Raw genomic sequence first — 276,433 nt, 5'->3', positions numbered from 1 at the left:
CTTTTCTGGTAAAGTGATGCTACTGACGACAGGTTGGTGGAGAGAGGCCTGGTGGGCTTGGGGACCAGGCAAGGCATCAGTTTGGGCCACAGAACACCTCCAAATGGGCAGACCACAGTTGGAAGAGCACCAAGTGTCAAATTTATCTCTTGCATCAACAGTAGGAGTGTTTGGGAACACACCCCAGACCAACCTGTAATGTCAGGTGTTCAGCATGTCCTCAGGCATCAGGCTGTCCTTACCACCACCCAGAATTAATCACAGCCTTCCTCTTTGCCCCCACAGAGCCACACCCCTGCTCCCCCCATCTATGCCACTCCACCCTGCTCTGGGCTCATCAGGCAAACTGAGGCAGCCTGGGGGAAGGAGGGTCCTAAACAGAGTCCTGGGAACTAGCCCCCCTGGCTCTGTCCCCAACCTGCTGTGTGACTGCCCCTCTGGGCTCTGTCTCCTCATCTGTGAATGCTGCCTGGCACAGAGTAAGGGCTCAGTAACTGTTAACTGTTTGTATTATTATGACTGTGAGGTAGGAGTGCTCAGTGGTCTCCGAGGTCCCTTCCAGCTCTGGCTGAAGTTCCGCCCACCCTATCATACTTGTCTGCATTTCTAATTATGCACAATATGTTGCCATTATTTGTAACCTGGGCATCTCAAATCTGGATGACTCCTTGACCTTGGGCCTCCTTGACTTACCCTTTCCTACAACATCCGATGCAAGGCTTACGCTCCTACACATAGAGCCCTTCTCAGCATCTCTGAGGGTTGGGGCATGGGGGGTCCTCACAAGTCTTTCCTCCTGAAGCCCTCTGGCATGTGGTGATCTGCTCCAAAGCTTCACTAGGCCTACGTCTATGTGGCAGGCTTTCGTGAAGGTTCACGGGTGCGGTGGAAAATTACAGCACAGAGCAGGAAGCAGCTTCAACACTGAGGTGAAACAATGGGAGTCTGGGTAAATAAACCTCAGTACACACACAATGGAATACTGTGCAGGTGAAAAAAAAAAAAGTGAAAGCTCCTGCTGTCCAAGGAACGATCACTAAGTAAATACCAAGCTGGGAGCAGGATACTGTGAATGACACATTTGGGAAAGAAAGGAGGAGCTAGGGAAGGGACCGTATATTTATATATGTTTGCTGTTTGTGCACAAAGTATCTCTGGGAAGCCACATGAGATACTGGTGGGTCACCTTAGTGGCTGGGAGTGGGGGCAATGGGGACTTTTCATTGTTAACACCTTTGTACTCTTAAAATTTTGAAATATGCACATACGTTACCTACTAACAAAAAAATATATAAAAACATTTTAAATCAAGATGAGACTTCATTCTGCCTAGAGATTTCTCTGCTGGTCCTCACCCACTGGCCCTCTTTATAGGGCCCTACCGATACCCCTCTCTGCCCAGCTGCCTCTAAGATGCCAGCTTCCTCAACATCTTATAACACGCAAAACTCTCTCTCTTGACCTCATCTTCACCTCTTCAGGACATGCCTGTCTCACCCAAAGGGCGCATTGCTCTGTTTTCCCCACAAAAGAACCACTTCCTCAAGATGAAACATAGTACATTCCTAGAAAGCAGAAAAAGTGGCAGCAGCTTCAGTATTAAATGGCCCTTTCGTTTTTCTGCCGGGTCTGTTTCCGCGCCAGCCTCCCATCTGGACTGTGAGTTTCTTGAGGGCAGAAACCCATCTTATTCATCCTTTATCTCCAGCCTCGCGGGTGTTTGCCATGCACACCACGTCCTGTGTCCAGGGGACTCAGCATCCTAACGTCAGGAACTCCAATTTATCACATCTGTCCCTCCCTCAGTGCCTAGCACAGGAGGGCACAGACCTCACACGTAGAGGACAGCCAGGAAATGTTTGTCATGTGGAATTGGGGTTTGCTGAGGTAAGAGTGTGGATGTGGAAAGACAGACAGGGAGGGTGGAACATCGGCCAGACCTGGAGCAGGAAGGCAGCTGCTGTGTAATCATAACAGCTCATGTTAATCAAGCCTTTTGCTACATGCCAGGTGCTCCTCTAAACACTTTCATGCATTAACTCATTTAATCTTCACAATAACCTTACCAACTACCAACCACCCTATTATTCCCATGGTACAGATGAGGAAACTGAGGCACGAAGCAATGAAGGAACTTGCCCAACATCACAGCTAACAAGGTGCAAAGCTGGGATTTGAACCCAGTCTGAACCCAGAGTATATGTTCCCAACTACTTAAATTGTCTCGCATGACCACAATATAAAGCATATGCTCTCCAGAGACAGGCTGGTCTGGTCACCGCATAAATGAGATGGAGGGACTCAGCCCAGCCAGAGCCTGGAGTGAGAGGTGGGGGAAAGGCCTTACAGAATCTCCCTCTGCAGAGATTTTTCCAGGACAGGGAGGGCCACCCTCAGTCTAGGCCTGCTTGGAAGCAGCGTGCGGGACAAGATCACCTTCTAAGGTCTTCATCATCTTCTGATTCACACCTGAGCTGAGAGCCCTAAGGGCAGAGTCTATGGTTGGGGGTCCCTCACTGGGTACAGTTTGGACCAATGCCAGAGGTTAAACGTACAGAGCAACACAGCTCCTAAAGAGAGACAACTGTCGTTCTGACCCCAAATCCCTGCCTAGCAGGCAGGAGACGAGAAGCCTGGGCCTTCCAGCTCCCAGACTGCCAACCCCAGCTCAGAGTGGCCTGACCCCCTCCCCCACCACCCGTGCTCCCAAGTGTACTCGCATGAACATCCCAGCTCAGGCACGTGTGCCCCACATCCCCCCAAGGTGGGACAATCCTCAGCTCTTCCCCCACCCCAGGAAACCCATTCATTCACTCATTCTCCCACAGCTTCTCACTAAGGTTGCTATGCTAGAAGCCCCACATTAGGCACCAGGGATGCAGGTCCACCTAGAAGTTACCATCCAGTGGAGAAAAGTGGCACCTGAACAAAGAAACACATACTAAAGGTCCTTATCGGTTAGACAGGAAAGGGAATCTGTGAGCCCAATGGATGCAGGAGTCAGTCAAGGCTTCTTAAAGGAGTTAATGTGTGAGCTGAACCTTGGAAAAAAAAAAAAATGAGGTCAGGGGGAGCAGAGGAGGGGATGAGCTTTCCAGGCAGCGCTGAGGCCATCTCATTTGTGTGGCTGCCAGGCCAGCCTCTCTCCAGAGAGCATATGCTTTATATTGTGGGAGACTGCTAGCCAGCTGGGAAGGGTGGGTCGTCTGGGGTGACTGGCATGTGGAGCCCAAGAGTAACAGCCACAGGCAAGACAGAGAGGGGAGGGGAGCAGAGGGCTGTGAGCCACGTGGGCCCTTGCAGGGTCCTGGGTTTATGCTGCAGAAGACCGAGAACCACGGAGGGGCAGTAAGCAAGGGCGTGACATGGTCTTCTTTCTGGCTTTGAAAGACCATTCTGGCGGGGAAAAAAAGGATCTGCAGGGAGGGAACCCTGAGCCTTGGCAGTCAGCCTCATGGTCTGTGGACCCCTCCTGCCCTTCACACCTCCTGCCCCTGTAGACATGTGTTTGAACCACGTTTGACCCACAGGCATGTTAAGGGAAGAGAAAGGAAGAGGACCCACACATGGCTGGTCTGGACACTGTCCTAGGCCCCAAGGTGGGTAATGCCAGGTCCAGCTGGTCCCCACTGCTATCGGCCGTAGGGGCTCAGAGAAGAGCAAAGAGAGCCTTTCATGGGGGAGGAGAGACTGGACAATAAGGTTTGAGATTTTAAGATGACAGCAAACCATTATTGAGTGCTTAGCACATGCTGGGCACTGTCTCAAGGCTTTATACATACTAATCCTATGAAGTAGGTTCTATTACTGTCCTCATTTTACAGAATGAAGCCAGTAAAGTCCCACAGTGTCTACCATGGGGATTCAAATCCAGAGTCTGACTCCTTTTGTTTATACAATAAATACTTAGTGAGCACTTACTATGTGCCGGGCACTGTCTGGGCACTTAGGACACAAAGGTGGATAAACAGCAAATTTACAGATAGACCATATATGCCGTGCTACCTCCCTAGGGTGGGATGAACAGAAATGACGGTCAGTCCTCCTGCCTGGAGAGGATATTCACTGCTCCAGGGCATTACTGGCTCACCTGCCGAAGTGCAAGAACAGCCCCTCTGCTAAGAAGCTGGTGGCATCTGGGGCTCGTGACCCACTCTCTGACAGCCAGGCTACTGGACCAAGGTCCCAGGGCTCACACCCTGCGGCACCCTCACCACTGGGAAGAGTGCCCCTCCCACAGCCTCTGTGGGCTGAGCTCAGTCTCTTGGCAGCCACTGCGGAGAGGTTGGGAGTGAGAAGGGTGAAGGACAGTCTGCTAGACAGACTTCACAGGAGAAACAGGGGAGACTCAGTTTCTCCCTCCCTAGCCTGCTCCTGACCCTGCAGCTCAGGGGCCTCTCCCAGGCCTGGGGAACAGGGCATGTAGGCAGGGGGAAATGGCAGGACACTGGGGTAACTGGGCTGCTCTCCTGCCTGGGTGGTCAACGGCTACCTCTGCAGCAGTGACTCAGCGGCAGCCACTAAAGCCAGCACAAGGCAGAGAGGGCTTTGGTGTTGCAATCTTGCGCCAGCTGCTCCAGGCAGGTGGGCTGAAGGCCAGGTCAGCCTCGAGGGTGTAGACTAGGATAGGCGTGTGTATTGGAGGGATCTTTGGGGGTTTTCTTGAATTCATAGGCCAAGGGCAAGAAAGACATTGTCTGAGTTTATATTCCTGCAGCAGGCTCTGCAGAGAGCCTGCTACAGGCTCTAAAGAGCCCCTGCCATGCCCTTCTCCCAACCAGTTTCTTTCTTCCTTGCCTTTCCCCAAGAACCTCCCTGAAATGCTGCCTCCTCCAGGAAGCCTTCCCAAACTGACAGGAGATAATGCTCCTCTTCACCTCTGATTCACATGCCAATGCATAGACTGACTCAAGTCTTCTCCAGTGTTTTCCTCAAACTGTCATCAAAATCAGGGATTACAACAGGCCCATGCCTCCTAACACAATGGTCAAATTTTTTTCAGTATCTGATCTTTCAGCTTCAAATATATGTGAGCTTTGCATTTGACTACAGGATATATCCATACATACCTGTTATTATAGTTTTTAAATGTCTTAAGTTACTTGCCAGGTGAATCATAATTTTTCTCCTAGTAGTTTCAAGGAAATTGATGCTCCAAGAAGATGCCTCATGTTTAACCTGTAACTTTGTAAACTGCCTGCAACTTCAGCATGAGCATCATGTATGCCTCCATTGGAGGACCAATGAGGCAATAAACTTCAACTGGAAAGACACTAAGAGCTTCTTGCTGGTCCAGAGACACTGAGCCCTGCAGTCCTTAGCAACAGACAGGTAGGGGGGCAGCTGGAGCCCCCTCTGTGGTCACCTCTGGTAACAGGGTGCTGTTCAAATATTATCCTTTTCTATGGGTGCCATGCTATGACCATGGTTAGGAAGCACTTATCTAGAACAGTGGTTCTCAAACTTGCCTGTAAATTAGAATCCCTTGAGGATCTTTTAAAAATCCTGATGCTCAGGTCACAACCTATACTAATTAAGTCAGCATCTCTGAGGATGAAATCCAGTCAAGGGTCGTTTTTAAGGCTCCCACTAAAGATTTCAAAGTGCAGCTGAGTTTGAGAACCAGGGATCTGGGCCAACCCCTTTATAATGCAGGTGGAGATGCTGAGACTCGGGGAAGAGAAGTGGTTGCCCAAGGTCACGCAGCATGGCAGTGGCTGGACCCAAGTCTTCTAGTGCCCAAGGCAGGCCTCCTTTGGCTATGCCCCCACCCCCAACCCCCATGTTGCTGTAGAAACCGAGCTGGCCAACAGCTACTCCCACTTGGGGTTTTTGGCTCAAGGCTGTCTCAGAGGAGGAGATCCAGGACAGGCTGACAGAGTCCCCTTACTATAACGTGCCCCCACCAAGCAGCCCCTGAAGCTGGCAGCCCCTTAGGGCAGTGCCCAACCAAGGAATTCTCCAGGCCCGGACACCACTCTGGATTTAACAGGAGCTCAGGGAGACTAGGGGGACGGGTGGGGCTTGTGGCAGGGACACCAAAAGGAGATGTGCTAAGGCCACAGGCGAAAGAGCTAGGGGCAGGGACGGATGATGACTTGCCTGACCCCACCCTGTGGCGCCCCAGTACTCCCCACTCCCTCCATTTCCCACCCTCCCAGTGACGTACTGACTCCTGCCGTCCACCTTGTTGCCCTCACCCCTGATGGGAGGTGACAGAGATGCTGGCAGCCTGCAGACTGTCAGCAACTGTTTTCATTCTGGGGTCTGGCTGGGCTTGATAGGCCCCTGTAGGGCCCCGCAAGGTCCTATATCCAGGTCATCCTGCCTGAGAGGTGCACACACACTAAACAGAACCTCTGGAGGCAGAGGAGGCATCCCGGGGGTCTGATCCACTGGGCTTTGGGCATTCATGGCCCTTGGGCAGGTAGGTGGAGTTGTAGAAGACAAAGAGGCTGAATGAGGGGGTAGTCAACCCTTCTGTCCCCTTCCTCCTCTGTCTTCTAACCCAGGGCTTCTCAACTCTGCGAGCAGAGAGAAACCCGTGAGGAGGTTTTTTGTTTTGTTTTGTTTTTTAAGTGCTGATGCCTAGGCTCCAGCCCCTAGGATGTTCAATTTAGCTGCTGGATCTAATTCTGGGAGGAGGCTGGGGAATCACCTGCTTTCAAAGTTCCACATGTGATTCCAACATGAAGCCTGACAGAGTCATGCAGACAAGAGGATGGATTCTGTAACCAGGCAGAGGGTCAGGGAAAGGGTCTGCCCTTTCTGGGGGTGCAGGGGAAGTAATATACCCTGAGCCTCCCTCTTCCAGTCCATCATCAACACCATGCAGTAAAAAGTCACGGCTGGAGCACGCACACATGCTGGTCCTGGCTCTCCCCTTTCCTTGCCTTGGGCAAATTACTTGGCTTCTCAGAGCCTCAATTTCTTTATCCATAAAATGGAGAGAATAATTGCTACCCGAGAGGTACTTGTGATCATTAAGTGATTACATCTGCACAGTCCTGAGCACATAGTAAGCAATCAATAAAAGGTAGCCTTTTATTATAAAAAATAAAAGACAATATGTACACCCATGTTCACAGCAGTATTATTAACAGTAGCTAAAACGTGGAAGTAATCCAAATGTCTGTCCAGTGACAGAATAGCTAAGCAAAACGTGGTCTATACATAAAATGGAGTATCATTTGGCCTTAAAAAGGAAGTTCTAGAATATGCTATAATATGGATGAACCTTGAGGACATTATGCTAAGTGAAATAACCCAGTCACAAAAAAGACAAATACTATATGATTCCTCTTACATACTCTTACATGGAGTATGTCAAAATCTTGGAGTATGTCAAAATACTTGGTGTAGTCAAAAGCTGAGAGACAGAAAGTATCATGGTGGTTGCCAGGGGCCAAGGAGAGAGGGGAATGGGCAGTTAGTGCTTAATGGGTATAGAGTTCCAGCTTTACAAGATAAACAGAGTCCTGGAGACGGACGGTGGCGAAAGCTGCACATTATGAATGCATTTTACACGGCTGAGCTGTACACTTAAAAATGGTTAGGATGATCAGTTTTATATTAGGCATATTTTACCAGAATTTTTAAAATGTGGAAGAAGTAAAACCACAGCCAGAATTGGTACTACAGCTGACCCGGGCCTGAGCAAGGCTGTTTCCAGGGAAGGATGGATACACGGCCCTGCCTTCAGGCCTCTCCTTCTGAGACGACACAGGGAGACAGATGCACAATGAATGAACTCAGGATTTACACTGCTAATAAACAGGAAATAATAGATGGGTTTAAATATTTACATGGTATGCAGGCTTCAGGGTGAAGACATTACTGGGGAGGACAGAGAGGAAGAGGGGGAAGAGGGAGCCGGAGACATAAGGAGAATGTAAACCCTAGTAGAAAATGGTGGGGGGGGGGGTGAGGCTGCTCAAATATGTGTTTCAGGAGCACCCAGGAGGAGGGGGACCCCTGTCCAGGCCCCAGGGAGTGTGCTAGAGCCTGGGCCATGCAGCCCTTCCTTCCACGGGAGATCCTTGTTTACCCTGCGAGGCTGAAAGAGAATGTAATCAAATTATGACTCGTTGTTCTAAATTACCGTCTCCAGTGGGGAAGGCAGGCAGGCAGGGAGCCTGGAAAGGAGAAACAAGATGTTTTCCAGGACGCTGTTTGTTTGTTCGTTCTCCAGCTCCCTCTGTCCCCAAGCCCTTTCCTCCCTTTCTGCCTTCCCTGTCCTGGCCTCTCCCTCCCTCTTTCCTGAGCTCTGCTCCCTCCCCCTACAAGCTCCTGGGGCAGATGGGAGTGGGGGTGCAAAGCAGGCGCTACTTAGTCTCAACAGGCGACCATGAGTAGGACCACAGGAATATTCAGGTAACTGGGACTATCTGACCAACCATAAAGAATTTTTCCAGCCCCTCCCTCCTCCCAGCCAAAGAGAGCAAATACAATCCCTTTATTTCTAGACGTCAGGTCACTTGATTGACTAGGACTCTGTCTCTAACTTGCTGTGTCACTTTGGGCAAGTCGCTTGCCCTCTCTGGAGCTGGGAGGTCATTCCAGAAAGAGGAACCCCCTCTGTCTGCCCCTTCTCACCTCCCAGGACTGCTGTGAGAACAAGGGAGGAGTCCACCAGTCAGAGACCCTCAGATCTGGGAGCCTGGAGGACTGCGGAAGCTGGCATGCACAGGCCTGCAGGGGCTGGGGCAGCTGGGGGTGTGGAATGGCCCCCACAGAGATTCCAGGATCCACCTGACCTGGAAGCTGGGAGCTAGATACCCCCCTAAAAGCATCCCACCCATCCCCTGGCCTCCACTCAAGCCCCATGCAGTTTCTCAGAGAGGAGGGTAGTAGGGACATAGGTCCCTCTGAAAGGTCAAATGGGCTAGAAAGCAGAAAGCAAACAAGGCCTTCTCCCTCTCCCTGTATTTGCTGTGCCTTCCGAGACCCACAGGACTGAGCAGAGAGGTGGCTCCACTTCCTCTCCTGGGTTCTCACACCCCAAGGCCTGGTAGCTTGTGTTGATAAATACAACCAAAAATCTTCTCAGGGGTCAAAAGGAAACTGTGAGCAAAGGGGAAAGGTGACATTTTTCCAAGCATGACAGATCTCTCTCTCTCTCTTCCTCACACACACACACACGTGTACACATGAGCTGTGCATAGAGCACATACCACACGGTCATGAGACCCGTGTCACTGATAAAATCTAGTTTACATTCTTTTATTGTTAATACCCTTAACTTTAATCAATTCACCCAGAAACTGTCAGATCCAAAGTTCACCCAGAGGCTGCCACAAGCCAGGAAGGACAGCACTAAGGGCGTGCTGGCACAGCCCTTTCCTGACCCTACAGTCTTCTCACTGCTCACAGCACCTTCCAACCTCCACCCACCCACCTCCACCCAAAGGCAGGCTTCCTGAGGGGCCTGCAGTGGCTTCTGTAGGGACAGCAGAGCCAGCATGAAGGAAAAGAGGAGGAAGCTTAGCTTCCCTGGCTCCCAGTCTCTCCCCTAATCCTGGCCCCAGGTCGGAGGTGCAAAGGATGTACTTCAGCTCTAAAGTGATGGACCCATCAAGTCAGAGATGACCTCAGAGACTCACACCCAACCTTTCACTCTTCAGATGAGGTCACCAGAGTCCAGAGCAGCCCAAGGACATGCCCCAGGTCACACGGCCAGGATTGTCCCGGCGTCAGAGCTCCCTAGAGGAAGCTGGGACATCTCACTGAGACCCCACTGCAGCCTGACCCTCCCTCTGCCTGATCCTCCTTCCCCTTTAGCAGACCCCAATCCTAAGAGCACTGCCTAGAACATTCACTGTGTGCTAACCTCTGCCCCCGAGTCCACTTCTCAGGAACTAAATCTGTAGCATACTCCGAATACAGGGTGTGAGTTTCCACTGTACTGAGAATGGAAACTTGCACCTTACTTAGGGAAATAAACTTACCCAAAGGAAGACAAAAAATAAACAGCTCCATGGGGCACATGGAAGATGAAGAGGACATGGCCCTTGTCCCTGGCAGAAGTGGGAAGGGAAAGCAAATCCACCAGCTGACAGTCAAGCTATTAAATGAAGGCTCTGCAAGAGCAAGATGGCAACTGGCAGAGATGCCTGTAAAGTCCTGCGTTGGGGTCAGTCTGCCAGAGGAGCAGATCAGAGTGTGAGCACTTTGACACCACGGCATCCACACGAGGATGAGTGTGAGGTTAGTGTACAACAAGTCCACTGGGTCAGGCACATTCTCTCTCAATCTGGGGACCTTAAAAGATGTAAGGTGTTGATATGGGGGTGCTAAGAGCCTAGTTATATCCTGTACTGGTTTGGACCAAAACAGTGTGTTTTGGGTGCCAGTGTTATCTTCCAATAATTTCAATGCCATAGTGTAGAAGAGAGTCAGAGGGCACAGCAAGGACCAGCAGGCGTAAGTCACAGAGGGGCAGATGTGGGCTGTCCAAGAATGGAGCAGGCCATCTTGCAAAGCACTGTGTTGCCATCAGTGGGAAATATCCCCTAAAAGAGCCTCGTGGATTAGGGTCATGGTGCAGGCTGCTAACTCCTTTGACATCCATTCTCTCCTTTTTCCTTAGTGGTAACAGCATTTCTTCTTCTTTTTTTTTTTTAATTAAAGTACAATCAGTTACATGTCAATTTCTGGTGTACAGCACAATGTCCCAGTCATGCATATACATACACATATTTATTTTCATATTCTTTTTCATTAAAAGTTATTTCAAGATATTGAACATAGTTCCCTGTGCTATACAGAAGAAACTTTTTAAAATCTATTTTTATACATAGTGGCTAACATTTGTAAATCTCAAACTCCCAAATTTATCTCTTTCCACCCCTTTTCCCCAGTAACCATAAGATTGTTTACTACATCTGCGAGTCTGTTTCTGTTTTGTAGATGAGTTTATAGTGTCCTTTTTTTTCTTTTTTCTTTTTTTTTAGATTCCACATATGAATGATATCATAAGGTATTTTTCTTTCTCCTTCTGGCTTACTTCAGTTAGAATGACGATCTTTAGGTCCATCCATGTTGCTGCAAATGGCATTATTTCTTTTTTCTGGCTGAGTAGTATTCCATTGCATAAATATAATTAGTAGTAACAGCATTTCTGATTCTTAGCTGTACACGTGGCTGCCCAAAATTAAGACACTTCCTTGAAGCTCTTACTGCTAGTTATAGCTATATAACTCAGTCCTGGAAATATATGGGATATAAGCTAAAGTACATACAACTTCCAGAAGGTAGTTTTCAAGGATGGCAGGTTAGGCCATTCTTTCTTTCTCCTTTCTGCTCCCTAGATTATATGGGCAGAATGGCTGGAGCTCAAGCCATCAGGTGGCAGAGCAACATGCTAGAAGGAGCCTGGGTTTCAGAGTCCTTTGTCATCTTATTTAAGTTACTGCTATTTGGAGTTTTCTGTCATATGTAGATGACTCAACTCCTAATTAACCCAGTGGTGACCATTTTTCTGTCCAGCACTTTCCCTTTTTCTTGAAACAGTACTTCCCTTCCTTGGAGGAAACTCCTCTTCTTTCTGCCTTTCCTGCAGCCTTTCCATATAGTTCACGGGGGCCTGCCAACCTTAGTGTCTCAGTCCCTGCCTCAAGGCTGGGAACTGCTGGCAGTCTCAGCCTCGTGAGGAGACAGCAAATGAATTAAGCCAAAGTGCAGAGGGAGACAGAGACAAGAGGAGGAGGGGAAGAGCCTGATGGTGGTCGAGCTTCTGGCCCCAGGTGTCCCGAGGCCCCACTGAACCCTGCCCATCCTGGGTTGGTTCTAAGAGGTAGCAAATGTCCTTTCCAAACTGGATGACTGTCACAACCAGAGAGTCCTGGCTAGTGTGGAAAAGCATGTCATCAAGACTAGCAGTAGAGTGGCAGGAAGGAAAGAGAGTGTGCGATGGAGGAACTCCTGACAAAGGAGGCAACAGGTGGGCCAGGCCTGGAAAGAAGAAGGGCTCTGACTAGGAGATGAGGGAGGGCACCTATGAAGAGGAACACGGGGGAGTGGAGAAGGGAAGGAAAATGAGCACGGGTGGGTTTTGAGAGTCTGGAAGAGTAGGAAGGGCTGGGGAGGCACATCACTGAAGTCCCCTTCTGTCAAGCTGCAGAGTTGGGACTTTATTCCCTTCAGTCAGCAGTTCTCAGACTGTAGTCTTCCAGGAGTTCCTTAAAAATGCAAATTCAGATGCCAGCTGTGGGCAATGAGATGCCATGGAGCAGGGAGATAATTGGGATGTTTAGGAAAATCAGACAGAGACAACAGAGGAGATTGGAGATGGGGAAACTGAAGCATTGGAAGGTAATGGAAATTTAAATGCTAAGAAGAGGGGGAAATCATGAGGTAACTTTGACATTTATGAAACTTATGAAAACTTTGGAAATTGGATGAGGGCTGGGGGGCAAGTCAACCCATTTCTCTGATGGCGTTTATCAGGAAGGCGGTGGTGGCCTTACTTAGACACAGTGTGCATTTAAGCTCCTTCAGAAGAACCCAACAGCAATTTCTATGAGCAGTCAGAGACAGAGGCTGGGGCTCAAAGGAGCACTGCTCTGGATTTTGGACTTGTCAGGCTCAAGGTGAAAGGCCAAGATCTCTGAATAAGAGCAGCGTGGGGAGGAGGAACCTGAAGCCTGAACTCCATCACGCTGGGTTACAAGGATGGGAGTAGTCATAGAACCACAATTCTAGGACCAGACCAGACTCCTCACAGACAGAGAAACTGAGGCCCAGAGAGCGTGAGCATCCGACTTCAGGTTGCCAGCTGGTTAAAGCAGAGCCCAATTTTCAGTCTGCAGCTCCTTCCTTTTGCATTTGTAGATGTCCCCATGTGTGTGCAGGGGACAGCATCTCCCTGGGTGATGTTTTGTACCCATTAGCAAAAATGTTCCAATAATTCAAAGTGTTACAAAAGATTAAAAACTTCTTATGCAGGAACTGAATTCAGGCACCAGGAGAAAGAAATCTGATGAGCTTCTCAGCCTGACAGGGACATGAGGGCCTTTTCTGAAAGGGCACCTAGCCCTTTGCAGGAATGCCCAGCTCCAGCCAGGGCTTGCTTGGTTTGGGAAGAAACTGAGATGAGCGGGTCTCACTGGGCCCAACCACTGGCTGAAGCTGGAGTGAGGCTAATGCCAGCCAAGCGCTGGGGGTCTGGACAAGTGAAGGTGCACTCACCTGGAGAGGCTTCTGGCCTGTGCTTGGGGAGGGTACACACCAGCACTGAAGGCTTTCTCTCCTCTGGCAGTTTTGTTTGGGGCTTCCTTCCTCTGGCCTCACTTTCCTGAGAGGTTCTGGGGTTCTCACCAATTCCACTTCTCTTTTGTATTTCCCTCACTTATCTGTAATCAGGGAGCAGCACGCCCTAGTGATCCAGCATGAAAATGAAGCAGTTTTGCTTTACAATCAATCTGTTATATGGTCCATTTTGGTTTTATGCACTTTTGCTGAATATGTGTTTTATTTCACTTAAAAAAAATTTTTTTTAAGGGAAGAGAGGCGTGAGGGGAGAGAAAGCAAATAAATCCCTGGGCAATCACCCAGTTTACAAAATATTACTTTGTAAGAGCTTGCACCCCTGGAGAGTGTTTCCCTGATGCATGTAATAATTTGTTTATGAAAGGCACATAGTAGCTGCTCAACTGATACTTGCTGGCAAAATGAATCAAGGAAGGAATAAGGGGAATAAGATGAGTAACTTGGACAGAGGAAAAGAAACAATGCTGAAAATTTGATGGAAAACTTTGAATGAGTGAGGACTCTGGACACACCCCGATTGTTTCCAGGGCCATTGCGTCAAACAGGGCACACCTGTAGGTAGAGAGGCCACCACTGAGCAGTGGTTCTTTGTCCAAGGTCTCTTCACCCACCCCCACCCAAACCTGTTTGGAGGCAGTAGCCCAAACAAGCAGGGATCTGTCCTTTTCTAAAGGTCGTGGGAAACTGAGGTGAGAGCAGCCAGGAGAGCCCAAAGCCAGCAACCCTGGCTGTCCCACAGTCCCAATGGAGATGCTGTCCCTTCCCTCATCTGCACAAAGCCAGTCAAGAAGGAGGGGCAGTGGCTGCAAAGGAAACCAGACCCTTGCCGGGAGACACCAAGCCTGAGCTCCTGGCCTGGGCAGGGCAAGCCATGTGTTGTTATAGTTTGAGTCGACCAGCTGGGAATCAGCAGGGGGTTTGTAAAGAAATCACATTAATTAGGAGAAAGCAAACAGGACCAGCAATCTCTCTGCCAGCCCTTTCTCCTGGTTTCTCTCACAGCCCCTCCCTCCCTCATCCCAAATCCATCAGCTCTCACCACCGTCCAGGCCTGTTCCCTGCCTCTGCTCACTCACAGCGAACATCTGTGTGGCTCTTGGCTCTGACCCGCTCTTCCTGGGCGAGGTGGGAGGAAGGCTGGAAGAGCACATTTATCCACAGCTGGGACCAGAACTTCCTCAGCCCCGCAGCCATAGACAGGCTGACCCACCCATGGCTTCCTAACTCTTGCTTTTGCTCTGACCTGAGCCGGCTGTCCTGTTGGCTGCAGCAAGTCACTTAGATGGATCATTTCTGCTGTGAGTTTAAGTTTTTCTTGGCAAACTGAACACTTCTGGGTTCATCTGTTATGAATATTTCCCTCAACATCTTCATTCGGACAGTTTACTTGGGACTTGAGTCATCTCCAGATTGAAGATAGAGGGTCCAGGACAAGGGGTGGAGGCAAGAAGGAAGATTTTTTTGAGGAAATGGGGTGGGAGCAAGGGGACTAGGCTCCTGGGAAGAGGAGGTGGATGGAAGATTGTGTCAGGATCAGGAGTAGTTCATCAGCCTCCCTTCTCTCACACGTGTGCAAACAGGGTCATTACTGTTCTACAAGTTCCAGGATTGCTACTGCAGCTGGAAATAGTTCTTGCCGTGCATGAGAGTGACTCTGCCAACAGCCTCAGAAACTGTGGCTCTTGAAAAGAGCCTCTCCTTTGGGTGGCAACTACCATCTTGCAGCCCCTAAAGAAAAGCCCTCACTTCCTTTAATCCCACAGCACAGCTGTACTTTAAAACAGTAACAATAACAACCCTACAACATACCAACTGGGGACAGGGTATATAAGGTTACTCACTAATGAAATAGAAGATGCTATTTTTGGAGTAGGGAGACAGGTCTTAGGAAATATGTTTGAATTAAAAGCAACCTAAATGCCTAGCCATTGGGGATTGGTTGAGTAAGTTATGGCACTTCTAGACAGTAAAATAGTATACAGCATTTAAAATGGTGCTAAGAGATCAAACAGAGATTCCAGAAATAGATCCATACCAGATAAAATGCAATAGGTTGAAGTATGATATTTTTAATAAATGATGCTGGGTCAGTTAAATATCACTATGGGGGAAAAGTGAATCTTAATCCCAATCTCAGACCACATAATAAAACAATTCTAGTTCAGTTATATGTGCAAGTTAAACAATAAAACTTTCAGAAAAAATATAGAACATCTTCATGCCCTTGACAAGGAAAAAAATTTAAATAAGAAACCAAAAATGCCAACCATAAAGGAAAGAAACCTGATAAATTACATCATGTTAAAATTTAAAACACTGCATATCAAAAAATAGACAGTTGACCCTTGAACAACATGGGTTTGAATTGCATTGGTCTATTCACACACAGATTTTTTTTTCAATAGTAATTACTACAGTGCTACTCAATCCTTGCTTGGTTGAATCCATGGATGTGGAACCATGAATATAAAGGAATCTCAGATATGGGGGAACCCCATACACAAAGAGTAGACTATAAATTATATTCAGATTCTCAACTGTGTAGAGGATCAGTGCCCTAATCCCCACGTTATTCAAGGGTCAACCGTACTACAGAAGAATGAAAAGGCAGCCCGCAGAGGGGGAGATGACATTTCCAGAAACAGATTCAAAAAAAGTCAAGTATCCAGAATATATAAAGAACTTCTACAAATTAATAAGAAAGGCAACCCAATATAAAATGGGCCAAAGACTTGAACAGACGTTTTACAAAAGAAGATATCTAAATGACTTATAAACAGACGAAATATGACTCATTCTCATTAGGCATCAGAGAAATGTAAATTAAATACACGAGATCCCACTACATACTCAACAGAATGGCCAAGATGAAAAGAAAAATAAGCTTACCAGTGACACAGAGCAGGCAGAGGAAATAGCTGTGCAAAGGCCCTGGGGCCAAAGGGAAGCTCTTTGATAAGGGAATGAAAGACATGGGACAGGGCCATTAATTCTATCTCGGGTCAGCAGGATACCTGATGTTCCAGAACCATTGTTCCTAACTATTTCAACCTCTCTGGTACAGACCTAGACCCAAGCTCAGTAAGTTGAAAAATACACATCTGACTTGCAGAGAAAAAAAAAAGTTTTAAAGAAATAAGGTCAGTGCATGTGATTTTACCGAAGCAGCCTGCCAGGGAACGAAAGAGACCTTGGTGACTTCTAAGACTGGCAGACAGTAGCTAAGGACCTCCCCTAGTCCCTCGGAATAAAGCATTTAGCTGACAGCCAGAGAGGTGAGGGAAACGTGCACGACATGACTAACGGAGCTAGAAGCCCGCAAGACGCACACTTCCTTCCCGCCACTGCGGCTGCGCGCGCGCCGTTCCGGAAGCGGAAGTGCGCAAAAGGTCAGCGTTGGCTTTCAAGATGGCGGCCCTCAATATGTTGGTGTCCGGCTGTGGAAGGCTGCTCCGAGGGCTCCTGGGAGGCCCGGCCGCGATCAACTGGGCTCGGCCTCCAGCTCGCGGGTTCAGGGAAGGTGAGTCCTGGGTCCCGGTGCCTCCCTGGGTTTAAGGGGAGCAGCGAAAGTTGCTTGCTTCAGTCCCCTTGCGCCCCTCCCTCCCTTTCCTTTGCGAGATTCTGGAATGTCGGAGATGCTGGATCTCCCGGGGGTGCTTGAAATTCCCTTCCAGAACCCAGTTCTGTTATCTTGATCTCCCATGCATCGTGAGTGTCCTCATGGGGGTGGTGGAAATCGGAGAGAAAGGCTGCTTAGTTAACAGGGCAGAAGAGAAACCTGTCCCAGAGTTCAGAAAAGTTTTTGATTAGGATCTGTATGTTAATTCTGCCTTCCATATTCGCCGAACCGCTGCCTCCTTCGTTAAAGAATCCCTGGGCCATGAGGGAAGGACATCTGGATACCTTCCCCAGAACCTCCCTGCCCAGTTTCTCATCTGAAAATGCTTTAATCATATGGCAGCTTTTTCTGCCCGGGCCGCTAGTCTCCCTGAGAGGTGGAAGCTAAGACAGAAAGTCCTTTAAACAGCTGCAACAGAGGCATATGTTGGATGGTGGTTTCTCTTTTCATTAATCTTAAGTCTGTAAAGACGGCCTGATTCTAGTATTGAACTGAGAGCTTACTTATGGCCAAGTGCTGTACTTCAAGCTGTCAGGGGATTTTGGAGAAAAAGAAATACAGCCTTTTTCCTGAGAAGTTAGGTTCTAATAAGATGATATGTATACACTCCAATAAATGCAAGTTAAGTATTAGATATTTACACGAGGAAGTGCAGGGACATTTGGTTACTGGAAACAGCAAATCCAATTGGAAGTTTTCATGAGGGGGATGTGTCTTCAAGAGGCTCATAAAAAGATGGAATCTGGTGGAGAGTGAAAAGGTGTTTCAGGACATAGCCTTCCTTTGCGCACTGCTGGAAGCAGGAAAGGATGAGTGATGTCCAAAAAAAGTGAAGTGGGTTTTTTTGTTTGTTTGTTTTTTCCTAAGATTCTGGCATCATATTCACCAGAGATCCTTTAACTAAAGCTGAGATGTATCCAGAGGAAAATAGTTATCATTGTTGTCAGAGAGAGCAGAAAAGTCCAAAAAGGAGAGCTTAATGAAGAGAGCATTGGATTTATCTTAGAAGAGGTCTCTTTTTTAGCTTTCAAACAGAAATTTAAATAGAATGACAGGCAAGGAACCCAGTTTGGAGAAATCAAAGAGATAGTTCATGAAGAAATGGAAATGGGTATGTTTGAAGAATTTAGCTATGAAGGGAAGATGGGACGTTTGCTAGAAAGAACAGTGGCTAGAAGGACAACAAACCACATACTGCCTGGTTAACATTACATAAACTAATCTATTGATGAAGACAGACACCAAAGAGATCATGCTGACGATAGAAAGGACAAGTCTTCCTCGCCATGAGTATTTGGGTTGGTAACTTCTCTTTGTTACTTACTGTCAGACATAAAAGCTAAAAAATTGAATTGATGTGATCTTACATGAAGGCATTACCATATACTGTTTTTCTTGAGAAGCACCTATCTCCAAAGCCTTTAAATGAAAACACTTTCTCTTGATACTTCTATCCATTATGTGTAAGGCATAAAGTGTTACACATATAACTAATTTTGACTGGTCCTAACTGGTATATTTGACACACAAATAATATTGTACACATAGAATTTAAAGTTTTGGGGAGGAAGCTGTGTATCTTGCTGAAAATATTCAAGCATTCTCTAAGGACATAAAATTAATTGGTTGTAAATGTAACAGTTTATTTCTTAACTCAGTTCTGTCTCATTGACCTAGTTCTGTATGCTGGTTACTACACTGCTTTATTATTGTAGCTTTGAGGTAAGTCTTGCAATCAGGAAGTGTACATCCTCCACCTTTGTTCTTCTTTCTCAAGATTATTTTGGCTCTTCTGAGTCCCTTACATTTTTGTATGAATTTTAGAATCAACATGTTAATTTCAATAAAAAGGCCAGCTGAGCTTTTGATAGGGGTTGCATTCTGTAAATCAGTTTGAGGAATATTGCCATTTCAGTATTAAATCTTCTGCTGCATGAAAAAGAGAATCAAGCATTCTACTTTTCAAAGTATCAGATACTTAATTGCAGTCAGAGTTCATGGGCAAGCAGCATCACCACTACTGCCTACAGAAACTCTCAGTCTGAAGCAGTGGTTCTCAATTAGGGGCAATTTTATTTCTCAGGGAACCTTTGGCAATGTCCAGAGACAGTTTTTGTTGTCACAGCTGGTGCTCCTGGCATCTGGTGGGTAGAGGCCAGAGAAGCTGCTAAACATCTTGCAATGCACAGGAGAGTCCTGCAACAAAGAACCACCTAGCCCGAAATATCGATCCTGCCACTGTTGAGAAAGTGTGGTCTAAAGTTTGACAGAGGGACACATAAAACCAAAAAAGATGATTATGGGAGAAGCAAGACTTAAGGAAGACAAAAGTGGAAATTGTGGTTTACTAAGTGCCTGCTGCAAGCACTGTGCTAGGTTTTCCACGTACAGTTATTCAATCTTCTCAACAGTCCTTAAAGGTGGATATTATTGGCATTTTTACAAATGAGGAAACCTGGTCCAGGGATGTTCCTTGAAAGCTCTCATCAGTTAACTTGCTGAAGACCATTTAGTGCTTTCATGATTGATGCTGCCAGACTTAGCAAAGATTGTGTTATATACCTGATTCCTGCTTTATCACTCTTAGAGCCCTTGTGAGGGCAATACATTTAAAACAAGAAAAATGGGAGGAGGTTCAGTATGCATGAGGTCCTAGGTTCAATCTCCAGTGCCTCCCTAAATAAATAAACAAACCTTATTAGCCCCCCCAAAAAAGGGGGGGGACAAGAAAAATAAGCACATATGACTATCTGAATTAACAGTAATGATCTATCAGACCCTCAGAACAGAGTGTTGAAATGGGTCAAGGCTGAAGAGAATTTTCCTCATCTTTTCCAGTTAGTTAAGGGAGCTTTCTGGAGGACCTAGCATTTTAGGCAAAGATGTGCCTGGCAGGATGGGCAGCCTTCTAAAAGCTTTGAGAGAGTAGTGAGCAAGTTGGGGGCTTTAAAGGATTCAGGAGACATAGTTCAGAGTAACATGCTAGTGGAAAGATATTTTTCTGCAGCAGTAAGACTGCTCGTTTGAAGGATAGTGTGGACGGACATTCCCTCAGGGATCCAAGGGAAAGGGAGGGGGGTAGGTGATGAGAGGATCAGAAATTAAAGATGAACCGAAGGGAGCAGCGCTTGGGCAAGGAAGGAGTTTGAGAAAAGTAGTCACCAGGCAGAAGTGCAACCGCACTTCCCAGACATGTGCTCCACTCCCTGACCCTACGTAGGACTGTTGGACCTTTTAGCCACCTTACCATTTGGTTACTCCATCCCTTCCTGCTCTGGTTGGGGCTTGGTTTGCTTAGATCCTTTCCAAGAAGGACCTTAGTCTCTGGGCACTTCCTGCAGCAGTGCCCTCTACTCATCATCCCTCTTTCCTCATTTCCTCCTTTACTAAACAGCTGGGTCTTTATCCTGCTGCAGTTGCCTGTGTCTGTGTTTACGTGGCCATCAAGGCTTTTTGCGTTCACTGCAATCTCACTGCAATGCTGTTTGCTCTAGACTGTTACAACTCAGTTATCTTGGACTCCATCCTAGGCGAGTATTTACTGAAGTACTCAAAAGACCTCTTTACGAGGCATGTATTTTATTAGAGTGAAGTTCCCACGCTTGGTTTCAGTCCCTTTTCTCCTCCAAGGCAAAGACTGTGTCTCCTATTCTGCTGGAGCTCTCCACAGCGGGTGGAGCTGGGCTGTACACTCCACAGGTGTAGGGGTGCCAATGTGTCGCCTCACGTGGCACAGATTATTTGATGCGTATGAGAAGTGCCTGGCTTAGAAGATTTTGGCCCTTAATCCTAGTTTAGAAGTCTGCTTCATCTCTTTCATTGGTTTTCTTGATACAGCCATATCTCAGAACACAAGGGTTATTCCATCTTTTTCTAAACAAGTTTTCTTGTTAGTGACTAACAGTTTTCTGTTGGTCTAGCTTATTTTAGCCACCCCCACTTCTCTTGAATGGAGAGGAGGCCAGGGACAAAATGGGTCTCAGGTTTTGTTTGATTTTGACATGTTTTTGTATGCACACTGAAAATCAATACTATTTTGATTCCTATCTCCTGCTGGCAGAGGCTTGAAATCTTCTAGGGCCTCTTTGGGCTCCAGCCGGGCCCTCTGCCCCTGCGCTGAGACACCGCCCTGATCAATCTCAGTCCCTTAGGAGTTCTCAGGTCATTCCTTCTGGTTTGACAAATTGTCTCTAGTAGATAAGCATCTGCCTATTGTTTTACCCACTGGCTTGTTGTAAGATGATTCACTGGCTCAGAGCTGCTCTGTGGGGAGCTCATGAACAGTGGAGCTTGCCACAGGCTTTGATCTCTCTTCCAGGGGCCAGTGGGATGACTTCAGGGTTTGGTTCTTTGCCTGGAGTGATGTGTGTTTTGCTGGACTTGTTTACCTCATGGTTCAGACCCAAGTGCCTCCACAGAGAGGGGAAGCACATGTTTATCTGCTTCGTTTCAGGGCACTGTTCTCGTGCCGACCAGAGAGGTACCAGAACGGGTCTCTCCTTTTGTTTCTTATCAGGATTCTTAAAACTCGCCCCCCTACCTGTTGGTGCTCAGATTGGGTCGCCCTCTGTCCCTCTTCCAACTTGGTTTTTGCAAATTTGCAAAGTTTCTGGGATGCCTGGCAGCCCTGCCAGTCTGGGGCTGGGCCCTCCTTCTGCCCCCACCACATTTGTAGGCTGACACATTGCAGTGACTGTCCCCCTGCAGTTGTGCTGGCCTCCAGACTGAGTACCAGGATGAATCTCACCCACATTGCGTTTAGCTGGTCTCTGTTCTGAACAAGTAGAGCCGCGTGTGGGGTGACACATTTTCTCTTCCAGGGAGAAACCTAGTTTGTCTTTGAATTGATTAGTAACTATAGTGTTCTCTGGAGAAAGCCTCGGGGCCTTTCTCGCCTTTGTTACTCCTTTGTGTCTGGAGTTGAATGTTGAGGGGCTCTCAGGTTGGTTGTTTGCAGTAATGAGTCTTTATGAATGGCCGTGCCCAGAAAACAAACGGGGGACGATTCCAGGCAGTCTGTGTCCAATTAGGTGTCGGTCACAGAGCTCAGTGATCACAGATGCTGCCGTGGGCCTCTGGGTGGGTTAGATTGCCCACTTTTTTTCTTAGACATTCTCTTTCCCTCTTTTTGTTGTTTATTTTTTATTGCAAAAGCAGTACATGTTTATTTTAGAAACTTTAGGAAACTGCCTACTGCCCCCACTGAGGGAAAACTGGTATTACCATTTAGGTACGGAGCTGGGGGGGGTCTGGGAGCCTCCTATAACCCGTGTCTAATGGTGTGTATGCTTACAGACATGTTTCCAGGGTGGGATCCATAACTTTCATTAGATTCTCAAAGTTAACCTTAGGCTCTTCCTAATCTGTAGTACTTTCCTTGGCTAGAGCTGAGTAGAACTAATTGTGGTAGCCAAGCTGCTTTTAAAATACGATTTTTGTATTTGGGGAGATGGTTTGCATCCTAGATATGTGCCCTCATGTTTCATTACAGTAATTAGCAGTCAGAAGGGGACCGGGACAAGTGTTTTGCTCCCCATGTGCTCACGAGCATCTATTGAGCATCTGTGGTTTGCCAGTTCTGGCACTAACACCTATGGCTTGTCTCTTTCTAAAGAAACTGGGAGACCAAGGGAGAATCTCCAAGAACTTTCGATTTGATTATTTGCCGTATGTGGGATATTAGCTTGTTATTCCTTTGGGTATTGTTGAAGTTCTCGTTCTGCATCCTGTTTAAGTAAGAGGAAATATGTACAGCCTGACATGTGTGTGACTTAACTGCCTTGCCCTTGGGTTCTCTTCTGACTGCCTCAGACCTGAATAGGCAGAGAACCAAGGGAGCCCGAGTGTGGAATTGCAGTACTTCCCTTGAAATTCTGCCTGGACCCAGTATCTGCAGGTCCGTCACTCCTACCTCTTCCATCATCCCTCTCCAGTGTGGATGACAAAGTGCAACCCTGCAAGGAGAGGAGAGGACTTAACTCACACAGTTGCCCTCACACAGCTTTAACACAAGGCTCTCAGGATGTTTTAGGTGTGAACTTTTCTCACTGCTTATCCACGTAGGGCCCCCGGAGCAGTGGTAGTTCAGTACTGTATCTTAGGTTGCAAACTTGTCAGGGTCAGGAATTGTGTTTGTCTGGTTCTTGTCATGAAAAAGCACATGCAGTGGGTACATCTGAAAGTCTTTTAGGTGTGTCTGCCTTGTCCCCCGCCCCCCAACTCTTAGGCCATTACTGCTAGACACAATAGGGCAGGATCCTGCCAAGTCCCTTGGAGAGAACCAGGGCGAATCTCAGCTTAGAAGGGCAGAAATAGTGTGGAGACCCTTAATCCCAGAAAGAAGATAGGACTTGGGCCTCTGAGTTTGCCCCACCCACCTCAAGGGCACAGAGCCTTGATACTTCGAGGTGACCCTGCATACTTCCTCTTCCAGGTGGGGACTGTGGGAGAGGGCAGACAGAAGGCTCTGATTCTCTGCATGTGCAGAGTTTGAGCCACTATCTGAAACTCCCTGTTCCTTATTAAATGGCTGGCCTAATTTTTCCCCTTTATCTCTGTAGTGGTGGAGATCCAAGAAGAGAAGACGACTATAGTAAGTACTGTCAAGTTGGCTACTTCTAACCTTTTTAACTCTTGGAACTGCCTGGCGCTCCTCTGAGGGAGTTGGGGGGGAGGCCCCAGCTGGACTCCTGGCTTAAGGATCTTGTTCCCTCTGTGACCATAAATCCCACAGTCTATTATTTTTCAGCCTGTGTGCCGGAGTGTGGTTAATCAGGACTGAAACATCTGTTATTTGATTAAAGTCGCCTTTGGCGTGACAAGGGCTCACAGAGGTATTTACTGATACGTTCTTTGGTGGGTGATAGGTCAGTTTTCTGAAGGGGAAACTAAGGAATGGCAGGACTAGAGAGAGTAAGCTGACCCTGGGCCAGGAACCTGGATCTTAGTGTCTTTCCTTTCTGCCTAGAATGACTAAGCTACTCCTTAAGTGTTACGTTAAAAGGTGACACTTTCTGGGCCCTAGACTCATAGCTGGCACCCTGGCTTGTCTATTGGTGAGAAAGCTAGGCCGATTCTTCACCCACCCACTCTCCCCTTTCACTCACTGGGCCCACCTCACCTCCCTTCCTCAGGGAGTCATGGGGCCTAGATTATCCTATAATCCCTGAAAGACAACGTTGTTTTCACATGGTCTTCCACGCCTCCAAGAAATCCTCAACCACTCCACAGAGCTCTCAGAAGCCACTGTAGCTTCCATGTCAACCAGGGATTTAACCCTTCTGGCAGCTGGCCAAGCTCGGTCCTCCCCAAGGCCGTCTTATCCCCAGGACAGATCCATATGGTTCCCTCTTTGGGTCTTCCCCAGAACATTCCCTCAGCCTTTGTAGTGCTTAGCCTCAAAACAGTTTTTTCTAATAACTCAATAAAAAAATGTTAAAAATAACAATAAATAATAAATAAAAAACAGTTCTTTCTAGGGTTCCCCCATTCCCTTAGGGCACCTTTTCTGGTTTCCTTGTTCAAAGTTGACACAAGCATTCACCCTCTAAACTCCATGCTGGTGGAGAGAAACACACTCCCTTGAGGGTGAAGAGTGTTTTTCCTGTGGGGTGTGAATCTGCCATCTGTGGAGTGAACACAGAGGCATGTGGCTCCATGTGAGCCTTTGGGGGCAGAAGGCCAGCCAAGCCCAGGGAGGCGCTGCCATGGCTGACTTTAGGTATTGCTCACTTTCCAAGGTCTCACTTTCTTCATCAGTAAAATAAGATCATGATGCCGTCCTCACTAGGTTGTGGGGTCAAATGAGATAGTACACGTGGACCATTATTAGCACAGAGCCAGGCATATAGCGGGAGTCAATAAACATTAGCTCCTCTCACCCCGGGCCCACCCTGACCCCCTCCCAAGGCCTTCCGTGACCCTGCACATTTTCCCTAGCACACGTCTCCATTTCTGGCATAGCTGTGGTGGCCTTGACAGAAAGGTAGTAGCAGCGCCCTGCACAGTCAAGTCTTGCTTCCAGCCCCCTTTGCCTTTTGTCAGTTCTCCGCCAGGAGACAGTGTTACTTCCCCCCAAAGCCTCTCAGACCTGCACCAACCTCACTCATAATCCGTGGCCTCAATCAGCAAGGCTTTTTAAACTCCCCCTCTTGCAATTGGAGCCGACTCCCAGATCATTGGTTTATTGCACTTAATAATTCCAAGGCTGTGTCACAGGATACAGCAGCCTTGGCGGAGGTCATTTCACACGTGGCCTCAGTGGGGTCTGAAAGGTGGCATCCAAAATGATAAGAGGAGGAGGGCAGGGAAATGTGTCCTCCCCTCTGTGTTTTTGGAAAGAGAGGAGAAGGGGGGTATGCACAGATGTCTCTTTGTATAGGCATAGACCAGGGCTTCTTGGCACCATACTGTTGGTGTTTTGGACTGGCTGATTCTCTGGTGTGGGGTCTGTCTTGTACATTGGAGGATGATCGGCAGCTTCCCTGCTAGAGGCCAGTAGCACCCCATCCCTCCAAGATGACGATCAGAAATGTCTCGGACATTGTCCAGTGTCCCTGGGAGGGAAAATCATGCCTGGCAGAGAACCTCTGGTATAGACTCACCTCTGTCAGATAAAGCTGGAAACTGCAGTTTCCTCTGAGGAGGATATGTGGAATGGGAGGGAGACTTCCTTTGGACTCCACATCCCTGCACAGTGTGAAACTTTTTACCATGTGCATTTATTACTTTTCCCCAAAGCCGGGAGAGGGAAGTATAATGTTTTGGGGTTTTTGTCTTTTCTGAGGAAGGAAAGGTAGCTTTCAGCTAATGCAGCAAACTACTCCCTCTTGCCACCAGCATTAAATTAAGTTCAGTTTCTACTACGTTTGCAGGCCACCAAACCCCATCTCTGTGGCCACCCCAAGGCCCATTGTGCAGCAGCTGCAGAACTGCCACCATGGTTCAGGTGGAGAGACCCATTCGCTACTCCCATGAGCCCCCCAGAGATGGAGTCTCACTTGGGGGGTTGCTTGAGGATCAGGGCTCCCCACAGCCCTCTCCGTCACTGGCTCTGTTTCTCTGCCTCCTAGATCGAAGGCCGTATCACAGGGACCCACCAGGAAAGTCCAAATCCCCCCAACCCCTCCGGCCAGTGCCCCATCTGCCGCTGGAACCTGAAGCACAAGTATGGCCACGAGGTGAGTCTGGGCACAGACACACGTCTGCACGGCGCGGAGATCGTGTTCCCCAGTTGGCTTAAGCAGCATCTCACAGAGCCACTGAGACAGACGCATTTGGTCCAGCAGCTCTCAACCCCGGCTGCAGATGAGAATCACAGGGGAGCTTCAAAAACTACTCGGGCCCACCCCCAGCATCAGTTTGGTTGGTCTGGTGTGGAGCCGGGCCATCATTTTTTTTTTAAACTCTGCAGGTGATTCTCATGTGCAGCCAGGGTAGAAAGCCCCTGACTTAGTTCACGGTCTGGTTGCATGTGATTGGGACCACCAGGAGGATGGAATCAGGGTCTAGGTTGGCTTTCCTCTTTTTAGAATGAGCGCATGTCTGCAGGGTCCTCACTGTGATCCGGGGACACATCACTGTCTTTCCACGTGGAGCTACGAAGTCCCCTGTTTGCTCTAGCTCCTCTAGAGTTGTCGCACGGAGAGATGAGAGTGAGTAACAGTAGGTGAGCTGCATGGAGTGCATGCTCTGGAAGCACCTACCTGTCATAATTCACTTAGTTTTCACAATAGCCCTATGAAGTAGGTGCTGATTTCATACTTGGTTTACAGATGAGGAAATTTGAGGCATGGCAAAGTTAATGAACTTGCCTCAGATCACCCAGCTAGTAAGTATCAGAGCTAGGATACAAACTCTGGGGATACAAAACCCAGGTAGGGCCTATGATCTCAACTCCCACTCTACATTGTCTGGACATGGGGCAGGCCTGGGGGAAAGGACACAGCCCTGCAGAAATCCATACTTGTCCTTCAGAGTTCTATTGGTGACATTAAGCTCCCTATTTTTAGATTTCAGGTGATTCAGGCTCTGGGCCAGTTTGACCTGCAAGTTGTCCCTGTGCCCCTCTATGGAATGGGATGACTAAGGGCAGAGATCCTGGTCAGGTGGTGAGAGCAGGAGAGGCCACATGCCCATGGGATCTGAACAGAATGACCCAACTAATCTCCTGGGCAGTGAGCCTTGGCTTCAGGCCACCCGTGGGTGGGGGTGGGGGTGGGGTTCTTTCACCCTGCACAGCCCTTCTGCTGATGGCTGCCTGAGTAACAGGGAACTTGCAGGCCATGGGACAGTGCTCTCAACTTCTTGTGACATGGAAGTTAGTGGGGTCATGGCCGTACTTAGAATCCCAGTTGCAGACGGCAAGGTGAACCCACACCTGCCTGACCGCCATGGGGCATTCTTCCTACCAGCAGTTTCCAGGAAATGGACTTGGCTCTGTTTATCCAGCAAAAGAAATCCAATCCCCTCCAAGGTAAAGGCTGAAGAAGTTGTTTTCTTTTACCCCTTTCTGCTCCGGACACCGCTAGCCTGAGCTGCACAAAGCTGTCATCTTGCTTGGCAGCCTGCAGTGGGGGTGGTGAGGCTGTGAGCCAGTGTATTAGCCCTGGATAATCCAATCCAAGTTCTTTTCATCAGATTGTGAAGATTACAGGGGTGGGAATTGGGGGCCTGGGTCCCCTGGGAACTGTCCAGTGATTAAAACAAATCTGTGGTTATACAGTGAGGCGCCTGCCAGGGCAGAGTCAATTTGTGGACCAAGACTGTGGAGACCAGTGTGCCAGGCCCCTCGGGGGTGGGTGGGGTAGGAGACTTTATTTAACCCCCTCAGCCATCCTGTGAGAGTTGGGAGGGGAAGTGGTCTCTCTTGATTCTGGCTCTGTTTAGCCTTATTTCCTTGATTTGTCCAAAGGCATCTGATGGCTCAAAGGAAGCCCAAGAATCCATTCACATCTGGTCACAGGGTCACATTAGAAGATATGGGATTTAACTTATCAACCCTGGGCCCTTCCTCCTCAGCTTTTATCCTGCCTTGGGCTTCAGAGGGACCAGCAGAAGGGGGAGGGGCTCCCTGTGGGTCTTCTGGCCCATGGTGCATATGTAGGCTTTGGGGGCGGGAGTGGTACAGGTTTTCCCTCTTGTGTGGAAATATAGGACGTACTCCCGCCCTCACTCAAGGAGAACAGACCTTTCGTCACCAGGAAAGATACTGTCAGTGCAGGAAAGCTTGTTAACACTTCCCGAGGAGTTCCTGTTCTCTAATCTTATCTATCAAAAGACTGTCTCATGGAGAACCTGAGAGCTCTCAGGGTTGGTAATGGGGTCAGAAAATCTTGCTAAATTGGGACTGAACTTCTATTAGAGTGGAGGTAGCAGGCCTGCGTGCAAAGCTCTTCGTGGGGGCGTGGGGGCATGGGCTCAGGTTGCATTCCCCAGGGAGGCCTCAGCCTCCCCTGGAGGTCACTTGGCCCTGGCTCCCCAGCAGCATGCGCCCATCCGAATGACCCTCATCTCTTTTTTCTGATTCCACTAGGATGTTCTGCTGCTCAGTCAGTTCATCCGGCCACATGGGGGCATGCTGCCCCGAAGGGTCACAGGCCTGTGCCTTGAAGAGCACCGCAAGATTGAGGAGTGTGTGAAGATGGCCCACCGAGCAGGTAGAAGGCCCCTCAGGACTAAGAGGAGCAGAGGGCTGTGGGCACCTTTCCCACCCTCCAGCTGCCATATGTCCCAGCCCCTTCCGGAAGAGAAATGGGTATCCAGAGGCTTCATTATACTCATCCCCCAGTGCCAAGCTCCACCCCCTGGGGCTTTCCCTCCACCCCCGGGAGAGCTGCAGAGGGAGTTGCAGAGACCATCCCCTTAAATGCTCTTCCCTCCACTCAGGTCTGCTCCCAAGTCACAGGCCTAAGCTTCCTGAAGGATTCATTCCAAAGAGCAGACCCCGACTCAACAGGTAAGCAAACCTGGGCGTCAGCACCCTCAGCGTTCTGCAGGCCCTCAGCCCTCGCTAGGGAAGCCATTGTCCCATAGCTCAAGAAAGCCAGAGCGCTCCACCCCCTTTCAGCCTAAGCACCCGCCCCGCCAGTCCCACCACTGCTGCAGTTGATACTGTGCTCGCTTCTCTTACCCTCCCCTGTCGGCCTCAGCCTCTCTCCTCATCCCTCCCCAGTGGGGCACTTAGCACAGGGGCAAGGAGGGTAAGGAGGTCTGCTGGTTGGGCATTAGAATGTGCTAATCCTCTGTTTATGACATCATACCGGGTTGCTATGGGAATGTCAGAGCACTTCTACAAACTTTCAGTAATAGCACTGGGGTTATTAAAGGGCAAAATGAAGCCTTCGAAATAGAAATGGGAGGGCAACTGCATATAGCTGTGCAAATCGTACACTGCAAAACTTGAGGGCAGCATCGGTGTAGACTAGATTGTGAATGGTGCTCCCTAGAGTTGTGCAGTTAACAACCTGCACAGCTACACATGGCATCTGATGAGGTCCTGAGGTTTTATAGAGGAGGAGAGAAAGGCCTCTAGATCCCAGAATCAATCAGTCTCCCTTTTAGCCTAAGCAGGGTGGCCCCCTCAGGTGTAAGCACAGAGTCCTGTCTAACAGTCAGGCAGCCGTCTCTGACATTACCACACTCACATACTCCTAGGCCTACAATACCCTCTTGTTGAGAATAAATCCAGGACATGAAATTTCTTCTTACTCTTCCCTGTTAACAGCCCCTCCCTCCTTTAGCCTGTCCAGCTGCCACTGGAACTGCTCTCTCTGGTTAAAGCAAAGCAAGACACCCTACCCCAACGAACCTCCTAGGCTGATCCCCAGCAGAACCCAGGCATGGAGGATGGGAGACCAGGGAGATACCAGCCATAGATTACTGGGCTGGGGGTACAGGACCAGAGCTGGGTCTTCACTGATGCCTTTCCAGCACCCTGGCCCCATGCCCACCTCCACCTGCACCTCCCACATTGCTAGCTGGGCCATCTGCCAGCAGCCCTGGGGGAATGGGACATATTAACCTCTTCCTATCTTTCCCAAATGTGCTTTAGGACCACCCCCACCCCAACTTGTTAAGAGACAGCAGAAACCTAAGGACACAATCATCCTGCCCTCGGGCCTTTGAAGCAGAGCCAGGCTCCCTCCCATATATCCGGTGTCCTTTAACGTGACACAGGATTGATGACGTGTGGGGGCTCTTGGGTTGCAAAAGGCCACCCTGGGGAGGAGAGGGAATCCTGGCTACGAGGGAGGTTGATTCCTTACAAAGGACTTTATGATTCCATCCAGAGGTCCTTGAGCTGCCATGTACTGGCCCAGGCTCTGCTCGGCCCTGGGAGCCACACTTCCTCCTTCCCCCACCCCTTCAGGAGAGGTAGGAGGGGAGAGCTCGTTTAGGAAGGAGCCTCGGTCCTTCTTAGAGCTGGAGTGTTCCCTGGGAGCTGACTGGAGGCCCCTGGCCCCCTCCCCTGCCAGTTGGCTGCTCCATGGGGCACAGGCATCAGGCCCAGGGCTAACTGAAGCCCAGCTTCCCTGGGGTCTCTCCAGGGCAGCAGGGGAAGAACAGCTTTAGGGCAGCAGCTCTGGAGAATCTGGTCAACCTCAGGATCTTCTGACGTCTTCAAACCCAATGAGCACTTCTTTTGGGGAGCCTGCTCCCACACCCCACCTCTTCACCCACCCCCTCTGAAGACTGGAGAAGTCAGTGTGGGGCCTGCTAGGTGTTCCCCTCCCTTTACCCTTACTCTCCTGCTGTCCCAGCACCACCAGCCATAGGAGAAGCCATCCCTGGGGCTGGCCCACTGCACCAGTGCCTCCCTGCTGTGGTGTTGACAGCCACAGTGGACATGGGGAAGCCCTCTCCTGCCGGCCCACCTCACACTTGGCATGTAGGCCAGCAACCCCCCCCCCCAGCTTTTTACTTCATCTCAGAGCTGAGAGCAGAAGACCAAGGTCCAGGGGAGCTCAGTTGAAATGTATAAATCTGCAGTCATTTTTTCACTCTTATCTAAAGTTTTTCAGCTGTGGCTATTAATTTTAAAACCTCTCAATTGAGGGTCTCTTAGGGCAGCTGGGTTGAGCCCCGACCTAGTGTGGAGGCAGGGGAGGATCCTGGTCTTTTCTGTGGCTGAGCTTTCAGGACGAAGGGTGGGCCTCTTTGGACAGAATCCAGGTCTCATTCTGGATGGAGTAAACCCCAGTCCCAGCCGGCATGAGCCACTTTTCCAGGAACTATCGGCCCTGCCATCCCCAAAGGAGGCCAGAGGCCTGTGGGCCGTAGCCATCTTCCCCCACCCCCTCCCACTTCCAAGAACCTTCCTGGCCTAGGTCTGCACCCATGGGCCCTTACCCTTGGCTCTCATCATGGGTTGGGTGACAGGCAGGGGTCCTCCACCAGGGTTGTCCCTTGAAGGCTGGGGTGGTGTTAGAGTGAGCCAAGTGGGGAAGAGGGAAGGATTCCTCCAGGCCCTTACATCAGGCTCTCCTCTTCCCAAGACTGAGGCCAAATAGGGATGATCTGCTCTCTGAGCAGCCTCTTCCTCCACTTCCTCCTCCCCCAGCAGATACACACAAACACTGACAACTCATAAAGATCAAGGGAGCGCGTGGCCTTGGGCTGCCTGACCCTGGCCACACACACTTACGGCAGCAAGAGCCCAGCCCATCTGTTTACAGCACACTCGGTAGTTGCTCCCAGGAAAAGCCCCTTCTCCTCAAGAAAGAAGAACTGGTGAAAGGGTTTGATTGGCCAACCGTGGCTTGGGCCTGAGGAGGCCATGCCCACAGTCCCAGCTGCAGCATGGGCCACCAGCCCTCACAGCCACCTCCTGGCCCTCCCTCCACAGGTACCTGACCCGCTGGTCTCCCCGCTCCGTCAAGCCCATCTACAACAAAGGCCACCGCTGGAACAGGGTGCGCATGGCTGTGGGGTCCCCCCTCCTGAAGGACAATATCTCCTACTCGGGCAGGCCTTTGGTGCTGTATCACTGACTGAGAGCAGGGCCTCCCGAGAGCCTGGCCCAAGCTTGTCCTGCACTTCCGCCCCATCCCACCAGGCGTTCCGGCTCCTCCAAAGTGGATGGCACAACGGTCAGCAGGACCATCTTCAGTGTCCTGGGCCTGCCCAGCTACAGTGCTGGGAGCTGGGGGCAGGTGGGCAGGGAGTCGGGTTCCTGGGCAGCTGCTGTGGTCTCATAACTGGCCTGGGCTTCGCTCAGTGCCAGGGGACAGGAGTTTTGCCTAGAATATTATAAACCAGGCTCGTACTTGCCCACTGGGTGTGTGCTCACTGCTTGGATAGGCGGGGGGCTTGGCCCATTCCTGGCCAATTGCTGAGCATTGAGTCACTGACCTCTTGTGATGGGCCACGTGGAAGCAGTGGAGTTCACAGGCCTAACAGGTTCCCTTCCTCTCTATTGACAACTGTTAGCTCTTCAGCCTGGAGGGCTACTAGGAGGAGGTGAGTTGGGCTGTCGGGCCCATGCACAGCTCTCTGAGTCCAAGAAGTTGCCTTTCTCAAAGGGTTCCTGGCTGTCACCTTCTCCCCCAGACATTTCCTCCCCCCATTCTCTCGTTAGTGTACATTCCCACCTTCTGCCACTTGCTTTAGAGCTGAGCCTCTCCTCAGCCTGGACAGCAGATAGAGGCGGAGATGGGGGGAAGCAGCACCACAGAGTGAGCAGACTAGATTCACCAGAGTTTATGAAAATACTGTTGAGACTCCTGGGCGGCCCTCCTACAGCATGAAGGGCAGGTCTATGTTCTTCTCGCCGGTGCCCACGTAGATGTAGCCATAGTTCTTGGTGCGGGGAGTGTGGTAGAAGGTGAGGCCCGGCCAGAGCAGGCTGCGCAGCACCACCAGGGCATTGCCCCTCTCCATCTGGATGCTCCAGGACCCTGGGGAGGAGGCAGGGCCTGGGTGCTGTGCAGCAGGAGCCCTGCGAGGTGTGCAGAGGCCCCAAGCAGCCAGGCCTGGGCGTCAAGGTTCCACTGGGAACAGGGAAGACAATTTAATTAATTATCCCGGCACTTTACTCCTCCTGATTGCCTTTGAGCCATTTCACTGCTCATTAAAACCACTTCCAGAGGGAGGGCAGAGGAAATGAAAAGAGGTGAAATTCAAAGCAGTCCATTTTGTTCCTGTCAGCAAGTCTAGTGAAAGGTTGCGCGGGGGAGGCAGCTGAATCCACAGTCCACAGGCGGAGGGGAGCTGGGGCTGAGCAGGGAGACTCAAGGCTCCCTCTCACCCTGCACTAAGGGTGCTCACTAGTGGCCTTCAGTCCCGGCACGCATTGCCTCTACTTACCATTTGCCCTTATCCCCAGGCCCAGAAGCCTCTTCTCAGAGATGGATCAGTCCTGACCAGACTCACGTAGAAGTGTGGTCGTTTCAGGCCTCCCAGCTCAATAGCCTTTTCTGGCAGCTGGGAGCCTGGGAGCCATCCTTGGCGGGAGGGGACTTGGGCTGCAGCTAATGAGCCTTTGTCCTGGGTTCTGCCCTGGTTTTTTGCTCCCCAGACGGGAGCAGCCCAGCCCGGGGCTGAGTTGTGCAGCCATGAGGACTTGGCGGGAAGGGCCTGATCCAGCTCCAGAACCGAGGGAGGGAGCCGCTGTGTGGGAGGAAGGAGCCTGGGAAAATCGCCTCTGGATGCAGATCTGGAGCTTCTATTCCCCTGCGCACTGAGGCCTCTCCCCGGCCCAGCCGCAGCTCTGCTCCAGGCCTTGCCAGAAAGGCAAATGCTTTGAAGGTTTTGGTGCCGGACCAGCCAGTGATGCACTGAGAGCTATGCCGAGGCCTTCATCAGCTGCCAGCTCAGCCCCGGCTGCCTGGCTCCCACCGCCCCGTTGCCCCCAGGCCTCCTCCAACCATGGCCCACCCTGGTCACTCCACACCCAGCAGCCTCACAAATCAGGCCCCACCCACCAGGGGGCCACCCTGCATCTGAGAGACCTGACCACCAAGCACCCCTGGCCCTGATGGCAGCTCAGCCTTGCTTAGGTGCCAGCACCTGCCCAGGTCAAAGCCTGAGCTTTCTGGCTGCATGCAGATCATCTGCCCCTGGTTTGCTTAGGAGGATGCCACTTGGAGGCCACCTCAGCATTGTGCGGTGGCCTGCAGCAAGTGCCACCACCAACCATGAGATGAAGTGGAAGGCACAGTGTGGGCTTGATCCCACTCCCTCAGGCCTGCTCAGTGCCAGCCAGACAGCATCAAGGAGGAAGAAGTGTGTTCCTGGGTTATCAGAGCTCTGGCCAGGGCACTGCCAGGGATTGGGGGGGGGGGGGTCTTTCCTGGGCAGAGAAGGGAGTATTTCTTCTAGCTCCTACAGCTTTCCTCTCTGGGTACCTGAGGTCTTCCACCTCCAAGACCTGCTGGCAGAGTTCTAGAGGCCTTAGCCTATTGCCTCCTACTCACTCATTCCAGAAAACAGATGGCCTAGGGGTCACAGGAAATGGGGTGTGACAGAACGAAGTGTTCCCAGTACGCTGCATTCAGCCTTTGGCCAGAAGCACAGACCCCTAGGAAGATAGCCCTGCTTAGTTCTCCCTGCCAGTGTCCAGAGCATCATTTGGGGAGTCTGTCCCTGCCCTTAGAGCCCACAGTCACAGCCCCCTCAAACTGAAGAAGGTCAAGCTTCACCCACCTGGGGAAGGCAGCTTGCAGTGTGCCCAGGCCAAACACTGCCCCCAGAGAACTGGAATCGGGAGTTCCCCAACCCTGACCATTCTATCAGTTCCCTGTCATCAGCGCCTTGGCACATCCTGGGCAAGGGCTGGGTCCTGGCTTCCCCTGGCACCAGTCTCCCCAGCTAGGGTTTGGCTACTTCTTGCTTCCAGTAGATGAGGGGCCCAGGCTCATCAGCAGGAGCTCCCCCGACCTCAGCCAGGAGCTAGGGGAACCTGGTCGAGATGCTAGCAAAATATAGTGCCCCCGTCGGGGCGGGGGGCAGTGCCAAGCAGGCTGAAGGGTGCTGGCAGACTACAGAAACAGCATGTGAGGGACCGGCCAGCCGACACTGCCTTCTCCCTCCCTTGCATTCCTGTCACAATCCAGTCCTCTCCTTGTCCCTGGCTCAGCTTGTCACTCAGGAAACAGACTCTCAATGTCCCAGGAGTCACATAGCATCTATCTGGGAAGCCAGGCACTTGCTGTCACCTTCACCCACTTATTGCAAATGCTGGAAAGGCTGGGCCCAGCCAGCCACAACCTCTAGGACTCAGGGGAAGCAGCCTCCTGCGGCCCTGGTGTTTCAGCTCAAAGCCCCTCCTCTCTTCCAAGTCTCCTCAGACCTCCCCTCCGCCCCCCTGGTGGCCACTCTTCTCCACAAGCTCTCTTTTTTGAGGATGTAGTGGGATACACACTAGTAAATAAGGAACGGGGCCTCTTGCATCAGCAGGAAGTCCTGGGTGTCCTGGGCCCTGAGGATCTCACCCATCTTGCTGGTTTTCAAACCTCAATTGGGTGTATGCTCTTCATCATTACATTCTCCTGTCTTCCAGAAAGAAGGGCAACACAGCTCTGAGATTAAGTTTGAGGAGGAGAACCAGGCTGGGGTTCAGAGCTGTCCAGGGGCACTGGGTGGGGGGCTACAGGTGGAAGAGTAACCTGTCTAATTGATGGGCAAGGCCAGACCTCTGGTCTAGAAGGTCGAGGCACCTGTCAGCCAGGATTCCAAGAGACTGGCGGGAGGAACCCCACCTGCACACCCGCCAAGGAAGGGCTGATCACCCGGACACCACATTCCCCACCCCTCTCCAGTACTGTCTCTCCTGTCCCCAACCCCTCCCCAACCACATTTTAAAGGCCACTTTCCAGACAGGCAGGCCACTTGCTGCCCTCTGCTGCCTGAACTGGGCATTGCTGCTGAGAACTCACTTGTGCTGGCGCCCCAGCAGCCCAGTGCCAGGCAGTCAGCTGTCAGCTCCAGCCCAGAGTGGTGCAAGGAGAGGTTTTCTGCCCTCCACCCCAACTCTGCTTTGCAGGACACCGATGACCTTTTTTGTGAGGCACCTTCTGTTTTACATTTCCACTTCCCATCCTTTATTTCATTTGGTCTTTCCAAAACCTCTGTGAGGCAGGGACGGTGTCTGCCTTGTTCCTGACAGCATCCCCAGTGCCTGGCATGTTGTAGCTGCTCAGTGGTATTTGCTGATGGAGTAGAAGATTAAAGAGCATTGAATGGCAGAGTACTGCTGAGAAACCTGGCATCCTGACCTGGAGCTCTGCATCACCTGGCTGCAGCCCAGGCTCAGAGAACTCTTAGCTGTTGCCTGGTGTCTACCAGGAGGATAGTTCTGCCCTCAAAGTTACCTACTCCCACAAAACTCTGCAGAGCAGGATGGCTCAGGAGGGCATTAGTGGCCCCAGGAAATACCCCATCTTCTCTTCAGCCAAGGGTGGCCCAGGCACCAGCTGCTGAGCTCCTGGCCTACCCCATGGGCAGACAGCAGGAGTCCCCGGGACAGGGCCAGCCTAAACCATCCCTGCTCACAGGTGACACGAAGTTCCCCTCAGACCCAGAAAGGAAACAGTGACCCTACCTGGGCAGAGAAGAGCTGCCAAATTCCATCCCACCAGCCAGTGCTGGTGTCCCAGGGGACTCTAACGTGGGATTTTGGCCCTACTTAGTAGCCTGGCTGCTGTCTGCCAGGTGGGGCAGCCTCCCAGCAGCTCCTGCTCTTTCACTGGCAATAAGGAAGGGAGTCTGGAAGCAAAATCAGAGTGCTCTCCCCTGACCATCCACACTTCTACACCACCACCACCACCACCCCACGCCTCCATCAAGCCATTATGAGAAAAAAACTGGGCCTGACTTCCTGGAGGCTTTCTGGTGGTGGCTCTGGGAGGAAAGGAGCCAGTGCCCCAGAAGCTGTGATGTTTCCCAGGGTCAGGCTGGGAGCACCCCTCCCCTCAGGCCACATACACACACACAAGATGCCAGGAACCTTCAGCTCCCAAGGCTCCAGCACTAAGGACAAAGCAGCATACTGGGGAAGACTAGGGTGTTGAATCATTGGCTGATCCTTCAGCCCTAAGGCCCACCATTAGGGCAAGAAGTCTAGGGCCTCAGGCCCCTGCAACTCATCCACCTCCTGGGTCCAGATCCTCTACCTCCCAGGGGCCTGATTAATTCACTTGCTGACTGGCCCCAGCATCCTTTAGGAATACCCCAAAGCTCTGTATTTCACATCCCCTGCTGTGGAGAGAGACAGCTGCTTTGCGTGTCCCCTTTATCCCAAGTGCATGGCAGATAGGGCTGGTGGGGTTCCCTTAGGAAGACTGTTGGGCCCCCACACCCTGTCTAGTCAGCTTTGGTCATGGCTGCAAAGGCCCCAGCACCCTCCTGGCCCCTCCCACTGCACAAAGGATGAAGTTCCAGGGGGAGGAGGCACTCCTGGTCACCGAGCACTGGAGGGAGTGTGTCGTCTGCTGGCCCTGGAACATTCTGTTGCAGGTGTGAAGGCTGAAAGGTCAGCACCGAGCCAGGCTTTCCAGCCACACCCTGAATCAGGGAGGAGGGGCTGCTGCCCCCAGGTTAAGGACATTAGGAGGACTTTTCCCTGCCCACCGCTCAGCCCCTGGTGCTGGGCCCCCCGCCACAGTGTTCCTGGCTCCCTTTATCAGCAGGGGATGTGCAGCCCCCTCGGGGTCCTAGCCAGGATGCGAGCAGAGTTGGTGGAGGTAACATGAGTCTGGAAAGTATGTCTGATAAGTGAGAAATGCCCAAGCCCCTATAAACCTTCATCTCCCCAAAAGGTCCAGGACCCTCTTTCTATGTTCAGGGAAGCTTGATTCTGGCACCCCCATGTGGCAGAGGCCAGAGTAGCCACTCTTTGCTGGCAGCCCTTACCCACCAGGGATCCTATGGCCCAGGCCCCTGGGGCACTGCAGTAGACCTGAAACTGCCTCCAGATCCCTGGCTTCCCCTTCTCCATCCATCCATGCACCACTGCCTTATTATTACAGACCTGCTCACAAGCCACAAGCAGCTCCTGCCTTGGTCTAGGCCTCCTACCCCTTGGCCATCTAGGCCGTTCTAGGCCTGCCCAACCCACCTCAGTAAGGCCTTCTTCCCACTGAAAATAATATAAGTAATAATTATTAATTTTTACTTCAGTCCTTAATATGTTAGGCACAATCATAAGCATTTTGTATAGTATTAACTTATTTAATTCTCATAACAATCCAATGAGATAGAACATATTATTCCCCTTTTGGAAATTGAGGCACAAGGAAATTGAGGGACTTCCCTGAGGTCACACAGCTAGTATGTAGCAGATTCAGGATTCCAACCCAGGCTTTCTGACTCCAGAGCCCTTGCCTTTAACCGCTATTGACATCACACCCGTACCCTGAGTTCCAGCCCAAAGGGGTTCCTCGTTGCTTCTTAGAAGTGTTTCCCCCTAGTGGTGGGGGTGACTACTGTCCTGCCATCGCCACTCTCCACTTAAAAGAAAAACACCATCTACGTGACACTTCCGTTAGGGGCAGAGCCCTGGAGTCTAATGCTCTAACATTAGTTGTGTCCTTGGGCTTATCTCTCTGAGCCTGTTTCTTCACCTGTAAAATGGGGATAATAATAGTATCTACCTCCTAGGTCAGCTGTGAAGATTACAATGAGATAAGGCATGGGAAGGACTGAGTATAGTGCCTGGCACACAATAAGCAGTGTCACTGCTTTTAGGAGTTGTTATTATCATTACTATTGCTGTCATCAACAACAGAGCCCTCCAGTTCTCAGAGCACCAAGCATGGGAAGGGAAAGAAGCAGGGGTACTGCGTCAGTGCCTTGGGTCTGGCTCCCGAATGCTCAGAACCTGGCACCTATCCTGGGATGTAGCATCCAAGTAAGAGCATCTTCCCAGGACACACTTTACTGGCAAAGCTCAGGGGAAGCATCTGGGGTCTCTGTGATCCCACCACCAACTGCTGGCTATGTGCCTGGGCCAGGTGGGACCTGAAGCACAGGAAGGCTCTGAAGTTGTCCATTTTAAGATTAAAAAGTAAAACACACATAGCAGGGAGAAAATGCACAGAACTCACTTCTTTAGCAGGTCAGTCAGCACCCACTCCCTGAGCACCAGCTATGTGCCAAGCACTGGATCTAACTCTGAAACTAACAGTTGAGATGTATGTGTAACTAGTATTTCAGGGATGTTTTCAGAGATGTTTGGGTGGGGGAGATTCCCAACTTGCCTCCATTCGAGATGGATATGAAAATCAAAAGAGGCACTGAGAGACTTCCTGTCTGTGGAAGCACATGGAACAATCAATCCTTTTGTCCTCACTTACTACCTGTTTACTATGAGCGGAGCCCTGTATTGAGCCCTGGGGAAGCTCCACCCTCAAGGTCCCATGCTGAACTCCCAGTTCCCACCCAGGCCCTCAGTCCGACTCACTCAGAGAAGAACGGCAGGTGGCTTGGCCCACTGCTCTGAGCTGGGGGCAGATCCAGCATTCTCAAAGTAACAGGCTGTTACCTTTGGGGATGTCATGCTCCAAGGAGTCCATGAAGTCCAGGGAGGGGTCCATGTCAGCCTTCTCAAGCAGGGTCTTGTTCTTCAGCTCAACAGGCTCCTTGAAGTGGAAGTAGGAACTGAGCTTCTTGGCTTCGGACAAGGACAGGCCTAAGAGGCAGCAGGTAGGAAGGGATGATCAGCCCTAAGTCCCACAGCCCCCTTTCTCTATGATTGGGAACCTCACAGAGGGGCTTGTAGAGGACTCAGTCAACTACTGATGGGGAACTAAAGGGCGAAAAGGGAGCAGTGTTCCCTCCGCCTGAACTTGGCCCAGGTCCTGCAATAAGGACAGGCTACAGAAGAGGAAGGAGGGGAAAGGTCAGGAGCCCAGCCCCACACAAAGCCCCGGACCCTGGCAGCCAGAGGCTCTCCTACCCTCAGGCACAAAAGAATCAGGGTCCAGGGACTGGGTACCTGTGCCAAGTGCTGATGCCAGGCCATTGGGCACATCCTCCCAAGTGATGCAGCCACAGCTGTTCCTTCTCTGAGAAAGTAGGAAGGCTCCCCTGGACTCCCAGACACCTGTCTGACTATGCTTGGGAAGAGACACCTTCAGGCCTTGAGAGAGGCCCCTGAGAGCTCACCTTCAAAGGTCCGATTGACGTTTATGGATCCAAAAGGGGTCTTAAAGAGAGCGCCTCGAGGGACGATAGCCACAGCCTTGTCGATCTGGTCAATGACAGACACCAAGCGGGTCTCCTCCTTGATCTGGACCTGAGGAGACAGGGGATGAGTCTTCCTGCCAGGGCACTGTGCCCAGTCACCCCTGGTGCAAGTGCCCTCTGCGTGACTGTCCGACTGGGGTCAGCACAGATGCCAGGTCCATGGAAAAGCAGGATGGGTGAGTCCTCGCTTTCCCTCCCTCATTCTCTCCCCCTCCCTTCCTCAAATTGGTAATACATACTGGTGTAATATTTAAAACTTAAAAAAAAAGAAAAAAGCAGTCTCTCTCACCTCATCCCTGGCTCCCCAGCTGCCGTCACTGGGGACAAACACCACTAATGGTTTCTCATGTACCCTACTGGAAACATACCATTCTCTCATCATATTTTAATGTTGCTTCCTTTGCTTTTTTAAAATATAAAAGCTATCATGCTCACTGTAGGATATTTGGGTAATATAGATATATTTTGTAATATACCCAAGAGAATGAAAACCACTCTAATCCTGCCTCCTAAAGGTAATCACTGGTAACATGTTGGTATACTTCCTTCTATTCTTTTTCTCTACGCATATATTCAAAGGAAAATTAGAGTTACAGTTTATATAGTTTCATATTCTGCTCTTTGACTTAACATTACTTCTCAAGCATCACCCCATACTATAGCATTTTTATGCAGATGAAATTTGGTTATAATCAATATCAAGGGTGACCCTGAACAAAAGGACTTCATAGAGATGTTTGAGAAATAGCACCACTTGACAAGGAAAACATGTCACCAGGGGCCCCCAGAGTCACCCAGCCACCTATTTCCCATGGGCTGCTGACTAGACTTGTTTACCAAGGAGGAGATGGAAACTAATACTTATTAGGTGTCTAGGCCAGGGGCTTTAAATATGTCACCTTATTTAATCTGCACAAGCCTGCAAAGTAAATATAATTATCCCAATTCTACAGAAAATAAAACTGAGGAGAGGTTAAGTTCGTCAGGTGGGCAAGGGGTTGCAATGAAGCATCACCCAGACCCAGACTTTTGGCATCACCTGGCTTCAAGAGCAGAGGCTGCGTTTTGAATCTCAAGTTTTGTCTAGTTTCAAAACCTGAGCTCGTTGTTTTTTGACCCAACAATTCCACTTCTAGGAGTTGATTCTTCAAATAGAGCCCACACATCGGAAATGATGCGTGCATAAGGTCATTCATTGTGGCCCTGCTTGTCAGAGCTGTAACTTGGAAACCTACGCTTCCATGAATAAGACACTGGTTAAATATGGTACACTCACAGGATGGTAAAATGAATGGGGAGGCTCTTCAGGGTACTGATGTAGAAAAAAATCTCCAAAATATATGGTTAGTTGAAAAAAAAGCAAGGTACAGAACTATGTGCATAACCTGCCACCTTTTTTTTTTTTTTAAGATAAAAAGAATATGTCGAGATTGGCTGAGATTTGTATTTATATAGAATGTCTCTGGAAGCAGAGCTCAAACTTTAATGTGTATTTGAATCCCTTTGGAATGTGTTAAAATTCAGACCCTGATGCCAGCCCAAGATTCTCTATTTCTAACTCCCAGGGCATAGTGATGCTTCTGATCCAGATTGTGCTTTGAGTAACAAGATATGGACACACACACACAGACAAAACAGCTATATTAATGTCCCCCAAAAAGAGAACCCGAGTGACTGGTTGACAAGGTGGAGGGAAACTTTACTATATTCTTTTTCGTACCTTTGAAGTTTGAACCACATGACTGTATTATCTACTAAAATTAAAGTTTATACAAAAATATAAGCACCTGTGCACACCCCCTTACCCCAGAGCACAGCACAGACCCCTTCTTCCCAGCCCCCACCCCAGAGCCTGGCTCCCACAAGAGCTGCCCACCCACTTTCCACCCTGTCTTCACTCAGGAGCTGTGTGACCCTGGGCAAGTCACTCAACCTCTCTACACTTCAGTTTCCTCCTCTCCACCACCTGGAGAGTAATGTACCAACTTCCCAGAGCTGTGAGGATACAATGATGAGACAGGCACAGTAGCACAGGGCCACACACATCCAGCATTTCAGGCCCAACCAGCCACTGGGGCGGTAATGCTAACAGCTGCTGCTGCGCCCGTTTTCAGTGGGCTGGGATGTGAATGGCCCAGGCCCTTTTCGTTCAGGCCCTCCTCCTCCTCCTCCTCCTCTTGTCTTCACTCACCACTACTTCTTCTTCAAAGACCTTTTCACCCTCGTTCACCTTCTGCACCTCAGTGTGTTCGTACTCATGCGACGGGTCCCCCATGAAGCGGCCCTTCACCACAGAAGTCTGCGTCGCCATCTCCTCTGTGGCAGGGGGCAAGAGGCTCCACTCCATGCAGTTCAGGCTGCCAACGACATCCCCATCACCCCGATTCCACCTCCCCTCTCACCCAGGCTTCCTGCCCCCCATCTTCTCCCAAGGGGTAAGGCCCAAGAAAAGCTGTCAGGAGTCACACCTTTCCCCCTAGAAACCTTAAGTACCTATGGGGCATCTCACCCCCATGTGATGCAAATTCAGCTTTTTTTTTTTTCCAACTTTTTAAAAAAGCTTCAGTATGCCAAGATTCTGAGAGCTTCTTTCTAGACAACTGGACTGTGAGATCCTGGGTGAATTTCTGGAAGCTGAACTTTCCTCAGTTGCTGGTGCTTCTGCTCTGGTGGCCCCAAGGTCATGCTCAGCCTGCCTGCTGAGCCAACAGCATGGCTATCTCCCCCCTCTTCTCAGGGAAGCCCAGCCCGGGCTCAGGGAGCTCTCTTCCTCCAAGGTCTTTGGGGGCACTCGCCAGCCCAGTCCCTTCTTTCTCACGTCCTGCCAGTAGACGTCCTCCTGCTCCTCCCTCATCCATGCAGGGTCTGTGTCTCCATCCTGGTCTCTGCTCATGTTTCCTCCCTCCACTCTCCACTGGGTCCTTCTAAAACAACACCCCTCACATCCCTGCCCCTCCAGAAAATGCCCCTTTCCTCTCCCTGCCTCCTTTTCCCCAACCATAGTTTCTCTGAACCATAATCTAGAACAACAGTTTGCCCTGCAGGAGCCCTTCCTCCCCATCACTTTCACTCTTTGACCACTGCACCGTGATTCTGCCCCCACACGCAAGAAACTGCTCAAAAGTTCATCCATGGAACCTAAAAGCCAACAAATGCATTCCCATTTCTATTTCCTTTGACATCTCCCTTCTCCCTCCTCTAGTGCCTTAAGTATTTCCAGGGACAAGTTCTCACTCCTCTTTTTCTCTCTGCAGTCTCACGCACCTGATGCCCAGAACCTCAGCTACTCCCTAGTTGATTATCTAGAATCCAGCCACTTTTCACCACCTCCATGGCTTCCACCCTGGTCCAAGCCACCATCTACTCTTGCCCAGATATTGTAGTAGCTTCTTAATGCATCTGTCTCCCCATGTCCATACCTGCTCCCCCTTCAGTCTAGTCCGTACCCAACTGCTGAAACCTAAGGAGAACCTTACAATGACCTTCCATTGAGCCAAGTCCTTACAATGCCCTTACAAGGCCCTGCATGATTGTCTCAGGCCCTCTCTGACCTCATGTCCTGCAGTGGTCCCTCCCACTCACTCTTCTGTAGCCACACTAGGCTCTAGAGGGCTCCACAAATACACTGAGCACACACCTGCCTCAGGGCTTTTGCACTTGCCTGGAATTCTTTTCCCTCAGGACAAACACATAGCTCTCTCAGTTGCTTCAGATCTCTTCTCAAATGTTACCTCATCAGAGAGGCCACCCCCAACCACCCTATTTGTTTATCTATTTAATTGAAGTATCATTGATTTATAATGTTGTGTCAGTTTCTGGTGTACAGCATAGTGATTCATTTATATATATATTCTTTTTCATATTCTTTTCATTATAGGCCATTACAAGATATTGATTATAGTTCCCTGTGCTAACAGGAGGACTTTGTTGTTTATCTATTTTATATATAGTTTATATCTGCAAATCCCAAACTCCTAATTTACCCCTTTCCCCTTTGGTAACTGTAAGTTTGTTTTCTATGCCTGTGAGTCTCTTTCTGTTTTATAAATAAGTTCATTTGTGTCATTTTTTAGATTCCACATATAAGTGCTATCATAGGGAATTTGTCTTTCTCTTCCTGACTTACTTCACTTAGTATAATAATCTCCAGGTCCATTCATGTTGCTGTAAATGGCATTATTTAATTTTTTATGGCTGAGTAGTATTCCATTATATAAATATACCACAACTACCTTGTCCAGTCATCTGTCAGTGGACATTTAGGTTGCTTCCATGTCTTGGCTATTGTAAATAGTGCTATGAACATTGGGGTGCATGTATTTTTTTGAGTTAGCATTTTCTCCAGATACATGCCTAGGAGTGGGATTGCTGGGTCATATGGCAACTCTATTTTTAGATTTTTAAGGACTCTCCATACTATTTTCCATAGTGGCTGCACCAAACTACATTCCCACTAACAGTGTAGGAGGGCTCCCTTTTCTCCACATCCTCTACAGCACTTATCGTTTGTAGACTTTTTAATGACCGCCATTCTGACCAGTGTGAGGTGACACCTCATTGTAGTTTTGAGTTGCATTTCTCTGCTAATTAGTGATATGGAGCATCTTTCTGACCACCCTATTTAAAATAGTACCCCACCCTGCGTTCTCTATCTCTTTTTGCACTTAGCACCAGTGCTAAGTGTATGCAGTATATGCGTGTTTGTTTATTGTCTGTCTCCCCTCCTCCCACACACACACTAAAATGTAAACTCCCTGAAAACAAGGACTTTGTCTCATTTAGCACTAAATTCCTGGTGTCTAGGTCAATGCCTGGCACATAGTAAGTGCCAAAGAAATAAAAACTTATGGAATAAAATGAGTCTCAAATCTCTATCTTCAGTCCAAATTTTTCTTCTGGACTCCGGATCTGTACTTCAATATGCCTCCTTACCACCCCGCCCTCCAGGCACCCACACCAAAGTCTCTAGGCCTTCCTAGTCCTGCCTCCTAGATTCTCTCCCACTGACACCAGCATTTAACTGGCTGCCTAAGCTGGGAGGGTCAACCTTGACCTTTTCTTCACTTCCCCCGTTCAGTCACAAGTCCCATTACTTCTACCACTTAAACACCTCGACACCACCGCCTTGGGCTTAAGACCCTTCTCCAAACTGAACTCTTTAAAAACCCAGGTCCACTCCAGGCTTGCACCTGGCTTCTACTCCGGGTCTCCATTTTTCAAGAACTTTCATCTGCTGGGCCTCCGTTCTCGCCCTGCCTCTCTTATTATCCCACCAGTCTTTAAGCTTCTCTGGCGCCCCACCCTCTGGTCCTCCCAGCGCTCCGCCCTCTCAGGCCTCGCCCACCCTCTTCCTTGACCCCGCAGGCCCAGCGCTTTCTGAGCCTACCTCTCACCCTGCCCCCTCATTCCCGGTCCCCTGTGGCTCTCCCCTCGGTATCCCCCTGCGGCCTCTGCCCACCCGGGCGCCGCCTCCACCTGTACAGCGTCTTGCGCGGTGCGAGCTGGTCCTCACTCAGGCCCTGCGCGATATAGTAATCCGCAACGAGGCCGAGGATGCGGCCCCAGAAGAGGACCCGATCGAAGCGGTAGTCGCGTTTAACCAGCGTAAGGGAAGTGAGCAGCGAGGCCCGACGGTCTGGGCTGAGGCCCTGCCCACTACCGGACGCCAGCTCCAGCGATAACAGGAGGCTCTCCGCGTCCATCGCGCCGGCGGCTCAGCTCAACGCCTGTCAGGTTGCTAGAAGCCGTGACCTTGGAGACCCAAGGCTCCGCCCCTCCGTCCTGCCGGAAGCAGGATTCCACCCACCTGACCCGCCTCCCGCCGGCTCTTCTTCCCAGGAGCCCTTCTGAAAAGCTTGGGCGTCCCTCCCGCTTCTTTTCTCCAGTAGGTGACGGGGTGCGTTCATTTGTCACAATGGCATGGTTTTCCCCCAAAATATGTAGGCTACAATGTGGTAGGTTGGAGGTCCCAACTAAACCCAATTCCAGGGATATTTTTGTTTTCCCTAAGCCCTTCCACACAATCAGTATTTATTGGGTCCTCACTGTGTATGCAGTGGGGGCTTAGGAAGAAAGTAATGCCACAGTGACATTAGCTGTATTATTCCATTCTTGTCCTCTCCTGTCTTGGCCTCAGAATTATCTATGAAGAAAAGAATTTGAGGTCCTCTTGGCTCTAGGATTCTAAGGCAATCAATCCCCCTCAAAGCCAGGTCTTACAGGATGGGGTCCACCCATTCCACTCTCTTCAGTCTTCACAGATATCTCGTATTTCCCCCTTCCTTAGGACTGTTCCTTTGGTGGCAAACCAAGACCTAGGCAATGGGATGACACCACACCTTGGGAAAGGAGAGTGCAAAGAGGATACAAAAAGGGTGACTTTACAGACTACACTTTACCATCAACATTTTCACTTACAACATTAACAACTACACTTCCCCTACCACCTACATGTACCTACTGCTGGCCCCACAACTTGATTTTAAGTTCAAATGGTAGCAAAACTTGAAATGCCAGAACCCCACTGCAACTGGACTCTTCAGTCCCTGGGCTAGGGACTATTTCTTCATATCTACCTCTCCAGTGCCCAGCCAAGGTCAGAAAGATAAGCAGGTGCCTCAGCAGGCTTGTTATCAGGGAAGGAGATGAGATTTATTGTTAAAATTGTTAACTATCTTTTAATTTCTGGATTCCTTTGGACAGGAATCATGAAATCAGACTGACCTGGGCCCCAATGACAAGGTGATAGAGAAGTGTCTCAATTACCTGGATAATTACTTTGTTTTGATTGTCTAGACACTGTTCATGAAGGCTTTTAAAATTACTAATTGAGGGAGCTGGATTGGCTTAATGTGTCTTCCATCTCAAAGCAATTTATAACTCCCTTGTTCAGAACTCCCTCCCTTTAGTCAGACCCCTCAGCCTGTTCCTTAGTGGGAGATACTGCCCCATTCCTCTTCTTTAAGGTAATATTAGACAGAAAAAAAGCAGAAATTCCAACTGGCACAATATGCTTCAAGTGGTCACAGCACAGAAAATAACTCATACTGTTTGTTTTCATTGATCCATATTTACTCAGCACCAATAAACGGCAGATTCCATGTCAGGAAACACAACCTGAAGCCAGAGAGGGAAGTCCTGCAGCTTTCCAACGTTACCACCTTCAGCAGTGCAAACCTTGTTCCGTTATTTCAGAGTAAAGTCACACAGAAGGTACAGTAGTGTAAAGCGCTCAGCCTCTGGAACCAGCTGGACTGGGTTTGAATCCAGGTTTCTATACTTATGCAAGTTATCCAATCTCCCAAAGCCTCATCTATAAAACGAGGAGTCATGAACTTTGCAAGGTTATCAGATTAGATAATGTATGTAAAGTGCTTAAAACATACTATAAAATATAAACTACTTTTTATGATTTCTTAAAACATAAAAACACACTCTTCTTAAAACATAAAAAATAGTATATATTTATACTGTTCCCATGTACGCACACACACACACATACACACTCCTATCTCCAACACCAGCAGGGTGAGGATTCACACAACTGCTACAAAGACAGGTGGGCAGAATTCCAGATGGGACATTTGGCCTCAGGAAGGTGCTCCTTACAGGGCAATCCTGGTGCCTCAGCCTATGGTTCAATCAAGCTTTGCAAAGACCCTCTTAGCCTTCTCGACTCAGCCCAGTTTCTCAGCCCCCTTTCCCTGTGTAACCTTCCCTGTGTAGCCTTCGGCACACATTCTCTACTGGTCACACACTGGTCACAAAAACCAGTATGTGGCAAGGAACGAGTATGCCTCAGGCTAGGAGTCAGCTGATGAAGACTCTAGTCCCAACTCTGATATAAACTGTTATAGACCTTGGCCAAGTCAGTTAACTTTCCAGACTGGCCTAGGGCTGATGAAGAGAAAGAACTATTAATTTAAAAATCCTGGAAGCCCTGAAGCATAAAAGGCCAAAGAGAAAGACAAAATATTCTAGCCTCAAGCCTGGAAAGTCTCTTTAAGAGTTCCAGGAAAATGTAATATGAATCCATTCATTTTATATTTAAATTTAAGTCACAGCCACATTATGCCTCTGATAAAAATTCTGAAAGACCATAGCAAAAAGTAGAAAAGGGCCACCTCCACAGGGGTATCTGTCTACGGGCCATGTTTGCTTTCTAACCCCAAACAGAAATACCTGACCTAGCACCCTCTAGGAAAATCTACCTGTGATTCAAAGAGATGCTTGTTCAATGATGGTTATTAAAGCCCCAGGCATACCAGCAGCCCATTGGGAAGTCTGAGGAAGGGAAGCAGGCAGCCAGAAGGATAGAATCTTCCTCTCGGCAGGAAGTAACTAGCTCTGAGCAAGAGATGGGTAACGGAGCCATGGGGGACAAATAATTTAGCCATTGTGTTCACAATTAGGAAGCATTCCCATTCACTCGTGGAAGCCTTTCAGTGTCACTGGTGCCTGGAACCATATGTAATCTTCCCAGGCCATGCTTCGGATGGCAGGTCGGCCACAGGACAGGGTCACAGTCAGTTTGTGGCCCCGGCTGGGCACTCTATAGTTGAGCTTGGGTCGAAACCAATCTTCTCCACAGTCGCGGTGACCCTGTGCCATGACAATGGTGCCCATGAGTGGAGGAACCTGCAGCTCACTGAAGGCATCAGCCATGAAAATGGCTCTGAAGAGGCGGCGCAAACAAGCTGCTGTGCTCACACTCGGATCCATGCTGTGGGGGGCCAGGCGGGACAAGTCAAGTTCGTAGAACTCCTTAGGACTAAGGGCACTGCCCCCCAGGAGGATCAGCACTCGTGGCACTAGTGTCCGGGCAAAGAGACCCTCCAGGTGGCTGAGGACACTCTCCAGTTCTGCCAGGGTTTGTTGGCATTTCCTGCTGCTTGCCTCAGCAGTGGCTCGGGGTTTCTTTTTTACCATGTCCTCTGCCTGTGAGGACAAAGAATGGTGACAGAGAAGTTCTGCAAGGTAGGGGAAAGCTAATGACCTTTGAAGAGCCCTGCTGGGATGGAGCAGACTTATGGGACTTCCAGTTCAGTGAACCACCACAGCCAAGATGCTGGGTTTTATCAGTGGGTAATATATCAAAAAGGAAAACATATTCTCTGTACAAAACAAAATTCTCCCACATTTAGAACAGCAAAGAAGCAGGAGGGCATCCAGAAATAAGCAACTCAAATACTCAAGGAGTATTTTATGGTGGCACAGCAGGAGGTAAATTTTTGCTGTGCTGAGGGTGATAAGAGGAATGAGGATTATTTGGTCTAATAAAGGTGAATCTGGAGTTCATCTTCCAGTTAAACATGGCAAATTGAAGGGAGGGAGGGAGGAAGGAGAGAGAAAGAGGACTCCTAAGGGCAAAAAGAACCGGAAAATAGACAACAGTGGTCAAAGGCAACAATAAATTTTCAGAAGATAGAAAGCAGATGGAAGAGTTCAAGAGAGCTGAATACCAAGTGCTGACAGAGGGGACTCCCCTGAGAAGCAATCTGATTCACACTGCAGAAGCTGAAAGGCCCAGGAATTGTCAACTTAAGCCCCGCAGAAGAGTGAACATATGGGCACATGGAGACTGAAGGAAGACCTGCATGAGGACCCTTCAATCACCTGCCAATTTCCTCCACCCAGAGAGAATGTTTTGGAAGTTCTCTCTCTCTCTCTCTTTTTCCTTCCTTTTTCTCTCATTTACTAGTATTTCAGATGGGAGCACAAATAAGCTTGTGTTCAATCTGCCATGCTTAACTGGAAGACAAATTCCAGAATCACTTTTATTAGATCAAATAATCCTTTTTCCTGTTATCACTACCACTGTGTTCCCAGCCAATATCCTTAAAGTCAATTGGCTAGCTCACAGGCCTGGCCATGCACACAGAACTCTGAACCACTTAGTATTAAATATTCACCAGACACCAAATAAAAGCTTCTAATATGAAAGTGAGAGACCAAAACAAATAAATAGGAAAAGGAATTTGGAAGAAAACTGAGACACTGAAAGGAACACAGGAAAGCTTCAAAAATACAGTAATTAAAACCCACAAAATTCATAGAGACAAGAAACAACAGAATGCAATTTTAAAAAAAAAATTTAAAAATTAAGGAAAAGCTCTTAAGACTATGTCTACCGAAAAGAAAAAATTGACGTAAGTATTGGAATATAAATTCAAGGAAGTCCCACAGAAAGTATAACATAAAAACAAAGAGATGAGGATTTGGAGAGAAAACACACTAAAATTAAAGTATCAGTTCATGAAGTCCTAACGCAACACACAATAGGAGTTTCAGAAAAAGAAAACAAGATTACAAGTGGGAAGGATTATAAAGACTAGAGTGGGGAGAAAGTGGCCGAAGCCATGGGGCTGAAATCTCCCTTACAGCTGCTTACACACACAGGCCCTGAAGATTCTTTAGACACCTTTTTGCCTGCCTACCATCTAAAGTCTCCCCAACAACTTTCTCTCAAAGCCTGTACCTACCTGGGGAGAAGGTTTTCGGTAGAAGTGCTTAAGCTGTTCGTAGGGCAGAGGGAGTTGCTGGCGTTGGTACATGATATGCTTTAGAAGTTCACAAGTAAACCGACAGCAGCCTTCCTGGCTCACAGGCCCGGGAAACACCACAGGCACCATGCAGTCTCTGGGGCGACGGGGCTCCAAAGGGTTGGAAGGCTCTTGGGTGGAGATAGTCTCAAGCAGTTCTATCTGGGGGTCGTGAGTTTCCTCCGACTTCTCACACCACTCTAAATCTGGTAGGTGCACAGAGGGACAAGAGAGAAAAATGAACAATTTAAAGGCCAAAGGCAGTCTTCTCATTCCCTTGTGGCGACATCAGCCACCACTGCAGAGGTGACACCCCGGCACATGCACATTCCCTCCGCAAATTCCTATGTGGGCGCTGGCGGGAAGGTTCTGGATCCCAGTCGCCTAAGGTGATTTAAGTGACGACGGGATTTGGTGGGGGGGGACGGGTGGAGGATTTCAGAGGCAGTGACTGAGTCTCTGCTCAGAAAGTAGAGGCCCTGATCTGGGAAAATGAGTTGAGAGAGTGTAGTCAAGCAGGGTCCAGAACTCGCCGAGAAGGCAGACTGGGGGTGAACCAATGGGATCCAGTGCTGTGGGGGCGATGGAGTCACCGGGGCCTAGTCAGAAATGGGAGGGACGCCGGGAAATGAAGACAGACGAGCCAGAGAAACGGCCAAGAGCTAAACGACTGGAGGGAGCGGCGGCAGGGTGAAAACAGGTCCCCAAGGCTCCTCCGGCTCTGGACTTCACTCCTTACCACGGACTGCAGCCGACTGCTTTACTTCCGGCTCCAGGGACGCCATCACGACTTCCCCCCTCCTCTCGGTGCAGTTTGAATACGCACCCGCGCTGCCTCATGGGAACCCTGCACCTCCACTTCCGGTTCCGCTGGGCCGGAAGGTGGCGGGGGCCGCGGGCGGCGTCTGTGTGGCGGAGGCTGAGGCAGGTCCGTCGAGCCCTTTCCCCACAGGGAAACCACAGGTTCTCAGCCACTTAGCGCGGCCTTCCAAAGGACACCCGCAAGCCCGCGCGTTCTCTCCTGCACCTACTTCGTGTCGGACCTTGTCCTAAGTGCTGGAGGTTCTGCGGCGAGCAAGCCAGAGGCAGGCGCTGTCCTCAGAGGGTTCAGTGCCTATGGAAACAATGCAGTGTGATGAATTATACAGTGACGTGTACGTGGGTTGTGGACCCAAAGAGCAGGAGCGCCTAACCTAGAGAGCGAGAGGTGGTCCCAGAGGAAACTGTGACCTTAAGGATGAGTAAAGGTAAAGAGGAGGGCCTAGTGGTCCTGGAGACCACTAGAGACTGTTAAAAAAGAAACAAGCCCAAAATGGAGTCACTTTTGCTAAATCTCACCAAAACTCTTTCCGTAACCTAATAGCAGTTTCAACTTCTCCTGAATTCCTGGAGTGGAATTTTAAACTAACCAGTCTGGATTTTCCTAGTCAGCGCTAGTGAGGTAATTTCCAAGACCCTACCCCCTTCCCCCTAATGTATGGTGAGCAATCCTTTCCTTCCTTTTGCTAATAATCTTATTGCTCTGCCCCCGTTTCTATAAAATTCTTCCATTTTGAAGAGCTTCTCAGAGTGCTTTTCTATTTACTAGATGGGATGCTGCCTGATTCATGAATCATTGAATAAAGTCAACTAGATCTTCAAGTTTACTCGGATGAATTTTATTTTTTAACAAGACCTTGAGATACAAGAGCATCCGCTATTCAAGGAATAAAAAAAGTTCACGTTATGAAGAATTAAGGCTGTGATGGACAAACAGGAGCAAGATCATGGCAGGGCCACGTTAAAGAGTTTGAACTTGATCCTGTAGGGGGTTGGGGGAACCTCTGAAAGGTTTAAGTAGGGGAGTGACAAGATTAAATTTACACCTTATAAATTTAATCTCTACACTGGCTACAGTGTAGAGATTCGATTACAGAGAGGATAAAGGAGGAGGCAGGGATACCAACTAGAGCTAGTAACTGCAATTACCCAAGTGCACGGTGAAAGAGGCCTAAACTAGGGTAGTAACAATGGGGTGGAGAGAACTGAAAATATTTAGGAGGTCCTGTGAGCTTGGTGGTTGAGCCCAGGAAGAGGAGGAGGGATAGAGAGACTGTCAAGAAGACAAGCAGGTTTTTTTTTACTTCAGCAACCCTATGGCCAGTTGTGTCATTCAATGAAGGAAGAAACACTAGAGTAGGACTGGTCTTATTGGGGTATGGGTAAGGAGAAAAGATGAGTTGTATTTTAAATAGTTTGACTTTGCTGTTCCATTGGACAGTGGAGAGATTTAGGAACATCATTAGGAATAGAGATATGTATTTGAGAGTCACCAGCATGGGAGTAAATAAGATCACCCAAGGAAGGTGTGTGAAATGAAGATGAGCTAGGAGCCTGAATACACTAATGTTCAGGGGATGAGCAGAGAGAGAGAACCTGTAGGGAAGACTGAGGAGTAGGCAGAGAAGTATAAAGAAAAATAGATAAGTATCAGGTGATGGAGGCCAAGAAAAAGGTGTGTTTCAGGAAGTAAGGACCAGGGATCAAAACATACCATAAAAGTACAATCATTAAAATACTGTGGTATTGGCTCAGGAATAAGCAAATAATAAAACAGAAAAGAGTCCAGAAACAGATCCATGTACATGTAGATCCTAATATATAATAAGGGTGACTGCAAAGCAAATAACTTGAGACCATTCCCTATCCATTTAGAAGGGAAAAATCCAATTAATTGAATTAATTCCTATCATACATCCTACATAAAGATACATTCCAAATCAATCAAACACCTAAACATAAAAATAAACCTCAAAACTACTAGAAGAAAATACCAGAGAATAATTCATAATTTAGAAACCTAAACACAACACAAAACCAAGAAAGTATAAAGGGAAATATTGCTAAGTCTGAGTTTAAAACATATGTAAAGGTACTATGCATAAGGAGTGAATGACTAATTACATACCAGGAAAAATAGTCTGTGTGTATACACCCATTATTTACCCCACAGGCAACCACCTCATAAGCACCTCAAAGCAAACCCTCCAGGAAACTAAACACATATACCACCTTCCATCTCCCAGGACCCTGATCTCCTTCTGGGCAGACATCCCTGTTCAGCCTATTCATCTGTAAGCCTTCACTCCTGTCTGTGGTAAGCCAGGTTGTTTAAGAATGGCTGTCAGAATGGGTTATCCTTTCCCATCTCTTAAAAGATGTTCTCCACTTAGGAGACGAGGGAATTGAGAAGAATGAAGTGAAATTGTTTGTGTTGGGGTGGTTGAAAGATCCGTAATGAGGAGAGGACAAGTGTTATCAGGCGAGTGCAGCAGGCCCTGGTTATCAAGAGAGCCCAGAGCTGGTGGTGGTCAGAATGTTGGGGGAATAGTCTTAGCTCCTGCTTCCAATTTCCATCTTTCTTGAGATCTCTCCATGAGTTCTTCTGTCTCAGCCTCTAAGTAGCAGTTTCCCTGGTAGGGTTGTGCACTTGGCTACCATCGACCTTTGCAGCAAAACCTTCCTTTAGCTGAACAGGATTGAGGAGAAAACACGTGTTTTCAACCACTGAAGACCGCATAATTGGCTGGGTCTGCTAGGCCTTTTCGTGGATTTTTGGTTCTTCTGCTCTCACTGCTTCGCGGAGTAATGGCATGTGGACAGCAACTACAGGATCAGTAACCTGCTTTCCTCCTTTAAGTCCTGGGGGGAAGCCATGGACTCCACCAGGTCTGCACCCCTGAAAGAACCACCAGAGGTAAGCCACTATTGCTGCGTCTAGTTTTTCAAGGAAAACCGAGGTCTGGAGGGAAGGGCTGTTTTATTTCTGGGCTGTGTATGAGCAACTCGGTGTTTTTGAAGAGAGGGGAAGTGGACATACAATGGATGTGTGGTGAGTCACGAGACAGCCAGGGGTCTGGGAATTAAACTCTGGCGTCCTGACTCCCAGCCCAGCAACACTAACTGCTTCTCCACTCTGCCTTTCTAGTGTCTAGTACACTGGTTTGTGTCACTGAACTGTGTTTACTCTTTGTTGACTGCAAGAGCCCTAAAGAGCAAGATAGATGACAGCTTGGCAAGAAAGTCAAACGTCAGCAATCTCCTGGGCTCTTGGCCAAGTTTCTATTCCAGGCAACCGCTCCCGCCCTCGCAGTGGTTGACGTAACCCAAGCTCCAGCCCCGCCCCAACTAGGGGCCAGGCCCCTCCTACATCTTGACTACAGTTTTAAAACCAGACTCGAGTGTCGAGGATTGGTTCTGCTTCAAAACAAAAGGGAGGGGTAATACTCGCTGCGGGCATCCTTGCACCCTTAGGCAGCAAGGCTGGTTTACCGGTTCGGGTCTCGTGTCGGGGCCACCTCGGTGTCTCGGGCTGCTAAAAAAAGCCCCTGGAGGGTGCCAGCCTGGTAATAAAGCAGTGACTACAGTGTAGAGATGGCATAATCATTGCAACAATAAGAGCCGTAATTAGGCTAACCGCCATCCGCCTCTGCCCTGGCAGTCGTCCTGACTCACCCCGACGGCACGCGAGGTCGTGGAGGGAGAAACTGAGCCAGGGGTGGAACCAGTAGGCTAGAGGGACGAGCCGCCCTGAACTATTCAGCTCTCCAGGTCCAAAACCTCTTGTCTGGGATCACGCTAGGGGGCCAAACACAGAAACACCCACAAAGCTTGATTATGTTGTAAACCCCTCCCCTTGGGTGACTGCCCCACCCCCAGGCCCCGGGAAAAGACCCGCTCAGCGCTCGGAGACTGGGAACCAGACTACAGCTCCCTTAGGTCTTTGCGCGCAAACGCGCGCTCCTGGCCTACGCCCCGAAGCCACCTGCACCGCGATGCCTCCTGGGAGTTGTAGGTCGGTGGCAAACTTTCCGGGGAGCTACCAGGCTCAAGGACTCTATATCCCGTGATGCTCCGCGACTGTTTCTGACGCGACCCGGAGGCTTGGGCAGGGTGGGGGCGTGGCCTGAGCAGGGCCCCACCCCGCTCTCCTCTGGCTGGCCGGACGCGGCAGTGGAGTGGGGGCGGCGGCGGCGGCGGCGGCGGCGGCGGTGGTGGCAGTGGTGGCGGGGGGGGAGGGGCCGGGCGGGGGGCTGGCGGCAGCGGCGGATGGACTCGCGAGTATCGGAGCTGTTCGGCGGCTGCTGCCGGCCCGGAGGGGGCCCGACCGTAGGCGGAACCCTCAAGGCTAGGGGCGCCGGCGGCAGCAGCAGCTGTGGGGGCCCGAAGGGGAAGAAGAAGAACGGAAGGAACAGAGGGGGCAAAGCCAACAACCCCCCGTACCTGCCCCCCGAGGTGAGCACCTGAGAAGTAGCGGGGTGAGAGGAAACCACTCCTTCCGGTCCCAGGACTCCGAGAAGGCGGGACAGAAAGGATTAGTACCCCCTTCCGGTGCAAAGACCCCCGGGGGGAGGGGGGAGGAGAACCCTTCTTTCCGGTACTGTGACCCCAGGGAGGAGAGACAGATAGGGCTTCCCCTCCGCTGTCAGGACGCCAGGGAGGAAGAGTGGGGAGGGGGGATTTCCCCACTCAGATGTAGGAAACTCCGGGAGAAGTGGGGGAAGGGGTCCCACCCTCATCCCCTTGGGAAGAACAGAGTAAGATGCCTCGGCCCCCCTCCCTGTGCTGCAGCAGGAGAAGGGAGACTGCGTCCTGGAGTTAGAGTTTTCTAAACGGCCGTGAAAAGAGTGATGTGTTCCTTCCCTATCCCTGAGAGTACACACACACACACACACACACACACACACACACACACACACACACACACACTGTCCTGTGGGACACCCTCCACCTACCTGCTCCCTCTGTCCCTAAGACAGACAATAACTGCTACATTGTCCCTTTTAGAAAAGGAGGACTATGGAGAAGAGCCTTATCCAGTGGTTATCAAACTTTAGCATGTATCAGAATCACCTGGATTGCTGCCCCTAGAATTTCTGATTTAGTGAGTCGGAGGTGGCTCATCTGCGTTTCTTACAAGTTCCCAGGTGATGGTAATGCTGCCGGTCCTGGGACCACACTTTGAGAACCATTAGCCTAGACCATCATCCTTATACTACTTTTCTGAAGCTACACATCCTAATTCTCATCTCCAGCAAAATGATAAAAAGGAAGGTCTTTATTGGTGGGAAAAGAGCTCCCTTATACTCCATGAGGTGGAGATTATGGGTGAAGACCTGTAAGAGCTAGGAGTCAAAGGGCCTTGAAGGGATGGGATGATGATAGGAAGGGGAGAGGAAAAATAAAATGGCCAGGGAGGATGAGTGCAGAAATGCAAGACAGGTAGAACAGGCAAATCTCATATCCTTTTGCACCCTAGAGGGGAAGGCTCAGGCAACAGGATGCTTCTGTGTTGGGTTGTCTGGTTTGTGGAGCCTGTCTCCTTCATTATATCTTCTGAGTTTCTTCGCTTCATCTCAGCCCCAACTCTGGAGCCCTGTTTCTTTTTCACACACCCTTCTCTCATGGGGCATGTAGTGACCAGTGCTGAGCTCACCCTTTGGCCCTAGTCCAGAACCTCTTGCAACCTCTTACTCTTGATGTCATCAGCTGAGAGGGGTGGGCAGGAAGGAAATTGTGTCTCCCAGACCAGTGGCAAAGAATGGACTCAGCAGTCTGGACATGGAGAAGACAGACTTTTGGGGACAGCAGTTTGAGGCTGTAGGGAGAAGGAAGGGGAATGATCTTGCATCTAGGAAGAACATGATTCCAGTGATCAAAAAAGCTTTTGTTCCTGGCTTAGATGGGTGACTGTGTTCTCAGAGGCTTTTCCTTCATTGGGGTTGAGTAGAGGGCTGGTCTGCCAGTGACTTTTGACAGGTGGCATTTGCTTAGCAGGTGAGGCTGAGGTTTCCTGCTCTCTTAAGTCAGCTGCCCAGACCCCAGTGGGAGTCAGGGAGAAGCAGAGGTTAGGTCTGGATGGTGTGTGGTAACTGTCCCCTTTTTCTTTATAGGCTGAAGATGGAAACATCGAATATAAAGTAAGTCTTAGGCTGGGGAGGGCAGGTTGTCCTTGCTGGTGTGGGTTGATTTCTTTAAGATCTTTCTAACTTCATGATCTATAGTAATTTAAGGATGTGGTTCAGGGTAAGGGCTCTGTATCTCATTCTGTTGGAGAGGGACTTACTGTTAGAGGAGGTCAGGGATGAGGGGGTTAAGAGAGAAGGGAAGGCTCTGGTCCTTGCAGCAGGACAGATGGAGAGCACACAGGTTTAGAAGGAGCATCTCTGATTTACCTTCTCATGATACCCCCCTGCCCTAAGCTGAAGCTGGTGAATCCATCCCAGTACCGTTTTGAACACCTGGTGACACAGATGAAGTGGCGACTCCAGGAAGGCCGTGGTGAGGCCGTCTACCAGATTGGGGTAGAGGACAATGGGCTGCTGGTAGGGCTGGCCGAGGAGGAGATGCGGGCCTCTCTCAAGACCCTGCACCGGATGGCGGAGAAGTACGCTTCCCCTTTCCCTTGGTTCTCCTTTCCCTAACTCTGGGGAGTACTCACACATACCCAGTCACCTACGGCCTGAGGGGCCACGGAGGGACTTTTCTTCTGCTGCCTTTTCTTGACAAAGAGCTAAAGTGGGTAGGGTTAGTTTTCTTGGATTCCCTGCATTGGACTCTGTCTTTTTTGCTCCTTGACTTAAGGTTTGTTTGTTTAAAGGGAGATGTAGATGTGGGATAGATTGGAAGGGGGTAGGAAGTGAAGTGAAGCGTTGGAAGCTCTGTGGGAGGTATGGGAAGGCCATTGGCCCAGAGTCAGGATGGGCAGGGAGGGGAAGTACAGGTGAGATGTGGCAGCTGTGGCCTTGCCGTGACAGAGTTGGGGCAGACATCACTGTTCTCCGGGAGCGCGAAGTGGACTATGATAGTGACACGCCCCGGAAGATCACGGAGGTGCTGGTACGGAAGGTCCCTGACAACCAACAGGTAAGTACATGCCCTACCCTGCCTCTCACACCCATGCTCCCTGTGGTGGCAGGCTCTTCCCTGGCCTGGGATCCTGGGGGTGTCCAGTTCAATGTTTGGTCCCCAGGGAGTGCCACTGCCCTTGACCTAACCTTCAGTGGAGGAGGGGAGAAATTGGACCCCTTACCTCTGACAATTCTTCGCAGTTCCTGGACCTCCGTGTGGCCGTCTTGGGCAATGTGGACTCAGGGAAGTCGACTCTGCTTGGAGTCCTGACCCAGGGAGAGCTGGACAATGGGCGGGGCCGGGCTCGGCTCAACCTTTTCCGCCACCTGCATGAGATTCAGTCTGGACGAACCTCCAGCATCAGCTTCGAGATCCTGGGCTTTAACAGCAAGGGAGAGGTGCATGCAATCAGCGGGACCCGGTGGGGCCAGACTCTGAGGATGGGATGGTAGTGGTGAAGGACAGAGTTAGAGGGCAGAGTGTGGAAACTTTCTGGAGTAGTGTAGACAAAGGCCCTGAGGGCGCTGAACCAGCTCTGACCTCCTTAGAAACCAAGTGGGTAATCAACTGAACTAAATTCGAAGTGGGGCTCAGGGTTAAGAGGCAGGGCCACCCAGGGACTGGTTTAGGTCCTGGCAACTCTTGAAGGGTTGGGGAGGCTGGCAAGGGGCACTGAGAGCCCTGGGCTCTGGGCCAGGTGGTGAATTACAGTGACTCACGGACGGCAGAAGAGATCTGTGAGAGCAGCTCCAAGATGATCACCTTCATCGACCTGGCAGGCCACCACAAGTACCTGCACACCACCATCTTCGGCCTCACCTCATACTGCCCTGACTGTGCCCTGCTCCTCGTCAGCGCGAACACTGGCATTGGTACGAGGCATGGGGGTGGAGACGGGGCCGGAGGCGGGTGCTGACTCCCTGCCCCAGGCCTCCTCACATCTGGGAGGAGTGAACCCTGCTCTTGCTCGCTCTCCTCGCTCCTGCGTTCTTACTTTTCTTGCTGCCTGCCTTCCTTCTCTGAGCAGCTGGCACCACAAGGGAACATCTGGGGCTGGCACTAGCCCTGAAGGTGCCCTTCTTCATCGTGGTCAGCAAGGTAGACCTGTGTGCCAAGACCACAGTGGAGAGGACAGTACGCCAGCTAGAGCGGGTCCTCAAGCAGCCTGGCTGCCACAAGGTCCCCATGCTGGTCACCTCCGAGGACGATGCTGTCACTGCTGCCCAGCAGTTTGCCCAGTCCCCCAAGTAAGCCTTTCTCACTCCAGAGCCCTGATCCACAGGGCCCCAGGGCCCGGGTTCCCCTCAAGATTAGACCAGTTCTGGCTCAGTTCTGTCATTCTTCAGGTTGGGATCGTGGGAGGCAGTCTTTGCCAAAGGCCGGACCCTTTCCCCAAGCCAGCCTGGAGCTTTGCTAATGCCTGGGGCCCTGGAGGCAAAGTGCTGTGCCAGGCCTTCACCGTCTCCCTGGCTCTTGGATGAGCTTCACATGCCACACTCGTGGCTGGCTCACAGAGGGGGTCCAGAGCTCCTAAGAACATTAGCAGATTGGAGAGAGGAGCCCCTTGACACCCAAGATATGCTCACCTTTCCGTGTACAGGGCTCCAGCCTCTGCTTCCTGTTGGACCTTTCCTTATCTGCCCATTCCATACCTCCCTCTACAGTGTCACCCCCATCTTCACACTATCTAGTGTGTCTGGAGAGAGTCTGGACCTGCTTAAAGTCTTTCTGAATATCCTGCCACCACTCACCAACAGCAAAGAGCAGGAAGAACTCATGCAGCAGCTGACAGAGTTCCAGGTAACTGTCTGAATGGACAGTGAGCTGGGGGACTGGGAGGGACTAATTCCGAGTCCTGAGTCTGTTTCAAGATTTTGGACCTTCCAGCCCTGCTTGGCAGCCCGTTGATAGAATCTTCTTTGGCTTCAGGTGGATGAAATCTATACAGTACCAGAGGTGGGGACAGTTGTTGGAGGGACACTTTCCAGGTGAATTGCCTTTCTTGTTATCCACCCCACTCAGCCCTCACCTGCCCATACTCTTGATGTCTTCAGAGGAGACCCTGGAGTTGAACAGAGCCCATCTAAAGGATGTGCTTGGTTGTAGGTTAGGCTTTCACCATCAGAAGAGCTGGAGAAAGCTCATATGTTGGCTTGTCAGGGGAGAAATAGTATCCCTGCTTACTGGGAATCTCCTTGGGCCCCAGGAGGAAAACTAGCATATTCAACTGACTTCATCTCCAGCTAGGGAAGTGAGAGGTCCCTTAAGACTTCCCAAAGCTGAGGATGAAACCCAAGGGATGATTGCTTTTTCAGGGATCAAGGTTCAGCATCAAACCAGCAGGTACCTATCTTCCAGCCATTACTTCTGGCCTTTCTTGATATTAGCCTTCAGTCTGAACTCTGGACTGGGGCAAGGCGATCATCTCCCCTGCCTCCAAGTCAGAATTTAGGGTCTCTTTCCCCCATTGGAGGGACTTAATCTTAGAAGGGAAGGTCCTGGTAGGGAAGTAGGTAGAGGGGCATAGGCTGATGCTGTGCCACCTGCCCTCTGGGCTGCAGTGGGATTTGCCGTGAGGGGGACCAGCTGGTGGTGGGCCCCACGGATGATGGCTGCTTCCTGGAGCTGAGAGTATGCAGCATCCAGCGCAACCGCTCTGCCTGTCGTGTGCTGCGAGCTGGTCAAGCTGCTACGTTGGCCCTCGGAGACTTTGACCGTGCACTCCTTCGCAAGGTGAGGTGGGAGGGTCGGTGGGAGAGGGAATACAGTGAGAATGCCTGGGAGACTGGCTGTTTGAATGAGAAGCACCTGTCTAAGGTGCTTCAGAGGCACTCAAAGGAAACATGGTCTCTAACCCAAGGAGCTGGTTACACAGACTGTCCATGTATAAAAAGGCTTAGAATACTGATAAAGCACAGATCACTGAATAGGAATCACTGTGGTGCAAACTGAATATCCAGGACCCTAAAAATGCTAAGCGTTAGAAGGGTTAGAGGACATGAAAGCTGAGTAAGGAAGGGTTCCCTCCAAGAGGAGGATTTTTAAATATTGTCTTCTGAGGTTTTTGTGTCTGAAGTTCTAGAGGAGGAGAAGTTCAGGAGCTGTAAAGGGTGTGAGGGTGGTGGGGGAGGAGAGACTAAAGGGCTCTGCCCTTCCTGGGTCTGGGGTCTGTGCCTCCCCAGGGCATGGTGATGGTGAGCCCAGAGATGAACCCCACCATCTGCTCAGTGTTCGAGGCCGAGATAGTCCTGCTATTCCATGCCACCACCTTCCGGCGAGGTTTCCAGGTGACGGTACATGTGGGCAACGTACGTCAGACGGCAGTGGTGGAGAAGATCCACGCCAAGGTGAGAGGGACCCAGCCGTGCCCCCATTTCCTGGGGAAAGTCAGAATTCTCCTGCTTCCAGAAAGGAGGGAGGCCTGTCCCCAGACTCAGAGAGAGCTCCCTGATCCCACACAGAGGACAAAGCCCCACCTTGGGTGGGTAGAAGCCTGATAGGCCCCTGAGGGTGGATAGCTGAGGCCAGTAGAGACAGGAGGTGCTGTCCAGGCCCAGTGACCACATGTCTGCTGCAGGACAAGCTGCGGACGGGGGAGAAGGCAGTGGTACGTTTCCGCTTCCTGAAACACCCAGAGTACCTGAAGGTGGGCGCCAAGCTGCTGTTCCGGGAGGGTGTCACCAAGGGCATCGGCCATGTCACTGATGTGCAAGCCATTGCAGCAGGAGAGGCCCAGGCCAACATGGGCTTCTGAACCCCTCCAGGCAGGCACAGCTCTATTGCTGTCCCTACAATACATAAGGTGACTTCCGGCCATGCTGCCCCACCATTGGCGGCTCTGTGTGTTCATAGGCTAGGGAGAGAGAGGTGCTCTCTGCTACTTGCTCCCTGCCACCTTTTCTGGAGAGATGCCAAGCTTGGTGTGGCCAGGAGGGGCAGTCTTAGGGAGAAGACAGGAGAATTCAGGGCAATGCTCGGCAGCTGTGTGTCCACCTGGTTGGCTCATCAAGCCCGGCAACCCCACGGCCTGTCTATGGAGGGAGCTGACGCCGCCTCAGCCCCACTGTCAGGACTGGGCATGATTCACCGGTGTGGTCCCTGCACGTCAGAAATTGTCAAAACAACTGGGGGTGGTCCTCGAAAGCACTCCTTTTTCTATACCTCTTCTCAAGGCCATGTAAATTGCCCATCTCTACCTGACTGTGGACAAAAGACACCTGCCTCTGGCCGTCTGGTGGCCCAGGGTCTGAAGAAATGGCACAGGGACAGTGAATGGCAGTGCTCCCAACCTGTGCTGAGACATGAGGTCTGCTCCTCAGCTTTCTCTCCCTTCCCTTCTTCACTCAAGGGCCATGTCCCTGGTTTTTCCTCTCAAAGGCCCCACAGGTGCTATTTGTCGTGCTGGCCCAGGTGTGGGGCCGCCAAGCTAAGGCTTGGCTTACCGAAGGTCAGCTGCATGTCAATCAGTCTCGTCCCCTCCTCTGCAGTGATCTGTTGGTTTTAATGCTGGATCAAACAGTATGTTTTACTTTCCCAGACCTGTCTGGGGCCCTGACCCACAGCTCCCCATCCTGCCACCCTCACCTCCCTTCCTGCCTCCACATTAGTTCTCTCTTGTTTTAGTGGTTTGCAGTGAACATCCCTTTCCCTCTGTTGCAGGGAACCTGGAGGAAAGGGAAAGATGTTGCCATATTTCCTATTCTTTAGGGCATGGATTCCCTCCTTTTCCTTTGTTAATGTCCTGGGTTCCCATGGACTCAGGGATTTGTTGGTTGAGGTTTCTCTGCATATATATACATATATATATTTAAATACACATTATATATATTGTACAGAATAAAAATGTTTTATTGAACACACTGTGCTTATGCTTAAGACCCAGGCTTATCTTCCAGAGCTGGATTCCTCTCCAGGATTGGAGATGAGTGAAACCTTTAAACTGCTGAGCCCTGAATGGGGAAAGAACCAATCTGATAACTCATTCACCCTTCTTCCTTTCCTCTCCCTGACGTGTGATCAGTGTTCCAGTGCTGTGACCCAAGAATTCTGGCCTGTTTTGCATCATTCTTTGAGCAGAATAGAAAGTGAAACTGCTGCCTTTTCAGCTAAGATAGGTAACCACCCTGTACTTAAGGAGTTAGACACTTGCTAATGGTCACAATGGTAAGGAGGCTGCTACTATATCCTGTCAAGAGATTGGAGATAAGCATGGCACCTACAGAATTTACAGACATGCAGTCTGGTCCTCTCACTTTTCTTAGCAATACAAAATAGCCTGAAGTGAGGTTTACATAGTCTTAACTGTCTTGGAGCTATGAGGACCACCTGGCCAAACCTCTGTCCCTTATTCCTAGTTTTTTCAGAGTACCTGACTACCACATTTTATGGGTAGAGAAATATGGCCCAAGTTTAAAGTCAACTGCAAAAAGCAGGGAGTACATTTTCAGTAGTGATCCTTGCAAAAGAAATTTAATGATAAATGTGGTCCAAGATCCCATGGGCATTCTGCTTCCAGGGTATTAAAGTGATAGCCTCCCCACCATTCAAGCTCAGCTACTTTTTAAATATCACTGGTTTGACTTGCCACTAAGTAGCCTGTGGTTGAGGAACTTCCTCCTGGTGTTGGGAACTAAGAGCTGTTTACTTCCTTCTGTACAGTTGCTGATAAAACAGTTGAGGGAAGGTTATATTCAGCAAAAAGGTCCTATAGCTTTCACCCAACACTGACCTTTGCACGCCTGTCTGCTGTCCCCTCCACAGGCTCATTGCCAGTATGCTGGGGCAGGGCTGCCAGTCCCAGGAAAATGAGGTGTGCTGTTGGCATTGTCTCTATTGGTTATTTACTAGTGTTCTCCCCACCCCTGCCTACTACCTGTCTTGGCCTTTAGAAGTCCAATGAAACCACAGTTTCTACCACATTACTTTTCTGTATGACTCCTTCCAGTCGCCTGAAGTGTTAAAAATATGTTCAAATTGATCTGTATAGCACCCAAAAGAGATTTTTTTAAAAAACTTTTCCCTGGATTAAGAAAGGAAGCTTTGGGAAATGATCTCAGTACTTAATGAGACATCTTCAGGAACTAGTGAGGCACTTTGCTATATTAATGGAACATTCAGGAGGATAAAAAGGCGTATAAAGGAGCGATTCCGCCCCCAACCTAGTAGTATGTAGGTTTGTATTATTCCAGTTCTGGTAATCTAAAATGTTCACTATATACATTTCATCCAATGAATATCAAGCACCTATTCTGTGCAAGGCACTGTGAAGAAGAACCAATCTGATAACTCATTCACCCTTCTTCCTTTCTTGCCTTTAAGAAATCTACAAACCTAGTAGGGAAAAGGCCATGTACACAGTAAGTACTGTCTTTTATTAGATATTTAACTGCCACAAAAGTGTAAAGTATCTTTGGGGGAAGAAATCATTTCTTGCTAGACCCAATGGTTTTCAAATGTTCCCCTTTCAAACTGCAGACCCCCAGTGGATGGATAATTTTAAAACGCAGTTGGTTTGAGTGCATGTATGGGAGGGGGGATATATATGCCATTTTCCCTACCTTCTTATCCTCACCCCTCCCCCCTCAGTTGGGCTGTGTAATGAAGGTTTCCCATATTAGAAAAGCCAAAATTGACTTTCCACATATAAAAATGGAGATTAAGAATACAGTACTATAAACATGGACAAGTTATAAAAAAGCTATAGTAGTTCACTTAAAACCCTAAGCTAATATTCACACTTCAATAGGGAGATGAACATGCCAGCGACCCTAAAGCCCAAGCACTTAGCTCTTAAATTTGTATTTAGGGTTTAAGGAAATGACATTACCCTTTACAAACCTGATGGGCTGTTGTTGTATCAGTATTTCTCAAATTTATTAATATACAACTTCAGGTGGGGTGGGGGTAAGGCTGAGACTGTAACAAGTTCCCTGGTGGTGCTGATGCTGCTGTTCCTCAAAGTCACACTTGGAGTAACAAGGTCCTAGAGATGACCTCGTTCTGATCATGACTAAACAGAGTTTCTGAACTGGTCCAGTAATAATCTTATTCTACCTTAGAACAAAATACAAGAGGTAGAAGGGCCAGTGGCTAAAATTGTGGCTATAAAAGGGTTTACTTGAATGAAACTCAGTATTTATTGAGTGGCTTCTATGTACAGGGCCCTGCCCTAAACTAGTTACCACTTTAGAGTTTCAAGTGTTCACCTTACATTCTTAAATCTCACACTTTAGTCAAATTTAAAATTTTTTTTACTCAGTTCCTTTTCTGTGCCAACTTTAAGCTACATACTTTAAATACATTTTCCCTAATCTTCAGTAATATAAAGTATTGTTTCAATTTTACAGATGAGGGAAAATGAGGAAAGTGACTTGCTGGAGGCCCTGTTCCAAGAGGCAGAGCCAGGTTTGGAACCAGATCTCTTAGGCTCTGATGTCCAGACATTTTTAACTACATGACACTGCTTCCCTAAATGCTAACAATTAAAAACTGAAAACAGTTGTATCTTTGGAAGATGAATTTTTACTTCCCTATCAGCAATAGAATTAGAATCCATTCCTATAAAGAGATGGGAGCCTTAACTCAGCGTCTAACCTGATTATTTTTCTTATTAAAAATTTCATAAAGTTATAAATTTCCTTGAGAAGTTAACATATTTCTGTCTCCGAGGTTACAGGTAAAATATTAAAACCCTGCAGCAAGCATGAGGGCAGCACTATTGTGTTAATGGCTTAAAAAATGATTTCAGTGTCTTCATGCCCTCCAGCTTAGGGCGTTTATTATTGGAGGCCAAAGGGCTCTTGGGATTTCTTTTGCTTTGAGGAGAACTGGCAGGAACAACCTGGGGGGTTGAGGAGTGGGACTGCAAAAAGGTTTCCTGCAACTCCAATGCAAAATGATAGTCCGTGTGTTCTGGCATCTCCCATACAGGCACCAGAGAGCCACACTTCTCACAGGGCACTTGGTCCTCAGCAGCCAGTAGACTGGGGGTGGTAGCTGCCTTTTGAGCCACTTCTAGAGCAGACTTGGAAGTTAAAGAAGCAAGCCTGCTTAGGCTGTTCTGGGCTAAATCCATCTCTGCAGGAGTTCCTTTAGAGGATTCTAGATGCAACACTTTTTCACAGACAGGGGCACAATCTGGATACTCTGTTGGAAGATAGTTTGGTGACTCTTTAGGGCTGGACTGTTGTTTTTGTGGAGAGAAGGAAACTGAAGAATTATTAAGCTGTTTCTGCTTTAGAAGTAGACTTTTCTGCTTAAAGAAGGGCTCAGTGCCTGTAGTACAACTGGTTTGGAAAGGTAATGAGGGCTTTGATGGTGAACTGCTTATAGGAGCCTGGGTAGTGGCAATAAGAGATGAAAGTGAAGCTTCTTTGACTTTCTGCTTTTCTGCAGCTTTCTGGAAGAATGATTCCAGAGAAGTGGCTGCTTTCTTAGTGGGTGTCACTGCTGGGCCACTTCCCTGGGTCTTTGCTTCTGAACTGGTGGTCATTGGCACCTTTGGCAGAGAACTTGGGTCATTGCTCAAGAAGATGGTGATGTCTGTGCCAGGTGAAGGGGCAGAGGCAGAGAATTTGGTAGCACAGAGGTAAAGCATTGTAAGGGGAGGGGACCTGTATAGAAAGTAAAAGAACAAGATTAGCACCAGGTCACAGATTCAATTTGTAAATGACTGGGATTCTGGTTCTGCCACAAAAGAAAGTCATTACTGCAGTGGTTCTCAAACTTTAGGGTGTACTGGATTAATATAGATTCAACAGATCTGGGATGGGCAGAGAATTTGCCTTTCTAACAAGTTCCCAGGTGATACTGATGTTGCTGGTCTAGGACCAGACTTTCAGAATCACTGACTTGGTGAACACCTACCAAGTCAGACATATGTAAGCTGGATCCCTTGACAGCTGGGTTTGTTTTTATCAGATACTGCTGCAGAGTCACTGTAATTCAGGGGTAGGGCAAGAAACTATTCAGGGCAACAAAAAAGCTTTAGAATATTTAGATTGGAAAGACTTTTGCAAAAAAAAAAAACCCTCTTATGCATTCTCCTGTTTTTATTTTATTTTGGGGAGTGGTAAGGGGGAGGTAATTAGGTTTTATTATTTATTTTTAGAGGAGTTACTGGGGATTAAACCCAAGACTCCGTGCATGCTAAGCATATACTCTACCACTTGAGCTATACCCTCCCCCAGCATCCTCCTGTTTTTAAAGATGATACCATCTAACGAACTCTGACAGACTTTCAACTCTAGAATTTCTAGAGAATGAAATTTCACAGCTGTTTCTGGTTACCCAGCCTGGTCTAAGAAACATTTCAAGAAATTCCTGTCATAAAGTTCCTCATTATGTCTAATTACCCAAATAAATTTTCACGAGTAGAATTTCAGAAGATGAAATGTGCTTTTATATACAGATTTGTCCCTCGATGAGGTAAAAAGTAAATGCTATTTTAAAATTAAGACTGTATCTCAAGGGGGAGGGTATAGCTCAAGTGGTAGAGCGCATGCTTAGCATGCATGAGGTCCTGAGTTCAATCCCCAGTACTGCCTCTATGAATACATAAATAAACCTAATTACCTCCCCCCACCATAAATTAAAAAAAAGACCATATCTCAACTATTCTCCTCTTTCATGCTTTGGGACAATCTTATAATCAGATAATTTTGATGCTTCCCTCTCGATAACTTTCACACTCTTGGTGAGGAGTACTTGTTATAGTCTATCAATTTATAAGGTTTCATGTGAACATAGTATCACAATTATCATTTAGTTCAGTAAAAGTGTTCAAAGTTTGAAAATAAATATACTAGGAAATTAAAGTATCAATGTGTGAAAATATACTAGGAAATTAAAGTAAAATTATTCTAAGTAAAGAACAAAAACTTTAACTTTAGAGAACACATCATGTTGTAGGTCTGTAAATATAATAGTAATGCCCATATATTCAGACAAGAAATAACTCAGATGGCTAACTAAACTTTTCCTTTTACAATCTCCAATATAGACCTATAAGCAACCAATTTATCTTTCTCACGTAATTATATTTCCATTGTGAATTTGGAATACTTTTTTCAATCCTTTAAGAGGCTATGTTAAATAAATAATTAAGGGATTCCAATACTGAAAATCATTAATATCTGGACAGTAGATGAACACACTGCAGTCATATACTTGGTTATCTTTCATAGCCAACTTAAGTGAATTTTATTAATATGCAATGGGAGTATTACACCAGTGGAGCTTATAACTGAGTTGGGATGTTAGAGATTCCCGTGAATATAGATCACTTTCATTACGAAAGAAGCTGCTAGTAGAACAACCAAGTAGTTGAGAGAGAAGTTCCCAAGTGTATTCTTGAAGCTTGAGTGCTATACTCCCAAGTACAATTGGTCGTTCTCCTGACTATGGCAAATTGATATAGGCAGGGATATTACTGGTTCACTGTGCCTCTCAAACCCACCCCTGGGCACTGGAATGCACCAAATGTAGGCAGAGAAGCTGCAGCTGAGCTGCCTCGTTTCTGCTGCTTCTACTGTGTTCTCTGCCTGAGTGCACGACCATCCTCCTGGTCCTACCCCAGCTGGGAAGCTTTAAATATATATATAAGTCTCAAAAGCAGATGAGCTGGAAGGAAACTCACCATTCAGTTTGGGTCCCTGAAGTATTACAGTTCCTGATGACAGCAAATGCGTCCTGGCTCATCTTGTGAGCATCATAGCGAGCAAGGGCACAGCAGCGGCGCAGGCTGCTGAGACGTTTGTCCCCTTGTACACGAATGCTCACTGCCAGTTGAGTGGCCACCCTGTCATTCTGTGGGTGTAAAAGGATTGAGACAGAACTAAAATTACCTTGAGCATCTGGATTCTATATACTGAACTGTGTGAGAGGAAATTAAAAGAACCAGGGTGACAGAATGGTTTGGAAATAGGTTTAATCTAAACATTTTTGTGCTGTTTTTGAGTCTAAGAATTAACTAGAGAAGACATAAATTGGATGATGGAACATTAGAATATCTAGGGTATTTTGATAGGTGATGGGAACAGGACAGAATAAATGAAAATGGATTCTCCTGAGTGTTTTTTGTGGGGTCCATGCAGGAAGATTATACCAGATACCTGCAGTACTACATTCCGTGACTGAAGGAAGGGTTCATATAAGTAACTGAAAGGAGGTCCAAGCCAGGATGTCAGGATTAAGTAGTGGATCTATTCTTTAATCTGTCCTGATGCTCTTAGGCTTAAGAAGAGCAGAAGTTTGCACTAGCACCTCCTTAGAGCCCATCTATAGAAGATACAATGTAGTGAGCCTGCTCTAGACAGCAAGATCACTGATTCACTTCTCAGTGAAGTCTGAGCTTCTGAATACTGCTGATGCAAAGCAAACTAAGAAATAAGGGTCAAGAAGCAAGAAAGTTTAAAGCATACGTAACGATTCCCTCAAAATCAAAAGATCCTAGTGAGAAGAAATACCCCTAAGGCAAACACACCAAGAGCAGCGGCTGTTTTTTTAGGTAAAAATACACTTCGTGCATTTTGTAAATACAATTTGTACAGATTTGTATATCTCAAGAGAATACAAATTAGCAATAACAAAGCCGTCCTTGTTGACTAAAACCCATAACTGAATGCCTACTATGTATCAGGATCTAGAGATATAAGCGGGAACAAAATAAAGTCTGGGTCCTCATGGTCTCCTTTTGTAGTAGGAGTTATGTATAACAAGTAGGCGTGTAATAGAATGACTACAAAGTGCAATGGAACAAAAGCAGAATAAGGCAGAGAGTGATGGAGACTGCTGGTGTGACAGGGTAGTTGGGGAAAAAGTTAAGGTGAAATTTACTTGGTGTGTTAAATGGGAAGGAGGCCAGTGGAGTGGAGGCTAGAGGGGGAGCCATCGAGGGAGATGATGGGACATGAGGTCAGAGAAGTAGCCAGAGACCAAATCAAAGTGGTTATAGAATAAGGAGATGAGAACAGAGCGACACCTAGTGGGAAAAGTCAAATAGGCCCATAACACAACTGGAATTGTATGCCTCCTTTTGTTGCCTACCAAAGAACAAACATTTACCACCACCTCAGCTAAAAAGGGGCAAACAGGTAATTATAGATACTCCCTGACAGTATATAGTTTATGTTTCAACAGGAGAGGATACATTAAACAATACCATCAGGAAAAGGAGAATCCACAGAATGGGAGAAAATACTTGCAAATTACATATTTGACAAGGGACTTGCACCCAGAATACATAAAGAACTCTTAAAACTCAGAGAGGGGGGCATATACTCAGTGGTAGAGCACATGCTTAGTATGCACGAGGTCCTGGGTTCAATCCCCAGTACCTCCATTAAAAAATAAAAACCTAATTACCCCCCAAGTTAAAAAAAAAAACTTAAAACTCAATAAAGAGACAACCCATTTCAAAAATGGGCAAAGCATTTTGACGGACATTTCTTCTAAGAAAATAGCCCATAAGCACCTTAAAACGATGAGATACTACCTTACATCCACTAGTACGGCTAAAATTTAAAAAGATAATAGCAAAGATAATAGAGAAATTAGAACCCTCTAAAAATGCTGAGAATGTAAAATAGTGCCACAACAGTCTGGTATGCTAACACAGAATTACCATGTAACTCAGCAATTCTGCTCCTAGGTATATATACAAAAGAAATGAAAACACGTCGACACAAAAATTCATAGCAACATTATTCATAATAGCCAAAAAGTGAAAACAACTCAAATAGCCATTCACTGATGAACTGATAAATAAAATACGGTATATCCATAGACGGGAATAAAGTACTGATACATGCTACAATATGGGTGAACCTTGAAAATATGTTAACTGAAATATTTCAAGCCAGTCACAAAAAGTCACTATTACATTATTCCATAGATAGGAAATGTCCAGAATAGTAAGTTTAGAGACAGAAAGCAGACTGGTGGTTGCCTAGGACAGGGGGAGTGACTGCTAATGGGTAGATTTCTTTTTTGGGTTATGAAAATGTTCTTAAATTGATTATGAAATATTTGAGGAACTCTTAAATATGTACTGTAAATGAGTGAATTTTATGGTATGTAATATATATATGTATGTATCAATAAAACTTTTTTAAAGAGAGAAGAAAAAGAAACTAATCAGATGTCAAATCTTTGAGTTAAGACTCTCTTTAAAACTGCAAGTACTTCTTTGTCACATGGATGATGTTTAAGCCCAGTAATTTACATTCCAATCCTTAAATGTCCGGCTTAATGGTCTGTACTCTGATGAAGACCCACTGTATATTCAGAGTTGCAGGAGGATTTAGATAATATACAAAAAAGTAAAAGCAAATGGTAACGAGGGAGACAGGAGTGGTCAGGTCTTATGTTCACAGATCTAGGCTTTGGAAAATCATATTGAGTTTTATGGAAAAAGAGAAAAGATTTCTTAAAAGTTCCTCCTGGTATTTTTTTTGTATCTCTGTTTCTACTCCATAAGGTAAGTAGTAATTGGTATTTAAATCCCAAAGCTCACCCCAGGAATATAGAAAGAAAAATCTTACATCATTTCGGTCCTTGGTTAGTCTCTCCAGTAGTTCCTGGGCTAATTGCAAAAGCCACCATTGTACCTAGAAAAGGTATTGAAACTTTAGTTTTTCAAAAATTTAAAAACTCTCGGTTTATTATAGGACTAAGTGGTGGTTTTGTTTAGTTCTCCCCCAAATGGAAATGTGCAACAAAGGCTTCCCCATAAGGATCACCAGATCATAGAAAATTAAGTACTCTGACCTGCCCTAGCTCACAATTTTCATTTTCTTTTCCTGCTGGCATGCCATCAGGTGAATTTCCAGCATGTTCCAGCTCTGAGAAAAGACACAAACTTGAGGGACAATATCCTGGCCTCCCAAGTTTTCATCTACCAAAAAATGAGTAATTTCATTTTGAACTTCAGTCAGTTCCATTCTATTTCTTTTTAGATAGAAGAAAGGGGAAAAAAGTAGATTACAGGTTAAATTAGTCAATTTTCAACACAAAAAAGAACTTCTATTCCCTTCATAGTTTATAGCATACAGGTTCCATGTAAATATTAAACCTTCCACAGCTACTGAAACTACCAACTCACTCCCTTAAAAGAGGCAAGTTCTATCAAGAATGTCTGCCTACCTGTTCCCGAGTAACCAGAGCTGTTTTTCCTGGGAAGTTCTTGCCACAGCCAATGGTTTTGAGTATTTGCCTGGGTTTAACTGGATCATGTTCAATCCCCCGGCACATGGCATATAGCCAAGATCTAATAAAACCAGCAAAAAGGTTTAAAGGTGAAAGCGAATGATTATTCTCGTTAAAACAAAATACCTATATTACACTATCTTTTACCCCTTTCATGAAAAAGGAAACATTTGTTCAAAATTAAGTATACTTCATCTCTAACAGAATCCCTGCCCTTCCCAGTGAATTCCAGTACAATATATTGCCAAGGAGAACAACACTGGTTATGTTTTCTAAAGCCATGTCATCATTTGCATTTTTGGAAAAGTGCCAAGAAGCCACAGATTTCATATTCCCAAGTTTCTCTGGGACTTACTAAGCCTAAATACAAGGATTTTAAGGGAGTATCAGCATCTCAGCACACATAAATGTTGTACACAAACATACCTGAGCATCAAAGTAACAGTTCCTATCTACCAACCCATTTAGGTACATGGAAAAATTAGACTGACAGGCTATAGTGATCTAATATTTTGAAGCAAAAGGACCAATGACATTACCTTGAGGAACAAACATCAACCTCAAGATAGGTCTAGACTACCTGATGCTCTTGTCTACATTTGAATTTAGCATATCCATGAAAGTTATAACTGAAAAGTATTAGAAATCACTTACCCATTCTTCTCCCCAAAATGACTCTGGAGCTGGGATTCAGTGAACTGGGTCAGTTCTCCCATGTATTGTACCCCCAGGATTTCAATAACAGCAGCTCCTAGCTTTCCTCCAAGCTTACGGCTAACAACAACAGAAAGACCAAAAATTTATAGGTCACATCATAAATATCTAGTTAGCAGCAGACATAAGACATTTTGCTTGCGTAAGAAGCTCTCCAGAAGGTTCAAAGAAAATAAGACACATTAGTTCTGTAAAGTATTGGTTTTCTAGCATAAGACTAGATGACTCTGGGAATTCAGAACTCTTGAGAGTTAGGACCTAGAAAGAAGATTAACCATAGCATAAACATAGGGGGAAAGTTATTAATGAGTTATCAAGACAACTGTATATAAAACTTTCAATTGTACACAATCTACTGTCCCACTTAGGGATTAAAATTCCAACTCCAAAACAAATCCTTTCATAGCTAAAACCTTTCATATTTAAGAATACAGTCAAAACTCTTAAGCCTGGCCTTTGAGACTTCTAATAATCTATCCTCAGCCTATCTGTTCAGTCCTTTTTCCATCACTTGTCTCCCTCAACATGGTCCAGCTAAACTAGTTTATGTCCCAGTTCCCTGAAAATACTTTATACTTTCTCCCTCTTTGTGTTCAAAGCATTCTCCAAATTGATATTTCTCTTCTAGTCTCATCTGACTCTCCAAATTGTGCCAAGTCTAAAAACAAAATTCTATGCCTTTTTCATAAGTCTGTCTCAAGTTACTTACAGTCTTGTAAGAGCACTTTCACTGTTGCTTTGAACAGTTATATCTTGTCCCTTCAACAACATTACAAGCCCTTGTCAAAGACACATAATTGGTATGCACAACCTAGTTATTAACTTTATTTGGGAGTTCAGTTGCCCTGAACAACTTGATACGATATTAAAACAAATAAAAGAAGTATAATCCCTATTTGTTATTTAGTAACAGGCTTTAATAAAAAGCCTAGAAAGAAGTTAAATATATGGCTAAAAATCAGGGGTTTTTTTTAATTCAAGATTAAGTTTCTTCCACAGATAATCTGGAATTGAAGGTTCATTAAGAAAAAAGTATGTGTGTTTTTCAAATATTCCTGTGTAATCTCCCTCCTGTCTCCAGGGTACCTATTTTCCCCGGCTCTAATCCTTAAAGAACGGAAGAAACTACAACCAGAGAGGTCCTTCACATGTATATGAGTGAAATCTAAAGTGCTCTGTCAATACTTACATTTTGTTAATAGGCATTTGGCTGAAGAGTTGTGGGACTGACCCATGTGAGACCAAGGTCTGTCGGTTGGGCTTGTTCAGTCCACAGGCCAGTTTTGCCAGGACCTGGAGCACGGAAAGTGTAAAAACCTCATTACTGTCAATACCCACACGGAGAGTTCATGAATACTAACACACACGTATACACACATACACAGCTTAAGGGCTGTAACTGATGGTTTCAATGGTAAAAACAAAAACAAAACCAGAAACTGAAGACATCTCTAAACCTCGGTGTCCCACAACATCCACAGTGGAAAACATGACCCCATCTTTATCCTCATTGTTCTCTCCACATCTTCACTTCTCAGTTTTCCTTTCATCATTTTCCCCACCCTTATCTATCCCTTAAGGTTCTTCTACTTCCAAGAGAGTAAAAAGCAGGGAAGCTGCAGAAGAAACTTCAGATGTATTTCTCAGTGTGTCCATATGAAAATGCTGAAGCAAACTCATTTTACCCTACCCCATTTATTTACATTTCTTGATTAATGGTTAGTCCATTTTGAGTCCTGGATTCAATAAGATGACCATAATTTAGTATCTGTGATAGAAACTGGGCTCAAAATCATCTTATAATAGCAAACATCTTCTTATACTAAATAAGAGTTCAAAATGAAACAATCCTTAAGAAGTCTTTTCAAAGAATCAGTGGTATCTTCAGTGGTATCATTTCACAAATCGGTAGGAAAAGTATAAAATCACTTTATATTCATTGGAGAGATTCTCTGGAACTTCTACTAGGTCACAGTGTAGTTTAAATTATTATATTGACACTTCTGTTTCCCCTCCCTCCACACAACCAGGGAAAAAAAAAAGCCCCCAAAACTCTGCTTGCTGTGTAGTTTGGCAAATTTCCTCTTATTGAAGGAGGAGGAGATGGTAGTAACCAGGGATAATCAGCCACTGCCCAGTTACTGAGCCTAGTCTGAAGAGAATGAAGACCCCAGGCCCACACTGACTGCACTGTAATCAGAAAGCACGGAACAGAAGCATAGAACACCCAGGCAACTTCGTGTAAGAAATGATACTAGACTATTCAGCAACTTTTTTAAAAAGAAAAGAAATAGGTTCATTTATAAAATTCAAAGACTAGCCTCCTCCTTTCTTTGGCTAGTTCAATCATTAAGGAAATGCTTTGGATACAACTATGTAAATAACCATTTTCAGCAAATTTTTCAGCCTGCTTCTTAGGAAAGTTCAAGTGCAATGTCAATTCCCATGTTAAAGAATTACTTAGGTTTTTATTTAGTTCTTAACATGAAGTTTAAAATAGAAACCCACTTCCAAGCATATGTATAGTGATTTAAATTCCCCACTCATATCCATCCTTGCTGTATTTAACTACAGATATCCAAGTTTCTCTTTGAAATCTATTAGCCTTCACCTTATTGTGTGAAATTCCAGCTGAACACTGAAGACCAGTCTGCCTCTCTATGGCTGCTCTCATTTCCTCCACAATCACTGCTCCCATGGTGAGCTGTAGGTCTGGAGAGGCGGTATTATCAGTCTGAAGAGAATCAAGCCACTGTAACAAGCCTTGTTTTCGCAATTCCTCTGAAAAAGTTGAGAGAGCACATTTAGACATCTTTTTTAAAATCAGGATTTTTATTTAATTGTGTTATCTAGTGCAGAAATGCTTAGATTTCAGGTACTTTAGACATGTAGGTTTTCACCAAAAATGGCAGCCAGAATGTGGTACGACTCAGACCGCAACAGAGATCAGTTTCTCCTTCATACCCACTCCAGCAGCCTTAGCTTCCAGCCCAGGCTGAACTTTAGAGTTCTAATAACCAACAAATATTCTGTATTATTTTTCATGAGCAATGACTTAAACGTACATCTGTTTTCTCTACAGTTTTTGAACTTTCTTCCTCCAACTTCCCTTGCACACAGCCAAGAATTCTGTTACTCAATTAGAAAATATTCAGAATTAATCACACTTCAGTATAAATTTGTTAGCATTTATGTATTTTTAGAGGCTGCCATCAGTTGAGCAGCTTAAATCCAATCAGAGGCTCTAGAAAATTTATTCTCCTGACAAGTTATTTAAATTAGATGTAGTTTTGGACTTTGGGCCTTGAAAATATCTTTACTATTCAGTTTTAGAACCAGGCAGAGTTTTGAAAAAGCATTTAAAAATTATGTTAACAAGGAAGTTAGGTACATAGGAGATATACACATGCTGGTTTAAAGAGGCAGTAATGAGGTATGAACAAGACAAGAAAATACACTCAAAGTATCTTGGAAAGTTTAAAGCGAAGGTTCACTTATGTGGAGAAGAGGCGAAAGATAAGCATATAGAAGGAAGGATTTTCCAACTATTGAGGACTGCTGCTTCTCTCCCTTGCTGGCTTGTCTTCCTCCTCTAACACCCTAACTGTGGATACAGAGCAACATTCTCCTGTTTTCTGTGTATGTGCTTTTTCTCTCAGTGAACTGGCACTGGCTTACATTTCCATTTGCTTATGCAGAGTACATGCAACTCTTAATCTCTGTTCCCAAACTCTTCAACTTTAATCTATTTCTACCTCCCTACAGAATAAGTCTTCTTGAATTTTTCATTACAGTATCAAACAAAATACTATTAAAGTCAACTTTTATTATACCTACCTCTTCATAGGTTCTCATTCCCAAACAATTCCCTATGTCTGTTAAAGATTTAAAATCTCATACTGGCTTCTTTACTTTATTTCCCCATTACTTAGTCATTTAGTTATTAAAGCCCACTTCAAAATATTTCACATATCCATTGTAACCCACACTATTTTATTAAGGTTTTCTTCATTCTTGCCTAGGCCACCTTAACTTCTAAACCACCCTCTCTCTGAATGCATTCTATACAGTGTCCACAAATTACATATTCTCAGATACCAGTTATTAACCTTATCCCCTATTCAAAACTTCTGTTGGCTCTCTCACACCTACAGAATAAAGTGCCCAACTCTATGAACTGGTATTGAAGACCATCTACTCCTTTCAATTTACCTTCCAAAATCCTAAGTTTGTTGTATCTTTACAATTTCCTGAACATACCATGTTTCTACCTTGAGATATCACTTATTCTATCTCTCTGCTCTTACTCCTTAACTCTGTTCTGCTCCCCTTTGCTTAAATATCTCTTATCAATACTTCAGGGCTAATCTCAGGTCTCATCTATCATTGTCCTTTCCAACTAATCTAGCTAAATTTGGGGTACCCACTAAAGTCCTTAGCTCTTATCTATAACAAGTATAATGTAACTACTAAAAGAACACATTCTGCAGTCAGGCTGGGTTCAGATATTGGTTTCACAACTTACTATGTGACTTCGAGCAAGTTACATAATTCTCTAAGCTTTGGTTCTGTTGTCTATAAAATGAGGATGAGAGGACTACCTCACAGGATCATTGTGAGAATTAAAAAATATGCAAGATTGGTGCTCACTTCAGCAGCACATATACTAAAATTGGAACGATACAGAGAAGATTAGCATGGCCCCTGTGCAAAGATGACACGCAAATTCGTGAAGCATTCCATATTTTTTTGTGCTCTACACTGGAATTTGACACAACATTGTAAAATGACTATAACTCAATAAAAAATGTTTATATATTAAAAATAAATAAACAAATAAAAATGTATAAAAAAATGCAAGTTTGCATGTATGTATCTATCTTATATTAAGCTCCTTAGCACAGTGCCTTGCACATATTAAGAATAAATATTATAACATCCTTCCTTTAAAATCATTTATTAGTATTTATTAGTTTTGAGAAACATAAAAATATGAATATTTTATTGAAATTATGGGGTTTTCTAGACTTTTCTTAACTGATAGAGCTAAATTTTCTCTGCTTTAGATTTCTTTATCATTGCTCTCCTGGATCAGGTAATGTTGCAATCCTCTGTGACTCTATGTTCATGTCAACTGAAAAGGACCACAGAAGATGCACAGCATTCCTTTGCTTCCTTCTCTAATCTAGAACAATAATCTATAAAATTCAGGTGGACAAAAGCAAGTATTGACAAAGATGTGGAAAAACTTAAACTCTCATATGCTGCTAGTAGAATTATGAATTGGTACAACCATTTGGGATAATGTTTGGTAGTATCTACTAAATCTAATTACAGGCAAACTAAAGCTGAATATAGGCAAACCCTACAACTGAGCATTTTTAGTCATATACCCAACAGAAATGCATACATTCAGTTCACCAAGAGATATTTACAAGAATGCTCATTGTAGCACTATTCTTAGCAGTCCAAAACTGGAAACAACCAAAATATCCATCAATAGTAGATGGATAAATTGTGGTATATTCATAATGGAATATTACACAGCAATGAGAGTAAACAAACTCAGCCATGTACAACAGAATGAATTTCACAAAGACAATGTAGAGTGAATGAAGCCAGACTCAAGGATACAATGCATGATTTCAATTTTATAAAGTTCAAAAATAAGCTAAATAGAAATCAGGACAGTGGTTACATAGGAGAGCAGGGAGAGGGATAGATAATGACTGGGAGGGTAGGCAAGGGTGGCTTCTAGGTTTCTCATATTGTTTTTTGATCTGAGTGCTGATTACACAAGAGTGTTTACTTTGTGAAAATCAGTCAAGGTGTACACTTAGAATCTGTATATTTTATGTATATCAAAAGTTTAGATGAGAAAGAAAAAGGAAGCCATACTGGATTCCAGATTTCAGAAGCAGCAGAAATATAAATCAAAAGTTTTAATTTAAAAATCACTAAAAGGGACATAAATGAAGACCTAAAAAATTGGTGAAATGTTTATGGATGGAATAATTTAACATTAAGATTACTATCTTCTCTAAAAATGTAAATTTAATGTAATTCCATCAAAATTTTTGAGAAATTCAACTAATGTAGCCTGAAACATATATTGAACAATAGAGGTAAATAAATATCCAAGATAATTTTGAAAAACAAAAGCAGAGAGGAGTCCTTATCAAATACATACTATAAACAATGTGTTTTTGGAGCAGAAGCAGACAGACTAATAGAATATAGAAACAGACCAACTTAAATATAAGAAGTTGATAAAGAATGTATTTAATAAATAATTGTTGGGAAAACTAACTCACTATAAGAACAATAATTAAAGTGGCTCCCTACCTTAAATCAAATAAAAAGGTAAAACTCCGTATGGTTGAAATACCTAAAAGTAAGCTATGGAGGCAAATAGAAGAAAGTGTAGAAAAACATCTCTGGGAACTTTTGGTAGAAATGAATGTCCATAATGATATTCAAAACACACAAATCATAAGGTGAAAAATTGATAGACCAAAAGAATTTGCTCAACAAAATACAGTAAAAACAAAGTTAATAGATGACAGACCTTGGGAAAAGATATTTGAAATGTCAAAAATAGACAAGAGACTAATAACTAGGATATGCAAGGAACTCTTGTTAAAAAAAAAAAAAGGCAGGAAATCCAAAGGAAAATTAGCTGAAGACTACAAGTAAGCAATTCACAAAAGTAGAAACTCACCTGGCTAACAAGTATATGAAGAGAAGTTCAACCTCAGTTAGTAAATAGAGAAATACAAATTAAAACAAACCAAAAACACAAATTACCCTGTTATAGCCATCACATTGGAAAATATTTCAAAATTTAGATAATACCAATTGCTGGTGAGAATATAGAGGAAACAGAAATTCTTGTGTACTGTCAGGTGTGAAGCAAACTGTTACATCGATTCTAGGGAGCAATTTGGCAATATTTAGTGAAACTAAGTGTATGTGTTTACCCTATGATCTAGTGTCCACTCCTGAAAATATTTCCCAGAGAAACCCTTGCATAGGTCCAAAAGAGGATTAATGAGGACATTCATCATATAAACAGTAGGAAGTTAGAAGCAACCAATGAGTTTATCACTAGGGGAATGGTCTGTAAACAAGGTAGATCCACACCATGGACTATGCTACAATTAAAAGCAGTCAATTACACATAAATACAGCTACACGGATAGATTTATAAAGTTATCAATGAAAGAAAATTAAGAAAAAGAATGAGATCTATAATAACACAATGCTATCTTGTAACTAAAATGCACAAATTTTATAAAGCACATTTATATAAGTCAGACAGAGAAAGACAACACTATTATCTGTTATATGTGTAATCTAAAAAATAAAACAAACAAATATAAAATCAAAACAGACTCACAGACATAAAGAACAAACTAGTGACTACCAGTGAGGAGAGGGAAGGGGGAGGGGCAAGACAAGGATACGAGTTTCAGAGATAAAAACTAGTATGTATAAAATAAATAAGCAACAAGGATATATTGTATAGCACAGGGAAATACAGCCATTATTTTATAACTTTAAAGGGAGTAAAATCTATAAAAATACTGAATCACTATGTTGTACACCTGAAACGAATAAAATACTGTAAATCAACTATATTTAAAGAAAGATAGAACGAAAGATGATAATAGCAAACAAATAAAAAATTAAAAAATTAAAAGTGCATGTACAAAGCAACACTGTACAATTTATAGGCATACATATATTTAAGAAGATACACATCAGTGATTGCCAGAGGGTTTGTAGGGCAGAAGGGAGTGGGGGGAATCACTGTGAAGGAGAAAAGAAGTAAAATAAAATGAGAGAGGCCCTGAGCAGTCCTTTGATGACATTATGCTAAGAACCGATTAGAAATTTTGAGTGACTCAACTCCTTGTTCTTGAGGTCCCCTTAAAAAGGTTCACCCTTCTTATGATGAAGAAACCAAGTTACAATAATATAAATTAACCTACAAATGATGGAAGTGCTCAGTCAGCCTTCTACTGATAATTTTATCCTGCCCTAATAATGTCTAACGAGAAACTTGATTTTATAGATTTCACAGCTTCTCAACATCCATATACCTGGAAAGGTAAGAGAATTTGTATATCCTTCCAGATGAGTCCTTGTGATTCATTCACGTTGTAGTTTAACTTTCCTTTCAATCAATCCAAGAAGGATCAGCGTGCCCAAGCAAAGCAGGTTCCAAAGGCAGGAAGCGGAAGCAATTTGATGCTATGGAAGTACCTTTCTGAACAGTCCCTTCTGCTGTCATAGGGCCTTTGGGCAACCCTTCAATGTAGGTGCTTGGCAACAAGTCTGCTGAGATAGGCTGACCTTGGAGCTTTTGTAGTCTCTCCTGTACAGCACTGGTCAGGTCTACAAAAGCCTCATCAATGCTGGCACGTTCAATCGCAGTAAAATGAGACATTATCTCCATCACTTCCCTACTGGCTTCCCGGTACCTAAAAAGTATAAAGGTTATCTGTGGAGGCAATAAATGGAGGCAACATTGAGACTGTCAGCCTCATCCCCTCCCTCTCATAATAGAACAATAATATATAGAGTCAGTATAAGGTCTCCTTAAAAAGAGAAATGGCTTGACAGAGACTAGATAGTAACCCAGCTGAAGGGGTCAATGAGCAAGCAGATGGTCAGTAACAGAAACAGGGAAAAGAACCACAGAGGCCAACATCTCTAGTTGGACTCTAGCACTACCAAGGTAAAAAGCATCTGGACCAGGAACAAGGATCTATGGGACAAGGATCTATGTGACGAGGATCTCTCTAAAGAGGAAAGAAATGCTTCAAACTAGCTTAACTAGAAAGCATTTTACTATGATGACCTATTTCTTTTGTTATTTATAATACCCCTCATGTAGTATTCTCTTCTACTTTTGTCTTCAAATAAGAGGTAACTTACAGAGAACACTGCACTGATCAGTGAACCCAGGTATCTGGTCTTCCTCAAGATGGTATTTCTCATTACAAATTAACAAAGTGACATGTGGATTTTATACTTCAGTCAGTGCTGAGTTTGATTTGTGAGCTGGTCCTCGCTACATATAAACACACATACACATACAACTGACCAAATCCAATCACTTCTGGATATATTTATCATTCAATTTATCAAGCTGAAGATTAATGCCTAGAATGTGGTGATGCATCTAGGTAGGCAGCCAGCCTTCCCTGGGAGATACCAACCTCACCATGTACCTTCTAGTCAAACCATAACAAGCAGCCTTTCTGGCTGCATATAGCTAGCTTTTTATGGCAATATGTGGATTTTTCTTTTTCTTTTCTTTTCTTTTTTTTTTTTTTTTTTTGGTAGCGGGGTAAGTAATTAGATTTTTTATTTTTAGGAGGTACTAGGGATTGAACCCAGGATCTTGTTCATGCTAAGCGTGCACTCTACCACTTGAGCTATACCCTCCCCCTTTGCTTCGAATTTAGTACTTTGCTCCTGTTGAACTTATTTATTTATCATTAAAATGGAAATATTTGTACTTCTTAAGACATCTATAAAAACTAGTACAATTATTGTTTTAAAACATTTTCAAATGATAGAATTAGAGGAAGAAAGAATTAGAGAAAGACTTGGCTTTTTTTCTTCTAATCATTCTTTGGGCTAGAGAGAAGACAGACCTCAAGGAAAAAAAAAGAATGGGAGCATATGCAAGACCATGAGAGCAAAATATACTCACATACATACAGAGCAAGGAAACGATGCTCTATTTTTTTTTTTTTGCAGTAGTTGGTGTTCCTTCACAGACTCTTGAGTAAATTACTCCAAGGTATTTTCAAGAATATTTGATAAACTTAGTGTATATATACTTCTGCAAATCACATTTTTATTTTTATAACCTATCATCTCAGGTTAATTGTTAACATAATAATTTGAAATTACCCGGTCTTAATAACTCTCTGGTGTATAAACTCACTCCTAAATTTTCTAAAACTGCCTTTGTTTGCTTTCTGATGAAAATTTTAAGAGTAAAATAAATGATCCAGTTTAAAGTTGGTGGCATGTGGCTTTTTTAAATCACACTTTGAAGTTAAATATATTTCTGGAAAGTTACACTGTCTTTACCAGCATAAAGTTCTATTCAATACAATGTAGCATATGTCCATTAGCCAAATTAATTCTACTTTGGGGTTAAGGTATTAATCTTCAGTCAAATCTGTCTTCTTTTCTGGCAATAACTCCAATGTGAGATTGGCTATGACACTCCACCTTTAGACTTCTAATTCATGGGTGAATTCAGGAATATCTCAAGTTCCAAGTCAAAGCATGATCCTTACACACACCACACAGTTTAGTGTACTGTGAGAATCCTCCGACTTCTACTTCCTGTGTGAACTTAAATTACTTAACCTCTCTAAACTCTAAACTGGTTTCCTCATCTGTATGTGGCGCAGGGGGAGTAGGGAGTTGGTTAGGGTGGGTAATATGAGAACCTACCTTATAACAATGTAAGATTTAAGACACATTGCAATGAACAATTTAACAGTGCCTGGCATATGACATATGAATACTTACTAGCTGTTAGAATTACTATAATGGCTGGGGCTTGTACCTACCCCTAACTTGGCTATGCCAACTCTAATGTCTCTCATTCCAAGGCTAACCCTCTAAAATTTGTGGAGAGATAGCTCAGTTAAAAAAAACAGAAGGTAAGCTCCTTTGACATTGTTCAATTATGGCAAATAATTCTAGATAATGCACTAGAATGTAAGTTTGACTCAGCCATCTCTGGAAAAACTCAATCTCATAGTCAATTTAATTACTTCAAATACTTCAGATTTTTGACTTGAGAACATGGGAATTGATATTAAGTTTTAATTATAAGAACCAACTTTTAGGTAATTAAGGAACTGAAAGGATATTAAGTAATAATTATAGGTTATAGGCAGCAATGATTATAGGTTATAATTACTCTGAACTGTTCCTAAAATACAATATTAAAATCTGTTTTCATTTCACATAGAAAGGTCAGCTGACTAAAGGGAACTTTTTCAGATGTTAGTTATACAAAACAAATTAGAAATATCAGTTCCTAGCCTCATGGAACTCTTCCAACTCTTCCATTTCCCTTAAGCAATCTTTTCTTCTTACTTAGTGAGGTCAGCTTTCCCACGGGACTCACGAACTTGTGCCAGTAGAAGATCTGGGCATAACTTCTTAGCATCATCTGCCCACATGTTTCTAGCGACCCCAAATGCACGAGCTTCATAACTTACTGCAACTATTCTAAGGTTAGAAAAAAAGGGGAACAGAAAAATATTACATGATCATAAGCAAAAATAATTAAAATTTACATGATGAGTAGGCTATAAATATAAACATAACAGTAGAAACTTTTTGGTCAGTGATGCTACTATTCATTCTCAAACACAGCAGTTCAGAAATCGCAAAAATAGGACCTAGCATAATGCAACAATTCCTAGATTAAAACAGTAGCTGTCAGTTACAACAATAACTGTGATACATACCCACCACCCTTCCATGATTTGTACTGTACAACTGCACAAGGTTTATTCCTCAAATGAGGATTTTGCCGTTGCTCCACTTGAACGAAGAAACAGTCCATGTCCACTAGAGCAACTACCCGATCTTGCCCATTAGCCATTTTTCTGTAAGACAGTATTTTATGGACAGTTAGAAAGGATACCTAGTCTAAAGTGCAAAGGAAAATTGTATCGCCATTATTCCACTGTTGAAATTACCATAAACATGGGAGCATGGAAAATAACAAGAATGAAATAGGCATTTTCATATACGCTGGCAGAATAATAAATTGATATAATTTTAGGAAGGTAATAAATACTAAAAGCTTAAAAGAAAACCCATCCCCCAAAGAACTGAAAACTTCACAAAAGAAGATATACAAATAGTCAACAGGCACATAAAAGTGGCTCAACATCATTAGTCATAGGTAAATGCAAATTAAAACCATAATGCACATCAATGGAGGGATAAAGCCAACCGTTTTAATCTAGTTGACAGACAAATCTCATATATAACATATAAGTTCAAGGAAAAGAGAAGCAGCTTATATATATATATAAGAAGCTCATATATATATAATACATGTATATATTATATATATATCATAGAATTCACATGAATTTTTTTAACTTTTTATTTTGAAATACTTTAAGACTGACAGAAAAGTTGCAAATGTAGTATGGTTCTCCTACACCTAGTTTCCCCTAATGCTAACATTTTGCACAGCACAATTATCAAAACTAAAAAATGAACATTGGTACAATATTCACACTACATATTTCACTTGAATTTTACCGGTTATTCTGTGACACTTCTTCATGTTTTTCATGACCATGTGTCAACACTTTTGAAGGGAACTACTCAGTTACTTTGAGAATGTCTCTCTATTTAGGTTTGTCTGTTTTCTCTTAATTAGACTAGGTTATGCATTTTGGACGAGAACGTTATGGAAGTGTTCTGCTTTTCTCAGTGTATCATGTCAAGAGGTACATGATGTCAGTATGTCTTAATACTAGTGATGTTAAGCATATCATTTAGTTGAGATACTGTTTGCTAGGTATCTCACTATAAAGTTATTATTTTTCCTTTAGTAGCTAATATCTTAGGGGAGTATCTACAAATATCCTGTTTCTCCTCAAACTTTTCAACCGCTAAGATCCCATCAGTGGATCTGGCTTGTAATAATTACTTTGTAGTCTTCTAATGGTGATTTTCTACCAATTCATGTAAATTTTTGAAAACAAGAACAAAACAATGCTACAAACTATTCGTGAACATTCATAAAGGTATGGATGCTAGATTGAAAGAACAAATTTCACATACAGTGGATACAAACTAATGTTTTCATTTAACATTGACAGAAATCTGGAAGAAGGAATATAAACTAATGCAGTGACTCCCAAACTTTGCTACAGATTGGAATCACCGAGGAACCTTTAAATACTATTGATATCTGGTTTCTACCACCAGACATCTAATTTAATTGGTGTGGGTGTGACCTAGGCATCGTGATTTTTAAAAACTCTAATAGGCAGCAGAGATTGGGAACCACTGACCTAAAGTAAACAAGATACTTACGGAAACATCAGTAATTCATGATTTAAATATGAAAAACACAGGTTATACAGTTGAGTAAGCACTCAACTGTATTCTTTTTTTTTAATGTCAACAATTAACATTCACCTTGAAAAAAGTGTCATGCAACTACAAAGCTGGAAGATTATTGGAAAGAAAATGATGAATTTAAAAAATCAGAGTAGTCAAGGCATTAATTCCTTATCAATTCCATTTACCTAAAACAGACAAAATGTGATAGTTTAAACACTTGTAAGTTAAAATCGTAACATGCCAGAAATCACTTTACCTTGAAGTGGCTTTTGTGTAGTACTGGAACAGATAACCCCACATTAAAAATAGTAAATGCACTGTCTCTCACACTCACACACACACACACAGACACACACAAACACCAGTTAAGTACAATATTAGATACAAATACTAGAAGTGTGAATAGGGAGCAGTGATTGAAGTTCTGCAAACACTTCCTAAATATACAAACGCCAAAACGGATATTCAGACTTTAACTTCTAGTTTTCAGTTTATGTATTTCATTGGAGAAAGCAAGAGCTTTTCAAAGTTGAAACATGAAACACACTCTGCCAAAACCCTCCTTTGGGAATAAGGATTACACTACTTCGAAGTCTTGAGGGTACATAGCACTTCAAATGGTCAAAACTGCACAAACCTTTAGTAATTGCAGTTATTCACCTTTAAATTCTCGATTTATCCCAATCTGCAGCTTGGCGCCGATCAGATGATAATACACTTAAGGAAAATAAGTACAGGTGAAGAGGGAAGTTTAAGAGCTACAGAGGAAATAACCATTTCCGCACCGCCAGGAAAAATCCTCTTGGAGGCAATACCAGGGCCTTATCTATCAGTGAGCAAGGATTTTTGTTTCATGTAATTTTGGCCCAGTGCTGTCACCAGTTGCTGCTACATTGTACAACCAATAGCCAAGGCAACACGAAAGGTCTGAAGACAGAGATACCCAACGGTTCTAAGTTCTCTTACCAATGTGACAATCACCTGGCAAAATCGCCGCCCGCAGACGCTGCCGATGCTGGGCTCGGTGTCCACGGGAAGGAAGATGAAGGGATCTTGAATATCTGTCCCCTTTCTCGGAGCGGGTCAGTCTGTTTCGAGGGAGATTTATTCCCTGTAACGACAGGGAAAAGGACCAAGTGCCGCACACGATCCTTGCCCGGGCAGCTTCCTACACAGCCAGGAGGGTTCGGGGACCGCTGGCCGGCGCGCTAAGCTGTCAGCCCTCCGGGTAGATATCAGACAGCGCGCGCGCAGCCGAGGGCCGTTGACGCGCCTGCGCACCGCGGCCCTTACGTCTTCCGCTCCGCCCACCGAGGAGCAACCGTCACAAGGGAGCCGCCACTTCCGCGGACGCATGCGCAGTGGCGGGTCGGGCGCGTGCGCAGCGCCGGCTCTTTCCCGGCTGGATCTTCTGCGGCTCGCGCTCCTCCTCCCGCTCCCCGCCCGCCCCCCCACGCAGCCCGCCGCGGCCCGGTACCAGCGTGTGGTCCCGCGAAAGGAGCGGTCGGTGCCTCGTGCTCCCGGGACGGCTGTAGTGCACGCTCGCGGCGCGTGGTACTAGGCATGGCGATGGATCAAGTGAACGCGCTGTGCGAGCAGCTGGTGAAAGCGGTGACGGTCATGATGGACCCCAGCTCCACCCAGCGCTACCGGCTAGAAGCCCTCAAGGTAGCTGGGGTCTGGCGCGCCGGGCCTGCCCCCGAGACCCTCCCCTAGCCCCAGCCGTCCCGGCGCAGCCCATAACCCTGGCCGTCTCACGCCCACGCGGCCCCTGGACCTCGGTCCTTAACCCCAGGGGGCCTCCCCCTCGCCGCCCTCCGCGCCTCTTCCCACTCCCCGCCTTCTCTGCTCGCCGCGCCTGCCCTTCTCCCGGGACGCTCTGTCTCTAGCTGCATGTGACCGTCTCACCACTTCCCATTGCCCTCTCCTCCCCCTTTACCCACTTCTGTTCTCTCTTGTCCGCACCACGACCCCCTCCTCAGCCAGCTGCACCCACTTTATTCCTCCAAGCCCCATATTCCGGCGCCTTTCCCGTGGCCCACGTGTCCAGTCCGTCCCCAGCCACATTCTTTATGGTCTCCCCTGCACTAAACGTTTCCCTGCTGACCCTCTCCTGACCCACCCTAACCGAGCTCCAGCCCCGCTAGTGCCCTTTACTTTTCATCCTTACACCTCCTTCAGTGTCTTGGGTATTTCTGGGCCAGTTCTCACACCCCAACCCCCGATGTTTTTTATTGTGTGACTTTCTTAGACTATTTTGCGTGAAGATGAACTTCTACCGCTTACTTTGCATTTTAACAAGGGCCCTTTGGTTTCCTGAAAGTAGTTTTCTTGACTCCCGGATGCTCTGCTACCAGGACTAACTCTTGTGTTTTAATTGGGAATGCGAATACAAATTCTGATGCTAATACAGTTGGAGTTTATTCCCGTGTCAAACAATGTATGTGGGCTGTGAGAAATGACCCCTAGGAAAAAATACTTGTGCTGTGCATATTTTTAAGAGCAGTAACTTCATAAAGTAGAGTGAGCATCACTTGGAGGAAACTTTACAATATATAGATACATGCTCCAGGATTTGGAATCAGAAACATTTGGGTTGTACTACTTTGTTTCTTACCAAGAAATAATAAAAATAGACACAAAAGTGGAATACCACAGCAATCTTGTGTTTACGCATCACCTAAACTCAGCAGGTGTAAACATTTTACCACATTTGCTTTATCCCTTACCTCACCAAAGGTTTTTAAAGCAAATCCTAGAAATTGTAATTTTACGCCTATATACTTCAGGGGTATGTCTCCAACATTTTTTTACTCATTTAGATAAGATTTTTTTTCCTTCAACATTAATTGGCCATTGCATGGGAAATTTGGAATTATCGAAGTGAAAGGAATGTGTATCAGTTCTTTATTCATATAATGTTGATCTAAGATTTTGCAACTTTATAGCTGAGGTTGGAGTTTAAGATGAAGCTTTTTTAATCCCCAGTCTCTCTTGGCTCCTAAGGGAAACACTAACTTTTCTTCTTTTCAGTTTTGTGAGGAGTTTAAAGAGAAGTGCCCTATCTGTGTCCCCTGTGGCTTGCGATTGGCTGAGAAAACACAAATTGCCATCGTCAGACATTTTGGCCTTCAGATCCTGGAACATGTTGTCAAGTAAGGAGCTTTTGAACCTTACCACCAAAGTGTGTGAAAGAGCAAATCTTTATTTCTTATACAACTCATAGAGATACTTTTTTAGGTGAGTAGAAAAAAGCAGTCCCCAGGGAGAAAGGAATGATCCCTGAGAGGTGGGAGCTCTCATTCAAAACTTAACCTTTCTCTTCTTCGATCTCTTCATCCATGTAAACAGCGTGATACACTAAGCATTCTACAAATATTAGCTCATAGTCATTCAGCTAGCATTTATTGAGCTCCAAATATATGTCAGCAAACCTCTAAATCTTTTTAGAATAATGTAGTGTACAGGTAAATAAATCTCTGATTAGGCACTGTGCCTGTAATTTTTTTTCTTTAAGTTTGAGTTTGTGCCTTCTTTGAATGGCAAATTCAAAAGCAGGATTATTTGAGAGTAACTGAGAACCCCTCCTAACTTGAGTCTCCTACCTCCAGTACCTATTGAAGAGTCAGCTTTTAAGATTTGGCTACAATTTTTCTGAATTGTGCTATTACCTTGTAAGCCAGTGCAGAAAGGGAGTCAGTGCTATCAAGATACTATTTTCTGAAAAGCAGCTACATTGTTGCAGTTGTCCCAGATGTATATTTGCATTTGTCTGTCAGTAAAATCAAAGGGGAAAGCTGATTTGTGCACAAATCCTGTACGGATTCCAATTAATGGACCACTGCCTGTATAAAACTCAGGTTTCCCAAGAATTTTTCTGTTAGCATTTTGGTTAAATGTGGACTATTTTTGTCCTTTCTTTGAAGGATACAAAGTCAGAAGTATAATTTCTTAGTGAAATCACCAGCGTAATTTTAACACAGGAATCAAAGCTAGTCTCTTCTGAAGAGAAGACTTCTAATGTGGTTCTGTTGACTTTATGCATTTTGGTGGCCAGGTTTCGGTGGAACAGCATGTCTCGATTGGAGAAGGTCTATCTGAAGAACAGTGTCATGGAGCTGATTGCAAATGTAAGGAATGGTTGGTTGGAAGACTTGTGTTTCCAAGGTAGTTTAGACAAAGTGTGACTTTTCCAATGTAGTGTTTGTGTGAAAATTCACCAGTTCTACGTAGGTTAAGCAGCATGCTTTGTGTAGTATTAAATGTTACCTTCAAGGTAAAAAGAACCACAATCACCAGAAATTATAGTTCATCACATTTCTGTTACTAGGTTTTATTAATCCCTTATGTGTTGACTTCTATTTGAAAGTTATCAAGACAAGGCAGAGGAGATTAAACACTTCAGCAAATGAATAAGATTCTTAGATTAATCAATTCTAAATTAGATTGCACTTTGCTATATTTTTCCTTTTATGCTCATCTGAATTACCTTATGCTACTAGCAGTAAGAAAATATGCTGAATGAGTTTGTTTCAGGAGTTAAGAGTATGATTAAACATGTCTAGAATCCACAGCCTTTTTGTTCTTTTTTGCAAAGGGCATGAAGAGGCAAATTCCCACCCCTTTTCATCCCCAAAGTCTAATGTCTTTAATTTAAACAAAAAGATTCTAGGATTTATATTTTGTTGGTTCTGGGGAAACTTGATAGAAGTCATAATTCATTAATCTTGATATTAAACTTCAAAAGAGAGTCCCAGAAATGGTCTTTCTGTATCTTCCAGCACCAGAACTATTGGTAAAATATTCAGTTGCTCCTAACTCTCCTATTTTATCAGCCTCTCAGTGGATTCCTTATTTCTATACTCTTCCACCTTGGCCCTCTTAGAAAATGAAACAATTAATATGAGAGTCTCTTTAGTTTGTAAAGGAGAAGAACAGTGATGTCTTCCTTGCTCCATGTGATGGCCATTTTACTAGCTGATGCAACCCTCTGTTAAGCTTTATTTAATTGGAAAGAATGACTAGTGAGAATGCAGGACAAGTGACTCAGACATGGAGAACAGGTTTGTTTTAAACAGGTTTCATTTAAAAGAAGTCCTGCTCATGAGTTTTGCACACTTTTACAGCCCAGTTTTTTCCTTTGAATTCAGTCTTTCAGACCTCTTGATATCTCTTGTTTTCTTTCAGGGAACACTGAACATTTTGGAAGAGGAGAACCATATTAAAGATGTTCTGTCTCGAATTGTAGTAGAAATGATCAAGCGGGAGTGGCCACAGCACTGGCCTGACATGCTAATAGAATTGGACATCCTTTCCAAACAAGGGGTATGCAGTACAGTTGTATCAATTCAAGTTTTGGCTTTTGCTTGCTCTTCAGGGGTTTTTTTTTTGTCTTATCATCAGAAAAGAGCCTTTGGTCATGTTTATAATGAAAAAGATGTTTAGTTTAACTAGCTTATTTCTATTGGCGTAGGAAACACAGACAGAATTAGTGATGTTCATCCTTTTGCGACTGGCAGAAGATGTAGTGACCTTTCAGACTCTACCCCCTCAAAGAAGAAGGGATATCCAGCAAACATTAACCCAGAACATGGAAAGAATCTTCAGTTTTCTACTCAACACACTTCAAGAAAATGTAAACAAGTACCAACAAGTGGTAAGGGATACCCCCACCTCTCCGAAGTTCTATTTTCAGATGAGTGGTTTTTGTTTGTTTTTTAAAGTTAATCCTTCAGCAAGAACTAGGGTGTTTAGTTTAGTAAAAGAAAAGATTATTTTATAAGCAAAAAAGAAACAGATGACGGGAAGAACTGGAACTAATTTTCTAAGAAGCGCAATTCAGTGAGTTTGCTACCTACTAGAAAAAAATAATTCCATTTAAGTAAGAAAATCTTAAAATAGTATAAAAATGGAGGTTAATTCTTTGTCTTTGAAAATCCAGATTTCTGAAAGGTCAGGATAGTATCTGTTATATATATATATATAACAGATACTATCTATCTATCTATCTATCTATCTATATATATATACTATACTATATATATATATTTTTTTTTTTAATCTCTGTTATATTTTGATATCCCATTAGTCTTGATCCCTTTTGCAGTGGAACCTGTGCCTTATTAATCTTGATTACATGATTCCTGATATTTCTTCCTGATGAGGTTTTTCTTCCTGCAGAAAAGAACAAGCCAGGTTCTGTCTCTCCAACCATTGTCATTTTTAGAAGAGAGCCTTCAGAGGAAGGCAGTGTGAAAGTTAATCTGGTGCAGTGTTTCTCAGTGGGAGGTTGTCACAACTAGGGATTGCTACTGCCATCTAGTGGGTAGAGGCCAGGTGTGCTGCTGAATATTCTGTACTGTCCAGAACAGTCTTCCACAATAAAGAATTATCCCACCCAAAATGTCAGTAGTACTGAAGTTTCAAAATCCTAATCTAGAATCCTCATACATGCTTATTTCACAAAAAAGATTCATTAAAATTATTTTTTTGTGCCTCTGGCAGCTTCATTAGACATATTTTCAGGGAAGTGTTAGAAACTAATACAAATAATGACAAGGTAAGTGTGAGCTGTTAGGGTAGGGAGAAACTCACAGTGAGTGCCTAATATATACCATATGCTTTTTCACACATGGTATGTTATTTAATCCTCAAAACAATCTAAGAGTCAGAAAGTACTATCTCCATATTACGGATGAGGAAACCAAGGCTCAGAGAATAATTATTGAAGATTCCCTAATAAATGATTGTGGTGGAATTCAAGCCCCATTCTTTTTACTAGAGTGGACTTTTCCCGTCAATATCTCCACAAGATTTTTTGAAAGAAAATGTCAAGAAAGTATTTGCATTTGAAAACGTGTGCTGAGGGTGAAAAAGTAATTCTTTTTGTTTTACCCTAGATTTAATCCCTCAGAAAAGGCGAACAAATCATGAATGTTTAGATACCCTCGGTATCTAGCCAGCATGCCGGAGCAGGCTAGCTGCAGTTGGTGGTGGTCTGACACGAGTTAGAAACACATCCACTGGTGTTTTTCTTTAGCCTCGGTTTCTGTTCTCTCCATCTGTTAAACCAGGCTACTACTTGTGCCCAGGACCAGAGCGCACCAGAGGACGTCTTTTGTACCTGAAACTTCTCAGTTTGCTCGTAGTTTCTTCTCTGCATCCATCCCTTCACCTCCCCCACTGGGGCATGGGCTGGACGGTAAACAAGGGTGGGATGAGTAGGCTTCCTCTCCCTGTGCCATCGCCTGGCTCCTGCACTGGTCCCAGGGGCAGGATAGTATCCGAATGGGAAGGCAGAGTTTGTGGAGAGGAGGCTATGGGCTGGGCTTGACTGTTGTCGCCTGAAGCCCTTTTCCTTCTTCGGCAACATCATTAGATGATGGTGAGCGGGTTCTACTCATCTCTGCCCCATTAACACTGATGATGGAGGTTTAATACTTGTTCTGTTAGAAAAAATACTTTTTGAAAGTTGGAAAAGGAATTGTAAAACAAATCCTTTATGATGCTAATGATGGTAAGTTTTCAGGTACTTCAGAATGTTATTCCTGCTTGTACAAGTATTGTGTAATTCACTGAACAGACATTTCTTTGATCTATTTAGCATTTAATATTTTTGTGTGTGTGATTTTCCTGTAGTTATGTCTATACATACATGATCATGAATTGTATTCATTTAATTTTGTTTCTGCCTTTTTCCATCAACATTACATTATTTCAATATACCTTTGCCAGTTCTAATTTGTCTTTATTTAAATATGGAAGAATGCTAATATTTTGTTTTAAGCAATATTTCTCTCATCATTGGCATTGTCTAGCTTGCTTAATTGTTCATCTGTTAGTTGTATTTCTTTGTAAACTGAGTGCTTTGAAACTGTCTTTGTGGATCTTAATGTTCTAACAGATGTGTGTAAGCTCTTTAAATATTAACTTTTTGTCATATTGCTAAAACTAAAATAACCTGTACTCCTTTGGGGGAGAATCAGTTACGTGTTCTTAGTAATGTTGTATTCTTTTCCAAGATTAAACGTTGAATCTGTATTTGAAAATTGTAATTCATAGGCCTAGATTATGAGGGTGGAAAATTATGACATAGCCTTTTTCTTTTCTTTCAGAAGACAGATAATTCTCAGGACCCAAAGGTAAGAGCTCTTTGTGGACTTGAAAGGAGACTTTTTTGAGGCTTTCCGGTACAGGGATGCATACACCTAGTGGAGGGTGACCTTGGCCTTGGTTTATTTGATCACTGATCTGTGGTGGAAAGGAGTTAAAATTATAATATCTGAGATCTCTTGAAGGATATAAAATGGCCACATGTGCCATATGGTCTTATTGATGGACATTGAGAATGCCATTATTTGAGAAGTGATTATGTATCAGAAGAAAACCTTTGAGTTCCCTATCAGTGACTGTTAAATGAGTATATTTAAAAAAAATTTTTTTTTTAGTATTAGAAAATAGAAGAACCTCAGTTATAACCACAGCTTTCTTGTCTGTTAGTGAGAATTTTACAGTTAAAAGTTATTTCTTTGCATGTAGGCCCAAGCAAACTGTCGAGTAGGAGTCGCAGCACTGAATACTCTAGCGGGCTACATTGACTGGGTGTCCATGAACCACATCACTGCTGAAAACTGTAAACTCCTGGAGATGCTGTGCCTGCTTCTGAATGAACAGGAACTGCAGTTGGGAGCAGCCGAGTGTCTCCTCATCGCAGTCAGCAGAAAAGTAAGTACCACTTCAGACTGACTTTGATCCTCAGAGTCTCTGAGGAGTACATACGTGTTTAATTGCATGTTGTGGTGAAAGACGTTTAAAGGTTTGGGGTTCTGTTTTGGGGGATTTGGTTTTTTAACTTGTCGCCAACTTAACTTACTTGCCTCCAATCCCCTTGGATGGTAGTTTGCCAATATTCTAGGGATCTGCTGGCAGGATATACAGAGATTTGTAGGGCTACTTTGTTCTTAAAACAGCTGTGAATCTTGGCACTTCACACTTAAGATATGAGATTACAAATATTAAAGTTTAAAACTCATATAGTGTTATGTCAAAGGATCTTAGAAGATGACTACACTGGCTTTATATTTGTCTTGGCTAACAAATGGGACTGTGACTCTTTTCTCCATAGGAATGTTATTTTCAGATGTAATTTACTTTGCTTTCATATCAGCATAATTGCCCAATACATTTTAAAATATAAGTTTTATCCAGATTTGGGTTTAAAGAATTTGCTTTTTATTAGTGTTCAGTTAGCCCTGGGCTGTGTGAGAAATTAGGAAGTCAGTATATTTGAGTGTATAGGTATAAAAGGTGTTAGTACTTGGAGGCTTTTAATGACATAGTTTGTATTACTCACGTTTCCCTCAAATTGGGTCTAGGGCAAATTGGAAGACCGGAAGCCCCTGATGGTCTTATTTGGAGATGTCGCCATGCACTATATACTCTCTGCTGCACAGTGAGTATCTTTCTATGTGTTTTCCAATTTCTTTGTAATTTTTGTATCTTATCTGGTTATATCTGAAGTTCCTATCTGACTGTTGGCAGTCAGTTGACTATTTTTAATAGGAAAATCGGGCAGTCTTAAAGGGACTTTTCACCTTTCTGAAGACCTTATGCTGGAGATAAGTTGTGGCTGTTGACTCAGCACCCACTGACTTTCACACTTTTCCCCATTCTTTCCAGACAGCTCATCTCCTTGGTTCTCTTTGTCTGCTTCTAATGATCTCTAAGCCCCCTAGTAGCCTTGGTAACTGGGCCTGAGAGTGCTCTGATCTGCTGGACCAGAGTCTGTCCTGGGGTCTGCCCTGATTGCAGAACTCCAGACACTCCTGCCTGCCCTCCTTGTCAAGGTAACCGATGCCTGGAGTGCTGAGGCTTTAGGCCGCAGCAGGAACAATGTGATCAGTGCAGAATGTGTGCATAAAACTTGTAAACACGTTCTAGGTCCTGAAATAATGGCTTTTGCTTGTTTCCTTCAGCTTGCTCTGGAAAATGTTAGAGCATTTCCTGATAGATGTTTCTCACCAGGGAGGCAGGTAGAACTATGCAGGTAGTTGAAGCTGTCCTCACACCCACTTTTCAGTTCTCTTACCTTTTGGTCCCCAGGACAAATAGAAAGATGAGAGCCCTGGATGTATTACTTTAAATCTTACTATCCATTCTAACGTAGCTTTTTTTCCCCCTTCCCCCCTTTCCCATCCCCCATAGCTTTTAGATGGCTTTCTTTCCTATGGATACTACAGGTCTGTTTTTAAGGAGTCCTGTTAATTAAATTAGTAGCATGTCTTTAGGGTGGCCACTGTGGTTACTGTTAACAAGGCCCATTTCTTAGTTCCGTAGAGACCGTGACATTCACACAGTTCCCCGTCTCCATTTGTGCTGCTGGTACTAGTTACTAAAGCTATGATTCAAACCCAGGCGGTCAGACTCCAGAGCCTGCACTGGAAACCATAATGCCAGACTGCCCTTCACCATCACTAGAGCCTAGGTCTTGCTTTTTACATTATACTCTGCTGCCTGCGGAGCACAGCTAATAGGGCTGCTGTCAACACCAGTCTTTTTTTTTTTTTTTAATTGGAAGTATAATCAGTTACAATATATTAATTTCTGGTGTACAGCATAATATCCCAGTTATATATATATGTGTGTATATATATATATATATATACACACACACACACACACATACATATATTCATTTCCATATTCTTTTTCATTAAAGGTTATTACAAGATATTGATTATAGTTCCCTATGCCATACAGAAGAAATTTGTTTTTTTATCTGTTTTTATATATAGTGGTTAATGTGCAAATCTTGAATTCCCAGATTTATCCCTTCCCACCCCTTTTCCCCCAGTAACCATGATTGTTTACTCTGTCTTCAAGCCTTTCTGTTTTGTAGATGAATTCATTAGGGGCCTCTTTTTTCTTTTTTAAGATTCTGCGTATGAGTGATATCAAATGGTATTTTTCTTTCTCTTTCTGGCTTACTTCACTTAGAACGATGATCTTCAGGTCTATCCATGTTGCTGCAGATGGCATTATTTTATTCTTTTTTATGGCCGAATATTATTCCATTATATAAATATACCACAACTTCTTTATCTAGTCATCTGTCAGTGGACATTTAGATTGCTTCCATATGTTGGCTGTTGTATATAATGTTACTATGAACATTGGAGTGCATGTATCTTTTTGAATTAGAGTTCCCTCTGGATATATGCCCAGGAGTGGAATTGCTAGATCATAGTGTAAGTCTATTTTTAGTTTTTTGAGGAATCTCCATACTGTTTTCCATAATGGCTGCACCAAACTACATTCCCACCAGCAGTGTAAGAAGGTTCCCTTTTCTCCACACCCTCTCCAGCATTTATCATTTGTGGACTTTTTAATGATGGCCATTCTGACTGGTATGAGGGGATACCTCATTGTAGTTTTGATTTTCATTTCTCTGATAATTAGTGGTATTGAGCATTTTTTCATGTGCCTATTGACCATTTTGTATGTCTTCATTGGAGAATTGCTTGTTTAGGTTTTCTGCCCATTTTTGCATTGAGTTGTTTGGGTTTTTTTGTTATTAAGTTGTATGAGCTGTTTATATATTCTGGAAATTAAGCCTTTGTCAGTCGCATCATTTGCAAATATTTTCCCCCATTCCATAGGTTGTCATTTTGTTTTGCTTATGGTTTCCTTTGCTGTGCAAAAGCTTGTAAGTTTTATGAGGTCCCATTTGTTTATTTTTGCTTTTATTTCTATTGCCTGGGTAGACTGGCCTAGGAGAACATTGCTAAGATTTATGTCAGATAATGTTTTGATTATGTTTTCTTCTAGGAGGTTTATAGTGTCTTGCCTTATATGCCTTATATTTAAGTCTTTAAGCCATTTTGAGTTTATTTTTGTGTATGATATGAGGGAGTATTGTAACTTCATTGATTTACATGTGGCTGTCCAGTTTTCCAACACGACTTGCTAAAGAGACTGTCTTTTCTCCATTGTATGTTCTTGCCTCCTTTGTTGAAGATTAATTGACTTTAGGTCTTTGGGTTTATTTCTGGGCTCTCTATTCTGTTCCACTGATCTGTATGTCTGTTTTGATTACTGTAGCTCTGTAGTTCTGTCTGAAGTCTGGAGGGTTATTCCTCCAGCTTCATTCTTTTTTTTTCAGTATTGCTTTGGCAATTCGGGGTCTTTTGTGATTCCATATAAATTTTAGGATTATTTGTTCTAGTTCTGTGAAAAATGTCATGGGTAATTTGATAGGGATCACTTTAAATCTGTAGATTGCCTTTCTAACAATATTGGCCATTTGAACAATATTGATTCTTCCAGTCTAAGAGTATGGGATATCTTTCCATTTCTTTAAGTCGTCTTCAATTTCCTTTGTTTTGTAATTTAATTTCCGATGTTTTGTAATTCTACATGTATAAGTCTTTCACCTCATTGGTCAGGTTTATTCCTAAGTATTTTATTGTTTTGGATGCAATCTTTAAAAGGGATTGTTTCTTTTCTTGATATTTCATTGTCAGTGTAAAGAAATGCAGCTGATTTCTGCTTGTTAATCTTGTATTCTGCTACCTTGCAGAATTCTTTTATCAGCTCTAATAGTTTTTTTGTGGAGCTTTTAGGGTTTTCTATATATAGTATCATGTAATCTGTGTATAGTGACAATTTTACCTCTTCTTTTCCAATTTGGGTCCCTTTTATTTCTTTTTCTTGCTGGATTGCTGTGGCTAGGACTCCCAAAACTATGTTGAATAGAAGTGGTGAGAGTGGGCATCCTTGTCTTGTTCCAGATTTTAGTGGGAAGGCTTTCAGTTTTTCACCATTGAGTATTATGCTGGCTGTGGGTTTGTTATAAATAGTTTTATTATGTTCCCTCTATATCCACTTTGGTAAGAGTTTTTGTCATAAATGTGTGTTGAATCTTATCAGATGCTTTTTCTGCATCTGTTGAGATAATCATGTGATTTTTGTCCTTTCTCTTGTTAATGTGGTGTATCACATTGATTGATTTGTGTATGTTGAACTATCCTTGTGTCCCTGGGATAAATCCAGCTTGATCATGGTGTATGATCTTTTTTATGTGCTGTTGGATTCTGTTTGCTAATATTTTGTTGAGGATTTTTGCATCTGTATTCAAGGATACTGGCCTATAATTTTCTTTTTTGGTAGTGTCTCTGTCTGGTTTTGGTATCAGGGTGATGGTGGCTTCATAGAATGAGTTTGGGAGTATTCCCTCCTTTTCAGTCTTTTGGAAGAGTTTGAGAAGTATCGGTATGAGTTCTCCTTTGTATATTTGGTAGAATGTGAAGCCATCTGGTCCTGGACTTTTGTTTGTAGGGAAGTTTTTTATTGCTGATTCTATTTCATTTCTAGTGATCGGTCTGTTCAAGTGGTCTATTTCTTGTTGATATAGTCTTGAACACCAGTCATTATTAATTCCTGTTAGTGCAAATAGTCTTATATCATTTAAGGTCAGGTTTTGCCACCAAATTAAAAAAAAATTTTTTTAAAGAGGTATTTGGATTCTAAAATAGCACATAAGGGATTACTAATCTGAACTAAATGACTTGGAGAAGTGAGACACTGAGTTATGTTTTTATTTCAGTCTTTTTTTAAAAGACTTGATTGTTTTGGAGTAGTTTATGGTTCATAGCAAAATTCAGGGGAAGGTACAGAGATTTCCCATATACTCCCTGCCCCCACACAGGCACAGCCTTTCTTAGACTTCCCCCATCAGAGTAGTGTATTTGTTACAATTGATGGACCTACACTGACACATTATAATCACCCAAAGTCCATAGTTTACCTTAGGGTTCACTATTGGTGTTACACATTTTATGGGAACATTCTGTGGGTTTCAACAAATGTATAATCACATGTATCCATCATTATAGTATCTTACGGAGTTTTTTCACTGCCCTAAAAATCCTTTGTGTGCTCTGCCTTATCACCCCACCTCCTACCCAAACCCCTGGCAATCACTGATTTTTTTATTTTCTCCATAAACTTTGCCTTCTCCAGAATGGTAAATAGTTTGAATCATACAGTAAGTAGCCTTTACAGGTTTTCTTTCACTTAGTAAAATGCAGTTATAGTTCCTCCCTGTCTTTCATGGCTTGTTAGCTCATTCCTTTTTACCACTGAATAATATTTGATTGCTTGGATGTACCAAAGCTTATTTATCCATTCACCTACTGAGGGACATCTTGGTTGTTTCCAGGTTTTGGCAGTTGAATAAAACTGCTATAAACATCCATGTGTAGTGTGTAGGTTTTAGTGGGGACATGTTTTCAGTTCTTTTGGGTAAATATCAAGGGGTGTGACTGCTGAATCATAGGGTAAGAGTGTATTTAATTTTGTAAGAAACTGTCAAACTGTCTTCCAAAGTAGCTGTACCATTTTGCATTCCCACCGGCAGTGAATGAGAGTCCCTGTTGCTCCACATCCTCACCAGCATTTGATGTTGTCAATAGTCTGGATTTTAGCCATTCTGATGGGTGTATAGTGGTATCTTGTTTTAATTTGCATTTCCCTGGTAACATAAGATGTGGGGTATCTCTTCACACGTGTATTTGCCATCTGTGTATCTTCTTTGGTGAGGTGTCTGTTAAGGTCTTTGGCCCATTTTTTTAATCAGAATTATTTTCTTATTGCTGAGTTTTAAGAGTTCTTTGTATATTTTGGGTAACAGTCTTTTATCACCTGTGTCTTTTGCAGATATTTTCTCCCAGTCTGTGGCCTGTCTTTTCATTCTCTTGATTATAGTCCTTTTGATTGTATCACTGGCATAAGGAATTGCTACATGCTCCCCTAGGGATTTCTCTTCCTCAGTATCAACCAGTGTTGATTTTAAAAAAGCATATAAGTATATGCATTGTTTTGTGGAGTCATAGTTTATTGTTATCCCAAAATACTCAAGGACTCATATAATACCCAAAATTAAAATGTCTCCTGAAGGGTAAAATTGCATTGAACCCTATTCCTCATCAATGTCAGTGTTTGGTTGGAGGCTTTGGGGCTGGTTTTGTTTTTTGGTTTTTTTAACTTTAAAATCAACTAAAATTTGTCCATGAATAACTGAAAAATTGTGCTGAACACTGGAATTTGACACAACATTGTAAAATGATTATAAATCAATAAAAAATGTTAAAAAAAATCAACTAAAATTTGAATGTCGAAGCACAGACCACGTACGGCTCCATTTGACGGGACTCTGGTGCTCTTGTGCAGCTAATCACACTGTTTTCTCGTGTCACAGGACTGCTGATGGAGGGGGCTTGGTAGAAAAACACTACGTCTTCCTGAAGAGACTCTGTCAGGTGTTGTGTGCTCTGGGCAATCAGCTGTGTGCATTGCTGGTAAGCAGTTTCTGGCAAATTTCAAGGCCATTTGAGGAGAGAGATTAGAAAGTTACATTTGTATAAGGGGTGACACGTGCCATTGGTTTTAGCCTGATGGGGCATTGGCCTACAGATTATTTCATATAATTCTATAGATTATTAATATGAGTGGTAGACATCCACATCTGTTATTGCATAAAGTCAATAGTACTATTCTTGTACATTTTGGTGCTTGCAAAACTTTAGTCTGCCGAGTGCGTTATCCTTTAGGGTCCTATTAGATCATGAAGCACTATGGATTTGAGTAAAGAACCCTTTTCTCAAATTTAAAGGATATATTATAGGATCGTAAAAGAAAATTTTAGTCTGATTGACCGTGAAATAGCTTCTGTAGGGAGATATTTAATACTCATTCTTACCCGTTGAAAGATAGGATATTGGTACAGACATTTGCTTTTGATATTATGCCTTTTTGTGGTGGCTTGAGTGGTTAGACAGGATAGAACTTCAGATATAAAATGTATACCATCAAGTGATTATTTAATAGGTTGGGTCACAGAGATGTGAATAGACCAGGTCTAAAGAAATAATACAGATTTCTTTCTGAAATTTCTGAAATGAATACTCTTATTTTACTGTTTGATGCTAGAATAGGTTTTAGTGATGATGATTAAGGAGGTAAATAAGCTTTGCTGTTTCTAGCCCTTGAAATGATGCCTTCCTCAGGCCACAAGGAAGTATAAAGTCCTTCAAGAACTGAAATGTTTGAGGGTGTGTTACTGTATTTGTTACTCCACTCCTCACACTCCTCACACTCCCCACCCTCACCTCTCCATCAGCATCATTAATGCTGGTGGTCTTTTTGTCCTCCTACAGGGTGTGGATTCAGATGTAGAAACACCAACAAACTTCGGAAAATACTTGGAATCTTTTCTTGCTTTCACAACCCATCCAAGTCAGGTAAACTCATGGAGGCAACTTCTCAAAATTTTAGTTAGATAAATTAAAATCAAGCACTATGGCCTGAAGTAATTAGCAGCTCACATGTAAAACATGACTCTTAAAGCTCTAGGAAATAACTATATAGTGGCATTTCATTAAGAGAATTACTGAGTCTTCCTGAGCTAAGCATTGCAGTTACCCCTCAGGTAACATCATGCTGATAATAGATGTGAGGTGTGTCTTAGGTGATTTGCTACTAAAGATAAACACAAGTCTGATTAATTGTGTTATTATAAAATGTATTTGATCCAATCCAAGATTTTCCTTGTGATATCAACCTGAGGGTCCTATATCCTTTCTTGCTTAAAAGAGAAAGTGGTAGAGTTCAGCTCATACTCCAGGAATTGCACCTGACCCACAGTCTGTCTTATTAACATACAGTCCATAGTGAGCAGTGATTACCAAAGTACTGTAGTGTGGGCCAAGTATTACAGAGATTTGTCTCCATGAAAAATATAGTGGATAATTGCTGAGCTAAGTAGTAGTCTTTGTTACATAAAACCAGAATCCTTAAACTCAGTTTTTTCCTTTTCTCTTTAGTTTCTACGCTCTTCAACTCAGATGACTTGGGGAGCCCTCTTCCGGCATGAGATCCTATCTCGTGACCCTTTGTTGTTAGCAATAATACCAAAGTATCTTCGTGCTTCTATGACTAACTTGGTCAAGGTATGAAGTGGGAATCTAAAATGTGAAATGTAGGTGAATACACATCATAAGACTTAGATGGCACCATTGACAGCCCTGGCTTGGTCACTAAGATCCCTTCCTTAGGCACATTAGTCTCTTATTCCTCAAGAAGAAAGCAGTCCGTACTGGTTACTGTACCTACTTGTTCATATTTTGGAGCACTTACATGCCAAGTGTTGGGTAAGGTGCCAGGAGAAAGAAGTGATAGGACAAGAGCAGTGACCATGATCATATAATGTGATCATTGCTTTTCAGAGGCTAAAAGCAGAAAGAAGGGGGAGTCGAGGAGATTCCTAGAAGAATCTGATAGTTGCTGAAGGTCAAGTGAGAGTCAGGAAGGTGAATGAGCAGGGAGGGAGAGTGGAAGCAGGTTGCTCACTACCTTAGCAGAGAGTTGCCAATGAATTCCCTGACATCTGCTCAAGGCTCTGGGAGCTGGCAGGTGTTTCGTCTTGATTTGTAAAATCAGAGAATAGGACTCATTCAGGAGTCCCCTTGTTTCCTCAAGGAATTCACCTAGCACGTAGCACACCATGTTCTAGTTCTCTGCCGTAAGGGTCTTGAGTACTTTTTGAATGAAACATACAAAGTTCCATACTTATTGCCAGGGTTCAGTGTTTAAGAAGTGAGTCTCAACTGTTCTACTTAATTGCATGCTGTATTAGCACTTTGTCTTGAGACATCTTTGTATTCAAAGACCTTAAATGAATTCCAGAATTTAATTTTCCCTGAGAAACTGGTTCTCTTTTCTACCACTCTCAGGATTATTCCAACTGGGAGCAAATTGTGGACTTGGGGTAGACCGGAAGCAGTTATTTATCATAAAATATCTCCTGCAAACCCTTAACTCTTCTTAAACAAATTAGAAGTGTTTCAGCTCCTGGAGTTTAAGACTCTTTCGGTAGGTCTGTTTTCATCCCCTACCCCAATTATCTTTCTTTTTCCAGATGGGCTTTCCTTCTAAAACAGACAGCCCCAGCTGTGAGTACTCTCGATTTGATTTTGATAGTGATGAGGACTTCAATGCTTTCTTCAACTGTGAGTGAATTGGCCTGGAACTTCTCCCAACAGTCTCAGAATGGCAGCTAGTGTTACGGTGCAAGAGCTTGGGGTTCTATATTAAAGAGCCCCAGATCTGGATAGCAGCCTGTTTAATCTCCAGTGGCACATGGCAGTGGGTGCTGGGCTTGCTCTGATTCCAGGCATAGCATTCTCTCCTAATACACACTCACACACAGCTTTTAGACATTAATGTTAGAGATGGTAATGGAATGTAAGGCACTAGAATTTTTTTCTTTTTTTTAATTAGATTTAAATACCATCTTACTTTGCAGTTCTTCTAAAAAAGAGAAGAAAAACCCATGTATCCTATTTCTGTTTTAAGTTTTCTGTACCTTGGTCCCTGCCCTTTTTTTCTTTAGTAACAGCTTTATTGAGAGGTAATTCATTTACTGCGTAGTTCACTCGTTTAGAGCATACAATTCACTGGGATTTTTTGGTGTTTTCAGAGTTGTACAACCACCACCACAATCAGTGGTAGGACATTTTTATGACTGTAAGAAACCCTGTACCTATCAGCAGTCCTCCCCAAATCCCTAAATCCCTCTCAGCCCTGAGAAACCACTAATCCACTTTCCGTTTCTCTATTTCACCTATTCTGAACATTTCATATAAATGGAATCATATAATGTGTTGTCTTTGGTAACGCCTTCTTTCTCTTAGCATAATGTTTTTAGAATTCATCTGTGTTCTCGCATGTATCAGTAATTCATTTCTTTTTATTGCCAATAGTATTTCATTGTATGGATATATACCACATTTTATTCATCCATTGATAAATTGATAGCTATTTGAGTTGTTCCCACTTCTTGGCTATTAAGAATAATGCTGTCATAACATGTGTATACAAGTTTTCGAGTGGACATATTTTTATTTTTCTTGGATATATGCCTAGAAAGGGAATTACTGGATCATACGGTAATTCCACATTTAATATTTTGAGGAACTGCCAGACTGTTCCTCAGCAGCTGTACCATTTTACATCTGTACCAACCTCATCTCCTTTTAATGCCAGCAGAAATGGGAGACCACTTTTAGTTTGCCACTTTTAGAGTCTAGCTGGTGTGTCAACTCCTTATAGAGAATTTATTTTTGAAAATTTCTAGATTTGTTAATGAAGCTTTACTGAACATTTGTTAGATTCAAAGTGCAAGTCTGCAAAACAGTTTCTTTGAACATTTTCCCCGAGATGAATAAATGAATAAACATTAAGTGCCTGTTATATGCAGGTTATTGATACACGTCCTTCTCTTGGCAGCCTCTCGGGCCCAACAAGGAGAGGTAATGAGGTTAGCATGTCGCTTGGATCCCAAGACTAGCTTCCAGATGGCTGGGGAGTGGCTAAAGTATCAGCTCTCAACATCTATTGATACCGGATCCATGAACTGTAAGTTTTGTTTTTGTTTTTGTTTTTGTTTTTTTGTTTTTGTTTTTTCCTGAACATTAGTGAAGTATTTTATCAAAACTGTACATAGAAATAAACCTCTGAACCACATTTCCAAACAGTATACTAATAGTGTTCAAAAACAGCTTTGCCCACTCCCCAGTTCCATCCTGGGGAGGGAGCCTTTTCATACACACACAAAGGCAGAGAAAGCAGGATATAACACCAAATTTTGTCACCAGTTATGCCAGACTCTCTTTATCTTGGGGTAAAACCGTGACCCTATCAGTTTTGCCTTCATTTTTCTTTTCTAACAGAGTCAACCAATTGTTTATTGTTGACTTTATTACTTCACTTCAGGCACCATTTTAACAAGTTTCACGTTTAGACCTAATTTTTAAAGCTTTTCAACCAAGTTCTTGCATAGCATTACTCTGAAACTCAGGAAGAATGACTTGTTAGTCAGGCACACTGGGAGCAGTGCAGGGACTTCCCAAGTCACTCAGCACCTCAGAGCCTTTGGGAAACGCCACTTTACTTAAAATCGAAATAACCCCACTTGACCCAAAAGCATAAGCCAGATAACTTCTCTGTACTCCGTGTCTTCTTTCTGTCATCTTATTAGTGCATGTGGATAAGAGGATTAATAAAACAGGAGAGGGTGTAAGTCGCTGCTTTAGAAAATCTCCACACTTATGGTTAATTACCAAGGAACACTAGTGACTTGATAGTCACGGGATTTAACATTCAGTATTGTGTTTTCACAATTGACTATGGGTCCCTGGTATCTCGTAACTTGAATAAGTTTGTGGAGGCCCAAATATGTTGCACCAGGATGAAGCTAGTAAATGTGAGCACTGAATGGAAGCAAGAAAAGTAATTTTTTTGTAAATCGTTTTGTCTGGGCCTTGCTGTTTAAGTGATGGGCTTTGATGATGCTTGTGAACTTGGAGGGGGCACAGTTCTCTACACATGGCCCTTGCACTTGTCATGACAGTGCTGGATGTGAAGCAGCATTTTGTATCTTATATCCAAAATATAAGGATGTTGGAAGGATTCTTAGGTATCTTATTTAGATTCCCATGAACAGATTATAAAAGGGAAGGAAGGGATAAATTAGTATTTCTCAACTGCCTCTGATTGGCCAGGCACTGTTTTTAATGCTTATGTCTATATTCTCATTCAGTACTCAAAATGGGGTTTCGCAGACCAGGCTTACAGAGGTGCATTCAGACAGCTCTTTGTTAGAGATTGAGGCAGGATAGGGACCCTCTCTGCTATTTGTCCTTTTCTTTTCCCAGGCTGAGAGAGGTTAGGTTACCCTGCTCCTTCAACTGTGAAATTACCTAGTGGTTTCTAAGGCTCCATTGTATCTGTGTCTTCTGTGATCTTACAGTGTTGATAAGTGTGTGTGTGTGTCTGTGTGTGTTTTAAAATCCTGTTCTCCTACAGCTGGAACTGGAGAAGGCAGGCTCTGCTCCATCTTCTCACCTTCATTTGTACAGTGGGAAGCCATGACTTTTTTCCTGGAAAGTGTAATCAACCAGATGTTTCGAACACTAGATAAAGAAGTAAGTAATTGTTTCCCATGCTGATTGCATAATATTTTTGGTCTTTCTAAAATTGGCGGAGGGATAGAGGAACCTGTGGATGTGTGTCTTACAGAAGAGGAAACAGATTCAGAGAGGGTAAATGACATCCTCAAGTTCAAGTAGCTAATAAACAGCAGAGCTGGGACCCAAATTAGGTCTTGCTGACTAAGCCTCACCATGTTTAGTGTTCATTTTAAGGGGATAATAAGATGAGCCTGATAGTGCAATGAACCACAGGGAGAACAGTGATGGAGACCTTGAATTGGAAAATCTTAAGAGGTATTTGCCATTAAGCATCCTTTTCAATTTATGATAAACCAGAATATTCCTGAGTAATCTGAGTAGATCTTGTTTTTCTATACTTCATGTCACCTATTATCCTTCTGTTATAATGTTAAAGGTAATTATATAATTAACTGGATAACAGCATATATTATATTAACTATGTTAATTAGATTAAAATAATTGGATCACTCATTTTGGGGTAATTCATCTTGGTGTATGCTAGGTTAGTTGTAGAATCTAAGTCCCTTGAAGATAAGCGAGATATAGTCCTTTTTCTCGTAAGTGGCATATTAACAAATTAGGTCTCGGAGTTATTAACTTCATCTGCTTTTATATTCACTCCAGTTTGAAATGATGGCATTCTGAGTTTGTTCAATTTCTAGTAAGAGGAAATGCTACATCCCCAATAAGGGCATCCCTAATAATGGCGTTTATGAAAAATTTAATAACATGGGTTAGTGCTTACAACTGTAAGGGTTAAAAAGCTATATATAGAACCATACGTAGCCAGGGAGGGTATAGCTCAGTGTTAGCATGTACAACGTCCTGGTTTCAACCCCCAGTACCTCCATTAAAGTAAATAAATAACCTAATTATTCCTCCCCCCAAAAAAATTAAGATAAATTTTTTTAAAAAACATATGTGGCCACCAGATTTATAGAGTCTAAAGGGAATTTAGTGAAAGTGGTTATCAGTCACGTCAAACTCCTTCTCATGTCTGTATCACAGGAAATTCCTGTTAATGACGGAATAGAGCTGTTGCAGATGGTCCTGAACTTTGACACCAAGGATCCCCTCATCCTGTCCTGTGTCCTCACTAACGTCTCAGCACTCTTTCCATTTGTCACTTACAGACCAGAGTTCCTGCCCCAGGTCTTCTCTAAGGTAAACTCCCTCTCCTTTGTAAACTTTATTTTGGCATTTCTAAGCTAACTATTTTTGTAACTGTTTTTGTAAGTATGTGAGACAAGCTAATCAACAGTTGTTTATTCATTTATCAAATATTCACTCAGTACATATTGTGGAGCAGGCACCATGCTAGGAGAAAGCATTACCCTCCAGTGCTGCTGTGTCTGGGAAGAATGGCACCTGGACAGGTGCCCGCATGGCACTGCAGTTAACAGACATGCACACAAAAAGAGGAGAAGAATACCTGAGGAGGGGATCAGAGTGTGCTATCAGACTGGGAAAGGTGTCGGGGTGCAGCTGAGGTGACTGGGTGGTGGAGCACCACCTGAGTGAAAACCCTGGAGATGAGTGGCAGTAAGGAAGAGGAGTGAGTTCTGTTTTGGAAGACTAGGTTGGAAGTATACCGTGTAGTGTCTTAAGTGGAGACATCTCACAATAAATTGGCTATTTGAGGTTAAAGGTCTAGAGTTAGAAAATCATGAGATAAAATTGAGGCATCACCATCATAGAAATGCAAGTAGTAGAGGTGAAGCCTTAGCAAAGAAGAGATGTGAGTTAGACGTGTGGCTCAGGCAGGGAACCCTGGGGATCACCAGCATTGCGGGAGGAGCCCTCAAAGAAGAAAGCGATGGCCAGAGAGATGAGAAAATGTTGTGTTACAAAGGCCAGAAGAACTTCAAAAATATGGATAAATTCACTTGTTACCAGAGAAATTCTCTAAGAATTAGGGAATGTCCATTGGGTTCCTTGATTAGACCTTTGATGGAGTGTTATCCCATTGCAGTGGCTAGAGCAGCAGTCACATTGTATTGGGTTAAGGAGTAAATGGGAAGTTATGAAATGGAATCAGGGAGGGCAGACCACTCAACTTTTAATAAAAAGTGGAGAGATGAGGGATGTCACCATGGCTGAGTGTTTGGGTGATGGCCTGGATTGTTCTGGGTTTCTGTGATCTTTATCTTTGTAAAATGTTTGATGGTAAAATTGTGCATCTCAAGCCTCTTGTAGAGTTATCTGAGAAAATGAACATCTGAAACTTTGTAACACCAGTTGAAAGTATTTTTGTTATTTTGTTTACACTTTGGGAATTTTGTTGGAAACTTTATGACTATTTAAAAATACTTTATGCATTTGGCACTGATGAGTGAGTGACCTTTTTTCTTTGCTCTTAGCTATTTTCATCTGTCACTTTTGAAACCATTGAAGAAAGTAAGGTAAGACCATTCAATCTACAAATTCTAACTTCTTAAGAATAAAAATATGAACACCCGACACTTAGTCTAGATTTTTTAATAAGCAAAAGGGGTTAAGAAAGGCAGGAGACAGTCGTATGATGGGGTTCTTTTCACTGGAGATACTCTAGGGTAAACAGCATGTGGATTCATGGTGACTATGAATGTCACTTCATTATACTCCCACAGCTGTGAAAATTGTGAATTTGCCTCTGAAGGAGATATTTACATGATTCTCTGCAGCTTCTGTAAACCATATTAAATGTGTCCTCAAATTTCTGAATATCTCTTCCCAGGCTCCAAGGACCCGGGCGGTGAGGAATGTGCGGAGACATGCTTGTTCCTCCATCATCAAGATGTGTCGTGACTACCCCCAGCTTGTGCTGGTAAGCCCTGGACTCTGGTCATGTAGCCACTGAGACCTGCTGAGTTTGTGTATATTTCTCTGTAAACCCATCCCTAATTATACCTCACATAAAGGGAAACTAGGAACTTTAGATTTGCTTAGGTTAATTGTTAGTATAAGTATCCTGGAGTTGGTGTCTTCCTCTCCTACTTAGTGGAGTTAAAAATGCAGATATTTAACACAACCTGGCAAATCAACTATACTTCAATTTAAAAACAAAACAATACAAATATATTCCCTCAAAATGAGTAGTTCTCTTCCATATGGGTGACCAAGTTTTCCCTGTCAGTGTATACCTCTTTACTATGTGATGTTCTTAACCACCACTGCCAAATGATGTGCCCAGTATTGAGAGAAGCCAGATCAAACCCCAATCTTTTTTGGAGGGCTTCTGTAAGAAATTTAGTACTAGAAATTTAGGTAACAAATTAACCCAAAATTTCTTCTCTGAACACATAGCAGTTACTTGTCTGTCTTTCTGTCCACCCCCCCCATATATAGATGTATAAAAAACAAACTGATCTTTGTCCATGAAGATACTGTAGAACTTGTAGAAAAAAAAAATAATTGATGGTTTTCACAATTGTGGAGTGGGAAAGTGCAGTTACCCAAATTTTCAAGAAAAGAACCACCTTCTGCCCAAGTTACCTTGCTTGTTCAGGCAAAAGAAGAGCATTACAACTAAATTACTAAGCGCCAGTCTTACAGGCCCCTGACTTTCCTGGGGATGTCTTTATCCTCTTTTCACCTTGCTTGAGTGACCCACCATCCCCTGAAAATCCAACCTCCGCCACCTCTGGTGTTTTTTTCTTTGTGAAATGCAGCCCAATTTTGACATGCTGTATAGCCATGTGAAGCAGCTCCTCTCCAATGAGCTGCTCCTGACACAGATGGAGAAGTGTGCCCTCATGGAAGCCCTGGTTCTCATCAGCAACCAGTTCAAGAACTACGAGCGTCAGAAGGTGTTCCTAGAGGAGCTGATGGCACCCGTGGCCGGTATCTGGCTTTCTGAAGACATGCACAGGTAGAGGAGACCCTGTGCCCTTGGTCTTCACTGCACTTAAGTACCCATTCTGTTCCGGCAGCTGTGCCCAAGGTTGGGGTGTAAGGATATCGAGGTGTAATGGCACTATCAGTGCTATCTGAAGGTCTTGTGGGGTGAATTGTGGGAAATATCACCTTGCTCTACAGAGGTGTGGGAATGGAGAAGAAATGAGTGAAAATGGAGAGTATGTGTCAGGAGGCCACAGCCTGACGTTTGCTGTGGTGTCTGGGTGCAGCACCAGCACATGTAAAACGAGTGCAGCCAGGAGGGGCCCTGCACGGTGGGAGCTGCACAGATGCCCAGCTGGGCCTCCAGAGCATTCTCAGGCTTGCGTCCTTTTTGATTCTTAAAGCGTTGCTGATAACATTTAGAAGTGGGAAGAGAAGTTTAATAAACCTTCATATGACAGCCAACAATTAATATGATTAGACTCCTCTCACTGTAACTACTCCTCTTTGGGGGTCAAATAATCACAGCTTATTAGCTTTTGTGGAAGAAACTGTCCTTGCTGAAAATCATGGTGTAACTTGTCTTTCCCCCGCCAACCTTCAGAGTGCTATCAGATGTTGATGCTTTTATAGCCTATGTGGGTGCAGATCGGAAGAGCTGTGAGCCTGGCCTGGAGGATCCCTGTGGCTTAAACCGTGCACGAGTGAGTAAGCCTGTCCTGGGGATGGGAAGTTGCATTGGCCACGGGTAGTTGGGTGTTGTCATTGATCAAGTTTCTTGTAAGTTTATGTTTTTTCTGTTTGAGTGAGAAATCTGAGAGTCTCCACTTCCTCAAGTGTCTCCTTTCTTTTCTTTGTGAGTCTTGAATTCTTGAGTTCTCATAGCAGAGCAGGTGGTCTTTTCTGTGAGGTCAATTTTTTGACTTTAAGGATCTCTCAGTAGCTCAGAGGACTGCAGGTGTAGTGAGGAAGTCGGTCAGAACTTGGTCAGCAGAGGCGACTTCTCCCTGCCTTTGCTCTCTGGCATGCAAATCCTAAATATTGGCCTGACTTGGCAAACCTGAAATTTTTTTCAGTTCTTTGCTGTTCAAACAAGCATTGTTTCCGGCTCCGTTACGGCAAGTCTTACTAACCTGGCAAGTGGTCACGTGGTTGAAAGTACTGTGAGTGAGGATTAGGGCAAAATCTATGAAGGCCTAAGCTGGAGGGTGCAAGACCAACACAAAAACAAAATGAGATGTTGGCAAAGTAAATGCTGTTTTGAAGCATGTTCAAGCCACCTTCTAATTGGGGCCCTGCACGAAGGTCACTGGAAGGACATCCTCATGAAAGGGAAGCTTCTAGAGCCTACCACTGGTCCTGAAGGTGGCAGTGAAAGGTTCCCTCTTGGACTTGACCTTAAACGAGGGGATTTGTGGTAGGGAATGGGGGTCTTTTCCTTCTCTGGCCTCTGTCTCACTTTTGCCATAATCTTGTAAATATCTTTGGTCTTTTCTTCCCCTTTTATGTTTACCTTTCATTTTTATGTTTTTCTATAGATGAGCTTTTGTGTGTATAGCATTCTGGGTGTTGTGAAGCGAACTTGCTGGCCCACTGACCTAGAGGAGGCCAAAGCTGGGGGATTTGTGGTGGGTTATACACCCACTGGAAATCCAGTCTTCCGTAACCCCTGCACAGAACAGATTCTGAAGCTTCTTGACAATTTGCTTGCCCTTATAAGGTGAGTCAGAATTTTTTTCTGTTACATTTCAGTTTTTTACCCAAAAATCTTAAAAGTTTAATTTGTATTTCTTTAGCTCATATGGTGGTAACTGAGGGACTGGATTTTGTTTCTTTCTAGAGGAGTTCTCTCCTTTTTAAAAATAGCATTAGCTCTCACTTGTGTAAGTCTTGCATTCCAAGTGAACACACAGGGGCTAATCTCAAAATAGTTTTTCTCATTTGAGGCCACCTTTGTGTTCTTTTACTTCTTTACACTTCAGTCCTACCTTTTACTTTAAGTTTTATTTGGTCTAAATTTTTGCCACTAAAGGAATTGTTCATTGGGAGCAGGATAGTTTCTTTCTGTAGTGGTGCTCCTCTGGGCTAGGTATTCAGATGAGCTAATCTGAATTTATCGGTAGTGACTCTGATCCCAAATGGACCAAACATCTGGTGGCTGAACATGCCGAAGGCAGGCGTGATAAATGTTGCACCTCAGTGTCCTAGGTCTTTACTTCTCAGACCGGCAGTAATCACCTGAGAGCTTGTTTCAAATGCAGAGTTAGAGTTCCACCCCAGACATACTAAATCAGAATCTGCATTTTAACAAGATCCCTAGGTTGTTTGTGTGTACATTAAAGATTCAGAATCACTGTTCAAAATCGTGAGCTAACATATTCAAGTGGTAGAAGTAGGCCAAGTCTAGGCTTGTTGATTATTTAATATTTGTCTGATGATTCAGGAATGGGTGTTCTATACGGTAAAAGAGAGGCCTTGGACAGAATCAGTTTTTACTGGCTAAAGCAAAATTTGATTGCTTTTCACATCTGTGTTTCTGACCAGGTTAGAGCCCTGTTCTGCTGCCTTTTGGCCTCTTGCCCAGGGTGTAAGAACAGAGTCTCAACTGGGCAAATCAAATCACTCATGTCTCAGATGCTCTGCTGGCAATAGACACCCTGGACCATGAGCTTGAGAATCAAAGGTTTTAAGTTAATGTTGACCAAATTCGAGGACTGGAGTGTCTGAAAGAGTTGTCACTGTGGATGTGTTTGTAGAAATAGACAATATTTTGTTCTGATTTCAAAAGGAGGAAAGAATAAAGAAATATGGCTTGCATGTTGAGAGGGTAGTAAAATATTTAGTCAAGGAAAGGTTTGTTTCCATATTGATGTTTTTAAAAGCAAAAGGTTCTCGTGTAGCTTAGAGAAATATGAAAGCAATGAAGTCAGATGGCAACAGACTCATAGACTTTATATGTGGTGAGAACCTAGACCTGGAAGCAGGGTTCATCCTTGGGCAAGGAGACAGGATGGTTGTCATCTTGATATTTTTCTGAGTTCATTGCTTTTGGAAAATCCCAAAATCAATCAAAAGGTATTTTGAAAAATGTTGACTGTGCTCAGGGAGCAGTTAGAGTCCTTGAGTAGTGTGCAGCTGGAGCTGCTAGAGTTTTGCCTTGTTTTTGTAGTAGATTTTATCTTTAAATATAATGTAAGGGCACAAATATACACAAGAAAAGGACACAAATTCTGAGTGCGGGTAGATGAATTTTGACGAAGTGTACAGCTCCATGTAATCAGCATCACCCAGCACCTCTTCCCAGTCATTACCTGCCCCTCCAGGGCAACCACGCTTCTGACTTTTAACATTTTGCCTGGTTTTTTGAGCTTTAATAAATGTCATTAGAAGCATGTATTCTTTTGTGTCTTGGCTTCTCTTGCTCAGTATTATATTTGTGAGATCATCCATGGTATTGCATGTAGTTGTAGTTTGTTTATTCTCATTGCTCGTATGGTATCCATTGTGAATATGCTGTAACTCATTTATCCATTTAGCACTGATGGACTTTTGGGTAGTTTCCAACTTTTTTTTTTTTTTTTTTATTACAAGTAGTGCTGCTGTTAACATTCTTGTAAATGTCTTTTGGTGTATACATAATTTCTCTCAGATAGGAATAGAATCCTACATGTAGGCATAGAATTTCTGGTTTATAAGGTGTGTATATTTTCAGTTTTCATCGACAGAAACAAATAGTTTTCTAAAGTGGTATACTAATTTACATTCCCACCGGTTTGTGTATTAACACCTTGCTATACAACTCCTGTGTTTATAAAACTCCTATTTTAACTCCTTATGAAAGTGATAATCAAAGGAAGTATTAAAGCTACACTGCCTAGTATGGTTGCCACTAACCACATGTGGTTGCTATTGAGCACTTGAAATATGGCTAGTCTGAGTTGAGATAAGCTGAAGCTGTAAGAGTAAAATATACAAAAAAAGAATTGAAAAATACCTCATCAGTTTTTATGTTGCTAACATGTTGAAATGATTTTTTTGATGTATTGGGTTAAATAAAATATAATTAATTTAACTTACTTCTCACTTTTTAAGTTTGGCTGGCTAGAAAGTTTTAAGTAGCTTATGTGCCATTCCTTTGATTGCTACTAGACAGGATTCTTAATGGGTTAAATGGAGGATGGATGTGGGGAGCAGATTCTCTGGTTCTAAAAGGTTCATTGTCATCATTATGTGTAGAGTGATGATAGCTTTTCTGTTCACTTGAAATTTGTTACACTGTTTCCATACATCTTCTGTATGTTGTACTGAAATCTGTACATGTGAAGTCTTGTTTAGCATAGCAGTTACACTCTTAGTCGGTGATACTAAGAATATTTCAGATGGGTACAGATCGTACAGAACTTAAAACTTTTATTATCTGATTGTCTTTTTCTTTGCCAAGCAATAACTAGTTCCTCTTAATGTGGAAGCACAGAGCTCTTGTTTGCAAGGTGATATTTCAGGAACTGGAAATTACTAGGGCTTGTAGGCCTCCCTGTTTATGCTAATCTTTCTCAAAATTTTCCCAAAAAATTGAAGGGGAGGGAACACTTCCTAACTCATTCTATGAGGCCACCGTAACCCTGATTCAAAGCCACACAATGACACTACAAGAAAACTACAGACCAACGTCCTATTTGAACATTGATGCAAAATTCCTCAACAACACTAGCAATTCAGCAATGTATTAAAAGAATTATACACCATAACCAAGTGGGATTTATTCCTGGAATGCAAGGATGGTGCAACATACAAAAATTGATCATTGTAGTACATCACATCAACAAAAGGAAGGGGGAAAATACATAACCATCTGACAGCATTTGACAGACTTCAACACCATTTCATGATAAAAACACTCAACAAAATAGGAATAGAAGGCAACTACCTCAATGTAATATAAGCTGTGTGTTTTAAAAATCACAGCAAGGGAGGAGGGTAGAGTGTGTGCTTACCATGCACTAGGTCCTGGGTTCAATCCCCAGTACCTCCATTAAAATAAACAAACAAACAAGCAAACCTAATTACCTCACCCCTAAAAACCTTTATAGTCAGTGGTGACAGTTTTTCCCCTAAGATCAGGAACAAGGCAAGGATGCCTGCTTTCACTACTAATGTTCAACATAATACTGGAAGTTCTAGCCAGAGCAGTTAGGGAAGAAAAAGAAATAAAAGGCATCCAAATTAGAAAGGAGGTAAAATTATATTTGCAGCTGGTATGATCTTATATGTAGAAAAACCCTGAAGACTCCACAAATAAGCTCTTAGAATTAATACATGAATTCAGCAAAGTAGCAGAATATAAATCACACACACACAAATCAGTTGCATTTCTATACACAAAAAATTAGTAATCTGAAAAGGAAATTATAAAAACAGTTTAATTTAAAGTAGCATTAAAAAAGAATTAAATGCTTAGGAATTAAGTAATCCAAGGAGGTGAGAGACTTACACAATAAAAACTACAAAACGTGGCTTAAAGAAATTAAAGACAAATTAAATAAATGGAACACAGCCCATATTCACAGATTGGAAGACTTAATATTATTAAAATGTCACTACTACCCAAAGTGTTCTGCAGATTCTGTGGAATCTCAGGGGAACCTGAATACTCAAAACAATTTTAAAAAACAAACTGGAGGACTCCCACTTTCTGATTTCAAAACTTACTGCAAAGCGACAGTAACTAAAACAATGTGATGTTGATACAAAGACAGGCATATAGATCAGTGGAATAGAGTAGACAGTCTAGAAATATACCTTCATATATATGGTCATAAGACTTCTGAGCAGGGTGCCAAGATCATTCAATGGGGAAAGGACAGTCTTTTCAACAAATGGGAAGACTAGATACTCACATGCAATAGAATGAAGATGGACCTTTACCTAACATCGTATACAAAAATTAACTCACAATGGGTCAAGGATTTCGATGTAAGACCAAAAACATTAACTCTTAGAAGAAATCACAGAACAAAAGCTTCACAACATTGGATTTGGCAGTGATTTCTAGATGACACCAAAGGCATAGGTAACAAAAGAAAAAATAGGCAAACTGAATTTTGTGGAAATTTTTTAAATTTTGTGCATCAAAAGGTACTCTCCATAGAGTAAAAAAGGCAACCCACAGAATGGGGAAAATATTTGCAAATCATATATCTGACAAGAATTAATATTCAGGATATATAGAAACTTCCAAAACTCAACAACAAAAAAACGTCCAATTCAAAAATGGGCAAAGGGCTTGAATAGACAGTTCTCCAAATGGCCAGTAAGCACAGGGAAACATGCTGAACATCACGAGTCATTAGGGAGATGCAAATCAAAAACGGCAGGAAAGAAACCACCTCACCCCCATTAGGATGGCAGCTATCGAAAAATCGTAAAATAAGTGTTGAGGATGGTGTGGAAAAATTGGAACTCTTGTACACCATTGGTGGGAATGTAAAATGGTACAGACACTGTGGAAAACAGTTTGGCAGTTCCTCAAAAAATTAAAGATAGAATTATCACATTAAGGAGCAATTCCAGCTCTAGGTATATACTCAAAAGAACTGACAGTGGGTCTTGAGGAGATATTTATGTACCAAGTTCATAGCAGCGTTATTCATAATAGCTAAAATGTGGAAGCAACCAAGAGTGTTTGTCAATGGATAAGTGAAATGTGGGCTATACAACGGAGTATCATTCGGCCATTGAAAGGAAGGAGTTTCTGCATTATGCTACGTGGGTGAACCATGACTGTATGCTAAGTGAAATAAGCCAGTCACAAAAAGGCAGTTTAAACTAGTGTATTAACGAGTGTACGTGGTTACATTTAACAAACATTATTGAGGTGTTTTGTTTTTGGGTTTTGTTTAATGAGCGTGTTCTAAATTGATCTCTTCAGTGTGCATCTAAATATTTAACCTTGCTGGTCTGTTATATTCTGTAATTTTCTATGTTTGAAATGGCTTACAATTAACTTTTAAAAGAAAAATAGGTAGTTGCGCTCTCTGGCTATAGGTTGCTCACTGGTGCCATTGCTGTGGGCAGGAGGACCCCTGTGGAAGGCGGGTAGATCAGGTCCGTAGTCATACAGAGCCAGTAAATGCTCAGTCAGTCATTCTGGTGAGGAGCAGGTGCACATATTGGGGATTGCAGATGTGCCTCTAGGGGCTATTGCAGGGTCCATCCACACTCATATCCTAAAAATGGGGGCATATTCCTGCCTGCTGTGTGTTCCTGCCTGTGAAGCCACACTGCCTCTGACATTGCATCCTCTATTGCTACCAGTCAGAAAACAGAGTGCCCAGGCATTGTTTCCAGTTTGGAAAAATTTTGCTTTCTAGCTTTAGACTGTGATGTTGTCCAGCTCTCTGAGGATTCACTCCTTGTGGTTGATTGCTGTTAGGTGTTGTATGTGCTAGGGATAAATCTACTAGCGTCAAGTCTATCCCCTTTTCCAGGGAGACATTTAAATTCTCCTGCCAAGAATAGTGTTGACAGGGAGATGTCCGTGTGGAAGTGCGGTATCACTGACCCATTCCTTCCTTCTGCAGCAGACTGGGAAAAGGTCACGTAGCACTCTTGTTTCTTTCAGAACTCACAATACTTTATATGCACCAGAAATGCTAGCCAAAATGGCAGAACCTTTCACAAGGGCTCTGGATATGCTTGAAGCGGAAAAATCTGCTATTTTAGGTAAGAAATGTAACCATTTTTTCCCTTAAGTTCGCCTTACCCCTAATGCAGCTTCAGTATGCCTTGTGTCACCTTCACCTGGCACTACCTTGAACTCCTGTTTGTTCAGGAATGCATACTTGGAGTCCTGCAGGCTCTAAGAACAGGTGCGTTTACTTCATCGTCTTAGCCCACAGAGGTCTCCCGAAGCTCACACACGCCACCCTCCATGGTAACCCCTCCTCCACTTTAGCTGCCAGCTGGTGGTGTGTGTTAGAGCCTTTAGATTATAAACAAACCATAAGTCTTTGACCTAAAAGTTATGAGCATACTCTCCTGCCTTTTGTATATGGTAGGGGGGCAGGAAAGTATTAAGACAATTAAGCTTAAATAGCTTTAGTCAGTAAAATGTTATATATATATTATCAATGTTTTTTTAAAGGAATAGTCTCTAAGCCAGGTTTCCCAATTTTTACCCTGATCAGACTGCTGCTTTAACTCGTTTTTCCTGTTAGCAAATACTACACAATCATAACTGACATGTGCTGTGAAGGAAAGTGACTGTGAGAGTGTTTATTGAGAAACCTGACCCAGTCTTGGAGAGGAGTCAGAAGATTGCCTCCCAGTGGAGACTTGGAGGATGAGCAGGGGCTCACCAGGCTGGGGGCAAAAGGAGGTGCTGAGCAGACAGAATGGCGGGTACAGGACCCCTGGGCACACAGCAAAGAGCTTGATGTGTCCAGGGAACAGAGAGGGTGAGTTGTGTGCTAGAACACACACAGCAAGGCAGTTGGTTAGAGGTTAGAGCTAGAGACGCCCAGAGTTGTCTGACCTTGTGTCTCTGACACTTCATGCCAGCTCACTACCCAGCACCAACAGGGTTTCTTCACCCCGCCTATAACTCCCGCCTGGGCCTGACTACGATGAAGCAGTCTAGTGAGCGTGCCCCAGCTATGATGTTAATAAAAGGAAGGGTGTTAGTTTGCCCTTCCAGAGCTCATGTCTGTCTTGGCCTAAATGTTCCTGGGACACTTCCTTGGCACCACTACACTTAAGTTCCATGTTGCAGATACTAGTAAAAATGACCAACGAAAACATATTAGAATGCACAAGCAGTTCCCTCTGGCAGCTTCAGCCATGAGCAAGCTTGAAGCAGAACTGCCTCTGACCAGAAGTATAGGTCTTTTAAGGCAATTGTTATACTGAGGTAAGTGGTTTTCATTTTGACCTGCTATACATCTTGGGCTTTTGCATAAAATTTTGCTTGGAAAAGACGTTCTATGACATAAAAAGGAAGGCAAGCATCCCTAGAGCGTTATGGAGCGATTATTTGGGGCTGTCATTGTGTGTTTCGGTTCAAGTTCCATCTGGAGAAACCCAGGCAAAAGTTGGAGTACTCAGCTGTAGTCTGAAGTCCTGGACACTTAAGTAGCTGTGAAGACATAGTAACAATCACCTTTAGGGAGGCTCTTAGCACCTCCAGTTGGTAGAAGACTTGGTCAGCTGCTTTGCATTTATAGCCCTCCCTCCCAATCCCTGCCCCCAAAACCACATCTGCCTGCTGGTGGGTGTTGGCAGTTTGAGACCCTTGGCAGCAGGTTCCTGACCTGTCTTTGTAGGATTACCTCAACCTCTCTTGGAACTGAATGACTCTCCTGTCTACAAAACGGTCTTGGAAAGAATGCAGCGTTTCTTCTGCACCCTCTATGAAAACTGGTAAGGATTCAGTGCTCCCGCTCCGTATTCTCCTTCTAGACATGCACTGTATAGGGATGGCCATAGGGTGGACTTCTGATCTAGAATTCTAGTGTACAGGTGATAAGAAGAAAGAATTTGACAGGAACTAATGATTCTAATTAGTCAAATCAAAATGAACAGGCTGCTTTCCTACATTTGCTTTGTTATAATTGTCCCACTTGACTCAGTCCTGGCCATGACTTGATACTTCAACCCTCAGCCTGTTTCCAGTGCATAAAATGAGACCAAAGTAGAAGATAGTGATGGAGGTGCATTTTCTCAGACCCCTCACTACTCATAGCCTAGTTTTCATGGGACACTGGTTGGTGGCCAGCCAGATTTTGTCTTCTGGATGTGGGATGGGGAGGTAACCAGCCCTTCTGTACACAGACAGCCCCAGGGCATTGGCCTCACTAACTCAGTGCTCTAATCAGCCACCTAACAAAAGATTCTCCATTGTAAATCCGTGTTAGTTATGAAGCAGTGAAAGGCTACTATTGATCTTTGGTACCAGCTTGTCTTTTAAAAGATGTTGAATTTGCTATCAAGTTTCCTTAAAAGTGTGTGTGTGTGTAGGGGGGCTATTTTCACTCTTCATAGACTAATTATCTTTGAAGCATACGGATTAAGCTTGAGTAAACAGAGTTGCTCTTCAGGCGGAGAAGTCTTCTTATAGACCAGAAATTCCTGGGGCAGTCAAGGCTGGTGATAAGAGATAATGGATTTGTCACTGCGTGTGATTTTTCCCTTCCAGTTTCCATATCCTGGGGAAGGCAGGCCCTTCCATGCAGCAGGACTTCTACACCGTGGAGCACCTGGCCACGCAGCTCCTCAGCTCTGCCTTCGTCAACCTGAACAACATTCCTGACTACCGGCTCAGACCCATGCTTCATATCCTTTCCAAAGTCCTCTCGGTGTGGAGTAACCACACTCACAGGACAAGAAGATTGACATAAATAGCAGAAGCATGAGAGCAGCCCCGGGGGCTTGCGAGCTCTTTCTCCTTAGGGGTAAATCTTTACCATCCCGTTTCTTGGCAGGATGAAAGATGAAGCTTTTATCCCTTTCCTGCGCTTTGTCAGACGCTCTCATACCGCATTCTCAGACTTTTGTTTGGGGAGTATCCTTCTTCCCTGAAGTTACACTCTAAGGAGAAGCTTGGAGGAGGGTTTACGACAAGGGTGTCTCCTACTTTTTCCCTCTTACTTTGAGGCAACCCAGTGCCCATAATTTGTAGCTGGCAGAAAGGACAGTTAAACTAAAACTACAAGTGACTGAGTACCCATACAGCTTAGGATTTTTGGGAAAAGCTGGATTTTTGCCTGTCGACACAGGGTGTTGCTGGCCTGTCTGGTGGCTGACTGCCCAGGGGCCCAGCCGGGGGGTGGGGTGCTCGTGTGCTACAGCTTCTTAACGTGCTGCGGCATGGGTCTTTGTGAAGCCTCTGGTGCTCTTCTGCCCCCCGGAGCACTATGAAGCCCTGGTGTCTCCCATCCTTGGACCTCTTTTCACCTACCTCCACATGGTAAGAGAGCCGTCAGGAGAGGGTAGCAAAGAGGACTTTTAGAGTGGGTGGCCCCTCTTGAGTCTCACAAGTCAAGGGCTCCTGAAGTGTTGTCTCCTCCCTGCCGGGCTGGCTGCATGGCTTCCTGAGAACCAAACCGGTTCAGCTGCCTACAGAGCACCTGCAGACTCAGATTCTGCTCTTAACCTGCTGTTAACTGAGGAGGTGACCAGGGGAGCGCCTTTCCTGGGTCTGTTTCCCTGACTCTGGAATTAAGCAGGGGGACCAGCCGGGTGGAGAACAGATGTTCTCCTGGGTGGAGAAACCCAGGAATTCTAAAGTGTTACTGATCCTTTCCAAGCAAAGAAGTGTTGGACATGCTGCCCTCATCGTGGGTGTGGGAGAGGCTACAGAAACTGTATCTGGTTTTTTAACCTTATGGTGTCTCCCAAGGCTCTGTCATGGTTTCCTGGACTCATCCTTGGCTAATTCTAATCATGAAGTGGCCCTTAGATATTTGTTCCAACCCTCTCCCTAGTTGTAGCACTTAATTCCTCTTTGTTTTCCCAGAGGCTTTCCCAAAAATGGCAAGTCATCAACCAGAGGAGCCTGCTATGGTAAGGGAGTCTCTCCCCTCCTGGGTGGATGAGCCAGCAGCCAGGTCTGGGTGGGAGATGGTGGACAGGGCAGAGGAGGGTTCTGCCATCCCAAGCTGGAACAGCAGTGGGTTACAGTCGTGCTCAGGTGGAAGATGGCTTGTCTGTGACCATTAGGCAGACTCAACTCAAGCCTTCAGAAGGCACCTGCGGCTCCTTAGGAGAATGCTGAAACATTCTCACCTACTTTGGATTGTGATCCAGTACCTCAAGCCAACTAAATACAGTTACAAGTAATAATGCTTCTCAGTGGATCATTGCTGCCCATTTCTGACTTTGAGTGGAATGTAGACCAGAAGGCGGTGGGCACCACGGGTCTGGTGAGGGTCACTGCTGCTTTTGCACGCTCATGCAACTTGGCCCCTGGTGTTCTGCAGTGGAGAAGATGAGACAACAGAAGAAAACCCAGAGTCTCAAGAGATGCTGGAAGAACAACTGGTGAGGATGTTAACCCGAGAAGTCATGGACCTAATCAGTAAGTGGCATGTGGGAGAACCAGGGGTAGAAGAGAAGCCTTTTTCTGAGGGAAAAAAAAGTGGTCACTCACCCAACATGTTTGCAGTAACACTGACAGATTGATAAGAAACAGTTAACAGACGGAAACTAGGTAGTCCTTAAGTCAGCCTGAGAACATTTTATGAATTGTGAACTGAGTTACAGCTGTACAGACTAAGGCCGGAATATGAAGAAATCGCCTAAAAGAGCAGGAGGAATTTGGATTAATAGTAGGAATAACTTCCTAGCTTTGTCAAAATAGGGAAAGTTAATTCTTAGACATGAAGGTGGTTATATTTCTTTATGCTTTGGTTGGTTCACTTGAGATCCAAAGTAGAAAATTACATATCAAGCATCCTCTGCTGGTCATTTACTCTCAGATAATTCTGTAATTTCCCTCCAATTAATTGAACTTGAAGAGGGACCAGAACAGAGTCTGGTCAAATGCCTCTGTTTCTATTGGTGAAGCTGATTTTGTGCCTGGAAAGTATCCTACCCTCCCCGCTCCCCACCTGCCCCGAGACAGTTTGGGATCCACTGGCCTGAGCTCTAGTGCTAATTAGCCCAGTAACCGTGCTTTCTCGCTTCAGCTGTGTGCTGTGTTTCAAAGAAAAGTGCTGACCACGGTGCTGCCCCTGCTGCAGATGGAGATGGTGAGTGAGCCTGCTGCACCTCTTAGAACTGGGCCGTTAAACTCCCAAAATTGTTACTTCTGTAACCAGGTCAGCTCCTACAGAAACTGTTTCTAGCAGTCTGGCTAAGGCGTGGAGATGTCTACATGGCTTTCATCTGTGCTGGCTCCCCTGCTCTGTTCCTCCAGCCCAGCCCCACCTCAGAGCATCTGCATAGGGTGTTTCCTCTGTCTGGACGACGTTTTCCCAACTGCATACGTGGCCTGCTCCTTGATTTTTATTCAGGTCTCTGCTCAGAGGTCACCTCTGAGAGGCCATCCATGAACAGCTTATCAAAAGTAGCAGCGCAGGCCACTCTAGATTCTTCTTGTGCATTCATTCTTCACAGCCTGAGTGCTACCTGACATTGTTTTATTTATATATTCATTTATTACTTGTCACCCTCACTAGAATTTAACTCCCAACAGGGAAAAGGGACTTTGTCTTTTTCCTGTTACATCCCCAGTAACTAAATCAGCACCGCTGCAGTGTGTGCTTAAATATTTATTCAACAACAAAAGATCCTCAGCATTTGCTGCAGCTTTTAAAGTAACTATCCAGAAAGTCCTCTGTTTTGCAAATGTACAGCTAGATGTCTCTCTAGCCCTGCCGTGGCTTCTCCACCATCTCATGAGGTACCACCTCTACCTCCAGTCAGCCCAGGACACTCACCATTCCTTTACTCTGCGGCCTTCTGTCAGGACAGGACAGTCTGTTCTGAAAGGATGGAGCTTAACGTTCTGCTCTTTGCTTACAGATGAAGAGATGATGGCCACAGAGGTCACCCCCTCAGCCATGGCAGAGCTCACAGACCTGGGGAAATGCCTGATGAAGCATGAGGTGAGATTTTCTCCCTGCCCAGCTGGGGAGCCCGTTTCCACTTTCTTACTTTCTGGTGCCACCAGGAGGCTTTGTTTTTTGGTAATAGTCCTTATATAAGTTAAAGTTCCTGGTACCTAAATCCCCCAGAAAACAGTAGGAAAGGCTCAAGGCCAAGGCAGAACCTCTCAGAAAAACACCCAGGCTCACCCATGCCGATCCCTGGTGCTCAGCCTCCCCCAGGCTGAGCTCTGTCTCCTCCCGGCACGTAGGTTTTCTCTTCTACATTGGTTAGCTTTCCTGTTTACCTATTAAAACTCTAGCTCCTGGTGCATAAAATACAGAGCCTGTTATGCTGCTTTTCCCATTGTAATCCTTCACCCTTTTCTGTTAGGATGTATGTACAGCGCTATTAATTACAGCCTTCAATTCCCTGGCCTGGAAGGATACTCTGTCCTGCCAGAGGACGACCACACAGCTCTGCTGGCCTCTCCTCAAACAAGTACGGTTTACTCACCCTTTCTCCTTGCCCCTTATGAAACGTTTGGGTCAGGAGGACTGAGCGAATCAGTTGGAAGGATTAGGGTGCTGGGGCCTTGAGAGCCCCACTTTGGCCCTGAGCACAGCTGTCTCCCCAGGTGCTGTCAGGGACGCTGCTCGCAGATGCTGTCACGTGGCTTTTCACCAGCGTGCTGAAGGGCTTACAGACGCACGGGCAGCACGACGGCTGCATGGCCTCCCTGGTCCACCTGGCCTTCCAGATCTACGAGGCGCTGGTGAGTGGGGGAGGCGTGGGGGCAGGACGGCTGTGGCTGCACCCCTCACTGCCTGCTCCCAGTCACTCGGGCCTTATACTAAGGCGCTGCCTCTGAGAAATGGGTGTGGCAGAGAATGGGGAAAGTGGCAGGGCCCAAACCTATACGACTGAGCGGGTTTATCCCTACTTCTCAGCGTCCCAGGTACCTGGAGATAAGAGCTGTGATGGAGCAGATCCCTGAAATTCAGAAGGACTCCCTGGACCAGTTTGACTGCAAGCTTTTGAACCCTTCTCTGCAGAAAGTGGCGGACAAGCGCCGGAAGGACCAATTCAAACGCCTCATTGCTGGTTGCATTGGGGTAGGTCACACACCTTCCTTAGTGCTCCCATCCGCCTCTACAGTCTTTTTAGACCACGTGTACAGGCAAACCAGGAACCAGCTGTGGTCATTACCATTACAGTGAGAACCACCCCACTACTCAGGACCCAGCATTAGTTCTTTCTCATTTGTTTTCCACAGAAACCCCTGGGTGAGCAGTTCCGAAAAGAAGTTCACATTAAGAATCTTCCCTCACTTTTCAAAAAAACAAAGCCAATGCTGGAGACGGAGGTGCTGGACAATGAGGAGGGCGGCCTGGCCACCATCTTTGAACCCTGAACCAAGTTTTTGGGCATCCTTCCTCGACCTACTGTCATCTCTTCTTCCCCTTTGTAGCTAATCTCTAGGCCTCTCTCCACTGCCACCTTGCTTTCCACCATCGTCAGCCTGGAGAGAGATCCAGGTCTGGAGCTGGAGAGAGTGGGCCCTGTACCAGGCTAGAAGTCATCATACTAAAGTATCATGGAAGGGAGTTAGGGCTTATACCATTCTGTCCAAATTTTCCAGGTATCTCCCATTCTACCTGGAGTTTTGGCTTTTCCAAGAGAGAAAAGCTAGAGCAGAGCAGCCCTGCTCCCCATGCCCTCCTGCCCCCAGGTAGCCAGACACCTGTGCAGAGGTAACTAGGGGTGCTATGTCCAGTGCTGTGACCGGCCGGGCTTGGAGTGAGGGCTCAGCCCCGAATTACGTGCACCAGGGCTTCTGGACCACTGACAGTCCCACTGAGCCGCGCTGCTCCTGGGCTGGCAGGGAACCTTCCCCATCCCCAAGGGGCATGTCTGGGTCAGGTGCTGAGTGCTGAACTGAATTTGGCCAGTTCCCACTTTGTTCTGAGCAAGAATCTGGTCACTTGATGGTACAGGCTACTGCTAAGCTCTGGGCACAGTTATCAAGTGTTAGTACCTTCGGGAACCAGGTACTATAGGCCTATAGCCAGGGCCTATAGTGCGCTCTAACAGCCCCTAGAGCTCACACATTTTCTTGCCATAAACGACCCCTCAGTGTGGTTTCTCCAGCCTCCGGGTCCACTCAGGCATGAGAGCCACAGTACCCTATCTCATGTCACCTGATGCCACTGGCATCTAAGGGTAATCCAGACCAGCTAGGCTACATCTGTGACAAGCAGCTAGCAAAGCCACTGGTCTCCCCTAGGACTAGCTGAGTCCAGGTGCCTTGAAAAATCTCAGTCTTTTAGGTCCCTGGTCACTTCCTTCCTAGGCCATTTCCAAAAGAAAAAACATGCCTTCCCATCACAACCTGTATTGTGAGTCTCCAGCCTGTTCTAGACATCACCGGATGGCCTTGAAAGCAGAGGGGACGTGGTCATGGGACCCTGGCCTTGAGGTCATTGCCGGCCATGTACAGACTGCATCTACACAGAAACCACACTGTGTCCATCCATGTGCCCTGCATAGAGGCCTGGCATCACTCCAGTCCACTGACCAGGGTGTCAGTGAGGACTGACGGAGCAGTCTGGACTGAAGCTACAGCTCTCAGCTGGTGTGGCCCATGCAGGGAAGGTAGAAGAGGCGAAGCTGGGGAAACAACCTGGAGTCCCGAGTAGCTCTTTCTACTGCACAGCCTTGTTCCAGGCCCTCCTCCTGGGTGGTGCTCTGGGTTTCTTGTCAACTGTGAAGGCCATCTCAGCATGTTTCCCTCCAAACTGGTTAGCTGTCTACTCTTCTCTGCGGTGGGGCTGTGGAGGGTATAGTTGTATTTATTGTGTTGTAATATTTTTAACATTCTGTGACTTCATGCTAGAAGTTTTCTATTGTTTATAGAAACTTTTTTGTAGAAATGTTAACTCTAAAGCACATCTGCATGTCAGTAAAAAAAAAACAAAAGTCTCAATTTCGTAACAGAAAGGGTCCCATCTGCCTTTTTCAAGCCAGTGACATACTCCAGGGACTGGACAGGAGAAACTGACTGATGGACCAGCTCTGTCAAGCCCTCTGAAAAAGCATGCCAGCTACAAAAGATGTCTACTGCTGACACATAGATCAGGCAGCCCCACACTCTCGGGTCATCGTTGGTGGCCACTGGACCTGACCCAGAGGGACTGCTGTTCTTCCTTGTGTGGCTCTTGACAGCAGTGTGACTTGACTGCCATGGACCACCCTTTTTCTATCAGGAACTTCCTCTGGTACCCAGGAAATAGGTTAAGCAGCACACAGGCTGGCTGTACCCCCAGAAACCACCTCCGTTTGGCATTTCTCATGGGGCTTCCAAGGGACTTGACTCTGAGTTGCAGTGACATCTGAGCCCAGTGTTCCTAACTGCTAAATAATGCTAGATCTGTTCTGAGGTGAGGCCCCATATTTTTGGACAAACTGAAGAAGTGGTCTCCAACGAAAAGATTTTTATTTGGACGTGCATTTATTTACATTAAGGCCTTACAAAGGCATAAAAGTCACATTTTGTGGCACATTTAACAAAATGTATTGACTGAAAATAAAGCTGGAATTGTCCGCAGAAAACTCAGGACCCATAGTCTCACTGGGCTCTCTACAGGGGCAACGCAGAACCCAAAATCTTTAGCTCGCCTCAGGAACATCCAATCCCAGTGCAAGCCTCAATCCATCTGAACTGCATCCAGTTCATCCAAGAACCGCCGGCACTTCCCCATCAGTACTTTGATGGCTTCACTCACCAGCACGTCTGGTGGCAACACCCCTGTAGACTCAACAGAGACTGGGGACCAAAGAGACACATTAGCCCAGGCAGGGCCTAGCAAAGCCCCTGATAAGTTAGATTCCATGTGTGAACTCTGCAAGGAAGCTGCAGCACCAAAGGACACCAGCCCCCTTACCCCCAACTTGAAACTCACAGATATAATGGTTCCGAACACGAGCAAGCCGTACAACCTTCTTCAGCTTCTCATTGCGGAAGACTTCCCTGCTGAAGGTGTCTAGTCGGGGGTTGGCGACTCTGGCCACCTTTTTACCTAATGGAAGCAATCTTACGTTATAAATACATGAACCTAGAGCTTTCTCTGCTACCTTTGAAAGACACATACCTGTTTAGGTCCTGCTCTAAATGGCATCCCAAATCCCATACCTTGGATTTCTTGCACCTCAATAACACCAGGTGAGAAGCACCTGCTCAGCTCATCAGCTGCATCCCCTTCCACGGGCTCAAGCAGGGTGATGTCTGGCAGGAGCCTGTAACTGGCTGTTGCCACAGGTGAAAACTTGGCATGATCTTTGCCTGGAGGGAAGAGAAATCAGAGCCCATAGGGACACCCTTCTTCACATTCCTGAAGCCAGTGACAACAAAGGCCCACTGGCTTTTTGTCTGTCAGGGACATCCCAGCCCAGTGTACTCAAAGGTTCTCACCAATGCCCTTGACACAGTGCATGAGCAGGTCAATCTCCTGGCCAGGCCGCAGCTGAGCAATGAGGATGTCATCATGCACAGGTCGGATGGCGCCCTCTGGGAAGACGTCAGCCTGGTTCCCCAAGGGTACCCATGCCATGTGCCTGGTGTACACTGCAGGGAGAAGCACATCAGGCCTGAGTCCCTAAAACTAGCCCCTACAAACAGGGTGGCCCTCTTCCTCACCCAACCACTACTCACTCACCTTTGTGGTTGACGTAGAGCTCATTGGGGTCAGAGGAATCTTTAGCTGCATGGGGGTTCCAAGTGCACCTCACTTGCAGTCGAAACTGCAGAGTATCTATCTCTGTGCCTTCTTCATCTCCTGCACGAAAAGGGGAGGTGGGGCTGTTAAAGAGCTAGGGGGCATCTGAGTGCCAGGTACTGTGCTAAGTACCTTACATTTCTCTAATTCTCTTGAAAACCTGGTAAGAGGAAGGTACATATTCTCACAGATAATGGCACTGATAAACCAAAAGACTGCCCACAGTCATAAAGCAGTCAGTCAAGGATTCCAACACTAGCAGCCTGAATCCAGAAGAGAAGAGAGCTGCTCTCCCCCAAATCTCATTTTCTCAAACCCTCACCTTGGTTCCGATATTCAAAAAGGCGGGGGTCAGCATGGATGGGGATGAGCCCCAAGCGGTGAGCGAGGATCTCGTCCTGGACAAGGGATGTGTTGTTGTACACCAGGACCTTCTCCACAGCCATGGTGGGCACCTGCCCGAGAAAACAATGACTCACCTACAAAACCCTATAGAAGCCCCATCTTCTCCCCAGCCTCCAGGCTAGGGAGATAGAGACCTCTTCCTAAAAGAACACTTAATGAAAAGTTTACAAAGAATGAGCAGGAGGAATGCTCAGCAAAACTACAGGAAAAATTCTACAATTCTACCAGTGAGGTGCTCGCATGGTTTCCCCACACAACACCCACCAATGCCCACCAATACCTCAGCTAACAGAATGCGTCGGAAAGCATTGGCAATGGCTGCGTCAATTCCCACCATGTCAAACTCCAGTGAGTTTTCATCCATGTGTACCACATCCACGCGGAAATTCTAAAGGGACAGGAAAAACACTAAATGAAGCCTGTTCTCTGTATAGTCAGTAACTCCCCCCAGACATTCCCCTCAAGAACCTCCCTTTCCCCGTATGTCTCTCGTTAGATATTCCTTTCTCCCCTAATCTTTTATTAGCTTCTGGGAAAGTCTCCCTGTTTTTATTTTCCACTCATTTAAAACCCTCTTCAATATGGCTTCCAGCCAGACCATCCACAGAGGCTATTCTACTAAAGAACAGGCTTACATATTGTCAAGTCCAGATGACACTCACTACTCAGTCCTTACCTTACTAGACACCTCTCTCGCATCTGGCGTTGAGAGAATCCCATTTTCAAAATCTACTGCCTTGATTTCTGAGCACCAGTCCTTTGGTTCTCTTCCTTCTGGTCTGATGAAACCTAAATTCACTATCTTCCACCTACTGTACAAATGTTACTATTTCCTAAGTTTTTGTCTCGCTTCAGGGCAACCTCAACCCCATTCATGGTTTTAGCAACTGTACTGACAACTCCCAAAACTATATCTCACTTTTGATCTCAACTCAAACATATATTCTACTCGCCTGCTGGACTTCTCCACTGACAGGAAACTGAAGGCATCACCATTCACCTTCCCCAAATCCATTTCTCATCAGTAAACGACACCACCATCTGTCAAAACACTTCCACAAGCTAGGTAATTTTATACTCCCCTCTCACAGCCCACGTCCAAGCAACCACCAAACTTACCTTCTATCTCCCCTGTGCTCTATTCCTGTGATCATAATCTTAGTTTCTGCCTTCAGCTTCACTCCCCTATGCAGTTCTGTCACAAAACTCTGTGCCCCATATGATGGTCCTCAAATTCATTCTCTCCCAACTGTTAAGCTTGCAGATCTGATCACATTTGCTTAAGAACCCTTCAGAAGCTCCCTATCACATACTACAGTACTAAAATACACTTTAATCTTGCCTCCCACTCGTGCTGACCCATTTTATATTCTAGCAACAAGGAACTGCTCAGACACTCCAGCTTCCACCGTTCTCAGCTGCTGCTAAATTTTGTTTTCATCTCCTTCAGGAACGCTTCCATACCTGCGCTCCCTCCTCATTCTGGATTAAGTGCCTGTGCAGGATACCCCACCCCACCCCACCCCAGTCATCCGTACTGCTATCAACCACCTTTACCACGTTAACTGGAATCATTTGTTTACACGCACTCTTCAACAAGACTGAGCGTCTTGTTCGCAGAACAGGGCATAAACTGTTACACCTGAAACGGAGCAGGACTCTATGGGGCCTTCCCAGGACAGATCCCTCCCCTCCCCACCCAACCCAATGTCTTCTGTCTGCCCCTGGTCTGTAGAAAAACTTCAAAGAATAAGTTTAATCAAAGAAATAAAATAAACAAAGGGAAATAGTCAAACAAAACTAATAATAGTTAAGTTATTAAACGAAGTCAAGGACCTGTAGTTCCTCCTCAAGGGCTATAGATAATATTCTGAGCCATATCATTTAAGCTGATTTGTAAATACGGAAACCCCCAGCACGTGAAAGAAGTGAACTACATAACGACCAGACTGTAGCCATGAAATAAGCTGCCACAATTCCAAGAATGGGCCTCAAAGAAATGGGAACAAACCAACGCTGGAACTGAAGATTAACTGTTCTGAAAAAAAGATGATGCAGATCAGACCACCGCATGACTAACTTAAGGATGACTGTCAGAGTTGACTGTGCTGTTCTGCATGTTGTCCCCTCCCTCGGCCTGTACACTATGACTCCCCTTTAAAAGCTCTTGCCCACTGATGGACGGGGTCGGGGGAGCCCTTCGGACAGGAGTCCGCCCCCATCCCCTTGCCCGCCTCCGGAATAAAGCAAACCATCCTTTCCACCAACACTTGCTTCTACGGGCTTTTGAGCGACGAGCAGCCGGGTCTGCATTTCGGTAACACAGCAAACGCCTAGAAAATTGCTCAATATACCAAGCGAACCCCAGGAACAGCTTATGAGGACTGCTGAGATCACAAGGTCCAATCCTCATATCCTCTCCGGACACCTCCACCTTCACCTACCTTCTCGAAGCGGTCCTGGTCCCAGGCATCATCGTAGCCCGAATAGTTACCAGGAAAGTCGGTGGTATGAACCTAGAGCAGAGAGACGAGTCTGCGAAGAGGCAGCGAGGCCAAGCCCGTCCCCACTCCAGCCCCAACTCATCCTTGTTCCGCTCTCATTTGTCCTCCCGAGCTCAAGGCCATACGGCTTACATTGCGAACCCCGAACTCCCCTAGAACCACGCGGCTCCGCATTTCCTCCACAGCCTGAGCCGCCGCCATCTTCAACTCTTCCACGCGACCAGGGTATCAAACCGGCGCGTGCGTTCTAGTCGCTCTTCTCCGTCTCCGTGGGAACGTACCACCCACTGGAATCTTAAATATCGCGAGACTCTGCCCCGCTTCTGTCCACGTCCCCAGCTTCCGGAAGTCAGTTTTGGCCAAACATCCGGGTTTCTCCTTTTTGCATTCCGGCTGATCCCACCTTTCTTTCTTGCCCCTACCCCTGTCCTTCCCTCAGGGCCACGTCTCTCCCACTCCTCCTCCGCGTGCGGAGACTGGCTCGGGCTTCAGCGACGGTAGCCCTCGAGGAACATGGCAACTCCGGCGGCGCCAGCCGGCGGCGCCCGAAACGGGGCTGGCTCGGAGTGGGGAGGGTTCGAAGAAAACATCCAGGTAATGGCCCCACGGCTCCGGCTGCCAGCAGGCCCAGGGCCGGCAGCCGTCCTGAAGTGTTCCAGGCTCCCTCGGAGCCTGGCAGTCTGCTCCATTTGCAACATTTTCCCCTCCTTTGGGTCTTCGCGCACAAAAAAGGCAGTGGGACTAGTGCTGACCTGAAAGGTCCAGACTGGTACTCTCCAGGGGACCTCAGGTCTCTGGGCCCAATTGCTCTTGCTTTCTGCACAAGTTAGAAGGTCGATCGGGGTCAGTTTGGCGGAGGGGCGGGGTTTACTGGCCGAAAACCATACTGTTTGTGCATACTCCTGTTTTGGAGTTGGAAAACACCAAGGAAATGGGCACTTTCGCAGCCCTTTGGGACTCTGATAGGGAAGGTAGAGACATGTATGGCAGACAAGGAGTTAAGTTTCCCTGACTAGAAAAGAGAGTCAAACGACCAAGGGTTCTGAGAGCAAACGAGGGTAAGAGAGTGGTGTAATTTATGATAATTCCAGGCCATATCCCCAGCAGTGGAAGAACAAAGCCCCAAACTCTGTGGTGAACAGAAAAGGCCTTAACGGATGGAGGAAAAAGGTCCCGCACTCCTGGAGCCATTGTCTTCACAGGGTGGGGGCTCAGCTGTGATTGACATGGAGAACATGGACGATACCTCAGGCTCCAGCTTCGAGGATATGGGCGAGCTGCATCAGCGCCTGCGCGAGGAAGAAGTAGATGTTGATGCAGCTGCTGCTGAAGAAGAGGATGGGGAGTTCCTGGGCATGAAGGGCTTTAAGGGACAGCTGAGCCGGCAAGTGGCTGACCAGGTAAGCAAGAGTAGCTCCCCTGGTTCTGGAATTGGTGTAGTTCATCCTAGGTTGTCCAGTTAGAACCGTGTAGAAATCCAACAAAAAAAATAAGCAACAGGGCCGAGAGCCAAGAGTCTCACAAAACAATCCCACCCCACCCCACCTTCCTTGCTGTAGATGTGGCAGGCAGGGAAGAGACAAGCCTCCAGAGCTTTCAGCTTGTACGCCAACATCGACATCCTGAGACCTTACTTTGATGTGGAGCCTGCCCAAGTGCGAAGCAGGTGAGGACCCGCCTCCTGACAGAAGCTGCCCTCCTAACACCCACCCCTTCACCCAAACTAGCCGAACACCAAGCCCTTAGACTCCCCTCTTCACGACCCCAGCAGCCCTCCTCAGTGCACCTGTACCAGCCACGCTGCACCCCTGTCATGGAACAGGACATGGCAATAACGCATTGCCTCCCTCCTCTTCTCCGTCTGGCAAACTTCTTACTGTCCCTCAAAGCCTAGCTCAAGCGTCACTTCCTTTGCTCCCCACTCCCGGTTTGTCCTTTCCTAGTGCTCTGCTAGGGCTCTACACTTTCCTCTGACAGGTAACACCTCGGCAGTGCTGTGCTCTCTTATTCCTGGTTCCTCAAAAGCATGCTGTTTTATCTTTTTATTCCCAGCACTAGAACAGGTCATGTAGGTAAGTGGCCAGGCCCTCTCCCAGGGCCCAGCGGGGCTTTCTGGATTCTCCATGTTGTTGCTGCATCAGTCAGCACAGCATCAGAGGGTTGTGCTTTGGAAAATGTTGTGGAAGCATTTTCAGAGCAAGAAAGTGATTTCCTCTTTCCTTAGTCTGTCTTTACTACCCTTTTCTCCCTTTACCATACAGCATGTTCGCTTCAGTTAGAATAAGATTCAGGCTTTCCAGAATCTCATAGTCTAGTGCTGCCTCTGCTCTCATCTCTCCTCTCCCAGGCTCCTGGAGTCCATGATCCCTATCAAGATGGTCAACTTCCCCCAGGTGAATGGGGCAGCATGTCTGGGAGACCCAGGGGAGGCACCAGGGTAGAGGGTGGGGCCGCCAGGCAAAGCCTGGGAAGGCGTACACAGAAGAGCCATGTACCCTCCAGCCTGAATGAGTTGGTATATTGACAGAAAATCGCAGGTGAGCTCTACGGACCTCTCATGCTTGTCTTCACGCTGGTGGCCATCCTTCTCCACGGGATGAAGACATCCGACACCATCATTGTAAGCAGGACAGAGGACTTTGGGGGGAGGCTGAAATGAGTTGAAAGAGGCTCAAGGAGATGATGGTGGCGTGAAGTAGAAGCAGCCCCTGAGGAAGGCCCTGGTGAGGCTGAGACCAGAGGCCTCCTAGGACTAATTAGAGCCTTCACCCCACAGCGGGAGGGCACCCTGATGGGCACAGCCATTGGCACCTGCTTCGGCTACTGGCTGGGTGTCTCGTCCTTCATTTACTTCCTTGCCTACCTGTGCAACGCCCAGATCACCATGCTCCAGATGCTGGCACTGCTGGTAAGGAGCACGGTGGTGGGCGACAGTGATCCTAAAAGAGTAAGGATCACTTTGGTTTGTATCTCCCCTAGGGCCCCAGGGCCTAGAATTGGGGTGAGCTGGCCTGTGGACCATTTGTCTCTTCAGGTCCCCATGAGGGTCCAGCGGCCAGCTCAGCCTGAGTGGTTTTTCTCTCCACCGTCCTCCTTCCTAGGGCTATGGCCTCTTTGGACACTGCATTGTCCTGTTCATCACCTATAACATCCACCTCCATGCTCTCTTCTACCTCTTCTGGCTACTGGTGGGTGGGTTGTCCACCCTGCGCATGGTAAGCTGGCCAGGAGGTTTCCAGGGATGGGCTGTCCTCCCAGGGGGGTGGGAAAACATCCCACAGCTTGGGCCCAACCCCACAAAGGGCTTTGAGTGGGAGAGAAGAGCCCAAAGATGGTTGTGCTCTGGGTGAGAGTGGCTTCTCCACACCACTCACTGGGAGCTAGGCCCTCTGAGTTGTAGTCCTGTGGCCCTAGGTGGCAGTGTTGGTGTCACGGACTGTGGGCCCCACACAGCGGTTGCTCCTCTGTGGCACCCTGGCTACCCTGCACATGCTCTTCCTGCTCTATCTGCATTTTGCCTACCACAAGGTAGTAGAAGGTAAGTGACAGGAGGGCCTGGGGGAGGGGGAGGACAGCTGCCTAGAGCAGGACCCCTCCAACCTTTGCTCACCTTCCGTCCTCCTTCTTTCAGGGATCCTGGACACTCTGGAGGGCCCCAACATCCCGCCCATGCAGAGGGTCCCCAGAGACATCCCTGCTGCGCTCCCTGCTGCCAGGCTTCCTGCCATCGTGCTCAATGCCACAGCCAAGGCTGTTGTGGTGACCCTGCAGTCACACTGACCCCACCTGAGATCCTTGGCTGACCCTTTTCCCCCAGCTGCAAAGCGGAGGAAGATTAAAGGACAGTACTGATTATATGTGTCTCTTTGATGAGGTCTGCAGCTGCCCCAGAGCTGCAGCTCCTTAAGCCTTGATGCCTGTTGGGCTTCTGAAGGGCACAAGGCCAGAAACTCCTGACCAGGACTGCAGGGCTCTGCAGCCAGTGAATAAAGTGGGTCAGCTCCTCTGAGGCTCTCTCACCACCTACCCCTTCATTCCTCTTTATCTCTCCCACATTGTCTTGCTAAATATAGACTTGGTAATTAAAATATTGATTGACGTCTGGAACTGCAGCCACCGTTCCAATGGTCCTCCCTGCCACCCTACTTCCTATACATTTTCCTGTCCTGTCAGTGGTGGTTATGTCACATGCTCCCTCCATTATACCCCTATCCAAGCAGAATTAAAGTGGGACAGACTACATTGAAAGCAGACTGAATATGGAACCTGCCCAGGGGACAGGGGACACCAGACCATACAGCAGCAGGGAGGCCTCAAACACAAGAACCATAAGTGATGGAACAGTGCACTCAAAAGTTAAGTCTGGGCTCAGCCTCACTCGGGATGCCAGTGAAGCAATGAGAATCGGTCAAAAACTTCCAGACATATCATGTCATTACAAGGCCCTTACGTACCTGGGCCAACGTGTAGGGATAACTTTGGTGTGGGAACTCACATTTGCCCTGGTTATACTGGGGCCAGAGGAACAAAGCTTTCTTTGGTTTCCTCAGTTCTCCCTCTTTAAGAGTGCTGTTTACTCTTAAAATCAATAACCACCCCAAACAGCACCATCCACACCCACTACCCATTTAATCTATTCCACTTGTTAATTCAGGTGGTTAATACAGGGAAAAGAAACTAACCTCCCATCTCTCCATTTACATTATTCATTTTCCCTACATTCATTTATCCTAGTAAATCTAGGTCAGCATCTTGCCCTTCTAATAAAGGGACTAAGACAGACGTGCCCTTTGTCCTATGTGACCCTTTGTGATGTGAGGCCCCTATGCTATTGCCAGTGGACAGTTTTAAGGGCACTGCTTGCATTGTCCAGTCTGCCCTAGCTGAAAGCTCCAGCCCACTTTCCACGGCCCCACAACCACTCCAGGTCGCTCATCCTGGCACCCGCTTTATTTTGACTACCCCAGTCTCAATGGTGCTGAGAACATCAGAGCATCAGCAGTGCCCTAAGCGCCTGGAAAAGGAAAGGCGCCAGCACCTTTCATCTACTACCGGCTCACCTGCCCCAAGGACCCTTTAGGGTTCCGCTGAGCCTGGCAGCTCCGGCCGCCTCCACCGGGCCATGGGCCCTCGGCAGCAGCTGCGAGGCCGCCATCTTGGCGAGGGGCACGCGGGGAAGTCCTCGCGGCTGGAATCCCGGTGCACGCAGCGCCTCTCGTCGCTGGGGTGGGAAGGCGGGGGCGGGGCGCCGGTTAAAGGGCCCTAGGAACCTACAAACCGGACGCGAGGGGGACGTGCCTGGGATACGGGAGAAGGGACCGAGGCGCTGGCCCTTAGGAACGGGGAATGAGCAGAAAATGGGCAAAAGAACTCCGTAATAGTCTCAAACGCCATCTCCACGAGAGTTGCCTCTATTTTCCCCTCCCCACCCTCTGCCTGCCCCAGGCTTCTATCCGGCTACCTACTTTCCACCTGTTGTCTGGCCCCATACCCAGGGGAAGAGCGTCCTCACCGCTCCTGAACACCAGGTGTGCGCAAACCTCGTGGGCCCGCATGGCCCAGGACCGGCAGGGGGCGGGGCGAACGGCGGTGACGCGGCCGTTGCCATGGGAACCCGCCGCCCGCTCTGTCGCAGCAGCCTGAGCCGGAGCTACCGCCCGTCGCCCGCTGCTCGCCTGCCGGCCTCCCGCCCGCTTACCCGCCTCGGACTCTACCCGCGGGGCGGTTGAGGGAGCCGGGCTGGAGGAAGGGAGGGAGCGGATGCGGCCTCCGAGAGGAGACCCGTCCCACGCGTCCTAAGCCGAGGCCACTGAGCCGCCGCCGCAACCGTGAGGAACGAGGACCGGCGCGGAGCAGCGCCCTCCCAGCCCCGGATCGCGCGCCCCGGCCCGCTGCCCCGACACGGACTGCACGGTCCGCCCCAGCCCCAGCGCCTTGCGGTCTCCGCCCGGCCGGCGACCTCGGCGCCTCTGCAATTCCAGCCAGCTCCGGCCCGGGCCCCGGCGCTCCTCTCCGCCGCCGCTACCGCCGCCGCCCCCGCCGCCACCGCCGCCTGCGCCTCTGCCTCCCCCTCTTCCCCCGCTGCGTCCGCGACCCCAGCCCGGGCCCCGACCCCGGCCCCGACCTCGCCCGCGGCCCCGCCAACCTCGGCCGCGGCCCGGGCCCCGGCCCCGGCCCCGAAGGCCCAGCCGTGGGTACGATGTTGCCCAGCTCCATCCAGATTTCGGGGGAGCCCCTGTCAGGCGCCGAGGTGCGGGACATCTGCCGCGGCCTGCGCGACAACGCCGTGCGCCTGCTCTCACTGCGCGGCTGCCGTCTCTGCGACCGCGACTTCGGCCGCATCTGCCGGGCTCTGGCCGGCGCCACGTCCCTGGCACAGCTCAACCTTAACCTGGGCGTCGTGTCCAGTCCCAGCCGCATCAAGCAGCTGGCGGAGGCGCTGCGGACCAACCGCTCCATCCAGTCCCTCTTGTGAGTGAGCTCCCTCGCAAGGGGTCCCGGGCACTGCACCCCTCCTTGCACTCCCCCTGCCACCTCCTGTTCCTCCCCACACCCTCTTGTACCTGTCTTTGCACCAACGTACCTTCTCATCCCTTATTAGCACACCTCATTCCTCTGCCCCTGCCTCTACAACCTCCAAGCTCAAGCCTCATTTCCAGATTCGGAACTCCAGCCCCACCCCAAATGAGATGGGATACTCACCCCTTCCTGGCAGGGCCTTGTACCTCCCAACCTAATCACCCGCACTGACTTCTCTGGGACTAAGTCCCTGATCCTGCATTCTGTCCAGTGAAGAATCTTCAACACGGCACCCACAGACCCCTTCTCTGTGTTCTGATCTGGATCCCAGTCCCTGCCCAGGAAAGAAACCAAATTTCCATTCAACCTGCATTCTTTAAAATCTAGAATTTTCTTTCTTCCCAAAGCTTCTCCCCAGTGCTGTGACTGAATGTCCTCCACACCTCTAGGGCTCATGTAAGGGAGGGCGCCCATTCCCCCTACAGATAGGGCTGATGACTGCAGTAACCTCTGCTCTCTGGTCCCACCCTGCAGCCTGCACGGGAGCCCCCTGACAGATGCAGGCCTGGCCTTGCTGAATCCAGCCCTGGCCCTCCACCCTGCCCTCGTGGCTCTGGACCTGGGGGACTGCATGCTGGGTGATGAAGCAATCAACCTCATCTGTGGCCTCCTTCCCCCAGATGGGGCCAAGTCTGGTGAGCAGGGTCCTGCTGAGGGTATGCGCTGCTGTGGCCTTGATGAAAAGCTAAGTGCAGAGGGCAGTGGGCCTGGCCTGGAACTGAGGGCTCTAACCTCATAGGTGAGAATGTTCTTCAAATCCCCTCAGGAGGGAGAAGGGTTGGGGGCTGAGCAGGATGGAGGCTCAGGAATCCAGGCTTCAGCAGGCAGGAAAGGCATGGGTCTCTAATGGCCCTGGAGCTCCATGGTGGGGGTGGGGTGGCTCCCAGTCACTAGGGACACCCCAGAGATCTCTGGGTGGGGGAGGGGCTTGAGAAAGGCCTGACCTTCTCCATCCTGGCTTCTTGCTATGATGCTGCCCAGGCCTGAAGGAGCTGACCCTGAGTGCCAACCCTGGCATCACTCCTAAGGGCTGGAGCCGCCTCGCCATTGCCGTGGCCCACAGCTCCCAGGTCCGCGTCCTCAATCTGGACTACAACCCCCTGGGTGAGGCTCAAGAAAGCCCCTTTTCATTCTCACCTCCCTTCATCCCCATCCAAGAACCTGGGACCATCAGTTGCTATGGTAACCCCCACACTGGAGGAGGAAAGAGAAAGGGAGGTCCTGGGAAGAAGTAGAGGAGCCACCTGTGTGGAGGACCAGATTACCAACAGGTAGATCAAAGCATCCTGCCCTGCGTCCTCCTCTCCCATTTCATCCTCCCTGTGTGCCTCAGTCTCCTATGGGAAGAAACAGGTTGAGCCCCTGAAGAGGGATAGGGGAGGGCCTGGAGGGTTCCACCCACCCCCAACCCCAAGCCATAGGGGCTCCAGCCAGGGCCTGGGAGAGGAGGGAGCTTGCTCTGTGACATAGCTGGCCCCATTACCACTGCTGCTGTCTCACTTTAGCCACCTCTCCTGTTCCCTTCCTCTTTCCCACTGCTGTCCATGGTGAGTAGGAGGGAGGTGCAGTCCCCAACCCCTACCCACCAGGTCTGTGTTACTTGGTTTTTAAATGACTAATTGGGATAAACTTTCAGTGGATACAAAAAAAAAAAAAAAAAAAAAAGGCATCCTGGGCCTGGCTTGCTTCATCCATTCAGTTGGCAGTCACAATGCTCCCCACCTGGCTACCTACCAATTGCCAGCGTTTCCTAGACTGCAGATGAGTGTGTGCTGTCTCCCCAGGTGATCACGTGGCAGGGATGCTGGCTGTAGCTGTGGCCTCCAGCCGCACCTTAGAGGTCCTAGACTTGGAGGGCACAGGGCTCACCAACCAGTCAGCTCAGGTGAGAAGTCTTCATGTTTGGGGAAGGGCCAGGGTTTGAGGTTAGCCAGCGTGTCTGTGGACCTACCGAAGGGGTGGCAGGTTGGAGTCTGAGGAGCTGCCTTAACTGTGTTCATCCTTTTCCATACTCTTCCCCACCACAGACCCTGCTGGACATGGTAGAAAATTACCCCACAGCTTTGCGGAGTCTGGTGTTGGCTGAGAACAGCATTAGCCCGGAGCTGCAGCAGCAAATCTGTGACCTCCTCTCTGAGGGGGAGGAGGAGGAGGAGGTGGCAGGAGGGGCTGGTGACACCCAGGAAAGAGAGAGAGGGCGGGAGCCTACTGCCCAGAAGAGGGGCAGCAGTTCCTGGATGTGCCCAAGTGGTAAGAGCCCCAAGGGTTGTTCAGAACCAGGTCTGAAGAGGCCTGGGACCAGGGAGAGTGGGTGTGGGAAACCTAGGTCACTACTCACCTATTTGTGGTCCCCAGTGGAGGAATGCATGGTGGTCTGAACACCCCTCTGCCCTTCCACAGATCCCAGCTCTCAGATGGTGCTGATGACATCAGGACTAGGGGACAGTCTGTTGGCTGAGACCGAGATGTGACTCTCCATTTAGGCTTCTGTGCACCTTTACATTTGTCTATGTCCCCAGCACCTTGCCCTAAATATCAGGGTCAGGCCCTGGGACTGGGGAAGGGAGGGTGCCTGGGCTCTGGCAGCTCCTGGCAATGTGGTGGGAGGCTCTGGAAGCTGTGACTGAGCAAAATTCTTGGGGGCACTTGAACCCAAAGCAATGCCTCTGGACTTGTTAGCAGCTCTGGCTGCAGCCCGCTGGCTCGGAAGAGATTTTATGAACTCTACAACCTGGTGTGTGGCTCTGATCCCTGGGGGCTGACAGTAGGGGAGGAATTTGAACTACCACTAGACACCACTAGAGGGCAGTACCACCCCACGGCCCAAGCTCCAGGCAGTGTCCACTGGCCCCAAATGACTCCAAGTCTGGCTCAGGTCTCCAACTGCTAGGACCCAGGGTTCTGGGATGACACCTTACATAGGTCCCGTAAGGATCATAACTAAGGTCAAGAGCCCTTAGAGCTGGTCTGGATTGGACCTTACCTTAAGGAAAGATTCAGGGGCCCTGCCAAGTTTACCTGAGGTGCACTCTCTCTCTCCCCCTGCCTGATACTGTGCCCAGGGAAGCCCTAGGCAGAGTAGGGGCAAGGGGAACCACTAGCAAAGACTAGGACATGACTAGGACTGGGAAGAATGGCAGAAAGAATGTCATTACTAGACAAATTAGGCCATACCAGTAAAATAGTTTAATTTAATTTTAAAATAGTTATTGATGTGAAAATTTCCCAAAGCTGGGAGTAACAGTCTAGAGCCAAGGTTGGGAGCAGGGCCAGGCTTCCTAGAGCTCAGCTTGAGGCCCCTGAATCCCATCCTCCACTCCCTTCCAGAGGGAGGAAGGAAACAGCTGAGGAGAGCCCTGAGTCAGTCCTCTCCCTCATCCCCTGAGGGCCTGCTGTGCTAGGCTCCTTGAAGGCAACAGCTCGTGCAGAGGACTTGGGGGGAGAGGGAAACAGGTGAAAATAGAAATTAGAGGTTAGTAATCCCAATGACCCATGCCTCACGCGCCGGGGGGAAAAAAAACTGGTGGATATGAAAAAAGGATGGAGGATAAACACTGATGTAATAAACCCCTCAGCTCCCCCGAACAGACCAACTTGGGCTGACGGGTAGAAAGGTCATGAGCCCAGCTGCAAGTTACCTTTGAAGAGTAAATATTCCAGAAGGGAAAAACCATGAGGCAAGCTGGTATCAGTTATAGTCACTGCAGCTGAAAGGCCTGCTGTGGCCTGACCCTATCCGCACAGGGAGCAGAGTTCAAGGGCTGAGGCTGGGCAGGGACCCTGAGCTGCAAAGGTCGGGGCGCCCTGCAGCCCCAGTGCAGCAGTGGCAGGAAGCCAAGCAGGGGGGCCCTAGTTGAGCAGGTTGCCCTGCTCCTGGGCCTGGGTCAGGCTGTCCTTGCGGTGCAGATGGTGCACCCCCATCCTCTTGGGGCTGCGCTGGGGGCGGCTAGAGCTGGGGAGTGCCCAGGCCCTGCCCTCAGAGCGGGGAGTGCCAGGGCCCTCTTCTGTGTCACAGTCACTGGACAGCAGGCTCTGGCGCTCTTCCTCGGGGCTGACGGGCAGGTTCAGCTCCTCCCCTTCCTCCTCCCTGGGAAAGCCACGGTCAGCTTCTGTTGGCAGTAAAAGCCCGCTTTCACCAGGTAGGGAATAAGGTGCCTGAACCTCCTCATCTCCGTCAGCGGGGCCTAGAGCAAAGTGGCGCTGCAGCTCAGGGAGCGCGTCACGTCCGAAGGCTGTGCGCTGGGCCACAGCAGCCGGGGGCGGAGTGCGGTCCACAAACGCCCGCTGCCAACTGGCCAGCAGGTCCTCCTCAGAGCTGGCAGAGCTGGCCGGGGCGCTGGGTGTCGGGGGGGCAGGGCTGGGCTGGTGCTGGGGTGAGGCCTGGGCTGAGGCAGGGCTGCTGGGCATGGGGCTAGGGCGGGCCCGCTCTCCGCCCTCCTCCACCAGGCTCAGGGAGATGGCCTGGCGGGTGGCATACGTGCAGTTGGGCAGGGGGCTGTTGCGGGGTATCCGCACCTTATCCTCAGAGAACTCTATCACCTTGCGGCCAGAATACAGCGGGTGCGGCGGAGACGGGGTTGGGTAGGGGCTCAGCTTCTCAAAGGCTGGCAGGGGCGGCTCCTCCGCTGGGGAGCCCCCAGCAGTGCCCAGAGAGCAGCAGTCCCCATTGGGTTGGGGGGTCGGGCTGCCAGGGGCTGGAGGACCGGCCATGTCACCCCCACTCATATCCACATGCACAAAGACGTCCTCAGCCAGGGGGCAACCGGCACTGCCTGACTGGGCTGAATTGAGCAGAAGAGACTCTGGCTTCTCCAACACTCGAGCAATGACTGAGGTGGGAACCACAGCCCCCGGGGCCGGGCTGGGGGCAGTGCCCAGGCTGGCAGCCTCCTGACCACTGCGCAGATGCTTCCGAACCATGTCCTGTAGCTCACAGGGCAGCTGGGGTAAAGGAGAGAGAAGGAAAGAGAGACATGAATGATCCCAGCCTAAGACAGCTCTCTCCCTGGCAAAAAGTAACGGCTACCACGTATAAGGACCACAGTGTGCGGGACACTTGCTATCTGTTCTCACAGCATGCCAAGGTATATCCTCATTTCGCAGATAAACTGAGACTCAACAGGGGTAAAATAACTTGAAGCTTTTGATTAACACAGCCATAATTTGAACTCAGAACTCGTGCTAAGGCCCATGTGCTTTCAAACGCCTAACTCCCCTATCCCAGCAGTACCTTCTGCCCAAACCAGACACAAGCTTGATAATCAGTACTGATCAGAAGCCTTGGAAATACCTCCATTCCTTCTGCAGGCCTGAGCATGGGCCTGAGCTCTGGGATCTAGAGTTTCCTCCTGGGAGCAAGGGGCCCTCTCAGTATTCTTATGGCTCATAGCTCTGGCCACCCCCTCCTGCACAGGATCCAGAAATTGAGACCCTCTCTCTGTGTCTGTTCCAGAAATACCAATAAGGCCAGCCCCCACCCCATCCCATCCCTAGTGATGGGCCTTTGATAGGACATAGGACACTAACCAATGGCAGAGTTGACCAGTTTGAGAGGAAACAGGGAGGCAAGGGGATGACAAAGAGGGAGCTGAAGGCAGGAGAATGGAGAGAAGCGTAGGAACTGGAGTTAGAGGGGTCCTAAAATATGTGGACAGGCATTGGCAAGGAGGGCACCCTACTCACGTCAGCGAACTTGTGGTTACGGAAGTGGGACTTGTTGCACTTGAGGAGCTGCACAGCGAGGTTGCAATCCAGCCGGTACCGCTCCTGCAGACACAGACAGGGTTCAGAGCCCAGCCCTGCCCAGGGGAGCACAGGCGGGGAGGACCCAAGGCGCACGTACATTGAGCTCCTCCAGCTTGTTGATGGTGTTCTTGGCGTCCAGCAGCTTGTTGGTCAGCTCCACGATCTCCCAGTCCAGTGTCTTCCTATCCATCTCAGCCTTCTTGATCTGGGGCACAGGACTCATGGTGAACCCAGCCCGCACTCCAGCCAGCCCTTCCTCACTTCCCCCTCCTCCCAGCCCAGAGACACAGGAAGCCACAGGTGCTAGGGCAGCCAAGGCGGACAGAGTAGACAGACGATGGACAGACAGAAGGAGACCAGACACCTCCATAGTCCAGGCTGGCTGTGGGGCGGGGGCCTTTCTGAGCATGATCGATGGCCGCTGGGCCCAGGACAAAGCAGTCTAAGAGCTGCCCAGCCCTTGAGGGAGCTCAAGGGGCTCCACACACCAGGCGAGGCAGCTGGTACCTGAGAAGCAATAACTGTGCAAACCCAGAAGGTGGGAGGGAGCTGCAGGCTCAAAAGCAGCCTTCGGACCATCAGCTCCTGAACTAGATCCACATTCCCCTTCCCCCAGATGGCTTGGGCCTGCTACCGCTGCAGCTGAGAAGCTGTGAGCGTTCAGTGGTGACCTCTGAATCAGTACCTCTGCCCAAGCCAACAGCAGCCTCCCCAACCATTCCCCAAGAGGGAGGCACTGACTGCTGAACGGGCCTCACACAAGGAAAAGGAAAGGAGTGGGCAGAGGGCAGTGGCCGGCCCCCAGCAATTCCAGATCTCAGCTGAGGAGGAGGCCAGGGCAAGGGAGAAAACACACAAACTCAGACGCAACTGCAAAAATCCAGCTGTGGCTAAGAGAGGCCTGAGAGGAGAGTGCGGCAGCGACGGTGGCAGCATGAGGGGAAGACGAGGAGAGAAGAGAAACAGTGTGAGCATTAAGACAGTCCTGACTCGCACAGCACACTGCGGGTCCCCCACCACCACGGCCCACCCGCCTTCCCAAGCCCCAGGGCAGAATAGCAGTCCCCAGGCAAGTCCCAGCCCCTGGCTATGCTGTGAGTGCAGTGCCAGCCCAACTGCCCTCCTGGACAGATTACCAGCGTGTGCAGCTTGTCCTCCAGCTCCTGGTTGGTCCTCTGGGAAGCCGTGTAGCTGTTCTGCAGCCTGTAGAGGAATACAAGGAAGACCCTGGGACAAGGTCCTATTCTTCAGACCCTGCTCAGCCCCTCCCTGATATACGATCTTGGGCAAGTCATTATCCTCTCAGAACTTCAGTTGTCTCATCAGAATCAGATGAGTTCAGGCCTCTCTCAGCTCACCTCCTGTGAACAGGGAGGCGTGTGCATGTGTGTCCCGGCCCCTTGTTCCCACACCTGCGGAACTTGTCCTTAAACTTGTCCAGCTCCTCGCGGCTCTGGCCCAGCTCCAGCTCCAGACAGTCCTGTCCAATTTCCAACTCGCGCTCCAGGGCCTCAGTGCGCCTGGTGGCCGAGGCCAGGCGCCGGCGAAGTTCCTCATTCTCCTGCTGCAAAAGCCTAGGGAGTTGAGGGGTCAAAGACAGAGGGCATCAGAGGTGGAAGGGCCAGCCATGGAGTCTCAGGTTAGATTCAGGAAGGAAGGAGTAGGAGTGACATGAGGACAGGCAGCTGCAGGCAGGGGACTCCTTGAGACTCAGCCTGAGTAGGGGGCAGCATATCCCATAGGCTTGCCAGCCATGAGAACAGCTTGGCTTGAAGGGTTGGGGAGGCAGACAGGATGGGAGAGGACAGTCCAGTCCACACCCCCACCCCCTCACTGGAGAAGGAGAAGACAGAAGTGCATGGGGTACAGTTCCTAGTCTGTCTCTGGTTACAACCCAAGCCAGCCAGTCACCAAGCCTCCAGCTCCAGTTTCCCCACTGCACAATCAGGCTACTCCATTATTCATTTCTGGGAAATCCAGCCCAGTGCTTGTCCTTCCCTCCAGAGGCCTCACAGAAAGGGCTACAGGAAGGCAGCTGGCACAGGAGGGCCAGGAGCTGGGGAAGGGCTCTGGCAAGAGCAGGCCCCTCAGAGCCACCCACCTCCTTGATTCCAGGTTCTCCTGTAGCCCATGGAACAAATCTCTTTTTCTGGAAAGAATATGCACAATATCAAGCCTCCTCCCAGAGTCCCTAAAACACCCCACGTTAACCTTTATCTCTACCTAATCCAAGGAAAAGCCCAGCCTTGCCTGGAGCTAAGAGGGACAGAGTTGAGGCAGGGCAGGCTCTTGAGCAGCAGATACTCACTTCATCCTCTCTGCGTCAGTCAGGGGCTCCTGGGCACAAAAGAACAGAAGCTTGAGGCTCAGCTCTGGACCACTGGCCTCCTTCTTGCCCCCACCCCCTCCAAACAGTCCTGGAAAGGGCCATGTCTGGAGCCCAGAGACTCTCACAGCAGAAGTGGACTGCAGGGCCCTGTAGAGATGCTGGCAATCCAGTTAACACCCAGACAAGCCCAGACTACTCTCTCCCATGCCAACCGGAAGATTAAAGAACCCCTTCAAACCCTCACCCTCACCCTCACCAGCCCCAACCCCTCTTAATCCCAGAGTCAACTGCAAATGGGTCCAGTACCCATGCTGCCTCTTCCAGGGCTAAAAGAGAGGCTCCCAGCTGTTCACTGGGCTCCTCATGGGCCCTGCAAGCATGACTGAGACCTTCCAGAGAAGTGAGGAAGTCATGTGAGCTAGAGTAGGACTCTGAGCTCTGACAAAGCCCTCCAGGGCCCCCTGGGCAGACGCAGGCCCTCAGAGAGGCTTGGGAAGAACATGAATGGGGGAAGAAGAGCCTCTGGGCTCATCCTGAGTGAGAGAAGTGAAATGTCCTGCTTTTACCCTCCTGCCTAATCTTCCTCGAGACTCCATGTTAGTCATGGCCCAAGAGCCAGAGCTCAGCTAACCACAAGCAGAGCAGATATGTGCTACGGCAGGAGGGAAATGTCAAGGGGCTCACTTCACATGGAACTGTTTCAGGATGTCAATCACAGGCAGGGCAGTGAAGTGGGCAGCCAAGCCCACAGACTGGGGAGCCACTGACACTTGGATTTGATCCTGTTCTACCACATGCTGGCTATGGTTACCTTGCCGAGCCCTGGTGGCCTCATCTACAAAACCAGGTGACTGCCCAATGAGTGGCACCAAGCACAATCTGGCCTTTTTATTCACTCTTTCCTGAAATGAAAATAGGCAAGTCACGGAAGGCATTTCTGCCCTGAATCTGATCAGAGCGGGCCACGGTATGCCTGATGCTTGGCACGTGCCAGCTGTCTCTCAAGTTCTTTAAACATGTTCCACGCAGTGCAACAAGGTGGAAACACAGGAGCAAGGTGAATGAACTGTAGCCCCCGTTTCCTCCTGCAGTAAGCTTAAGGAGGGAGGAGAACAGATTTGGAGAGTGTTTTGCAGGTGCCTGAAGGAGGCTTCCTAAAAACCTAATGCAGTTCCTAGCAGGGAAAACATATTTAATCAATGTTGGGCAGACAAAGCAAAGCGGAAGGGCTGGACTTCTGGGGACAGCAAAGAACAGCTAGTCTGGCAGGAAGTAGCTGGAGAGCCACCTCCTAATGCCCCCAGAAGGGCCGCAGACTGGTCGGCCCTCCCACACCAGTGGAAGACCAGAGTCCCAGCCTCCTGCAGGTTAGGAGCCCTCAATCTGGTGGACTGCATCATGCACAAAGAACAATACTGCATGAGATCATTTCTGCTAAGCTACAGTGGCTCTCAAGTTCCCTGACACGTGGACAGCACTACAGCTGCCCCCTACGAGTCTACGTGGCCCCTACCAGCACTGCTGCAGCTGAGACCCCGAGAGTGTATCAGCAATAGCACACCCTCACCCTGACTTAGGGAACCAGACATCCCCTCAGGCAGGACAAGTCAGCCAGATCCCAGCCGCAGGGGCTGCACCTGCCAGCCAGGGCAAGGCGGGGGGCGGTGTGTGGTACTCTTGCCCACCTCCTGCTCCAGTCGGGAGCCAGGAACCTCCAACCGCAGCTCCCGGTGCTCAGGTGGCGCCTTGCGGTAGGGTTTCTTAGCAGGAGCCGCACTGGTCATTCTGGGAGGTGAGGGCTTCTCAACCTGCTGAGGGGAACAAGGAAGGAGGAGGCTCAGAGATGTGGCAAGAGGCCTCTGGACTGAGGGAAAAAGGATAGTAAAAGAGAAATGTAGGAGACACCAGGCAAGTAGACAGGCCTGGGCCGCTGCTGGGGTCATTAGAAGGGCTGGACTCTGGTGTGTTGGTGCCCACCAGTCAGGGGCATGATGGAGAGGTGCCCAGGCCCAGCGGGAACAGATTGGGGGTAAAGACAGGGCCTAGGGACTGGGTACAGGGAGCGTGGACTGGGCTTGAGAAGCGGCCCACCCCTGGCCCCTGTGGGCTCAGAAGGTGGCCTCAGAGGGAAAAGCTGCTCGCCATGCACCAGTTTCCTTGACTGAACTGGGCTGAGAATGGCACCAATTTCACAGAGTTGTTGTAGCGAGTATGTAAAGCAGTAACAACTGCAGCTGGCGCTTGGGAGATTTTCGATAAATGTTAGCTTAAAAAAAAGGTCACCAGAAAGTAAGGGTTTGAGGATGTGCACCCAACCCAGGCTCCCTGCAGAGGGGGCAGGGGCCTCCATGACTCTTTTCACCAGCCCCCACCAGTAGTGGCTGCCTGCTGCCCCCTCACCTGCCAGCCTCCCCAGGAGGGAGCCCAGTGGGGTGCAGGCCTCCACATACCGTCAGCCTGTCCGCAGCTCTGTCTGTTCCACTGTCCCGGAGTCAGCCAGTGGCTCTCCGCATCCCACAGCCCCTCCACTTCCTCCAGCCGATAGCTCCTGAAACCCGAGAAGGGAAGAAAGTGGAAGCCAGGTGTCAGCTGCCTGTCTGCCAGTGCTCCCACCCCAGGAGAGCCAGGCAGGAGAGCCGTGGAACAGGGGGTCTGAGGGGAAAGCAGTAGTGGCTGGACAGGACTGGAAGCACCGGCCCCCCTATAAAAGCTCTGTCACAGGCCCAGAGGAGACACGTGTGTGTCTGCGTCCACGTTCATCGTCTCAGCTTACCACGTGCCTGATTCTAGAATAGGTCTGGTCCTGTCCTGTTCATCTCCTCCACCTCTCAAGGTCTAGAAACAACTAAGAGATTCAGAGAACATGGGTTTGCAGAAGAGAACGCCAGGAAAAAGCCAAGTGGAGGCCCAAGAAGATGCCAGAAAAGCTCCTAGCAGTGTTTCCAGAAGGACCCCAAAAGCTGGTTCTGTGGACAATGGTGGTGAACAGACTGGGTGTTCTGCTCTGCAATGAGGGGTAGGTCCAGGAGAAAAAAATCTGAAAAGGCAGCATTTTAGAACAATGAGGGTTCTCATCAGGGTGATTTGGTCCCCTCTCATCCCCTCCCCCGACCAGATATGTGGCAAATGTCTCAAGACATTTTTGGTTGTCACAACAGGGATAGGTGCTACTGGCATCTAGAGGGTGGAGGCCAGGGATGCTGCTAAACATCCTATAAGGCACAGGACAGCCCCAGGAGAAAGAATTATTGGCACAAAATGTTGATAGTGCCCAGGCTGAGAAACCCTATGTAGAAAGCCCCGCCTGGGGAGCTGAGACACCAGGGTTCCAGGACAGCACTGCTTCTGACACACTGTGTGGTCCTGGGTCAGTCCTCTCCTTGCTGGATAAGCTTGTTTCTCACCTACACAGAGGCAGCGGGACTGAGTGACCTGTGAGGTCCCCTCCAGGTTTGTGGGGTTCCAGCCTCTGCCCTCACCTGTAATAAACTGGGTTGCAGCACGGGGGCGGCAGTCACCACAGGGACCAGTGGAGGCAGTAACCTCGGGTGGCCTTCTGGGCATAAACAATCTCGCCGCTGCCATCCACCTAACCAGAGCTGGGAGCTGAGGGAAGCCTCGCAGGCTAAAGCATGTGTTCCTACTGTCGGGACATGCCCTGGCCATGACTCCTGTTGCATTCCAACAGGGCCTCAGGCAGGAAGAATGGTGAGGGGGTGGGGAGGGAGGGAAGCAGGAGTGGCCCCCCTCCTCTGTCTGGGCAGCCTGGCCTCTGGCTTGGGGTTCTGGGGCGTGGCAGCAGGCACGAGCCGCCAACCTCTACCCCTTTGATGGTGAGGCAGAGCGTGTCCCCACAGGGCACAGGCAGCTTGCTGTGTCGGGCTAACTCCCTGCGCAGGAATCTGGGAGGGCCTGAAGGGACAGCACATTCCTGAGGTGTGGGGAAGCAAACAAGTCACCCCACAGGTTCCCTGGGGCCACCCCTCCAGAGGGCCCCAGGGTAGGAGCTCCTCTGGCCTGGGGGAGAGTGTCCAGGAAGTCCCAAGCCAGCCTGGGCACCTAGGTCCTGACACTTAGGGGGTCTGAGTGTAGGGGTGTCTATGAGTTAGAAAAGGGGGTAGAGCCAGAGACACAGGAATGAGAGATACAGGTAGCCAAGAGCTTCTACGAAACCCAGAGGACGTTCCAGAGCTGGCCTCTGCCTTCTCCCCTTCTCTATGGAGAAACCAGGTCCCCACTCCCTTCCCCACCTGCTCCCCAGTCAGCTGAGGAGCCTTTATATACCGTCTATTCTCAGCCGCTTTTCTTCCCTATTCCTGCCAATGCCACACTGTCCTCTAGGCACTGGGAACTCGTATGGGCAGTGGGTGGGCAGGGAGGACACTGACCTGCCCAGGTGTCTAGTAAGTCTACCTGTAAGGAGAGCAGCCTCCCCTGGACCCTGCTGCCCTAGCTCTAGATGTGTGACAACTAGCCCGTCACACGAGCTCAGCCTGCCTCATCTCGACCTCATGGCCCCACAGCACACATTCCCAGGGCTTTCATGACCAGATAATCTGGTTCGCTGAGGGCACAGACAGACAGTGTGGATGTGGCTGGCAGTGAGATGGGCGGTAACTGCAGACTCAGACTCTGGGACGAATGTCAGTGGCGATGGGAGTTTCTCCCTCCAGGCCAGAGACTGCTCTTTTCATATGTAGCATCATCAGTGAAAAGAGTGTCCAAGTCACAGGGAGGGAAGTGACTCCCAACTAGGGAAGCAGAAGACAATGCCCACCAGGGAGAGAGTCCACCAGGGAGCCTACAGAGGCCCCAACACAGGTCCATGAGGAAGAGTCCATGCCACTCCCTCCGTGCCCCATGTCCATAAATACCAGTGTGCGCTGGGGCCCTGGCTCCAAGTCCTGAGATGGTAAGTGCCCCAGATCCAGCCCAGAGGGGACCACAATTCTGGTACTGAACAGGGACACGATGGGCCTGGCCGGCTGCTGTCCTCGACTGGAAGCGCTGCAGGGAAGGTCAGACCCAGCAGTGAGAGCAATGCCAGGCGCACTAGAGAACACAGTGAGAAGCAGCTGGACAGCAGGTCCACAAGCCGGAGAAGAGGAAAGGTGAGAGAGAAGGCGGCAGAGCAGCTACCAGGTGCAGCCTCCACGGGCCACCTCTCCTTCACCCAAAGATTCCCAGGTTACCTTGGAGTGTTTCAGCCCAAGGAGACTCCCAACCCCACAGCGAGAGGAGGAGGCCCCCAGAGACAACTCAATGGGCCATGGGCCATGGGCCATAAAGAGCAAGCAGGAAGCCTTTGAAGCCTCTGGATGCTGAGCTGGCTCCAGGGCATCTCCAGGAAAAGAGTCTTCTAGAAGGTCTAGAAATTGACAGGGAAGAATCCCACTCCCATCCCTCACCACAAACTACCTGAGCTTCAAGGAACTGGAGGCAGCTGACTCAGGATGTGGGGCTACCAGATCACATGCTGGGTACTACAAGAACAGCTATGCTCTGGGAGAAAGGTTGGGGCCTAAGTTAAAACCCCTGACTAACCCAGTCTTTTCTGGGGCTCCTCGGGCTAGACCTGCAGGCACTGCTGACGGAGATACCCAGAGCAGCAGGAAACCCTCCCTGTCTCGTGGAGGTGAGGCGAGAAGGGAAAGCAGCTCTCCTCATGGCCCCCACCCCACCTAACCCCGCCTCCTCCTTCCTCTTCTACATAGTACTCACTCAAAATCAGTTCAGAGGAGAGACTCAATAGCACCCCCCATATCTGCTGGGGTGGAGAGAGGGGTGATAGATTTGTAATTGCCATGTTGCAATCTGCCAGTGGGTGCAGGCCGCCTGTTGCCGCCTGCCCTGTATTAAATACCTTCTCCCTGATTACAGCCCATGGGGCACGATTAGCTGCCTCTAGAGAACAAAGTCTACTTTCATTAGATGGGACTCGGCACGCACAGTGAACCTGCGCCGTGAACCCAGTGAACAGCTGAGCAGAGTGTGTATCAGAGACAGATACAAGGAGAAACGCGCACCACAAGTTGGCTGGGCAACATCCTTTAACCAAAGGACAAAAAAAATCTGCTAAGCATCTCTCCCAAACCAGGATATGTGGCTCATACCCGCTCCCCTCTGTGGAAACGGAGAGTATGCGTATGTGACCAGGAGCTTCCCCCGTGGTCAGGGATCACGCTGCTGGAGGCGGAGTAGGGTAAGGAGAAATCTCTTCCGAATCCTGACTCTCTCCACACGATTATCCTTTCTCTTACTCCCTACAAACACCCACAGGAGGCATCAGAGCTGAGGATGCCTTCTTACTTCCCTCTGCCATCCTTTCCATGGGTCTCCCAAGACCCAGGGCAAAGTCAAAAGTGCAGGAGAGGAGGGGAGGTCCCAGCATCCAGCTTTCTCCCTGCTCAGGACGCAGAGGCTACCCTCTTAACAGCCCAGCAGAGGGAGAGAGAACTAAATCCAAAATGTGTGTGACTCTTTGGCTTTTCAAACTCTGCCTTCCCCTACCAGACGTCTCCTCCAGCTCCCAAGTTGTGCACTACACCTCTTCCACCTGCCCATTCAACTGCCTGCCCAGAGAGACCACCTGCCTCCTCTGCACCCCACATCACCCACACTCTCTTTAAGAAATTATGGGGAGGGGGAGGGTATAGGCCAGTGGCAGAGCACATTCTTAGCATGCACAAGGTCCTGGGTTCAATGCCCAGTACCTCCATTAAAAAAAAAAATTATGGTCCCAACAGTTTATCTGGGTTCAGATTTCTGAACCTACTGATAATACCTGCTCCCAGTTGTTACTGAATGAAGCAAGCAAGGAAACTTCAGGGGCCAATGAACCTAATCTTCTGAATCAGGGAAGGCACACGTATCACCACAAAAATCATTAAAGCTTTTCTTCAGAATTTGCTCAAAGAAAGTAAAATGAAGTTAGCAATCACTACTACTTTTAAAATGGAAGGAAAAATGGCCCCTTTTCAGAATACTCCCACTGTGTTGTACACTGCCTTAACCCAGCAGGATACAAGTAAATAATAAAAACAAATAGGGGCCCTTCCCAAAGCCCCTAAGCAACTGCTGACCATGAATGTCTGATCACAGGGCCTGGCACCTCCCATGCGGGAAGCCCCCTCAGCTGTAAGCCCTGCGGTAGTCTCTGAACTCCGCAGGCCTGGAGGAAGCTGTGCCCCTGGGGGCAGGACACACTCCTGCCGCACAAGTCTGGCTGCTTCTCAAGACTCTAAAATCCAGGCTCTGCCTCCAGCTGAGGCCCAAGAAACACAAACCACCACTCTGCAAGGGCTAGCTCTGTAACCAGGTGACCCACCAGGGGCCCTTGGGGCTGTCCACAAGGCAGCCCCCCCCCCAACATCAGTACAGCTCCTCTCTACCTCAACTGTCAGTGAACAGCCACCAGCCAGCCAGTCCTACCAGAGCAGGCTAGGTTCAGCCTTCCCCACACAGGCCCCCAGTTTCCGGAGCAGCTGTTCCCGAGATACCTGAGCAAAGCCCTCAGCAATCCTGGGCGCGTGGCAGGCAGGCAGCCAGCAGAGAGCGGGGTGGGGCCCAGGAGGGCTCTGCTTTGGGCCGAGGACGAGGCTGGAAGATGCCAGTCTGTGCCCAGACCAGCCTCACTGCCCCTCCCCCAGCCAGGCCTGCCACCCCTCTGGGCAAGAACAACCTCACCCTCCTGGGACATGCTGCCTGCAGCCCTGATCTGGCCCCCTGCCTGCTCTAAGCGGAACAGACTGACAGGTTTTTCAAAGCCAAAATGGGTGGGAATTATTCTGCCCCAGAGTCATCCCAGGGCCTCAGAATTAGTGATGGTGACCTGTGAGAGCTCACCTGGCTCCCCACCTGAGCAAATACCTCACGTCTATCCACGTGGTCTCTCATTCAAGCAAACACTTGACAGGAATAAAAGGGCTGAAGACTATCGATGATAATGATCTAAGCAAACCAACCCCTACCCAAAGGGAGGGCCAAAACATCCCCAAGCTCATAACTAGCACTGGATCTTAGTTCCCATGCCGTCTCCTAAGGAAGGGTCAAGTGAGGGGTGGCCCTGAACCAGCCTCCACTCCAAGCCCCTTCTGCTCTCCTGGTCAGAGCCAAGCCACAGACCCTTCCAGCTTGTTAATTCCTTATTCAAGGTCCCTATACATCCACGTAGCACCTACATTGTCTCTTATTTACACACTCCCACCCCACGGTCACAGGCATCCTGGCCCAAGGCAAACAATCCACTTGGAGGATCTTCAGGTTTCAAGTTGCTCCATCCAGCCTACCCAATGCTCCACTGCCTCCCGACGCAGGAGTGTCTGTCTGCAGTGTCTGTCTACAGAGTTACCGATGCAGAACACCAGGAAGCCCCAAGCAATTGGCCTTCCTGTTATCTCCAGACCCCTCTTCTCCTTTCCAAGCCTGGGGGAAGGACGGAGTTGGGCAGAAGCTTCTCCATGGCAAGCTGTTCACCAGTCTCCCAGTCTGAGGCAAAGGCCTCCCCTAGGCTCACTGTGGAGTCCAAAGCCAGGTCCTGCCCCCTCTCATTGAGGCACCCTTCCCAGTTCTTCTCGGCTAAAGTCCACCTGAAGCTCCAGGTGGAAGCGGTGAGGGACAAACTCCACCCCCAGAGCAACAGTCGCCAATGATGAGTACCTGGTTCTGGGTTCCAGCTTTCAGTTTAAGTAGCTTCACTCTTCTGCCCTGAGAATTCCCCACAGCCAGGCCAAGGTTTTCCTCAACCTCCTCACCCCCAAGGAGAACCTGCAATTCACCCTAAATTACTATCTTAGGATGAGAATAATGGGGACACCATTCAATCTCCCCCTATTAATAAAGGGAGGAAATTATCAGTTCTAGCAGAAAATTTCCTTCCCACTCTGATTCCATCCATCTCTGAGGCATGAAATCAATAGCTGGTAACTGAGGGATGTTCTCAAACTCCATGGAGCAGAGGAGATGGCATGATGTAAGCTAAGGGGAGGAGGCAGTCAGGCTGGGGATGGAAGGGAGGACAGAGACAGGCTGGTGGTACCTCAGGGCAGGTTAGCTGGCCCAGGTCAGACTCACAGGGTTAGTGTCTTCTCCCCAACCAGCCAGCTCTCCTGGTTAGCATGGTTAGCGACAGACTCATGGCAGACGCCCTCCAGGCACTCCATACAAACAGACAGCTTGGTTTGTGAGCAGCCCAACTCCGGAGCTGCAGAGAAAGCAGAAGGAATGCCAAGCTGTAGGGTGCCCGAGGGTACACACTGCACTCTCCTGACAGGGAAGCTCCTCCCAACTTACCACGAGACCCTCAGGGGCTTTCTCCCATCTGGAAAGCATGCCCGGTGGAAGTATAGTACTCCCTCTGCCAACCAGTGAGCCCAGCCCGTGACCCCAGGTAACAAGGTCTCTGGTTGGTCAACAGAAAGAGAGGACCGCTACTGTGGGGGGCACTGCTACTGGAGGGTGGCTCCCCTGTCTCACTTGTTCCAGGAACTCTGCTGCCAGGCAGTCCCAGAGCCCTGAAAGCTGGGTTGTAAGAACAGAGTCAACCACAGCTGCAGCTGCCACCCAGCCCATGCCTGTGCTGACAGAGTTCACCCCACCACCTCCCACGGGCTCCCAGGAAAGGGGCTAGGAGAGAACTGGCCCAGGGACCAGAGGCTGCAACAAGAGCTGCATGGAAAGCACAGTACAATGGGGCAGTGTGCGCCCAGGCCCGGAGCTGGGCCAGTCAGGGGAACGGGTGACATTGCCACCTTTCAGTTTCTGAAAGGGCTAGGGACGGCACTTCCCAGGGAGCTGGCCCCAGAGGAAACCACAGAGCGAAGCTAAGGGCTATACTAGGGCCAGGCTCCCCAGACTCCGAGAGGGACTATCCCACTTCCTCAGAATGAGCAATGCCCAGGAGGACTAGCATTCCTACAGAGCCAGCCCGGGGAACAGCAGAAACCACTCTATCCCGAAGCCTCCAGAACCACCTAGGGGAAGTGACACACCCTGGCTTAGCGATCTCATGGCAAATGCATCACAGCAGTGGAGGCCCAGAGACCCTATGGGATGCAACTGCTGGGGCAGGACAGAAAAAGTACAGCAAAGAGATCAGCAAACACAGCTTGTGCTTCATAGAGAAGGACAATGTTGGCAGGGAAAAAGCAGAAGGCTCCCCCTTTTGTCTGAAAGGCCTGTAGATGATATGACACGGGGTAGAAAGGGGAGAACACCCTGGCCCCGCCAATAGGCCTGGCCTTCTCCCACACCCAGGCCAGCGATAAGCACAGACAGAAGGTTCCTACCAGCTTCCCAGCTGCCTCCTCAAAGGGCTCCCCACTTTGCTCTGATAGCTCCAGAGGCCAAAAAGCCAAGGCCTGACCATGGAGGATAAGATGACCATCTAGCAGGGAAGATAACAACTCTTTCTGCAGGCTCTGACATCTTCCCTAGACTGGTAAGAAAGCATGGCCATGGACTGGCTACCTTCTGAATCCTCACCACACACACAAAGCAATAAGTAAATAAATAAACACCAGTGGGGTCTGGTTTGCTCTCAAAAGGTAGAGAAGCAAGTGACCTGGCTAATCCAAGGTTTCAGAAACCAGGGGGGGACTGTCTGCACTGAAATAGGGACTGAGAAATCAGGTAAGTCTACTCTCTACTCAGCCAAAGATGAAACAAGGGGAGAAACACATATGAGATGGAAGTGCTGATGCCTGAGTCACACTTACATCCATCCTGATTCCCTATCAAGGGCATTCCTGCTAGACAGTTTCATCTCAGAATAAAAAACAATCCCTCAGAGACAAGCAGGTGTCTGCTGTGGCGAGAACCTCTAGGAAAGCTGCCCCATCCTCCCCAAGGAGCCAGCCCCTGAGGAACACACCAAACAGGGAGGGAGGCTGCAACCAGGCTCCTCAAAGGCTCTAATAGGGACTATTTCCCCACCAGGTTACTTGTTAGGAGGAAGAGCAAGTTGAAGAACAGGATGTATTATTATTGAGCTCTGTTTATTTTACAGGCAGTACACGATGAGGGATGTCTGGAAGGACACAAAAATGATTAGAAGGATTCATGATAAACAGTTAACAGGAGTTCCTTATTTTGGGGAAAGAACTTAAACAGGAGCAGTGGGAGAAGAAAGGGAAGGCCATCTTACTTTTTATTTTGTATGTTTTTCTGTATGGTTGGCATTTTATATGAGGACATATACTGTTTATGATGAAAACATGCAATTCCTACAACAAAAGGACAAAACCCTCCATCTGCAAAGTGCCGTACCATTCCAGAAGTGATTTCCCTTCTATTATATTTCCTTTGATCCTTGTAGCCTAGTAAGGCCCATAGAGCAGGTAGTGACGGAGAGGACAAGTGACTTGCCCAAGATCATGGACACACTGGGACAGAACCCTACATTTCTAATTCCAGTGCAAAGCCTGGAAAGCTGTCTTCTCCAGGGAGCCATAGAAAAGCCACAACAATTCTGCTTTGCTGTAAAGATCCTCAAAGACTTCTGAGATTGAATTCTCAACTTGGCTTCATGGGAAGGTGCAAAGAGGCCACTGTTCAGTATCCAGGACGAGAAGCACAGAGTTGTAACCCACTGGCTGGCTGAGAGGAAGCACAGGGCTTTCGGGTCTAGGCTGTCTTCCCACAAGGCAGTCCCTCTCCTGAGGGAGTTCCCTGCCACAGTTTACAGGAGAGCACAGAAGCTCTTCACAAACAGGGAGGCCATGACCTTTATAGATCCCAAATGTTACCTATCAGACCACTGGCACTTATGAGATAGGCCTAACAAAGAAGAGGTCTCACTCTTCCATTCGTGATCAGTCCACGGGACTCAGTCCCTCTGAAGCTGAAAAGCACACAGCACAATCCAGTCCAGATGGCTCACCCAATCTCCTCTCAAATCTGCTTTACAGTACAATGCAGCTGATCGCTCCTGCCAAGATGCCATCAGTGAAGACCTGCCATACTACAGTGCGCACACACACCCACACCCCACACTAAGGGACAACGGGTAGAGCCAGGGGAAAACTCCTTCAGTCCACTTCTACCTACTGCTTTCATCCTTTTGATCATCAGTCCAGGCACTAACAAGGTTGTAGTAAGTCCTGGCTGTGAGCGTGGGGCACACCGAGATAGGACTAGTGATACAACAGAAAAGCAAGCAGGTTACAGTGGGCACTAAAAGGAGCTTAATGAATAACAGAGAGGATTCCAGCAGCCAAAGACTTTTTAGAAGATGCTAATTAAGCAAGAAAATACACCTGTGTATATTTCACCTCCTCTTTTAACTCCTTCCTGCTGGCTTAGGATGTGTGATGAGAACACAAGAAGGCTGAAAAGGGAGACTACTGAAGCCAAGCACCTGGAAGATCATTTAACCACATTAACTCAGCTCTGGAAAACAATTAGTAGTACGATTGTTAACACTATCACCTTTTGTTTATGCCGGACCTTCCTTCCAGAGAGTTCAAAAGGTTTTGCCAAATAGATCTCACCTGCTTTAGTCTAAGGACTAGGCTGGGCCACCCAGGAACCACGACTGCTCAGCCTTCAGTAAATGACCTTGCCTCTAGGAAGCTTCTAAGAAGACCCTGCCCCTAGGTGGGGAGAGACAGGTTAACGGCCACCTGCACAGCAGTGTGGTATGTGCTCTGAGAGCAAAGAGGAGAGATGCATGGCTGGGGAAGGGGTTTAAGGACTAGAAAAGAAGGCTGCCCTCCTGAGAACCCAGACAAATTTTCCTCTGACTGTAAACTCACACTGGGGCACCACGTGGCAATATACAATTAAGAGGTCTAGATTTCTGGAAACAAATTCCTTTGGTGTTTCTTGGGAACTGGTACCCTAAGAACTACCCCCCATCAACTATACTGACAACAAAAAGACAAAGAATGGACAGCAGATCTCAGCTACAATCCCCATTTCTGGGGGACACCTGAGTTAATACTGTTCTGTGGCAAAAGAAGATCATCGAAGCCCTAAGAAAAGTGGGACAAGAAGTCTGGCTTCCTCAATGCCTAGATGTGTTCCATCAGCTTCCCCCAACATTTTTCAGTCCATAAAACATGGGGGAACATGGATCTTCAGACATCCCATCCAGTCATCCACAGCCTTAGCTACATCACAAATCCAACACCTACCTGACCGCACCTGTATCCAGCAAGGTCACCACCAATCTCATACCATGTCATGATCCATCAAAGGAGTCATTACAACATAACAGATGGAGACGCACCAACAATCTTATTTTGCACATTGACGATGTACAAAATAAGATTTCACCCTTTTTATTGCTTCATCACAAGAAAGGAGATTCTCTCAATTTTATTCCCACTTCAAAAATGTTCCTGGCTACCTGGCAGAAATCAAAAGGCTTAATCTAGCTCAAATAAAACAAAGCCTCTTCTTATTTACTGAGTTTTCAAAAATGAGATTCATTCATTCAACACGTATTTACTGAGTATCCTTCATATGCCAGGTACCATGCCCCATGCTGTGAACTCATTATCTCTAATGTTCAATACTCCTGCAAAAAAGAATGTCACCTTCATTTTCTAGGGGACAAGACCAAGGATTCTACTGCTTAAGTAACCGGTCCACAGTCACACAGATTGTAAGTGGCAGAGTTGGGACTGAAACCCAGCTCCCAGATCAGACTCCATCACATTGCTCACCCCTCTTCCAACTCCCCCAAACCCCACCCTCCTTGTCTCCCCTATTCCCTCACCCCGACCCCATAATTAGGAAGGGTCCCCCCTCTACAGGGGGTGAGCTCAGCGAAAGAGACAGTGAGAAATAGAGAACTCACCACACAACATGGTAAGTGCCAGAACAGAGGTTTGAAGTGCTGTGGGGGCCATGAGGAAGAAAGAAAAGCAGGAAAGTCTTCTCACCGGAGGTGACAGAGGAACTGGGTCTCAAGGAATGAGCAGAGTTTAAGAGACAGATGAGCGTTAAGGAGAGAGCAAAGTGCACAAGCAAGAAGAAAGTAAACAGATGGCCAGAACAGGTTCAGGAGCAGAAGGAAACAGGAGCAAGGAAACACAGGACAGATGAAGTAGAGCGGCAGAAACTCAGGCCAGAGGGTTGAGTTTGGGACAGAGTGTAAAGAACCTTTTTGCATGCCGAGCTAAAGAGTGTGGACTTTATCCGAAACAAGGGAGAAGCCATGGCATTTTTACGGGAAAAGACATCATATTTTATAGGAAAATAATTTTTACAGCAGCATGTTAGGTAGATTAGAGTAGGGGGAGACTGTCCACATTTCATTCGTTCTAAACCTACCACAACATTATAAAGCATCTGCTATGTGCCCTGCGCTATCCTAAATGCTAGAAGACAACAATGACTGAGACACAGTGTCTGTTCTCAGGGCACTGATGGTCTTGGGAGAGTCAGACTAGTAAACAGGCAATTACAATACAGTAAGTGTTGAAATAGAAGTATGCACAGAAGGACACTCAAGGGTGGTGGGATCCCAAAGGAAGTGACATCTAAATTGAGATCTCAAGAGCAGTAAGGAAGGTAAAGGGAGTCTGAGATGTCTGCACTCCAGACAGAAGGACCCACATGTGCAAAGGCCCAGAAGTTGCAGAGAATGAGATAAGTTTAGAGAGCTGTTAAGGGGCTGAGTCCAGATGGAGAAGGCCCAGTTTTCCCACAGGTCCTGGGCACTCAAAATATGGTAGTGAGGAGGAGGTAAAAGGATTCAATTCAAAGATAATATGTGAATACAGGGTGTTATGAGAAGAAACTGACTTAGATAACAACAAAAAGAAAACAGTAAAGGGGGAGAATTGGCTCAAAATCCATCAGCCTTGGCCCTGCAGTTCAATCACTTGCTAAAACGTGACCTGAATCCAGAAAGTCTGAGGACTTTTACCAAAACACAAAAGTGTACTCTATGGAGATGACACGTTTCAGCATGCTGACTGCAGCACAAATCAAGATAAAGTACGTTATCCTGAGATACGTGGCTCCTATAGTGATGGAGGAGGGGAGAGACTGACAGATACCGTCTAACTCTTAAAATCACATGTGCCACAACAAACGGAAAAGTTCAACACAGGGCTGGGTCAGAATTCTCAAGGAAAGCCCTAAGTCCTGAGCCCCTGATTCCCCAAAATCTGGTCAAACACCAGGTGCATGCCTACTCTTCTGGCAAAGAGGAGTCACTTACTGAAGAAAAAGATGGGCCCTGAGGGCGTGTTAAATAGACAGGACATGACTCAGAAGGAGGGGAAGAGTGAGTCTTAAGTACAGGGCAAAGGAAAGCCAGTCAATCAATCCTTGGGCACACCTCTGCCCCAAGGCCGCACACGGCTTCCTCCCTGGCTAAAGGGAAAGAGACTTGGGCACTGCATCAGGGCCTTCCTCAACAACACAGCACACTTATTTTCCATTTTCCTCTCAAGTTGGAGGGAGAGCTCTGTTTAAAATGCCACATTTTTTTCCGCCTGTGTAGTTTGCTGCTTGTTATTTTTAAAAGATGAATCCAGACTGTCTATGAATTTAACACTATGGCTACTTCAACTGCCCATGTCAGTAATCAAAGTCAGAAGTGATCCTTATACTTCCATCTACATTACACACATACACACACTCACACACACACAAACACACACACAATCTTTAAGGCATGCTAAGAATGGATCCAAATGTCACTCTGTCCGCTCACCCAACCCAACCTGCTTTCCAGAGGGCAGTCACCAAGTTAAATCATGAAGAGAGAGGCCAGACTTGGTTAACAGGTCACAGGGGGCTGCCTCACCGGTCCTTGCACTAGTTATTACCTTTGAGAAGAAGTGAACTGAGATGAAGAACTCAGCTCCTAAAACATTTCTGAAACAATCAAAAAATTTTTACTACAATATGGGCATACATTGAACCATTGTGACAAACTAACAAGAAATACAAATTGCCAGTAAGCATATTTTAAAGTTCATACCAAATCCAAAAAAAGAAGCTCAAATGCTAAAGCCAGATTGCCTGAGTTCAAATCCCAGCTCTGCCACTTACTGGCTGGGTGACACTGAGCAAATTCCTTAACCACTATGCACCTCTATTTACTCGTCTGTAAAATGGGGATAATAACAGCATTACATCAGAGGGTTGTTGTGAAAATTAAACCAGTGAATACATGTAAGGCACTTAAAACAGTGCCACATAGAATGTGCTCAATAAGCATTATTATTATTATCACTCAACTGCAAATTAGATAATTCTACAGCCTCACAGCTTCAAGCAGGAAATCACTGGCATTTTAACATCACTTTAAATACTTAATGAGGATGGTCTCACCACATGCAAAAATCTATACTATCCAAAAGCTGTGCCTCTTCTCTCTAACATCAGGATAGCAGCCCAAACCAGTACTGGTCCTCCACAGAGAGACACCAAGTTCAATCATGAAGCAGAAATCAGTGCTGAGATCTGACTCGCATAATAATAATGTATTGAGTGTCAGGCACTGTTCTAAACACATTAATGTATTAACTTATTTAACCCTCACACAACTCTATGAGATAGGTACTCTTACCATCCTATTTGACTGATGAGAAGGCTGAGGCATAGATTGCTGTGCAATTTCTAAAGGTCACAGAGTTACAGATGGCAAAGCCCAGATTTGAACTAGGCAGTCTGGCTCTACTGTCAGTGCTCTTAACCTCTAATGTGCACTCACCACACTGTCCTTGCTGATCACAATTTCCTAGGGCACCCGCAAATTGTTCTCAGAAAGAGAAGGTTCTCAACCTTCTAGAAATGGAGTCACAGCTAAATAACATCAGTTCTTCAGATACCTGAAGGTACTGAAGCTAATCTAGTGACAGTGATTTGTATTGGTCTGCCTTTGGGGGCAGGGGGGGAGTGGGGAGCAGGAGATGGTTAGTGAGGAGTCCTAGATCAAACCAGACTTTCCAGTCCAATCATGGAGCAGATGCAGATCCTGAAAGAGGCTTCAGTAAGAAACATGCTCCCAACTCTAGTTTGGGCATAACCACAGGGCATCAAAGGAGTGAGGATCATACTCACTGCCTCTATGGCTGCAGACCTCTTCTCTTTTCTCCAACCCCAAGTCCACTATCTCTCAAGCCATGCTTAGTTTGGCTAGTGAAACTGATTTTCTTTTTTAAAATACAGTTTGTTGGGGAGAATACAAAGGAAAAGAAGAAAGCTATTAGAAAAGAAAAGGGCAAGCTCTACAATACTTTCCTTCCAACACCACACTGGTCCAGGCTGTAAAGCAGCTCTCAATATCACACAGTGATGTGAAAAACATTCGCAGAGCTTTACGCCAGTCAGCTTGACCTCTTACCACAGACTGATACAGGTTTCTTCTCCTTAATCCCAACCTGCCTTCCTTCCTCCTCTGACCCCACCTACCCAACAAATCCACACCCCTAAAGAACACTAATGAGCCCTTCTCACCAAAAGAAAAGATCAAAAGAGGTAGACATGCTGTAAGAGTGAATTCCAAAATTGGTGACAGCAGGTACCTAAATAGCAAACACCATCAGAAATTTGTTTTCCTATGACTCCCCACCATCTTTCACCCACAAATCTCACTTCAGGCAGGATACCAAACTGAAGATGTGATGGGGAGACAAGAAAATATAGTGAGCATGAAGGAAGTTGCTTGTGACGGGATGTGCTAAAATACTTTCAGCCTGATCTCTAGGCTCTTGCCCACGTTCGCTTTTACAAGTGAAAGCACACAAGGCTCAATTCTACACCCAACTCTCAAAATCTGCGTGAGATCTAAGTAGAACACTAACTAAGGGAGCACAGGCAAAGGGCAGCCTCTACAGAAGAGTGCCTTTTTCAGATTAAATGATTTTCAGCCTCACTCGGAGCCCATGCATCCTGCTCCCAGGGAGCATGCCAGCCTGTCACCGGAGGCCACCTTACCCGCTCTGGGGTTGAGCTGGGGCAAGTCGCTACCTCTTCTTTCCAAGTAGGCACTGTGATTTCTTCCAGTCCCTGGGGCCCCTGAGTCTTCAGCCGAAATTGGGGCAGATGCTGCTATAAGAACCGTGGAAAGGCTGATCTAAGTCTGGAAGAGGGTCATTTGACTGGTTTTAGTTCCCTCCTTACCGAAACTGCCTAGCATGCTTCAGGTCTCTTTTCCCCTCTTTCCGACTATACTCCTCTACGGAAAAGACCCCCTTTCCTCTCCCACCCGCCTGCTGCCGTCGGGCCTCGGCCCCACGCTCCAGGCTTTTGACTCTCGGTTTATAAGTTCCGCTTCAATTCGTGACTCTACTTCTCCCGGGCTGCACACCTACTTCTGGCTCCCCCGCCTCGAACTCCCTCCCCCAGGACTACCAATGGAATCTAGGCCCCCTCCCTTCCATCCCTATCTCCTTTTTTTCTCTCCGCCTCCAACCTTTCACCATTCCATTTCCTCTTCTCAACCCCAGAGGTAGTCCCAGCTCCTCCCCAGCTCCATGCTGGTGTCCCCACGGTCTCCCCCAACTCTAGACTCCCTGCCCGGCTATTCCAATCCCACAACAAACTTTTGCCGCTGCCCACTGCCTTCAGACCGCCATCTTGCCGCGGGGCAGGCCGGGTAGTGGCCACAGCCGCGGGAATCCCCACGCACTGGGCGCGGCGCGTCATCGTGGGCGTGGTTATGGGGGCGTGGCCCCGAGCTGGGGAACTGGGGCGTTGGACCGTGGGGAAAGCCTGGGGTCTTCTAAGAGCAGGATTTGGAGGTCTGGCCGCAGGAGAAGGAAGGGTCAGGAGTAGGGCGATAGCAGGAAAGCGGGGGAAAGATTCTAGTACTCAAAAAACAAACAAACAAAAAAGAATGGGGGTCGGGAGGAGAAACAGCACAAAAATATAGTGAAAAGAGTTGTAGCACTGGTTCCCCAGGGATCACCCAAAGGATGAAAGGCAGCTTTTCATCTTGCCACACGGAGATCGGCAAGACCCAGTCTCTTTGACCTTGACCAGCCTCATTTTCCACCTCTCCCAGGGACTTCAGTATTTCCAGTTATCTTGTTTTCAGGCCATCAGGCCTTAAAATGTTCAAACCCTCTCCTCCCCTTACATTATGAATTCCTACTCCTCCTTCAGCCCTCTACACAAATTGCCACCTCCTCCAGGAAGCCTTCCCCAATTTTCCAGGTTGGATTTTGTGCTCCTTTTGCTAAGTATCTCTAGCCACTTACACATAACTTCACTGTAGCTATCCCGTGCTATAATTATTTACATGCTCTGTCCCTTACTAAGCTGCTGCCCCTTCAGGGCAAAAACTATGTCTGATTGCATCTTCATATTCCCTAGCAGGTGCCTGGCACACAAGAAATACTTAACAAATAAATAGCATAGCATCCTCCAACACAATAGAAATGCTTCTGCCTCAGGGCTTTTATGTTTGCTATTCCCTGTGCCTGGAATGTGCTTCCTCCAGATATTTCCTCTCATTTGTGTCTCTGTTCAAAGCCTTCCCTGGCAGTCTATCTAAAACAACATCCAACATCCTCAATCACTCTCCCTTATCCTGTTTTAAAATTTTCTTTCATAGCAATTTTCATTATCTGACATATTTTTCTTTGTTTATTGACTATCTCCCACTAGAGTGCAAGCTCCAGAACTGGGACTTTTTCTGATTTGTTACTGTATCCTCAGTATCTAAAACAATGCCTGGCTTAGTGGGTACTCAATAGATGTTTATTGAATGAATAAATGACATGGAGATGAGTGATAGAGGGATTCTAGAATATAGTGATGGGGAGAAGGGGGTGAAAATACTGTACAACAGGGGAATGCACAAATGGAAGATATAGGTGCCCAAAGCCATATCAGGAATGGGAGGAAAGACTCAGCAAGGGAGGGAGGGAATAGGATGAGAGCCAGGTGGAATTCTGGAGCTGGGTCCTCAGGGAGCGGAGCTCTCCTGGGAAAGCCACAGCTCAGGTAGAGGAAATGGGATGGGCTGGAGCCTGAGGAGATTACTCAGATCTAAAGACAATATCCACCCCAAGCCCAGGCCTCTTTTGGCCAGATGGTTCCGGAGAAGCCTTAGCATCTGTTCCTCTGTAAATTATCCAGTGCTCCCTCCTGCCTGTCTTCTCTGGTGACAGCCGGAACAATTGTCCAGGAATTCCATCTGCTCCCCGGTCCTGCTCCCCTCCAAAGCTCATCAACATTGCAGAGTGGAGAGGTGTCCCATTTCCCAGGGCCTGTGGTTGGGGGCTGGGTCTGTCCCTTGATGGAGCTGGCCTCAAGCACTCACTCCTCTAACAACACAAACAAATAAAGCCTCAGCAGAGAATCCCAGGCCCCTGGAATTTAGTTCTCATCCTGTCCATGCTTTTCAATCTGATAGAACTTTTTATTAGTAGTAATTTAATAAAATTACACTAAATGAATCAATTACATTGATTCTTACAGAACTTTTCAAATAAGAGTTCCCATTCATTATACATTTCCACACAGTTCCCTTTAAATTGCTCACACAATACTTTCAAAATGTGACATTTGTCATGATATAAGACCACAAGCTCAGATTTTTTGTTTTAATGACTTTTACTGTTTACTGAAGGAAGAAATAAAAAAGAAAAATCCTCTCTCCACCTTTCCTGAAATTGTTTTGGGAGGAGGAAGGGAGGCTCATGAACTGCGCAGTAAACATAGGGTATATAAATCTGAGAAGCAATTCAAGGTTATATTTTGTAAAAAAGGAAGGTACCAATAAACATAATATACCTTTGAAAAGAAAGGGAGTCCCAGTCTTCCAGCGTTTTTAACTTTTAGGTTATGTAAGGTAAAGTTCTTTTTCCTCTGAGGAGGCTGGTTGACCTCATCACTCCCTTCTCTGTGGATGCACAAATGCACGTGTGTGCCTACTGTTCCTCTGGCCACAGTTACATGATTGTTCACCATCGCTATAAGAGAACTATGAGAAAGGTGGTAAAGATTTAAGATCTCTTCTAGGCTTTCAGGGTTTTACGAAATAGGTGCATTTGTGGAAGAGTCAGGCTTACTACATTTTGATGGCAGTTTCCATATGATTGTGCCTTGGTGTCCACAGGGCTATGGGGGCTGTAGAGCCCACCTGCACAAACATGGTCAAGTATTTTCCAGAGCACAATCCACCCAGATCCAAGACAGTTCTTTCTTCTGATTTCATTCATGTAGATCCAGTCTCCCAGCTGGAATGAGTGTGTTTGTGTGGAGTCCAGGCTTGGCAGAGAGAAGAGAATAGAAGTGGGTCTTGGGATAAGACAGCAAGTTGAGCTCCAGGTATTGGAGGGAATTGCTGGGGAAGAAAGTTGAAACCATCCTGGGTTCAGCTCCATAATCCTTTGAACTGTTCATTGTGTCAGGTTAAAGGGCCCTAGCCCATGTGCAGCTGTTTCAGTTGCAATTGACATTATCTACTAATAGTTTTTTGTTCATTTTCTTGCTTTTCCATTTTATTTTATTTTATTGCTAAGTGCTTTATTTTTTAATTTTTATAAAGCTTTTTAAAGGTTACACTCCATTTACAGTCATTACAAATATCTACTAATAGTTTGAAGCCAGGAGGCTGCCTGTCTCTCTCATTTGACCTGACTGGACATGCTGAACCCTATTTGCATGGTTGTTTTGACAATGCTTTCAAAACCTCAAGAGGTGATAACTTCGTCTGCTTCCCTAGATTTAATTTCTACATATTTCCTAATTCTTCTGTCCGTTAATAGAAGTCCACAGCTGCCACCCTGGTGGGTAAGCTTTTATTATGTATAAATGTTTTTTTCCTAACTCTAGATTTTGAATTTGATGGGTGTCTAAGATGTGTAATTTTAAAGACCTTGAAACCTCGTGGAATCTTGCATTCCTTAATATTCTTAGAGCCACTTAACTCTTAAAAGAGACAATGAAGGCAGGAACTCAAATAAATATTTCTGTACCCAAATATGCAATAATGCTACTCATGGCAGCGTTATTACAACAGCCAAAAAGTGGAAGCAACCCAAGTGTAAAGGACAAATGGATAAACAAAATGTGGTATATACATATAAAGGAAAAAGGAAATTCTGGCACATGCTACAACATGGATGCACCTTGAAGACATGATGCTACGTGCAATAAGCCAGGGACAAAAGGACAAATGCTGTATGATCCTGCTTACATGAGGCACCTAGAGTAGTCAAATGCTTAGAGACAGAAAATAGAATGGTGGTTGCCAGGTGCTGGGGAATGGGGGATGGGGAGTTAGTGTTTAATGGGTATAGAGTTTCAGTTTGGGAAGACAAAAAAGTTCTGGAGCTGGATACTGGTGATGGTTGCCCAACAACGTGAATATTGGCAATCAATGTTAATGCCACTGAAATGTACACTTAAAATTGTCTAAAATGGGAAACGGTATATATTCATCCCATATATCTTTATATGATACCAAGTCTTGTTTTCTGGCTCCTGGTAGAGTCCCACTTCTGCCAGCTCTAAGGCAGGGGCTTGCTGAGGGCAGGGCTTGTCTCCCCACTCAGACTTTGGGCACCCTCAGGTGAAAAGCTGTTCCTCCCCTCTCAGACTTCAATTTTGAGTCCTGGGGAAGCTGGGAGGTTTTGAGTAGAGATATGATTTCATCTAACCTCTATCTTTTAAATAAACTTTTAATTTTGGGGTAATTTTAGATTTACAGGAAAGTTGCAAAAATAGTAAAGAGAGTTCCCATTCACCCAGTTTGCCCTAGTGTTAACACTATGCATTACCGTGGTACATTTGTCAAAACTATGAAGCCAACATTGGTACCTTGTGTAAACTAAACTCCAGACTTTACTCAGACTTCACCAGTTTTTTTACTAATGATATTTTTCTGTTTCAGGGTTCAATTTAGAATACCACATGGCATTTTGCTGGCTTCCACTTTATCATGATCACCCTGTCTGCTATAGGACAATAGAAGACCCATTAGGGAGCTGTTGTGGTGGTCCAGGCAAGATATAGTGGGGCTTAGACCCAAGTGTTAGAGGTCAGATTGTAGAAAGTTGACAAATTCTGGATGAACTTGGAGGCAGAGTCAACAATATTTGCAGGACACCAGATGTAAGAGAGAGGAGCGTTAAGTATGATGCCAAGGATTTTGGCCTAAAACACTTGGCCATTCACTGATATATCTAAGACTGGCACAGGAAGACTGTTTGGGGCTGGAAATCAGGAGCTTGCCTTTGGACATGCTAAGTCTGAGTTGCCCATTGGACAAAAAATCCAAGTGGAGATATTGAGTAGGCAGTTGGATACACAAGTCTGAATTTCAAGGATAAATCTTGGTTAGAAATATAAACTTGGGAGTCATTAGCTTATAGATAGTATTTAAAGCCATTAGACTGGAAGATACCATGAAGGAAGTGAGTTAAAGTAGAAAAGAGAAGAGGTCTGAGCCCTCTTGAGCCCTGGGACTGTGGAAGAAATTGGGAAGATGAGGAGGAAGCAAAGGAGACTGGTGTGGCCATTGTGGTAGGTAGAAAAGCTCGTGAGATTGATCCTAGAAGCCCAGTAAGCCCATGTATCAAATGCAGCTTACAGAGCTATGGAGATTAGGACTGAGAAGTCACTGTTGGATTTGGCAATGGTGAGGGCACTGGTGACCTTGACAAGAGTAATTCTGATGGAGTGATGGGGCCAGAGTGGGTCCAAGAGAAAATGAGAAGAGAGGAGGTGAAGACAGCAGATACAGACACATGTTTTTTGAAAAGTGTTCAGTAAAGGGGAGCAGAAAAATGTAGCTGGAAGAGAACATGGGATTGAGGGAAGTTATTTATGTTAAGACGGGAGAGGGGATGGTGTAAATGATCCCACAGAGAGAAAACTGATGAGGCAGAGTGGATGGGGAGAACTGCTGGAGCCCCATAGTGACACAGGTGAGAAGGGATGGGAATTCGTGCCCAGGTGGAGGGAGGGGTTCCCCTATGTAAGGATGCTGGCGGCACAGCTATGGTAACAGGAGGGAAGAGAGTATATGGAAACAGATGCAGATGGGCGGAGGAGGCGTGTGGAAATTCTCTTCAGATTGCTTCTATTTTCTTCATGAAGTTGGAAGCAAGACCACCAGCAGAGCAAGGGGGAAGGAGGAAGGGTTGGGGGTTGGAAGAGCTAAAAATAGTTGTCAGGGAGGCTGAGAGAGTGCACTGAACTGGGAAAACGCAGCACTGGTGATCAACACAAAGGGTGTTTGAGAGAACGAGTTTAAGTGAGACCCGTCAGCCTGGACATGTGTTTTTTCCAGCCTCATTCAGCTGCTTGGGTGCAGGTCAGAGAAGTCACCATGGTGGCGTTTTACCAGATGGATAGGTTTGGTGAGAGGGGCCAGGGAGTTGGTATATGCAAGGAGCTGATTATAATGAAAGACCATGGAATCAAAGCTGGGTAAAGAGGGATGGGTGGATGTGATAGGGATGGGGTTGCTGAAAAGGGGGTGAATCAATAGATGTGAGACAGGGCCAACTTATGAAGTACAATTCCTAAGGCCCCCAGTTCTTTTAGGGGCACACAAAATGTTTTAATTTAGTTTAAAATCAGAAGAAAAAAGTAAATATAATAAAAATGAATATATAATAATGAATCCAGTCTGGATTATATTCATCTTGATACCAAGGCAATGATAAAATAGTTTTTAATATTCTTTCAAAAGGAAGGGATTCATGAAGGCTAAGTGTCTAGGGCCCACAAAAGTTGTAATGTGACCTTTATGGGTGATCTTAGTGGGTCCAAGTTCAATATTTGTTGAATGTATTTATAATGGCAAAAAACTAAACACAACCTAAGTGTCCAGAATTCTTTGAGTCCAGGTACTATGGGCTGAAAAGATGGGAGCTGGTGATAGGAAAGTGTGATACTTAAAACTGAGATTATGGATTGTGTGAATCAATTGGTAATAACAAGGTTTGGGTGGGAACATCCTTCTCATTGGTGGAGAAGAAGAAATCAAGGATAAAACCAGGGAAGCTGGCTTTATCAGTTACCTATTGCCATATCAACAACACCCCAAAATATAGTGGCTTAAACAGCCCACCCCCAACTTATCTGCTTACCACCATTTATCCGGTAACATGGGCTGGGCTCTGCTGAACAGTTCTTCTGTTGGTCTTGCCTAGGCTTACTCATGAGGCTGCAGTCATCTGGGTAGGACCTCCCATGTGGTGGATGTTGGCCAGGTTACCTCAGTTCTCTTCCATGGGGCTTCTCATCTTCCAGTAGGCCAGACTGGACTTCTTTACATGACGTTGGAAGTTTTCTAAGAGGGCAAAAGGAGAGCTGTGAGAGCTCTTGAGGCCCAGACTCTGGGGACTCACACAGTATCATTTCGCCACATTCTATTAGTCAAAATAAGCCATAAGTCCAGCCCAGATTCATGGGGTTGAGAAACAGACTTGACCTCTTGCTAGGAGGAGCATCAAAATGACTGCAAAGGGTCATGTGGGACAGTTGGAAGTGGAGTGGCCATCTTTGCAAACAAACTATCACAGTCATTGGAGAAATTGGTCCTGAATCAAGAATCACCAAGAATTTGACAGAACTGAGCGTGAAAATCATGATGATCTTTAAAGCATGAGGGAGTAGTGATAAAACCTGATGCCATCATCTTCCAAAGCTTCAAATGTGTTTATTGTTTCATCAGTGAATGCCAATGAGTTTCATTAACAAAAAGGAACTGTTCATTTTCCACAACTGCTTTGGCTCAGTCACTCACCAATTCAGACTCTATCTTAAGGAAGGAACCTAAAATATAGAAAAAGCTATATGCATGAAAATTTGTGACATTACTATTTATCTGGGAGCTGTAGCCCCAGTGCCTAGGATGATGTCTGGCACATAGGAGTAGTACATGGGTGCTCAGTAAATACTTGTTGAATGAATTCATAATGGCAAATAGTAAATACAAGCTAAGTATCCAATAAAGGACTAGGTTAAATAAATCATGGTGTATCCATTTAGGGAATATCATGGAGCCATAAAAGATTATGCTTTTTGAGGACTATCAACATACGATGTGGAGTGGAAAAAAAAAGGGAGGATATCACATTACAGTTGCTGTGTATAAACATCTGGATAGGAAAAGGAGTCAGAACAACAACAGTGGTTTTACCAAGCTAATAGGATCATGGGTGATTTTTAAATTTTTACTTTATACTCAAAGTTCTTTAATGTTACTGAATTTCTTTAATAATAATAAAAACTGAGTATGTTCATCATGAAAAAAAGGAAATGCTGGAAAGCATCAATAAGAAAAAAAAACCTATAATTCCATTATTTAGAGAAAAAAACACTACCAACTTTTCAGATATGTTCTGCTTTGTTTCTTGCTTCTTCCCCTCCACCTAATATATTCTTAATTTTTTGATATCTTTTGATTTCCAAAAGGTGACTTTTAGTAGTCACATAGTGTTGATATATCACAATCTCTTTGGCCTACAGTAATTTTGGACATTATAGACAGTGAAGTTTTTCAGTGAAAAAAATTAAACAAAGTAAATGGTTAGAGCTGTGGCATTACTCATCTCAAATTCAGAAAGCTCTTCAGGAAAGAGGTGATCGGAGTTTCAGGGAAGGGAGATGAGGTGTGGCTGTTAACGCTCAATAGAGTCTGTAAGAAAAATTAGTCCAGAGGCTCTGATCTGTGGGGGCGTCTGTAGGAAGCTGGCACGGGCTAGGGACTCCTTCCCGTACTTTGAACTTAAAGATAGTGAAATCTTGATTTGGAGGACTAGAGATGGGCAGTGGTGGTCCTGACCTCTGCCTCTTGATCTGCACAAACAAGAAACTTCCCTGCCCTTGCCTGGCACAGATGTCTCTGAGCCATTAGCCTGGAAAGGTAGGGGTCCCCCACTCCCTGTAGATAACTCTTAGTCTGAGCTCTGGGTTTAGGTGGTCCACGATTAGCCTGAGGTCATGAACGGATGTGATCAAGGTACAGAGGTTGGAATTTGGGCGGCACATTTACAGAGTCGGGGCGTTCCCAGTGCAGGCAGTCTTCCCAGTAGTGGTCGCGGAAAGGAATGGGGTGGGAAAGACAGACTCCCAACACGGAGGGAAGAGTGGAGAGGGTGGGTGAGTGCCAGGCTAATGCTTAGGCGGGGATGCATCCTAGATGGCTATGGATGAGGAAAAAAGGGGACGGCGCGGAGGAGGAGAGGAGCAGACAGATGAAGCAGGTGATGTAGGATTTACAAACGGAGGAGGCGTGGGCTGTTGACAGGAGGAGGGCCGGGAGCGGCAGGTATGCCCTGAGCGTGCAAGGGTTGTATATGAGAGGCGTGATGGGAAGCGGATTGGTGAGAGGAGAGGTGGGGCGTGGGGAGAGCGGCGCGGGTCAAGAGAGCGGAGATGAGAGATGGAGAATAGCCGCTGCGCACATTTGGTCGACCTTCTACAGTCTGCTCCCACTTAGATTCCCATAATTTCCTACTGTTGGAGTGAGCAACGTTCGGAGAGGTCGGGTGTCAACAGAGGATGTGGGGGCGGGTGTGCGCGGTGCGTCGCCGGGGGTGGGCGCCTGGCGCAGGCGGTGGAGGGCGGGCCGGCGGCGGCCCTGGGATGGGAGGGGGGAGGCGGGCTCCGCCGGCACACGCCACCCCTGGCAGGCTGCCTGAGCGCGTGTGAGGAGCCGCCGCCGCTGCCGCTCGGGGTCCCCTTGAGCCCCAGATTCCCCAGCGCTCGGCTCGTATGGCAGCCGCCTCGGCATCCGGACGCGCGGCCCGCTAAGGGGCGGCCCCGCGGCCCGGCCCAGCCCTTCGGCGGAGCCCGTCGGATCCGGCCCCGCTCTGCGCCCCAGGGAGCTCTGTCTCCGATCCCGAGGTGAGGACCGCGAGGGCAGAGGCGCGCTGGGCAGGGGGCGCTCAGAAGATCCCAGGCCCGGCGCCGTGGCTGAGCCGAGAGCGGCGGAGATAGGAAAGGGCCGTGAGAGCAAGTCCTACGAGGAGTCGGGGATGCGGGGCTGGGAATTCTTGCCGCCGGGAACCGGCCCCCGCGTCCCCTCCGTCCTCGAGGCCGCCTCTCGGCGCTGTCCCAGTCCCCGCAGACTCCGTCCCGACTGCGTTCCCAGCGCCGGCCCATCCTCGCCCAGACCTTTCTCCAGTCTGTCCATCCTTCACCTCCCTCCCGCAGAGCCTGCTCCCGGTCCCTGTCTCCAATTCCTTCGCCTGCTCAAACCTTCTTCGCCCCCGCCCTCTCGCTGCCCTCACCTCCTTCTTCTGTCTGGACGCCCCTTTACCCCCTCGGCTCCTGTCACTCGGAACTGGAATCCATGCCACTATCCCCGTGTCCGGCCGCCTCCCAGCCTGTGCCACCCAACAGGTGTCTGCACGCCCGTCCGTCCGTCCGTCCCTCCCTCCTGGGGCTGGCGCTGACCATGCCCAGCGGCTGCCGCTGCCTACATCTCGTGTGTCTGTTGTGCATCCTGGGGGCACCCGTTCAGCCTGCCCGAGGTGAGTGCTCCCCCAGGCTCGGGTCCCGGCCCTGTCCGACCGTCCCTCGCTTGCACGTTGACCTCTGCAGGCCAGAGACGGCACTGCAGCCGCTCCGACTCGCTGGATCGGCGACACCCAGGACATCCTTTTGAAATGCAATGAGTCTCAGTTCTACCCTGTCCCAGAGCTGAGCCCATCCTATTGCTGGGACCCTGCATCTTTTCCCGAGCCCTGCATCTCAGCCGAACCCTGACCCCGGGTTCACTCCTCCCACATCAATCTCTTGCAGCCGATGACTGCAGCTCCCACTGTGACCTGGCCCACGGCTGCTGTGCTCCTGACGGCTCCTGCAGGTACCTTCCTGAGCACGTGCTCCCAATCCCTCTGCATTTTCCGGGCCTCCACACCCCCAACCAGATCAGGCCCCAGAGCAATGTGACTAGGGGCTTAAGACTCTACTGCTCATTCCCTATAACGTCAGGCACAGGGCACAGGGCACAGGACAAATGGCCAGCACTGCACCCGTCCCCCACCTCCAGTTCCTCTTTGCCTTGCCTCTCCTTTGCCTCTTTTAGCTTATGGCTTCCCACGTTACTCTCCCAAGTCTGACCTAGGAATTCTGAAACATTCCTCTTCAAGACACCAACAGCAAGTCCTAAAGCTTGAGGAAGTTTAGAAATTGGAAGCCATGAGGAAAGGGAGAAATAAAGGAAAGCTACATTGAGACTTGGTTTAGCCTGGAAAAGAAAGGCTGTTGTGAGGGTTGCTGGGGAGAAACACTTGTGAAAGAGGGTCTGTCTTGATGAATTTGAGTAATTGACTCTCTGGGGTTGGGGGTGGGCAAACTCTGTAGCAGGAGGAACGTGTATCTGGACACAACGAAATGAGCTGACAGGGCAAGCTGCTGGAGAGTCTGGGGGTGCATGGGATGCTCTGAAATATATTGGTCTTTGCCCTGGAATCAGGGTGGGAAAATAGTTCTGATGACCTTTCAAGGTCACTGTTTTTAAAAGACCTTTCTAAGCATCTCAGACAGGCCAGGAATGGTGCTGGGGGCACTTACAGGAATCATCTTATTTAATTTCTTCCTCAACACCCCTCCAAGGTGTATCCCAGTTTACACATGAGAAAACTGAGTATCAGAAAGGTTAGACAAAGCGCAGAACCAGGACTTGATTGCTGGTGTCTGATGGTCTGATTCCATATATGTGTCCTGTGACCCTGCACAGCCCTCTATCTACCTGGGGTAGGCCTGCTTTCCCTTAGGGGCTGTCACGTTTGTCTCCTGTTACCCAGAGACTCTGATCTTGCCTCCTCCATTTCCTCACATCCCCCGACCCACAGCCCTGACCCTGTGCTTCTCCCTATCAGGTGTGACCCAGGCTGGGAGGGGCTGCACTGTGAGCGCTGTGTGAGAATGCCTGGCTGCCAGCATGGTACCTGCCACCAGCCCTGGCAGTGCATCTGTCACAGTGGCTGGGCGGGCAAGTTCTGTGACAAAGGTAGGGGAGTAGAGAGGATATCTGTGGGGCTGGGGACTCCATGTGTTTTGGGAGAACATCAGTCCTTATTTACTGAGCACCTCTTATGTCCAGCTCAAACCTTCAGATATATGGTATTTTATAACTACAGACTTTACACCTATCTGTTGTCTGAATTGGTCCTCAACACAATCCTGCATGGCAGGCAAGGCAGCTGCTGAAAATTGTACTCATGTTACAGATGAGGAAACTGAGCTCCACAGATGAGATACAACATGCCCAAAGTCACTTTGAGACAGACTGACAGTGCCAGGGCTGGGCACCTCCTGACTCCAAATTCAGTGATGATGTTTTCCCCCACTACATCCGTACCAGCCCAGGATGGGATTGTAGCACAAGCCACACTCACAGAGCTTTGGGTGGGGCCTGGGCAGGTCAGGGTGCTATCCCAGAGCCCTCCTGGTCTCCTCTCCAGATGAACACATCTGTACCACGCAGTCCCCCTGTCGGAACGGAGGCCAGTGTGTATATGACGGGGGTGGCGAGTACCACTGTGTGTGCCCATCAGGCTTCCATGGGCGTGACTGCGAGCGCAAGGCTGGACCCTGTGAGCAGGCAGGGTGAGTGCGGGTCCCAGGTTAGATGAGGATCTGGTGACACGAGAGAGGAGGGAGGACTGTTGAGAGGGTGGTGGTGAAGGGTTAGGGGTAAGGGTCTTGGAGGCACCTGAGAATAAAACCCCAGCCTGCCAAAGTATCCCTCGGGTTCTCAACTTTCTTGGTACCATTTGACCCATTTCTCCAACAAAAATCTATAGGGGCTGGAGGTGTAACGCATCAGTGTGTGACTACCCTGGTTGGGAAGGCTGAGGACCTGGGTCTCCCCTCATCCTCCCAGGATCTTGTTCCACACAGCAGCCTTTATGCCTCATGGTGAACGAAGAAATGTCCTGCAGGGCTGGACTTGTCCCTCAAACTTCCACCGCAGACCTGAGAGCCTGTGAGGATAATAATAGTACACTTGCCTTGAGCCTTGTCTCTTGGTCGGGCCCTCTGCTACATGCTTAACTTCGGATTATCTCGTTTAACCCTCACAATTTGGGAAGCTGGGTACTGCTCTTATCCCATTTTTAAAATGAGGCATTTGAGGCTCAGAGAGTGGCTCAAAGTGACACAGCTGGAGGTGATCAGGATGTCGACCTCGGCTACCCTGCAGGTGGAAGTCAGTAAAATGCCCTCTCCCACCCCACCCAGGTCCCCGTGCCGGAATGGTGGGCAGTGCCAGGATGACCAGGGCTTTGCCCTCAACTTCACATGCCGCTGCCTGGCGGGCTTCGTGGGTGCCCGCTGTGAGGTAAATGTGGATGACTGTCTGATGCGGCCTTGTGCTAATGGCGCCACCTGCCTGGATGGTATTAACCGCTTCTCCTGCCTCTGCCCTGAGGGCTTTGCTGGACGCTTCTGCACCGTCAACCTGGATGACTGTGCCAGCCGCCCATGCCAGAGAGGGGCCCGCTGTCGGGACCGCGTCCATGACTTTGATTGTCTCTGCCCCAGTGGCTATGGTGGCAAGACCTGTGAGCTGGTCTTATCCATCCCAGATCCTGCCACCACAGCAGACATCCTCCCAGGGCCCACCTCAGCTGTGGTGGTACCTGCCACCGGGCCTGTCCCCCACAGCGCGGGGGCCGGTCTGCTGCGCATCTCTGTGAAGGAGGTGGTGCGGAGGCAAGAGGCCGAACTGGGCGAGTCTAGCCTCGTCGCTGTGGTGGTGTTTGGGGCCGTCACTGCCATCCTGGTCCTGTCCACAGTGTTGCTGACCCTGAGGGCCTGGCACCGGGGTGTCTGTCCCCCTGGACCCTGTTGCTATCCTGCCCCGCACTATGCCCTGGCACGCCAGGACCAGGAGTGTCAGGTTAGCATGCTGCCAGCAGGACTCCCCCTGCCGCCGGACCTGCCCCCCGAGCCTGGGAAGACCACAGCACTGTGATGGAGGCGGGGGCTTTCTGGCCCCCTCCTTCATCTCCTCCAGTGCTCAGACTGGAGTGGTCCTTTCTCACCACCCCTCAGCTGGGGTTCACACACTGGGGCACCTCAGCCTCACACCAGAAATATTATTTTTTTAATACACAGAATGTAAGATGGGAATTTTATCAAATAAAACCATGGAAGTGCATGTGGGCTCCTTTGCCAGAAAAATCCACCTGAAGTCCCAGATGCAAGAGGGCCAGAGCAGAGACCTGCTTCTAAGGTCTGCCCCCCAAGAAGGAGTGGTTTCTAAGGAGGAACCCAGGGTACCCCTTTCTCCTCTGTGGAAGGGAAGGAGAGGTAGAGCCACAAAGGAGAGTGTAAACAAGCAGCCCCGCACAGCCCAGCAGTGGGAGCACAGAGGGGCCTGCAGGGCGAGGACGCGGGGCCTCAGGGAGAGGAGCGGGCTGCCTGCTGGCTGCTCTGCAGCAGCTGCTGAAACAGCGAGTGGGGCCGGCTGCTCAGGGCGGCCGGGGAGTCCAGCTCCACGACCCTCCCTGCTTGCAGCACCAGCACCCGGTCTGAGTTCAGGATCGTGTTGAGCCTGTGTGCGAGAGAGTGGTTAGTGTGGGAAGGAGGACAATGCCCTAAAGAAGAAAGCTGACCTGCTTTTCCTCCTCTCCTCCCCTGGACAGCACCGGGCTGCCCGCCTAGGCATCAGCCCCAGGCTCTGCACTGGTAGGGTTGGGGCTGCAGATTCCCTCAGACAGTGTGCTACAAAGGGCCTGGGTCAGTGTCTAGAGAATGAGGAGCTGAGCTTCATGGAGGCTTGGACTTTCTAGAGCCCTGACCCCTGGGGTCCCTGAAAGGAAGGGAGGCCCTGGGTCCCTGACACCACAGCCCCCCATCAGATTCTCACTCTGGACACTTGCACACCTGTGTGCAATGGTCAGCACTGTCTTGTTGGCAAAGCGCTGGCAGATGGTCTGCTGGAGCAGTTGGTCTGTCTTCTGGTCCACGCTTGCCGTGGCCTCATCGATACATAAGATCTGGAACATGTGGAGAAGGTTAAGGAGGAGAAGGAAGAAGAGAGTTAGCTTTGGCTGCTACCCAGGCACCAGCCCCTACCTGCCAGCCTGGCCCAGGCGAGCCCACAGCTTCCTACCTCCAGCTCTAAAAGGAAAACTAACTTGGTCCCTTGAGACCTCTCCCCAGCCCACTTCCTCGTGCCTCACCCCTGACATGTCCCCTGCCTCCTTCCTGGCCCTCTTGAATGTCCCTTCCTCTTATCTTACCTTGGCATCCGTGAGGAGAGCCCTGGCCAGACACAGCAGCTGCCTCTGCCCCAGAGATAAGCTCCGGCCCCCCTCGCCCAGCTCACGATCCAGACCACCTACAAAGCACAGCATCTTTACCCTTAGGTTCTGAGCCACCCTCCCACCCACTCCCTGCTCACTCCCTTTGCCACCATGCAGGCTAGGACCTAGCACTCACCCAAAGATATGATCACCTCACTCAGGTGGCACTGCTCCAGGGCCTGCCACAGAGCCCTGTCCTCATACAGGCCCCGGGGGTCTAGGTTTTCCCGAACAGTCCCACTGAACAAAAAGGGCTCCTGGGGGATGATAGCCAGCTGGGATCTGGGGGATAAGGAGAGGGCAGGACATGGGGTCTAGCCTGGAGGTGTGGCCACTTCTGCTCCCAGGGCAGGTTTTAACTATAGGACCAGCACCTCAGGAAAGCTCAGGGATAAGACCTGAACACAAACCCCACTCTGCTCTCCAGTTGTCAGCCATGAACCTAGAATTGTGCCAGCACTATGAAACCAAAGGCCTAGACTCTGCACTTAAGGAGCTTACATTTCACTGAGGGACAAAAAATAGAACAAGCATGAGCTAAACTGTGTGGCACTAACTCCAGTGGGGCAGCAGTGGCTGGCAAGGAATGACCAGAGAGTCTGAATGGGTAGGGGATGCTTCAAGGTTGGAAGCGGGTCTAGAATCGGGTCCCAAGGAGCTATACGGTCAAGCTATAACATAAGGCCAGCACAGGTTGAGAGAAGGAAAGAAGGACAGGGCCAGGGCTGGGATCAGTAATGGACTTTAGGACAGAGCTTCCCTACCTTTTTCATGCCTTGGAACTCAGGGAAAATGATATTGGGGGAATGTGGTTGGTGGGGGGCGGGGGAGATATTTAGCTCCAGGTGAGGCCACCTGTGGCCAGGTGCAACTGGCCCAGGTCTCCAACTGTCCCAAGCACCGCCTGCCGAGCTCCAGGGCGCAGCACCTGGGAGGCTCTGATTCAGGAGGTGATGACTGATGGTCGAGAGCGTATGCTGGGAAGTACAAGATGAAACTGGAAAGGTGGGCCTGGGTTGGACTGACAGTCTTAAGACCACAGCTATGAATTTGGACCTGAGCACTGGGAGCTCGCTTTCCTTGCTTGCTTGTCCCATTCTCCGTCCCGCCTTCTGATTGGCCCTGGCTACTCTGATGTTACATAAAGCCTTCCTCTGACTTTATATAAAGGTCCTTCCTCTAAGTGCCAGTAGTCTGGTCCCCTCTCCTCCCTCCCTCAGACCTGAGCTCAGCCAGCTCCAGCTGGCTGGTGTCCACGCCATCCAGCAGCACTGTCCCAGAACTGGGCTCCAGCAGCCGGAAGAGCACCAACAACAGGGAAGATTTGCCAGAGCCCGTGCGGCCCACGATGCCCAGCTTCTCTCCAGGCTGCACGCAGAAGGTCACCCCATCCAGGGCGTTGGGTAGCCCTGGCCGGTATACCAACACCACATCCTGGAACTCCACGCTTCCCCGGGTCAGCCAGCCGATGCCCAGCTGGTGGGATCCGTGGGTGGGAGAGGGAGGGAGATGGATGAGATGGGGAAGAATGAGGGGCTGGGGGCTTAGATGGTGGAAGGAGGGGAGGGTAACGAGTAATGGATGGTGTGAGAGGAGATGTAGAGGGAATGAGGACGGTGCAGGAGGGATGGAGCAGACGGACACAAAGATGAAGGACGCTGAGAGGAATGGGGAGGTCACAGGGGACAAGAGAGGAGCTGAGAAAGGTGGTGAGGGCCACAAGGAACTGGGGGAGAGGCTGGGCCATCAGGAGGGTCCTGCAAGGTCCCAGTACCCAGGCTGGGGTGGGGGCGCAGACTACCTGCGGCTGCCGGCCCTGGGGCTCCTGGGGCAAGTCACAGGAGTACTCCTCCAGCCGCTCGACGCTCACCAGCATGGCTTCTGTCTGCGTGAAGCTGCTCACCAGGCCTGAGAGGAGGCCCGTCAGGGACAGGGCGTAAGACAGCGACAGGCCTACAAGTCCTGGGAGAGGGAAACACCAGCACTAGGGGAGGCTTGGACGCTGGGATGCATGTGGGGAGGGCTGGGGCGCAACAGGAGAATCCTGAGCTGTGGATTGTGAGCATTTAAAGGAAGCCAGCATTGAAGCAGGAAGATGCAGAACCCAGACCAGCCCACAGGAGGCCAATGCAGGGGAGTGGGGTGACCTGGAGAGCCTACAAGGGAGGATAGGTGGGAGGCAGGTGGGCCGGGTGGGGCGCTGAGTGCAGGGGACAGGGTGAAGCAGGAAAGGGGAGATCAGATTTGTTCTAGCTCCAGATCCACCACCACCTTGGCGAGGGACTCCTTGAGACTCAGTTTCCTCAACCCTAAAATGGGGGTGATGAGAGTGACAACACATCCTCACCAGGAACCCTGGGTGTAGGGTGAAAATGTTGGAGGGACAGTGCAAGAAGTCACCAGCAGGGGCTGGGAGTGACCAGCTTCTGAGGTGATAGTGAAGGGTCCCGGGGTGACACCTGGGTTGGCAAGGCCCTGCTGGTGCTGCACCAGGGCGATGCCTGCGATGGCGCTGACCACTGCGGCCCCCATGAGCTGTAGCCGAATGTCCAGCCACTGCATTGTGGCACTGGCAGCAAACTGGCACCTCTGGTTTAGCTCCAGGAGTCTCTGGTTCTCCTCCTCAAACCTGGGGGAGGCCATGTCATGGTTGCACTGACCCGCCCAGACTCCTTCCCTGCAGAAGGCATACTCCTGGGAGCTGACATGCACACCCACAGGCCTTACCTCAAGAGGAGCCAACGTGCTCTTTCATAGTGGGTCTGCTCTGTCTCAGTGTCCCTTTTTTCTGTTTCTTTCCTCTCTTCCCTAGTGCCCTCACCCACACTCCCCTTCTCAGGAGACCTGGAACCCCCCTTCCTCTCAGTGGTCCCTCTCCTCCCCATCCCCCGCACCTCCACCCACAGGGCTCTGGTCGGAAGAGGCAGACCTCACATACCTGTAGGAGGCCCCGGCGGCCCGCAGCACAGGGAGGCCGGCCAAGGTGTCAGCCAGGTGGGTGTAGAGGGGAGACAGCGTGAGGCTGCCCAGGCGCCGCAGCTCCCGTGAGGAGGCCCTGTAGCGGCGCTGCATGCAATAGTAGATGATGCTCAAAGGCGGCAGCAGCAGCAGCAGCCAGGGCAGGCCAGAGCCCAGCACAGTCAGGAGGCCCAGCAGGCCTGCTGTGTTGGCCAAGAGGATGTTGAGGATGAAGGGCAGGCTATCATCCGCACAGGCCACGTCAGAGGAGAAGCGGTTGAGGACCCGGCCCGTGGGCGTGGAGTCGAAGAAAGTCACCGGCGCCTGGAAGAAGGGGTCAGGTGGTTGGGCAAGGGCAGGGCCTGGCGGAAAAGAGGTGGGGGCAGGCCTGGGGGCAAGGTGGGCTCAGGAGAAAGGCCCAAGGTTGAGAACAGGAAAGGCGTAAGGTTTCCCCAGAGTTTGCGGGCACAGAGGAGGGGCTGGTGGAGCTTGGAGGAAGAATACCCCAGGGTGGGAAAGACAGACTCTCCCATCCTTCCGGCCAGTGTGACCCTGAGAGGCCAGGCCGGCCATCCCTCTACCTCCATGCTAGATGTGCTACTCCCCTGGCAAGAGCAGGGAGCTAACCTCTTTCCAGAAGATGGGGCTTCAGGCCATGAGTGAGATTTAATTGGATGTCAGGAGGAACATCCTGATTGCCTGTGGCTGGATAGAGTGGCAAGGGCAGTGGTCTAAGTCAGCACTCATGGTTAAGTGCTCAGGCTCTGCGGTCGGACTGCTCCTTGGATTCTAGCCCTGCCACTCACCAGACGTGAGACCCCAGGCAAGGGGCTTAATCTCTGCAAGGCTCCTGTCCTTCATCTCAAAAAGGGGGACAGTAATGGAACTGCACCTCACGGGGCTGACAGCAGGACTGAAGCCAGAAGCCACATAGACACCAATCAGGAGCTTAGCACAGTCTGCCTACCACAGAGTCAGTGTGCGGTCACTGCGAGCTATTTAGACTACTTACTATTGGGAGGTACAGTCTCAAAGACAACCCTTTCCCTTTCCCTGCCTTCCCCATCCCCCAACTCTCTGCCTTTACTTGGAGCACAGTCCTATCTTAAGGCAAAGCACCAGGTTAAAGGACTTGCTGAAACACCTCCTACTGCCAGCTTATGAGAAATGAATTCCTTCACAGCCTGAAACGTGGGCAGACAGTGGGCAGCTGCCCCCTGAGAGGCAAGGGAAAGACCCACGTGGTGCTGAGTTCACAGCCTGGCACTCCACAGAACCAGCCCTGCCCAGGTCACTTACACTCTGAGTCTGCTTCTTCATCTGTAAAACAGGGATAACAGAACCCACCTCACAGGGTTGTTATGAGGCCTCAATAAGAAAATGGACAAGAAAGGGCTTTGTAGTAACAACATCGTTAATAACAACTGCTAACTGAGCTCATAGTTATGTGCCAGGCACTATCCTAAGCATGTTTCATGTACTGATTAATCCTCATAATGAACTAAGGGGTAAACAACCGACTACATAAACACATAGCAACAGGGATGGATTTTAGAAAGAGCTCTAAATAAAAACTAAGAAAAGGAATGTCATTTATAAAACTGCATGCACACAAAACATAGGCATTCTGCAAAGAGACAAACGAAAAGATACACATTAACACAACTAGAACGGTTGCTTATCAAGGAAAGGAGGGGAAATGAAAACAGGGTTTGCAGATTAAAAGGGATGGGTCAAAAAAATAAAACAAAAAAGGGACCTTGCATGAACTAAGGGGTGATTAACTCAGCCCTCTGTGCTTGAAGTCCAAACCGGAAGTGACGCAGGAAGAGTCTCTTCTCCCCCTTTATTTTATTTTTTATTTATTTTAAGACAAGTAGTTCTTTTTTTAAATGAAGTTTATTTTTTGCTGGGGAGAGGTAATTAGGCTTATTTAGTGTTTATATATTCTTAGAGGAGGTAGTGGGGACTGAACCCAGGACCTCATGCATGCTAAGCATGTGCTCTACCACTGAGCTGTACCCTCCCAGCCTTCTCTCCCTTTATAGATGAGAAAGCTGTGGGCTTAAGTAACTGGGTTTGAACCCAGGCAGCCACTTAGCTCTCAGCCTTTCCAGGTCTCAAGTCTGTGAGGGGGTTTTCTACTGAGGACCAGGAGATGGGATGGGCCCCCAATGGAGCCCAGGTACTGAGAGGGGGTCCCCCTTTCCACCCCCAGCCTCCAGTCCCCTCACCATAAGGACTCGATGCAGCAGGCGGCGATGCAGGGTGGCGGCCGCTTGGAGGGTGCCCGCCGCAAAGAGCACTGCCCGGAGAAGGGTGCAGAAGGAGTTGACACCCGCAATGGTTGCGTACACAGTGAGGTAGAAACGGATGTCTGAGGAGCCATTGAGGGCAGCTTTGGGCAGTGGGAACACTGAGGTGCTGGGTGGTGGGGAGGGGGCTGTGGGTAACCAAAAGTGGGGCCACTCAGGGGTCCCTTCCCCACCCCCACACCACCTCTCCCTATCTTCCAGAAGACCCAGGCCCGGGGAACACATCCCCCAACTCACTCCCCGCCTGGCAACCATTCAGAGCCCCAGGCCTGCTCCCAGCCCCAGCCACTCACTAGAGACTTCTGGGGGAGAAGAGGAGCAGCTGTGCAGAGAGCAGCCCTGAGGAGCCCAGGCTGGTGGGGGCCGGCGCCTCAGAGGAGCTATTCTTGGCTGCCTTCAGCTGAGCGATCCAGTGGGAGAGCCACCAGTCAGCAGCGTTCCTCGTGGCTGGGTAGGGACAGGAGGGAGAAAGCTGCCAGAGACTCACCTCTTTCGTTCTAGTCAGACACCCGCTTCCTGTCCTTGACCCTGGTTTCTACCCTCCTTCACTCCCGGCCCTCCCCACTTTGCCACAAACCACGTCCTCTCTAGTGTGTGCGTCTATCCTGGGCCCGCCACCCTTCAGCTCTGGGGAGAGCCTGATCTTGAATTTGCCAAACGGGAAGCAGACTTGGGTGCAGATCAGAAGATGGCCATGGGGCGCACCCGCCGCCCCTGGGACTCCCAGAATTGGGGGCTACCTCTTATCCTAGCTGTTGCCTACACCTGGTGAGTCTCTGGGCTTTGTAATGATTAGTACAAGGTGATGGATGTGATGGGGACCTAGGCGACAGGACTGAGGGTGGGGTGAGGGCCTCCAGGGTTTACTCCTACCTTGCATGAGGAGCAGAGAGAAGAGGATGGCGAGGGCCAGGCCCCGGCCCATGGCCCTCCAGTATGCTTGGTACACGTGGAAGGCCACAGCGCCCTCCTTCTTGCTTTCTTCCTGCAGCAGGCGGCCAGGTGTGCTCTCCTCCACCTCCAGGACCTCCTTTGTTTTCTCTGGATTCTGTACTGACTCAGCTGTGGCTGTGAGTATCAGGAGGGGTGTAGGGTGGGGACATGGATTAAGCTCACAGTATGACAGTTGAAAACCTCAGTGTTTCTGAGGGGCAGGCAAGCTTCATAGAAAACATTTATCTACAGGTGTGGTGGTGAAGAGCAGGCCCTCTCCTCTCACCCCTGGACCATACCTGGGTCAGACTCTTGTCTATCCTCAGCCCAGGCTTTGGGGACAGCTTGCACCAATGGCAGGATCTCAGAGGGAGGCCCTGGAAAGCAGCAGGGGGATTAGGAGGGGCTGTCTGGGTATATACCACACCTTTCAAAACCTGTGAGCTAATCCACTTCCCTTCCTCTTTGGACCTCCTCCCTGACCTTCCCTGGCAGGGCTCTGCCATGGACCCCCAGACTCTGAGCAGGACCATCAAGTCCATCCCTCTATGTCTGAAGTCCAATCAGCATAGAGAGATCAGCCCTAGGAGGAGAGTCATGGCCACCTGTGAGCACCCTGTCCAGTCACCTCTCACTACTGCAGGGCTTCCTCATGCCTCATAGGACTCCTAATAGTCTGATGGAGACTCATGTCCTCCTGTTTCTCTCCAGTGAACCTGCAGCTGGTCATGTCCCTCTGGATAATAATCCATCAGAGATTTTGTTTGTTTTTTAAATAAAATGACTGTTCTAAACCTGACTGCTTTCTCTTCTCCAGAGACATGATTGTTCTCAGAGATCCTGGGCCTCTAAGTTCCCAAAGCCCCCAGTCACAAAGCCTGTACGCTAAATCCACCAGCTCCTTTCCCTCCTGTTCTCTGTTCCTTGCACCAGTCCTGTGAAGGCAGGACAGGGTCTCCCATTAGACAGAAGGATGATGGGGCCCAGGCCACACACAGAGCGGGTAGCAGAGTCTGCACTTGACAATCCATCTGACCCTCTTCCCCTGTCATACTCAGGCAGATAGCTCCTGCCCAGGTGGCCCACAGTACCAGCTTGGACAAGGCGCCCGGCCTCCATCAGCAGCACCACATCAGCCCTCTCCAGGTACTCAGTGCGATGGGTGCACAGCAACCGCGTGGTGTGGCTCAGCACTCCCAGGATGCACCTATGCAGCAGGTGGTTGGCCACGTCTGCATCCACAGCAGCCAGAGGGTCATCAAGGAGATAGAGCTCCTTCTCCTAGGGAGAGGTCGGGGCACTGTGGGCACCAAGTCCTCTGGCCAGAACCCAGACCTCTCCTAGACTTGATCTTGATGCTGTCAGAAAAAATGGTTGAGAGGAACTCTGGGGGCTACCCCTACAGCAGTGAAGTAGGAGGTGAGACCAGAGAGTGGGCTTTCTTCAGTCAAGCAAGGCCAGTGCCTCAGGGCCACTGCTCAGCTTTGCTGGGTCTCAGTGCCTCAAGCCACATAACGCTTTTTCAAGGGCCTTTAATTCTGTCTCGAATCTGCAAAAGGGGGATGGGATGGCCAAAGGACCAACACCTAAGGAGCACGGAGCAGGGAGGGAAGCAAACATCCCCATCCCCCCTCTTAGCCAAGCTTCTGAAGCTCCAGGCTCCCCCACCTTCAGCTTACCTGGTAGACAGCACGAGCAAGGGCGATCCGGGCCCGCTGTCCCCCGCTGAGGGTCACGCCCTTCTCCCCCACCTCTGTCTGGTCCCCAGCAGGCAGGATCTGATAGGACAGGCCCCCCAGTATTGGTCAGTGAGCTCCCCAAAACCTCCTACCTCATTTCCCATCCCTCTGCAGGGAAGAGATGGGAGAGCAGGGAGCAGAGAGCCAGGGAGCCGGAGGAGAGTGACTTGAACTTGGGGTGAGTGAACCAGAGGGGACAAACTATAATTCCAACAACAATAAGCACTGGTTGAAAACTTCCCATGTGCTGAGCACTTTACAGGCATCATCTCATCCCATCCACGTGACAACCTTATGAAGTTGGTATTATTTCCTTTTCACAGATGAGACCAAAGCTCAGAGTAAGTACCTTGCCCACAGCTAGTAAAGAGCAGGGCACAAATGTAGATTCCTAACCACTCGTCACACTCACTACCCTGCCTTTTTAACAAGTAAGGGTTATGATGGGCAAATTCAAGGTGAAAGTTTTCATAGGTTTTTAGAGAAGGAAGGTACTCTGAGCTTCCCTATGGCCTCAGGAGTGGTCTTCCCAGCTAAGGAGTCCCCATACCAGAGGAAGCAGCTGTGGTCCACTAGATGGTGACTCCCCTAAGGGAAAGCTTTGTGATTCATCTCTTTTCTTAGTCCCTAGAACAGTTCCCTGTACTAGGAGACATTTGGGAAATGCCTGATACAGAAACAAATGATAAATGGACACAGGATGCCCCATGGTCAGTCAAAGGTCTTCCTTTCCAAGAAGTTCCACATTTACCTGGATAGGGTAGTGCTGATGACAGTCCCGCAGGGGACACTGGGGTTGGGTGGGAAAGTCACAGGAGAAATCTGGACTCTCATCCCTCTGAAATAAGCACTCTGGATGTGGGGGATCTAATGGGCTTGCCAGGCTTCTCTAGAATAACCTTGACTCTCCTGGTGGGAGGTGGGGAAGGCCTCTTGAATCAGAACCACTAGCCAGACCTACAGAGTTAAGCTTCATAGGAAACCCACACTAGTCCCAGAGGCCCAGGGTTCCTCCAGCTGCTGTGTGGAGCACCAAGACACCACCACCCCTACAGGTCCTGTGCAGAAGCTGGACACTCTGGGAGGACCAAAGCCTGGTGGCCAGTCCTGGGTAAATGATGCCTGAGTAAAAAGCAACCCCTTCCCAGAGGAGCAAGTCTGTGACCTGCGATGGCTGGGATGTGGAGAAGCGGGTGGCCAGGTACTCACACTGAGGTCATCATTGAGGGCACAGGCGTCCAGCACTTCCTTGTATAGCCGGGCGTCAAATGTCTTCCCAAAGAGAATGTTGTCTCGGATGGTGGCAAACTGGATCCAGGGTTCCTGGGTGGCCAGGCCAAAGCCTTTGGACAGTCCCCACACTGCCATCCACCCACGTAGCCTGCAGAGAACCAGACCAGCAGTATGGGGGTGCTGGCTCGCTGCTAGTCCCCTCCCTGCCCAGCACCTGCCTCCCAGAAGCCCCTCCAGATAGCTGTCCTCTACATAGGGTCCCCCTTCATGTCACATGACAGCCATGGAGGTCAAGGGGTCCTAGAGAGGCTGCAAGCTCACTCCAGACTAGGAAGGGAAGAAACTGCTCTTTGGCTGCAGCCAAGCAGGTGTCATATGTCCACGTGCTCAAAAGAGAGTGTAGACACTACCATGCTCATTCACTCTCACCTTAAAATAAAAAGGCCCTCCTCCACACCTCTCTGGATCCCTTCCCCGCACAAGCACGTTTTCGGAAAGAGTGGCTGATGCTGGATGTATCCATTTATTTCTTCACTCACTAGTATAGCACTCCTAACACTCTGGTGTGATGATTATGATAACTCACTTTCCTGACTGCCTTCCCCATTCCAGAATGAAAACTCTCCCAAGGAAAGGGCCATGTCTTGCTCATCTTGGCATCTCTGGCCCCTTAAAAAAGTGTCTGCCACGTAGCAGGGGCCAGGTAAGTGTGGCGAAGGGCAGAGCTGAGGGCAGGGGGTGTTGGAAGTCACTGACCTGTGGAGCTCCCCAGCGATGGCAGCCAGCAGTGAGCTCTTTCCGCAGCCCACCTTCCCCACGATGCCCACCAGCATGCCCTGCAAGAAAGCCACACAAGTAAGCATCAGGTCTCCTTCTTGAGCTGCCAGTCATCCCACAGATGCTTGCCTCTAGGCCCCAGTTATCCTGGAGGGAAATAATTCTCCACCCCCACAGGCTGAGCTGTGCCTCATGGACTGATGCGGTGCTGGGCCCAGAGGAACAGGGTGTTTTATTCTCCACTCAGAGGAGCATCAGTTTCATTGTGTGAGGCCCTCTGGAGAGGAGCTGTGTGCCTGGGGGCACTGGAGGAAAACCGCCTGAGAACTTCAAACGAAAGCCCTGAGGCAGGAGTTCCAGAAAGGGGAGGAAGGAGGGAAGGACTCCAGGCTTCGGGGCTTGGATGCTGGGCTGGCTAAGTCTACCTGCAGCTAGACTTCCGATAGCTCTGGGCAAAACGCTATGTTTTACACAGATGCCCATTTCTGTGATTTGCAGTTTAAAATTTTCTGTGCTCCTTTCATTGCTTAGTTATAACATGCTTTCATGGAACTACCTCTCCGTACATGAAGGAAAAAAATTCCTTCTCTAGAAACAGGTGGGCTCCCAGCAGCTCTGACTGTGATGCCCCAATCCTGCCAGCCAGGGTCGACCTGTCTACAAGTGGGCACCAGACCAATCTGAGACCCTTCTCTGGGAAGCCTCCCTCTTTCTGGCTGCGGCCTGTAAGTGGAAGGGCTTCCTGCAAGCCCATCTTCTCCTCAGTGGAGAGCAGGTCTACAGAGACAGAAGAATGAGGCAGATACAGAGAGAGAAGCAGACGGAAGGAGCAGCTCGGCGAGTCGAGGCCTGGCTCCGGGCTGCTGCTGAGATCTGCCCACGTGCTTGCCTGTGGATTCTGCAATTCATCTCTATATCCTTCTTACAAATTCTTGTTGGCTTAAGCTAGCTCCAGTGGGTTTCTATGACTTATATCCAAAAAAGCCCCAACTGACACATTAGTAAAATTCCTTCGAAAAATTCCAGCCTTGTCTTGCCTGAACTAAGAGGAAAAACAAAACATTCAGTCCAAGCCAGAAACGTGAGCCAAATGTGGTAGAGGCAGTTCAGGCACAACTGGAGAATGCTGGGTTGAACGGTGGGGCAAAGGGTTGGACACAGGTCAGGAGAGAGTAAAAACTCAGGACTCAGTGAATAGGAGTCGCTGTCCTGCCAGGAATGTTCTTTCAAGTGCTTCTTTGACAATGTATGCCACAGTATGAGTCACAGGGTGCGATTCCTTTTCACCAGATGAAATAGAGATTATCTATCCCATTTGCAAAGTCCTTCTGAACAGGGGCTGCTGGGGCTCTCCCGCAGGTCCTCAGCCCAGTGGGAGGTGCTGGGTAAGCTCTGGGTCTGTTCTGAACTTGACAGTCCCTGAGGGACATGGAGAGACAAAGGCAACTGCTGGTCTGGACTGGGTGGATGTGAGCAGTCTAGAGACCAGGGAGAGATGTGACTGCTCTGAAGTAGCTGTGTTTAGGAAAAATAACATTCAGAAATGAGGTGTCATCTACTCTCCGATTAGAACCTGCTCACCCAAACCTCTCCAGTCCTTCCCTCAGTAATAGAGCCATAGGGCCATCTAGCTATGATGGGCTCCATTCTTGTTTATCGGTCACTGAGTTTTCAAGTCCCTCATTAGTCTGGGAACTCTCCTAGGGCATTGGACCAACGAACCTTCTTCACTTCGAGGTGACTGATGAAGGTCTCCTGGCTGGTTCCAGCTGGGTCCCAAGAGAACAGGGCTTCATGCAGCTCCAAGGCTGTGGACGGCTCTATGGGGGGATCTGAACAGAAAAGAAGCCACTCAACTTGGGCTTCTAATCCACAACCTACCTGCTTGGTGTGGGTAAACCAGGGGCAAGTCCTTGGCTTGCCTGTCCCATATCTACCTGCCCAGGGCTAATTCAGTCGCAGTCTTTGTCTGCAGATTCTCCCCCAGGATGTGGCCACCTGCTCTCTCTAGATTCTGCTGCCTCTTGCTCCTCCTGTACAGCAACCAAGGGGCTCCCTCCTCTCCTGTGCTAGGTTCTGCCCTCCAGCTTGCCTTACCTGGGCTGTAGTAGGCCTGGGGGTTGTGGTCGGGAAGGTCGAGGAAACGCTGGATCCGGTCCAGGGACACTTTGGCTTCCAGGAGGCCGTTGATTACCCAAGGGAAGTTGTTGAGGGGCAGAATGAGCATGCGCACCAGTGCCAGGGCCGTGAACACCTAAGTTGGGTGGAAGTTTGGGGGAAGGGTTGAAGCATCACCCAACGCTTATCTAGAGGCCTGCGCTATGTGTGGCCCTGTGGACAGGTCTGTGGAGGGGAGAACACAGCAGCAGAACTGAGGGGTTGGCTAGACAATCCTTGGCTTAAAGGTGGCAGAAGTGGCCACTCCAAGAATCCTAGACATTCTAGATGTTCCTCCAGGGATCCAGGTTGTTCCTTGATAAGCACACAGGCCTAGCTCACTCCGAGGCCTTCTCAGAATTTCTAAGTAGCAACGTCACCCGGCTACACTGCATCTGCCTAGCACTGGATTGTGAATTTTTTCCTCCAGGCCATCAGACTGGGGATAAAGGGACCTAACACAGAGCCTGGGCCTCACCAGAAGTAGGAGAGGAAAAAAGGAATTCCTTTGCAGAGGGAAGGGTTAGATATCCGAGGTCCCAGACAAAAGGTCCCTTCAGAGGATTTCTCCTGGGTTGGGAAAGGATAAGGCAGCTAGCCCACCTCCCCACTCCACTGTGGTCTCCATGCTGCTGCCTCCCTCCTACGCCTCCCTACCGCTGTCCCCTCCCATCCTGGGCCTCACCTTGGTGGCCGTGAGCTGGTGCCCCATGAGGACATAGGTGATGAAGATGATGATGGCGATGATGACCGGCAGGGCAGCCCACAGGTACACACAGGCCGCGTCCAGGTACTTGATGACCCTGAGTCGCCCCAGCTCTCGAGTTCGGCAGGCCTCTATGCGGGCCCCCAGCGCCTGCTCCCACCCGAAGAACTTGATGACACGGATGCCACTCAGCAGCTCTGTCACGAGCTAGGGAGAGGGACAAGAGAGCAGTGCGAGGTGGAGTCACTGCTCATGTGTGCTCTCCTCTGCCCAGTCTTCCCCAGCATCCTGGCAGAGGATGTCAAGTCCTCTGAGCCCTCATATGCTCTAGCTAGAGACAGGCTGGAGCTGGAATACCCTCACCTTCCTAGAGGTAAAGTGGTGGAAAGTACAGGGGGTCACCACACTGGAGTAGAAGCACTCCTTCCATTAGACAAGGGGCTAAGGACTATTCCCAAAGCCAGAAGACCTGGGCTTCAGGGACTGGTCGCCAGTCTGGCCCATGGCTTGGGTGGTATGGGAACTATTCCTGTAGGAGTATACAGGTGTAGGAGGCCCAACCACAGCCCAGGGTCAGGCAGGCCGACAGACCCAGGCAAGTTAGGCAAGGACCACAGGAACTCCTGGGATCCTAACAGTCAAATATCCCCAGCCTGCAGGCCAGGGAGGCACTAGGAGCCTTCCCAGGTGGTCCTGGAGACTAGTCTATAGGTGTCATGGGTAGGGAAAAAGGCTTCACACCATAACCAGCTATCAGAGATATGCCCTTCCCTGTTAGCACTCAGAGATATTCTAGTGAGAGGCTGACAACTATGAGATATGGACCCCCAGGCCCACAATCCCCTCTGTAAACGTACCACAATCATTGCAAAACCCAGAACTGACTCAGACCACCAACACCTAAAGGCAGGCCCAGGCAGGAGAGTGACTTGCTCCTTTCCCCACAGCCCACCCTGAAGAGGTAGCTCCCAGGCCTCTCCAAACATGGCTGTGGGGTAGCCTGTGCCCTAGATGAGGAGGTGGGAGACTTGGGTCCTGGCTCCAACACTAAACACTCATTCGGCCCCAGACAGGTTATTTCCTGCCTCCTAAGGTTACTGCTTAAGGCTGCCTGAGTTAATACTACTAATTATTATTACTATTATTAGTAATTATTATTATACTAGTAATAATATTACTAACAGGCCACATTTATTTAGTGCTTACTTTGTGATTGCACTGTACCACGTGTTATCTCATACAATCCTGCAACAATGCTATGAGGCAAGCTATTATTATCCTCATTTTACAGATGAGTAAATGGAGCCCTAAAGAGGTTAAGTGACTTGTCTGAGGTGATTAAACTAACAAGTGGTAGAGTTGGGATGTGAACCTCTGTCTGTCTTTCTCCAATCTCAGCTCTTAACTTCTATCATGTTCACTTCCTCACGTATGGTGCATGGGACGACCTGGGTACTAGGATGCTGGGTGGGGGTCTCTGGATGGCTGAGGGACCCCGAGCAGCCCCTCACCTTAACCCGTGCATCCTTGTGCTGGAGCATCTCCTGGTTGCTGGCCATGATGCGGGTGGCAATCACTTTGTTGACAGGTACCAGCAGCAGTGCCAGGATCAGCCCCCCCACGAAGGCCACACCCACCTGCTGGTACAGCAGGTAGAGGGTGACAGCCAGCTGCAGGGGCAGGCCCCAGGCCTCGTGGAAGCTCCCGGCGAAGTTGAGCAGCCGCTCAGAGTCAGTGCCCAGGAGGTTCAGGACCTCCCCGGCAGGAGGGCGTCTGGGCCCCAGCTGTAGAGCCTTTCGGTACAGGATGTTCAGTACAGCCCCCCGTGCCTGCAGTGTGACCTTCCGTACCTCATACCCATACTGATTCTGCAGCACAGCACCCAGAACACCCCCACCGGCTAGCCCCAGGGCATAGAGCAGGCCATTGCTTAGTGGCTCCCGGCCCTCTTCCAAGAAGCCCACCAGGAGGGACAGCAACAAGGGCCCCGAGAATCCCAGCATGGTCCCCACCAGCTTCAGCAGTCCAAGTGCCAGGTAGCACTGCCCAAAGGCCCCATACAGGGCCTTCCACAGCCGGGCCCCCTCCTGCCAGTGTGCCTGGAAGACATGGGCAAGGTAGGTGGGGTGCAGCCTGCGGGGGAGGTGGCAAATGTCCTGGGGCTGCTGGAGCTCCCCACGGGCTCCGCGGGCCAGCAATGGTGCCAGCCAGGCATAGGAAAATCGTGACAGCCAACTCTCACCATCTTCAGCTACCTCAGGTTCCTGGCCCTCGGACAGGAGGGGCTCATGAGCCCAGGGTTCCCGTGGCCTCCTGGGGACTGCCCAACCAAGTCCATAGGCCAAGAGTGCAGCCAGCTGAAGGATGAGGAGGCATAGGCGGGAGAGGGGCCCTGGGAGAAGTGGGGGCAGAAGTGAGCCTCGCTGGCAGTGCCATAGCAGGGTCAGCACTAGGGCTGGGGCTGGCAGGAAGGCAGCCAGAGCCAAGGCCAAGGGCCCCCGGGAGCAACCATGAGGGGAATGAGCCAACACCCACAGAGCCAGGCTGTGGCTGATCCAGGCCACAGCTGCCACAGTCCCTCCCAGCACCTCTAGCCCTATGGGCCCTGGTTCTGCCCCTGGTGGCAAAGCCACTGGAAGGAGGTCTAGTAGTGGAAAGATAAAGAGTAGGAAGGAGGCTGCGAGTCGGAGGCGCCAGCCGGGACTGCAATGTGGGATGTAATCTGGATTCCTGCGGACAAGGGGAAAAGAGAAAAGGAGGCACATCAGGGCTGACTCAGGGCCCAGACAGATCTCCAGTAACTCACTTAACTAGACGGAATCCCTTTCCTGCCTTGTACATTATTTCCATCCCATTTTGCCCTGGAACCCAGGGCCTCTTCTCCCAGGAAATCTTCCTGGATTAACCTAATCCATTTTCTAATCTACCTAAACCACTTCTGATCATTGTTTGCCACAGAAATTAAAAATTTCAAGATAAGGTTGTACTAAACATGAAGACTAATTGCAAAAAAAAAAAAAAAATCCTTAATTTTTCTACAGATAATCACTAAGGGATGAGTATTCACTATTACAAAAGTATCTACCTAAATTAACCCTTAAATTCACCTGAAGCACTATTAGATGAATAAAAATTTGACTTACATACAGCTTCTATACTCTAATACTATAGCCTAAATTTTCTGAAGCCTCAGAATTTTCTACTCTCTGGCTTTCTAATGGTTGTAGAAGATGCTATGGATCATTTTTGTGACTCCATTAGCTGAAGAAAAACCTCTTTTTAGTTTTGTCTGTATCTTCATGGCTTGCAAAAAACATTTTTAGTAAACAAAAGGGTGACCTGCCTGTATTAAACATCAAGTACAGGAAAACATGCCTGCAGCATTACATATTAAAACACCTTGAAGTGTCATATAAACAGAAATTCATATAAAAATATATAAATCTGTACTCCCCCTGTTGTTGGCAAGGCTGGGTTACTGAAAAATTTAATTGCAGATTAAAATGTTTTGGGTTTCCTTAAAATAGTCCAGTGATCACAGTTATATGGAGGGGTTTATATTTGGATTAAAGTCAACCTTTAATACCTCTATTTCCTAAGATGTGGGGAAACATCGATCCCTTGGAGGCTGGTACACTGGCCCCAAGTTGACCATCAACTAGTCTTATGAGCTTAAGCAAGCCTCTTTCCCTCTCTGCATGTCATTTTCCTCAGCACAGTGACCAGTGAGAAGTCTGGACCCAAAACCCTCTGAAGTCCTTTCCTGTCTGAGATCCTGGATTTCTCTGATCCTTTTCAACAATGCATAAAATTCTGTTAAGTGAAGTGAGATAACCACACTTTCTATTAATTACACGATGGTCTTTCTTGCCTTCTCCTTTCACTGTGAGTTCCTAAAGGACTATGCCAATTTTTAAAAGGTATTCCTCTGGGCATAGATACTTGGTCTGAGTGAGTCAGTCTCACTCTATGCTAACTGACTAACCGACCCTCTCCAGACTTTTGTCTCTTTCTGAATAAGAGACAAATCAGGATTCCTCCCAGACCAAGCAGATCTGAAGCTTCTCTTACCCAAGGAAAGGATCTGTCATCCCTCTGTCATCTTAGAATGGGATACTTTCTGCCCATTACACTAGGGACTCCCAAAGACAGACTAGACTTTCCTCCTGCCTTGTCAGCAGCCAGAGTGAGACTAACTTTAGACATATCTAGCCATACAGAAACTAAATGCAAAATCAAGGTGAGTTTAGCACCTGTACCTTACAGCCCCAAATTCAAGAAAAATTAAGATTCTGATTTTGCTATTCTCGTCTACCAGCTGTTTCCTGAGTACATATGCTTTTCTTAGCCTAGAAACAGAGGTGTCATAGATGTAAGTGGTGAGAAACGGGTCCAACAACTTCAGCACGTTAACCTTTTCACCCAATTTTGCCTCCAATTCATGACAACTGTGTTTGGGCATCTGAAAATCTACAAAAGGGATGCTTTCTACCGCTCATTGGGTCTTTAAGAACGTGCCAGGCGCGGCGCCAAAATGTACTGTCTAAATTTCCCAACAACGCTGAGGCTCAGGGAAGATACGTAATTTGCCCCCAAACAGCCACACTGCTGCAAAGTGGTAATGCTCAGATTTTATTCTACTTTTGCCCTACTCCAGAGACCTCAGTATTCTGGTTACACTGCCACGGAGGTGTGGGGTTTCCAGTGAGGTCTGCAAGCTCACAAGGACAGATGTCTTGCACCCGTCTCTACCCACCTCGGGCTGCCCCAGTAGCAGGCACTGAGTACGGCGAGGAGCGCGTGGGGCAGGGCGCTGAGCACCAGCTGGGTGAAGCAGTGGCCGGTGGTGTCCCCCTCCCACACTGGGAGCGGCTGCAACTCGCTGGTGCCGCACAGCTGGGCCAGGAACCCCTCCATGGAGGCCTCACCTGCGGGGGAAAGCCGAGGGTGGAGGAGGGAGGGAAGGTTCCTCCCACAGAGACGGGAATCCGTGTTCCCAAATGCAAGGTGTCGGCAGGGAGCGACACCCGGGTGGGCAGGACGCTGACCAGGAAGCGGGGGTGGGCCCAGGGTGACCGCGCATCCCCTGCCAGATCTCCCCGCCTCCAACCCCGCCCACAACCCAGGACCTCCCCTCGCTTCCGCCCCGAAGCCAGACCCCACCCGTTCTCGCGTTACCTCAGCTGTAGAAAGGGAGTTGGTTTGGCTCCCAGGGGTTGGTTGGCAGCTGTCTGGACGGGTCACCTGCCCGGGATCGGCTTTTCCCACTGACTCCCCTGCGTACCTGCCTACAGAGATCCGGAACCTCTAACCTGAAGAAGCTGCTTCCCACCGGATCCCAATATTCCCAGCACTGGTGGACTCTCAAGAGCGTGCTGCCGGCTTGGGACCCTGGCCACGCTCGCTTGGCACCCTCTAGAGGCGGGATGACCTCTCAGGTGTCGCTAGTCCCGCCCCTTCACAGGGCTTCTGTGCGCATGCGCACCGCTGTGTCTCGGCGAGCCTTGGGAAGCCGACGCACCGCTGCCCGTCACCCTTGTACTTCTGCACATGCATGGGGACTAATCTCAGCTCTAGTGCAGCGACAGTCATACCCTCTCATGCGGAGTACTCGCTCCCAAAGTAGCAGTAGGTACGTGCATTGCACTCTAATTCTCAAAGATTACAGCGATGGGAAGCCAAACGTGCATGCTACACGGACGAGTAATATCGCTTAGGAACGCTTAAACCATTCCTTTCCTTACTCCAAAGCTGTTTGGCCTTGGTGAAGTTACCTAACCTCTATGAACCTCAGTTTCTTTATCATTACAAAGGGGGTTAGAGGGGTGGCGGTATAGCTTAGTGGTAGAGTACATGCTTAACAGGCATGTGGTCCTGTGTTAAATGCCCAGTACCTCTATTAACAACAACAAAACAAATACACATAGTGGGCAATAACACCAATACCAAAGTACTGTTGAGAGAGTTCAGTAATTAATTTAAAGTGTTAAGGGCAAACGCCTTGCTCAGAAGCAGTCCCGCAATAAATAAATGTTTTAGGGAAGCAGTGGAAGAATATAAGCTTTGTAGTTAAATGGACGTGGGTTTGAATCCTGACCTTTCTTCCACAACTTTTATCAGTATGCACTTGGACAAGTTACTTATGCATCTTAGTTTTTATTACTTGTTTAAAGGGTATGGTATTGGTATCTACCCCACACAAGTATATATAGCACCCCCCAAAAAGTAGCTCAACAAAGTAGCTATCATTATCCATTTAATCTCAATAAGAAGCTTAATATCTCTAATATCAGAAATTAATGGTACTATTTTTACAAATTAAGAAATGTAGTGTTGCATTTCACAACCCTTAATCGTTAATTAATAATCATTTAGGCATTGATCATCAATGGCTGCTAACTCACAAAAGAGAGACAACCAGAAGTTGTGTGCCTCCTTATGAAAAATAAAATATTCTAGCCAAAAAATCTAACTCAGATCTGATCAAGCCACTTTACCTAATTATCTAGTGGCAAGAAATACAGGACACAGTTAAACAATACCACAGAGCTACTTGCAAGTTTACATTAGCCGCTATAAACATATTGTCCTATACAGAGCTAAAGTGTGTTTCATTGCATGTGTATGAGCAGGATGGGGGTCAAGTTAATTGTGGGGATCTACGAGCCAGAGGACAAGAGGGTTCTTTATAGAGTCCACTTCTGAAAAGAGGGTGAAAAGGGCAGTTAATGGCTCTGTTAAAGATTACTCCTTCTCCTTTACCACATTCCACCCCCACCCATGATGAACTCGGTGCTCAGACACATCAGCAGGGCTCGAGTTCCCACTGATCATCTTTAGAAGGTGGTGCAGGGTCCCTTCATTTTCATAACACTCTAGTGTCCTAATTTTTTATAAGGATTTTGGCAAAGCAGTCATACCAACAACAGGATCCTTTCTAACTGCCACAACCAATTTATATTTTCCCGGAATATAGAGGAGGAAAGACAATTTGAACCAAACAATTCCTCCATCCAATAACATATGGCTTCTTAGTTTCATCCAGCTTCCTAGAGAAATTTTACACCATCGTTTCTAAAAATGAGGCCAAAGGTACAAGTTTGTCTCCTTCCACTTTGGGGAATTGTTGTACTAACAACGATGTGGCAAGAGGAGGTGAAGAGGGAAAGAAAAAATCATTGGTCGCTAGGTAATTCACAATCCACAGAGTGGAAGATTGGCCAAATTCTCCAAAACCTGATGGACAAAGGAAGATTCTACAACTTTGGAAACTGACATCAGTTTTCAGATTGTTGTGAACTGAGCATGGGTGACCAGGCACTCATCGTGGGAGTAGGGGTGGGCAGATTTAGCTGAGTGCCCAGGATAGGGTGGAGGGAAGGGAGGGCAGTGGAATGAAGAAGAGCTCTCTCAGATGGTGGCTTACCAAGATAGTAGGTTCTGACTCGCTGGTCCCCTCTTGGCCTACTCTCTCCTTTCTGCCTACACTTTGCTCCATAGTTATCAGCAAGGTGATTTGCTAGAGGGCAAGGGGGCAAGTGTGGGGAGGGCTGAATCTGGGCAAGGCCCCTGCCACACCCAGGCTTCATCTGGCCCACATCATCTCTTGCCAGATCACCATTTGTGTGGTCACTTTGAGTGGTGCTAGTCTTAATAAGGCTGGGAAGGAAGTCTGCCCAGACCACCTCAGTTACTTCTTTTCCCCCAAATGACCTTTCATATAAATGGAATCATACAGCACATGGCCTTTTGTGCCTGGCTTCTTTCACTTAGCGCAATGTTTTTGAGGTTCACCAGCATTGTAGCATGCATCAGTAGTTCGCTCCCCTTTTAAAAAACAGCTTTATGAGAGAGAATTCACATAAACAATTCACCCACTAAAAAGTGTACAATCCAATGGTTTTAAGTCTATTCACAGATTATGTTCAAATACTTTAGAACATTTTTATCACATCAAATGAAACCTTGTACCCTCCAAATATTAGTCTTTTACTCCTCCTTAGCCCTTGCCCCCAGCCTGAGTCCATAGAGATTTATAGATTTCCCTATCTGAGACTTTCATGTGAATGGAATCATATAATATATGGGCCTTTGTGATTAGTTTCTTTCACTTAGCATAATGTTTTCAAGTTTTACCCAAGTGGCACATATCAGTACTTCATTCCTTTTTTCCTTTTTAGTGTACTAAAATACACAGAACATAAAGTTTACCATTTTAAACATTTTAAATGTACAATTCAATGGTATTAAGTATACTCACATTCATAACCACTATCTATATACAGTACTTTTTCCATCTTCCCAAACTGAAATTCAATACCCGTTAAATACTAACTCTCCATTCCACCCTCTCTCCAGCCTCTGACAACCAGCATTCTGCTTTCTGTCTCTCTGAATTTGACTAGCCTAGGTATTTCATATAAGTAGGAGCATACAACATTTGTCCTTTTGAGACTGGCCTATTTCATTTTATTTATATGTATTTACGTGTAAAACTTACATTCTGGATTGATCTTTGCAAGAGTATAGAAGTACAACTGATTTCTTAATATTGATCTTGTATCCTGCCATTTGCTTAACCTGTTTATTCATTTAATTTCTTCTGGGCTCTTAGGATTTCTTATACACAAGATCATGTCATCTGTAAATAGAAATAGTTTTATTTCTTCCTTTTCCATTTGGATGTCTTTTACTTCTTTTTCCTGCCTAATGAGCCTGGCTAGAACCTCCAGTACAATGTTCAGTGGAAGTGGTGAGAGGAGACATCTTGTTCCTGATCTTATGGGGAAAGCATTCAGCTTTTCACCATTAAGTATGATGTTAGCTGTGTGTTTTCCATATACGACCTTTATCAGGTTGAAGAAGTTTTCTCCAATTCCTAATTTGTTGAATGTGTGAGTGTGAGTGTGTGTGTGTGTGTGTGTGTGTGTGTGTGTGTGTGTGTGTGTGTTTAATCATGAAAGGATGCTGGGTTTTGTCAAATTCTTCTTCTTTGTCCATTGAGATGATCATGTAATTTTTGTTTTTTATTCTACTGATAGAATATATTACATTAGTTGATTTTCAGATATAGAATCAATCTTGCATTTCAGTTTTTTCCTTTTTACTCCTGAATAGTATTCCATTGTGTGAATATATCACATTTTGTATATCCATTCCTCCACTGAAGGAAATCTGGGTTGTTTCGAGTTTTGGCTCTAACAATGCTATAAACATTCATGTAAAAGCCTTTGTGTGGACATAGGATTTCATCTTTCTGGGGTAAATAGCTAATTGTGAAATTGTTAGGTATTATGGTAAATTTACGTTTATCTTTTTGAGAAACTGACCAACTGTTTTCCAGAGTTTCTGTACCAATTTACATTATCAATGTCTAAGATTTCTTGTTTCTTCACATCCTGACCAACATTTGTTATTGTTTATCTTTTTTATTTTAGCCATTTTTGTGGGTGTGAAATGGTATCTCACTGTGGTTTTAATTTGCATTTCCCTGAGGAGTAGTAATTTTGTACGTTTTTTTTCAACTGCTTATTTTCATATCCTCATTAGCCATTCCTTTGGTGAAATGTGTATGGAATTTTTTGCCCACCTTTAAAATTGGGTTATTTCGACAAAATTCATGCTTTAAGAACATATGTGTTGGATATAGTATGGGAAAGTCAGTGAGGCCACAGGAGAAGACTTGAATAGGCTTGAAAGGAAGAAATTGATCATACTTACAGACCTTAGGGGAATCACCACACCCCATGAATGGCCACAGGGGAAGCACCAGTGTTGGTCAGGAGGCAGAAGACAGGAGAGGAGCAAAACATAGTCCATGGCCCTTATTGGGGTTTTTATGGGAAAAGCAGGGTGGAGCAGGACAAATGGTTTAGGATTGGCTACTTTAAATAATGTTGGTAGGCCGTGAACTATAGGGGACCTAGACCTGGCATGATTTAGGTCAAGGGAAATACTGACTTGCTGTGTGAGTTAGATAAGAAGGTAGTTGGGGGTATAACTCTGGATTGGTTGGTTTGCATATGAAAGGCATACTTGTAGGCAAGTTATCTTTAGGAATTAGCTATTTTGGGAGGGACAGTCTCTCCCCAGCCAGATAGGTTTTTTTAAGATGTCAAAACATCATAATATTCAGAAAAATTTAAAAAATATTTACAATATAATGTGTCTATTTTGTGAGATATTTTAAATATATAGACATAAATATATGCTTATATACACATAAATATATGAATACATATATATATATATATATATATATATATATATATTTTGTCTAAATCTTGTAGGGTACTTTTAACTCATTCAATACACGAGTAGACTCTGCTACATAAATGTACTGGCAAAGTCAATCCCCTTTGTCAAATACTTCATCTTTCAGTCCAAATAAGCAGGTTAATAATGGCCCTGTGATGACAACATCTCACTCTGAAGTTTAATGCTAAATAAATTGAGAATACATGGCATCTTGACATGAATTTATCCTTGGATGAAATAGGGTGTCCTCATCTGCCATGTTTCTTACCTACCTTGTTTTTGCTTTGTTCTCACAGGACCTTCCCTCAGGAGGGTCTTTGATAGTAGACAGGGAGCATAAAAGGGGAGGTTGCTAGGCAAAAGTTACCATCACTCCAGTCACAATCTACAACATATCTGAATTCAGAACACTCCATCATGGGCCAAAATACTCCATGCCTAATCATTCACCATGTACAGCCATCTTTCAGTATTCACAGGGGATTGATTCCAGGACCACCGCGGATACTAAAATCCGAGGATGCTCAAGTCCCTTGGATAAGATGGCATTGTGCAGTCAGCCCTCTGTATCCAAGGTTCAGCATTTGCGGACACAGAGTGCCCACTCTATAAGACAGAAAGAGACAGGACGTCTTATCACAGAGCCCTAAGTAAAGAGGACCCTTTGGTTCTTGTTCCACAAATGTTTACATAGTAGGGAATTAAACCATAGTTTTTGTTGAAATTTTTCAACTTTTAATTTTGAAATAATTATAGATTCACAGGAAGTTGCAAAGATAGTACAGAGAAGCCCCTTGTATCCTCCACCCAGTTCCTCTCAGTGGTTACATTTTATATAACTCTAGTACAATATCAAAACCAGAAAACAGATTGGTATAATATGTGTATAAAGTTCTGTATCATTTTATCATGTGTAGATTTGTGTAACCAGCTCTTCAATCAAGATAGAAAACTATTCAATTACCACAAAGACCTCTCTCCTGCTACCCTTTACAGTCACAGCCCACCTCCCTCACCCCAACTATTGTTCTTAACCCTTATCTGTTTTCTACCTTTCTAATTTTGCTGTTTTGAGAATGTTATATAAATGGAATCATTTGACATTTTGAGGTTGGTTTTTTTTTTCATTCAGCATAATGCCCTTGAGAGCCATCCAAGTTGTTATATGTACTAGTAGTTTGTTCCTTTTCAGTGCTGAGCAGTACTCCATGACTTGGATGTAACACAATTTGTTTTACTATTCACCCTTGAGGAATATTTCCATTGTTTCCAGTTTTGGGCTGCTACAAATAAAGCTGCTATAAACATTCATGTATCAGTTTTTATGTAGGGCACAAATTGTTATTTTGGGGGAATAAATTTATAGGAGTGTAATTGCAGTGTTATATGGTTAATGTATGCTTTGTTTTTTTAAGTAACTGCCAAACTATTTCCCAGAGTGGCTATACCGTTTTACTTTCTCATCAGGAATATGTGAGAGATCTAGAGATTCAGTTTCTCTGCATCCTCACTAGCATTTGGTATTGTCAGTTTTTTTTTATTTTAGCTTTTCTAGTAGGCCTAATATCTCATGGTAGTCTTAATTTGCATTTCCTTTCTGGCTAGTGATGTCGAACATTTTTTTCAAATACTTATTTACTATATGTATATCCTATCTAGTGAAATGTCTCTTCATGGTTTTATGTCCATTTTCTAGTGGGCTATTTGTTTTTCACTGTTGAGTTTTGAGAGTTAGTTACATGTACCAGATAGGAGTCTTTTGTCAGATATGCAGTTTGCAAATATTTCCTCCCAGTCTATAGTTTGCTTATTTATTTTTTGCATTATTTCACTTTACAGCTGTGTAAAAATTATTCCCAAATGTAGTGGCTTAAAACAACAAGAAAAATGTATGATCTTTCACAGTTTCTGTGAACCAGGAATTCAGGAATGGCTTGACTGGGAGATTCTGGCTAGGTGTCTTTCATGAGATTTCAGGCAGATATAATTTGGGTTTGCAGTCAAATCCTGGAGCAGAAGAATCTGTTTTCAAGGTGATTCTCTCACATGGTGGGTGAGTAGGTTCTGGCTCTTAGCAGGAGGTCTCAGTTTCTCTTCACGTGGACTTTTCCATGGGGCTGCCTGAGTCTTCTTACGACATGGTGGTTGACTTTCCCAAGAGTAAGCAATCCAAAAGAGCAAGGAGGAGGATGTAATGTCCTTTATGACCTGGCTTCAGAAGTCATACATTAATCACATAGACCAGACCTGATTCAAGGAGGTAAAGGATGATTCATTAAGGGTATGAATATCAGGACTCGAGCCATCATGGAGACTGGCTACACCACAGTCAGTAAATAGGAGATCTGAGATTCAGCTCAAGATAATCTGACTCTGGAGCTGGGAATCATAATCACTGTGTTATACTGCCTAACTATGGTAAGATGTGGGCTGGCTGACAGGTATGACTTCTATAAAGTGAGAGAAGGGCAATTGAGGAAGGGCAGGTGACATCTATTTTTAGATAATAAATCAATTTTAGGAAAAGAACACTTGGAAATTGAGTATCTGGAAACTGATTCTCTTAAGATTATCCATACTGTGAACCTCTTGGGAAGTTGCCTTATGCCCCAGACTGCTGTACTGGATGATTGTTCTGTACCTTGTCCAACCTCCTACACTTTCTCCCCTTCTCCTCATTCTCTACTGATGATATTGCTTCCTAATCCAAAGAGAAAATTAAGGCACCCAACACCACATCTACCCACTGACGTCATCTATACCCATACACTCTGCCTGCCCTCCTCCTGCTATAGGTGGATTGTCTCTGCTCCCAAGGCCAACTCCTTGACTTTGGTGCTAGATCTTGTCTATTCTCAACTACTCAAGGACACTGGCTCCTCTATCTTCAGTTTGTCCTTTTCCTATCATTTCTATCAGCAAAATATAAGGCTATATTTTCTTCCATTTTAAATTGTTCTCCTGGTTCATGGTATTGTTGGAGAGATTTAATTTACAAGCACAACAGGGCCTGAAAATAAACATAAACAATAAATGAAAATGAAAAATTTAAGTATAAGGTAGCAAATGATAATGTGGTAAATTGCCTAGATTCCTTAATAATGCAATAGAAGCTTAGAAAATGTAAAGAAACGTGTGGTTATAGGTGGTATATAAAAAGAGAGAACTGAGAACAGCTTTCTAAAATCCTATATTTGTCAGAGTTCTCAGTTGCAAGCAATGGAAATAGATTTTGATTTTAAGTTAAGCTAAAATAGCTCACAGAGTCACTGGGAAAGTTGGAGAACCAGGCTCAGAGCCTAAACAACTATTACCACAGCCAAAACCACTCCATAAATAGCATCTGGTGAGGACACCACTGTCCACTAGATGTCACACATCACACTGCTTACACCATCAGGCCAGAGACCTGAGCTCGGCACTGCTGCCACAGTTGCCTTGGCAACTGGAAGTTGCAGCTGCCAGGAACACTTGTCCATTGACTCTACTTCTTTTCACCAATAACTCCAGAGTTGAAGTCTAAAATAGATGCATCTGACTGACCCAGCCTAGGTCAGTGCCAGCACCCAGTTGCAAAAGGGGGCTGGGAAAGCAAGTGTCTGGCATTTTCAGCTTCTATTGTGAGAAGTGTTTCATAAAAGATGAAGAAGATGGGAAATTCTTCGATGCTGTGCAGCCTCCACACCCACCTCCGAGAACAGAAGTGTCCACCTCCAGTCGGCTAAAGCAAGAGGGCAGGAAAAGGAAGGGGATGGTAAGCCAAGAGATCAAGAAGTTCTCCAGGGCAGTGAGGAAAAGCCTTCGAGAAGCCTAAGAGGAGCATTAGAGGAAGGAAAGGTTAGGGGCCAAGAGCCTTAGAGAGTCCTCGGGACAGTAGGAGTGGTCTTAAATTTGGATACCGAAGGATGTCTTGTGACCAAGAGCAATTTCAGCCAAGTGTGCAGGTAGAAGCCAATTATAGGGAATTATGGAGAAGATGATTATAAAGACAGGAATGAATCTGGAATTGAAAATATTGAAAATGGGGAAGGGTATATAGCTCAAGTGATAGAGCATGTGTTTAGCATGCATGAGGTCCTGGGTTCAATTCCCAGTACCTCCTCAATAAAGAAATAAAAACCTAATTAACAACCCCCCCCAAAAAAAACCTAACAAAGAAAAAGAAAGAAAATATTGAAAATGCTCGCCTCTATTAATCATCACAAAATCACAGTCCGACGTGTGCTGATCACTTATGAGGACGATCATCTTTTAGTGGTTTTATTTATTTTTTGGACATTTGTATTCCTCTTTTGTGAATTGCCCATTCATATATTTTGCCTGTTTTTCTATTGAGGTCTTTGTTTTTCTTGTAACAACTTCTAGGTGCTTTTTCTAGATTACAGGGCTGGACTGAGGGTATGAATTCTCAGGAAAGAAACATTCTCCTTCCATTGCGGCAATAATTTTCCTTATATCCTCTGCAAGAAAGGCAGACTTACTTTTTAAAATAACAACTTTATTGAAATAATTCACATATCATAAAATTCACCATTTTAAAGTTCACAATTCAATGGTTTTAGTATATCCACAGGTTTGTGCAAACGTCACCGCTATCTAATTCCAGAGAATTTTCATCCCCCATAGAGAAACCATAAACCTCCCCATAGTCACTTCCCATTTCTCCTTCTCCCCAGCCTCTGGCAATCAGTAATCTACTTTGTTTCTATTGATAAAGCTGCTCTGGAATTTAATATAAATGGAGTCGTACAGTATGTGTCCTTTGGTGTCTAGGTTATTTCATTTAATACAATGTTTTCAAAGTTCATCCATGTTGTAGCACATATCAGAACTTCATTCCTTTTTATTATCAAATAATGTTCCATTATATGGGTATACCACATTTTGTTGATCCATTCATGAGCTGATGGAGATTTGGGTTTTTCCCACTTTTGGGCTATTATGAACAAAGCTGCCATGCAGTCATGCAGTTTTTGTGTGGACATTTGTTTTCTGTTCTCCATGGTGTATGGAACCAGGAGTGGAATTGCTAGGTCATATAGTAACTCTATATTTAACATTTAATTAAAACTGCCAAATGTTTTCCCAAAGTGGCTGCACCATTTTACAGTCCCGTCAGCAATGTGTGAGGGTTCCAAACTGTGCTACATCCTTAACACCACTTGTTACTGTCTTTTTTACTATAGCCATCCTAGCAGGGTTATTTCATGGTTTTGATTTGCTTTTTTACTATAGCCATCCTAGCAGGGTATTTCATGGTTTTGATTTGCACTTCCTTAGTGACTAATGATATTGAGTAACTTTTCATGTGCTTTTGGCCATTTGTAAATCTTCTTTGGAGAAATGTCTATCTGAATCCTTAGGGTAGGTTTATTTCTAATTAAATCTTTAACTATGAGATAGCTTTTTGGGGTCCCAGATTTATTGGGGGTGTCTTCTTTTAGAATCCCTACTTTGGGAAGACCCTGGTTTTGGTCTATGAGTCTCAAAATCCAGTGCTCAATTTCACTTAGTTTGGTAATACCCTAGTAGCGAAAGCTGCTTCAGTGGTCTATCTGTCTGATTTTCTGCCTTTATTCATTTGCTGGTCTGAATATCCTTCATTATCTTCTCAACTCATGGATGCATTCAAGGAAATTTATTTTCTATTTTATCCAATGTTTTAATTGTTTTCAGTGGGAAAATTCAACCTTGACTGCTACCTCACCACGTTGCCGGAAACAAAAGTGGCATTTCTTGTAATTCTTTTAATCTCTTCTATTTCTTCTCAGTTTTTATTAATTAAATTTATTGAAGTTTCCCTATACAATTAAATGTATATTTCGATGAGTTTTGATAAATGTGTACACTCATGTTAACTACCACAACAATCAACTTAACAGAATATCTCCATCACCCAAAAAAGTTATCTCAAGCCCTTTTGCAGTCAGTTCTTCATTCTGCCCTTAGATCCAGGCAATTACTGACCCGTTGTCATTATGTGACTTATTCCTTTTCTGGGACTTCGTAGATGGAATCATACAGTATGGGCTCTTGCGCCTGACTTCTTCCACTCAGCATCATGTTTTGGAGATTCAACCGTATTGTTGTATGTATCAGCAGTTCATTTCTTTTTGTTGCTGAGTAGTACTCCACTGTTTAGATATATTGCATTCAGGTAATTTTTCTAAATTGAAGTATAGTTGGTTTACAATGTTGTGTTAATTTCTGGCATACAGCATAGTGATTCAGTTATATTCCTTTTCATATTCTTTTTCATTATAGACTATTACAAGATATTTAATATAGTTCCCTGGGCAATACAGTAGGACTTTGTTGTTTATCTATTTTTTATATAGTAACTATCTGCAGATACTAACTATCTGCAAATTCTGAACTCCCAGTTTATCTCTCTACCCTCCCCTCCCCCCATAACCATAAGTTTGTTTTCTATGTCTGTGAGTCTATTTCTGTCTTATAAATAAGTTAATTTGTGTCTTTTCTTTAGATTCCTTGTGTAAGTGATATCATATGGTATTTTTCTTTCTCTTTCTGGCTTACTTCACTTAGTATGACAATCTGTACGTTCATCCATGTTGCTGTAAATGGCATTATTTTATTCTTTCTTATGGCTGAGTAGTCGTCCATTGTGTATGTGTGTGTGTGTGTGTATACATATATGTGTGTGTGTGCATGTTCATGTGTGTGTGTATACACACATACCACAAATTCTTTATCCAGTCATCTGTCGATAGACATTTAGGTTGCTTCCATGTCTTGGCTATTGTAAATAGTGCTGCTATGAACACTGGAGTACATGTATTTTTTCCAAATAGAGTCTCCTCTGGATATATGCCCAGGAGTGGGATTGCTGGATCATAGGGTAGTATTTAGGTAGGTTTTTTTCTTTTGTTTTTGTTTTTGTTTTGATAGGGAGAGGTAATTAGGTTTACTTATTTATTTATTCTTAGAGGAAGTACTGGGGATTGAACCCAGGACCTCATGCATGCTAAGCATGCACTCTACCACTTGAGCTATACCCTCCCCCTGCATTTAGGTAATTTTTGAGATAAGGTTTCTGCATATTTCAGGGCAGAGAAAGAAGAGCCCATAAACAGGGGAAGAAGAGAGTTATTAATGTAGAAGGTTAATATGCTTCTAATTTCTGCTATATGTTCCTTACTAAATAAAATCTTTCTATCTCTTTCTTCAGTCAGTTAAATCAAGATTTAAAGGCCTGAATTTGGCTTTTAATGCTAATTAATAAAATTACAGCCTTTAAAAGAAAGTCTCAAAAATTAGCAAAAAGTTGTCTATAAAAGAAATGTAAATATCCCTCTTCCTGCAGCAACCGAGGGAGAAAGATCATGCTGCATTATAAGACCAGTTCAAAGAATCTGATTTGATAAAGTGTTAAACTGAGAAAATTTGCAAAAATGTCCATTTTATCTTCCATTTCCATTTATGCAAAATGGCGACTTGGTGACTATTCATCACTATTACCAACTTGCTCTGTTCTCTCTTACTATAAATATATCATTGAAAGTATAATTAGAATTGAGGGGTCATAGATGACTTTGGTCTTGGAGAAATTACTTGCAAAATAACCCTGTAGTTCTTATTCGTTTTCTTACTTGATCATGTGTTTGATTTGTTGCTCTAGTAATATTGTGCTAATAAGTATTTCTATGTTCCTCAACAGAACAAATACTGTAAGTGTAAAGCTGTCTCCTCAAATCTGAAGAGAATGATTGGCATAATGTGAAATATGAAAACCCCTAACTCGGCTAGGTTTTTTAATTTCACGAAGAGTTTGAGTCTGGTCTCATTTAAATTAATACCGAAGAATGGGAATAATTGTGAAAGAAGCTCCCTCCAGAGGCAGGAAAGCATAAAAATTATTTACAATTATAATAGTTGTGTGGTTACAAAGTTACATAATCACATGTGCCAAGAAAATATAGTTCATTTTCTATAACTGATCAAATCTTCACAACCCCAATAGCACTAGTTGGCTGGTAACTTAAACTTGCCATTTAATAGAATTTCTATCTCTTTTGGTTTAAACAGATTCTTTTTGGCAAAACAACCCCTCAGGTCTTCATATGGCCTCCTCCTCTTCTTGCTTCTATATGTGTTCTGGGTGTGTGAATGGGCTATGTGACCTCTTGGTGAATGGGGAGAGAGAGTCCTAAATCTGCTTTCACAGGGTCTCTGGTACTTCTGCTTTCTGGAGCAGTTTTATTTTTCTGTCTTTCTGATCACTGGAAACCTTACTGGCAACTGCCCTTGAAGTCTGCATGCAATGAAGTTTTGGTATAATCTCTTGGCTTAGTCAGACTCAGTGGTGCCTTCATTGATAACTCTGTCTCACATTGGCGCCCGCTGGCACTGGAGATCTCTCTGGGTATCATCCATGTCCTTCATAAGCTGCTGGTTCAAGCTGAAACACTGATCCTCTGAAACACTGTTTAGGAGGCTGCCCTGTGCTCTCTTTGCCTACTTTTCTGTGCATAGCAAGGGAGGGAGGGGAATCGAGGCCCAAGTCACCCAGATCCTGAATCCCTCAAAGTTCAAGTTCTTTACCTCTGCCTTCCTTGACTCGAGGAATTTTTAATTTCTTCTGGGACTATAGACCAAAAGACCTGCCTCAGAAAATATTCTTTCAAGATTATTGTTTATAAATGTATTGATTGGGTTTTTCAGGCTCCTGGGTTTTTATACTGAAAATTTTTCTCTCAAACTATTTTCTTTGCTATGAGCTTAAAATAGCAATTTGCAAATGCAAGAGTTGATTAAAGACATCAAAAGATGCTGTTAATAAAGTCAGAAGGCAAGCTGATGTATGGAGAAATCATTTGCAATGCATAAAACTGGCAAAGGACTCAGGGCAGAATATATAAAGAACACATAAAAATCAATAAGAAAAAGAGAGACTATCCAATAGAAAAATAGGCAAGAGAATTAAGCAAGCAATTCACAAGAGGCTATTTGGATGACCAATAAACATATTAAAAGATGCTCAATCTTATTTATCTTAGGGACATACAGGATAAATGACTTTCTTCTGATTGGTTGGTGGTGAGGTAACAGAGTGGTGTTTCAGGAATCTCAATCATCAGCCTGGTTCCAACCAGTCTGGAGTGTACGTGCTTGTGCTCAGCCTGAAGTTACCACCCTCCATCTGGGTGGGGATCTTAAGTCCTCTGAGTGAAATAAATCCAATGAACATAGCCAGATTTGAAGCCGTATGACGATGGCTGTCTATAAAGTGAAAATAATTGGGTGATCGAATGTTTGTGCATGGGACAGAAGAGGTCTTCTCAATTTGTCTTTGTTCATTCTGCACATGCATGTGTGTTGGTTGGGGTAGGGGGTGCTCACTCCCTGGTGAAGATTTGCAGATTCATCCTGATGTGTCCAGAAGTGATGGGAAAGATGGTCCATGTCTTCTCTCTGTGATTGCATTGTCAAGAACTCAGCTGCCATCCATCTTCTTCCAGGTTTTCACTCACAGAAAGTTTAAGCACTCTTTGAACCTGACTTCCTGAGAAAGTAGAGAACAACCCACATGAGGGCATCCAGAAAGCTTAAGTACTGCCATTTAAGAAAAACGACCCAAGAAGCAGTGGCACAGGCCCCTCATCACATTTCATGGGGTGTGGACAGGGAGCATTTTCCTCCCACAGACACTCCACGCCAGCCACATGTCCCGGAGTCACAGTCTAGTGAGTCTTTGGGTGGCTTTTTCTAGTGGTTGTATTGGGAACTCAGAAGGCCTTCCAATTTGAAGACTCATCCTCAGTTCTTTGTATACTATTTTGTTTCTTTGATAATTTCTTCCTCACCTTAATGGCTGATCTCTCTGGAATTTCTATTAGTCAGATGTTAAATTTCTTGAACTGATCATCTAATCTTTTAAAGTCTTATTTTTCTCTATTGTCCATCTGTTTGGCATTTATTTACTTTCCAGGAGATGTCCTTGTCCTTAAATTCCATTCTTCAGTTTAAATTGTTGTTTTGCCTAGTATATTTTTAATATCCAAGTATTCTTTCTCATTTTATTGTTATAGCCTGTTTCTCTTGTTTCATGATTATAATACCATCTCATATCTTTTTGAAGATATGTAACTTTTAGTTTTAATTTTCTTTTGGCTCCATTTCTTTCTCTGTTCCCCTGAGTTTCTTCTTCTTCTTTTTGCTTATTTTATCTTGATGTTCAGGTTAAAGGTGGTTTTCAGCTGATGATCCTTGACTGACACTTGTATTTAAGGGAGGGGCACTAGGAAGCTCAGTATCTCTAGGTGCGTGGTGTGGGCTTGTAGACAAATGAGCTTCATTGCAGAGTTCCTCAAATGTCAGTACCTGTAGACCTTTTCTCTAGGGTGATTCAGTTTCTTCAAAGGAGAATCCTCCAGTCTCCTGGCTGGGAGTAGGGGCCTGCCTGCTTGCATTCCGGAAGCAGATAAAGACAGGATTGGAAAGTCTTGCAAGACTTTTGTCCTGTTTTCTCTATAATACCTCATCACCGTGTTCTGCAGTGGAGACTCCTCCAGAAATAACCTCCCATCTTCTGCTAGAGAAAGGAAAGAGCAGTCTCCCGGCTACATGGGCTAGAGGAAGAGATTGAGGGATCCAACTGCCCCTTATACCAACTTTCAACCCTATGCTACTATTTCTACATTACCCCCAATCCCTCCTTCAGAGGTACCTGGGGTCTCTAAGGCAGAGTTCTGCTTATGAATCATCTGGTTTCTTCCTGGCTACCTCCCTGCATGCCTAAGTTTCTGCTTTGCTAAGTCAGTTACCCACCACCACCCACTTCCTGGCTTCCTAAATTTTGTCAGCATCTCCTGTCTGCTCTCGTCATTCCTCCCATTCCCTTTGTCTTTGTGTAGTTGTACCTTTTATAAAAAAAAAAAAATTCCCTTATTGCCTTTATTTTCTTCTTAAATTGAAGTAACATGCACAAAACTACAAAAAATTATTTTAAAGTGAACAATCCAGTGGTGTTTAGAATATACCTATCTCCAAATAAGGTCACATTCTGAGGTACTAGGGGTTAGGACTCCAACATATCTTTTTCTGGGGGACAAAATTCAACTCATAAAGGGGGCACAGATATTAGGCAGGGATCAGCACTATCTGCCACACTAACTTAGAGAAAGAATCATTAAGCTTGTCATCTGCAGCAGAGGGGAAGGAGGTTGTCCGGGCAAAGGTAGGCTGGGAATAAGCATCAAAGTCCACAAGGGAAAAGAGAGCTTCTATTTGATGTGAGTGTCAAAGGGGGTGCTCTGGCAGCAGCAGCTGGCACAGGGTGTCAGAGGCCAAGTCAGGTGAGAAGAGTATCTGCACAGGGGAAGGCATGGTGATGGCAGTGGGAGACTGGCTACATACAGGGCAGCTGACTGATAAGTAAAGTTATTAAAGATCGGGGTTTCTCATTGTCACTGAAGCGAATAACCCATATGGAAAGGGAGGAAAGTAGAATGAGCCCTGTGGAGTTGTATTGTTAGAGATGTCAGTGTGAACTCATGTTATTCAAGATGGAAATGGATAGATGGATGGATGGATGGATAGATAGAGAAATAGGTATATGTATATATGTGTACATATAAATACACACATATATTTTCTAGTTCTGTCCACTGAGAAGGCTGGGATGTGGTGACACCCCAGTAGCAATGAACACACCTTGTGACTGGATCTTGGTTTCTAAATATTATTCCTCACTGAAAGGAACCAAGGCTCCTTGCAGGAATGGCTGAATCCACCCCTGGGGCAAGGAAACTACAAGATAAGCCTGAACATTTTGTTATACCCAAAAGGATGGAAGTATTCAAAGAATAATGGAAATATGTCAAAAGAACACAGAATGAGCTCTCACTGGCCAAACTGCGAGCAATCTGGGGATGAAAATAAATAATGATAGTAACAGATTACTATTCACTGACTAGAATAGGAAACCATAAGTCTACAGTGATAGAAATGAATTAAATGTATGATGAGGAACAGGATATTTAGAATTTCAAATACCTCTCTACAAAAGACTTATTAATTACTAAAGAAAAAAGTAACTTTACAGTAGAGAAACTTGGCAGACACCACCTTAATCAAGTGATGAAAGGGCACATTATTAGTACTGGGAGGGAACATTCGAAATCTTGCACCACCTGAGAAGATGCAATGAGAGGACCATATTATCCATTCTATACCTTTCCTACTGATGATGCATAATCTGGACCCAACCACAAGGAAACCCCAGCAAACCCAGATTGGGAGACATAAAATAACTGATCTATAATCTTTAAAAACATCAAGGTCACGAACACCAAGCAAAGAATGAAGAAACGTTCTTGATGAATAAGGCTAAAGAAGTACGACAGTGAAATGCAACGTACGATTACAATCTAGATCTTTTGGAGACAACTAGAAACTCTTGAATGGGGTTCTGAGAATTATACAGTAGTTACGTATTTGTATTTTATTGGACTTATGTAAGAGAATGTCCTTATTTTGGGAAACACCTGCTAAAGTAGCAATTTTCTCTCAAATTGCTCAAAACCAGAAAAAGCTGTATAATTGGTACTTTTTTCAAAATAATAATATCTAAGAAATACCAAAAAAAAAAGAATAAAAAGAAACAAGAAGTACATGCCTAAATCATCTTTGAATCAAGAGGAAATAAAGATTGAAATGAGAATTAATTAGGAAACAGGGCTAGTTTTAAGCAACACTGTTATTAGGCTAGATACCAAGTGTGCAAAGAAAGAGCTAGATTAGCTCAGGTTTAAAGCCTTAAATTCAGATTTATTTAAATCTATATAGCACAGGGAACTATGTTCAATATCTTGTAATAACCTTTAATGCAAAAAATGAAAACGAATATATGTATGTATATGCATGACTGGGACATTGTGCTGTACACCAGAAATTGACACATTGTAATTGACTGTACTTCAATTTAAAAAAAAAGGTTAATTTAAATCACAGAATAAAACTTTTAATTAGAATTTCTATAGGAAAACTATTTTTGTTATTGGAAGGGTGAAATCCTTTAGGTCTATTTTCCCCCATTTATACAATTATTTTAAAGTTGCTTAATAAATCAAGGTTTCTGAACTGTGACTGAAAAGATAGGGCTCTAGATTGGTGTGTGTGTGTGTAAATCAAATTAATTACTCTAGAGAAGAGCTAAAATTATGACTGATTAATTTGTCTTGCTTTGAAATGAAATTATGTCTAGAGTATAACTTTACTTAGAATGAAGGTGATTAATTCTTTCTAATTTAATATTTTTTTGGTAAAATTAAAAAAAAATGAAGTGATAAACTATCTAGAAAGCAATGGAAAAAAAGGAGAGCATTGTATATAAAATCCTATAGGTCACAGAAGAAAGAAATGCATAGCCTTAAATATTTCACTATGGAAGTTTTTTTTTTTTTTTTTGAGGAATTCATTGCCCATTTTATGAAACTACAAAAAGAATGACAGAATAAACCCGAACTGGAGAGAAATAACATCAATAACAACAGAAAATAATAAATTAGAAAACTAAAAGAACAGTAGAAAGGAAAAAAATAAATCCATGAGTTAATTATTTGAAAAGACCAATAAAATACATCAACATCTCATGAATCTGGTTAGGGCACAAAAAGAGAGCAAAAATACCAAGATTAGGAATAAGAGAGGAGATACATTCACAGACACAAAATAGATCAAAACAATTATGTGCAACTCTGTGGAAACAAATCTAGAAAAAATGGATATTCTCAAGGAAAAAAATTACTGAAACTGACCTATGAAGATATAGAAAACTTAAAAAGACCAGTTTTCCCAAAAAAAGATTAGGAAGGTGATTTATAGGTTTACCCTTAAAGAAGACACCAGAACCAGGTGGTTTCACAGCTGCATTGTATCTATCTGCTAGTAAACATATGATTCCAATGGTGTTTAACTATGCTAGACTATAGGAAAAAAATAGGAAGTTTCAGAGTTTCAGGCTTTTTATAAGTAGATTTATACTACTGATATGATTTCTTTAATGGTTATAGGTTTATTAAGTTGTCTATGTCTCCTTAATATAGTTGGGTAAATTGTATTTTTTAAGGGAGCTAATCATTTGTGCAAATTATCAAATTAATTGGCACAAAGTTGTTCATATTGTCTCATAACTTTTAAAACTATGCTGATCCATGATGGCCAATATGGTTGCATAGGTGGTTGACTGCACAAGCTTATTTGGACAAGGAATGAGTGGGAGCAGCCTGATTCTGGCTTTCCAAGTAACAAATCCTACATTAGGGCTGCAGCCACCCAAAGAGGAAACCTTTTAATTCACACAAAGACACTGTGAGGGCTGGCGGTGGCCTGCCTGAAACTTGTCTGTATTCCCCTTGTCTTTCTAAAATTGTTTATTTGCCCTCTCTTTTTTCTCTTGATCAATCAATTCTGCCAGAGTTTTGCCTATTTTATTAGTTTACTTCAAAGAATCTTTTTTTTTTTTTTACCATCTCTGTTGTATATTTGTTTATATTCAATTAATTTCTGCTTTCATTTTCTTTTACTGCCACTCTTCCTCTTTAAGGTTATTGTGCTGGTTTTTTTCTAAAGTTTTTGAGCTGAAAGCTTAGCTGAATAATTTTTTTGCCTTTTTTCCTTTTGTTTTATAAAGGGGAGGTCATTGGGTTTATTTATTGATTTGTATTAGGAGGAGGTACTGGATATTGAACCGAGGACCTCGTGCAGGCTAAGCATGAGCTCTGCCTCTTAAGCTATACCCTCCCCCTGTAGCTGAATAATTCATGACTTTTGCAATATACACAACTGGGACTATACATTTCTCTTTATAAATCACTTTATCTGCATCCAATAAGGGTTTAAAAAATTTGTTTCTATACTTATTTTTTTTGAACTACAGTTGATGTACAATATTATAGCAAGCAACTTATGTTTTTAAACATATGTCTTCCATTGACCAAATTCCACCCCATGGGGTACTATGTCTCTCATACTTCCACATTGCACATAAAAGTTTATACCTTAAAAAACAAACAAAACTCTTTACTGTCAATTTACTGGGGTTTAGGAACTTAATAGCGATAAATGCATAGATTGAATCTACCATGTTTAACATAATATCCTATTTTCTAATTGGTTATTACTGGTGTATAGGGAGCAGCTAAGCTAAGTTCTCATATAAAGACTGTCAATATTTTCATCCCACCCTCTTGGCACACACCTTCTCATAAGGCTATAGCCCCAAGCAGAAAGTTGGCAATAGTTCTGTTCATCTTGCATGTATGGGCAGAAATGTCCTTGGCTTCAAGCTGAAAACCTGGCCCAGGTCCTCCACTTCCTGGAAGGCACTTACATCTCCATCCACAGGAGCCAAATCTTTAACAGCTACCCTTGCTTCCAGACTTGTTTTGCAGCTCAGGAGGTCTGTGGCTTCAGCAAATCACAGAAGTGTTCATCTTGTCTTAAAGCTTAGGTCTCTTTACTTCATCCTTTTCAAGTTTTACCTGTCATTGCTGTATGTCTGCTACAGGTGTGTGTGTGCATGTTTGTGTGTGTGTGCGTGCAAGCCTTAAGCCATTTCACCATTTTCATAAGAAGTCTAGTAAGAGTTCCTTGAATTGATGATAGACAATAGTAGTGACACAATGTTAATTAGATTCTCCCTGTTGTTTTTGGAGTTTCAGCAAAAACCTCAAAAGCTGAAAGCAACACAATAGATGCCAGGTACCCTCTTCTTGCATCTACCACAAAGGGAGATGAGAAGAGATTGTGAACCAGTCTCCAGCATTACTTATTATACACATCAAGTTTGTATTAGAGTAAAAATTGTATTGAGGAGTTACCTGTGGGCTCTATATTTCCTGACCCACCATTCTAGGGAGGGAGAAGATTTTTTTTCCCCTTTTGCCTAAAGCCAAGTGAGATAGAGGCCTCCACCAGCACCTCTCAGACTGTTTGGCTTTTATCTCCTGGGTTTAGAAGTCCACAGGGACTAATGTCCTAACTCCCACCAAGGAAGTACAAAAGCAAGATGCTGGCTGAGCCACCTCCCTGGGATGGTGAGTAAGGTGGATGGCATGGAGAGTGAGCTGTGCTGCCCTTGCCAGCAGGGCAAAGATGCATGAGTTGTCCTGTGGGTCAAGTGTACCCAGATGGAAACCAACCTGGAGTCATTGAAAGAGGATCCTTCCCATGAGGGATGCTCAGAGAGGAAAGGGACCTCAGGAGAGTAAGTTTTACGTAGGATGAACCTCCAGAAGGCCAAGAATTGGGGAGTGGCGTCATAGGCAGTCAGTCAACCAGAGGAAAGGCATCGCCTAGGTCCCAGCAAAAGAGTCGTAAAAAAGCCCACAAAGGTGACAAGAGAGAAAGAGCTAACATCTGTGAGTCCTCCACATCCATAGGGAACTGACTTTCAAAGATAACAGCATCCTGTACCAACCGGGAAAAACTGTGCCCCCATTCCCTAATCCCTTCTCTTACATCAAATCCTGGGGGAGGGAGATTCCAAAATAGCAGCTGGCCTGCAGGAGAGGACAGGTAAATTCTGAGGAGTAAAGGCAGGGATGTGGAGAAGGCTGGCACACCTCCCTTCATCACAGAAAGCTTCACACCTGAAGCAGGCAAGAGCTGGGGGAGGTGAGAACCTTTAGCTTGAATGAAGTTTAGAGGTGATCTATGTTGAGAGCAAGTGTGAAGGGGAAGCAGGAGAGTTTTCCAATTGTATACCATGGAGGCCAGCTCCCTTGATAAAATTATTCAATATTTCAGGACTTAGGAGGAAAAGTTGATACAGTGTATAACTAACCCAGATTTAGAATGTATTGACTCCAGGTATCTATAAGCTTGCCTACTCACATTTGCTTCATGTTTACTTAGATCCCACCAAGAGCATGGGTAACCAAAATTCATATGTAGGTTAATAAAGACAGAGTATACACCTCATGCAGGATTTTCTTTTTTTTTATTAAAATAATTTTATGGTTTTTTTTGGTTATATAAATTATATAAATAACCCCAAATCCAGAAAATACACATAAAAAACAAAACAAAACAACCCCAAAACCCCTCCATCATAGTCATGTTAGGCAAGGTTATGCTGTGGTAGCAAATTATACCTCAAAATCTCAATGCTGAATACAACAAAGTTTTATTTCATGCTCATGGAACATGTCCAACTTAGGATGGAGGTGGTACTCTGCTCCACACAATCATTTAAGGACCCAGCCTCACAGGCTACACTATCTGGAACACGTGACTTAGTTGCCACAGCAAGAGAAGAGAGAGCATCTTATTAGTACTCTTTCCTGATTGGGCCTGGAAGTGATATAAGGTGCTTCCATTCGCAGTTTATAATGACTAGGTATAGTCACAAGGCTCTCCTTTTTGAAAGGAGCAGGAAGTGTCCTCTTCCTTGTGCCGAGAATGAGAGGAGATCCACACATCGCTGAGCCCTGGTAAAGCCCCTAGATCTCCTAATCCCACCACCTCAGAGATGACTAAAATCAACTTCCCTAGACATTTTACATAGCAGCTTCACTTACCTAGGCTGTCAGACAGGGCTTTTATGCTACTGGGCTAATATATCTGAATCTCTGAGTGCAGTTCTCTGTTGCACGGGACACATTATGAAATATGCTTTTAGACTGCTCAGAAAAAGTGCAGATAACTCAGATTTTCTTATTAAGAGCTACCAATTTCTCAGATTGCTTTACTTTCTTCTACCATAAATCCTGTTATTTAGTTTTCTTTTCACAAAGAAATCTCATTTTAAAAAATTTCTTTACTGTCAAATTACATGACCAAAAGAAAAGAATTGAAGTGGATAATGAGCACTTGGCAGCGTTCATTCATTAGCTGGTAACTCATTCTCTCACCATAACTTCCCAGTATACAGATAATCCCAATTCACATTTCAAACAAAATTGACTATCCATCTGTGAAAAATAATTTTAGATTTTAATTAATGGATTTGCGAGGACCTATACAAAAATGCCACGTAAATTAAATATGAGAAACAAAATAATTAAAGTGTTAACAAAATATATGGAAGACTATATTAAGAACCTTGACATGATGAAAGCTACCGTTAGCCACAAAATCCAAGTTAGGAATCGGAAATTCAAACGCCTATGAGCAAGCAAGTATGTTGAGTGAAGTAAGCAGAGTGTGAGAAAAAGGAATTCGTAAATATTTTACTGTCTTTTTATTGAGCTATGATGTAAGCAAATGCCATTATACAAACATGTGAAATTGGATGTTCTAACTTAGAAAAATATAAATTAGAAAACAGTAATCTTTAATGATTTTTTTCCCTGCCTTTGCTTTGGAAGCAGAAACCTGATTTTCATACCAATTTCAGGTTTTGTGTTTCTAGTTGATAGATGAAAACCTATTATTGTGAAGAGTTTGCTTAGGGTGAACAATTTTTTTTTAATGTTTTGACCACTGTTTTTCTTTTATGTGTCGTCTTTTTCTTGACTATTGTACTCTGTATGCAGGACCCTGAGACGGGACTACCACCACAGCCAGGCGTCCAGGGAAATTCTGGCCATAGACTAGGGGTTCGAATCGCTCGCAAAAACTCTCCAAAATTTGTCATGATGTGGATCCCCGGTGGTGAGTGACCTTCCTCATAAGTGTACCTACCGGTTGAGACAATTTTACTCTGAGGTCCGCTTTCCGTTTGATTCTCGCTCCCGAATCCGCCCCCGTTCGTCACTTTCCCATTCTCCATTTCAGCCTCTGAAAAACAGGCAAACTGGAACGTAAACTAACTGAAGGCTGTCGTGCGGCTTCTGTGGGGGCCGGGACTTCGTTGGTCGCTCCTGCCGAGGTGCGTTAAGGTCCGACATACCTAACGCTTTGGGATTATTTACATTCCCATCAATTATAACTATTTATTGTCCTAACGTAAATGAATACGGTGGGAGATAGGGAAAAGGCAAAGATGCTCCCGCCCCCTCGAAGCCCGCCGCGTCGTGATGCTTCGAGCATCCCCGGAAGAACCGGCTCCGCTCCCCCTAATCCCTTCCCTTCCGCTAAGCCCACCCCGCGAGGAGCCCTCGGAGTCACGTGGCCTCCGGGGGAGGGGAAGTGGGCGGCCCAGCGGCCGCCATCTTGCCGGTGTGGAGGCGGAGCGTGAGGAACGCAGGTCGCGCGCTTCCCCTCCCCTCCCTTCCCCTCCCCTCGCCTGGCCTCGCGCCGCCTTCCGCGCTCCTCCCCGCTTCTGGCTCTTGTGGCCGCTGCCTGAGTGGAGGAGCAGGGAGCCCCGGAGGGCGGGGGGGTGTGTCGGGCGCGTGCTTGCGCCCTCTAACCGCCAGCCACGGGGGCGCGCTCGGCTGGGCCCCAGAGGCGGCGCGGGGCCGAGGGGAGGGGGCCGCTCCGGCTGTGGGGGCGGCGCGCGGCGGCCGTGGCGGCCCGGGCTGCAGCTGCGGCGGCGCGCTGGGGGCCCGCGTCTGGGGTGCCCCCGGGTCCGAGCTGCAGCCGCTGTCGGAGCCATGTACCGCAGCGGCTCCCGCTCCTCCGTCTCTTCGCACCGGCCTAAAGAGAGCGGCGGGGGCGGCCCGCGCACCGGCCGCAGCTCCGGCTCCTCCTCAGGCCCGGCTCGCCGCACCTCTCCGCCGTCCTCCGGCTCCTCCTCGTCGCGGACGCCGGCTCGCCGACCCCGCTCGCCCTCAGGGCACCGCGGCCGCCGGGCCTCGCCGTCCCCGCCGCGGGGCCGCCGCGGCTCCCCGTCCCCGCCCCGCGGCCGCCGGGCCTCACCGTCCCCGCCGCGGGGTCGTCGCGTCTCCCCGTCCCCATCGCGGACCCGTCGCGGCTCCCCGTCGCCGCCACCGCCGCGAGGCCGACGACTCTTCCCCCCGGGCTCGGCCGGTTTCCGAGGCAGCAGCCGGGGGGAGTCCCGCGCCGACTTCGCCCGGGACGGCCGCGGAGACCATCCAGGCGACAGTGGCAGCCGGGTAATCCCACCCCTCGACCAGGACTCCCTCCATACTCTAGCCCCCTCGCCCGGGGTTCCCTCTTCCAGAAACGCCCGGCGCCCCGAGGCCTCCAGGCCAGGGTCCCCAAATCGAAGGCCCTCCACTCCCACGGGTCCCCTCGGCGACGCCGTTACCTGGAGGTTCCTGATCTTCCCCAGGAGCTTCATTTGCACAATAACGGACTCGGGATACACCTGGGCGCCGGGTCGGGAGGCATTGCTTCATTTCCTAGGAATAGACTGATTCTCTTACTCTGGGTGAGGTGTAGAAAAGTTTGCCAGGGCTAGGGAAATCTCCAAGCCGTGTGCCTGGTACTTTTTCAATAGTTGGTGTCCTCAGTGTTCCGTGGTTTTGCAGCCCCTTAGACCAGAGCTTCGCCCTGGATCTTTGAAAGGCTGAAATGTCTTTGTGGTGAGTTAGGATTCCTTAAACCTTTCCAGGGTAGACACCTAGAGTGTAAACTGTTAGCTCTCTAAGTTGGAGCTGCCTCTCTGAAATCGAAGTGTGCTTACCAACAGGCATCGTAATAGCTGCTACCACTTACTGGGTTATGTGGCAGGAATGATACTTAGCCCTTCAGTTTACACATTCTCTTTGAACATTCGCAACTCTTTGAGTTAAAATAATTACCTCAGGTAAGATAGTTAGAATGCTTTCTTATTGAACAGCTGAGGAAGCAAGAGAGGTTTAAGTAACTTAACCAAAGACCACACAGCTAAGAGGTGGTGGAGTGTGATTCAATTCATATCTGCCTGGTTTCCAGCACCCTGATTTTAGCTTTTATTTCCCTGCTGAAGAGACAAAATGTAGACGTAACACTGACGTCTCACTGTAATCACTATGCTAGTAGAGCCTCTGGGCAGAATTTGGTGTTTTGGAATTTGTTTTTATTATCAGTTCACTTATCTTTTTTTTTTTTTAAACCCTGTGACGAAGTTTTTGTTTTCTTAAGTGACTCTCCAGCAGTATCCAAGTGCTCTGGGTATGCTGGTCATAGGTGAATTGACTTGTCACTATGTTAAAATTTTCATAGCTGAACAGGTATCATATGAATGTCAGTCACTACAGAGAAAACAGAAAACTACTAGTTTCCATAACCTCCCCTTCTCCAGCGCACAACCTGTTTGCTCCAGTCTTTTCTGTCTCAGTAAATGACAACACCCATTGCTCAGCCAGAAACAATGATGATCTCCCTTCTCCCAATCTGTAAGAATAACTTCATTTGTCTAACCTGTCAGCTTTCCCTCCAAAATACATCCCCCAAACTATCCTTCTTCTGCCATCACTCTAAACCCTGTTACCTCATGCCCAGATTATTGCATTAGGCTCCTTTACACTCCACTCTGGTTACCTTCCAGTTTTTTCTGTACCCAGCAATCACAATAATTTTTAAAAACCATCATTTTATACATTTAAGAAGTATTTATTGAACATCTACCATGTGGTTCTGGGCACTGGGGATACAATAGTTAAGAAACCAGTCAAAAACCCCTGCCCTCATAGCACTTACATTCTAACAGGGGGAGTTGGATAATAAATAAGATAGAGAAGTAAAAGGTTTTGGCATGTTAAATATAGTTAAGTGCTAAGAGAAGAAGAAAACAGAAGAAGGTTATTTTTTATAAGGTAGCCAGGGAAGGCCTTCTAGGAGGTGAGTTTAATTAAGACCTGAAGGTGGAGGTATGACAGTGTGAGCACCTGGAGGAAGAATGTAGTTAGATCATATTGCTCACCTGCTTGAAACCCTTCTGTGGCTTTTTACTACATTAAGAATACAATCCAGATTTCCTAACTGTGGCTTCTGCCTCTCTTCTCCTGTCACTTTGCTGCAGTTGCACTGGCCACCTTTCTGTTGCCCCAAACATGCTAAGCTCATTACAGAGCTTGTTCTTTTGCCTTAAACTTCCTTCCATCTGTTCTTTGCAGGGCTAATATCTCATCACTGATGCTTCAGGTTAAATGATATCACTTCAGAAAAGCCTTCTTTAACCATCTTATCTGAAGTGGCTTCTTTTCCCCAATCTCTTTCATGTTACCATGTTTTAATGACTGTAGCACTTTATAGCACTATCAGAAGTATTTTTTTTTAAACCTGTTTTTGGCTTGCCTCCTTCACTGGAAATGTATAGGTTCTGGGAACAGACTTCATTCACTCCTGTAGCCCCATGCCCAGTACCAGTTAGTGAAAGAATAATAAGAGGTCAGTGATTGGAAGGGTTGGAAATAATGGGCTTTCATCTAAGAAAATGATCATATTTTTAAAGTCTTTTATTTTTGGAGTAGTATGTTACCATAGCCATTTCTCACCCTGTAGGATCACAACTTTGTGACTAGGAAGGAGAACATTTTTGAGTGTAAGAATGTCTTGATCCTACTGACTATTATCTTTTGCTTTTGTAGAGACGCTCTCCTAGTCTGCGATCTGACTCTTCTTTGGAACAGAGCTTAAGGATCACTGTTGGCAATGACCACTTCTGTGTTGGCATACCAGAACGGCGGCGGCTCAGTGATCGACTGGGGTCACCAGTGGATAATCTGGAGGACATGGACAGGTAGGCTTCATCTGAGGCAGGGCACACCGTGGTAATGCTTGAAGGTAGAGAGATTGCGGTTTTCTACATGATGTATTTGGAAGGGTGGTACCAGCACTGAAGTGATGCCCTATGTCCAATACAAAGTGTAACATTGGAAAAGACTTTCTGAGTGGGCTAGACTGTGTTGCTGAAAGAATTACGTAGAAGAAAAGACTTCAGGTCATCCTGGCCTAATTGGGAAGGGGAAAGTTGAAGGGACATAAACAGAGTCCCCCAAATTAAAAATAGTTAAGATAATATAGATTCTACAATGTTAGAACTAGAGATCCCTTCTGGAAAGGCAAGTTCTGGAAAAAATAGGAAATCTTTTTAAAATGGTGTTATTTTTCAGCTTGTCTGGGCTAAAATACAGATTCAGAAAGGGTTTAGGTAAATTTGTGTCTAATAAATACATATGTGCATATATATTAAATATAGAGACATTAACAGAAAGTTAGAGATCTTTGAACATGTTTAATTTTAGTTACTACTTTACAGCTATCGAGTGCTGAGGAAGGGCAGGTATGCTCCACAGAGTATTAAATATAGATCTCATATATTAGGAAATTAGATATATATATATAGGAAGTAAATAATAACATTAGGTGTTTTTCACCTCAGAAAAGTAAAAAAGTAAGGATGGGAGTGCAGGGAAAGCACTTTTTCTGAGAGCTGAGAACCATGTCTGTTAATGGTCTCTGCCCAGCACATTGGGAGTTTTCCCAAATGTTAGCAGTAGCAATAAATCAATATAATGTTCTTTCAAACTGAGACTGTCCATGCGGTAGTGCACAGAGTATAGGCAGGCAGGTGGGGGACAGCTGGGAAGGAAGTCTGAGGATCACTGTTGCCCTTTGGTAATATTTACTTCAAAGCTTCAGTGGCTATTCAATGCACTGAAGCAAGACAGGACAATTCTGTGTCATATAACACTGAAACTTCTGAAGATAGTGCTTCAAGATGTGACTATATCACTTAATTGAGGCAACAGCCCTTGCCCTTCTGGCTGCTTCTATTTTGGGAGATGATTAAGTAGGCAGTCGGAGTAGGTGGTGTGTGGTGTGGTTCTCTTCCTTCCTCGCTGAGGTTTTGAGGTAACTTTAGCATTTCCTTTTGTTAGTCCTAGGGTGTTACCTCCCCTTTCCATAAACTTTGTTATACATGTGTGCTTCAGGTAGCCAATTGTCTGTAAGTTATAAAAATAAAAAATTTCCTCTTAGGGAGTTTGGGGTAGTAACCTTCTTTCCTGAATCATGTTTCAGAGAGAGAAGTTTATTTTAGAGAAAGTGAGATAAAGTTTCTAAAAGGAGGTACCAGGCTATTCTTTAGACTTTTTGCCCCCAGCATGCTTGCTCAATATGGTTTGTGTGGCTAAATACTGCCCACTAAAACCAGGCCATAGGAATGTTAGTATTCTCAGAACATCTTCCTAACAATGAAAACAGTCTTCAGCTAATGAAACAGGCCATTTCCATCCTTTGTATACAGATGTGTGTTTATTTTTTCCTAAGACTCGATATTCTTTCTCTTCCCATATTGAATCTGTTAAATTTTATACCGGGTTTGGTTTACAGCCAAATTGCCAGGGTTGTCAGTGCTCTCACCTTGGCATCTATGTAGGACAGTAACTTATTCTGTATTTATTTGTTTTTTGTAATGGAGGTACCAGAAATTGAACCCAGAACCTTGTGCATGCTAAGCATGCACTCTACCACTGAGCTATAGCCTCCCCCCATGTAACTTATTCTGAAAAAGGAGTATAAACAGGTTGTGTGAAAACTGTTAGCTTCTAAGGACTTGTGGATGTGAAGTTCTTTTCCCCTGTTTATCAAAGTACTCTGCATGTTATATGTTCCATTCATGGAATTCTCATCTAACTCTCCTTGCCCTGATGTAGGTTGAGGGAGTAGGACATTTTTCCCTCTGATTTAACTTAGGGAAAAGACAAAAGCAAACAGCTTTCTTCAGGCATTTTGAGGAATCAGCAAAGGAAAGGAATGGAAAATTTGGACTCTGAAGGACCTTTTTATTATTATTGTTGTTGTTGTTATTATTATATGCACTTTTAACAGCTTTATTGAGCCATAATTCATGTATCATACAATTCACCCATTTAGAATGTATGGTTCAGGGACTTCTAGTATCTTTACAGAGTTGTTGATCCATCACTATGATCAATTTTGTAACATTTTTACTACCTTACCCTTAGCTGTTAGCACCCCACAACCCACACCCCACCAAACCCAACCTACTATTAATACCACTAATCCATTCTCTGTCTCTATAGATTTACCTTTTCTGGCCATTTCGTATAAATAGAATCATACACTATATGGTCCTTTTTGACTGGCTTCTTTCACTTAGCATAATGTTTTCAAGATTCATTCATGTTTTAGCGTATAACAGTGCTTCATTCCTTTTTTATTGCCAGTAATATTTCATTGTGTGTATTTTGTTTACCCACTCATCAGTGATGAATGGATAGATAAATATCTGAATTGTTTCTACTTTTTGGTTATTATGAATAATGCTGCTATGAGCATTGATGTACAAACTTTTATGTGGATGTATGTTACCATATTTTTTAAACTTGTTTAATGGAATTTGTAGGTTAGAAAAAAGTAGAATAGTACAGTGGGCCGCCGTGTACCCATTACCTACACCCGACAATCAATTTTTTAAATAGAGTTTATCTTAGAAAAGAGTTAGACTTAACCAAAGCTTTCAGAAAGAGTTTGTTATTGGACTATTCTGAGCTACAGGGCATCAGAGCCCTTTTAGGACTTACTTTTACAGCAGTCAGTTCTCTTTCTTATCCTTCGGGATAATAAGCAACCTGATTTCTGCTTGTATTTATATGATAGCTCATTCATTTAGCTGTTTCTATGCCTTTCATTGTTTTTTTGGCTCCTTTTGCTGGAGATCACACATCTGACTGAGACTTTCTGAGAGCCATTTCATTATTTCTACCTTCTTGATATTTAGTGTTGCATTAGACTTTAGGCTAATATGTCACTTGCTGGTGATATGTAATAGTTCTGGTGGGGAACTGAATGTGGGAACATGGATGAACTTGCCACTACCCATGGAGCCTGTGTTTTTCCCCTTCACTATTATGATCAGAGACTATTTGGCAGATGATGTTTTGGCAATGGAGTGAGTTTCTAGACTTTCCTCCCTGGAAATATGTGTATTCATAGCTGACAAACCTTCCAGAGTAAAATATTTTACTCTAGTTATGTTTGATTTCAGCAATCATCCTTGGTCATTCTCATTCTTTCCTATTTTGTACTGTATTGGGACCTCAAAGTTCCCCAGATTCTTGGGAAGGAGGTAACAGGAACCTGGATTCCCACAGGTGGCACTCTTACAGAGGATGTGATAAAGGTTGTTCTTTATAGTCTTTCATAAAGTTATTTATAGCTGTTACCCAGGTCTAAAACTTTGAATGAAGACTGGGTTGGTGAATGAGGAAAGGCAACTCTTTGATGTTCTGCTAACTTAGTTCCAGAGATAGGAAAACAACTATTAAAAAACAAAGAAAAGTCATTTCTAGAAACTCACAAAAAACAGAAGTAGCTACTAGAAACTGTAGAAGATAGCAATAATTACCATCCTCTGGATGGTAATTCACTGTGGAATGTGAGTGACATAAATTTTTCAGTTGTATACTTAAAGTGCTAGGGGATCTTTATTTCTATCTGTGATTTAAATCAGAAGCTTTTGGGGGGACAGTAGAAACTCTGTGACCGTAATGCCCAAAAAGGTTAGGACTGTTCTGTGGTATAGAGCTCTAAGCTAAAAGGACAGATGTCCCATCCTGTGTTCTTACCTTCTTGCCATCAAGGTCTAAGACCTTTTTATTTCTATGAAATAAAAATACATAGTGAGATAAATCATTACATACCCTTTCCTGGGCCCAAGATTAGCAGAGTGCTTATCGATATCCAGGCAAGGCAGGAAAGGGGTAACAAAACAGGCTATGAGGGAGTTTTGTGGTTTTTCATATGTGAGCCAGCAAAGCAAAGCAATTGGAGAACCTTCTAAAATTTAGGAGAAAATCATGCCAATTAGATAGATCAGTAGTTTAAAAAATTTTTTCTCCCTATAGTAAAATTCATTTTTCCAAATGAAATGTTCTATAAAATCTTACTATATAAAAAAATAAAATTGGGCCAGTATGATTTCAGTGAGGTGGAAGGCCCAGAGTGGTGCAGGCTCTCTACCTCTGTTTTTTAGGCAGTTCCTGAGCACTCTTCAGAATCACTGTGGAACACAGCTTGAAAATCATTGATCTGGACTAATGTTTATCAAATTTTAAAGTGCATACACATCACCTGGAGAGCTTGTTAAAATGCAGATTCTGATTTAGTAGGCCTGGGTGGAGTCTGAGAATCTGCATTTCTAAAAAGTTCTTGGGTAATACTGATATTGCTGATTCAGACCGCACTTTTAGTAGCAAAGAGCTACAATTTAGCTCGTTGAAGTTATGTAACCCAGGGCTCTTTGTAGTGTGGTCATGGTGTTTTCACATTTCCCAAACCCTAGCATGATCCTCTGCATCCCCAAAGTCTAATCAAAGAGATTGGACTAAAAGCTCTGTCTAAGTAGATTAGTAATCTCTCCCCTTCCTTAGAGGCTGAAGCTGCTTGTGCCCTGGGGAAGGGGAGAAGAAATATTTAATGTACATACTTAGATTTGTTCCTGGACTTCATAATATTGTCTTTTGTCCTAAGCATTCTTTAGCCCCCTTGCCAAATGTCAGTCTCTTAGCCTTGTCTAGTCTTGCTCTTTTCAATCCAGGATGTTCAGTCATTCTTGTCTCTTTCCTTAGGGATGACCTGACTGATGATTCTGTCTTCACTCGAAGCTCTCAATGCTCTCGAGGTCTTGAACGATATATTTCCCGGGAGGAGGCACCTCTCAGTCCCTTCTTGGGACAACTTGATGAGGACTACCGAGTGAGGGAAACTTTCCTGCATCGTTCCGATTATAGTCCCCATATCACTTGTCATGATGAGCTGTTGCGGGGTACAGAACGGACTAGAGACAAACTCAAAGGCTCCTACTCTATGCGACCTGAGGAAAGGAGCCGGGAGGTCAAACGGGCCCGTTATGATGACACAGAGAAGATACACAGCATGGGAGGTGATCACCCAAGTTTTACATCAGGGACCCGCAACTATCGACAGCGTAGACGGAGTCCAAGCCCTAGGTTTCTAGACCCTGAGTTTCGAGAGCTGGACCTTGCCAGGCGAAAACGAGAGGAAGAGGAGGAACGAAGTAGGAGCTTAAGTCAGGATCTGGTGGGAGTTGATGGTGGTGGCACTAGTTGTCCCATCCCTGGATTGTCAGGTGTCCTAACTGCATCAGAGCAAGGATATTCTTTACATCGGCCTGAGGAAGTGTCTGTGATGCCCAAGAAGTCAATTCTGAAGAAGCGGATTGAGGTGGACATGGAGCCTTCCATGCAGGTCTGTGCTGCGTTTCTTCTAGGGTCTCTTGCTATTCCCTCTGTTATTTTAAAGCCTAGTTACTTTCCTGGGGACTGTGTCCCTAAAGAATCTTTGGGATATATGCTGGACTGACACTGTTATGCTGTACAGGACCTTCCAAGACTCTCCAAAGGAAACTGTAGGCCTCATAATGCAACAGTAGGGAGCTTCTATTGTCATATATTAGGCTTTCTAAACAGACGTTTTGGAGAGTATCTGTTACAGTTTTTTTTCTCTAAATTGGATAGTCCTGTAGGAATCTTTGAATATGGATTTCTTGGAAATGAAGGTTGAAGGGCAAAGGGAGGAGCTGATCTGAATTTTCCTCGTCTCTCTTAAGAGAGAAGAAAAAAATTATGAATGGTAGGACACTAGACCAGAAACCAGATGATTCTGATTCTGGACCCATCTCTGCTATCAATTTGCTGTGTAATTTTTAGACAATTCACCTAACCATTCCGGGTGGTTTTTTTTTCTCACTTATGAAAAGATGGTCAAGCATGAGCATTAGTTTTTAGCTGTGTTCTTAGTAGCTAAATGTTTCTGAAGAAGTACCTGAGGGCAATTAGGGACACAAGGGGAGGCTGATTTGTTAGGGTTTCAGAGTTTCCTGACCCTACTTCAATCAAAGCAGCTCCACTTCTATGTTTTATTCTTTTGGGGATCCATAAAAATGAAAACAAGCTAGGGCATCTTTAAAGTCCTTTTGAATTCACATTCCTTGATAAGACTACAACAAATGGGCAAAAGTGAAGATTCAATCCAATCTGCCTTATTTTCTATTTCCTCTTGCTACAGCAGAACCATCTGGAGAAATGGGAACCCAAATCTTGAACCTAAGGACGTCCCTTTCTTCCATACTTATCTTTCCCCTATTAATTCAAGAAGAACAAAGTATTTAAGTGTTTATCTAATTACTAGTTTCTGAGATTCTGCATAGAGGCTAAATCAGTTATATTTATCTTTGCAGCTTGAGAGTTTTTCCAGCAGTACCAGCTCCAACCAGGATCACCCTCTTTACTCTGGACACTCATCTCTTCCAATAAGTGGTGCTATTGCTGCTTTTGCCTCAGAGGTGGAAAGCAACAAGGGGACTATGGTAGAGACTACCCTGAAGGAATCTCAGGGCAACCTCTACCAGTGGGGCCCCCTCCCTGGGATACCCAAAGACAATAGTCCCCTCAGAGAGAAGTTTGGAAGTTTTCTGTGCCACAAGGAGAAATTGGATATGAAGGCTGAGGGACCTGAGCGACACACAGACTTCTTGCTTCCTCATGAGAGAGCTAGCCAGGATGGCAGTGGTTTTTCCTGCATTCTGAGCATGTTGGCGGATTCTACCAGTACTCAGGAAAAAAGGCGACGTAGTTTCCCTGACATTGAGGATGAGGAGAAATTTCTCTATGGAGATGAAGAAGAGGACTTAAAGGCAGAATCTCCACCAAAACCACTTGGGGGCTCTGAAAGTGAAGTTATGAGGCAGAAGGCAAGCTCCCTACCCTCTTCAGCTCCAGCTGTAAAGCTGGAATCAATAGAAGAGACCGGTCCAGAATATGCCAAGATTCATGACTTGCTTAAGACTATAGGGCTGGATATTGGGGTAGCAGAGATTAGTAAACTGGCTGCCCGTACCCAGGAACGACTTCATGGCAAAAAGCCATCACGTTCCTCTGCTGACCGCCGTTCCTCAGTTGACCGGCAGTTTTCAGCAGATCTCTGTTCCTCAGTTGACCGCCGTTTCTCAGCTGATCGGCATTCTGCAGATACTCACAGATTGGAGAGCGGGGAGGCACACCATAGTAATACCCACTCTCCAGAGGTGTCCCATCCACACCCAGTCTCCCCTGTAGATCCTTACCTACTCACAAAAAACAGTCCCCCATTCCTAAAGTCTGACCATCCAGTGGGTCATATTGCAGGACCCGAGGTGGTTGGCAGTGGGTTTCAGTCATCTGTTGCAGTCAGGTGCCTGTTGCCATCAGCCCCACCTACCCCAATTAGACTTCCACACCCTGCTTCTTTATCTCAGTTTCATATGCCAAGGACCTCTCAGTTTGCTGCAGCTCGGATACCTCCAAATTACCAGGGACCTGCCATTCCCCCTGCTTCCTTTGATGCCTATAGACACTACATGGCATATGCAGCCTCAAGGTGGCCCATGTATCCCACCTCCCAGCCTTCAAACCATCCTCTCCCTGAACCACACAGGATAATGCCCGTTACCAAACAGGCTACCCGTAGCCGTCCCAATCTCCGCGTGATCCCCACTGTGACTCCTGATGAGCCCAAGCAGGAGGAGTCAGTGCTAGGCTCAATTCCTGCTGCCCAAGTGCCTGTCCAGTTGTCTATCCCATCTCTCATAAGATATAATCCGGAGAAGATCTCTGATGAGAAGAACCGTGCTTCCCAGAAGCAGAAGGTAAATACTAGCTTTGGGCAGTCTGTGCCCAAATCTTCTGTTTTAACATAAATTTGTATTTGTCTTTTACAGAGCTGAAAATTTAAGGCTCTTTTACTTTAAGGTCTTTAGAGGCTGCTATCATTACCCTAAGTAATGTATATATACACTGTCTGTTTTTCTTTTGTGTTTTCTCGTTTGGACTAAAGTCTGGCCCTAGGTCCCATTGTGATTGCTAGACTTCTTTTTCCTTTTTTTAAGTTTATTTTTCTTTCTGAAAAATCAGCCTTAGGACACTATGAGCAGGAGCTGGGAGCCTTGAAGTCTTCAATACGACCTCATCAGAGAGTGAGGAACTAAAATTGGGTTGGTTGAAGGAGAATCAGGAAATATTTGTTTCATCCCAATAAGTTTTGGACCCTTTTCCTTTAGTGATTATGAGGTTCAAAAGCTAATAACTAGTTATTGCTTGGTAATTAAACCAAGAAATAAACTTTGCTTATCTAATTTAACTTAGAATCCAGGAATAACAATAAATTCTTATGACACTTTTTTTAAAATTAGTTTTTATACTGTCAAGGTTCATTGAGTTCCTAGGCTGTAGGAAGGGAGCAGTGGCTGGGGTAAAGAATAATTATAGATGTTTTAGAGCAGTAGATAAAAATTATGTAGAGATGAGAAGTACAGAATAGAAGAATTTTGAGTGGAATAATTAATACATAATGTTAATTTTAAAGGTCCTTAATAACTAATAACTCACTCTGTTAAACAAGGTGACCTAAGGACCATAAAATTGTAATATGTATAAATTTGGTTTGCTACTAAAATAATTAAGACCTGAGGAGAAAAATAGAGCAAAATTGGAGGGCCAGTTTCACTTTTTTCCAGTTTTAAAGAAATTTAATCTTTGAGAAGACAACATCACCTCTTAATTTTCCATTGTACTTGGGTACCCTGAACTTCGGTCTTTTGTTTTTGAAGTCTTGGGAAAGAGGAGGATGGGTTCAGTAACAACAGAATCTAAGACTGCCAAGACACCATCTGGAGACTAGTGCTTTCCCTTTACTTTCCTTTTAAGAAACTAGCACTTAAATCAAGGCTGACAACATACAGGTTTTTCACATGAGCCCGTTATAGACAAGCCATATTTGTTTTTTCCATTAGGTGATAGTAATTAATACAGTTAAAAGATCATGGGATTTAGGGCATACATACCTCGACTTTAAATCCTCTTACTATATGATCTTGGATATGTTAATCTTTTGCAACCTCAGTTTTCTTAATGTAAAACAGAGATAAAGTCATGGTTAAATAAGATGATACATATAATGCAGCTAAAAGTGTGCCTCATCCATAGCACACATTGGTTCCCTTCTTGATGGTTCCCTTTGGGCTCAGAATGCTATCTAGTAATAGTATAGTGCTTTCTGCACAAAAATAGTACTTTTTTTTTTGCACATTATTAAGTTTGTTTTTTATTGAAGTGTAGTTGATTTACAGCTACACTTGTTTCAGGTGTATAGCAAAGCAATTCAGTTATACATATACATATATATATTTTTGGATTCTTTTCCATTATATGTTAATACAAGAAACTGAGTATAGTTCCCTGTGCTATACAGTAGGTCCTTGAAAAATAATACTTTCTGGTTGATGTAGTTCTGAAAAGGATACTTCTGTTCTGGCACTTGGATTGAAATGAAACATCGCTTTCACTATAGAGTCAGATTCCCTGTGTGCAGGCATTTGGGTATTATGTAGCATGAAGTTGTAGGGAAGAGAACAGTAGAAAAGGAAGGATATTGGAGGCTGAAGGATCTCTTACCATGTTGTACTTTGCAGGTTATTGAAGAGAGGGAAAAGCTAAAGAGTGACCGGGAAGCTCGCCAGAAGAAGATGTACTATCTCAGGACTGAGTTGGAGCGGCTTCATAAACAACAAGGTATCAGGCACTTCTTTGCATACTGCCTTTACTAGGAGACCTCAGTGGAGAGCTTTGAGGACTCTCAGACAGGTTCATTGATGTGACGCCTCACTTTCGAAATTTTTTTTGGTATCATTAGGCTTGTAGAAAAGTTGCAACAATAGTGTAAAGTACTCTCAGGTATTTTCCATGATTATTAGCACTTTACATATTTACTCTACCCTTGTTTTCTCTCAATCATGTGTGTATGCATGTGTGAGTTTGATTTTATCTGAACTATTAAAGAGTGAGTTGTAGATAGGATGTTCTTTTACTCCTAAACACTTCAGTGTGTATCTTCTAACAACAAAGAATTCACTTGTATAACCAAAGTACACATATCAAAATTAGGAAATTAACAGTGATATACTAGTCAGTAACACTGATCTTACTCACTTTTCATCAGTTGTCCCACAAGAAAATGCAAGATTATACATTGCATTCATTTGTCATGTTCTTTTAGTCTCCTTTGATCTGTAACAGTTCCTGAATCTTTGTATTTCATGACACTGACATTTTAGAGGACAAAAGGTCACATATTTTGTGGAATGTCCTTTAATTTTGGTTTGTCTAATGTTTCCTTATGATTAAATTCAGGTTATGCATTTTTGAGTAGAACATCACAGAAGTGATGCTGAGTTCTTATCAGATGTTGTTTTGTCCCATACTGGTGATGTCAGTTTTGATCATTTGGTTAAGGTGGTGTCTGCTGGGTTTCTCCACTGTAAGGTTACTGTTTTACCCTTTTCAGCTAATAAGTATCTTATAGGGAGATACTTTGAGACTATGTAAATATTCAGTTACTCCTCAAACTGGCCCACAAGTTTCAGCATTCATTGATGATTTTTGCCTGAATCAGTTATTATTATGATGGTTGTCAAATAGTAATTTTCTAATTTCATCATTCCTTCTCCCTTAAGTGGTTGGCTTTCTGCTGTAAGAAGCTTTCCACCCACCCTTCCTTTCCCCATTTATTTATCCTTTTATCTTTTTTCCCTTAATGGAGGCATGGGGGATTGAACCCAGGAACTCATGTACTCCAAGCATGTGCTCTACCACTGAGCTAAACCCTCCATTGCCCCCATTAATTTATCCTTTTATATCAATATGAACTCATGGATTCTTCGTTCAGTAGGTTATAATATTTTACTATTATTATTTATCTTCATGCTCAAATTGCCCAAGATTTGGCCAGTGGGAGCCCATTTAAGTTGACTCCTGTGCCCTTTTGTTATGTGCCCATTATTTTTTGACTTCCTTTTTGGCACAAGAAGATGTTCCGTGATGCTTCTATTGATTCTCTCTCTTCATCTTTGCTTTTAGGAATTCATATACACACTAAGGAAAGAACATAGCAAGATACCTAAATATTACAGCTTGGTGATAGCATGGAAGAGCAGAGAGTAGTAGAAGATATAATTTCTTCTTTGGGTTTGGATGGTTTAGGGATAAAAAGCCTAGTTATTTATCCTTTGAGGATTAATTCACCTACAGTTTGGAATGGGAGGTAACATTAGGTAAGTCTGAGGGAAAACCTAGAACTCAGTGGAGGTGTTGGTGAAGGGTCCTAAAATCAGATAAAGTCAAATACATGACTGAATGTTTTTTTGTTTTTTGTTTTTTGTTTTTGGCCCTCTGAATAATTTTTTGGTTCTCTGAAGAGGACAGCCACAGGATTCATAGTTACAACATATATTAACCTTTTTGGAGACACATGCGCACAAACTTGTATATACCATTTTGGGGATTCATGGAGCCCCTCTCTGAAATCTGTCCATAGACCCTTAGCTAGTAACCCCTAAGTAAGAGACAGTGTAATCACTCAACATTTACCTTCATAGGAGCTTCATCTAAACCAGCCCATTGCTTTTAGAATGTTTTATAGGGAAAGGTTTTATGACCACAAAATCTTGAGAATTACTGCTTATTATTGAAACATGTCTTATTGTCTTAACTTACTTTCCTTGTGTGTGTTTCTGTTGGCATTTGACCATTCAGGGGAAATGCTGCGTAAGAAACGAAGGGAGAAGGATGGTCACAAAGACCCACTCCTGGTGGAGGTGAGTCGGCTTCAGGATAACATTATGAAGGACATTGCAGAACTTCGACAAGAGGCAGAAGAGGCAGAAAAAAAGCAGTCTGAACTGGACAAAGTGGCTCAGATCTTGGGAATTAACATTTTGGATAAATCCCAGAAGTCTTCAAATGATAGTAGAGAGCTTATGGAGAAGTCTGGGAAAGCAGAAAAGTCTAAGAGCCCAGAAAAAGTGTCGTCATCCTCAAACTCCTCTTCCAATAGCAAGGTAACAACTCAACTTTTCCATTTTTGTTACCTTTTGTTCCCTTGGACTCCTAATGAAGCCTTCTAATGAACTGTTTTCTTAACTTCCTTTTCTAACCTGTTCTTACTCTTGCTAGAGTTATTTTTGTAAAGCATAGTTCAAATCATGCTACTCTCCTTCAGAATTTTAGCAGTTCTCCATTGCCCGCAAAGTAGAATCCCAAATCCTCAGCATTGAGGGCCCTCCATGTTCTAGTTTTAGCACTTACTCCTTAACCCACTCCAATATGGCTTCTAGTCTTCCCAAAGCTTGTAATACCATTTTGTGGGTTCATGTTTAGTAACAAGGTCACCACCATATTGTACAGCCAGTGAATTTATTTCAGTTCTCAAATAAGTATTTGGTACAGGGAACCACTCTGTCCTAAAAATACTTTCTTCACTTGGCTTCTTTCACACTTTTCCCCCTAGTATGCTGGCTGCTCCTGCTCAACTCCCGATATTTAAATACTTAAACTCTTCAGGGCTCTGTCTGGCTCAGTTCTCCAGAATTCTGCTTCCCCCCTAGGTCATTTCATCCAATTTGATGCTGAAATACCATGCTGACACCTTCCAGTTTTATATTGTAGCTCAAATGATTCTCTTGAGGTTCAAACCTGAATGTTCAACAGACTACTCATTTTTTCCACTTCATTGTCTCATAGACACATCAAAATCAATATATCCTAAGCCAAACTAATGATTGTGCTCAACCTCTCTCTATCCTGTTCTTCCTCCAGTCTTACCCATCACAGTAAATGACACCACTATCCAACAGTTTTCATGCCAACAATCTGAAAAGCATTCTTAGTAGTTCCCTCTCCCTATCTGCTCCACACCAAATCAACCAAATCAATTTGAGATTTTGTCAATTCTCCCTCCAAAGTAATTCTCAGTTCCATTCATCTCATCATCTCTATTGCCATCCAAATTCAAACCACCTTCAATGCTTGCTCGTATTGCTACACTCTTAATCCTTTCTCTTTGATCACAATACTGCTTGCCTGCCTCTTCAGCCTCATTTCATGCCTCTTTATCCCTTTGTTCACTATAATTTCATTACTGGCCTTTTCATTCCTCAGATGTTTCATCCTCTTTAATGTCTTTGTATCTTCTCTTCCCTCTGGTTACCATGCAAAACCCACTCTTTTCTTAGCCCGTCTTCTAACTGACTCATATTCATCCTCAGATCCCAGCTTAAGTTATTTCCCTGACCCTTTTTCTTGCCTTTCCAGGTTGTTAAATTTGCCTGATACACACTCTCATTATACTGTGTCATTTTCCCTCTTAGCATTTATGATAGTTGTAATTACATAATTACATGTGTTCCCCAATTAGATTTTAAGGTTCAAGGGATCAAGGACCATATCTGTCTCATTCTCCAGTATAGTCCCCAGTATATAGCTCAGTACCTGGCAGATAAATGGGTAGTGCTCAAGAAATATGACACTACACCTTACACTCCTGCCACCTCAAAATATGTGCACTTTTCCACATATGCAGTATGCTGTTGTAGTCTCTGATTTTGCGTTAATAATCCTCTTAGCCTGGAATAATCTTTCTCCCAACCCTACTCATCCACTAAGGCCCAACTTGAATATGACCTCTTCCAGAAGAATTCCTGAATTCCACCCAGATTTAATTAACCTTTTTTACCCCCCATATATATATTATTTTATTTCTTTATAAGATTTATTTCATTCTGTCTTATTGAAAACATGATTAAGGTCATGTGTGTTCTCATGCCTGTCTCTTCCACTAAATGAGAGCTTCTTGAGAATAACAGAGTATAACTTATTTTTGTGTTTCCCATGGCATTCAGTATGTCTGGTACATAGTAGATGCTCAGTTAATTTTGGGGGTTAGAGAAGAAAATATTCTGTATTCTCTGCCAAGCAGGCTCTAATTTTTTTGTGTCTTTCTAGGAGAGATTTTTCTCACCCATGTAGGAATATATTCTAATACCAGAATCATTGAGTTCAGGGCCTTTGATGGGAGAAGAGCTTGAAACTTCTGCCCCTTTTTAGTTGACTTCTGCATTGTTTGGGGTTCCATTTATGCACCAACCCCATGACAGTCTGTCCTCTTGGTTTGAGTAGGTCTTCATGTTCTCTGAAGCTAACAGGGATATGTTGTAATTCAGCTTTCATTTCAGCAGCAAGGAATGTTGTCTCTACAGCCTGTTTCCTTCCTATCCTAGGTAATTTTTCTTTCTTTGCCTCTTTTTAAAGTGCATAGTTGGTTTGAGATTTTTTTTTTCTTTTTCTATTTATTTCATAAAAATAAGTGCATACACACAATTCCACAATTCCCTCCACCTAGACATAACTGTTATTAACACCTTGGTGTATATTATTCCAAATATTCTTCTTCTGTTCATTCATTTAACAAATGTTTCTTGATCTCCGAGAAAGTGCCAGGCACTATTCTTGATATGGGAAGTGTAGCAGGGAACTATGTAGACAAGGACCTTTTTCTCATGAAATAGAAGATAGAAAATAAGTAAACAAGTTAGGTGATGAAGTGTGCTTAAAAAAGAAAAATGGGGTAAGGGATATAGAGTAGTCAGGGAAAGTCTTTTGGATTAGGTGACATTTTACATTCTATGCTTATTTATATATCTTTATTGATTATTCAAATATATTTTGTTACTTACTTTTCTCAGTATATCATGAACATCTTTCCATATCAATAAATAGGTTTCTATAATATTTTTAGCAACCTTGTTTTTGTTGTTGTATAGATACCAAAATTTATTAATCAGTCAAATCACCTGTTGTTTGACATAATTTCCTTAGGATAAGTATCAAGAAGTAGAATTGCTGGGTTAAGGGTATAGAGAATTTTTAGGTATATAAAATGTATTTCTAGATTATCTTCCAGAAAGGTGGTGCCGGGTAATACCAGCAGTGTATGCATGTGCCCGTCCCTTACCTGTTGAGTGTGATCTCTTTAGTGACTCTTGAGTAAGACTTTAATGGGGAAAGATTATCATTGAAGTCTTAATTGTTTCCCTTTATCCATCCTGTATTCTCCCCACCAGCCAATATTCCAGGTTTCCAGTTCCCTAATATTGTCTACTTTAGAACCTCATTCATATTTACCTTCTCCATGTTCCAAAATTATCTTTTCCATGCCTCCCTCTCCAACATTATCCAAAACTCTCGTTTTCTGAGTACCTCATTCCCAGCTTGCTGACAAATGAATTCATATTAAAGTATTTATTACTGATAACTTAATGTTAAGGAGTTGATATGTTTTAAAAGAGGACTCATGTTAACTCAAAGGTGTTAAATTCTAATGGTGGTGTTTTAGGCAGTTAGAAATATTTTACCCAGGAGTCCTTTAAGTCATCCCACATAGATGACTGTCCCCTTTATATATGCACAACACCAGCCCTGTTCTCCAGTTTTCTATACCAGGATGTGTCTGTGATAAGTTTGTTCACTGTCATCTGCTTTCTGCATTTGCTCAATCAAATGGTCAATTACCTTTTCTATTTTTTTTCCTTTCTAGTTGTTATGATATTTAAATTTAACTAATGTATTTAATTGCGTAGGTAACACATTTAACATCTACCAAAGAAAGGGTATATAGTAAAAAGACTCCTATCCATTCTTGTTCTCTGCTTCCGCTCCCCAGGGGCAACCAGTGTTTCCATAATCTTGAATATTCTTCTGGATATTTTAGGATATATAAGTAAATATATTGCCATTATGATTTATTCTTCATGATGGCATGGCACTATGGAATCTAATTAGCTCTGCTTGAGCCTTGCAGACAGATTATGCTGGAGTTTTTCCCAGTTTGTGCAGCTTTAAGCACTGGAAATATGGTCATATGGTCCTATTTCTGTTATTATGGTAGGCTACTTGCTTTTTCTGAGAGAAGACAGACTGCCTTGAATTCATTCTTAGTGCGGATTTTTTCCCCTCTAGGAATCAAAGGTAAACAATGAGAATTCCCATACTAAGAGCCCCAAGCCTGCTGAGAGCCTCCAGCCAGCTGCTAAGCAGTCTGATCAGCCCATTGCTGTCTATGAGTATTATGATGCTGGCAATCACTGGTGCAAAGACTGCAACACCATCTGTGGGACCATGTTTGACTTCTTCACCCATATGCACAATAAGAAGCACACACAGGTAGGTATCCTGCCCTCTGTTATTTCCGTTCTTGCCCTCCTTCCCCTCAAACTCCTATACCCCTGTCTGCATTACAAAGCTGGAAAATGAAACATTCTCATATGGGCAGGAGCCCCAATCTGAAGAGCCAAGAGATACCATCAAAGGAGACACCATCCCCAGGGCTCAGTCCAGGGGACCTGCCTGTAACTAAACACCATGAGAAGTGTAAGTGAGGCTTCTGCCTCTTTTGATTCCTTGAGTACCTGATTATTTGTTTCATTTTACCCATTGCTAATACTTGCTCTAACATGTGTTTACCTTTTCCACAGGTGATTTCCGTTTAAACAGTTGGCAGAGCGGGTGGGGGTGGGTAGCTGGGGGCTTCTGGTCCCCCTGGTGTAGGGGAGAAAAAAGAGAAAAGTGGGTCATTGAGTTTTTAGTGCTGTTGTGTGAGCGCCTCTGCCTCTTGCAAATAGACACTGGATCCCTACAACAGACCTTGGGCTTCAAAGACCCAGAGTGAGGCCAAGCAAGATACTGTAAAGCGCACTGACAAGATAACTGTTCCTGCAAAAGGTATGTTTCTCCCTGCCTTTTTTGTGGTTTTCTTATATGTGGTCAAGGAAGAGGTGTCCCTGAACTAAGATGCATAGAGTAAGAAATAACCATTACTTCTAACAAAGCTGTAAGATTGCCTTCTAAGTGGAAAACAGTAAACTAGGTCCTAAAGAAATAAAGAGATCTGTAAGACAAGAATGGTATCTATCCATATGGCCAAAAATCTAGCAGATGTTAAATATACACATACCACTCTAAAATACAACTTTCTTTGGGCTTGCTTCAGCAGCACATAGACTAAATATGACTTTCTTTGTCACTGGCTTATGCACCAAAATGTTATTTATTTGAAATCCAGATAAGAAAGAATAGTAAGAGGTACAATAATGCAACTGCCTTTTCAACTAAGTACTATAAAATATTTTTGAATAGTTGTCCTTCTATTTCTGTTAAGAAATAGAAAGTTTCTTTGTCTTTAAACTTCTCAATTTCTTACCTTTGTAAGTTGTCAATGATGCTACATCCTTTAGACATGTAGAAGATAGATTCCTGAGTAATTAAAACCAACATGAGAGATCCTCATACAAATGGTACTGGGCTATTTGGGAGTGTGGTTTTTACATCTCCTGAGATGCTTATTGCTAGTTGGTGTTTGAGGAGAATCAGCAAAGAAATGAGTCTAGCGCAGAAAACTCCTGAATTAACCAGTTAGTGTTCCCAAAAGGTAGAAAGGATAGAGGTCCTGAGTTCAAGCTTTAAGTTGGGAAGACTATTGCCATTGGGATTCATCTAAATGCTACTTCTGACTTGAAAGTGGGTAAGGTCCTCTATACTATTAACCATTTTACTGCAAAGGGGAAGTGGGATTTCCTTTAGTTGCTGTCATTTTGGGTGAAAATAATTTATTTTCTTGACTTTCTTCTACTTCTTCCAGGCTCTGAGTTTCTGGTTCCCATCACTGGATATTACTGCCAGCTCTGTGAGGAATTTTTGGGGGATCCAATTTCCGGAGAACAACATGTGAAGGGTCATCAACACAATGAGAAATATAAGGTTGGTCTTTGTAGTAGCCTGTAGAGTTTTCTACTTTTCTGCAATGATCCTTTTGACTTTGTCAAACAAATTCAGAGCTAGGAAAAGTTGTTGTTATTTCAAATTCCATATAATCACTGAGAAGTTCTTCTCAATCCTAGTAAGAAAGGCTGACCTGATAGAACCATTTATAACCTCAAGGAGGGCAACTCTGAGGATTTCTACTAAATGAATTCTCACAGTGGCAGGACCAACTTTTCTCTCTTACAGTATTTTGACCAGTTACTAGCCTTTATCTTTTCTCTTCCTAGAAATATGTGGTTGAAAACCCATTGTATGAGGAGCGGCGGAATCTGGATCGCCAAGCTGGCTTGGCTGTGGTCCTAGAGACGGAACGGCGACGGCAGAGTGAGCTAAAGCGCAAACTCAGTGAGAAGCCAAAGGAAGAGAAAAAGGAAAAAAGGGCAAAGATCATGAAAGAAGTAAAGGAAGATGACAGGGTTTCTGAGGAATTAGAGGATCAACTCTCTGAGGGTGGGAACTCCCCTGAAAAGGCTGAAAATAAAAAGAAGGCTAGCATCAAACTCCAATTAAAAGAAGAAGTAAAGAAAGAACCACCACCATCTTCCTCTTTTGGGAAATTCAGCTGGAAGAAGCCAGAAAAAGAGGAGGAAAAGAGTTCAGTGGCCCCAAGTATCCCCAAAGAAGAGATTGTGGAAAGCAATAAGGACAAAGAGGATGGCAAAGCCGAAGCTGGAAAGGCAAAGCCCATCAAAATCAAGCTGTCTGGGAAAACTGTTGTTGCACATACTAGCCCTTGGATGCCTGTTGTGACAACTTCAACCCAGACTAAGATTCGACCCAACCTTCCTATTCCATCCACAGTTCTCCGCAAATCAGGGTCAGCCACAGTGAGCAAGCCAGCTCCTCTTAATACCTTTCTATCCATCAAGTCCTCTGGAACCACTGCTAAGCCTCTGCCAGTGGTGAAAGAGTCTTCAGCTGATCTTCTCTTGCCTCCTGACATCATCTCTAAAGCATTTGGAGGAGAAGAGGTGATTCTGAAAGGTTCTCCAGAGGAAAAGATGGTGCTGGCTGAAAAGAATGAGCCATCGCATATACCTGAACAAATGCTGCCACCTCCTCCACCACCACCTCCACCACCACCTCCTCCACCTCCAGTTATACCTCATCCAGCTGCCCCATCTCCTGCTCAAGCAAATGCTCTCTTGGCTCCAGTAAAATCTAACCCATCTGTATCTCACACTCTCAACCCTGGTTTCCTGGGTCCTAACATTTTGAATCCAGTGTTACCAGTAGCCATCATGGCCTCAGCACAGCCAGCTACCATTCCTTCTGATGAAACAGCTCCTGGGGTGAGTGAGAGTGACCGGGACCAGACCCTATTCTCTGTATTAGTGCGTCCTCCACCTCCCCTTTCAAGTGTGTTCAGTGAACAGGCAAAAAAATTGGAAAAGCGAAATTCATGCTTAGCCACAGCCAATGCTAAGGATCTGTATGACATATTCTACAGTAGTGGTGGAAAAGGGACTCCTGAGACTAAGCTGAGTAGTGGTCCATTGGCCAATGGGGAAAATAGAACTGAAAGTTCAGACACCTCTTCTACTTCTACTTTGAACAGCAGCGCATCCCAAGAGGAGTTGCCTCCAAATAGAAATTTGGTCTCTGCTCCTTTAGTCAGCAACCCTGAAAAGCCCATTGCAAAAACTCTGGTGTCCCTAGGGAAATGGTCAGTTGCAGAAAATGTAGACTCAAAAAGCAGAGGCAGCACCTATGGCTTCCTGCAGCCTCTGACAAGGTTGTGCCAAAGCAGGCCTTACGAAACTATTACCCCAAAGACAGAGAGTTTGGCCATGTGGACTTCTAGCTCCTTCCAGAGTGATGCTAATAGGGATGTATCTCCAGAGGGGAAAATTGAACTTGACCTGGGAGAACCAGGACCACCGGGTGTGGAGCCAGCCCCTCAACTGTCAGATATACGCTGTCATACCATGGAATCTCAGAAGTTGGTAGACACCTGCCTTGTGGAATCTAATAATCAGGATGAGGAAAGTCAAGAACTCCACCAATCTAAGGATTGTGGGGAAAGTGGGGTAGAGACAAGCACTGAATTAAAAGAAAGGGGAATGAAGCTCTCTGAGAGGACAGTAGGAGAGGGAATGGATACCAACGTTGGGCCCAATAGCATAGAGGATTCTAATTTGAGCCTTGGAAGCAGATACATGTGTGAGGGAGAAGCAGAACAGCCCAACTTGCAAATGACTGACAGAAAGTCTCAACAGTCCAAAAAATTGATAACAGGAAGTAAAACTCAAAGTAAAATGGTGGCTGAATTGAGTTCACAGGCTCTCTCTTCCACAAAGGCAAAAATAGACTCGTTTCCATCAGAAGCTAGGTCTGTACTCCAGAACCCACAAGATACACCTGTAAAAATTTCTGCCTCAGAATTGCTTCTTCAGTCCCCAGCCAGATCAGATACATGTTTGACAGATAGTGAGCAGGAGCAAGGAGTTTCAACTGGTAATGAGGAGTGGCTAGAAAATTCAGTTCCAGAATCAACTTCCAGAACTTCTAGATACAGAAGCCTTAGACTCAAGAGAGAAAGATCAAAAGGCTTTCAGGGTAAAATGATCTATGAACTGGCTGTTTGGGATGAGAAGAAGAAGAAACCAGAGACCTGGGGGAGCCCAAAGAAACCAAAAGCAGAAGCCTTGGGGTTACGAGATGTCCATCCAGGATTAACAGTGACAATAGAAGGGAAGGCCTTCGAAAACTTTGAAGTTACAGACTTGAAAGTAGAAGAGTTTGCTTCCCTGGGTAACCTGGGGGATATAAGTGTTGATTTCAGCAGTACTCGGATTGACCGAGCACATAGATCCCCAACTTCCCTGTCTCAGAAAGTGTGTGGAGAAAATTCTATGTCACCTATAGGAAGTAATCCCTCCACTCTCACTGACTTTGAACCAATAACATCCTTTTCTGAGTTTCCATTAGATTCTCCCAAAACCCTGGTACTTAACTTTGGAGGAGAGAGTGAACAAAACTCATCCAATCCCAGAAGTGGGAGGATCACTCCAAACATTTTGAAAACTGGACTTTCTTTAGAAAATGTTGGCCTTGGTTTGGGGAGCCTAGAGGGAACACACCAGGCCCTTGACCTGTTAGCAGGAGGAATGATGCCTGAGGAAATAGAAACTTCTCAGTTGGAGAAACAAGATTCACTCAGATTGGAATCAGAAACAATTAATCCTGCAGGCATTGGGCCATCTCCTTGCCTTCCGGATCTTGTTGACTTTGTCACACGGACATCTGGAGTTCAAAAAGAGAAGATTTGTTCTCCTCTCTCTGAGCCAAGCCAGCCTCCTGAGTGTAGTTCCTTGGAGGTGGGACCACTACAGCTAGAAATACCGAATGCATCCATCACTGAGGTAGCAATTCCTCAAGTAGATGAATATGGCAACCCTTTGAATATGGTAAAATCCATGGCTTCAGTGTCCCATATGAGAGAGCAGGGAGTGGGAGGCAGTGTGGTCCCTCAGGACGTGGCTGCACAAGAAGCTGCAGTTGATACCACCCAGGACCACACAGACTCCAGTGTTCACAACTAAGAATACACATCCAGAGCTACTTACGGAGGAATCAAATTGGCTTCTGGAAATCAGGTGCCCAGATGACCCAGGACTAGTTGGCTATCTCATCTGGAACCTACATCAAGAAATGCTGTCAGCATCTTACAGTAAATGTTCATGGAAGCTAAAAAATGTACCTCCCTTCCTTTTTTCCTTTCTCCTTAAGATACCAGACAAATCAATCATAACTTCCCTACATATCTGTAAAAAAGTATTTTCTGTTAATTATTATTATTTGCCAATTTATATTCTCCTGTGTCATTAAAATCAGATGTCTATCTGGCTCACCACAGTGTGCTTTGATTGTATTTTGGTTTTGACTCTGCCATTTCTGGAATGTGGGGGAGGAGGGAGACAGAGCTGACTTCTCCAATTGCTGTGTTGTATTCCCACCCAATTTCTTGGGCAGCTGATAGATCTCTGGGAGAAACACAAGAAAGCCTGCTGAAATGGAAAACTACTGATGAAGGAAGGAATGTTCTCTTAGCCTTCCATTTGGATGGGCCTGCCTTAACATTGTTTGAAATGCAGCGTGAGTAGCTCTTTTGTTTACTGTTTATTTACTTGTGGAATGTCAACTCCCACACTTCCCTCATTCTGTTGCCTTTGCTTGAGATGGCCTGCTAATCCACAAGTCTGTTTGGAAATGGCCTCAGTAAATATGAAGAAAATCTAGCAGGCTCACTTTTGGAAGACGACAAATTGGTAAGGCTTATTGATGGTTCAGTGCCAGGAGAAGATACGCTTTTTGGATCACTTTTATTTTTGAAATTGCCTTTGTTCATTGTATTGTGATCCGCTGACACTTCATGTTAAGTTGTTTAGCAGCCACTTCTGTTCTGAGGAGGTAGAAGATCTGAAACTTGTTTTGGGATTGGACTCGTTCTCTGTTCCACACCCATATGTATTCCTTCCTCTACCTCTCCCTTTCCCAAGTTATTTCCACCATAGTGTGATGTTTTGGGTTGTATATTTTGTTCAAAAGATTAAAGAATTTATGAGTTGGCTTGGACAAGTTTAACTTTATTTTTAATGTGTAATTACTTGGAATAAATGCATCAATCTCATGTTTCTTTCTGGATTTTTGTTTTAAAACCACACATATTTGAACTCCACAGGATAACTAGAACAGTGTACTTCTGCTGCCATATTGTCTATCCTGCACTCCCAGCCCTTTCCGCAGTTGTTACTGCTACTTCCTTCATGCCAGATTGTTAGGTTTATAGTCGGCCCCAGTGCTGCCTGGTTGGATAGTGAATAGGTGACAGTGGTCTAGTTTTGTCATCTGCCTATTGCGAAGCTTGGTATATACCCTTATGTTGGCTCTCCCCGTGCGTCTCTGGAACTAAGCTCCCCAAGAACGCTTGTGTTCCTGCTGAGGGTGCTCTTGGGGATCAGGGAGTATGGGCCTCAGATTTTCTAATTTCTATCCCAGTTTCCTCTTGATATCCATGTTGTCAGCAATTTGTCACCTGACTCAACAGAGGCTTCAGAGTCTTATTTTTCCACTCACTCTTCAAAAATCAAAGTTGCTCTTTTTTCCTAAGAATTCTTTTTTCCTTTTCCTTGTGTGCAGGACGGCAGAATCCCTGTGTTGAATTTGAAGAGGTTATTTTTCTAGAGCCTTGATTTAATTTAGAAATTTAGAAGTTGTCCTGCCCTCTCTTTATCTTGTAGAACAGGCACAGATTTGGAAGAGTTAGGTCCCTTGATGTTCCTTCGCCATTTGCCATGCTGTGATTTTAGACAAGTTGCTTTGCCTCACTGTACCACAGGAATTTTTTTTTTCATTAAGATGGTGGATCATTATCTCCATCTCATACCAAATGTGTAGAGGGTCAGGCCATCCTGAATAGTCTTCCTAGGTCTGCTTTTTAGACTGAAGCCTGAGTTCAATGCATTTTTCCTGGCTGGAAACCATCAATTGACTCAGGAGGTGCCCTTTAGCAGAATGTAAACCCAGGTGAGCTTCAGAGATATATTTGTTTTTCCAGAGAACTAATCCCTCGCCATTCTTGGAGCCTAGCTACAGAAATTGAGAGAACATAAGAGTTTAAAATGCTAGTTGTCACTGTTTTTCAGGCCTGTTTACTTAGTAAGTTCCAGCTCCCTTTGGGGAGAGATGGGTGGGTTTAGGGTAAATGTGGAGAAGGGTTAATACTATCCAGATCCCACTCCTAACCTCACTCTGTCTCAGAGGGAGTTAGAATCTTACTCTTAGGGTTAGGAAGGGGCCACTTGAGAAGGATGGGGAAGGGAAAAGAGGTAAAATCTAAGAAGGGCAGAACTAATTCAAGTAGCTGGAACTGGAGTACTTTGAGCAACTCCTTTTGTATTCTTTTGATAACCCCAGGCTTTGTACCAAAGGCACCTACCAATCTTAGACTTTTTCTAGAATAATGCCTACTTCTGAGAGTTGAAGCAATGGCATTCTTCACATGTGCCTTGAAGCAGCAGCAGGAGAGCTTCTAAGATTCCGTAGTTTGGATAGGAAGTGTTGCTAACTTCCTCTGATCAGTGGCATCAGGAGCCCATCCAGTGAAGCCATGTGAAAGGAAGGGTAGAACTCTAATCCAGTCACTCTTGCCTAGAGGTAGGGTCTATTTCTTTTTATTCAGTACTGTAATAGTACTGAATAAATCTTCATCTTAGGAGACAAAGGCACATGCAAGGAGTGGGCCCTAATCTTTACCTTTGGCTTATGGTATCATGTAACTTTTTATTTCTGTAAACATCAGAAACAATTTTAATTGGACTCCCTCAATTGTGAGAACAAATGATCAGCATTTAGGTTTAAATTTGGGCAAACACCATATTTTACCTATGTTGTATAAATAACCGCCTAAAAATTCCTTGGCTTTGTGAATGGAAACCTCTTGCTTCTAAACCTCTTTCTTCATAGCTAGCTTCAGGGCACATAATACTCTTAATAACCTTTCTGCTAAGTAAATCCATTTTACCTTATGCCACTCCATCTCTCTAAAAGAATCAAGAAGTCAGAAGTTAGCTAATGTTTTGGTAGCAAAGCATGCCAGAATACATGTCCATTTATCAGACTGCCTGGTTCAGAGACTGAGGAAGAAAGAGGGAGGTGGGGCTGTGTGGTTTGGACATATAGAATACAGGTATCCAACAGTCACATTGTGTGTTATTTAAAAAAAAAGGTGAAGGTGGGTTTAGAGAGGAGACCACCTATAAAGGAACTAAGTGAGGTGGAGTTTTTAAAAAGTACATATTCCTAAACTCTTGTTCTTGCCTTCATAAAGCTTACATACCAAGCCCAGGATGGGAACCTAAGCAAGGTCTTCATTCATTAACAATTCTGTAAGAACATGGACAAATGAAAATACTGTGGGATTGTGAGCACACTTCTTTATTGGGAATTTAATTTTACAATAATGTTTGTGTAATTTTTAACAAAAAATTATATACACAATAGCAGTATTCATTGATAAGCTAAGCAGCTGAACTTACAATGAAAATTTTCTATCCTTAAAAAAAAATCATCCTGATTTGCCCTCAACCCTTACATACTTTGAAAGGACCATGTATGCTTTCATTGTAGCACCTAGTGTAGTTGTACTTCTACACTTATATTTCTTTAATAGATGCCTCCCTTCCACCCCCTGACCCCCAACTAGATTATAAACTCTCCAAAACACGAAGTTTTTCTTTGCTTCCTGTTTTTTCATCATTGTAGTCACAGTGCACAATTGCCTAGCACATAAGAGTGCTCAATAAAAATTCATTAAAAGAATCAATATGATAATAGTAACTTTTTAATGAACCGATTATTAATACTTAGCAATTTATAGGTGAATAAAAGCTGTAAATTGCTGGTTGTATTTGCTGGGTGCTTAATACTCCAGAAGCCAACTGTCCTCTTGCTTCTGTCCTGGGTCTTTTGAAAAAAGACACTGTCGATAGCAGTGAGTGCATATCAAGGCTGCCAGTGGCCCCTTCATTTCAGCAGCATTCTGGAATAGTGGTGTCAGGCAAGGAGGAAGACACACTGCCCTAGAAGCTCCTAGAAGAAAGACGGGATAGGAAGAGGGTACACTGACCTTAGAGTTAGCAGCTAAAGGTATTGGAAACTGATTTTCAGATGGCTCACTTTTTCCATCCAGTCAGATTTTGTAGGCTGTTGAAGTCAGTCATTTAAACCCCAAATCATCTGACTTAGCTGAAGGAGTAATTCAACCCTTTATGGCCCAGCAGCCTCTTGTCATCTCATCAAAACTCTAAATCATGTCAATTTTATTTCTGAAAGGAAGCAAAAAAATTTGCCTTTGGAAGAAGTGATGCTTTCACTTTTTATTTTGTATCTTGTTTGTTTCAACATTCTGGTCAGGAAAGTACATTTTATATAAGATATTTTATATACATATAAAATATGTACACCATATAGGGAAATATGTAATTTTTATATCAGTATGGGTTATCTGGTACTGTGGAATTATAGACCGTTTTTTCCCCTTCTGTATACTTTTACGTATAAAAATTAGTGTCTAATAAACAAATTGTGTCTCTTGCACTCAGTGCATCCCTGTCTTCAGTCTTCTAATCAGTTTTCCATCATTACAAATAGGTCCTGCTGCTTTTCCTTCAAGATTCCCTAAATTCCTCTACTCCCATCAAAGTTGAGCAACATACATTCTTCAAGAATACATTCTTCTCTTCCTCTCTTTCTCTTCCCTTTCTCTTGGCCCTACCTCTACTGAGCTGGTTGTACATTTCCATTCTTGCTGTACAAGCACTTGGACATTAAATTACATAAATCAAGATACCTATCTCTACAAAGCTTACTTTAAAGTAGGTACACAAAAGATATCACAAAGTCTTGCATACAAAAGGACAGAAGATAACTCCTATCTAGATGTATTGATTGTTTTACAAGCTTTTGTTCCTTCCACTCTTGGAGGATCAGGCAAGAAAGGAGTTTTATAGAAAACAAGGGAAATGGGCATGTTTGAGGGAAATGAATGAGCAGGGTGAAAATAGAGATGGTTGCATAATGGTAGAGGAAGATAGCAAAAAGATAAAAATCATATTGAGCTATTAATTTCCTTCATTTTCTCTATGATACTCTGCCCCTGCTAAAGTTCTATCCAGCCCTCCCATAGCCTACCTACATAAGGATGATTATGGTTACATTTACTGACTCTTACCCACCTACCTTCCTTTCTTTTCAGGAACAGTTGCTGAAGTCTTCAAATTTCCAGAAGGAAGAACTGCAGAAGAGATTTCTGCCCCAGGGAGGCAGGGATAGAAGCCACAGAAATGATGAGCGTCCTTGGGGCCAGTAGGCAGTCATCTCTAGGGTCTGGTTCCAGAAGGTGGGTATGGCTATTGGGGCCGGAATGGGTTGTAGAGACGGCCCTGTCATTTCAGCTGACAGGAAACGTTGAGTTGGATGAGTGAATATTGTTTTGTATGTATGTCTCTATCTTTGTACTAGTAGAGGAGGAACAAAATGAGAATAGGCATAGAAGGTATGTATTTTAAACTTGCCACTCTTGAGTATCTCAAATGATTTAACTTCCATCTCTCATTTTGTGCCATGATACTTACATTAAAGCTATGGAATTCAGATCTTCTCACTCCTCCTGTGCCCAATGTTCCCAGCAAGTAGAACATCTCCTATCTTGGTTTCAGCCTTCCTTACTGGTTCCTACGAGAATCATGGTAAAAATTGGGTGTGTCCTTAGGAGTTGGAGTATGAGTAGACAAAGGAGTCTCAAGGAAGAAGGGACAATCACTAAGGGTGTGTTTGAAAAATCCTGGGATTTCAGACCAAGACAACTGTCTAGCAGTTTCCACTCAGTCTTACTACCTCTTCTACACACATTGAAACATTCGGTACAAAGAAGCAGGCAAGCATCATTTAAAAATACCAAGGAAATCCCATCTTCTCTGTCCGTCGAAAATGCCTGTCTTCTCTGTCCATCTGAAATGCCACTGGGTGTTTATTTTATTCCGTTTTGTGCTTTGGGACTGGACTCAAGAACACAGTGAGGATGATAACCAGAACCAAATAAAATTTAGCTGACCTATAAGTTCTTTAAACTCTGAGATTCTTTTACGTCTGAGCTGCCCCAGCTCCAGATTTACCCTTAAAACTGTTAGCCTAGTTTTGTTTCTGATTTGTAAATCCTGGCACTTTTAGAGTCCTGGAGGTCTACTGCCCCAATAAATTTATGGTTGGGGTAACTTTTGGGACTATTCATAACACTACAAATAAAAGAACTGCATAATGTACAACCAAAGTCATCAATAGAATACAAGGAAGAAGTAAGGGTATTCAGAAGTACCTCAGGGCCTCTTGCTACTGAGCTTATACCATTCGTCAGGTATGACCTGTGGATGAAGCAATGGAAAACAGCCTAGTGCCGGGGCTGCCAACACTTTATCACTGTCACTTTCGCTCTCTTGCACCAGCGCAAGATCTGTTTCTCATCAGCTACCACATTCATTGGCTCAGGGTCAGTCAAGATTGTTGGTCACAACTTTAATGTGACCTACCTACCAGCTCCTGATTTACTGCTGAGACCTCCCTTCTTCAGTAGTTTATGAAGTCCGTCTCTGAGATGTGCTGATCTGGGGGAATGGGCAGAGGGAAGGAGGCATTTTTTAGAATAATGTTTTTCCCTTTGGACTTTTAAAATTTGATATGCTAGAGTTGACATGTGTTATGAATGGTGAAATATTTAAAACCTTTTTAATTGAAATACAATTCATATAACATTAAATTTCACATACCATAAGATTGATCATTTTAAAGTTGACAATCCAGTGGGTTTTAGTATCTTCAGGGTTGTGCAACCGTCATCATTACCTAATTTCAGAACATTTCCATCACCCTCCTTAAAAAACACATACAATTAGTAGACACTCCCAATTATCCCTTACCCCAAAGCCAGCAGCAGTCACCAATCTGCTTTCTGTCTTTGTATTTATCTATTCTGGAAAATTCATGTAAATGGAGTCACACAATATGTGATCTTTTGTGTCCAGCTTCTTTTACTTCACATTTTTAAGGTTCATCCTTGTTGTAGCATGTATCAATATTTCATCACTTTTTATGCTGAATAATATTCCAGTGTATGTGTATTCCACAATTTGTTTATCCATTCACTCATTGATAGACATTTGGATTGTTTCCACCTTTTGGCTATTGAAAATAGTACTGCTATGAACATTTATGCATAAGTATTTGAGTACTTGCTTTCACTTCTTTTTCAAATATACCTAGAAGTAGAATTGCTGGGTCATGTGGTTATTCTATGTTTAGATTTTAAGGAACCACCAGACTGTTTTCCACAGCACCTGAATCCAGTTTTCCTCCTGTTACTGGTTTTTATCTTTATTCCAGTGTGGTTGGGGAATATACTTTGTATGATTTTAGTCTTTTTAAATGTTCTGAGACTGTTTAAGTTGCTTTGCGGCCTAATGTGTCTATTTATCCTGGAGACTGTTCTATGTGCACTTGTGAAGATTGTGGATTCTGCTGCTTTTGGATGAAGTATTCTATGTATGTATGGTAGATCTAGTTAATTTAGTGTTGTTTAATTTCTCTATTTCCTTTTTGAACTTCTGTCAAAATGTTCTATTCATTATTGGAATATTGGAATCTCCAACTATTACTGTAGGACTGTCTGTTTCTCCCTTCAATTATGTCAACATTTGCTTCATGTATTTTGGGATTCTGTTTAGTACACGTGCATTTATAGTTGCTAAATCATCTTAATGAGCTGACCCTTTTATCAACATGTAATGACCTTCTTTGCCCCTTGTAGCAATTTATTTAAAATCTATTTTGTGTGATTTTAGCATAGCCACCTCAGCTCTTTTGGTTACTATTTGCATGAAATGTCTTTTTCCATCCTTTCACTTCAACTGACGTGTGTCTTGAGATCTAAAGTGAGTCTCTTGTAGATAGCATGTAGTCAGATCATTTTTTTTTTAATGCATTCTGCCAGTTTCTGTCTTTTAATTGTAACCTATTTACATTTAAAGTGATTACTGGTAAAGAACTTATGGTATTTTGCTATTTGTTTTCTTATATCTTAAATCTTATGTCATATCTTTTTTGTTTCTTATTTTTTCCAATACTGTATTCTTTTGTTTGATTGATTTGTTTCCAGTGTATAATTTTGATTCTCTCTTTATTTCCTTTTCTATGTATATTTTAGTTATTTCCTCAATGATTACTGTGAGGATTATAATTAACATCTTAAATTTATGACAGTCTAGTTTGAATTGATACCAGCTTAGTTTCAATATGTACAAAATAGTGCTCCTGTATAGCTCCATGTTTCTCCTTCTGTTGTTTTTGTCACAAATTACATCTTTATGTATTGTGTGCTGATTAACATAGTTTTATAATTGTTGTTTTATGCATTTGTCTTTTAAATCATATAGGAAATAAAAAAGAAGAGTTACAAACCAATATACAAAAATACTTGCTTTTATATTTACCTGTGTTACCTTTACCAGATTTCTTTCTCTCTCTGGCTTTGAGTTATTGTCTAATGTCCTTTTGCTTTAGCCTAAAGACGTCCCTTTAGCATTTCATCTAGGGCAGCTCTACTAGTGATGAACTCTCTCAGCTTTTGTTTCTCTTGGAAGGCCTTAATTTCCTTTTGTTTTGAAGGATAATTTTGTTGGACATAGAATTCTTGACTTAGAGTTTTCCTTTTAGCATTTTATGCCACCCCACTGTCTTCTGACCTCCGTGGCTTTTGATGGGAAATCAGCTGTTAATCTTATTGAAGATCCCTTGTCCATGATGAGTCACTTCTCTTGTGCTGCTTTCAAGGGTCTCTTTTTGTCTTTGTCTTTTGACACTGATTATAACATGTCATGGTATGGATCTCTTTTTTGAGTTTGGCCTGTTTAGAGTTTGTTGTACTTCTTGGATGTGTAGATTCATGTATTTCATTGAATTTGGAGAATTTTCAACCATTATTTCTTCAGATATTCTTTCTGCCTCTTTCTCTCTCTCCTTCTGGGACTCCCATAATGTATATGTTGGTCTGCTTGATGGTGTCCTATGGATCCCTTAAGCTCTGTTCATTTTTCCTCCTTTTTTTTTTTCCTTTCTGCTACTAAGACCAAATAATTTCAGTAGTCCTCTCTTCAACTTCAGTCATTTTTTTTCTTCTGCCAGCTTGAATTTATAGCTTTTGAACCCCTGTAGTGAGTTTTTCATTTCAGTCCCTACTTTTCAGCTCTAGAATTTTTATTTGGTTCTTTTTTATAATTTATATCTCTTTATTGATATTTTTTATTTGTTCATTCTCCTGGTTTTTTTTAGTTATTTGTCCATTGTTTTCTTTAGCTCTTTAAGCATATCTAAGACATATCTAAGTTGATTTAAAATATTTATCTAGTAAGTCCAGTGTCTGGGCTTCTTTGGTGATGGTTTCTATAAACTTTTTTTTTTCCCTACAAATGAACCATATTTTTTTTCTTCTTTTTCTACCTTGTGATTTTTTGTTTGTTTGAAACTGGACATTTTTAATATTATGTGTCAATCTGGAATCAGATCCCCTTCCCAGGGTTTGCTATTGTTGATTATTGAAGTCTGTAGCCATCATTTGTTTATTGACTTTCCAGACTGTTTTTGCTAAGACTGTATTTCTTGTGTGTGGTCCCTGAATCTTTGTTCCATTATCTCAGCAGTCAGTCAGTGACTTGACAGAGATTCCCTTAAATGCCTGGAGTGAAAAACAAAACAAACAAACAAACAAAAATCCAACAACACCTCTTCTAGTCTTTGCAGACACTGAGCTGGGGCACTACTTCATGCTAAGCCAGTTTTCCTAAAACTCTGTCTTAGCCTTCACTTCCTGGCTGCATGAAACCCAAAGATCAGCCAAAGGTGCAAGCCTAGGGCCCTCCCAGGTCTTTTCTGAACTTGCATCTGTCCCTGGGCATGCACTTTGCATCCTGGATTTCCCCATAGACATGGTAGCCCTTCAAAGTCCTCATTTTCCCATGTATCTTCTTCCTCAGTGTCCCCCTTTCCAGACTTTTAGATCTGTCTGCTGCTTATTCCATTCACTGTTTCTTTCTCTAGGCAGTGATTAATAGTGTATGTCCTTAAGTGCTTTCAGTGGATGCTACTTTCAAAGCTGCTTCAGTTTGAGGAGGGCAAAACAGGCTCAGCCTCAATACAAGTCTCTCAGGGAAACACCAGACAGGGCAGAATTCACAGGCATGATCTTTTGAGAACAGGGTGGATATTGCTCTCCTCTGGCACCAGCAAGCTGCACCAGGAATGTAGGCTTCTGTCCCCACAGCCACCTCCAAGCTGGGGAATGGGTAGATAGGTAAGCAAAAATACTACAATACTTTGTTGCTGAAATTTAGCAGCTGCTTTTTTCATTAAGCACACCACTGGTTGGACTCCATTGTAAGTTTTTTATTAGATTCCAGAGTTCTGAAAAAGTTGATTCTATCAGTTTTGCCAGCTTAGTGATAGCTTCAGTGGAGGAAGTGATTCTTAGAGCTCTCTGCTCTGCCATTTTTGTGACATCACAATGTGTTACTTTTTGAGGAAGTGTCGAACTGTTTTCCACAGCAGCTGTACCACTCTACAGTCCTACCAGAATTGTGTTTCATTTTCTTCACATCCTTTCCAACACTTGTTATTTTCTGTTTTTCTTTTTTTATTATAGCCACCCTAGTGAATATGAAGTGGTATCTCCTTACAGTTTTGATTTGCGTTACTTTAATGACTAAAGATGTTGAGCATCTCTTCATATGCTTATTGGCCATTTTGTATATCTTCTTTGGATAACTGTCCAAATCCTTTGCCATTTTTAATTGGATTACTTGTCTAAGATCCATTTCTTACATATTATTTTCTAGTCTTTTTCTTACAAGGTTATCCTGAAAAATCATGTATTAAGAAAATGTGTGTATAAAGCTATCTGCTTTGTCAGAACTTTATACAACATGATGTAATTCTTAAATATAAGAAGAAGCATTTCTGCCTCTATAAAGGTGCACATTGTATTAATTGGGACTCTCTTGGTTGTAAGAGAAACTAAACTCAAACAAACTTATGGGAAAAAATAGATAGGTAGTAATTTGTGGCTTGGTAACTGGTAGACCAAGTCAGAATTAGATCCAGGAGGTCAGATATGTCATCAGGACTCTCTCATCCCCATTCCCTCAGTTCTGCTTGGCCTCATTTTATTTCCACTCAGGGGCAAATTAGCCCCTGCAGTCTCAAGCTGTCATGGTTCTTAAAGGCTTCTACCTAGAAAATGAAAATATATCTTTCCTTATAGCACCAAAAAAACCTTAGGGAGGATGTTGATTAGTGTGACTTGGGCCACATTTCTATCCCTGAACAATTACTATGACCGGGTGGGTAAAGCACTCAGTTCAGGCCCTGGTGGTAAGCTCACCCTGGGAAGACAGGGTCTATCCTACTGAAGAATCCAGACTAAGTTGAATTAATGTGGAATCAGAGAGATAAAGGTCCTCCAAAAGATACTTCTAAGTAGAAAATAAAATGTCCCCTATAGAGCTGCAAACAGTGCCTTGTTTGTAGCCTTCCTCTTTGTGGCTTTTTATCAGAAGATGGGCGCTCAAGTTAGGCTTATCCCCACTAAGGTACTGGTAATTCCTACCCTTTTTTTGGTAGTGGGGATGTGGGGTAGTAAGAGATTAGAAATAAAGATCTTATAGCTCTGCCTGTTACAAAAGCTCAGGAGAAGAAGAGGAAAAGCCTAATCATTTTGGAGTAGGGAAGAGGCTGGAACTTGACTCCTGATTCTGTTACCTTGAGCTTCATAGAGGGACTGAAAGACTCCTCTGTAAAAAGGTAAGCATTTGCATTTGTCTGAATTCACAAGATTAAGCTGTTTTAGTCATATTAACATACTCTCATGACTTGTAAGGACTATTCCTGTGTACCCCCCAGACCTTAGTAAGAAGATGAGGAAGTTGCTGGTAGCTTACACCAAGGAGAACTGTCATCATCTATCGGATTTATAAGTAAGCGGACCACCAAGTTTCACTCCTCTCTTCTCAGTTTCTGGCATATGGATACATTTCTCATGCTTCAAATTATTTGGTGATCATTATTCTTATATACTTTCAGATGAAATACACATTTCCAAGTGATACTTGAGAAGCCAAATCTATCTTTTCATGGAAAACCATCATTTAGAGCTGTTGTTGACTTCATGAGCATAGGTTGAAGGCAGCCATGGTGAAGGGTCAAAAGGTCCTTTCAGGCAGTCTTGATTCTGAATTAGTCCAGCTGATGCCACTGAATCACAGAATGTAGCCCAGTCAATAGCTCTAAGCAGCCAACCACAAGTCGCTAACACAGAGTGCTCTCAACAGGTTCATGTGTTGGCAAGTTGATGCTGGGAAACAAGGGGAACATCAGACTCTTGCTAGGGACGTAAATAATGTGTTATTATACAGCAGCAGTTCTCTACAGGTGAGAGTATTAATGTGTTTTAAGAAAGCGTTTCATTCTGTTTTTGTTTTCTGTGTATATTTTTATTTTGTTTTTTTAAGTAATATAAACTACAGAAAGTAAAGCTTTCTGGTTAGAATGGACATTCAGAACATGGAGTGAGAAAACACAAGGGTTGTGGGTAATAGATGTTAAGAAACACAACAATAAAGAGCTAAGACTGGTTTTTCATTAACACACCAGAATTGAGTGAAACCTTTTAAAGGAGCTATCTAGGAACAGAGTTTTGATAATGCCTGAAAAGTCACAAATATATGGCCATGTACTTGAACAAGTCTACAAAAAATAAAAAATTTATAGTTGTAATCAAGACTCACTACAGTGCTAACCTGAGACACGACAGCAGCCATGTTTGTAAAGTGCTTTACAGTTTACGTGACACTTCCCCACATTCTCTCTTTTGCCGTATATTTAATGATAGACATAATGGTGCTACATGTTGATTAAGTTTAATTAGTGGCTCTTGTAAATGAGTGTAATTAGTGGGACTGGCTTGCTGCCAAAGCAACTTTTCAGTTCTCTTTTTACTTTATCAGTTACCTAGTATTTATAATTAGGATCAGCTAAAATCATATTCCATTATGCATCATACATGCTGATCCATGTGTGTGTTGAGGAATAAACTCTTGAGTTCTTACGCCTAGACAGCTGAGCTTCTCTTGCTCAACCTCTATAAAAAAATTCTCAACCCCTACCAGTCCATTCCTAATCGCACATCTCTCCCACTGGCCCTCATCTACTCACAGTTGAGAGAAACTTGTGTACAACATTCATTCACCAACAAATACTTATTGAGCAGTATGTGCCAGAGATTGAGCCATGCACTGGAAGCATACACAGTGGTTGGCAAAGCTGTCCTGGTCCCTACCCTCATGGAGGTCACAGACTAATGGGGCAGATAAAGCCTAGATTGTGGTGGGGCTGGTGGGCGGGAAGTTGGCAGACCTGTTTTACTCTCCCACTAAGCTACAAACTTGGACTTATCATGGAGTCTCCATTGCTTTATTTTCCTCATTTGATTCAGTACTCAGGCAGGGAAAACACAGCTGTCATAGATTGTACCCCCTCTACCCTCAAGTCCAGGATGCTATAGGAGGGAGTGCCTGGGCCAGTAGCCTGGTATTGAATAAGTGAAGGGGACCTGAGGTTAGGCAGGAATTCTTGAGGTGAAGATATTGGAGAAGCAAGTTCCCAGAAAAGAGATAACATTTGCAAAGGCCCTGAGGCAGGCAGGTTTAAGAACCTCTTTTAGTGTAATTAGAGGGGTTGATGCAACAGGTGAAATGGCTCAGAGGACTGGAAAGGCGAAGGGTCCTATAGCCAAGTTAAAAACTACCTTGAGAGCACTGAGAAACCATGGAAACTTTTTAATGACATTTCCCTGTATCTTCTTTCTCAATCCATTACTTACCTGGATAGGTCCTCTTATCTATAGGTACAGAGATGCTGTGCAGTTAAGTGTAGTATTCTTTCAGACTGAAATATGTGGGTAGCTTGGAAACCATGCATGGGGGCATCAGGTAGAAAAAGTATGAGCCTGAGAGTCAGATTGCTATCTGTATGATGTCGAACACATTCTTTTTTTTTTTAATTGAAGTACAGTCAATTACAATTTGTCAATATCTGCTGTACAGCACAATGTCCCAGTCATGCATATACATACATAGATTCGTTTTCATATTTTTTCATTAAGGTTATTATAGCATATTGAACATAATTCCCTGTGCTATACAGAAGAAACCTTTTTTAAATCTATTTTTATATATAGTGGCTAGCATTTGTAACTCTCAGATTCCCAAATTTATCCCTTCCCACCCCCTTCCCCTGGTAACCATAAAATTGTTTACTATGTCTGTGAGTCTGTTTCTGTTTTGTAGATGAGTTCATAGTGTCCTTTTTTTAAATTTAGATTCCACATATGAATGATATCATATGATATTTTTCTTTCTCTTTCTGGCTTACTTCACTTATAATGATGATCTCTAGGTCCATCCATGTTGCTGCAAATGGCATTATTTTATCCTTTTATTGCTGAGTAGTATTCCATTGTAGAAATATACCACAACTTCTTTATCCGGTCATCTGTTGATGGACATTTAAGTTGCTTCCATGTCTTGGCTATTGTATACAGTGCTGCTATGAACATTAAGGTGCATGTATTTGAACACATTCTTAACCTCTCCAAGCCACTTTCTTTTTCTGTGTGGTTGGTAATGTAACATTTAAATCCCTCATCAGGTTGTTGTAGAATCAGAAATAATAAGTACAGTGCCTATACCTGGCATTCCATAGATGGTATCTGTCACCATTTTAGCAATGTGCTTTCTTGCTAACACAATTTTCAAATTCTTCTTTGGGAAAGGAATCAGAAAATCATATATTGTCAAATTGTGAAGAAGCCTTAAAGAGCTGTCTGTATATGATGCTTGCATTCCTTCTGCAACACTGATGATCAATGTTAGTTTGTTGTCCAACGTTACTTATAACATCCAGAGACAGAAAGCTCACTACTGTTGAAGCAGCCACTCCATGTTTGGCTCTATTAGAAAGTTCTTTTCCTGGACTGAATTCAAATCTGTTTCCCTATGACCTCTATCCAGGGGTCTCTGCAGTGCCCCTAATGCCTCTTCCATGTGACTGCCCTCCAGGTGTTTGAGGTCATTATCTCTACCACCATTCACTAGAGTTGAAAAACTTGTTTTCTTCAGCCTAACAACAACAATAAAAGGGTCAATGCATCAAGAAAACACAACAATTATAAAAAAAATATATATATATATATATGTATATGTATGTATGTGTATATATATATATACACCTAACAGTAGAGCTTAAAAACACGAAGCAGTTTTCATAATAATAATATTAATAATAATAGTAGCTATCATTTACTGACACCCACACTATACTTGGTGCTATAGATACACAGGTAAGTCTCAGTCAGTTCTGTCAATTGAAGAAAGTTAGAAAAGTAAATAAGTGTAACACAACATTATAGATACCATGACAGAGGTTTGTGCAGGAAAAGTCAGGGGGAAGTAGTAGGGGCACCAAGGGAACTATCATCTTTATGAAAGAGGGGCCTGCCTCTTATAAGAGATGATACAAACTATACCCTCAACTGGACTTACCCATTTGTGGTATTCATTAAAGAATCATTTTAGAGATTTTAGTCACACAATATTCAAAACAGCCACTTTTCAGTAACTGCAAATGCATTTCTGCAAGAAATGTTAATTTCCCCTGTGAACATTCTTTACAAAGATTCTTTTCGAGTCAGAATGATGGAAGCCAGGCAAGAAAGAAGAGTGGAATGCTGTGATTTGCTGTACCTGCAAGTGGATGGCAAATATTTGGAAAGGAGGAGCCTTAACTAGTCTTTCCTAGGCACTGAAATAGAAGAGATGAGGCATACTGTGTTTGCTGTGGCCATATGATATAGGCAGGTTGCAGAAGATGGGGAACAGTAAGGCATTTACCCCACTGACTCACTGCAAGTTGAATGAAAGCAGCATGGTAGTCACACTCCAATGCTTGTTTCTTTGTGTGGGACCCTGTACTGGATGCCAGGGTAAAGATGACCCATCTAAGGAGGCTGAAGCATGGGTACAAGGCGATTCAATGCAGAAATTGCTGGGAGACCTTAGAAAAGGATTATCTTATGTGCCCCTTATAGATCCTTGGATAGATGAAGTTAGCCTTCCTAAAGGAGGCAGCATGTCCAAGAATAAATACAACAGTGAAGACCTCCCAACCTCTAACATGGGAATTTCTTTCAAGAGCCATAGAGAGCAAAAGGCAGTGAACCTTGAGCTGCCTTCTTAGAGAAGAAACACATGAGGAAGGCAGAAATATGAGCATAAAATACCAGTGGAGACTAAAACTGTAACATTTTTCAAGTTAGTTAAAGAAGCATCCCCTCCAAGAAACAGTTATGAAACCACGGATCTTGACACATTCCCCCAAACAAGAAACAAATAATGAGAAAGTGTAGAAAAGTTAGTTTCATGATGTGCAAGCCTTCCACCTTTAAAAGTAATCAAGGAGAATAAACAAGTGTTGTTAGAAGCAAAAAGTACTCACTGAGACAAGTAAGGGAACAGGGGCGTTGAGTAGAAGTTCAGAGACACCAGTCCTATCTTCACTGCCCAGTTAAGGGGACTGGAGTCCAGAGAGGGTCTCTGACTCCTGAGATACGAACAGGACTCCTTTCTTTCAGCAGGGCACAGCACTGCAGCCTACGATGGGTTTAGCACACACCTCCTTCAGCTCTTTCTGAACTGACTTGACTAAACAAAGGAACTTACTCCAGAAAACTCTTCATTTCACTGCGACAGTTCATTGAGGGACTGTCTCTGCTGGGGTACTGGCACAAAGTAATCTGGTCTCTCTCTGCCCCTCATTTGCTGAGCTACCTTTTTTTTGAAAAAGTAGTTCCTTTTACTTCTTCTCCTTCTTCTTCTCCTTCTCCTTCCTCTTCCTCTTCTCCTCCTTCTTCTCCTCCTTATTCTCCTTCCTCTTCCTCCTCCTCTTCCTCTTCCTCTTCCTCCTCCTCTTCCTCTTCCTCCTCTTCCTCTTCCTCCTCCTCACATTATCTACATACCATAAAGTTCATCCTTTTATTTTTTTAAATTGAAGTATAGTTGATTTACAGTGTTGTGTTTCTGGTGTACAGCATAGTGATTCAGTTATATATAAATACAGAATATATATACTCTTTTTCATATTCATTTTGTTATAGGTTATTACAAGCTATTAAGTATAGTTCCCTGTGCTATACAGTAGGACCTTGTTTATCTATTTTGTATATAGTAGTTTGTACCTGCTAATCCCCAAATTCCAGTTTATCCCTCCCCTCTTTCCCACTTTGGTAACCATTATACGTTTGTTTCCTTTTCTAAATTTTTAAAATTTTAAATGTAGTTGATTTACAATGTTAGATTTGGGTGTACAGCAAAGTGATCCAGTTATACAAATACAAATATATATATATTTTCTTTTCAGATTCTTTTCCATTATATGTTATTACAAGAAATTGAATATAGTTCCCTTTGCTTTACAGTAGGTCCTTCTTGTTTTTCTGTTTTGTACATAGTAATGTGTGGCTGTTAATCCCCAACCCCTAATTTACCCTCCCTGCTCATAAGTTTGTTTTCTATGTCTGTGAGTCTCTTTCTGTTTTGTAAATAAGTTCATTTATGTCATTTTTTAGATTCCATATATAAGTGATACCATATTTGTCTTTGTCTAACTTACTTCACTTAGTTTGATAATCTCTAGATCCATTCGTGTTGCTGCAAATGGCATTATTTCATTCTTTTTTATGGCTAAATAATATTCCATCACAGACAGACTATATTTTGTTTATCCATTCATCAGTTGATGGACTTTGGGTTGTTTCTACCTTTTGCCTATTGTGAATACCAGTACTGTGAACATTCATGTACAAGTTTTTATGTGGACCATATGCTTTGTGTGTGTGTGCACCTAGGAGTGCACCTGCTGGGTCATATGGTAACCTTTTGAGGAATTGCCAGACTATTTTTCAAAGGGCTACACTGTTTTACCTTCCTATCAACGTTGTATGAGGGATCCAATTTTGCCATATCTACACTGACGCACATCTTTTTTATTATAGCCATTCTAGTAGGTGTAAAATGATATCTCATTGTGGGACTGACTTTCATTTCCCTAATGACAAATGATGTTGAGTATCTTTTCATGTGTTTGTTGACCTTTGTATATCTTCTTTAGAAAAATGTCTATTCAAATTCTTTTCCCATTTTTTAATTGGGTTGTCTTTTTATTGTTGAGTTATAAAAGTCTTTTATATATTCTGAGTACTAGATGCTTAACAGATATATATTTGCAAATACTTTCTCTCATTCTGTGGGTTTAAATTTTGTGTCATTGAAGCAGTGCTGAGCTACTTTAACAAATATTAAAACATCTTAAACTAAATTAGGAATATGTAACTGATGTCTGAATTATACTTTTACATTTAATAAGCATTATAATTTTGTGGGCAAACAACAGTATGCAGACAATGTTTTGGAGCTTCCAAACCAAGAGTCTCGGGTTCATTATGGGATCCATCATGGCAGTTAACTGCTTTTACAGTGTTTAGGTGCCAGGCGCTGTTTGGACACTTTACACATATTAACTTATCTAATTCTCTCCACAGTCCTATGAGGTAGAGACTTCTTATCATACTCGTTGAACAGATAAGAAAACTGGCAGAAGGAGGTTAAGTAATTTGCCTGAAGCCAAAGAGTGAGTAAGTAACAGAGATGGATTCCAGATTCAGTTGCTCTTAACCACCTGCAACTGCCAAGACGGAATAAAACCATTTCAAAGAATGCGTAACCCCTTGCTTTTGGGAAATAATAGTGTTTTCACAACGTCTAAACTCTGAACAGTTTTCCTCTCTGTACCAATCCAGAAACTAGTGCCACCCTTCCAGGCATCCTCATTACTCCCTCCCCTCCCAGTCTAGCTTCAGAACCCTTTCTCCTCTCCACTGGTCCAAAGCCTCAGTGTTTGGAAATAACAGCAAAGTCACCTGCAACCCTCATGTGGAGTGGTTCTAAATTTCTGGTGGCCAGCGGGCACTTAGGAGCAGGGGATTCAGCCCAATAAGGCTCAAAGCAGAGCTGTGGGTGGGGCCAACGGAGGGGGTGGGAACTGAGCCCAGGCTGACTTGCCTACATTGTGAAGCCGGCTGCTCAGAGCGGAGCCATGAGCTGGACCTGCCCGCGTTGCCAGCAACCTGTTTTCTTCGGTGAGGCCTAGGCTGAGGAAGGGGAGAAGATGGGGCGAGAGAGAGCTGTTGGGTTCCTTGAGAATGCAAGGAGTTGGTGACGGTGTGCTCCCAGACCCCCTTTCTACCTGTGGGGCACAGGGCACTCGGGCAGGGGATGGAGCTGGCCTCCAGGAGACACTCCCCACTGTCTCTAGGAATCAGAGCGGGCAGGACCGAGAGGGGAAAGGAGGGCACCTGTTGGACTGGCCCCCACTACCCAGTTCCACCTTGTCCCCCACAGCGGAGAAGGTGAGCTCCCTGGGCAAGAACTGGCACCGCTTCTGCCTGAAATGTGAGCGCTGCCACAGCGTCCTGTCCCCAGGAGGGCATGCAGAGGTAAGGCCTGGCTAGGGTGCACAGCCCTGTGTCTGTCACTGGCCCCCAGATTCCAGCCCCCCTTTTTGGCCCTGTTGGCCCACTAAAAGGAACCTCAGCAGCCAACTCCCAAGACCGCCTACCTATTGGGAGCCTGAGTTGCGCCAGTGGATCCCATGCCTTTTGGGGGTGGGAGGGAAGCAGCACTGCTTCCTGACCTGCTCTTTCCCTTTCCCCCTGACCACAGTGGCAACTCCAGCATGCCAGCCCACCTATCAGTCCTCTCACCCCCAGGCCAGTAGACAGACACACCTGATAGCCTGTCTTGGGGAAAAGCCTGTGGGGCACAAGTGAGGCCCCCTTGGGCTCTAAGCAATACTCTTCCCTCTGCTTGTGCCTAGCACAACGGGAGACCATATTGCCACAAGCCATGCTATGGGGCTCTCTTTGGACCCAGGGGTAAGTACCAGCCTGGAAGGTGCCGGGGACAGCAGAACCTTCCATGTGGCTGGGAGCTGGAGGTTCAAGCCTAACTTTCCCTATTCTCTCTACAGGGGTGAACATTGGTGGTGTGGGCTCCTACCTCTACAAATCCCCAACTCCCAGCCCTGCCAACAACACTCCCCTCAGCCTCAGCAGCTTCAGCCCCCCCAGACCCAGGACTGGCCTCCCCCAGGGCAAGAAAAGTAAGTGAGATTGGATCCCAGCTACTCCTCCTTCCAGCCCTTCCCCAGGATAGAACAGGGGGTGGGACCAGGTGGCAGTATCCCACCCAGTTCTCTGCTTCACATTCCTACAACTTTGTTCGTAGTAAAGTCTGGTCTTCTCTGTGGCCCCTTTTTTGATATTCCCTTATGTCAGCTGCTGAGTTAAGAGGTAAATTGGGCAAATGATATCGCCCACATTTTCAGGTGAGGAAACTGAGGTCTGGAGAGGGCAAGAGACCTTGTGCAGTCACACAGCTGGTCAGAGGCAAACCTGGCCTGGAACTCAGGCCCTTCCCAGGCTAAGGCCGTGGAAGGAGTGACCTGGAGTGAGGGGTCATTGAGATGGGCCAGCCCCTCACATTCTTCTACTTCTCCCCTCTTCCCATTCCTTCCTCCATCCCCTGGAGTAGGCAGTGACACTGCTCTTCAACACCTGACACCCCTGCCCTGGCCAGCTCCTGTATCAGCTCAGGTTTCCTGAGGATTGAGTTGCTTTCAGGGTTGGGCTGGTGGGCACCTGAGCTCTTGGGAGAATGAGAAGGAAGCAGGTGGTCCCTCCTGCAGATAGGGTGGGGCAGGAGGTGGAATCAGGGGACTCAGCTCTGCCTGAGGAAGGCAGACTCATGTCTATATGGGTGGGAGGCTCAGGGATGAGTATGGCTTTTAAAAGAGGACAGTGTCATATATAGGCTAGTGCTGGTGGCCCCTGTTTAGGCCTGGCCCCCACCTCAGCCCTAGCCAGGGCCTCTTCCCCTTAAAGGCCCTCCCCACATGAAGACATTCACTGGGGAGACGTCACTGTGCCCCAGCTGTGAGGAACCCGTCTATTTTGGTAAGTGACAATGGAAAGCTAGGGGAGGGGGGTGTGCAAGGTGGGTGAGTCTCCCTGCCCTGCCCCTTGAAGTACCACCTCTCCCCTACCAGCTGAGAAGGTGATGTCTTTGGGCAGAAATTGGCACCGACCCTGTCTGAGGTGCCAGAGGTGCCGGAAGACCCTGACTGCTGGGAGTCACGCTGAGGTGAGCAGGGTGGGGGTGAGTGATCATGTTGGGGGAAGGGAAGCTGGAGATGGGAAAAGAGCCAAGCTGAGATATCTCTCTTTCTCTCTGTGTCCCAGCATGACGGCGTCCCCTACTGCCACATCCCCTGCTATGGCTACCTGTTTGGCCCCAAAGGTGGGCAGCCCCACCCCAGACACTGGGCCTAAAGTATGGCATATGGGTCTATGAGGATGTGTGGACAACTTCCCCTGCGGTCAGACACACCCCAGACCCCTCCCAACTCCTTTCAGCCCTCAACCCAGCACCCCCAAGTCCCAAGGCCCTTGGTGATGGGGCTCTCTCCTTCAGGTGTGAACATTGGTGATGTGGGCTGCTACATCTATGACCCCGTGGAGATAAAATCCAAATGAGATGCTCACAGGAGAGGTCACCCTAATTCAGGCCTCCCATCATCCCCTCCATGGTCCAGTGGGAGCTACAGAATTCTCCAGTCCTAGGGGGTGGGGAAAAGTGGGATTCTGGCAGCCTGGGCCTAGGCTCTGTGGTAGACCAGAGTCTAGACTTTCTCTGCCAACTCCTCTCTTTCCCCTTCCTATCTGGTCAGGTCAACCCCATTTGAAGTTTGCCTCTTGGTCTTCCTGATCCTTTGACCCAGCAAATTCTGTAACTGCAAGGTACTCATAAAACTTGTGTTTATTTTGGCTTCTCCAATAAAATGTTGGCTCCCATGCCTTCAACTCTTCTTTGGACATGAGGCCTAGACAGCGGGTTGGAGGGTGGGGAGTGTAGGGGCTGGGGGATGCATTACCCTGCAAAGTGCCTGGGAGGTAGCAGAGGCAGCCATGGGAACAAAGAGCTCTGTTCTCCTGGTCCCCTGGCTCTGGCATTGGGCAGCCCCCAGCACCACCCCGTGGACAGCATGCCCACCAACCCTGTTGGTACCAGAAGTCATCATAGGATAGTCCTTTAGCACCACCTCTAAAAGAAGCACCTTATTCAGCATTCTCATTTGAGCATGACAGCAGATAGATCCTGTGGCGAGGTCTGCTAAGAGGCTTCATTAGCCGTTTGAGAGATGACCAGACAGACCCAGAGAGGGAAAGCCACATGCCCAAGGTCGCCCAAGGTCACCCAGAAATCAGTGGCAAAGCTGGATCAGAACCCAGGGCCAGATTCAGTGGCTTCCCATCCGGGGCTCATCCCACAAGTCCTCACCGTTGCCTCAACCCCTGGGGCACCTTTATGGAATGCCCCCAGCCATGAGAGGGATGCCAGAATTTTCCAGCAGCCCGCTGCATTCTGGGAAGTTGCCTTGTTGCTGGAGGCCAAATAGTTAAGGCTGGAAGAGCACAGAGAGGGGGCAGTTCTAGCCATGGGCAGGGGGCTCGATGCCCCCAACCCTGGCCACAGGGCCTGCCCTTCTCTTCTCCCAGGCCCTGCTGCAGAACTTCTGTGGAGGGCTTGCCCCTGATACCACTCAATCCTGGACCTGCTTCATGGGCATCTCTTCCTCCTGAAGGCTGGACGGGGCACTGGGGAGGAAGGAGTGATGAGCAATGGTGGGGTTTAGCCCCCTAGCCTACCACCCCATCCTGCCCCATTAGTGCTGGCCTAGGGCTCCCCTCAGCTCTTAAGATAGAAACACATGTACTCCCACAAGTTACTTCCACACATGCTTCTATACGTCCCTGAAGCATAGGCATACCTGAGTGTGTGTACACATCATCTTCCTAGACACACACACAGGTATGGACTCAATGTATACTTTTTTTTTTTTTAAATGGAGGTACTGGAGATTGAACCCAGGACCTCATGCATGCTAAGCATGGGCTCTACCCTCCTCAACACATACACTCTTATACATGCAGTTTACATACTTCAGGTACGCACCTGTGCACACCAGCATACATGCACCAGACCCATGTGCCGACATGTCTTCCTCTCTGAATCTTACCTAAGGTGTCAGCACCCAAACCCACATGCATGTGCTCACACTGACAGTCCTACGCACACACCTCTTCCTCTCCACGTCTTGGATGGTCTCTGGCAGCTGTGCGTGCTTGGTCTCTGGCAGCAGGAGGGCAGTGCAGGCAGCTAGCAGGGCGATCCCCCCATAAGTGAGCTTGGGCAGTGACAGCCATACTCCATCCAGCAAGGCTGCCAGTGGGGCCAAAGAGCCCCCCAGACGGCCCACCAGTGCAGTCAGCCCCATTCCTGTCTGTCTGTTCAGAGAAAGAGGATAGAGGAGAGGGTTGGTGCTCATACCTACATGCAGTCATGCTTCACAGGAATTCCCTCTTGTGCTGGCTGGCTCTGGTGCCCCCTTCTCCCCAGATGGCTAAGAAAGCTGGGGCTACTTTCAGGTGGTTTTCCCACCCACCCCCAGGCCAGGGCTCTCCAAGCCAGCACCCACCAGGGGATGGGGCCCTGGTTCTGATAGTACTAATCAGGCACTGCTGAAGGAAAAGAAAAGTCACCAGAAATGGTGATCTGAAAGAGGGTCAGCAGCTCGATCAGACCCTGCCATGTTAGAGGAGACACAAGGCTTTCTAAACATGGCCACCTGCCTACCCATCTCCTCCCCACTTGTCAGTAGCTAGCTGAAAGGGCCCAGGCCTTATGTCCAGAGACAACCCCCAAGGGCAGGCTGTGGTGAGTGGGATGGGATAGAATGGATAGAAGGGGCTTTTTGTGGCTTTTCTTTTAAAGCCGATTTTCTTTTAAAGGAGGCCCAAAGACGTTGACGCCGTTCAGGGTCTTAGTAAAGATGATAAAATGCCCCGCCACCTCCCAGACCTTGGTAAACACAGACAGCTCTGATTATAGCTCTGTAAGCAATGAGTGACAAGGACTGGGATGCAGTGTATATGTGGGGTGTTCGTAAGAGATGTGACTAACAAGCCCTCCCTCCAGGTGGCTTGCCTAGGATCCCTCACCTGAGCACGGTAGGGTACAACTCCGACGTGAACAGGTAGGCAGTGGTGAAGGCAGCTTCAGAAAAACCTTTCCCTATCACTGCCAGGGCGGTGCTCCAGGACTTCATCTCTGGAGGAAAAGGGGTTCAGACATTGAGCAGGCCTTATGGGAGAACCAAGGTTCTCCCAGGATAGGAGGTGGAGCCCCCATAGAGGGTGGGACTTAACTGGCCTTTAGTCGGGGCTTCCTGGAAAGGAGGAGGGAGGGGTACGGAAGAGGGTGGGTGAGAGGGTTGTTTTCTTGACCAGGAGGCGGGGCCTCCAAGAACCAAAGGGGCTTCAGGGTGGGGCTCACCCGAGGACACCAGCAACCTGAAGCCCAAGGAGAGAGCGGCGCCCAGCAACGTTCCGGCCAGTGTGAGGCGACGTCCTGCGTGGCGCACCGACAGGTAGACCAGGAGCTTGGAGGGCAGCTCCACGGCCCCGAATAGCAGCTGCGTCTGGTACACGTTCAGCCCCAGCCCCGACACATCCAGGCTCAGGCCGTAATAGGAGAAGTTCACTCCAAACCTGAGGGGGCGTCGCGATGCCATTCAGCGTAGCCTCCTTCCCACCCTCTTGTCCGCTCTTCTCAGAAACCTTGGCCTTTTAGAGGGACCATCTGCCCCACCTTCAGAACCTGCTGCCCATGACCTTGCCTGTCCCCATAATCCCTTCTGAGTGTGCAGCACATACCAGTGGCTCAGGAGCCTTTACCTAATCTTCACAGCAACCCTGTGAGATGGGAACTAACAGCGACCCATTATACAGAAGGGGCACTGAGGCTCAGAGTGTTAAGTGACCTGTCCAAGGACTAACAGTAAGGAAGTGGTAGAGCCTGAATTTGAACCCACATGTGTCTGATGCCTGCTCCATCTTGGGAGCCCCCCAAAGCCTCATCCCCACTAGAGACTGATCTGCCCGCCATCCACAATAACAGTTCACTTGTCCTTGTCCTCTCCAACTCAGCTCCAGCCTGGAGTCTGCCCCTCCCTCCACCCACCCCCACTCCCCCCCACCCCACCAGGCTCAGTCCAGCCCCTTCCTCACCACACCACCATGCAGCACAGTGAGATGTGTCGCAGCCGGGGTGTCCGGAACAGGTCTAGGTACGAAGGTCTTTGGACCACCCTCTCTGCAGCAGCTACTTTGCTCAGGGCCTGATTGGGGAGAAGGAGAGTTTGTGACATCAGAGTTGGCTTTGTAGCCTGAGCAAGGCACCTTGTTCTCCCTGGGTCTCCATTCCTCCCTTCTGTAGTAATGGGGGTCGGGATGCGTGTGGGACCTGGGTAGGGTGGGCCAGAGTCAAGTGTATAGCCCACAAGAGCCAGTAGGACATCTTGAAGAGTTTGGAACTCTCCACTGGGGGTCAGGAGCTTTTCCTGCACACAGAATGACCCTTGACATAGGCCACACACACACTCACACGTAAATTTACCCTCACCTCCTGGCTCAGGCCATCCTCACCCTCAGGCCGCCCATTGAGCCTGGCACAGCGGAGCAGGTACCTGTGGGCCTCCTCCACACGGCCCTGGGTCAGAAGCCAGCGTGCAGACTCAGGCACCCACCTGGGGGGCAGTAGGAGGCCCTTCAGAGTCAGCCCCCTAAGCCACATTCCTCCCTGGGCACACCACAGGCTGTCAGCTGCCAGGCTCTTGCTCACACAGTCCCCTCAGCCTGGAATGTGTTCTCTTCCCAAGCCCTCCTCACCTGATGAACTATTCACCCTTAAAGGCCCAATTTAGAAGTCACCTTTTCCCACACTTCCTCGCAGGCCTAGTCCTCCACAGCCTAGGAGTCCCCTCTCTACTCAACTAAATTGGTCTCACCTACAAAATCTCAGGCCCCAGCACCAGGCACCCACTTCTCTCACAGGTGACAGGAGGACATAAGATGAAGAACAGACAGACATACAGGCATACCCAGAGGGGTAATTCAAAGCCAGTTCATTTTAGGGAGGCAGTGAAATGCCCATTTTGCCTAGCTTCCCACCCTTCTACTTGGACTCCCTACGGCTGTACTGGCTTTGCCGCCATCCCCTCCCCTCCAGAGCACCATCCTTTTAGTGCCTGGCTCTGTCCACCTCTGTCTCTCAGGTCACTCATGTGTTCGTCTCCATCTGTCCCTCTGAATCTGCCTTTCAGTCCTATTCTCTCACTGTCTCTCACTAGTTTTGTCTCTGTCATTCCACCTCTATCACTATATTTTGTTATCTGTTTCTCTGCTTCTCATGCCCAGTGCCATCCTCTTTGTATTGATCTCTGTCTCTTTCTCTCCTTTGGTCACTGACTGTTTCTCTTCATCTCTCAGTCTCTCTGTCTGCAAATCTCAGCCTCTGATTAATTCTATCTCTGGTTTCCTGTATCTCCCACTCCCTAGCTGCCCACAGGTCTCACCAGAGGCTGAGGATGCCTGGGGCACAAGGCAGGGTGACAGTCAGCAGAAGCCATCGCCAGTCCCGTATCAGGTACCCAACCAGTGCCAGCAGCATCACGCCCCCTGTCCAGAAGGTGCTGCTCAGGACACCTGCCACAGTGCGGTGTCCCACGTCCAGCCACTCCAGCTCTGGACCCAGGGCAGGGGTTGCAGACAGGAAGACAGTTAACAAGGGCCAGATGGGCTCAGTCTCACCCTTGACAGCTGCCTCCCTCCAGTCCTCTAGGCCCTGCCCGTCCTTTGCCTGCCTCACCCAGTGGCATCACGATGATGGTGAAGCCAGCCAGGGCTGTGCCAGTGAGGGTGCGGGTGATGGCAAACATGGTGTAGCTGACGGAGGCTGCAGATGCCAGGCCCAGCACTAGGGCACTCACATAGGCCACCAGCAGCAGGCGGCGCCGCCCAAACCTGCACAGGGGTCATGCAGGGTCAGCTCCCTGTAGAGTGGAGGTCCCAAGATAGAGGTATACTGGGCCCATACCCCAGATAGTGGAAAAGGGTTCCCCACCCCACTCCCTTATTGGCCCCTCATCTCACCCCACCTGTCAGACAGGTATCCGAAGGCCACGGCCCCCACCAGCACACCGGCGAAGAAGAAGGTGGAAGAGGCTCTGTTCAGGCCTTTCTGCTCACACACCAGGTCCCACTGCAGGGACAGGCAGGGAGGGGCCTCCCATGGGCACAGGCCCCTCTTCAGCTGGCACCAACCCCTCTTTTCCAGACCCAGGGCCTTCCTGGTACCTCCGTGTCAGATAAGCCCCAACTATTCACCCCAGCTTGTGGGGTGGGAAACTTTGCCCCTCCCCAATCCTGCAGCCTCAGCTTCTTCCCATGGAGGGCCTTGGCTGTGACAACAGGAGTTCTGCTCCTTCCCAGAGAGACTGCCCCAACCTGCATTCCTCCAGGTGGGTCATGTAAATCCTAGACCTGGGGCCCAGAAAAAAGGAAGGGAGAGAAGGAGGCCTCTATTGTTTCTCCACTTCTTACTGGAGAAAGACCCTCCTCAACTCTGTCCCAACTCCCGGGAGCCTCCTTAGCCCTTCCCCACCCTAATCACCTCCCAATTAATAATAGCAGCTCTCAAGTATGGGCTTTACTACAAGCCAGGAACTAAGCTCAGTGCTTTAAATTTATAGACCCCATCTATAGATGGGTAAACTGAGACTGTAAGAGGTAAAGTAATGTGTCTAATGCCTACATAGTAATCGCCCAAGGCAATGGCAAGCCCATCTATTCACGTGTCCCCCAACCTCCCAGCTCGGGTACCTCGGTTGCAATGGTGGAGGAGAATTCCGAGTGGTCGTACTCCCAGCCCTGAGGGCAAGGCACTGTGGAGGGCTCACCCTCCAGCTGCTCCCCAGTGCTCTGACCCCCTCCCCACAACGTGGTGTTGGGGAGAGCCTGGGGATGGGTGAAGCGGAGGCAGGAGCTGAGCCTGCCATCAGGCTCCCGGGGCAGGTGGGCCTCCAGCCACACGTCCTGGTGACTGAAGTTGGAAGGGAGTCCAGGCAGGGCACAACGGTGGGCCGGCACAGCAGCCAGGAAGATGGGCAGGAGGAAGTGCATGGGCAGCAGCACACGGGGCAAGGCCAGCAGTGCCACATTCCACAGCTGGAAGGGCCCAAAGCCACCCACCTTGTCTAGCAGCTCCTCGAATCCCATGCCACCCACCCACCAACCTTCTCCAGTGCAGGCTCCCTCTGTAGTGCCCAGCTCAGCTCAAACCACCCACCACTTAGACCCTTGGACTCTGGAGGTGGGAGTGGACAGACTGATGAGCAGAGAGCCTGCAGCCAGAATCCAGCCCTCAGGGGCTGGCCCAGGGCTGGGCCCTCCCAGGCCACCCAGGGATTCCTGCCTATCTGGCCTAGTGCCTGGGGGGAGGAGCTGCTATCCATTCAGAGGTCACTGACTCCGTGGCTCTGGGACTTACATATTGGTGCTCAAGGACCAAGTAGTGTAGCCTTGGGCTGCCA

The 276,433-nt window shown here is 46.0% G+C and overlaps 15 protein-coding genes, 1 long non-coding RNA gene and 1 other non-coding gene across 63 annotated transcripts; 9 read left to right on the top strand and 8 right to left on the bottom strand.

Annotated features, from left to right (window-relative positions):
* The first annotated feature begins 16,634 nt into the window (after positions 1-16,634).
* On the top strand, positions 16,635-32,161 carry MRPS18A (mitochondrial ribosomal protein S18A). 2 transcript variants are annotated; one of them, XM_006190697.3, is made up of 6 exons: positions 16,635-16,789; positions 23,449-23,480; positions 25,960-26,067; positions 28,422-28,545; positions 28,775-28,844; positions 31,734-32,161. In XM_006190697.3, exons 1-6 carry the CDS (start codon positions 16,678-16,680, stop codon positions 31,876-31,878), a joined length of 591 nt encoding a protein of 196 aa, XP_006190759.1. In that variant the 5' UTR covers positions 16,635-16,677; the 3' UTR covers positions 31,879-32,161. The 2 variants fall into 2 exon arrangements, with proteins under 2 accessions (XP_006190759.1, XP_032319053.1); XM_032463162.1 differs by lacking the exons at positions 16,635-16,789; positions 23,449-23,480; positions 25,960-26,067 and adding an exon at positions 26,094-27,362 and having other exon boundaries at positions 28,422-28,643; positions 31,734-31,805.
* Positions 32,162-32,563: 402 nt separating this feature from the next.
* RSPH9 (radial spoke head component 9) lies at positions 32,564-45,851 on the bottom strand. 2 transcript variants are annotated; one of them, XM_006190696.3, is made up of 5 exons: positions 45,548-45,841; positions 42,264-42,429; positions 39,992-40,121; positions 39,369-39,515; positions 32,564-32,784 (listed from the first exon to the last, which is right to left on the bottom strand). In XM_006190696.3, the coding sequence occupies exons 1-5, from the start codon at positions 45,772-45,774 to the stop codon at positions 32,624-32,626; spliced, it is 831 nt and encodes a 276-aa protein (XP_006190758.2). In that variant the 5' UTR covers positions 45,775-45,841; the 3' UTR covers positions 32,564-32,623. The 2 variants fall into 2 exon arrangements, with proteins under 2 accessions (XP_006190758.2, XP_032319052.1); XM_032463161.1 differs by having other exon boundaries at positions 32,642-32,877; positions 45,548-45,851.
* Positions 45,852-47,121: 1,270 nt separating this feature from the next.
* Positions 47,122-51,490, bottom strand: MAD2L1BP (MAD2L1 binding protein). The gene is made up of 3 exons (XM_006190695.3): positions 51,353-51,490; positions 50,554-50,819; positions 47,122-49,009 (listed from the first exon to the last, which is right to left on the bottom strand). The coding sequence occupies exons 1-3, from the start codon at positions 51,396-51,398 to the stop codon at positions 48,497-48,499; spliced, it is 825 nt and encodes a 274-aa protein (XP_006190757.1). The 5' UTR covers positions 51,399-51,490; the 3' UTR covers positions 47,122-48,496.
* Positions 51,491-53,615: 2,125 nt separating this feature from the next.
* Positions 53,616-63,360, top strand: GTPBP2 (GTP binding protein 2). Of its 2 annotated transcripts, XM_032463143.1 has the most exons (13): positions 53,616-53,749; positions 54,122-54,349; positions 57,546-57,572; positions 57,855-58,039; positions 58,410-58,518; positions 58,704-58,901; positions 59,201-59,375; positions 59,531-59,750; positions 60,168-60,303; positions 60,433-60,491; positions 61,065-61,236; positions 61,686-61,850; positions 62,081-63,360. In XM_032463143.1, exons 2-13 carry the CDS (start codon positions 54,308-54,310, stop codon positions 62,255-62,257), a joined length of 1,665 nt encoding a protein of 554 aa, XP_032319034.1. In that variant the 5' UTR covers positions 53,616-53,749; positions 54,122-54,307; the 3' UTR covers positions 62,258-63,360. The 2 variants fall into 2 exon arrangements, with proteins under 2 accessions (XP_032319034.1, XP_006190756.2); XM_006190694.2 differs by lacking the exons at positions 53,616-53,749; positions 54,122-54,349 and adding an exon at positions 55,658-55,887.
* A 1,493-nt stretch (positions 63,361-64,853) lies between these two features.
* Positions 64,854-87,931, bottom strand: POLH (DNA polymerase eta). Of its 3 annotated transcripts, XM_006190691.3 has the most exons (11): positions 87,529-87,931; positions 84,939-85,079; positions 84,562-84,696; positions 81,691-81,908; positions 76,034-76,203; positions 74,612-74,715; positions 73,363-73,482; positions 72,646-72,769; positions 72,045-72,110; positions 69,140-69,309; positions 64,854-67,115 (listed from the first exon to the last, which is right to left on the bottom strand). In XM_006190691.3, exons 2-11 carry the CDS (start codon positions 85,073-85,075, stop codon positions 66,218-66,220), a joined length of 2,142 nt encoding a protein of 713 aa, XP_006190753.1. In that variant the 5' UTR covers positions 85,076-85,079; positions 87,529-87,931; the 3' UTR covers positions 64,854-66,217. The 3 variants fall into 3 exon arrangements, with proteins under 3 accessions (XP_006190753.1, XP_032319032.1, XP_014419771.1); XM_032463141.1 differs by lacking the exon at positions 87,529-87,931 and having other exon boundaries at positions 84,562-84,691; positions 84,939-85,060; XM_014564285.2 differs by lacking the exons at positions 81,691-81,908; positions 84,939-85,079; positions 87,529-87,931 and having other exon boundaries at positions 84,562-84,679.
* Positions 78,065-78,171, top strand: LOC116658399. The gene has a single exon (XR_004313779.1). It is a non-coding gene; the product is annotated as a U6 spliceosomal RNA (small nuclear RNA).
* A 31-nt stretch (positions 87,932-87,962) lies between the features above and the next one.
* XPO5 (exportin 5) lies at positions 87,963-128,012 on the top strand. 3 transcript variants are annotated; one of them, XM_032463138.1, is made up of 32 exons: positions 87,963-88,230; positions 89,596-89,717; positions 90,620-90,692; positions 91,750-91,887; positions 92,036-92,218; positions 94,677-94,703; positions 95,101-95,286; positions 95,937-96,013; positions 101,819-101,918; positions 102,777-102,860; positions 103,443-103,568; positions 104,537-104,627; positions 105,907-106,035; positions 107,485-107,603; positions 108,639-108,794; positions 109,991-110,032; positions 110,347-110,436; positions 111,281-111,480; positions 112,054-112,153; positions 112,988-113,169; positions 119,071-119,171; positions 120,770-120,866; positions 121,642-121,778; positions 122,315-122,412; positions 122,962-123,008; positions 123,425-123,522; positions 124,133-124,195; positions 124,971-125,053; positions 125,427-125,534; positions 125,671-125,808; positions 125,984-126,148; positions 126,310-128,012. In XM_032463138.1, exons 1-32 carry the CDS (start codon positions 88,126-88,128, stop codon positions 126,445-126,447), a joined length of 3,603 nt encoding a protein of 1,200 aa, XP_032319029.1. In that variant the 5' UTR covers positions 87,963-88,125; the 3' UTR covers positions 126,448-128,012. The 3 variants fall into 3 exon arrangements, with proteins under 3 accessions (XP_032319029.1, XP_032319030.1, XP_032319031.1); XM_032463139.1 differs by having other exon boundaries at positions 94,680-94,703; positions 126,310-126,447; XM_032463140.1 differs by lacking the exons at positions 87,963-88,230; positions 90,620-90,692 and having other exon boundaries at positions 89,597-89,717; positions 126,310-126,447.
* A 500-nt stretch (positions 128,013-128,512) lies between these two features.
* POLR1C (RNA polymerase I and III subunit C) lies at positions 128,513-133,040 on the bottom strand. Of its 2 annotated transcripts, XM_032463158.1 has the most exons (10): positions 132,850-132,899; positions 132,658-132,729; positions 131,167-131,254; positions 130,494-130,601; positions 130,131-130,263; positions 129,749-129,868; positions 129,505-129,657; positions 129,226-129,375; positions 128,996-129,112; positions 128,513-128,859 (listed from the first exon to the last, which is right to left on the bottom strand). In XM_032463158.1, exons 4-10 carry the CDS (start codon positions 130,575-130,577, stop codon positions 128,741-128,743), a joined length of 876 nt encoding a protein of 291 aa, XP_032319049.1. In that variant the 5' UTR covers positions 130,578-130,601; positions 131,167-131,254; positions 132,658-132,729; positions 132,850-132,899; the 3' UTR covers positions 128,513-128,740. The 2 variants fall into 2 exon arrangements, with proteins under 2 accessions (XP_032319049.1, XP_006190752.1); XM_006190690.3 differs by lacking the exon at positions 131,167-131,254 and having other exon boundaries at positions 128,526-128,859; positions 132,850-133,040.
* A 30-nt stretch (positions 133,041-133,070) lies between these two features.
* On the top strand, positions 133,071-136,824 carry YIPF3 (Yip1 domain family member 3). 2 transcript variants are annotated; one of them, XM_006190688.3, is made up of 9 exons: positions 133,071-133,311; positions 133,920-134,117; positions 134,277-134,383; positions 135,065-135,110; positions 135,245-135,337; positions 135,494-135,625; positions 135,819-135,932; positions 136,132-136,255; positions 136,349-136,805. In XM_006190688.3, exons 1-9 carry the CDS (start codon positions 133,231-133,233, stop codon positions 136,495-136,497), a joined length of 1,044 nt encoding a protein of 347 aa, XP_006190750.1. In that variant the 5' UTR covers positions 133,071-133,230; the 3' UTR covers positions 136,498-136,805. The 2 variants fall into 2 exon arrangements, with proteins under 2 accessions (XP_006190750.1, XP_014419772.1); XM_014564286.2 differs by lacking the exon at positions 135,494-135,625 and having other exon boundaries at positions 133,084-133,311; positions 136,349-136,824.
* A 1,534-nt stretch (positions 136,825-138,358) lies between these two features.
* LRRC73 (leucine rich repeat containing 73) lies at positions 138,359-142,026 on the top strand. 2 transcript variants are annotated; one of them, XM_032463159.1, is made up of 6 exons: positions 138,361-139,188; positions 139,771-139,931; positions 140,278-140,400; positions 141,081-141,181; positions 141,324-141,546; positions 141,697-142,026. In XM_032463159.1, the coding sequence occupies exons 1-6, from the start codon at positions 138,917-138,919 to the stop codon at positions 141,765-141,767; spliced, it is 951 nt and encodes a 316-aa protein (XP_032319050.1). In that variant the 5' UTR covers positions 138,361-138,916; the 3' UTR covers positions 141,768-142,026. The 2 variants fall into 2 exon arrangements, with proteins under 2 accessions (XP_032319051.1, XP_032319050.1); XM_032463160.1 differs by lacking the exon at positions 140,278-140,400 and having other exon boundaries at positions 138,359-139,188.
* Positions 142,027-142,459: 433 nt separating this feature from the next.
* On the bottom strand, positions 142,460-165,982 carry TJAP1 (tight junction associated protein 1). 15 transcript variants are annotated; one of them, XM_032463146.1, is made up of 13 exons: positions 165,880-165,982; positions 165,272-165,416; positions 156,443-156,572; positions 156,029-156,136; positions 149,821-149,918; positions 149,056-149,181; positions 147,350-147,378; positions 147,143-147,190; positions 146,454-146,615; positions 146,178-146,244; positions 145,139-145,246; positions 144,979-145,062; positions 142,460-144,237 (listed from the first exon to the last, which is right to left on the bottom strand). In XM_032463146.1, exons 6-13 carry the CDS (start codon positions 149,152-149,154, stop codon positions 143,146-143,148), a joined length of 1,689 nt encoding a protein of 562 aa, XP_032319037.1. In that variant the 5' UTR covers positions 149,155-149,181; positions 149,821-149,918; positions 156,029-156,136; positions 156,443-156,572; positions 165,272-165,416; positions 165,880-165,982; the 3' UTR covers positions 142,460-143,145. The 15 variants fall into 15 exon arrangements, with proteins under 15 accessions (XP_032319037.1, XP_032319043.1, XP_014419844.1 ...); XM_032463152.1 differs by having other exon boundaries at positions 149,056-149,178; XM_014564358.2 differs by lacking the exon at positions 156,029-156,136 and having other exon boundaries at positions 156,408-156,572.
* A 2,018-nt stretch (positions 165,983-168,000) lies between these two features.
* LOC116658288 lies at positions 168,001-177,785 on the bottom strand. Its single transcript, XR_004313609.1, has 3 exons — positions 177,652-177,785; positions 172,387-172,589; positions 168,001-168,629 (listed from the first exon to the last, which is right to left on the bottom strand). It is a non-coding gene; the product is annotated as an uncharacterized LOC116658288 (long non-coding RNA).
* DLK2 (delta like non-canonical Notch ligand 2) lies at positions 174,500-179,417 on the top strand. 4 transcript variants are annotated; one of them, XM_006190681.3, is made up of 6 exons: positions 174,500-174,787; positions 175,649-175,779; positions 176,051-176,114; positions 177,133-177,263; positions 177,718-177,862; positions 178,496-179,417. In XM_006190681.3, the coding sequence occupies exons 2-6, from the start codon at positions 175,704-175,706 to the stop codon at positions 179,229-179,231; spliced, it is 1,152 nt and encodes a 383-aa protein (XP_006190743.1). In that variant the 5' UTR covers positions 174,500-174,787; positions 175,649-175,703; the 3' UTR covers positions 179,232-179,417. The 4 variants fall into 4 exon arrangements, with proteins under 4 accessions (XP_006190743.1, XP_032319026.1, XP_032319027.1 ...); XM_032463135.1 differs by lacking the exon at positions 174,500-174,787 and adding an exon at positions 174,813-175,150; XM_032463136.1 differs by lacking the exon at positions 174,500-174,787 and adding an exon at positions 174,813-175,150 and having other exon boundaries at positions 175,632-175,779.
* ABCC10 (ATP binding cassette subfamily C member 10) lies at positions 179,342-198,723 on the bottom strand. Of its 7 annotated transcripts, none has more exons than XM_032463127.1 (22): positions 198,564-198,717; positions 198,142-198,313; positions 194,897-196,115; positions 193,365-193,592; positions 192,620-192,776; positions 192,245-192,354; positions 190,502-190,581; positions 189,722-189,893; positions 188,453-188,551; positions 187,865-188,054; positions 187,073-187,150; positions 186,714-186,908; positions 186,134-186,287; positions 185,760-185,949; positions 183,506-183,849; positions 183,027-183,196; positions 182,369-182,529; positions 181,790-182,043; positions 180,704-180,849; positions 180,505-180,602; positions 180,146-180,258; positions 179,342-179,813 (listed from the first exon to the last, which is right to left on the bottom strand). In XM_032463127.1, the coding sequence occupies exons 2-22, from the start codon at positions 198,300-198,302 to the stop codon at positions 179,660-179,662; spliced, it is 4,473 nt and encodes a 1,490-aa protein (XP_032319018.1). In that variant the 5' UTR covers positions 198,303-198,313; positions 198,564-198,717; the 3' UTR covers positions 179,342-179,659. The 7 variants fall into 7 exon arrangements, 6 of the variants coding, with proteins under 6 accessions (XP_032319018.1, XP_032319019.1, XP_032319024.1 ...); XM_032463128.1 differs by lacking the exon at positions 198,564-198,717 and adding an exon at positions 198,434-198,451; XM_032463133.1 differs by lacking the exons at positions 198,142-198,313; positions 198,564-198,717 and having other exon boundaries at positions 192,245-192,399; positions 194,897-196,150.
* Positions 198,724-222,993: 24,270 nt separating this feature from the next.
* Positions 222,994-254,747, top strand: ZNF318 (zinc finger protein 318). 5 transcript variants are annotated; one of them, XR_004313607.1, is made up of 10 exons: positions 222,994-223,606; positions 226,028-226,179; positions 231,035-231,674; positions 232,666-234,111; positions 235,933-236,032; positions 238,052-238,356; positions 242,312-242,515; positions 242,625-242,722; positions 242,827-243,073; positions 243,990-244,038. XR_004313607.1 is itself a non-coding variant. In XM_006190757.3 (10 exons), exons 1-10 carry the CDS (start codon positions 223,145-223,147, stop codon positions 247,714-247,716), a joined length of 6,846 nt encoding a protein of 2,281 aa, XP_006190819.2. In that variant the 5' UTR covers positions 222,994-223,144; the 3' UTR covers positions 247,717-249,260. The 5 variants fall into 5 exon arrangements, 3 of the variants coding, with proteins under 3 accessions (XP_006190819.2, XP_032319006.1, XP_032319005.1); XM_006190757.3 differs by lacking the exon at positions 242,625-242,722 and adding an exon at positions 244,399-249,260 and having other exon boundaries at positions 242,974-243,073; positions 243,990-244,108; XR_004313606.1 differs by having other exon boundaries at positions 242,625-243,073.
* A 4,124-nt stretch (positions 254,748-258,871) lies between these two features.
* On the top strand, positions 258,872-269,795 carry CRIP3 (cysteine rich protein 3). 8 transcript variants are annotated; one of them, XM_032463122.1, is made up of 9 exons: positions 258,872-259,749; positions 266,427-267,023; positions 267,286-267,380; positions 267,761-267,818; positions 267,914-268,045; positions 268,827-268,898; positions 268,991-269,085; positions 269,184-269,241; positions 269,416-269,795. In XM_032463122.1, exons 2-9 carry the CDS (start codon positions 266,981-266,983, stop codon positions 269,475-269,477), a joined length of 615 nt encoding a protein of 204 aa, XP_032319013.1. In that variant the 5' UTR covers positions 258,872-259,749; positions 266,427-266,980; the 3' UTR covers positions 269,478-269,795. The 8 variants fall into 8 exon arrangements, with proteins under 8 accessions (XP_032319013.1, XP_032319011.1, XP_032319009.1 ...); XM_032463120.1 differs by having other exon boundaries at positions 266,427-267,380; positions 269,672-269,788; XM_032463118.1 differs by having other exon boundaries at positions 266,427-267,380; positions 269,416-269,555.
* Positions 269,743-276,229, bottom strand: SLC22A7 (solute carrier family 22 member 7). Of its 3 annotated transcripts, none has more exons than XM_006190680.2 (10): positions 275,724-276,229; positions 275,000-275,103; positions 274,711-274,865; positions 274,418-274,586; positions 273,466-273,589; positions 273,072-273,181; positions 272,338-272,552; positions 272,004-272,112; positions 271,083-271,289; positions 269,743-270,599 (listed from the first exon to the last, which is right to left on the bottom strand). In XM_006190680.2, the coding sequence occupies exons 1-10, from the start codon at positions 276,117-276,119 to the stop codon at positions 270,545-270,547; spliced, it is 1,644 nt and encodes a 547-aa protein (XP_006190742.1). In that variant the 5' UTR covers positions 276,120-276,229; the 3' UTR covers positions 269,743-270,544. The 3 variants fall into 3 exon arrangements, with proteins under 3 accessions (XP_006190742.1, XP_014419853.1, XP_032319008.1); XM_014564367.2 differs by having other exon boundaries at positions 273,460-273,589; positions 275,724-276,214; XM_032463117.1 differs by having other exon boundaries at positions 273,460-273,589; positions 274,418-274,520; positions 275,724-276,214.
* Between the last annotated feature and the right edge of the window lie 204 nt (positions 276,230-276,433).

Source organism: Camelus ferus, chromosome 20 (genome assembly GCF_009834535.1).
Source record: "Camelus ferus isolate YT-003-E chromosome 20, BCGSAC_Cfer_1.0, whole genome shotgun sequence".
Taxonomy (NCBI): domain Eukaryota; kingdom Metazoa; phylum Chordata; class Mammalia; order Artiodactyla; family Camelidae; genus Camelus; species Camelus ferus.
This window is presented reverse-complemented; position numbering and strand designations above follow the sequence as displayed.

What these genes read in the sequence shown, in the direction of transcription:
- XPO5 (XM_032463138.1), top strand. Translation starts at nt 88,126, where the DNA reads ATGGCGATGGATCAAGTGAACGCGCTGTGCGAGCAGCTGGTGAAAGCG. An exon ending in ATAATTCTCAGGACCCAAAG is followed by an intron (nt 94,704 to 95,100) that starts GTAAGAGCTCTT and finishes CTTTGCATGTAG; the next exon opens with GCCCAAGCAAACTGTCGAGT. An exon ending in ATCAGCTGTGTGCATTGCTG is followed by an intron (nt 101,919 to 102,776) that starts GTAAGCAGTTTC and finishes GTCCTCCTACAG; the next exon opens with GGTGTGGATTCAGATGTAGA.
- CRIP3 (XM_032463118.1), top strand. Translation starts at nt 267,087, where the DNA reads ATGCAAGGAGTTGGTGACGGTGTGCTCCCAGACCCCCTTTCTACCTGT. An exon ending in CCCCAGGAGGGCATGCAGAG is followed by an intron (nt 267,381 to 267,760) that starts GTAAGGCCTGGC and finishes GCTTGTGCCTAG; the next exon opens with CACAACGGGAGACCATATTG. An exon ending in TGAGGAACCCGTCTATTTTG is followed by an intron (nt 268,899 to 268,990) that starts GTAAGTGACAAT and finishes CTCCCCTACCAG; the next exon opens with CTGAGAAGGTGATGTCTTTG.
- MRPS18A (XM_032463162.1), top strand. Translation starts at nt 27,018, where the DNA reads ATGCCCATGGGATCTGAACAGAATGACCCAACTAATCTCCTGGGCAGT. An exon ending in GAAATCCAATCCCCTCCAAG is followed by an intron (nt 27,363 to 28,421) that starts GTAAAGGCTGAA and finishes TGATTCCACTAG; the next exon opens with GATGTTCTGCTGCTCAGTCA. An exon ending in CCCTTCCGGAAGAGAAATGG is followed by an intron (nt 28,644 to 28,774) that starts GTATCCAGAGGC and finishes CCCTCCACTCAG; the next exon opens with GTCTGCTCCCAAGTCACAGG.
- POLH (XM_006190691.3), bottom strand. Translation starts at nt 85,075, where the DNA reads ATGGCTAATGGGCAAGATCGGGTAGTTGCTCTAGTGGACATGGACTGT. An exon ending in AGAAGGGACTGTTCAGAAAG is followed by an intron (nt 76,204 to 81,690) that starts GTACTTCCATAG and finishes CAACTTTTTCAG; the next exon opens with AGGAATTGCGAAAACAAGGC. An exon ending in CAAATGCCTATTAACAAAAT is followed by an intron (nt 73,483 to 74,611) that starts GTAAGTATTGAC and finishes TGTTGTTGTTAG; the next exon opens with CCGTAAGCTTGGAGGAAAGC.
- TJAP1 (XM_014564358.2), bottom strand. Translation starts at nt 149,154, where the DNA reads ATGACCAGTGCGGCTCCTGCTAAGAAACCCTACCGCAAGGCGCCACCT. An exon ending in GCTCCCGACTGGAGCAGGAG is followed by an intron (nt 147,379 to 149,055) that starts GTGGGCAAGAGT and finishes TTTTGTGCCCAG; the next exon opens with GAGCCCCTGACTGACGCAGA. An exon ending in GTAACCACAAGTTCGCTGAC is followed by an intron (nt 144,238 to 144,978) that starts GTGAGTAGGGTG and finishes CCTTTACCCCAG; the next exon opens with CTGCCCTGTGAGCTACAGGA.
- LRRC73 (XM_032463159.1), top strand. Translation starts at nt 138,917, where the DNA reads ATGTTGCCCAGCTCCATCCAGATTTCGGGGGAGCCCCTGTCAGGCGCC. An exon ending in CGCTCCATCCAGTCCCTCTT is followed by an intron (nt 139,189 to 139,770) that starts GTGAGTGAGCTC and finishes CCCACCCTGCAG; the next exon opens with CCTGCACGGGAGCCCCCTGA. An exon ending in TCTGGACTACAACCCCCTGG is followed by an intron (nt 140,401 to 141,080) that starts GTGAGGCTCAAG and finishes CTGTCTCCCCAG; the next exon opens with GTGATCACGTGGCAGGGATG.
- POLR1C (XM_006190690.3), bottom strand. Translation starts at nt 132,918, where the DNA reads ATGGCGGCGGCTCAGGCTGTGGAGGAAATGCGGAGCCGCGTGGTTCTA. An exon ending in ACCAGGACCGCTTCGAGAAG is followed by an intron (nt 130,602 to 132,657) that starts GTAGGTGAAGGT and finishes CTGTCCCTTTAG; the next exon opens with AATTTCCGCGTGGATGTGGT. An exon ending in TGAGGTGCAAGAAATCCAAG is followed by an intron (nt 129,113 to 129,225) that starts GTATGGGATTTG and finishes TGCTTCCATTAG; the next exon opens with GTAAAAAGGTGGCCAGAGTC.
- ZNF318 (XM_006190757.3), top strand. Translation starts at nt 223,145, where the DNA reads ATGTACCGCAGCGGCTCCCGCTCCTCCGTCTCTTCGCACCGGCCTAAA. An exon ending in ACTCCTCTTCCAATAGCAAG is followed by an intron (nt 238,357 to 242,311) that starts GTAACAACTCAA and finishes TTTCCCCTCTAG; the next exon opens with GAATCAAAGGTAAACAATGA. An exon ending in GATAACTGTTCCTGCAAAAG is followed by an intron (nt 243,074 to 243,989) that starts GTATGTTTCTCC and finishes TACTTCTTCCAG; the next exon opens with GCTCTGAGTTTCTGGTTCCC.
- RSPH9 (XM_006190696.3), bottom strand. Translation starts at nt 45,774, where the DNA reads ATGGACGCGGAGAGCCTCCTGTTATCGCTGGAGCTGGCGTCCGGTAGT. An exon ending in CCGCGCAAGACGCTGTACAG is followed by an intron (nt 42,430 to 45,547) that starts GTGGAGGCGGCG and finishes TGTCGTTGGCAG; the next exon opens with CCTGAACTGCATGGAGTGGA. An exon ending in TCTTTGAAGAAGAAGTAGTG is followed by an intron (nt 40,122 to 42,263) that starts GTGAGTGAAGAC and finishes CTGTCTCCTCAG; the next exon opens with GTCCAGATCAAGGAGGAGAC.
- GTPBP2 (XM_006190694.2), top strand. Translation starts at nt 55,702, where the DNA reads ATGGACTCGCGAGTATCGGAGCTGTTCGGCGGCTGCTGCCGGCCCGGA. An exon ending in ATGGAAACATCGAATATAAA is followed by an intron (nt 57,573 to 57,854) that starts GTAAGTCTTAGG and finishes CCCTGCCCTAAG; the next exon opens with CTGAAGCTGGTGAATCCATC. An exon ending in ACCGTGCACTCCTTCGCAAG is followed by an intron (nt 61,237 to 61,685) that starts GTGAGGTGGGAG and finishes GTGCCTCCCCAG; the next exon opens with GGCATGGTGATGGTGAGCCC.
- YIPF3 (XM_006190688.3), top strand. Translation starts at nt 133,231, where the DNA reads ATGGCAACTCCGGCGGCGCCAGCCGGCGGCGCCCGAAACGGGGCTGGC. An exon ending in AGACATCCGACACCATCATT is followed by an intron (nt 135,338 to 135,493) that starts GTAAGCAGGACA and finishes TTCACCCCACAG; the next exon opens with CGGGAGGGCACCCTGATGGG. An exon ending in GGTTGTCCACCCTGCGCATG is followed by an intron (nt 135,933 to 136,131) that starts GTAAGCTGGCCA and finishes CTGTGGCCCTAG; the next exon opens with GTGGCAGTGTTGGTGTCACG.
- DLK2 (XM_032463134.1), top strand. Translation starts at nt 175,599, where the DNA reads ATGCCACTATCCCCGTGTCCGGCCGCCTCCCAGCCTGTGCCACCCAAC. An exon ending in ACCCGTTCAGCCTGCCCGAG is followed by an intron (nt 175,780 to 176,050) that starts GTGAGTGCTCCC and finishes AATCTCTTGCAG; the next exon opens with CCGATGACTGCAGCTCCCAC. An exon ending in GCTCCTGACGGCTCCTGCAG is followed by an intron (nt 176,115 to 177,132) that starts GTACCTTCCTGA and finishes TCTCCCTATCAG; the next exon opens with GTGTGACCCAGGCTGGGAGG.
- SLC22A7 (XM_014564367.2), bottom strand. Translation starts at nt 276,119, where the DNA reads ATGGGATTCGAGGAGCTGCTAGACAAGGTGGGTGGCTTTGGGCCCTTC. An exon ending in CATCATCGTGATGCCACTGG is followed by an intron (nt 274,587 to 274,710) that starts GTGAGGCAGGCA and finishes CCCTGGGTCCAG; the next exon opens with AGCTGGAGTGGCTGGACGTG. An exon ending in GCCTGAGCCAGGAGGTGAGG is followed by an intron (nt 273,182 to 273,459) that starts GTAAATTTACGT and finishes CTCCCCAATCAG; the next exon opens with GCCCTGAGCAAAGTAGCTGC.
- ABCC10 (XM_032463127.1), bottom strand. Translation starts at nt 198,302, where the DNA reads ATGGAGGGGTTCCTGGCCCAGCTGTGCGGCACCAGCGAGTTGCAGCCG. An exon ending in GCAGGGCCTTGCCAACCCAG is followed by an intron (nt 182,530 to 183,026) that starts GTGTCACCCCGG and finishes TCCCTCTCCCAG; the next exon opens with GACTTGTAGGCCTGTCGCTG. An exon ending in CTGGAGCTGGCTGAGCTCAG is followed by an intron (nt 180,850 to 181,789) that starts GTCTGAGGGAGG and finishes CTTATCCCCCAG; the next exon opens with ATCCCAGCTGGCTATCATCC.
- MAD2L1BP (XM_006190695.3), bottom strand. Translation starts at nt 51,398, where the DNA reads ATGGCGTCCCTGGAGCCGGAAGTAAAGCAGTCGGCTGCAGTCCGTG. An exon ending in GCAGTCGGCTGCAGTCCGTG is followed by an intron (nt 50,820 to 51,352) that starts GTAAGGAGTGAA and finishes TGCACCTACCAG; the next exon opens with ATTTAGAGTGGTGTGAGAAG. An exon ending in ACCGAAAACCTTCTCCCCAG is followed by an intron (nt 49,010 to 50,553) that starts GTAGGTACAGGC and finishes TTGTCCTCACAG; the next exon opens with GCAGAGGACATGGTAAAAAA.